The sequence below is a fragment of the Malaclemys terrapin genome, chromosome 1, assembly GCF_027887155.1.
Source record: "Malaclemys terrapin pileata isolate rMalTer1 chromosome 1, rMalTer1.hap1, whole genome shotgun sequence".
NCBI lineage: Eukaryota > Metazoa > Chordata > Testudines > Emydidae > Malaclemys > Malaclemys terrapin.
This window is the reverse complement of record NC_071505.1, coordinates 56,196,713-56,485,070: the sequence shown is the minus strand read 5'-3', so window position 1 is coordinate 56,485,070 and position 288,358 is coordinate 56,196,713. Positions and strand designations below refer to the sequence as shown.

The following is a 288,358-nucleotide window of genomic DNA, read 5'->3' as shown; positions in this document are numbered from 1 at the left end:
GCCTTCTCTGCCTGCAGATGTGGCTCTAGATGGTTTGCTCACCCAATCATCACACCATGGACCTCAGGCTGTCAGTTCCCCCCAAGATCATCTCATCCCTACCACCCGTCCCTGGACAAGACGATTATCACTGACACCTCCCTTGTAGGCTGGGGAGCGCACATGGGTGAACACATGGCACAGGGAATATGGACTCCTCAGGAGTTCAGAATGCACATCAATATTCTGGAGCTCAGAGCTGTAAGGAAGACATGGCAGGCCATTCTCCCACTCATCCATTCCCATCATAGTCTCATCATGTCAGACAATACCACGACTGCACGCTACATCAACAAATGGGGGCATGAGGTCAACAGCTCTGTGCTCAGATGCACTGGTGCATCACTTACCAGATCATCTTATCTGCAGCCTATCTCCCAGGGACTCAGAATGTGATTGCAGACATGCTCAGCAGAGGGTTCGCGATCAACCACGAGTGGGAACTCCATGACACCATACAATGTGACATCTTCAATAAATGGGGAACTCTGACCTGGGACCTCTTCGCATCCCCAGTGAACAGAAAATGTAGTGCATATTGTTCCAGCGGGAGTTTGGAACACCACTCTCAGGGCGATGCTCTCATCCTCCCTTGGTCGGACCAACTCAGTTACGCCTTCTCTCCTCTCCTGCTCCATCACAAGATCAGATGGGACAAAGCAACAGTCATTCTGATTGCCTGCTATAGTTTTGGTTTCCTGACCTCCTTTGTATGTCTGTCCATCCCCCAATCCCCATCCCTGCTCTCCCCGATTTGCTGACACAATAGCAACATCAGCCATCCCAATCCACAAGTGCGTCACATCAGAGCTTGGTATTTGGATGGGCATCTTCTCTAGATGTGCAAAACATCCTCTCCAGCAGCAGGAAGGCATCCATTAGGCATTGTTTCTGAGTCAAGTGGACACGCTTTGCTTCCTGGGCAGAACACAGAAGCAGTGGGGATTCCCCTCCTCCTGGACTATCTTCTGTTCTTGCAGGGATCAGGTCTCACCCTTAGCTCTCTCAAGGTCCACTTACTGGCAGTTAGAGCCTTTCACCGCCCTGTGGAAGGACACTCCATCTTTACCCACCTATTGACTGCTCTGTTTTGGAAGGGCCTTGTCAGAACTTTCCCATCTCTACAACCCATTGCTCCCCAATGGGACCTCAACTTGTTTCTATCTGTACAAACGAAAGCACCCTTTAAACCACTGGCATTGTGTTCAATGTCCTTGCTTTTCATGAAGGTGGCCTTCCTTATTGCTATCATGTCAATGAGAAGGGTCAGTGAGCTTGGGGCTATGATGCAGACCCTCCTTTCATGACTTTCTATAAAGCATACCTGTGCCTGCATCCCAATTCTTTGCCAAATGACATCAGCCAATTGCATGTTACTCAATCCATTCACTTACCTGCTTTCTTCCCAAAGCCACATGCCTCAGAAGAGGAACAGTGACTCCACTCTCTCGATGTCCATTGGGCCTTGGCCTTCTACCTGCAGAGGACAAAACTGATCAGGAGAGTCCCCCAGATTGTGTGGTGCAATAGCTGAAAAAGTTCTGGGGCAGTCAATCTCCACACAATGAATATCTAAGTGAATTTTGGAGTGCATTATGCTCTGCTATCAATCATCTAGCCTCCAGCCATCCTCAAGGGTGCGGGCCCATTCAGCGAGAGCCCAGGATTTGACTATGGCCTTCCTCTATGATGTACTGCTTTGGGATATTTGTAGAGCAGCCATGTGGAGTTTGGTACACACCTTTGCTATACATTATGCCTTAGTGCAGAACTCTGCGACAGATGCTTCCTTCGATGCAGCTGTCCTCCGCTCATCTCTCCCGCCTTCATTCTCGCACCATCCTTCCAACTTAGGTACTGCTTGCTAGTCACCCTCAGTGGAATACAATAGGGAGCATCACCCGAAGAAGAAGCAGAGGAGGTTACTTGCCAGCAGCTGGAGGTTCTTTGAGATGTGTAGTCCCTATCTGTATTCCACGTCCCGCCCTCCTTCTCTGCTCCAGATCTGTTGGATTTGTGGTGGAGAAGGAACTGGAGACATGGTCGGCACCTCCCGAAACCAGGAGGTGAATCAGGGCACATGCATGGACCAATGGAGATCACTACTTTCAAATTCTCTGGCTCTGGAAGCATGGTGCACATGCATAAACACTCAGTGGAATACATATAGGGATCACACATCTTGAAGAACCTCCAGTTACAGGTAAGTAACTTCCCTGGCCTGGCTAAGGGGCTTTTGTGGCCCCTCTTTACCACCACTGGAGTATGCGGAACCCTCAGTTGGAGTGAGAATCCCTCCCTTTATCTTTTCAGAGAAATTTGTAATAGAAAATAAACTGAATAATGGACACTTCTGTTCCACTCAGGGGCTGGAAAAGGTTTGCTAAACATCATTTTACTGATGGGAGAATTGAATCAGTCAGAGGTAAAGTGACTTGTCCAATGCGATCTAGGTAGCTTTGGGATAGTACCAGGGCTAGAATCCATATCTTCTGACTCTGGGTCCTATGTTCTAACCCCAAAATCATCCTTCCTGAAAGATACAACTGATCTCCTTGCCAGTGCAGGACTGTTGCATACAATACTCTTTCTAGTGTGTTTGTTCTGTGATTTGTAGTAATCATCTGAATTATGCTCCACAACTTTTAAAATATGTTGCTTAAAACAGCAATGTTGCTCCTATTTAGAAGCCATAAAATATGTCAGATGATCTCTATCTCTAAATTCTGCTCTATTTATTTATTTATTTAATTTCAAATCATTGACGTCTGCTTCCATTTATATTCACATGCTGGTGGGCTTTACCCTTCCATTATTCCCAGGCTGCAGCCATATGACGACAAACAACAGTGAGAAAGCCTGAAGGTTTTCTTACTAAATTGCTGCAAACCATTTCATTGATTGGAATAAGTGGCCAACTTTCAACTTTCTGATATAATATGATGCAAATAGTTCACTCAGAGAGACAGCTTTCTCATCATTTGTTTATTGTCACATGGACTGTAAGTATCCGTAAGCACGTCATGTATCTGTGTGAAAAACACAACCACATAAAAGCAAAGCATTCACTTCCACAGCTGCATGCTTTATTTGACAAGGATGAAAAATAATAAAACAAATTGGAGCATATAAGTATATGTGTATATAAAACAAGTGTAAATGTATTACCCACATGCATATCTATTTATATTTAATTTAGTGTAAAGAAAAAATATTATAGAATTACTCTACTGAAGCATAAATTAAGGCTTTATTGTAACAGTCACAGTTTCAGGGTAACTGCACTTGTAGCTGCCCTACCCCCTGGGCCTCTGTGGTCCACTCCAGGAGTGCCCAGTCACGTCCGCGGTCTTCACCCATCACCTATCTCTGGGCAGGGACCTTGTCCATCGCTCCCTTCTGTGTGTGAGGTTTTAGGACTGCACTGTCCCCTGCCATACACTGATATAGCCCCAGAAAACCAGTCTGCTTAAAGGCCAGTGCCTGTGTGTTGCTTTCTCTCTGAGGGCTGTGAACAGCGTATTGCCAGCAGTCGCCAGTTACCGCACAGTCTTTCTAAGAAAGCACATTTATTCTTAAGGTAAAAGTGTTATAGAGAAAACATAAAAAAACAAGCTCTTATACACGTGCTAAAAGCTTAGCAGAGGTCACCCATCAGTCTTATGGAGCCTTAGTAGGCCAAAGTCTTGCCAACCCTCCTGCAAGGGTTGGGCCTTCTTGAACAGAAGGTCCGGTCTAGTTGCTGGACCAGAAAGAAGGCCCTGAGTCAGTTTAAACTCACTCCTTTTATACCAAAAGCCCTTTCTTTGTTAGTCTCTGAAAAACCCAGTTTGAACTAGTATATTCAAACCTTTCCAGGGTGATACCTCTCTGGAGGTGTTTCTAGGCTAAATGATTCACCTAAATAACCACTCACTGTTTGATTCCTGGAGAAGTTGTGGTAACCCTCCCCTCCTGGAATTACATACAATCCCTGACCCACAGTGATACACAAACTTAATACAATATTGTCCCCAAAGATATTGCATGCAGTTGCAATATCTGTCACAGTAACATTTCCTAAAAATCTTTCATGTCCCTCAGAACTGGAATCATTTTAATTAGTCAGTAAGAATATATTTCCAGAGTCACACAGGATAAAATTTGCTTCCTCCACATGAAGCCAAGGCCATGTCTACACCACAGGACTATAGCAGCCCTTAGGACTTGAAGCAGGAGTCAGGCCTCAGAGATGGTAGCTGGAAATAGGAGCCTAGGGTCAGAGCTAGAGTCAGAGGCCAGGTGTCAGAGCTGGAGCCAAGGGTCAGAGCTGGGTTAGCTGGAGTGAGGCAAGGTTGGGCCAAAGCAGGAACAGGACTAGATCTAAGGCTGGGAACAAGTAGGTTCTGGAGCTGTAGGCAAAAGCTTTGAGCATCCAATGAAATGCTGCTGCTGGGCTTAAGAGCAAACCTGCTAGCTTCCTCAACCAATCAGGTGCATCGTTTCGTCAGATGATCTAACTGATGTAACCCAGCTGTGTTCATTAAACTGTCAGGAGACTGAACAGGTGCAGTTGCAGAGCCTTATTCCTGATTGTATCCCCCACTTTGAGTCTCCCTCCCACACACCGCCTCAGGCCTGGATTCTCAGGGTGGTCTCTGTAAAGAGCTTACAGCAAATCTGGGGTGTGGATGTGTTCCATTGGTTCTCAGGACCATTTGTACAGGCCTTAACCCACACAGTCCACCAAGTATTGGAGTTGTTTTGGAACATGTCAGAAGTCAAGGCTTTTTGCACTATATACTCGTCTTACCCTTGGACTGTTACAGGCAGGGGTGGAGGCAGGGCCGGTGCAAGGAAGTTTTGCACCGTAGGCGAAACTTCCACCTTGCGCCCCCCTCCCCCAAGCCCTGCGGCAGCTCCCCACCCCCCCGCCGCCCTGAGGCACTCCCCCTCCCGCAGAGCCATGCGGCAGCTCCCCACCCCAGCTCACCTCAGCTCCGCCTCCTCCCCGAGCACGCCGGCCCCGCTCTAATTCTCCCCTCCCAGGCTTGCAGCGCCAAACAGTTGATTGGCGCTGCAAGCCTGGGAGGCGGGAGAAGTGGAGCGGTGACCATGCACTCGGGGAGGGGGCATAGGAACGCTGTAAAAAAAAATTGGGGGCACCGCTTTTTGGCGCCCCCAAATCTTGGCGCCCTAGGCAACCACTTAGTTTGCCTAAATGGAAGCACCGGCCCTGGGTGGAGGGCTGAAATGGTGTGGGAAGGTGTTCTCAGTATACAGTTTCAGAAGGGAGACATGAAATACAGGGTGAATTTTCAGGGACTCAGGTAATTGCAATTTGAACATTACCAGGTTAATCTGTGCCTCAATCTTGAAAGGGCCCTGATAGTGGTGGTTTAGTTTGGCCCAGGGAGACAAGTCAATTTAAGATTGTGGGTAGACAGCCAGACTGTGTCTCCTACAGCAAGGTCGGGGGCTCCCTGGCAGTCCTGGTTAGTGCAATATTTACATGTTTCTTTAGTGGTTTGTAATTGCACCTTGAGTTCCTGGTACACTCGGTGGAAATTGGTAGCTAGATCTAAGACAGCAGGTACCGGGGACTTCATGGGATGACCGTTCAGATGAAAGCGAGGATGGAACATATAGTTTGCGTTATTATAACGAAGCTCAGCATATGGATGCCGAGACAACCAATTGTCCTGATGATAATTCAGGAAGCAGCGAAGGTATTGCTTGAGAATCTTGGCCTGCTCCATCTGTCCATTGGGGTGTGGAGGGAAGGTAGTTGAGAAGAGGTCCTCAATCCCTAGAAGCCTTAGAAATTCCCACCAGAACCACAAAATGAATTGAGAACTGGGATCTGACACAATGCCTTTTGGTAATCCACGGAGATGAAAGATGTTCTCCAGAAAGAAGCAAGTCATTTCCCCGGCAGAAGTGATGGCATAGCAGGTCACATGCCATCTTGGTTAGGAGACTGACCATAACTAGGATTTGTGTATGCCCCTGGGAAAGCTGCAGCACCACAATGAAGTTGATGGATATGATAGCCCACAGCTCAGATGGAATGCACATGGGGTGGAGAAGGCCAAGTGGTTTCAAGTGTGGGCATTTGGTCCAGGTGCAAAGATTGCAGGATCTTATATAGTTCTTGACTATGGTGTGCGAGCCTGGTCACCAGTAACTCCTTGCGAGTAGGTTCCAAGTCTGGAGGTGACTGAAGTGCCCCATAAGAGGCATGTAACGACATAACTTCAGAACTCGAAGCCTCAGCTGTCCCTACAGGATGTAGATTCAGCTCTTGTGGTAGAGAACCCCATCTTAGAACCAGAATTTGGCAGCTAGTGCATTGATGGCTTTATCTAGGGTCTGGCGTATCTGAACAGCAATGGGGTCATTGAGCAACAAGGAACAAATTGATACCATTAGGCTGTTGTCTACTGTGCCATTAATCAAATTGGATGCCTTGAGAATCGTGGAAGGAGTCTCCTCACCAAGGTTTCAGGTACTTGTCCTTATGGAACAGGGTGCTGGCCTTCCTGTTTCTTGCTCTTGGGAGATAGGTGATTATGAAGTCAAACTGAGCAAAGAAGAGGGACCAGTGGATCTGGCATTGGGTAAGATGTCTGGCCTTTCGAAAATGCTCCTGGTTTTTATGATCTGTGAGAACCTGGAGAGGGAACCTGGCCCCCTACAGCAGATGATACCATTGTTCAGAAGCCGCCTTGATGGCTAAGAGTGCCTTGTCCCATATACCATAATTCTTTTCTGTCAAGGCTAGTGTGCAAGAATGAAAGGCACAGGGATGAGGCGACTGTCAGGATCCACTGGCTGGGGCACCACTGCAACCAGGGCAAAACTGGACTTGTCAGCCTTCACTGTAAATGATTTTGTGGGATCTGGGTGGATCAGGATGGGAGCTGTGATGAACTTCTTGTTTAGTTGACTGAAGATGATTTATGCTTTCAAGGACCAGGTGAACTGGACTCTCCTTCACAGAAGTGCAGTCAGAGGAGTGACTAGGCTGGAAACCGTCCCCTCCCCCCAATGAACCATCTGTAGAAGTTAGCTAAGCCTAGGAAACATTGTACTTTGAGGATATACTTTGGCATGGCACAATCAGTTATGGCCACCATCTTGCATGGGCCCATATCTTCTCGGGGGAAGATCCTGGTCAAACTCACATTTTTCAGGTTTAACATATAGATGGCGCTGGCGAAGTCTTTCAAGGAAGCTGCATGTGTGATTATAGTGAAGGCTCTATTTGTCAGAATAGTTGAGGATGTCATCAAGATAAATGACTACATAGTGGTCTGCCATGTCTCTGAAGATTTCATTTATGAAGTGCTAAAAAGTCACCAGAGCATTGCATAGACCAAACACATGACCAAATATTCAAAGCATTTGTACCACGCATTGAAGGCAGTCTTCCACTCATCTCCCTTTCTAATCTGGACCAAGTTATAGGCCCCATAAAAGTCCATTTTAGTAAAAACCTTGGTGTAGCAAAGTCTTTCAAAGAACTTGTTAATAAGAGGGAGGGGGCACTGATTTCAAATAGTAATCCTGAATAATGTCTGATAGTCAGCACAAGGCTTTGGAGATCCATCCTTTTGCTTAACAAGGAAAATCAGATCCCTAACTGAAGATGTGGAAGGATGGATAAACCAACTTTGTAGGTTTTCCTGATGGTGGTCTTGAAGAGCATGTAGTTCAGGCTCTGAAAAGGAGTAGATACGGTCCAAAGGAACTTTTTGCACAAACCTCAAGGTCAAAGGAAGAGTTGTAGCTGCAATGGGGTGGCAAGGTGTATGTGTTCTTTTTGTCAAATATGTCAGTAAAGTCCTTGTATTTTAGAAGTAGAACAGAGGGAGCAGGGTGCTGAGACTTCCTGTGGATTAACCCAATCAGACCCGAAAGCTCAGGGAAGGCAAACTGAACTGTAGAGAGCTCCTGGCCTCTGGTCCCCAATGGTCGAGTTTCAGGAGACAAAATTGTTGCCAGTGCAGGGAGCTGAACTGTATTGTGCTCACCAGCCAATAAATGCATGGATCTCAGGTGGTGAGTCCAGGCATGCTGAGGACAACTTGAGAGTGTGATGCTTGAATAAGGCCAAACGGGAGGGTTTATCGGTGCTCTTGAAGGGGGCAGTTTAGTGAGTAACCAAGCTCGATAAAAGGAGCAAGCTGTCAATGACTCCACCAAGTCCAGAGAGTTCTTGTGTTGGGTTGAGATCTTATGTACCCGCTCAAAGTCCAAGTTCATGAAGTTGCTGGAGGCACCCAAGTCCACCAGTGCCTCCGGGTTGATTTTGGACATGGTGGGGTGTCAGATCTGTAGGGGGAGTAGGAGGTGTGTTGGATCCTGCTTAGTTGTTTTCAAGGTACTGGCAGACAGATACTGATACTGAGTACTGAAGAGAGAGGGAGAGCGCCATCTTAGCCCAGACCCTCTATTGGAGCATTTCCCAACCAGGGTCCATATTGGGCATTGGCAGGGCAGCTTGATGCAAAGTGTCCTAGTTCCCTGCAGTAGGGACATAAATATGAAGCCCAGCATAAAAATTTCTCGGTGTCGGAGAAGTGGGGATTAGCCTGACTGATTTATGTGAGTTCAGGCAGCAGAGAAGATACTAGTGATGGGATGGACCTGGTGGGAGCCAGGAGACTGGTCCTTTTTCTTGATGGCATTCTGTCAAGTGGTGGTTGATCTTTATGCTACAGTTTCACGGAGTGTGGGGGAGTCAGGGTCCTGCACCCTCACTTCCCGCGATTCACCGTGACTCTCAGCCAGCCAGTAAAACGGAAGGTTTATTAGACGACAGGAACACAGTCCCAAACAGAGCTTGTAGGTACAACCAGGACCCCTCAGTCAGGTCCCTCGGGGGGAGGGGGAGGCAGGGAGCTTAGACCCCAGCCTTAGGGTTCCCTCCGTTTCCCCAGACTGCTCCAAACTGAACCCCCCTCCAGCAGTCTCACCCAGCCTTCCCCCGGCTCCTCCTCCAGCCTTTGCCCAGGAAACTGGGCAAAGGTGTCACTTGGCCTCAACCCGCCTCCTGGCTCAGGTTACAGGCTCAGGTATCATCCCTCAAGTGAAGTCACCCCCTGCTATCCCATCCCCAATGCAGACAGTCCCAGTAAAACTCCCCTGCGACATCCCCAGATCAATCCTCCCCACTCCCTGATCCGTCACATACGGTCAGTCAAGGCATCCATGCCAGGTGGGGAGACCACCTGTGCCAGCTCATCTCTGATGTTGTCATTTAGGCCGAAGTGAAAATGATATTGCTACATGGTCTCATTCCACCTGCTGTCTGCCACCAAACAGTGGACCCTCACAGCATACTTAGCAAGAGGCCATCACCCCTACTGTAATACCTGAAGGGCGGCCTCGGCTGTCCGCTCATGATTAGAGTAATTGAAGATCACAGTCATGGCTTGAATGAAGTTCTCAAGCTGGCCCAGGAGTGAGCTTGCTTTCTCTAGGAATGGGGATGCCCAGGCCAGAGCCTCCCCAGTCAACAGACTGATAATCAGTCTCACTCTGGATTGGTCAGTGGGGAATGACTGTGGACGCAGCAGAAATAGGAGATGGCACTGATGAAGAAACCCTTGAAATTTATCACAATTGCTGTTACATTTGTTGGGCAGGGGAATCTTTGGCTCAGGGAAGGGGGGGTTGGTATTTGAGACACTGATGCCTGTCCTTTGAGCACTGCATTCTGCACCTGCAAGGTGGTGACTGGGACCAGCAGGGTCTGTAAGGCACCATTTTATCGAACAGGGAAATATTGGCCTGCGAGGGATCCATTCTTGCCACCGGGCTGGACCCCTTATCAGCCCTTGTTCCATTTTTTGTTAGTGCTGCTCAAACTCTCAGGGACTGGGACATGGGTAGTCAGGCCTAGTGGTTGGAGCAGGAGTTGGTAGCCAGGGATAGGCTGACCCCTGCTTTGTTCCAGCCTCGGGCCCAGCCCTGACAAGGTTGGGCCAAGGCAATAGCAGGGCTGGGCCCAAGGTTAGAACAAGGCAGGAGCCAGGCAGGTATAGGAGCTATTGCAGCCAAGGGGAAATGCTTGGGCAGCCAGAGAAAGGCAGAGAAAGCCTGCTATCTTCCTCGAGTGATGGTAGCTTGGTTGACAGAGGTGTTCTTAAGAGTACCTAGCTGTGTCTACCTTGGGGGTTACATTGGCATGAAGACTAGCTGTGTTTAGATCTCCTCTCCCTCTGATTTGAGTTATCTGTTCTTCTGACTTTCAAAGAGTTTGTTGAGCCCCTCTAGGCTTCCTTGAGAGAAAGGAGAGGCCTAGGAATCAGATGGGGTGAGGTGTATTTGTGTTTGCCTGAACCCTCTGGAATTACCACCTGTCTGGGTCTAGCTTAGGGAGATCAGAGGGCCTCTGTTCCCCACAACTCTACTCTGCAGTGCATCTTCCTTTTAGGCTCCTGTTGCGGCCACTCTGCCATTGTACACCATGGGTCTCACAGAGTTAGAATTAACTGACCTAAAAACCTATCTATTTACTAGAAATTGGCCCAACTCAAAACCTTGGATCTAAACACACTTGACCTTTGTGGTGGGAGTGTAGAAATCTGAATTTCCCAAATGTCCCTTGCCTTTGATAACGATCCTAAACCTAAACTCTGAAATGTGGGTGTTTGAAATCTACTCATGGATCTGAATTTTGTAACTTAAACCCATCTCTCATTCATGCTCTTGCATTTCTGTGGCAAGCATAGTATGCCAGGGTTATTTTTAACCCACATTAATGTTGCTACCTATTAATTAACTGGAGGAAAAAACAGGGAAAATAACCTAAAATTCACCAGATTTGCATCTAACTATCTAGCAGATGATGAACGAGTGGTGCCACCCCCATGCAGCTTCTGTGGAGAACTGTCTTTTGCACACATGCTCATATGATAGGAAATACTGTAGGCATGGACCTAATGGAAGCTACTGGGCTCTGCTTCTCTGACAGCAGAGACAGCTGACAGCTCTCCCCTTTATTTTAAAATGAGTCTCAATTTAATAGTAGGTGGCAATTTTGGTATAATCTTGCTGGTGCTGGCATCCCCATTTTTCCACAGGCAGCATTTACTATTCATGTTATGTTCATGGCATGCATATAGAGAAATTAGATAAAAAACAATAAATACTGCTGCTGGAAAGCTGCAATGTAACACTACTTTATTTCTGAGAACCCTGAACTCTAGCTCATAAAAACTAAAACCAGAGAGAGACAAAGCAGGCTGCTTCATAAGATAGAAAGGCACAATTCAACCTAATTTCCTCTAGGCTAGCTCTTTGCAGACTCTCTGCACTACACTTAGATAGCAGGCTTCCCTAAAGACCCCTGCAAGCAGGACTGGTAAACCCTTTTATATTTAAAGTGATAGCTTGTAATTTTAATACAGTTTTCAATACCCCACAATTTACAATATTAATCAGGATTTTAAATGTCTTGCATAATCAACTGACAGGAGTTTTCTGGAAAAACAGAGTAATTTACTAGGCTATGCATTTCTTAAAGTTGTGTGATCAATGTGTCATCATGGTTTGCATGGTTAAACTGCTTGGTTATTCTTGGAAAAGCAGGTATTTTTAGTCATATGTGCGCATTTGAATTATTCATCATGGGATCATGTGGAAAATTATATACGTCATTAAGAAATAAGTGATAATTGTGTGTCACCAGCTATCAATGATCTTTAAGAAAGACAATGCCTATCAGCAAAATTGTCATGGAGTTCGTAGTGGAACGTGTGAACCCTGAAGAAACTATTGAAGATAGACTCATTAGCGAATGTTCATTTCTTTAAACTACAGACTGAACATGTTGACAGTGAAACTTAATTGCCAAGAATGTATTTAGTTTAGAATTATTGAACCAGACACTGGAGGACTTTTAGAGGCAAATACATTCAGACCATCTTTATTATTTAAATAAGACCATTGTTTCTTTAATGATCATACTACAATTTTTGAGCTAAAATAAAGGATCATTAAAAACAACAGTCTTGTTATTTTTCAATTTGTGTTTGTATTTATATAAATTGGTGTGAGTGTTTCATGGTTCACCTGAAATTAAAGTGAATTCCTCATGTTCTGAGATGGTTTTAATATTTTTCTCAAAGCCTGTCACTGATAGATCTATACTATAAATTCACATTTCAATGACAGAGTAAGACATTAAAGAGCCATATGGAGACACAATAAGCATTTGACTAAACATTTTCAGTATGGCTGAAATAATGTAACTAAATGATTCAATGGCCATCTTCCATTGCTGAGGAAAGCTCAAGTCTTAATGAAAATTTATGCACTAAAGGAAAAAAGCAACTGTCAAGTAAAGTAGTAAATATAAAGTTTCAGGGTCTGGCAGGTACTTAAGCACATGCATGCTGTGAGCATATGCATAGTCCCCCTGAGTACCCTGATGTTGTATGCTCAAATTTATACTTGCTTAAACAGCTTGCTGAATCAGGGCCTGAAATCTTAGAGACTGATCCTATCCCCACCTCTGCAGCTTGGGAGTCCCAGATCCATCACAGTTTGTGTGGTCTCACTGTTCTGGAGGGGCAGGAACTGGGGATTCTAGAGAGAACCATCATCAGTACTCTAGAAAGTGTCGTCATTTCCCAGCCCTCACAACAAAATTCAGTTAAAGATACATGAAAGATTTTCAAAGTTCATCTCTGGACTTGGGGCTCACCCCTAGAGCCATGCTAAAGGTCAGGGACTGCAGGTCTCCAAGACTCCGAGGAGCTAGGATATTCCAACCTGCTAACAGTGGTCAGAAATAGCAGTTCAACTTGGACAGAGGACTTTAGAACTGGCCTCTGATTGGTGGAACTTTGGGGGTCCTGACTGGTTCCCTGCTTTTATTGGAACCAAGCACAGGAACAGGAAGCTGTCTGTGCAACTGGGTTTCCCCTGCTTAGGGCTGCTTCCCTTGCATTACCTGTTCCCACTGCCTGACTCTGATCTCCTGGTAACCTGACCCTGCCTGCCTTCTGTCACTGACTCTCAGTTTGCTCTTTGGCCTGTCTTCGCCTCTGACGTGGTAACATGACTCTGCCTGACACCTGACTCTCAGTCTGACCTCTAGCATATCTCAGGCTCTGATCTCCTGGTATCTGACCTTGCCTGGCTCCTAATTCCTTCTCTGACCACCCATGTTGCAATCGTCACTCTAAAGCAGTTTGGGTGCTGAGCTCTTTTGAAAATTTGGTACCACTTGACTGTGTAAATAGTAATTTATAAAAGTAGAGATGAAACCTAATATTTACTAAAGGTTATACTGGTAGAATCCCTCATCCCAGCAAAAGTGCTACTTTCTTGAGAATATCATTTAGAGGGGGATTTCTGTATTTTGTGTGTAGTATAATCAACTAAAGGGCATGTACAGTATAACATTTAGAAGGAGATTATCCAAAGACAAAATGGGGGCTAGGTTGCCAACTCCAGCTCCCCCTGACTTTCAATGGGAGTTGGAGAACTAACTGCCTTTTGTGTCTTTGACAATATCACCCTTACTCTGTTTTGTGCAATAAATATTGGCTGGAAAACTCAGCCTAGTTTTTAATAATTTTTTTTTGCCCACTAGCAAATGTGTGACTCATGTGACTCAAATCATTAAAAGTGTGCTCCGAGCATGAGCCAGACATGTGCGGAACTAATTTTTGACTAGTGACCCTATCATGTGATAGATTTTTAACAGCTAGGAGGCAGAGACTAAGTCATTTCATAATGCAAGGTTAAATAAGGATGACCTTTGTCAGGATTTACTCCATTTTTCAGAGAGAGAGAGAGAGAGAGAGAGAGGTGTCACAACACAGGGTTGACTGTATTGCTCCGTATATTGATCTTAATACTGACCTGCAGCACTGTCCTCCAGTTGGATATGAGGGCATTTCAGCTCTATGCTCATTAAATTGTTAGCATCCTTTGATCACAGTGCCAGTCTTCCTACATGTAGTAATTTGTGATCTCTTCAATTGTAAAGCAAAGTTGACTTGAGTTAAAAGGCCACCAAACCAAGATAGGACCAATAAACCTGTGTCTAATACAATACATATAGTTGATCTTATTATATCTAGAATATTTTTTCCAGAAGTAAATGCACCATGGATCTGTTAGAGATTCTGTATGTCTTTACTGACAATGTTACAAACTTATTTCAATGTTTACTTTTTTTTAGTTCATTATCAAAGTTTAGCCTATTACTTTGAGATATTTTAGCTGTCCGTATAAAATACTGAAACTCCATAAAATGTCACTGTTAGTATAAATATGGAGAACATATGGGATTAAAGTTCTTAAATGAGAGACTATCCTTGTTTGGGTGACAAATAGCCCTCTCAAGAAGTTTCCCCTAGCAGCATTTTCATCTATCTCTAAGTGGAAGGTATTGTGTTGTTTGATTGTGCAGGCTAGAATTTCTGCAGAATCAGAAAACCGCAGCACCAGTAGAAGGTCTGATGAAATGTGAATGTTCTTAAAGTTTTATCTGAATACTGTGTGTGTGCCTCAGTTTACCCTATGTGTTACTCAAGTATCTAGGTTGTGGGAGAAGGGTTTGTGATCATTACAGAGACCCCAAGAGAGCAAGTATGACTGCCATCTGGCTGTATGGGCACACACAGTGGCTGACACTTTGTATCCTGGCAACTGATATCTGGGGCCCATCCTCTGCCAGAATCAGCCAGAGGTGGTGGAGAGCAAAATGAGAGGTGCAGGCCAGGTGAGAGACAAAGGGAGGAGGTGGGGCAGAGGGTCATGACTGAGGCCAGGCTGCCAGAAGCTGGTCAGTCTCCTGGTTTGGGACTCGGGGGCAGAGCCCAGGGCTCTGGGCTCTGATTCTCTCCCCTCCAAGATGGACTTTGCTGTAACTTCCTGCTTTCTGTGCTAACAAGATCTGTTCTACTCTGTGTTCCTGACAACTAATAAACCCTTCTGTTTTACAACGCTGTCTGAGAGTCATTACTGACTGTGAAGTTGGGGTGCATGGCTCTGTGGGGTGTGTGTAAGGCTTTCCCAGGCATCCCATTCAGGTGTGAACAGAGGTGCTGAATGTTCTGAGGCCAGATCCGGGAGGCGCTGAAGCTAAGGAGGCTTCTTGCCCTGGTGAAAGTGTGCCCTGAGGGGAGACATACTATGCTAGAATCCTGTCTGACTTCATTGAGAGTAGTTCCAGAGCACCAAGACTGACTCCGTGACTGCTGGTGGGATGAACTGCACCTCGTGGACGGTTGGCTGCTGAGGGCACCAGGAGCATCCTGCAATAAGTGATTGGGAGCAGTAAGACAAAGGAAAATAAGAGGAAACAGTGGAAAATGGCGTATAACTGTCTAAAGGACATTGTAGACCTGTGCAGAGGGAGAGGGTTACGCATTGGAAAGATCATCAAGGGGCATCTGATTGCACATCTGGAGGAAGATGATTGTTCTAAGGAGCAGGATTCTGACCCAAATGGGGCTACAAAAGGGTTTGGGAGCAGCTGGAGTGGCAGCTGGGCATCCCTAAGAGCTGTGTGCCCAGACAACAGGGGGTCTTCACCGTGTTTCCCGTCAGTGGATCTGAGATGGATAGAATTGGAGTTGAGACTAAAAGAGCTGGAGGAGCATGAGAAGGAATGAGAGGACCATGAGAAACAGCAAAAGCACGAGGAAAAACAGCAGGAGAGGCAGCGGCAGCATGAACTGGTGATGGCTGAGCAGAGAGGCAGAGGGACTCCCCCATTGGTGAGTAGGGATAGACTCTGGATTGCCAATTCTGCAGGGAACCTAGATATTAAATTGTTGGCCCATTTTAAGGAGGGGGAATATGGATGCCTACCTCACTGCCTTTGAGAAGACTTGCAATTTGAACCAGGTTGACCCTTCAGAAAAGCTCCGGTATCTAGCTTCCTTGCTGGGTCCCCAGGCCATACAAGCCTTTAGCCAGATGGGCAGGGGGTAGACAGGCTTCCACGCCCAGCCCCAGCAATATGTGTGGTTGTACTCTCCTCGGCTCAGGCCCTGTGCTCCCCAGTGGGAGCAGAAGATGGTAGTCAATGGGGAGACATTCCTGGAGTGGCGAGATTCTGGGACAAAGAGAACTCTGGTCAGACCAGGTGGTGCAGCCTCACCAGATGCTGAAGGGCTGTGTGACCTAGGTGAAGGTCCCAAGTATGAAGCCATTTGCCCTGCCTATGGCTCAGATCCTGGTGCAGGACCTTGGTTGCAACAATGATCTATATGGTCCCAGTTTATGTCAATAATGTCACACCCTGGTAAGAGTGTACCCTGAGGGGAGACATACTGTGTGTAACCCTTCTGCCAGGTGAAGCCAGCAGCAACCAGGGCTGGGTTCAATATCTAGGGGTTCCTTTCCATCGATAGAACACAGAACCCGCTCAAGCCACCACCCAGTAACCTGGGAAAATTACACCCCCCCACCAGGTGCCTCTGAGAGGCAATACTTCCCCACTCTCAAGCACAGAGTCTGAAAGTAGAAAAGAAGCTTTTAATGAAAGGAGAGAAGTCACCAGACATTAATTAGGGAAAATGCCACAAGCAGGATTCATAAATATAAAACTGTCAGCAGGACACCCACCCCAGAGTGCATGGGGCAGTGTCTTCTGCCTCATGTTCTTGAGTTCTACCACCAAAAGTTCCTTCACTGTGTCCCCCTCTGCTCCCTCATCATACCCCACTCATAGTGGTTGTCTTTGGTCAATGAGGATCCAGGGTTCAGAGGTGCATCTGTGTTCACCTGAGTTCACCTCCCACCCGGGGAAGAAGGCACCTTGCTTTCTCTGCCCTCTAAGCACTTGCTGTTACTGGCCACCCACCCTTCTTGCTGGCTGCTCCTGCTGGCCACCCATCAGTCACCTTCTGCTGCTGGTCAGTCTCTTAGTGATTTTTAGTTCTTAGTGGGTGGGGCAGACATGGTCCCACCACAAGGGATTTCAGCTCTGATTGAGCATTTAAAATAACAAAGAGGCCCCTCATGAAGCCTATGTAGTGCTTTCTCTAAACAGTGGGAAGGAACAGGTTAAACCAATCTGGGTATCCCTAGGGAGAGGTCAGACCATCTGGCTGGGACACCTGTCCCCACCCCTTTTACTGTCACAGGGCTCTGGCATTCAAGCCCCTGGCTTAATGAGGTCCTTTCTGCTGAGGATGACCCCCTCATTTGGGACAGGTTAAGCACAGTTCTGCTCCCCCTCATTCATACAATAATGACAACACATTGATAACAGCATTTCACACCCCTGCATTCAGTACGAAAGTGATTTGTAACCCAACACTAGCCAAAGTTGATTACTTTGAGAAACACCACTCTTATCTGCTGGATAGCTAAGCAGAGTAGGCGTGTTCATGTAAATACAGTTTGCCCCTTAAATCTCTTCTCCTCCCAGCTAGCTGTCAGGAGAATTCATTCAGTTCATTCAGACTCTGCTTCCATCTGCTGGAGTTCTATCTGACTTCACTGAGAGCAGTTCCAGAGCACCTAGACTGTGACTCCATGACAAGGCAAAAACTTTTTCTTCATTCAGTGATGGTTCAGCTAGTTGTCTAAATAGAAACCGCAGATCATATCCTCAGTTGATATAAATTGGCTCTGTGGAGCTACACTGATTTACAGCAGCTGAAAATCTGGACTTCCATTCTAACTTCTATCTTGGAGGTCAGAGTTTTTTCTGTCTTCGCACAGGTAAATGTTTCATAACACCAGCAAAAAAACAGCCAACCAACCAAACAAAAATAATGAAGGGAGTCAGTAGTAGTATCAGATGTGATTCTTCTCTTAAAATATTTTAGATTGAGGCAGCGTTTTTCAAGGGGTTGTGGCCAGACATAGGCAGGAGCAGTGACCAGGACTAAATAGCATCCTCCTTCTTATCCACCCACCTGTCAGTCAATTATTCCTTCAAACATCGGACACATGCGATATTACATTAAACATTGAATTTCAAGTACTTAAGGGGGATCAAGTCATCAGAAAGGCAGGGACCAGATGCTGTGGGACTGGTTGAAGGAGATGTTAGTATGTTACTGATGAGTCTGGTAATAGTACTGAACCACTTAATGGACATGATGACATTGAAGTTAATTAAGAAGAGTATCAGTGAGAGTGATAATGAGGAGACCCAGGAAATTATATTACAAAAATGAGAAGGGAGCAGTCTACAAAATATTACTGTCCATGAGGAACAGGATGAACATCTACTCTATGGTGCCAGTCGTGCTCCTTTGGTTAATGTCCTGATGCATGGGAGTGGAGTGATAGGCAAGCAACCAGCTCTCCTCAGGGTGATCTTTGTGGATTGTGAAACAGAGGGCTGGTCTCACAGGACCCCAGAGTGAGCAGATGGGCCCCTCCTGGGCCCTGCAAAGATATTTGTGGAAGAGGTTGCAGAAAAGAGGGCCACCAGAACACGTCAAAAAGTCAGAGGAAACATTCAGTGCCCAGTGAAGAGCAGAACCGTGTGTGAGAGTGGAGAAGTTCCCAGATATTACCACAGCTTGTTTGTTCAGACCCTGGAAGTCAGTCAGTTCTTCAGATGCATAGAGTGAAAGTTACAGATGCAGGCATTATATACTGACACATGGAGAGCAGGGAGTTACTTCGCAAGTGGAGAACCAGTGTTGACAGGGCCAATTCAATCAGGGTGGATGTAGTCCACTCCCAATAATAGATGAGGAGGTGTCAATTCCAGAAGAGGAAAAGCTGCTTCTGTAATGAGCCAGCCACTCCCAGTCCCTATTCAAGCCCAGATTAATGGTGTTGAATTTGCAAATGAATTTTAGTTCTGCTGTTTCTCTTTGAAGTCTGTTTCTGAAGTTTTTTTGTTCAATGATAGTGACTTTTAAATCTGTAATAGAATGACCAGGGAGAATGAAGTGTTTACTTACTGGCTTATGTATGTTACCATTCCTGATGTCCGATTTATGTCCATTTATTCTTTTGCGGAGGGACTGTCCGGTTTGGCCAATGTACATGGCAGAGGGGCATTGCTGGCACATGATGGCATATATAACATTAGTGGATGTGCAGGTGAATGAGCCCTTGATGGTGTGGCTGATGTGGTTGGGTCCTCTGATGATGTCGCCAGAGTAGATATGGGGACAGAGTAGGCAATGAGGTTTGCTACAGGGATTGGTTCCTGGGTTGGTGTTTCTGTAGTGTGGTGTGTAGTTGCTGGTGAGTATTTGCTTCAGGTTGAGGGGTTGTCTGTAAGCGGGAACTGGCCTGCCTCTCACGGTCTGTGAGAGTGAGGGATCATTTTCCAGGATAGGTTGTAGATCGTGGATAATGCACTGGAGAGGTTTTAGCTGGGGGTTGTAGGTGATGGCCAGTGGTGGTCTGTTATTGTCCTTGTTGGGCCTGTCCTGTAGTAGGTGATTTCTGGGTACCCGTCTTGCTCTGTCAATCTGTTTCCTCACTTCCCCAGGTGGGTATTGTAGTTTTATGAATGCTTGATAAAGATCTTGTAGGTGTTTGTCTCTGTCTGAGGGGTTGGAGCAAATTCGGTTGTATCTTAGGCCTTGGCTATTGACAATGGATCATGTGATGTGTCTTGGATGGAAGCTGGAGGCATGTAGGTACTTATAGCAGTCAGTAGGTTTCCGGTATAGGGTGGTGTTTATGTGACCATCACTTATTTGCACTGTAGTGTCCAGGAAGTGGATCTCTTGTGTGGACTTGTCCAGGCTGAGGTTGATGGTGGGGTGGAAATTGTTGAAGTCCAGGTGGAATTCTTCAAGGGCCTCCTTTCCGTGGGTCCATATGATGAAGATGTCATCAATGTAGAGCAAGTAGAGGAGGGGCACTAGGGGACGAGAGCTGAAGAAGCGTTGTTCTAAGTCAGCCATAAAAATGTTGGCATACTGTGGGGCCATGCGGGTACCCATAGCAGTGCCACTGACTTGAAGGTATAAGTTGTCCCCAAATCTGACCTGGTTGTGGGTGAGGACAAAGTCACAAAGCTCAGCCACCAGGCTTGCTGTGGCCTCATCAGGGATACTGTTCCTGACAGCTTGTAGTCCATCCTCATGTGGAATATTGGTGTAAAGTGCTTCTACATCCATGGTGGCCAGGATGGTGTTTTCAGGAAGATCACCAGTGCATTGTAGTTTCCTCAGGAAGTCGGTGGTGTCTCGAAGATAGCTGGGAGTGCTGGTAGCATAGGGTCTGAGGAGAGAGTCCAAATAGCCAAATAATCCTGCTGTCAGAGTGCCAATGCCTGAGATGATGGGGCATCCAGGGTTTCCAGGTTTATGGATCTTGGGTAGCAGATAGAATATCTCTGGTTGGGGTTCTGGGGGTGTGTCCATGTAGATTTGTTCCCGTACTGTAGCTGGGAATTTCTTGAGCAGATGGTGTAGTTTCTTTTGGTACTCCTCAGTGGGATCAGAGGATAGTGGCCTGTAGAATGTGGTCTTGGAGAGTTGCTTGGCAGCCTCCTGTTCATAATCCGACCTGTTCATTATGACTATAGCACCTCCCATCATCAAGGGCTCATTCACCTGCACATCCACTAATGTTATATATGCCATCATGTGCCAGCAATGCCTCTCTGCCATGTACATTGGCCAAACTGGACAGTCCCAGCTATTATTGGGAGTGGACTACATCCACCCTGATTGAATTGGCCCTGTCAACACTGGTTCTCCACTTGCGAAGTAACTCCCTGCTCTCCATGTGCCAGTATATAATGCCTGCATCTGTAACTTTCACTCTATGCATCCGAAGAAGTGAGACAGGAGTGGACTACATCCACCCTGATTGAATTGGCCCTGTCAACACTGGTTCTCCACTTGCGAAGTAACTCCCTGCTCTCCATGTGCCAGTATATAATGCCTGCATCTGTAACTTTCACTCTATGCATCCGAAGAAGTGAGGTTTTGACCCACGAAAGCTTATGCCCAAATAAATCGGTTAGGGCAGGTCTTCACTACAGGGAGGGGGGGTCGATTTAAGATATGCAAATTCAGCTACCTGAATAGCATAGCTGAATTCGACCTATCGGAGCCGACTTACCCCGCTGTGAGGACGGCGGCAAAATCGACCTCTGTGGCTCCCCGACGACAGCGCTTACTCCCACCTCCGCTGGTGGACTAAGAGTGTCGATTCGGGGATCGATTGTTGCGTCCCGATGAGACGCGATAATTCGATCCCCAAGAGATCGATTTCTACCCGCCGATTCAGGCGGGTAGTGTAGACCTAGCCTGAGTCTTTAAGGTGCCACCAGACTCCTTTTTGTTTTTGAGAGAGACAAGGTGGGTGAGATAATATCTTTTACTGGACCAACTTCTGTTGATGGAAGAGACAAGCTTTCAAGCTTCACAGAGCTCTTCTTTGGGTCTGGAAAAGGTAACCAGAGTGTCACAGTGGGACAGATTATTAAACATATGGGGTTAACACGTGTTGCATGAGACCATTTAAAATGAAGTGGGGAAATTAACAGCTCTGCAGGAGAAAGGAAGGTTAGAAGGTTAATTGTTTTAATGAGCCATAAAACCACTCTCTCTGTTTGGTCTGTGATTTTTAGTGTCCAGCAGAGTTGTGAATTTAAGATCCCAGGCTCACCTTTAGAGGTGTTGTGCAGGTTTCCTTTGAGGATGATGACTGATAGGTCAGATATGAAGTGATCGCTTTGTGAAAAGTTTCGCCCAGGGGTAATAGGGTATTTTTGTCTTTCATCATTTTTCTGTGTGAGTTCATTCAAGAGCACAGTGATTGTCTGCTTTCACCCACACTAGTCTCTTGAATGAACTCACACAGAAAAATGCTAACACAGAAAAACATCATATCACCTTTGGGCAAGCACTTTTCCCTTGAACTTTACATGGACAAGTGTAATGTTGCAATTATTTCCCTTTCTGTTATGGTTAATTCACCAGCAACACTGATAACAAATTCTATCCTCATTTGAAATACAAATACAAGTAATTACAAAAGACGTACGAATTAAAATACAGGATAAAAATTTTTCACTGCCTTTGAGCCTGCTGGTACAATATTTTTTCAGTTAGATGTTAGTGAAGTACATATTAAGTGTGAAGGCTATTAAATGTTTTCAGATTATCACAAATATCTGTTTGAAATAGTTGCTGTACATGTTTTGTCTCTGCACTTATAAACCATAACTCTTGTTTGGAAGGTACTGTACTAGGAGATTCTTAACATTTGGAAGGCTAGTGCAGTGGGAGGTGGACTAAGGGTTAAGACTAGAGCTAATCAGATAACTCACTGAACACTTAAATGAATTTTGTGATTCTTTAAAATAAATTACTCAACAACTTCTAATCATTTGCCCAGCTTCTGGAGCTGCACTAATAATACATGAATATTTTTGGATTTTGGAGCTGGAACATCTTGGAGGTTTGCATCAGACAATTTATTTAGGTTTTTTAAGTCTTGTTTTTATTTCATCATTTCACGAATCGTGTTCAGCATTTATTTACAATTTTAAAAGGATTTTCTCCCACAAGATGGCACTATAATCCTGTAGATAATTGTAAGGGAAGGATCACAACTTTTTTTTAAAATATACTTTTTAGATACAAACTTTCAAAGCATACATAGGAAACAACACTATGAAGAGGCTGTTTCTAGTAGATTTTATAGCGACAACTTTAAAATCCTAGTAGAAAAAACTTTGGATGACTGTTTTAACTATTGTTATTGGTAATCATGGCAGAAGTAAATATAAATGTGTTACTTAATCTTTTAAGCAGAAAATCAGTTTTTTAAACAGATTTACCCCTTGCAAATTGCCCAGGGTAAACATGAGGAATTTTGGAGTGGAGTATATTCTCAAATATCATATTAATGATTGAGTAATTTAGGCCCTGATTCAGCAAAGCACTTAAACATGTGCTTAATTATAATCACACACTTACGTTATCTGCTTAATAGAGTTGGACGTACTGTGCTTAAGTACTTTGCTGAATGAAGATTTTAGACCAGACTAGGTCAAAATCTGGGCCTCTTTGCCAGTGTTCCTCTCCCCCCAAAACAGATGCAAAATAACTGCAGATATAATGCTGTTTTTTCCCCCACTCATATTCTTACTAGCCCAGAAGTGTCCACATAGTTGCCAGCTGAGATTAATTCTGTGAGGAGCATCAGGAATCCCAGCAGAGAAGGATGAATAGTAAATGGGGAGTGTGACAGACCCATACCAGTGGGGTACAGGAGTCTGGTAGAGGGCAAATATACTGGTCACTGGATGAGTAGTTTTCTGTTCCCTGAGTGACCAGAGCAGGGGCTGCACTAGAGTAATCAGGAACCTGCTAGAACCAGTTAAGGCAGGCAGGCTAATTAGGACACCTGGAGCCAATTAAGAAGAAGCTTCTAGAATCAATTAAGGCAGGCTAATCAGGGGACCTGGGTTTTAAAAAGGAACTCACTTCAGTTTGTGGTGTGAGTGTGAGGAGCTGGGAGCAAGAGGTGCAAGGAGCTGAGAGTGTGCTCTGCTGGAGGACTGAGGAGCACAAGCGTTATCAGACACTAAGAGGAAGGTCCTGTGGTGAGAAGAAGGAAGGTGTTTGGAGGAGGCTATGGGGAAGTAGCCCAGGGAGTTGTAGCTGTCATGCAGCTGTTACAGGAGGTACTATAGACAGCTGCAATCCACAGGGCCCTGGGCTGGAACCCGGAGTAGAGGGTGGGCCTGGGTTCTCCCCAAACCTCCCAATTGACCTGGAGTGTGGGTTCTTCCAGAGGAGAAGGTCTCTGGGCTGTTCCCCAACCCACATGGTGAATCTCTGAGGCAAGAAAATCCGCCAATAAGTGCAGGACCCACCAAGATAGAGGAGGAACTTTGTCACAGGAGCTATTAGCTCAAATGTGTGTATTATACCCCTTGACTATGGGTCAGAATGATTCCTCCACAATTTGGCTGTGAATTCTAGATCTGAAGGCTCCAGGAGCCGGACTTATGTTGTATCTATTCAAATTCACCCTGAAGAATATTTGGAAAGGTTAATCTTTATTTTAATTATATCTACTGCCTGTAGTGACTCAAGAGCCTGAATAACACCCTCAGGGCAGATTGTTAGGAACCAGGGCACAAACCCCAAATTGGTTGTGAATTCTACATTTAGCTTTCACCAATCAGTTATTAAGTGTAGACTCCTTGGGCACTATAACAGCCTTAAAATGGTGTCACAGACAGTCCCGTTGGGTACTCAGATCTATCTCACCATGCAGCTGAGCATACCTTTGTTATAGATGTTCCCTTACACCAAGAATCACAGCAATATTCAGTTACTCCCAGTCCCAAAGTATCAGTCACTTACCCCAGGTCATTTGCACCTTAGATCTCACACCAAAGACCATGCTTGTAGCCAATCCTATAATAAATGTTATAAAGATTCCTTAAATAGGAAAAGGAAACCAGAGAGTTATTTACAAGATTAAAGCAGGTAAACATAAGTACACAAATGAGCTACAATCTTAAGTTTCTGACGGCAATAGAAGCTTCTGTAATCAGCAAATGCTATATGTCCTTTAGGGCTAACCTGTGCTAAGCTGCTATGGATCTGTTGCTTATGCCTAGAAAACCTTGCCCCCCGGAGCCCAAGCAGCATAGAAATAATCAATTCCTTCTTGTTATGGTTTTTATTTCCCTTCTGCTATGTGCTCTGAGCTGCAAACGCAGATGATGGGAGGAATCCACTTGTGTGACTCACGTTTGTGGGGAGTAGGGCAGAGCAAAAAAAATCTTTTGTCCTTTTGTTGATGGTATGTTGGGAAATTCCAGTTGTAATGTCCCACAATAGTCTGTCTGCTATCAATGGATAACCTTTTGGGAAGGGTGTAACAATTTTTGTGAAGATCAACCCTTCACACTAATGTCTTTATCCTGTCTGGTGATTTACATGTCACACAGTTTCACAATACAACCCCTCAAATATTACCTTGCTATATGGGATACAGATGTTATAAGTGACATTAATGCATGCAGCAACTCATAAGCATTCAATAAAGTCTAAACACATTCTTTTATAATTCTAATACCTATTTTAGCAATGATGACACTCAGGTGAGCCAGACAGATGCCAGCTTCGTATTTGTCAGTGTTCAATTGAGACATGGGAACCTTGGTGTGTGCTGGCACTTGGAGTGCCAGCATCACAGTAGGTTTCAGATACAACAAACACAGTAACTATATAATAACTAAAGTAAATCTTCTGGGTTATGGATTCTGATGTCACAAACAATGAGCTGTTGGGTCAGTCATGTAGCTGCGCTATCATGGCAGCATCATCCAGAGACCTCAAGCACACCTATCCACCATCAAGATGATAAAGAGGGCAGTCCATAACCAGATGGCATGCTGCTTGTTCTTGAGCTTCACAGGGGCAGGACAGGTTGCTCAAGAAGCCTCAATGGTACACATGTAAGTTAAATACCTATGACCACAGTGTATCCTGTTTCAACAAAGAAGGATACCTTGGTTCACATGATGGTTCTAAGGTGCATGTGAGAGCTGATTTGGATAGACTAGGAAATGCAGATCTGCATCCCCTTACCTGCCAAGAAATGTGCTATTGATTCAAAACATAGTCCTGCACCAGCCGTTGCTGCTGTTTCTTAGAAAGGTTGTGTCTGATGTACTGACTGAGAGACTCGACTATGCCAGAAAAAGGGGCTCTTGACCTTAAGTGGTTTTGCTGAAATGGGTTTGAGATGAAATTATGAAATAAGCTGTCTTTATAGTTGGCTACAACCAGGGCCCTGCTTTCATGTTTAATTGCCAGGGGAGCAATGCCAGCTGGGATCAGAAGGTTGGAAACTGGAGTTGTCCGGGTTGCACCAGTGATGATACAAAGGGCAGAGATCGTTGAATCCAGGTTGCCACAGTGACAACTGGAGCCCCATGCTGCCCCACAGTATTCAGCAGTAAATTAAGGAACCCCAATATATTCTTTATTCAATAGAATAAAATATACTAAAATGATTTCATTTTATTATAACGTTCTCTTGCAGAAGATGTTTTTTAAAGAGGATGAGGATGGTCTTGTGCTTAATGCTCTGGATTGGAACATAAAAGAGGCTGTGTGCAATTCCTTGCTCTGCCAGACTCCCTGCATGACCTTGGGTAAGTCAATTACTCTCCCTGTTTCTCGGTCCTCATCTGTAAAATGGAAATTATAATCCTCTCGTTTTCTTCATTGTTTCGTCTATTTAGAGCACAAATGTTCTTGGATCAGGGATGGTCTCTTACTGTGCATATTTACAGCACCTAACACAATGAGGGCCTCTCCTTGGTTGTACCCCTGAGTACTTCTATAATTCTACTAATAATTAGAGTAAGAAATTAGCCAGGCCATGACGCTATAATTCCTTTACAGGAAAAAGGGTAGTTGCATGTGTTTATTGTAAGAGTATGATATTACACTAAAATAACAAGGAGTCCTTGTGGCACCTTAGAGACTAACAAATTTATTTGGGCATAAGCTTTCATGGACTAAAACCCACTTATCCAGATGCATGGAGTGAAAAATACAGTAAGCAGTATATATATGACTAAGTGGGTTTTAGCCCACGAAAGCTTATGCCCAAATAAATTTGTTAGTCTCTAAGGTGCCACAAGGACTTCTCGTTGTTTTTGCTGATACAGACTAACACGGCTACCACTCTGATATTACACTGTTGGTACTACCTAGATATTGGAAAAACTTTTGCCATTGTTGGTATATTTGGGTTTTGCCATTTTGCTCTAATATCAACAAGTGTATCTGGTAACAGAAAACATAATAGACATTTAATTTAGCTAAATTCCCATCAGTAGCTAGCACAGCAATAACTGAGGTTATATGAGCTGTACAATATGTACATCAATGATTATAGTAGACTACAGTGCTCTGTAATTGATAGTTAAACTTTATGAAGGAGATTGCAGAAAGATTATCTTTCATAAAATTACAAGGCACAAAGTTATGGCTAATCTTTTCTAGTTTACACCAATTGCACAGTTTCAAGGAGTGTGTTAGTTAAAAAAAAAAAAATACATAGCACCAAAAAATTCACAGGCTCATTAGTGATAAATGACATCTTCCTTGTTACATGATCACTTTTTCTTTCTGCTTTGGACTATATAAAACAGTGTTTCTCAAACTGGGGTTGCCGCTTGTGTAGGGAAAGCACCTGGCGGGCCGGGCCGGTTTGTTTACCTGCCCCGTCCGCTAGTCCGGCCAATCGTGGCTACCACTGGCCGTGGTTCACCGCTGCAGGCCAATGGGAGCTGCCGGAAGTGGTGGCCAGTAGGTCCCTCAGCCCACGCCGCTTCCAGCAGCTCCCGTTGGCCTGGAGCCAGGGGTGAAAGTAACTTACAGGACTTATCGGTACTGCCGGAGTCTTGAGGGGGTGTGTGGCCTCATCCGGAAGAGGCATAGCCTCAACCAGAAGAGGCAGGGCCTCTCAAGATTTAAAGGCCCTGGGGCACTGGCTGTGGCTGGGCGCCCCAGGGCCTTTAAATCAACCCGGGGCTCACAGCTGCAAAATAAAGTCAATATATGAAGATGGGGGGGGGGGGGAGGGGAAGTAGTGTTAGAATTTAATTTAAATTATTGATGAGACATCAAATAACCATGGCTTAATCAACAGACAAAACATCACAACACAGAAAGGGAAGGATTAATACTTTACCAATTCAATTTGAGAAGCAGAGACTTGCAGCATTCAAACTGCTTCCAAAATCATGGGCTTCTGGCTATCTATCTATCCATATATAGCCAGAATACATATATGCAACATGCAGTGTTCTTACCAGGTTCTTATCTTTGTTTTGAACATATTTTTCAAGTCACAAAGACATCATACCAACCATCCTTATCACTCTGTACCAGCACAAGGTGCAATTTGGCAAGCCTTACCAAAACATACATCTTATCCCTGACAGTTCCTACACATACCCGAGAACAGAGTTCATATACAATTCACCTGCTAATGCAATTTCTTTTAGCATAAGTACTAAGGATGCTGGGAATATAGTTCATGTTTATACAATATTACCATAAGTGCAAAACTGCTTAGAAATGCATGATATTGGCTAACAGTAGATAGCAATGCATATGTTACAAGCTAGGAAACATAGGCGACTGATAAGTGATGCTAAAGGAATCAATGAAATATCAATAGTCAGTAGGGTAAAATACAGTAAGCAGGCACTTTGCAGATATATTAGGAACAAAAACAAAAACCCTTTTATTTCAGGTATAGATTGATTGTGAGATGCAGATGGTAAAATTGAAAATAATGATGTAGAAGAGGCAGAAATGTTGAATAGATATTTCTGTTCTGTATTTAGAATGAAGCAGGAGGATGTATCCATCCCATATGATGTTGTAGGTGGATTAGAAAGTTTACCATCTGCAACAAAGGAGGATGTGAGGCAGGATCTGCTAAAATTAAACATGTTCAAATCAAAAGGCCTGGATAACTTACAACCAAGAGCCTGACAGAAACTATCTGTTAATTTTTAATAAATCTTGGAAAACTGGGGAAATTCCAAAGGTTTGGAGGACTGCATACGTTATCCATTATTTAAAAAGGATGACCCAGAGAAGTATAGATCTATTAGCTTGATGTCAATCCCAGGTAAATTAATGAAATGGTTAATTTGGGACTACATCAACAAAGAATTAGTCTTAAAATATAACTAATGCCAGTCAGCTGGTTTCTTGTCAAATAAATCTATTTTCTTTTTTTATTTTAAAGAAGATTACAGGTTGGGTTGATAAATGCAACTATGTTGATAAACTATACTTGCATTTGACTTAACATATGGCATTTTGATTAAAAAAAAAAGTAACTCAGAAGGATTTAAGGGTCTCTGTAGATAATTGCCTAAACATGAACTCTCAGTGCAAGTCTGTGACCAAAGGGTTAATGTAATCCTTGGATGTATAAAAAGGGGACTATCAAACAGAAGTAGGGAAGTGATCTTGCCATTTCAGCAGCCCAGGTGAGACCACTACTAGAATACTGTACCTAGTTTTGACATCCATGCTGCAAGAAGGAGGTAGAAATACTGTAGAAAGTTCAAAGGAGAACCACAAAAATGACCCAGAGGCTAGAAAACAAGTCTTATGATGTGAGGCTTAAGGCGCTTAACTTATTCATCTTATTGAAGGTTTAGAGGTGACTTGATCAATGTGTATAGGTATCTTCACATGGAAAACTATATCTGATAGTGGGCAGCTCTTCATTCTTGGTAGGAAAGGCATAACAAGATCCAGTGGCTAACGATGGACATCTTCAACTTGAAATGAAACTCAGTTTCCTAGCAGCAAGGGTAATTAAACACTGGAACAGTTTACCGGGGAAGTTGTGGATTTGCCATTGCTTGGAGTCTTTAAAAGGAGATCAGATATTTTTCTGGAAGATATGATTTAATCCAACTTCTGGGAAAAATTCTACTGCCTATGAAGCTGGATGGTCTTGGTAATCCCTCCTGGTATTGAAATCTATGAATCCCCCTGTTCACTCCCTCCCTTCATGAGCCATGGGGAGAACAGGATTGCCTGAATTGCTCTCAACATTTTCATAACATTTGAAGCTCTGCATTCAGACAATCAACTCTCATGCTTCAGTGCTTCAGCCAGTTGCCTGAAGGGGTCCGGAAAGAAAGTTTTCCTCCAATGCGAAATTGACCAGCTATATTCCAGGGGATAGGGTCTGGCATGAGTTGCCCTCTTCTGAAGCATCAGAGATTGGCCAAAGTTGGAGGTTGAACACTGGACTCGGGGACCTGTTCTCTGAGAATTCTATGTCTTATATGCATGTCTGGTGGGTCTTGCTCACATGCTCAGGATCAAACTAATTGCTGGACTTTGGGGTTAGGAAGGAATTTTTCCCCAGGTCAGATTGGACTGTGAGGATTTTTCACCTTCCTCTGCAGCACGGGGCACAGCTCAACTGCTAGGATCTTCTGGGCATATCTCTCCTAATCAGTTCCCTGCCATTTCAGGGGCCTCAGTTATTGGTAGCATCTCGGTCTCTCCTGTTCTCTGCCAGTGACACAGAACAGTTTAGCCTTGGGAGAGTTGAAATAGCTTTAGTCTACCTAAAGTCGTTGGCCTCAATATAAGGGTACCTAGGTGACATTTAATAGCCTGTGATGTACAGGAGGTGAGGTTAGATGATGTAATTGTCCCTTATGGCCTTAAACTTTATTAAATGAAATCTCACTATGAAGTAGTAGACAATCCTGATTCATCCCCAGAACAGGGGGTTCTGCGGGGAAAAAACAGTATGTGATCACGCAAGTAAAGACTAATTCAGCCCCCTTGTGTGAATGCCTTATGATACAAAGTTGCACAGCTCTATACTGGGGCCCTGGTTAGTCACTACTCTCCAAACTCTTAGATAAGTGTTCTCTACCTGATATGGCCCCCACTCAGGAGCCTGCCTTATGTTCTACTGGTGGCACCAAAACTCCACCACAGCACCTTTCCCTTAGCTATCTGCCTTCAAAAAATGCACCCCTGAGACCACCAGAAATGGGAGCCTCATTAACCCTACATGTCTCGGTACCCAGCAGAGAGGGGTAACCTTGTAGCAGACCTCAAGGAGAATGATCCAAAGCTGCAAGGTAGATGATAACCATCTTTCACCTTATGAGTTATACATATCTTCACAATTCTGTGATTCTTTCTTTTGGAAACACCTTCTGTATACTCTTATTAGCAACAAATCACTTCAGCATTACACACCATTCTTGTGTTTTGTGGACTTAGTCCTCTTTACTCTCTCAGCAGTCACCTTGGCCATTTCCCTCAGCAGCACTACAGAGCAGTGCATTTTAGGGGCTAGCCACTTAGGCATGCCCTGCAGTGCTCAAAGTTCTCCCCTACACAATCTGAAAATTCCTGTAGGTTTTTATAAACTTATGGCCATACCCTCAAAAGGATGTCCTCTCCCCAGGGTACTCTGATGCCTTTTGAAAGTCCCTTGCATATATAAGTTATATGTGAAGGTTTGCGTCAAAGCAGATATGAAAGGCTTCCATATTCAGCTCTGGAAAGCCTAGCTATTTTATTTACTTATTATGTGTTTATGTAGTTATGAACATGCGTGAAGAGAAAATGACTTAGTTGGAAGTACACTGTCAGTTTGAATAAGGATGTGCTCCTTTTCACAAATGATTTCTTTACTTATGCTCCTAATAGATTTTTTTTTTTTTGTTTAACAAGTTTGTTTTGCAATAAGGGCAAGTTCATTATTGCGTTGATTATGGCCATCCTTGTAATACCTTTAGCACGGCCTCACAAAACACCATGGCTTTGTGTTCTCTGTGGCCTCTACCAGGCTAGACCAAGCTCTGATGAACCACCTCTTACATCCTGTTTCAAGGAGGCCTCTGTTCTGCTCCCACCAGACCAATCCCTGTTTAACTAGTGTAGTTTTAGAGAAAACTCTTAAATGACAAAAATGATCACAGGTGCAATCACAAAAGTTAACTGCAAGCAAACAAATGATTTAATCTAAACATACTAGAAAGATAAAGTTTTCAATGGACATAATCAGAAAATATTTGATTAATTCAGTTGACAAGGTGATTATCATTCATGGGTCCTGCAGTGTTCTTTGACTGTTTTAGCTGAGGGTCCCTCAGTATTTGAACTATGAAGGGCCAAGCTTATTATTATTATTATTTTTTTTTTAGTTCTTTCAAAATAGATAAACATGTAACATGTTGGTAATGTTTCTCCTAGATGCTAGTCACCTTGTGAACAATTGACCAGATTTTCAACTGGTGTAAGTCATGGAACTATGCCAATTTACATCAGCTGAGAGTCTGGCCCAATTCTCTCTCTTCCCAAAATCTGATTTATAGAGCTGTTTGAAAAGTGATATTTCCTCACTTCCCCAAATATGTCCTTTTTCTATTGAAAAATTTCAAAATTAGGAATTTTCTTAATCAGCTCTACTGATTTAGTTCTCTTTTTTTTTTTTTTTTTTTTGTTCCACAAAATGATTTTCATATGCTCTTTTTCTGAGAGGCATATGGTACTACACAGTGGTATAACATGGCCAGTGGTTATCTAAGCTTCTAGAAAAAATCTGCTGATTTGCACCTGGTTCCTCCACTTTGTTTTTCATTAATGTAACTCTTCTGCCAGTTGGAGTCAGCAGCAGCAAGGGCTGGGTTCACTCTGTAGGGGTTTTAACAATACAACACCAAACCAGCTCAAGCCCCCACCCAGTGACCTGGGACAATATACAGCACCCCTTGGGCACCTCTAGAGGCAATCGTTCCCCTCTCACAAGCACAGAGTCTGAGTGTAGAAAAGAAACTTTTAATAAAAAAGGGCATTAACTTGGGAAAACGCTGCAAGCTAGATTCATAAGCATAAAACCAAGAGCAAAATACCCACCTCAGAGTACATTGGGTAGTATCCTTTTGCTTCAGGTTCTTAAGTCCAGTAACCAAAATTTCCTTTAATGTGCCCCTCACTTCACCGCACCCCACTCACAGTTGTCCTGGGTCAGTGAAGACCCAGAGTTCAGAGGTTCATTTGCAGAGTTCACCTTCTACCCTGGTTGGGAAGTGGGGGGTCCTTGCTCACTGTGCAGTTCAGGCACTCACTCCAGCATCAGCCACCCTTCCCCACCAGTCACACTGCCCTGCCAGCCACCCTGCTGGCTGTCCCGCTCCACCAGCCACCCTGCTGGCCGCTCACTGCTCCGTCAGCTGCCCTGCCAGATGCTCCACTGGCATTTATTGAGGTCCCACCGTTTCACACAGCTCAGTGATTTTAGCTGTTAGTGGTTGAACCTCACTGCTAGTGCAGACTGGGCAGTCTCTTGCATCAGAGACACTATCCCTAACACTTAGGTCTGGTTATCAGTGATTTCAGCTCTATTGGTCTGCGACAAGACTCTCAATTGAGACTTAATCAGCTCTGCTCTTACGTAATGAGGAGAGAGGAAAGGTCAAATGATGTCTAGGACCCTTAGGCAGGGCCCACACCACCAGGTACAGGTTCCTGACCCCACCCACCCTTTCTCAACTCCGCTGGGCTTTGGCACCCAGGTCCCCTGCCTAGTGAGTGCAGCTTAGTTGAGGGTGAGTCCCTCAATCAGAGTATGTCAAGCACAGTTCTGCTGCCCTTGATTCAAACAACAAGGATAACAACCATTTAGTACCCCTGACCCCAATAACAAAGTGACTTGTGATCCAACACCAGCCAAAAGTGATCATTTGGGCAAAGCATCCCCATCATGCTGCGCACCTAGGCAGGGTGAGTGTATCCATGCACACAGGGTTGGCTCCTGAAGTCCTCTTCTCCAGCTCATCACTGGATGCCAGGGGAGAGCTCATTCAGACCCTGCTTACACTTACAGTCACTCAGGGAGGGACCAGTCTCCACCTTTAAAGAAAATGGATACATAAGTGGGTAAAATTTGCAAAAGTGCCAAGGGGACTTAGAAAGTCAATAAGGTCTTAGCTCCCAGGTTGCTTAGGGTACAGCTACACAGCAACTCCCCCTTCCCCTGATGGCAGCTAGTCTCAGAGCCTGGATCAATTGGCTTGGGCTTACCGGGCTCACATTGTGGGACTAAAAATAGCAATGTAGATGTTCTGGCTCAGGCTGGAGCCCACACTCTGAGATCCTCCCACCTCACCAGGTATCAGAGGCCATGGTCCAGCCTGAGCCCAAATGTCTACAGTGCTTATTTTTAGCCCTGCAGTCCAAGACCCAGGCACTCGAGTCAGTTTACTCAGACTCTGAGTGTGACGGTACCTCCCATAAGGCTTTATGGAAATATGCTTAGAATGTGTTTTATGCTACATATGCCATGTAACATATCTCCATAAAGGTTATGATCTACTGAATGTATTAATCCTATTTATATGCATGTATCATTTTTGTATTCAAAGTTATGAATGTTGGCTCTGTACTGGCTTGATTTCTAAATAACCTTAGTAGAGCATTTGGTCAGTTCCTGGAGAAAGGAATGTTGAAATTAAGTACCTAATCGAGAAACACTTAAAGGACAATGGATCTTGGAATGCTCCAATCCACATAAGAAATCTACTAGAGGACGTTCAAGGTAGAATGTAAACAATGGATGCTACCTGTAAAAAAAAAAAAACTGAGTCGTGCATGGACATGTGACTTGCCCAGGTGACTCCTAAACTCCATCTTGGAGCTGGACTTTGCATAGGAGTGAGGAGGGGGTCTCCACCCACAAGAAAAAGTCTATTTAAACCCCTGGGAGACCCCTCCATTTTGTCTTCAGCTGGCTAAAGAGTGAGCCTCTCCACCTCCCTCCCCTCCCCCTCCGGATACTTGAAAGAAACTGGAACAAAGGACAATGTGCAAGGGATGTGAGTGATTGCTCGACACAGGCTAAAAGGAGTTTAGTCTGTAAAAGGGAGTGTTCTGGAACTGGTGAGGATCTTATCTGTATTCAGTTTGATTAGACATAGATTTGCGCATTTTATTTTACTTTGCTTAGTGACTTACTTTGTTCTGTCTGTTACTACTTGGAACCACTTAAATCCTACTTTCTGTAGTTAATAAAATCTCTTTTTACTTATTAATTAACTCAGAGTATGTATTAATACCTGGGGGAGCAAACAACTGTGCATATCTCTATCAGTGTTATAGAGGGCGAACAATTTGAGTTTGCCCTGTATAAGCTTTATACAGGGTAAAACGGATTTATTTGGGTTTAGACCCCATTGGGAGTTGGGCATCTGAGTGTTAAAGACAGGAACACTTCTGTTAGCTGCTTTCAGGTAAACCTGCAGCTTTGGGGCAAGTAATTCAGACCCTGGGTCTGTGTTGGAGCAGACGGGCATGTCTGGCTCAGCAAGACAGGGTGCTGGGGTCCCGAGCTGGCATGAAAAGCAGGGGTAGAAATAGTCTTGGCACATCGGGTGGTTTCTGTGATCCAACCTGTCACACTGAGTCTCACTGCTTTGGGTCTTCTTTGCTGTGTAGACGTACCCTCAGATACTTTTGAATACTGCACCAATGTTCTCAAAAAAGAACTACCAGAAAGTTACTTGGGAAAAGGTGAGCTCCAAGGTGACCTGGAAGAGCAAACTAGCTTAACATTAGCTTCTCTGGGACTTCAAGGTTTGTATATTTGTTTTCTCTTCAACTCAACTTGGAAACATTGAAGATTTTTGAGATGGTAGTGCTTAGTCCCTCCAGCGAGCCAGATAGAATGGTTTCAGAAAGACTACTGTCTTGCGATAGTGACTGAACAGGTATATTCATGACTTGGGGCAACACTGACTAGAACATAAGTTGGACGGACCTTCCTCTCTTCTAAGAGACGTGGCCTCCAGGGAGAACTTTTTGGAACCTGGCCTGGCATCGGAATTACATTTAGAAAAGGGAAGGTCCTCTGAATTGAAGCTTGTTGAAACTGCTTCTTGCTTGTTGACTGCAGTTTAAGGAAATACTGGATCTTGGAACTCGTTTCAATAGTATTTATGGTAAAGGCTGCAATTAAGCCCTTGAAAAGAGATTGAGTACAATTAGAATAAAATATCACTGACAACTGAAAGATGACCCATAACATGAATCTGGAATAGGAAAGGCTGGTGGTGAGCATAAGATCAGTTTTCCATCTCATTCAGCATTACAAATAACTAGGGGTCATATTGGTCTTCTACTTAGATGTCCAGGAAATAGAGGATTCTCAAGATGTGGCTAATCCCTAGTCTGTCTCTAGTTTCTATGGTTCTATGGCTCTGTGCTTCCTTCACTCTTGCTCTCAAGAGTCCCTGGATGAATATCAAAACAATGAGATCTTATTCACTGGGATGTTAAAATCTCAGGTTTTTTTAATTGGTTACAGCATGACCATCCCCTACAACCTCTAAGATGTATAAAGCAGTTTGTTTGTTTATTTATAACAGAAAAATTTTCTCTGCATTGTCAATGGTGAAGTAGTTTTAAGGAACCTTTCTAATTAGATCCTTAAATAGATAAAGGATCTAACAAGATAAAAACAGAAGAAAATGAGTTGCCTTACGCCTATCAGTGAGATTTCATGGTTTCATAACAGTTGATGTGTAATATACATTTTATTCTAATGCAAGAGTCACAGCATATAGGTTATGAATGCAAATGGACAATATAGTAGAATCCATGCCTTTTTTAAAAGCATAGACATTTTTATTTTGTTTTTATACATACATTTCCACGACCTCAGAAATGCCCTAAACAGATAAGAAAATGATGTAAACAATGGGTAACAATGTAGACACTCAGTTGATAGACAACAGATTTATGATACAAAGATTTTGACTTTACATAGATATTGTGAGGTTATTACTACAAATGTTTTTAGAAACTAGTGTAAAATGCATAAAATGTACCCAAAAATATTAAGCAAGAAAGTAAGTCATGTAGAACATTAACTAATTTCATTTTGTTTTCTTTTTTCCCCTCTGCGAAGAAAAAAAACTTGCTTTTTTTTCTGCTCTCCTAAAAATAAATGTTTGATGAAAAAGGTGCATGACATGCATATCAGGAAAATGAACCCTGACATTTTCCCACAGAATATGGGTTGCATGTTGACAGACTTTTTGTTAAAAAACTGACAGTTTTGGTGCAAGCTGTTCCTACCATGACTATAGGGAATAGATAGCAAAGGAGAAAGTTACACTGTGCACACTTGAAACAGGCTACAAGGTGGCACAGTTACTTCATGTAAAAGTACCTTATGGTATCTAAAACAAGTTCTCTTTGCCTTTTGTGCATTGCAGCAATAAACAATGTACTTGTAATGTGGTGCACAAGGCACACTAAACTTTCAGGTCTAGTTTACTAACTTCCAAGCATATTTTAATAAGAATATTGGCACATTTCAGTGACTTGAATAATCTTTCTACGACTCACAATTTTTTTTTATGTGAGATCAAATCTACTTTTAAAACATACTTGGAACAAAATTGTGTACATATGAATATGACTATGCTTGTCAGCACAGTTTTAAAGACTTTAAAAATAAAGAGTTAAAAATAGTGGCAGTCCTTGTAGTAAATTAAACACTTGGCTGTATAGAATGTATATCTGTTAATTTTAAATGAGAATACATCCAAAACATTCTCTCTTTATATAAAGGTTAGAATCAAAGTTGTAATGTATTCAAATTCAATACAAAATAATTTCTTGCAAGTCTTTTTACTGACAAATTCCTTATGCTCTGAAATTTCAAAGAAGTGGAAAGATCTTTAAAAAGCAATGATTAAATATGCAAATGCAACATTTTATAGTCTTTTATGAAGAAATGTTCCTTTTAGAATCCTGTCTGCAGAGAGATCTTACTTTCTTCACATCTTAGACTAATTTTTCTTCACCACCTCTTCTATTTTTAATGATAAGTGACTACAGAAGGATTTAACATTATATAGCTTCAGTTTTTCCTACCTGATTAATCTGGGTAGAACTCTGGGTTTTTCATGACTTGTGTATACGGACACTTAGTGTGCATTGTCTGGAGAATGAGAAGGTTCCAGAAGACTTGAGAAATGCTAATGTTGTTACAATCTTTAAGAAAGAAGATAAGTGAAAACTGTTGAGGCATTGCCTTGCTATCTACAGCAGGGAAAATTTTTGCCTGTATCCTCTTAAACTGATTACTCGCCCTTGCTGAGGAAATATTGCTGGAATCTCAGTGTGGTTTTAGATCATTCCATGGGACAACCGACATGATCTTCATTGTCCGCCAAATCCAGGAAAAGTCTCGGAGAAAAATCAGGACATGAATATGGCCTTCATCAATTTGACAAAGGCCTTTGGCTCTGTCAATTGCGAAGCCCTGTGGAAGGTGCTGGCCAGATTTGTCTGCCCTCCAAAATGTTAAGGTCCTAAGGCTTATCCATGATCAGATGACTGCCCTGGTTCTTTGTAATGGCCTTGAGACAGAATCTTTCATCATCAAAACGGGGGTTAAGCAAGGACTCGTTATTATCCCAACCCTGTTTTCCATCTATTTATCAGTCATTTTGGACCTCGTTAAAGGTCACCTTCCCAATGGTGTTGACATTCAATACAGAATGGATGGGCGGCTCTTTAATCTTCGACATCTCCACTCGAAGTATAAAGTCTTCATGGAGTCCATTACTGATCTTCAGTATGCTGATGACTGTGTCATCCTCGCGCACACTGAGAATGACCTTCCATACTGGATTTTCTTGCACAAGCTTACCAAAGTCTGGACTCTCACTCAATATTGAGAAGACTAAACTGTAAGGCTGTCAAGTGATTAAAAAAATGTATTGCGATTATTTGCACTGTTAAACAATAATAGAATGCCATTTATTTAAATATTTTGGATGTCTTCTACATTTTCAAATATATTGATTTCAATTACAACACAGAATACAAAGTGTACAGTGCTCACTTTATATTTATTTTTGATTACAAATATTTGCACTGTAAAAAACAAAAGGAATAGTATATTTCAATTCACCTAATACAAGCCTTGTAGTGCAATCTCTTTATAATGAAAGTTGAACTTACAAATGTAGAATTGTGTACAAAAAATAACTGCATTCAAAAATAAAACAATGTAAACCTTTAGAAACTACAAGTCCACTCAGTCCTACTTCAGCCAATCACTCAGACAAACAAGTTTGGTTACAATTTGCAGGAGATAATGCTGCCCAGGTCTTTTTACATTGTCACCTGAAAGTGAGAACAGGTGTAGCTGGCATTGCAAGATATTTATGTGCCTGATGTGCTAAATATATCCCTTCATGCTTCAACCACCATTCCAGAAGACATGTCCATGTTGATGTCGTGTTCTGCTCGATAATGATCCAAAGCTGAGTGGACTGACGCATGTTCATTTTCATCATCTGAGTCAGATGCCACCAGCAGAAGGTTGATTTTCTTTTTTGGTGGTTCGGATTCTGTAGTTTCTTTTAAGACATCTGAAAGCATTCTCCACACTTCGTCCCTCTCAGATTTTGCAAGGCACTTCAGATCCTTAAACCTTGGGTTGAGTGCTGTATCTATCCTTAGAAATCTCACATTGGTACCTGTGATGTTGCACTCCATATGCTTTATGAAAATATGCTTGGAATGTGAATATAATGTAACTGGAATATGCTTTGTGCAAAATGTCTCTTATAAGGTATCATTACAAAGTTTATAATCTACTGAGTATGTTCATTCTATTTGTATGTATCATTCTTGTATCTAAAACTAGAAATATGAAGTTAACTCTGAGGTCCTATTGTAATTATGCTAAGTGTGCGCCATTAATGGTGGTTTAGAATCTTGATGGCGCCCATTGACTAGGACAATTGGCTGTAAATGGCTCTGTTTACCTGCAAGCCTTCCTGTGTACCGACATGGGTAATGAAGAATGAGGTCTCACAGAACACCTGACCAGGTCACATGATACTGGAATCCATCTTAAACCTGGTGCTTTTCCATTTAGAAGGAGGGGTGGGGACCCAGAGAGACAAAAGATTCCCGCCTTATGCCAAAGATATAAAAGGGGGTGGAACAGAACAAAGGGGGTCCCAGTCATGTGAAATCTCCTGCTTTTCACCTAAGATGCCTGCTGGAACTAACAAGAACTGTACCGGGGAAAGGATTGGGCCCAGACTAAGAAGGAGTCTAGTCTGTGAAAAAAGCTTATTGGAACATTTCTGAGGGTGAGATTTACTTGTGTTCAGTTTCTTAAATGTATTAGGCTTAGACGTGCATGTTTTGTTTTATTTTGCTTGGTAACTTACTTTTTCTGTCTGTTATTACTTGAAACCATTTAAATCCCACTTTTTATACTTAATAAAATCACTTTTGTTTATTAATTAATCCAGAGTAAGTGATTAATACCTGGGGGACCAAACAGCTGTGCATATCTCTCTATCAGTGTTATAGAGGATGGACAATTTACGAGTTTACCCTGTATAAGCTTTATACAGAGTAAAACGGATTTAGTTGGGGTTTGGATCCCATTGGGAAGTGGGTGTCTGGGTCCTGGAAATAAGTGACTTGCTGAGCAGTTTTTGGTTAAAGTCTGCAGCTTTGGGGCCGTGGACCAGACTTGGGTCTGTGTCACAGCAGACTAGTGTGTCTGGATCAACAAGACAGGGTTCTGGAGTCCCAAGCTGGCAGTGGAAAATGGGCTCAGAGGTAATTCCAGCACATCAGGTGACAGTCCCAAGGGGGTCTCTGTGACTGAATCCATCACAGTACCTTCTTTGCGTTTTATCAAATCTGCTGTGAAAGTGTTCTTAAAATGAACGTGTGCTGGGTCATCATCCGAGACTGCTGTAACATGAAATATATGGCAGAATTCAGGTAAAACAGAACAGGAGACATACAATTCTCCCCCAAGGAGTTCAGTCATAAATTTAATTAATGCATTTTTTTTTAACGAGCATTATCAGCATGGAAACATGTCCTCTGGAATGGTGGCCGAAGCATGAAGGGGCATAAGAATGTTTAGTATATCTGGCACATAAATACCTTACAACGCCAGCTACAAAAGTGCAATGCGAACGCCTGTTCTCACTTTCAGATGACATTGTAAATAAGCGGTCAGCAGTATCTCCCATAAATGTAAACAAACTTATTTTCTTAGCAATTGGCTGAACAAGAAGTAGGACTGAGTGGACTTGTTGGCTCTAAAGTGTTACATTGTTTTGTTTTTGAGTGTAGTTATGTAACCAAAAAAATCTACATTTGTAAGTTACACTTTCATGATAGAGATTGCACTACAGTACTTGTATGAGGTGAATTGAAAAATACTATTTTTACAGTGCAAATATTTGTAATAAAAAATAATATAAAGTGAGCACTGTACACTTTGTAGTCTGTGTTGTAATAGAAATCAATATATTTGAAAATGTAGAAAAAATCAAAAAATATTTAATAAATTTCAATTGGTATTCTATTATTTAACAGTGGGATTAATCATGATTATTTTTTTTAATCGCAGTTAATTTTTTTTTAGTTAATTGCATGAGTTAACTGCGATTAATTGACAGCCCTACTAAAATGCTCTATCAACCTGTTTCAGGCCTTGCACATGACCCACCACAAATCACTATTGAGGATCAAAATTTGGATTCACTTGAGCACTTTTGCTACCTCGGTAGCCAACTTTTTCAAAATGCAAAAATCGACAGTGAGATCCAGCACAGGATCCATTGTGCAAGTGCATCCTTTGGGAAATTGCGCCGCTGCGTTTTCATGGACCGTGACCTATGGCAGGACACCAAGATCCATGTCTATAAGACAGTTGTTGTTCCTACGTGCCTCTATGGATGCGACACCTGGGTGACCTATCGAGAGCACCTCAGGAGTCTGGAGAGGAACCACCAACTATGCCCCAGGAAGATCCTTTGCATCAAGTGACAAGATCACTGCAGTAACGCTAGCATCCTCACTGAAGCCAATGTCACCAGCATTGAAGCGATCCTCATGCGCCAACTTCGCTGGGCTGGACATTGTGTGTGGATGCCAGACTCTCGCCTCCCAAAACAAGTCCTCTACTCACCTATGGTCAGAGATCCCGTGGTGGTCAGAGGAAACGCTAAAAAGACACACTGAAAGAGTATCTTAAGAAAACTGATGTGGACATCACAAGCTGGGAAGAGCAAGCCACCAACCAACCCCAGTGGCACCATATCCTCCATCAGGCAGTGGCCCACTTCAAGGAGAAGCACCTTGCCCTCAAAGCTGAAAAGAGAGAAAGAACTTTCTCTCAGCAGGCAGCTGGCCTGCCACAAGATGCCTGTACCTACTGCGGTTCCAGGATCGGACTCCTGAGTCATCTCAGGACTCATATGTAAAGCTGAGGTATAAATCTACAGCAGACTAGCTTGCTGTGCACTAACTGGCCATGTGGCTCCTGCTACCAGATGCTAAAAGTTCTGTTGTGCAACTTGTTCTCCTGCAGCAGTAGATCAAAGTGCACTACTGATCTTTTAATGCATTGGGGCAAGCTCCACATGGCCAGTTAGGTGCACAGATCACAAACTCTTCCCGTGAGCATGTCCTTATCCTGAACAATCTTACTTCTATTCTTCCATTCCTTGAGGGCCGATAGCTTGGGTCAAATCCTACTCATGACCCCTGTTGCCTTAGGAGAAACACTGACACAAAGTGGTGAACACAGCTATATGGAATGCCACAACATGTGGCTTAGGACGCTCAAACTGAATAAAAAGACCTTGTCATTTTCTGGGGATGCCCACTTCTTTTTACTGCTAGACGTCCATCCATCACTGTTTCACTGTAAACAGCTCAGATCTACTGGAACCCATGTGCAACCTCTGTTTAATTACTCAAGTGCCAGCAAGTAGCCCATATTGTGTAGCATGTTGGATGCTCAAGTTCCAAACCTACAACTGTGATCTCTAGTAGTCTGTTACAGACAAAACCCAAACAGCCCACAAACCACCTTTCCCAACATCTTTCATCTCCGACAGCTGCCAATCTAAGAGCCATAGAAACAGCAGAAGCTTATCCACACATTTTTCTCTCTTATGCCATCCCTAAATTAAGGACAGATAAGAACTGCAATGTAAGAAATCTCATGACAGGCTGTCATTCCACTGGTGCAAGCCAGATAATGGAAATGCTTGTTTACAGGTCAATGGTATTAAATTATAGAAATGCAAAAGATTCTGTTCCACTCAATGGTCAACTTTAAAATATAAACTTGAAGTGACAGATGACTGATTATAGGGTTAGATGATACGGCTAAAAGGGACCACTTGTGATCATTTAATCTGACTACCTGCATAACACAAGCCATAGGACTTTCCTGAATTAATTCCCATTTGAACTAGAGCATATCCTTTAGAGAAACATCTGATCTTGATTTAAAATTTCCCATAATGGAGAATCTATCAATACACTTGGGAAGTTGTTTCAATGGTTAATTAACCCCATCGTTAAAATTTTGTATCTTATTTCTAGTCTAAATTTGTCTTAATGTAGGTACTTGTAAACTCTGATCAAGTCTGACCTTCTCTTTGATAAGAGCAATAGATTGAGCTCCTTGGCCTGGCTTCACACAGGGACATAGGAGTTGCAACACTCAATATTGCAGGGCCTAACTTCTAGGCACCTAGAAAATCACTGGAAAACACTAGGATCCACAAAGCCTGCGTTAGGTGCCCAGGCTCCCTATGCAATGCATGGGGAAAGAGAGGCACCTAAGAATGTGATCCCCAAAAGTGAGCAAGGTAGGTGGAGAGTTGTCTAAGTTAGCTAATGGGAGATGCTGAGGCCAGGGGGGTGTCCTAAGCCCTGTCCCTGTCACAGAGTTTGGTGCCTATGTCCAGGCTGCAGGGAGGCACCTATCTTTGCTAGTGATCCACACCCAGGAACCCCTCTCCTGAAGTCAGACAGCTTAGGTATTCAAGTCATTTCTTGTGAAAATGAGTTACACCATGAGGAAGAGGATAGGGTGGTGGTGTCTATCTTACAACTTTTAGCCCAGGGGTGGAAGACCCAGTTTCAGTTCTCAGGGGAATAAAGGACTTGAACAGGGGTCTCTTACCTCCCAGGAGTTTGCTCTAACCACTAAGCCTTGGGATATTCTGGTGTGGGACTCCCTCAATCTCTTCTGCTGAAGCTGTTCCAGTTGCAGTCATTGATGAAAATATTAAATAGTGTAGTGCCAAGAATCAATTCCTGTGGGACCCCACTAGAAACACACCCACATCATGGTGATTCCTGGTTTAGTTACATTTTGAGACCTATCAGTCAGTTCTTAATCAATTTAATGTGTGCTATATTGATTTTATACCATTCTAGTTTCTTAATCAAAATTATGTTATGCAGTACCAAGTCAAATGCCATACAGAAGTCTAAGTATATTACATCATACATAACCATTACTCCTTTATGATACAAAACTCAATTCCCTCACTGCAGGACTAAACCACACCTTTGATCTAGCTCATAAAGGCTGTCTTTTTTAAATTAGCATTGTTAAACAAACAAGCAGTTCCTAAGAAAGAGAATCTTGTTCCTGTTAACATTTTGCTGCTTATGCCAACCTGCTGCCTTTGATAAGCCACACTTTTGCTATCTACTGGAGGAAATCTCCTGGTGACCATGAACATCTACTGAGAGGTATAGCTCCTGTTGCCATTGTGCCTGGGAGCCCAGTACACTAGAAAGCCATATAGGCTACTATTAGAACTGGAGATAATGCACTGAGAGCGGTGATCAGATTATAGAGCAAGAGTGAGGAGAGACAAACAGAAGATCACTTGCCTTCCTCTTATGAACCCCAGTTAATTTTCATTTTGGAGTGTGGGGGAGGAGTGATGTGTAACATCCTGGAAAAATTTTCCCACCAAATTCCTGAACAGGATTTCAGAACAACTGAAAGAGAGAGAGAGAGACAAAGCCCCAAGAATCCATCACAAATGTTAAACCAGGCCCAGTGTATTCCAGAACAGGATATTTGGAGTATAATAAGTATCGAGTAGCTAGTCATGCACTGTAGCTATAATCAATAAGTACCTTCAATATAGTCCTAATATTTTATATCAAGACACTCTTAGTACTAGGATACTGCACTACTGATGAAGACAAATGCAAGATCTCTGCAGACAGCAAAGTCTGTTATGAGGCTGTTCTGCATTCTAATGGTTGATTCTAAGTAATGTATTTTCTGACCTTGAGCTCTGCATTTATTTTTGAAGAAGCTTGAGAATACGTTTCAAATTATCGGAGGGATAGTTGTAATCTCCATTTTCTTCCAAGTGCATTGCTTTCAATTCCCATCTGTCCTTTCAGACACCTCAACTATTATTTAGTCATAGAAGATGAATAACAGTGGTGTGAATTCTTCAGAATTGCATTACATGTTATTCTGCTCCTTATTAACGCTCTGTGTTGTTTTATTTACCATAACCTTGTAAACACTAAGCTGAAATGGCATCCACATGGACTCAGTATTCAGTTGGAAAACTACACACGTGTGTTATTAACAGCCAGGGAGAAAAAAACAAAGAAAAGTAAACTACTTTTGGAAAATGATGTCTGAAAATAATGGAAGGCTCCTATTCCTATTATTTATACTTGGATGATCCCTTTGTTAGTTACCAGTTCTTTTCAAGATCTAACCGTATAATTCCTTTGTCAGAAATCTATATACTCTTATGGTGCTGCCTACTGTATGCTAACTTGTCTTTTTAAATGATTTTCTGAAAGTTATTTAATAAATATCAAAAACTGAACAAAACAAAATAGATATCTTAATACTTTCCTCTGAGCCCAAACGTAACTGGTAGTATAAAGGCTTTGTCGTTAAATGGTCCCGCCCTTCTACCGCAAATTTGCTTTATTGTTGAGGTACCATAGGCCAGTAATGGTATTGTCGCTATTAAGGTGAAGTGTTCAAGCCATAGCTAGTGCTTCTCAGAGTATCTTAATGTGTATAATAAATACTCCACCTGTGTGAGGAGGATAATGTAAACATGGCAGATGAATATATATGATTTGCTACCAAAGATGCATCCATGGTAACCATTTTAAGCAGTGTGTCACAGATTAAGTTATGAGCTGCAGCACCACTTCAGGAGCTTGGGGAGAGAGTCCTTTGGGATGATGAAGCCTGCTGTGGTTGGCGTGACTGAAGTCTGGTGGTGAGTGGCTTTCCCCCCCTCCTCACCTCTTTGGAATGCCAGGCACACCCCGGGAAATCGGAGGGAAGAGTCTCTGCAATCCAGAGCACAGGGACTGCAATTGCAAAAGGCTTTTGTGTGCTGCCTCTCCCTTCTCCCACTCCACATCTTCACAGTGGCCTGTCACAATCTGGTCCTCTTTCCCTCCACTTCCCACAGTATTGACAACCTCAAGCAATCAAAAATCATGAGTCAGACCCCAAAACCATGAAATTGGCACATTTAAGGATAATACATTCTGGGTTCTCTTTATTTGCGATTTGGTTTCTGACCTGGGTCACATGTTCAAGCTTTTATTCACTTTTTTTTTTAAATGAAAGCTGAGATTCTCTGCAATTGCTTGACTCCAGCACCTGGGGCTTCAAGGAAAAATACTATATATTGCAAGACTCACAGTAAAATTGCTGGTGTTGGTAATACTATCAAATTCCTTTGCCATTCCAGTTTTTAGAATGTAGGTGCATTTCCACAGAAGTCAGTACCTGTTTGTGTAGGGAATTAGGTGTACAATGGATAGAGACTTTCTGTTAGACAGAAGGCACATGTGGTGAAATCTCTGATGTGCTTCATCCAGAGCCATAAAAAAGAGTGAGTATGAGCCAGTGGGACAACTCATTGGCCAGGCTAGAAATAAGGGTCCCAGCAACAGTAGCAGAATTTCAATCTCTTCCTCTAGAATGGGTTTATTTCTTAAACTAAAACAGTTCTGGCCTCCTTCCTAGGGCCAACTGACCTGCTTATAGATCTTAGCTAAGGACCAGATGATGAGTAGATCATCACCTGATCCCAATTGGCAGCCCATCACCTGGGAGGCAGCTAATTAGTCACAGGTGGGGCTAAACCCACTCTCTTTAAAGACCCACCCTTCAAGTTTCAAGTGATTACCACAGCTCTCAGCACAGAATAACCTGTATGCCACACACAACATGGAGTTTTAAGCTTTATATACCACATTAGCATTTTTTCCTGGCTTTTATGGATTGGGGCCTTGATGGCTTGGGCTTCTCTGAGGAATGAAGGTTTGGCTGTGTTGTCTGAACCAGCTGAAATAGATCATACAAGCCATGGAAATTTGTAGACTTATAGGAAATAATCTTCTAACATAGGACACTGATGGATGCTTCAGAACTGACTGCTCTGATTATGTGGCCCCCTGTCCTACCCTGTTCACCTATCCCTTCCCCAACATACATAAAAACATTTGGTTCAACTGGAGTTTCCTTTGCCTGCTGCTGCCCCTGGGTATGCAGTGCAGGGAATTCCACTCAGAGGTTGATATGGTTTTAAAAAGTATTAGCTTCTGAAAAATTGAGGGAGAGACTAAGGGCCCAATTCTGCTCTCACTTATACCAGTTTTACACCAGAGTAATATTGTTGACTTCAGTGGAGTCACTCCAGATTTACACCAGTGTAAGTAAAGGGAGGATTAGGCCCAATGTAAATTAACTTGTTTCCCCTATCCAGGCCTGGTTCTGAGCTTTTCCCTTCCTTCCTTCTCCCCCTTCATGGCTCCCTGGCTTCACTCAGGATCAGAGGAACGAGATGAAATGTTGTTATGGTTGTGTCTCACCCCACCTTCCATCCAGAAGCACCCTTCTGCACATGGATATCTGGAAATGGTCAGGCTTTCAATTTGGGAAGGCTGCTTTCTGCTCACTCTCTGGCCCATGTCTGTGTTTTTTATGAAGGCATCTGAGAACTCCCCACAGCAGGAGCCATCTGGATCTGCGTGTGGGTAAAGGAAGGCCAAACTCATTAGTTGGCCCACTCTTCAGAATTGTTTGCCTGCTGAGACTTCATAAATATTATGAGAGGCAAACACTTTGCAGCCCCCACTCCTAGCAATGGCAAATGAACATATTAACTGTGCATCACTAATACATTATGATGTATTAAAATAAAATGAAAGTCAATATTTTAAAAATAGATGAACAGAATACATGATGCCTGCTTTGTGGAGTTTTTTGTTTGTTCACTTATGAATTAATAACAAAAATTCATAATTTTCTAAGCTATTAATGTGAATTAGCAAGATTCTACTGTAATTTACTCTGAATCCAGTAATGTATACAAGTAGTTTAAATAGTTTGTTCTATATCTATTACATTGCATTTGGCTACACTGAATTTCATTTGCCACCCTGTTACCAGTTTTGTTACATCATCCAGGAGTTAGTTTTGTCCAATTTAAATAGCTTTGTGTTGTCAGCAGTTTTGCCACCTCATTATTCATCCTCTCTCCCCAGTCATTAACAAATATATGGGGCTAGAGGGAGGGGTGAAATTGATCCCAATACTAATCTTGTAGTACTCCTTGTGTCATCCCACTATTAACATCTTTCCATACTGAGTACTGGCCATTTATTCCTGTCCGTTTCTCTTTCCCTTTAATCCATAAAAAAGACTTTATCTCTTACCCCCGGGTCACCAAGTTTCCTTAAAAGCCTCTTGTGAATGATATTATCGAATACCTTTGAAATGTCTCTCTAAATGCATATCCACTGATTCTTTTTATTCGATATTTTGCTAACTCTTCTATAAAATTTTAACAGGTTTTGGAGGCACAATTTATCCTCACTGATAAGGATATCAGTTTATCTGTGGTGACTTGCAATTTACCCATGCTGAATTATCCTCTCTTTCGTACTTATCTGCTGTGGGTGTTTCATAATTACCTTCAATGATTTACTCAACTATTATTCCTGTTACTGAATTAAGCCTCTCTGATCTTCACTTCCCAGGGTCAGCCTTAAGAGCTATTTTAAAGATTGGTACAATGTTGGCCACCTTCCACTTATCCAGGAGAATGTCTGTTGTAATGATAAATTACATATCTTTAGTGATAAATTATAGTATGCCAGCTATTGTGTTTCATTCTTTAGTTCCTTCAGAACCTCAGATAAATATAATCTGATCCTGTGATTGATTACAACTGAAATTTCTTAAGTTGTTCCATCACCAATATTTTTAATAGCTCTTCATCCATTAGGGCTTCAGCATCACTAGCTGTAACTTGAGTAACTTCAGTGTAAAAATTCATCCAACCTCCTGTAGAGAAGACAGCCAAATAAATCATTTAGCTTCACGGAAGTATCTTTATGCTGTTTGCTTGGCCCCTTACCATTTAGCAGTGTAACAGATATACTTACTGTAGTCAGCTTCCTATGTATGATTTACTTAAATAATTTTCTGAAATAATTTCTTATTCTTCATCTTAATATCTTTGACTTTTTGTTCTTTGTATGTCCTCTTAGCTTCCTTTTAATCTCTGTGTTAGATGTTGTCTGCCAAATGTTCCATTCTATTAGCATTGCTGTAGCTGGGTTTCCGTTTCTGAAGGATACATTGAGGACCCAGATGAATTCTTGTACCTTGTCATTTAATCATACTGTTTTTTCCTTCCTTTGTTTTTTTCTGAAAAATACAGACCTTCTGTGACCCTTCTTTGAGAGACTTTTGTGAGACTTCCTTGTTGAAATTATAGATAATAATTTCCTAACTTTCCCTTTCATTCCAAATAAGTTTTTCAGTTAAAGAAAAAAATCCTTTGAAACATTCAGAGGCAGTATTTTCTCACTATATGTAAACTTAACTATATAATGCCAGATTGTGATCCCCTTTACTCATATATTGGTAATACCATTAACTTCAATGGGACTACTCATTTAAATCTGGCTCATTTTGATCATTGTTACAGCATTGTAACCACACTAACTACTTCCTGATTCAACTACTTTCATTATTGTGCTAATGGATTTTGTTCCAACTGATCCATCTCAGCACTATATCACTGTTTTGAGGTCTGTAATATGCTTTCAATTTTGCATTTTTTTTTTTTTGGCTCTGGAGTGTGTATGATAACAGATTTGTCAGTCTCTCTCTCTCTCTAAAAGGCTATCTACATTACTCATGAGATCTGACACTTTATTCCTACTAGACATATTACCTGAGGTTACTCATGGTCATCCTACAACCAGATATCTATATTCCTGAGTTCCCAACCTCCGCAACTGGCTTGCTTAGCACAGTTCAGTCCAACCTTCACCCTAAAAGACTTTCTTGCTGTCAGAAGAATGGTCACCTATACCATCTATTGCTGAAAAGGGTTTCCTTCTAAGGAAAATTACCCATTCATTCCTCCTTGATCTTTTTGCAATGCAATACTGGCTTTCTCACTCTGAGTAAGCCCGTCCCACTCTATCTGTACATCTTTCTGTTTCTTACTCATCTGTGGTTCAGCAACTCGAATCGTACTTAATTTCTGAACATATGGCGGTATGGCAAGTAACCATGCATTGTGTATTCACTCTGTCACATCCATCCCCAGTCTCTTCACCCCTCACCCGGAGAAGAATAAACTGCTAGTTGTTTTTAGGTCTATAATTTATTATTATTATTTAGAGGCTGTATTGTCTTTAGCTATTTAAGTTAGGGGTGTGAAGAATACCCAACTTCTATTTGGATTTTTACACCAACCATCTGATACTGAAGATTGGGTAACAATACAGATATTTAAAAAGCAACAGAGAGTCCTGTGGCACCTTTAAGACTAACAGATGTATTGGAGCATAAGCTTTCGTGGGTGAATGCCCACTTCATCAGATGCATTCACCCACGAAAGCTTATGCTCCGATACATCTGTTAGTCTTAAAGGTGCCACAGGACTCTCTGTTGGTTTTTACAGATCCAGACTAACACGGCTACCCCTCTGATACAATACAGATATTTGTTAGCCCTCTGTGCCATAGGGTGACCAGACAACAAATGTGAAAAATCGGGACAGGGTCTGGAGGGTAATAGGACCCTATATAAGAAAAAGACCCAAAAATTGGGACTGTCCCTATAAAATCGGGACATCTGGTCACCCTAGTGCCATTACGATTCTAAGCCCCATGACTGAATATGCAGCACTGAAGCAGACAATCAGGTAGGTTAAGGTTTGAGACTCTCCACTGGTTGGGACACAATAAGTAACAAGTAATGTGTCATGGTTAGAGCTGGCTGAAAACAGGATGTAATTTTTGTGGAAATATTTCTCTTTTTTTAACTGAAATTTGAAATTTTGATGCAAAGCATTCTCAACCTTTGACACTTTTTACTAGCGCTACTCAGGGTCTAATGCTAAGAGCATGAAGCTGGGATCCAAGAACTCCTGGGATTTAGTTCTGATTCTGTCACTGATTTGCTGTGGGACTTTTGGGTAAGTCACCCAGGATCTTTTCCTAAGCTACTGGAGTCAATGAGAGATGCTGGGTGCGCAGCACTTTTGAAAATCAGTCCACTTATTTAAATGCCTAAATAGAGACTTAAGAGCCTACCATAGACATTTGTTTTTAAAATCTGGGCCACAGTCTTCCTTAGTTCTGTTTTTCCCCCTGTCTGAAAAAGGAGATTAATGGCTATCATGCTATTCTAGGTCATGGAGTTTTGTGGTGATGTGGCTTTGAAAGCACTGCCAAGATAACACTATTTTTTTTTAAATGCATAATGTATCTTTGTAATCTAGGATTGGTATCTGATTAAGTTTAATACTAGTTTTTTGGTATTTTATTCTTACAAAAATATACATATTTTGTCACATCCATAGAACTAACCCAATAAAGTCTGATCCAGATTGGAGCATCCATGCCCATTAATGCTGTCTCTTCTGACAACCATTCTTCCTTTTAGCTAGAGGAGGTATTTGCATGAAAAACATTATCCTCCTGTTTCCTCCCTCACCTCTGCAGTGTGCCTAAATTGTCACTCTTGGGACAGCAGAAACCCAAAGTAATTTTGGAATCCAAGTTTCATGTTGCTGCCATGTTACTCCTGGCTTGACTTTTTGTAAAGGTCTTATTGTCTGACAGATGACTACCTGAATAGATATTAAGCACTGAAGCTGTTCCAAACTACCAAATAAATATGTCTTAGGATCTACAAATTCTGCATATCAAGTTTGAAAAGCCTATTATTTGTTATCCAGAGCATAACAGATCCTGTGATATGTTCTTTTCCAATGTTCCAGAAGTAATTAGACCATAGCAGAGAGTGTTAAATTTCAGCCTTTGAGTTATGTACGGTCAAAACCACATTTTAAACCTTTTTTTTGTGTGTATAATACAAGAGCCAAAATCTGGCTCTTCTAAATTGCCACACAAATGGGTGCATATCATTGCTGCAAAACAAGCTTTAATGTGTACTCTGTGTATTCTGGAGAGCCACAGCCCTCTACACAGATTATTTTTCTCAGACATAATCTGCATAAGGTTTTGAAGACACTTTGCTGTGTTACATTCTGGGCAAAAATGGATCCCTGACTACGTGCCTTTGCCACTCTTTGGCTCCAAATAAGGACGAGCTAGAGAATGAACTGTTGCAAGGTTTGGATGGGATCCAAAATTGGGGCTTGATCCAAAGTCAAGTGGAGTCTTTCAGTTGACTTCAATGGGCTTTTCAGTTCATAGATTCATAAATGTTAAGGCCAGAAAGGACATGCCAGAGGCAGTACAAGCTCGTTTTGAATGTTGGGGGGCAGAGTGGAGGTTCTCTGCCAGGGGAGCAGGAGGAGTCAGAGTTAGGGTCGAGGGGGGAGGTTGGGGTGTCAGGAGTAGCAGAGAGAGTGGGATGGATACTCTGCATGGGGAGTTAGAGGAAGTACTGAGACTCAACAGGGGTGGGATTAGGTATGTTTCACTACATGCTTCTGGGCTCCACAGCAGCTGCTCCAGCCCCTCTTGGGCCTGCTCTCACCTCCCCTTCTCACCTCCCGTGTGTTTGTGCAGTTTAGAGGGAACTGCATGCAGGGGCAGAAACACAGATCAGCCCCCACAATATTTCCATTGCATGGGCACTAGCTCCCACTGCTTCCCTGGTTCTGCCACCTCAGGCACAGTCTTTAGAATTTCACCCAATAATTTTTGCTTCAAGCCATAACTTCTAGTTGAGCTAGAGTATATCTTTTAGAAAGACATTTAGTTTTGCTATCAAATCTTCAAGCGTTGGAGAATCCATCACATCCTTAGGTAAGTTGTTCCAATGGTTAATTCCTCACTGTTAAAAAAAATTGTTCCTTATTTGCAGTCTGAATTTGTCTTGCTTCAGTTTCCAGACATTGGATCCTGTAATGCCTTTGTCTGCTAGATTAAAGAGCTCTCTACTGTCAGAAATCTTCTCCCCATGTCGGTACTTTGCAAACCATGATTGAGTTCCCTTATTGGATCAGGAAGTTGGAGTAGAAAAAATGTCACCTCCCCTCTATTATTGACTTAACCACCAGACCATATTTGGCTCCAAGAATGATCATATAGATTTTTTTTCTTAAGTACAAAATGTTAAATACATCCCAGCAGAGTAGAGATTTTATATACCAAGGTTATAATACCAGGGGAAACATTTAGGATAGAAATGCTGACTCCTCTTTAACTATAATGTTTCAGACAGCAAAATTATAATACAGTAAAATAGCAGTGGGCTGTAGTCCACGAAAGCTTATGCTCTAATAAATTTGTTAGTCTCTAAGGTGCCACAAGTACTCCTGTTCTTTTGCGGATACAGACTAACACGGCTGCTACTCTGAAACCTGTAAAATAGATGTATACTTTGATTAAGTTAATTTTCTAGATAGGTTTTTACAGTGTGCTCATCACCATAGTATCTGAGTGCCTATTCCTTCTGCAAGTCTTATTTTGAAACTAGGTCTGGACTTTGAAAATGTTAACAAAACCGAAATAATTAAATCCTGATCATAAACCTGTTTGAACCATCCCTGTTGTTGTTTGGTACAGTTGTACATATGGAGTATAATGTCAAATCTCCTAACTAGCTGATCTTTTCTAAAAATAGAAATTTTAGGCACCATAATGTATAAACTTTACCAGCCGGATAGCCTTTCTACTGTATCTATCAAATGTAGCATGGCCAAGTTTGCTTTAAGAAAATAAAGCACAGTGGAATGTAGCAAGCTAGGTTAGTATGGTCACCTTTCACCTCTGGAGATCAGGGTTCAAATCTGAGGGAAAATAAAACCTAGCCTGAACCTTCAGCCTTTCCCTATTGGCCCTGAATCAAACAAGAACCTATGTAAATACATCCTGAAAATATCTTCATCTCCCCCTTTTAGTTTAGTTCTGCTTTCTATATTCTGATGAATCCACCTGTGTTGATTTAGGAACTCCCATGTATCTCTATTCCCACATGCTTCTTTTTCCACCTGTGACTATACCAATGCCTAAATTTAGGCTGCAGCATGTGTCATATCCCAAAATGAGGGACACACAAAAACTAAGTTAGGAAGCTTAAAGAGATTGAGATTTATTCATTTGCTGTAAATATCTATAATCTGAGTTTCATGAATCTTTATTTCTGATGTAAATAATTTTCAATGTTAAAAGTGAGGGTAAACATGTGTGGAACATAGGTAACTTTGGAACTAAAATAAGAAATGCCCCTCAAGTTGATGTACATTTGAGAGGTGTACATCTGATGCCTAACAGACCTTCTAACGGTGCTGATAATGTCTCAAATCTTATCCAGTCTGACAGTCTCTGCTGGGCCCAGGCCAAGAGCTCTATTTAAATCATGAGTTCTCTGGGGCTTCCCTAGTCAGAGCCACACAATGCATTCTTGAGCAGGGAACCCTGCTGCATGCAAGATTGTAATCCAGCTGCCAGCCTTGACCCAGCAGAGACTGAGAGCCTGACACCTTGCAAAGGAATATCAGCAAAAGTTTGTGTGCATGTGTGAGAGAGAGGTTGTTAAAGACCAGGAAGCAGTTGGGGAGTAAGGAAGACAAGGATGTCTGAGGGAAAATTGAGAGTGATACAAGGAAATGCACGCAACTGGGGTACTATTGGGGTGGTGACAGGAAGTCAACCGATTGTACGTAGATATATATATATATATTGGTAGAAGAGAGGGTGACAAAGGTTTATGTGTCAATCCGATCAGGAAGTTGGAGGGAGGGATAGTGAAGAAGACCACATAAGGAGTGGATAAGGATCTAAACATTTTGAGGCTAATCCAAACAGAACAGAAGAGCACCTGTGATTTGCTCCTCTCTAGCTGAAACCCTGGTTTAGAAAACAAGTGAAAATGGGTTTGGTGGTTTCACCTTAGTCCCATATGACATTTTTCCACATCGCAAAAAATTCTCACAATTTGCACGTGGCAGTTTCTGTGCGGGGGGCTTTGGGAGAGGGGGAATCCTCAGCTATAATAGCAGAGGTGATAAAGGTCCAGATTGAGGTGTATGAGTAGAAGCTCCCAGAGCACAATTCATCTGCCATTTCCTTAACTTGATTCCATAAAGACCCTCACCTTCAGCAGCATCAAATTCACACCAAATTAAAAAAAACGCTTCTCTGTGACAATAGACTACGTGCAACATTCCACTTCAAACTACGTAGTATCATGTTTTACAAATCCTTTTCTGTATAAATGCTGCATTAAAACATTCCAGTTTACGGTGTTGGATACACAACTGTGTATGCTTTGCAACATTAGAGGCATAGTTTCTTAGAGTCTTAAAAAAAAGAGAATGCAAGCTAAGGCATATCACTGTTTTATAAGTAGGTCAGCAGTGAAAACTCTACATATTTCTTAAACTCACATGGACTCTCTGGATTCAGGGGTAGGAATACGTGGCTAAAACTACAGTGAATAAAATATTTATGTTTTTCTTTAAAAATAAATAGACTCAGTTGAGCTGCAGTAAAAATGTAGTGCTTTCCTAATGCAATGTTGTCATCTGCATGCTTTGAGCTTTTTTTCAGTTCATCTTATTAGCATATCACAATTAATGAGTTTCTTTGTGCAGTGAAGTTGTTCATGAGTCTGATGCTTGTAAAGTTTCTCTAACTTTAATTTTTCATGCAAGCTGAGAAAACTTAAACAAATTTCATAATCTGTTTCTCAGATAGTACATTCTAAACAATTCTAGATCTAATAGTTACTGGTCAATATTTATCTTGACATTTTCCTTTATCCAGAAGACCTCATAAAAATGCAACATTAACTTGCCAGAAATCTCTCCTCCATTCAGTCATGTTACACAGCACCCATTTCAGTGTAAGTTAGGCTGAATTGCTCCTCTCCATCTCTGCCAACTGGAGGGGAAGAAAGTAGAAGAGCTGGATCTGTGGCATGATTCTGTTAGTCTGTGCTTGTGGAAGTGCTACCATAGGAGCTCTGCAGATGTAGGCATCTGTGGGTTGAGTGGGAACATGGCAGGGGTAATAGTTATTCTCTTCACCATCAACACTTCTGAGGTGTTCTTCTCAGTATGGTACAGAGAGCATGGGGCAGATCATCAGCTAGTGCAAACTGTCACAGCTCACAATTTACACCATCTGAGGATCTGTCCTCTTGTATTCAACACTTTAATTATTTTCATTTAAACATAGAGCACAGTGTCCAGAGTGGGCTGTCTGTGGTTTCCTCATTCGTCCCAGCAGTCCAGTCTAGAGCCCACCTTCCAAGAGGGATGATGACTTTTAGTCTCTTTAGCCACGTCCCACATCCTTGCTCCACACACTCTTTACCCAGCTCACGGGGCCAACTGGCTCAAGATAGCACTGACTGAATCAACATTCCCTTGAATGGCTTCTCCTCCCCTCCGTGAACCCTTCATGAGGACTATGAGAGGGAGTTCTGATGGCAACAACTGGGAAGTGCACTGATATGGAAATGTAGAGCCAGTGTGAAGGCACATGGCCTTTCACTGGTGGCCCTGATCTCTTACAGATTCCTGAGTTATGCACAGATCTTCTATGGTCAACATGTTACGAGTGCTGAACACCCCTGCTCCTTCTGCAATGGGTCAAATTATGTTTCTTCTCTTCCCCTTCCTTAACAGAAGGAAGAGGAAACTGTGTGTGTACAAACTCAGAAAGTTTCCAGTCACTGGGACAACCTTCATGAAGAGCATCTTAGGTACTTACACTGTGTCCATTACTGTAGTATCAGAGTGCTTTCTTCAGGAGAGCTATTCCAGGCTATTCTTAATGGGTTGACAATCTGGAAAGGGTTTAGCAAAGAGAAGGATTTTACATATACTTCAGTTTCTGGCATGTTGGCTTGATCACACCTAGCATGGTTGTGTCTACCCAAGCTGGAAATTGCATCTCTAGCTCCAGTGGAGACATATCCTCAGAGAAGGTAAAGGGGTGACTTGATCACAGTTTATAAGTACCTGGACATGGAAAAAATATTTGATAATGGGATCTTCAGTATAACAGCAAATGTATTCCAAGACCCAATGGCTGGAAGTTGAAACTAGACAAATTCAGACTGGAAATAAAGTATGCATTTTTAACAGTGAGGGTAATTAACCATTGAAACAACTTACCAAGAGTTATGGTTGATTCTCCATCATTGGCAATTTTAAAAATCAAGACTGGATGTTTTTCTAAAAGATATGCTCTAGTTCAAACAAGTTATTTCAGGGAGGTGCTATGGCCTATGTTTTACAGGAGGTCAGGCTAGATGATCACAGTGGTTTCTTCTGGCATTAGAATCTCTGAATTTCACTCTAAAAATAGTAATATTTTTGGTCATCCTGATGTCTTGAAGGAGGAAGTTCCCACAATCAAGTCCAAAAATAGTTCTGCTTCGTTCCAGCTTCACCAGCAATATTAGATCTAGTGTCCCTGTTTATCATAGTTGTCTTCCTGGTTCACAGAGAGAGATGATGTCCCTAAGCAGGGTGAAAATTGGCTGGTACGGGTGGGTACGGCGTACTGGTAAGAAGTGGCTGCCGGTACCGGCCCGTACACAGCCGACATTAAAGCGCTGCCATGGCAGCGCTTTAACATTGCTGCCCCTTTTGCACCCCCCCGAGCCGCTGAGGGGGATGGAAAGGGGCAGCTGCCCCGAGGCCTGACAATTTAAAAGTGCCCGGGATTCCCGGTCGCTGCCACTGCTACCGTGGCAGCGGAAGAGCCCCAGGCCCTTTAAATTGCCACCGGAGCCCTGGGTGGTGTGGGCTGGGTAGCGTGGAAAGGCTGGCTAGGGGAGGCTGACCCCTAGCCCCGCCCCTTCCGCCCGATGCCCCGCCCCTTCCACCTGAGGTCCCACCCCTTCTGGGGGCCCGGAGCCGGGCCCCTGTACCAGTAAGTCTTTTATGTTACTTTCATCCCTGGCCGGGCTGTAATGAATATGTAAATCACCATAACCAGGACCGCATCCAATTAGAAAGAGAACATCCTCTTGGCCAATTGAAAATGGAAACAAGTATTTTTGTCTACTTTCACTAAAGTTTCTGGGTGTTTAGATAGTGATGAGTCCAAGAAGACATTGAGAACCATGCACTTCTATGATAATCAGAGGGAAGTTGATGATCAGATGGATAGAAGTGTATGTGACAGCTCTGGCCAATTCTTCAGAACACTTCTCTCTACCCACCAACATCACTGTCTTTTCTGGGTTTAGTTTCAGACAGAATCTCCTGTTCTAGGTGCTTATTTTCCTATTTATTGGGATAATTGAGTTATGGCTCTGACTACATTTAATGCAAAGGAAATGTGGTGAGGCATAATCTGTGTAGTGTTTTCACTGGACTCCATATTTCTTACAATCTCTTCTATAGGTTTAACATATATATTGATTAGGAAGGGTAGAGAGAATTGAGTTTTGTGGGATTCCACATATAGGTGAGATGATGAGGAATAGCCACCCATCGTAACTTTCTGGAATCTACCCAACAGAAAGGAGCAAAGTCAATACAGTGTGACTCCACCCACTTCTGCCATGTCTCTCATTCGAGTCAGGAACATCTCATGATGGAACATTCAAAGGCTACTAGCAGATTCAAATATATAAGCATAGTTCATGGTTAAAAGGAGATTGTTCACCAGCATGGCTAGCACCAGTGTTGGGTTTGGTTTACATTTTGCACCATTATTACTCTAAATTTCTTTCCTCTGTACTGCTCTGGTTCAGTTAATCTACCAAACACAGCGATTGCGTTAGGAAGAGAGAAGCCAGTGCACTTATACTTTTGGGTAACCAGTGGTTGTAATGTCTTACTAGTCCATCAGCTCCCAGATCTTGTGGCTATACAGCATATTCATTTAGGTTGCTCTGGAAGCTTGTTGGCTTCATGTCTCCAGAGTCAAGCCACGAGTGTTGTTCCCTCACTTCGATGGGCTGGAGGCAGAGCTTTGACTTCATTGTGGAGGAGGTGATGATCTTGCTAGGATAGGGAAGGAATATTAGTGACTCTTATGTCTACTCCTCGGGTGACGATCTGCTGTATTGTATGACCAGTTATGGAGATAGATCATTGCTGGACCAGAGAGAATAACATGGTTGATAAAATGGACATGAGATTTCAAGGGTTTGTGTAAGAGACATCCATGAGGATATGAGAGTCTCAAATGACCATGACCACAGGACACTCACTACCAGGCAGCTGTTCTTTCTGTCCTCTTGAGTGAACTGAAAATCATCAGGATTCCCACACTGGACCTATTCTGTGATTTGAAGATTAAGTGAAATATACATTTGAATATAGATAGTTGCAATGTGGATGCAATGGGACCAATACCTTGAGCAAATAGGGCAGAAGGTCTGTGACTGTATTAGAGGTTGTATGGGCTGTAGTACAGGCCAAATGGGTGTTGTGCTACAGCTCTTTTGGATTTGGTTTGGATTTCACCTTTCCAACCCTCCTGCACTGCATATTCAGAAAACCTATTTACTCAGGCTTCATGGAAGAGGAGTGGATTTCCCTTGATGTGAGCAGTTCTCATTACTTTACTTTTGTCACTGCTTTGGATCTGATCTCAATGAGAGCTTTGCCATTGACTTCCATGGTGACCTTTGAGCAAAAAGGAAACCCCCCGATACTCTTTGGTGCTATTTTGTGATTAGTAAAAGCCTGGTTTTTAGGCATGAAAAAATGTCACAGATGACTTTAAAATACCATAGACATGAATGTGACATTGGCAGCAATCATAAAATGGTGGAGAATTTGTAAGATTTGATAAACTAATAATATTTTGCACTTTTTTCTTTCACTGACAGTTTTACAAAGGCAAATAACTGTTCTTACCCCCACTTAGAGATGTGGCAACAAAGATGTGGAAATGTAAATATCTTGCACAAGGGAAGTTTGTTTCTGAGCTGGAAACAGAACCTTTGTATGAACTTAAGGTTCATCCTTCTACAGCAGTGGCCAACAAAAATCTTGTCGTCACAAGGTGCGGCCCTCATCACCAGACTGGTGCCTCTTCCTGGTGATGCTGGGGATTAGCTCGGGCTGTGCACCAGCATTTTCTCTGCTCCTGCCTATGGCTCCTCTCTTAGCTCCCAGAACCGCAGCATCCTCTTTGCAGCTCAGCCCTCCTGGTCGGTCGTTATCTGTGTTTTCCCCTGCTGGGTGGGGGTGTGTATCTCTGTCCAACAGTCCAGCCACTTCCCTAGGGGCGAGTGAAGGAGGGGGCCAGGCCCGCCCACTACTCTGGGCCCCAATCCAGGGACCCTGTGAATAGCAGCCTTCTGCTGCTCCTCTGTAACCCCTGTTAATGCTGCTATATTTCCCTGGGCCACTTCGCCATGGCCCCAGCACCTTCTTCGCCCTCACCTCAAGGTACTCAGCTGCTCAATTCCAGCAGCCAACCACTTCCTGTCCAAGGTGCTTATGGTTCTCTCTGCCCTCCAACTGATGTACTCTGCCCTGCTGGTCCCTTTTATCGGAGCCTGCCAGGCCCGGATTGGTTGCTTCCTGCAACTCCTCCCTGATTGGCTGTGCTTCACGCAGCATCTCTGGGCTGTTTGGAGGACTCATCTCCATTGCTTCTTCTGGGGCAGGGCATGATTAACACCTCTACAGCTGTGTGGGGTAGGCACTTCATCATACCTATCTTCACGATTTTCAAAATGTCCTCTTGAAAAATCTTCCATTTTCCTACAAAAATGTCAAGTAGGCAAACTGAACTTTCACCCATTCTTAAGAGTAAAAAATATTTTTGGTAGTTATTAGACAAAATCGATGTGGTCTGTCCCATTTCTCTTCTTAATTCGGTGAAATAGTGTGTGGAAGTTTTGTTGAGGGAGCATATATAATATACTCATCTGTAATATTACCCTCTGGTAATCCAGTTTGGATACCAGTTTATCCCTTACACTGAAAGATCACTGCACTGGCTGATGTGCCATTTCAAACGCAAGTTTTATTTAATTACTGGAGATGTCTGATTTTTATTATTATTATTTGTGCTCAAAGATCAATCTGAGACTTCACCCGAGCCTAGAAAATGATATATTGGAATAGTACTTAGAGTTCTTACTTTAATATTTTGACACTGGTTCCCAACAAGAACACGAAATAAAGTGGTAAAGCAGCATCACTATCAAACAGTAAGTGGTACAAGAGCTTATTAAAAGATCGGCAGCCCTCGTCCAATGGGGAAATGACAGTTTGCGTTGTTTGGTGTGAGATTGTTATTCACCAGCATTCTCACACGTCGGAGACTTTTCAGCAGGGTATTTTAATAGGAAACTTCCACACAATTTTCCCTGGGAGGCATGCGGGGTATGTGCCTCACCCCCTCTGTAACCTGAGGCAGAGGGATGCTGAGCCCCCTGCCAGTGTCCCTCCGATGCTGCAGCAGCCCACCTTGGAAGAAGCTTCGCTTCTCTGGAAGGGTTCCCATTAGAAAAGTACAAATGGACTTTTCTGAATCACGCACGCTGTCATGGAAGGGGCATGTCAGCGCCTCACCCGTCCTGCCTGGGCCAGGCCCCTCCAGGACAACTCCCGCTCCTCACACAGGATGAACCCGCACCTTCTTTCCAAGAGCGCTGCCAGCTTTTCTGCTGCCCTAGTCAGCAGAAGGTCCCGCCCCGAAATGCCGCCCCCCACAGAGGCAGTGGAAGGTCCCACCACCAAAATACCGCCACGGTTGCCGCCCCCCAAGTTGTAGTGCCCTAGGCGACTGCCTAGGTCACCTAATGGGTTGCGCCAGCCCTGCTTCTTTCTTATGGCTCCCACTCACACCCCCACGCCACCTGCTATTTCCAGAGCACCCAGGAAGCCACAATCCCACCCTTGCTGAAGGCAGGGCTGCCTGCCGCCTTGCCCTTAGCTAGAGGCCCAGTGGGGTGTACAGGGGAAAACTGCGTTCTCCCTGCCCTACACACCATGGTCCAGGGGCCGGAGGGGCCCACACAGGCTTCCCCTTAATGAGGTGAATGGAGATCATCCTGATGTTCCCTATATTGATGGGATCCCCCATCCCACGCCACTGCCTGTTAGCTCCTCGGCCAGTGGGGTGCAGAGAGGGGTAACTGAGGCTCCCCATCTCTCTGCCCATTAGCTCCTTTCTGATGGGAGCTGGGGTTCCCCACCCTTGGACAGGGAGGATCCCTGTTAAGGGGGTGGATGGGGCAGCTGGGAGGGCCCCCATCTTAGGCAGCACCCGGGAAGTCTGGGGCTCCCGGCATTAACCTAGCAGCGTACTTGGGGGAGCTGAGACGCGGGGGGGGGGGAGGGGACGGACAACCCCCATTGCCTGCAGCTATTGGCCCAAGGCTAGGCAGGGCGCCCAGCCCCCCCGCCGCCCCACGAGTGTCCCCCTCCGATCTTGGGGAGGAGACTGGAGCTCCAGCGGGAGCCCGCGAGTGGGAGGCGGCGGCGCCAGCTGCTCGTGAGCCCAGGAGCTGCGCTTGGTAACGGCGGCGAGGCTTGGAGACAGAGCCCGTGGGAGCAAGGGCCACAGGAGCGTCTCATCCTCCTCCCCCGCCCCAGAGGAGCAATTTATCCTCTCGCAGCCCGCTAGGCTCTCCATTGTCTCTGCCTGGCGGCGGGACCGGGCTGCGCTTCTCACTCCGCCGGCTCGCTCCAGTGGTCGGCTCCGGCTGGCTTGTATCGCTCGCCTGACCGTGTGCTCAGGCAGCAGCACCTGGCTCGTGGGGCGAGCAGGCTCCGGGCTGGGGCGGCGGCTGCTCAGGGTTCAGGAATGATGTGCGCACTGGGGAGGCTAAGTTGCTCGCTCGCCTGTTGGGTCCGAGCTTTCTATTGAAAGAGGAAGCGGCTCGGGTGCGTGGCTCTGAGATTTTGTTCCCAACAGCTTTCAAAGGAGGAATATGGACTGACTAGCTCCGTACCATGGAGTCCGCGAGTTGGTTAAGCACCTTCTGCTTTCTCCTCTGTCTGAGATCAGGTAAGTGGAAGCCCAGAATTTTGAAAAGCAGCATGAAGAAAGAGACAGACAGAGAGATTGAGAGGAAAAAACAACCAACCTTCCCTCCCCCCCGTCTCCCAAATCCCACAACTCTCCCCAAAATCTAGGAAGAAACAGATGGAATAAGAGCAGCTAGTGCGATCTCTCTCTTCACTGCAGTCTGGGAGGGGAACTCACATGAATTTTCTGGCGGAAACTCGTGTAGCTTTTTGAGTCAAAATGGAACTTTATGGCGAGATGTATGTTAAAGTAGGTCATGTCAGTCGGGCTGAGTGCTTGTCTCTCCCAGGCGCTGCTGATTACAGGTACTAGGCTATGAAGGAGCTAGGGGATTAATCGACTTGTTCTCTTTGTTGTTTCTTCACGCTGTCGAAAAGTTAAATGCTCGGCAAATGGAGTAACTAATCATTTCTGGGTCAGTTTTAGGGTTTGGTGTGGACCCCTCGCTGCAGATTGACGTGCTGTCAGAATTGCAGCTGGGAAATTCCATAGCTGGAGTGCTGCAGGTCCAAGGGCTGCACAATGGGAGCAAAGCATTTCTCTTCCAAGGTATCGAGCATCTTTCCTATACTCCAGGCTGGGGTCAACCAAGGCCATTTGAATAATTTCTGAACTTGCTGGCAAATGTGTTTGACTGAACTTTTGCATTAGCTTGATGGCTGACGCTATTCCTGAGGGATGATGCACAGATGATCCATTTTTAACAGCAAGGTTGCTTTCTGCTCTTTAAGCATCATGTTTATTTTTTTCTCTCTCCCTGCCTGCTTTTCTTTCACTCTCTTGCCCAGTTTTTTTTTTGATTGATGGAAACTTAATTAATGTACGGCAGGGACGATGATGGCAGATGGCTTATTTTGTGAGTCGTGGGGAGCAATGAATAATAACAACACACTCTTCTGAGCTGGGGGCAATTGATTTAGCTGGAAAACGCTAAACTAAGCTCCAGTTCTAGCTAAGAAAATACTCACTGAAAGTTTTGTGTGAATAGACCAAAATGCTGAAATGAACAGTCCAGAGACTTGAGGCAAGGGGCTAAAAACATGAACATTTGCAGGGAACAAAAGGGTCCCCTTTGAACTGTAATGTTGCACCCATTGTAAGAGAGAAAGAATGAATGAATTTTGGCCAGGTCTTAAAAAATCTGATTATTTCCTATGACAGCCAAAGGAGAGAAGCAGTAGTCTTGTCACAGTTTGAATAAATAAATTTCAGGTCTTAATTCCAAAATAATAAAACCAATGTGTAATCTAGTTCTCATTTTTAATGAAATAATAATGATAAAAAGATCATTTGAACTCATTGGGTTGGGTTATTTTGTCTATACCTGTTAATTTTCAAATGAATTTTTAATTATAGTTTTAAAATGTCATGGGATTTTAAATCAAGCTGCTGACAAGAATTAAATTCTGAGGGAAAGAAATCTCAGCCTTCATTTAAAAAAAAAAAATCCTGAAAGGTGGATGTTTGAAAGTAGGTCTGTCATTTGAAAGCTGCTACAATGTGCTTTTTTAAATGTGGCTAAACAGGAGCAGGGAAGCTGGCTCAACATATGGTGGAGTGAGAATAAAGCCCGGCATCACTCTGCAGTTTTAAAACATAGAGGATTGATTGTTCACATCATTTGTTGGGTTAGGAGTTTTTACTCTGTTCTGAAACGATTTCTGGTGCAACAGGCAAGAGGTAGTGCTACCCAGAGAGAGCAGTTGTAATTTGAGAGAGGTATAATGTGGGAATAGAAATTCTTTGTCACTTTTGCATTAATAAGATAATCGATCCAAAATCTAATAGTCACTGAAGGGCTTTTTAAAGGGGAATCTCCATAGTGGTGTGTTTCCCTGCTACAGCCAGCATGTGTCACTATGATCATTAACTTTGAAGCATTGGAATATGCCTTCAAAAAGGAGCGAATTGACACATGCTGTATTTAAACAGAAATGGGCTCATTATTTCAGAGCTTCGACTTCTACATGAATGGATAGTTCTTAGAATGGCAACATGTTTGTGTGGCTCCATGGTTTAAGTCCTAAGATAGTTTTAATGTATAGCTAGTTATTCCATTTTAAGGCCCCATCCTGTTTTCATTGGGGAAAAAAGTCAAAACTCTCATTAACTTCAATGGTAATAGGACTGGCCATTTTCAAGAATAGTCCATTTTATTGTATATTTTCCCAGTGTTTGGAGAAACAGATTATGAGGGTGACTAAAAATCACTGGAGGTTTTTTAACTACTGCCTTTCTCTTTGTGTAACTGCAATGTAGTTCCCGGATGTGTTGCCAATCTAATCAGATACAATGCTTCTGTTAAAGGTCAAGGACCCTAAACAAATGGGACCGATAGGACCTTAAACTTTCAGGCTTTTTATTATTGTGGTTCTTCTCCCTAGTCCCCTTATTATATCTAATAAAAATACTTTTGTCTAAAGTGTTTACTGAGGGCACTCAGCATCTCTTGTGAAGCCTTCAGCGCGTTGCAGGATTGGATACTTTTCTCCTATTGTTATATGGCTACATGACTGATTTTCTTACAATAAAGACAGCCTTCTCTGGATGGACAGACTTACATTTTTCTTACAGTATGGCAATTCCTATATTCCTAAATGCAAGTATCAGACCAGTGGTCTATTTAATCATCTTCATTCTGGTCTTAGAGAATAAAGCACCGGGCGAACGAGACCATCTTTACTTCCTATATATGAATTTGCTGAATGCAAAATTATTGATTTTATTTTCCTCAGCCTTGCCAGGGCCATAGTCAGAGACCTAAATCCTTAGTCATATTCTGAAAGAGCCAAATAACAGAAGTGGTTAAATGAACAGTCCTAAGATAGTTTTAAGAATCCTGGATTCTTTACTAGCTCTATGGGGTCTCTCTTCCCTCTCGTCTTCTCTTCAGATAGCTTAACTACATGAGATTTTGCTATTTTTTCTATCAAGAGTGTCTTTGGGCTACACCTCAGTTGGTGTAAATCAGTGTAGCTTCTATTGATTATTTGTTAATTGTGTTGCTCCTCCTATTGAAGTTCTTGGCAAAATTGAATGGGAGCAGAATCAGGCCCTTAATTCAATCCTATTCAGAACAAATATTCTTGTTACATCTATTTAAAAAGCATAAAAGAACTGAATGCGGAATGTATCATTATCTTTAAACATTTCAGAACAGTGGAAGCATGAATAGCTAACAGTCACAGGACAATTAAAGAAACAAAAGGGAAAAGTGAATGTAACATAGTGGTCTCTCTCCTGCAATCCTTACCTGGAGAAAAAGGCATTTAGATGTAAGTGTGAGTTTTGCCTGAGAAGAGATTGCAGAATTGGTTCTTGAATCAATTTTTAACACAGGATTTTTTTTGGTCCTAATTAGGTATTCAGATAAAATTTTCTTTCAGAATTAATTCTCATAGGCACCTATATTCCCAGGAGAGATAATTTACTAATGGGTTATGAATCTAGTTTCAATCTTTCATGGTCCCTTCAGTAGAATCTAGATTGCGCCATATACAATTTCAGGTTAAAAAATAATTCGACATTCCAAATTCACAGCCACTAAGACCCTTTTATTCTGTGTCAGTCTGATCCTGCACTATTAAGTCATTGGTACTTTTGCCATTGACTTCAAAAGGATCAAGATCAAGCACTATGTAGCTACAAGGGTTCCATCACTGCAGAAATGTAATTGCACCATAATTGTAAGTACTTCACTGTTGCTGATGGGAGCACACATTTTTAAATAGAAAATGGTGGAAAGTCTTCTTCTAAAAAGGATGGTGTTGCTAAATATGGATATATACCAGTCACCAAGCAACCACAAACACAAGTATGGCAAAAACTCTTTTAGAGGAAATGCCTGAATCTTGTAAACCTTAGGATTTCATACAGGTTGACTTGAAAGGCCAACAACCAAGAACACCAGCTGGAAATCGATATTTGCTGGTTGTATATGACACCTCAAAGTATATGGTGGTGCAGTCACTGAAGGATAAAAGGACTGAGACAATTACGGCTGCGTTGAGGAAACATGTAGTGTTGCAGTTCAGCCCACCAAGTTGCACCTGGTATAAAGGAGTCACCCTGTGCTTGGGAATTAACAGCTCATACCTTTAAGGAAACTCCACTAACTCCATTGTCTGTTTTCACATTTGTAATCGCAGGGACGTGCTGGCCGCTGCTTTCCGCAGCTCCCATTGGCCCGGAATGGGGAACCGTGGCCACTGAGAGCTGCGACTGGCTGGCCTGGGGATGGTCAATGTAAACAAAATGTCTCGTGGCCCGCCTTTGGATTACCCTGATGGGCCGTGTGCCGAAGGTTGCTGACGCCTGTGCTAAACTAAGGGACCATTCAAGGTGAAGTGGCCTGTTAACCACCGGGTGAACGAGACCATCTTTACCCAAGGGGTGTTAGTGAGTTACAGATTCTTGTAATAAACCATAAATCCAGGGTTTTTATAAAGACCATGATTTTTAGTGTCTAGCTAAGTTATGAATTTTAAGCTCCCGGGCTCGTTTTTTGAAAGTGTTATGCAGGTTTCCTTTGAGGATGAGGGCTGATAGATCAGATACAGAGTGATCACTTGGGAAAAGTGTTCATCCACAGGTGATAGGGTGTTTTTGTCTTTTATCATATTCCTGTGTGAGTTAATTCAAGAGCGTAGTGATTGGTTTCACCCACATAGTTGTTATAGTGGCATTTAGTGCACTGGATGAGGTACATCGCATGTTGTGTCTTCCTAGTATTTCAGAAAGGGCAATCCCCCCTCAGTAGTCTTATAAATGTTTGCATGACTGTGTATAAGATCCATGATCCACACTAGGAATCTGCTGGTAAAAGGCTTTGACATCACCATCTAAAACACTAGGTACTATGCTGTTTTCTTATCAGTGCACTTGATCACAGTGATCATTAGCTCAAAGTCTGTCAAGTACTCACAAATTCCAGTCTCATCTGCATAATCAGTAAATTGCTTCTCAGGCAAAAGTGCTTTTGCCATGTTGAAGTATCAGTTGTAATATTCGCTTATAGCAACCAAAGGACATATTGGGACACTGCAAGGAACAACTCTGGTACCCCAGGCAGGACTATATACAGACTGTGTTGCTCAAGGGTATGAAAAATCCACACCCTTGAACTACATACCCTGTTTCCCCGAAAATAAGACATCCTCCGAAAATAAGGCCTACTTACAGTTTTGCCTCTCGTTGTAATATAAGGCATCCCCCCGATAATAAGACCTCCCCGATAATAAGGCATCCACCGATAATAAGGCATTTTTCATTTCTGAAAAATAAGACATCCCCTGAAAATAAGACCTAGCGCATCTTTGGGAGCAAAAATTAATATAAGACACTGTCTTATTTTCGGGGAAACAGGGTAGTTATACTGACCTAATCCTCCCAGCACTATGTCAATGGGAGAGCTTCCCCTCTTGGGGAGGTAGATTAACTACACCAACAAGAAAAGCTCTCCCATGGGCGTAGGAGCATCTTAAGCGCTACAGAGGTGCAGCTGCACCAATGCAGCATTTTAAGTGTAGGCCTGCCCTAAAACTTCCTATGGAATCACTTGCCAATCAGATATAACAACATAATTTCAAAACAAAACAGCAATTGAACAATAAGATAACTTTACACCACAAGCTGTTAGTGGATGTGCTATCTTCACTGTTCATTATAAAGGCCTTTGAGATCCTTAGGAGGCAGGCATTATATAAATGCCAGATATTCTTATTAATTATACTTCTTCCTTTATGAGTACACAGTATGATATAGTTTCCATAGATCAAGGAGGGTGAAAGAAGATGCAGCCTTCCTCTCTGCAAATAATCAGAATTTCATGACTGCAAGAGTATTTGTTGCATTGTGAACTGCCCTTCTTTATCTTAGGAATTCAATGGACAACTACAGCCTGGATTAGAGACTAATGAAAAGTTTGAACATTATGGGTTTGATCCTGCCAAATGCTGAGCTTGTCAGAGTCCAGGAAAATACTTACACACATACATAATCCCATTGAAGTAAATTGTTTTCACTGGTAATAGAAAATTGTGTTCTCAGATTTTAGCACCAAAATAAGGACAGTAGGTGTAACTTTGTTTCTTTAAACCACTACTGTGAGTAATACTTTTGTATCATTCTGTCTCTGAAGTTCAGGGTCTGTATCATTTATACTCAGCTGGTGTCCAAAAGCCCCAATCCCTTTGCACTGGGTGCTGCACAAACACAAATGACCAGACAGTCCATCATGGACTCCTCTTGCATCAAGTTACAGGAGACGTTCAGTGGGTGAACAGATCACTCTACAGCATGTAAAAATAGGCATATAAAAAAGAGAATCAAGGAATGGTGCTGCATGATGTTTGTGTTATTATTGGACGGAAGTCTAAGGAAAGTATATATCCATCAAAGGAAAGAGAAAATAAGAGGACTGACAGAAAAGTGCAATCAGACAGTTAATAAATACTGGAATGTTTTTGGCTGTAGTAACTTTATGTAAGATAAATGTAAAAAGAATATGAAAGAGTAGAGAGACTTGTCTACACTACAGAGGAAATCTGATCGAAGCTATGCAATTTGAGTTACGTGAATAGCGTAACTCAAATCGACGTAGCTTAGATCTACTTACCTCAGAGTCCAAACTACATGATGTCGACAGGAGATGCTCTCCCATTGACTCCCCTTACTTTTCTTAATCTGGTGGAGTACAAGAGTTGACGGGAGAGCGATCTGCGGTAAATTTAGCAGGTCTTCACTAAACCCACTAAATTGACTGCCGATGCATCGATTGCCGTGCGTTGATCCCCCAGTAAGTGTAGACGAGCCCTAAGAAATCTTGTGATTGGAATGCTGGATTTTGGAGCTCATTCAGAAAAGCATCTAGTTTCTTCGGTTGAAATATTTAGCATTTAAGTGTTTATAGAAAAAGCCCAGATATATCTGACAAGCAGAAATGGTCCTGGTGGCAGGATATGGTAGGTTCCAATGAAGAATGACATGTGGTGTAAAACACAAAAGAGCAGATTTAATCTGTCAGTATGAATTATGAAATGACTTTAGTACTACTGGCTTTTGAATTGGCCAAAAAATAAAACTAAAATAGGCCAATTTGTACAATGGTTCATCATGACTATATGGATAGCTAGTTCAGTATATATAAAGGTTAGCAGTACACTATTGCAGTTTATATGTACTTATTATGAGTCCCTGGGTTTCCCGTCAGAAGGAGCATTGTGTTTTGGTCTGTAATTATAGCTCCTCTCAGTGCCAAATAAATGAGTTAGAAAGAAACTTTAAAATGAAATAAGCTTTCACATATGTAGAAATAGGTTTCATGAAGATTTGATTCTGGCTTTGCACTTCACAAGGTTGTATTTGTAGTATCATTCCCTTTCTAGTTTTGGAGAGATTGTGGTTTGTCTCTATGGAAGTAGCAGGGGGTTGGCTCTCCCTGGAGGCTAGGGCTGTAAGTGTGAAGGCTATGTGCCTCTGTACTAACTCCTGGCTCTCCCTGGGCCCTTCCAGTCAGGGCCGGCTCTAGGCACCAGCAAAGCAAGCAGTTGCTTGGGGCGGCATATTTGCAGGGGCGCAAGAATCCAGCATGGGAGCTGAGAACCAACAGGGAGCCCTGGGAGCTGTACTTCCTTGGTTAGCTCCCTGCCGATAGAGCCAGGCCTGGAGCAGGGAAAGAACTACATTTCCCAGCATTCCCTCGGCCGTTAGTAACAGGAAAGGGAGGGGGAAGGAGTATGGAACTGAAACCTGCAGCTTGCTGTGAATGGTAGGGACAAAGCCAGCTCTAGGTTTTTTGCCGCCCCCCCACCCCAGCCCTGGGCTTCCCCCTCACCCCTGTGTTGCCCCAGCCCTGGACTCTCCCCCACTCACACTCTCTGCTGCCCCAGCTCTGGCCCCCACCTGCACACCTCTGCTGCCCCAGCCCTGGGCTCTCCCCCCCTCTGCACCCTCTGCCGCCCCAGCTCTGGCCCCCACCTGCACCTCCTGCCGCCCCAGCCCTGGGCTCTCCCCCAAAGAAAGAATTGGGTGGACTAAATGGACAGTGCCGCTCTCTATCTGAAGCCTAGCAAGGGAGGTACGTGGAGCCCTCTAGAATTTAAAATTAAAAGTAAGGGTGGGGCGGCTCTACTAGACTGGGCAGCTTTAGATACAGTACCAGGCACGTAGGAGGATTTCCACTTCTGAGCCATGGAAGCAGAAATTGACTTTTCTTTTCTGTGCACATCCAAAATTCCTGCTGAGTGACCCGCCCTGGGAGCGAATTACCAGTGACCCAGAGCTGCGGCGGAAGGAGGGTGCAGTTGCGGGAGGGGGAGAGGAGAGAGCCCAGGGCTGGGGTGGGGGGCAGCCAAAAATTTTTTTTGCTTGGGGCAGCAAAAAACCTAGAGCCGGCTCTGCTTCCAGTTCCTTAACAGCATGGTTCCTGCAGGAGGACACTGTGTGTGGGAGGAAAGGTAGGGTTTGTGCAGCGTAGGGGGAGAAAGCAGATAAGTCTATGCTGACATGGACCCAATAGTTTACCTGCCAAAATTCTGTGTGATTAGGGTGGGCGGGGGAGATATGATGCCAAAGAGAGTAGCTAACCCTTTGTGGTTTCCACAGCTTTGAAGAAGGAGGAGATGATGCAGTAGGACTGGCATTTCTCTCTTTTGTACCTCTGCCTGTATTCAATGGAGTTCATTTCCATTGTCTGTGGAGGGGGTGGGGATAGGAGGGTCAATATAGCTTAGAATCTGGTAATTAATTCAATTTCAGTTACTTTTCCTACCACTGCTGTTTAATTGTATACTTATAAGTAACAGGCATTGTTGAATTCTAGGAATACTTACAGTACAGAAGTGAGGGTGCCGTAGTACCATATCAATTCCCTTAATAATCAGTTGGGGCTTGATTCTGCCAGAATGAGTAATACCTAATTCTGCAAGTAACCCTATTGATTTTAATAGGACTACTCATGGAGGAAGGTACTGTTCTCATAAGAATGTGAGAATGGGTCCCTTCTAATTTTAGGAATATGAGCAGGAATCTGTTGGACTCAGATTACAATCTGGACAAACCTTCTTTTGTCTAAGAACTGCTTTTTCCATAGCAATTCTGTTAGCTAGTTTAATGTAAAGAATTACACACCATTTACACAATAACTGTTGGCTAAAGCTATTCACTTACAGCTATAAAATAATCATAATTGCTATTGCACATTATTTCCCTGTTCTTGAAGAAGGCCCACATGCCAACTTAATAGAATCTCAAGAAGAAAATTCCTAACTTGGCTGATTGTATCTCTAAACACATAGGGCTCAATTCAGTATATTTGCATGAAAACCAGAGAGAGCTGACTATGGCACATAGCTCCAAAGTATGCAGTGTAGGAAAATACATGCACTCAGTACCGGTATATTCAAGTGGGAGTGTAAATTCTTGCTTAAATTGATGAGGGAGGCTATTGAGTCAGTCAGAAGAATGAAGGCCAGCAAGTGGAATGGGCATCTCTCTGCATGTGACAGGACACCTAGGCAGCTGGTCAGTAGCAGATAAGCATAGATGGCAGTCACCAAACAACCTCTGTTGAAAGTGTAGCAGGACACAATGGACTCAGCTGAAGTAAAATATCTTATGTTGACAGCAAAACCACATCTGTTTTACATACGGTATAGTGCATGACATCTTGATCCACTATGTACAGTGAGATACAGGGGATAGGGACTTCTGTGCATCTGGTACCCGTCAAATGCGTTGCCTCCACATTGCTGCTCAACACTCCCAGAGCAAAGAGATGGCAACGTGAGGGTGAGGTGTTGCCACTCTGTGTGTAATTGTTTTTCTGTAATCTATCTCTGATTGAACACGTGGTCACCAGAGAACAGCTTTGACCAGCTATGTAAGGGTTTTTGTGGGTTTTCACAGCAATCATGTTCAACTGGTCAGGGAGAACGTAGGAATTTCCTGCACAGTACCTGATACTCTGGGTCAGTGCCTGAATGTATTTTTCTTCCCCTTACCCACACCCAACTCCAGTGCCTGCTGTGTGTGAAAGCACAGGTATGATATAAGGAACAGGGTGCCTGAACATTCCTGTGGTCCAGTCCTGCCTATCCACTTTTAACTCATATTGTCCAGAGCCCATAGACACGGGATGGAAAGGTAACTGTAGAATTGCTTGCTGAATATAAAATCTGTCACAGTTTCAGGCTGACTGTACTTATGTTCCTCCTTCATGGTCTACTTCAGGAATGCCCAGTCAGGTCTCAGACCTCCAGCCACCACCTATCTCTGGTCAGGGACCTATGTCCCACTCCCTTCTGAGCAGGGGATTTAAGGTTGCATAACCCTCTGTCTTACATTGTGCTATCTCCAGCAAGCCAGTCTGCCTAATGGCCAGCACCTGGGCTTTGGTTTCTCTCTGAGGGCTATGATAAATGTGATTTACCAGTAATCCAAACAGCTCTTTCTGAGCAAGCACATTTATTCATAGGGAAAAAGCATCACAGACAGAAAATTAAAAAACCAATAAACAGATTTAAATGCACACTAAACATACCAGGAGTCACCCATCAGTCTTATGGGGGCCCTGGTAGCAGGGTTGAGGCCCCTTTGGACAAAAGTTCATGTCCATTTGCTGGCTCAGAAAGAAAGTCCTGTGCCAGTTCAAGCTCACCTTTTTATACCAAAATCAATTTCTTTGTGTGAGTCTATGGAATATCCAGTTTGAAACAGTATATGCAAACCTCTTCAGTGTTTCATTAGCAAAGAGTGAAGCTGAATGCAGGTTACATAGAACAAATGGAACTTTGATGTGGACACAGTGACAAAATGAGGACAGATACATGCACAGAATTAAGCGTCAAGCCACAACTTTTGGTAAATTTGAACACAGAGAAGGGGTGCAACCCACCCATCACCCATAATCTCCTATACCAGGCACTTAATTGGTTCAAGTGTGGTTACAGGACTCCTTACCGTATAACCTATAACTCAGGGTAGGCTTTCCTCAGCCCATTCCACCCAGGACTCAGCTCTCTCTGGGTCCCAGCACCCTCCTCCCCATGAGGGGACAGGGGGTGGGGACCACGGCCTACAAGGGCCACAAGGACTCACCTTGACCTGCAAGGGCCACAAGGTCTGACCCTATCCCATGAGCCCGAGATCCATCACCAAAATTCCAGGTCTTTTACTTCTCTTAACCCAGGCCCCCATGGTTTGTTAGATCATGAGAGCTGGGGAATGTGGCCAATCAACACCCCTCCCCCCACAGCCAATAGGTGCCAGAGACTCCTAGGGGGAGGATCTACCTAGTGTCCCTTAGTGAGTGTCTCCCTCCCTTGCTGCTGTCACTGTCCCCCTTTCACCACCAGCCCCATCAAGTTCCCCCACCCGTTGAGACAGGTGCATAGCATTTATTAACCCTGTGCATTGCTTTCTCCATGTGGCCTAGCTCCCAGCATTCCCTGTTCCACTGGTGTCCATTTAATAACAGTCCCTCCAGGGAACCTGGATTCTCTAACTCCAGTTCCATTGATCATGATACATGTTGGGGTTGGTACCTTTCTGGAGTTGTTTGGTCTCAATGACTCGCCTTAATAACCTGCTGTTTTTAGTTTCTGGAGGATTTGTGGTAATCCTCCCCCATGGAGTAGAACACAATTGTACATAAACCATTCATAAACTTAATACAATGGTCCCCAAAGATACTTCATGTGGTTGCAATATCTGTCACAGAGTGTTTTACTTCACACAGGCCAGATATTTTCCATGTAGAAGTGTTACACTTAAGAATTTGGCTGCCTCCTGTGTGTCTCAGGCAGGTAAAGAGTTGAGCTCATAATGTATTTAAAGCCAGTATAGAAGAGTTTGAGATTATATTTGGCTGTCATGGGAAACTCCCCTTTCATGTGGTTACTCTTCAGATCCCTATGGTTTGTCGTGTTTCAATATCTCTCAGGTTTCAAATTCAGCACAGCAGCCAGTTCTGTCATGTTAAAAGCTCAAGGGAGAGTTGTGTATGTCATGAAGCACTAGAAAATATTTCAGTGCCCTGATCTGAAAGTGAGTCGTTGTCACTTCTCCAGGGTCCATCTGTTTTATCTAAATCCCCCTTTAGCTTTATCTCAAGCTCTAAGATATGCTAATATGCCCATCACCATTGTATCTAATGGTTTTGCCCTAAAAAAATAGACTTAATATGATATGAAGGGGGCTCCAATATGATAGTGGCACTCTTCGGTTAGAGGTAGCAATAGTTACATTGCTTTTCCATTATAAACGCTTATTTGGATATTTCAGGTGATTATAATAGTCCTAAAAATAACAAACAAATTTGTTGCTAACATAACATGATTAAGGTTCAGCCTGGGAATATGTTTATTTTTATTAAACTTGAAAAAAAGGTTTTTTAATGTATAGGTTTGCAGATAAAAAATAGAAAGTGGTTTCAAATGTTATTTTGTACTCCTGTAATTAAAAAATGTCTTTTTTGGTTCAGCACTGCACCGCTTTAGTTTGTTTGCTGAACCTGAGGCGTTGGGAGACAGCTGTGTAACATGACTTTAGAAAAGTGGATTTTGTACCCAACCAGCAACTGTTGACAGATGCTAGTCTTAATGGAAGGCTAGAGGTAGCATAGCATAAAACATGAATAGAATAGAACAGAACTCTGAAAACAATGTTCATGAGGGTTTTAGCATATAGATTGAACATATATTTGCAGCAGCAAAATATTGAGGGCCAACTGTCATGTTTCCAAAGGAGCTATTACAATCCATATAGTAGTGATCCATAAATTGTGGACTCTTTTAGTGAAATTTGACCTGATTAGACCACAGTGGCTACAGTTTATGGTGGCAAGAAGACTCATCATAAAGAAGGCTCATGTCAGCCTCGATAACATAGACTGTATTGTAAAAGTCCCTAAAGGCAAATATGTAATAAACCAGAAACATTCCAAAGGAACTTTTGTGGCTTTGACGTCGAAATCTGTGTTTTAATAACTCTTTAAATACGTATTTGCATAATAGACCATTCAAGGGAGTTCTTATAATTACTATCTCCGGAACTAATATCATTTGGACTTCAAACATCATCACCTGTAAAAGTCTTAAGGAACCAAGAGGAATAAGTAGGTTCTCTGGTCAATAATCCTTTTTAAAATTTTCCTAAATACAATTTATTTTAAAAGTTGAGGTATAAACAGATTAATATAATGGACCATGTGAGGTCTGGGGGGAGGGGGTTTGCTGCAAGGGCAGAGGCAGCCAGTCATGGAGCAGGAATTTGATTGTTGGCTTTACTGAGACCACACCTGCAATTTGCATTCATTTCTGGGCTCATCCATCTCAAAAAGACATTGATATAAAGCAAGGAGTGCAGAGGACAACAATAAAAATGATTATATAGCAAGGAGGATTGACTTACTAAAAAAGATTAAAGGAACTAAATATATATCGCTTGTCTAAGCAATGACTATGATGTAAGATGATAACAGTCTACGAGTTTTAGAAGGTTGTAAATCCCAAGAAGGAAGGAATTATTTAGTATTCTGAAAGGTGAAACTAAGAATAATGTAATGATATTAAGAAAGAAAATTTCAAATAACAATCAGGAAAGTCTTCCTGACAGTGAGCTATATTATATTGTGGCTTAGTCACTGAAAGGAAACGATGGAAGTCCCCATCACTTTGCTCTTGTAAAGGCAGAGTGGAAAAATTCTAGAAAATTATAAGCTAGGTTACAGTCATATTTTAGTGCATTAGGTGGGGACAGACTGGCTGACCTAATAAGCATTTTTCAGTTCTATTTTATATAAATCCATGGTGCTGAAAGATCCGTTAGAGCATAGTGTGTGTGTGGGGTGACTATAGAGGTAGATTTTTAAAGATATAAAGGGGAATTAAATGCCCAATACTGATTAAGATCAAAGGGTTTCCCTTTGTGCTTTTGAAAATCATTCCCATAATTTTCATGTATTTTAGAGTTTACTTTAAAAGTATTTTACATAAAACTGACATAATGAACTAAAACATACACATGCAAAGAAAACCAAAGTTCAAGCTGCTGTTCTAACCTTTGTTCATCCTAGGGTTGTAGATTGAGCATTACTTTTAGTACCTATGGTAGTATTCGTTGGGACTGGTAAAAAAAATGTCAAATAAAACATTTTCCTAGAAAAATGGGTAGTCATTGAAATCTGACTTGGGCACAATTTTCCATCAGAAAAAATCAAAACTAAATAGTTCGTGTTGGGTCAATATTAATCTCTAGTTTGGTGTCTCATGGGAGCTGTAGTTCTGGTTCCCTCATGTCCCCATTCTTCCCAGGGGCTGTGCTCCCTAGCTGGACTACATCTCCTATCACACATAGACATCTCTCCCTCTGCATTTGTAAATCAAAATTTTTCAAAACTTCTCTTTCCACAAAAAGGTTTTATATTTCAACTTTTTATCACTGTTTGGCATGAAAACAAATGTTGAAATAGCAGAGGGGGAAATTCTGGTTTTTGATCACCTCCAAGTCAATAGCTACTGATCCTCCTTAACTTTTAGTAATTATAAGCCATGTCATGTGTTTGGGGCCAGGAAATAAAGATCAGTCTCCATTAACACTTTATTAGTCTCTATTAACACTTTATTCATCAATTTAGATGAAGAAGGAGAAAAACTTTAGCCCTAGGATCTAACAAGCTTGTGGAACCAGTCAATTAACCCTGAAATAGTTACAAAAGAACTACATACTAGGAAATCTGCACACAACAGATACTATAACAATAACTGCCATTGCAAATGTGTGGGGTTAGTTCCAAACAGAAAGTAGCTGTCAACCTACCAAAATAACAGCTATACCATCCTCTCTAGTGTCATATATTATAACTATCTGTGAAGGTCAGTACTATAGGAAGAACTGAAACATCTGCAGAAAACCAGAGAACACAGACTCTTTCTTTAGGATATTCAGAATACTACTGACAGAAGTAACACATACCCACGTGGTCGCTGACAATGAAAAAAACACAAAGAGCAACAACCAAGCTTCAGGTGTTAAATCCACCTTGGCAGCCAAATAGGATGCAACAGAAGAAATGGTTAGATGAACAAGAAGTGATTGGGTGATCAGAAACCATTAGTCTCTGAATCTTAGTGATGCTTGTACATTAACTCATCATAATCTTCTCATCTCTTTGGAGACCTTGAATTTAAATTTTCCTATTTGTGCAGTGTAATAATTGGCTTTATTAGTTTATGGTTATTATTCTTTCTTTCTTTCTTTCTTTCTTTCTTTCTTTCTTTCTTTCTTTCTTTCAAAAAGGATACCAACGCCTGCCTTGTGATGGATATAGCCAAGGGGTAGGCAACCTATGGCACGTGTGCTGAAGGCGGCACGCGAGCTGATTTTCAGTGGCACTCACACTACCGGGTCCTGGCCACCGGTCCGGGGGGGCTCTGCATTTTAATTTAATTTTAAATGAAGCTTCTTAAACATTCTAAAAACCTTATTTACTTTACATACAACAATAGTTTAGTTATATATTATAGACTTATAGAAAGAGACCTTCTAAAAACATTAAAATGTATTACTGGCACGTGAAACTTTAAATTAGAGTGAATAAATGAAGATTTGGCACTCCACTTCTGAAAGGTTGCCGACCCCTGATATAGCCTTTTGTAACCCCGATCTGTGATATGAAACTCAGGCTAGGAAATAAGATACATTTTTTAACAACTGTTCTGTGTGTTGTGCCCTTTTATGGTCCTAGTTGTGCTGTAAGACAATGGGATATTTTCCTTGTTGTCTTCAGTTTGCGTGTTAGCCTTAGCAGCATTGCTCAATGTGATATTTTTGTTTATTGTTAGGTCAGCTTGATACAATGTGTTCATGTGGTAATATAGAGTAGAGCATAACGTAGTGCATATACTGCTAACAGCAGCAGTACAAACCAAGACAAGTTTGATTTTTCTCCACAGGTTTAAGGTTTTTCAAAACAGTTTTCTAGATGCTTTCAAGAGTTAAAAATTATCTATACTAGTCACAACCTCCAAATGGAATTAGAGGATGATTATAACAAACAGAAATCCTGCTTATCACTAATACTTCTAAGTCCTTGTTCCAGAATAATGGCTTGACTTTTGGGTTGGCATCAGCCCCAAACAACCCATGAACAAGCTTACTGGCCATGTATTGCAGGAAATATGACAGACGTTCTATATTATCTAATGAGGAAAGCAAACAAAAGAAAGCATCTTCCAAATTTGCACTAGCTATTAATAAGACTGTCAGAACATAGACTGTGGGGCTATGGAAAACTGGTAATTAAAATAAAAATCATAGTGCAATGTATGTGGGTGGGTTAGGTGGCCTAGTGATTAGCACACTTAGTGCCACCTCCCAGTGGCTAGGTCTTGCAATTCAGGCCCTCCTTTAATTGGAGATACAATGAGGTCAGCAGATGGCTTGGGTCCCTCCTGTAGTAGGGGCAGTGGTAGGGGAGTCCAGGCCTGCCCTCTCCACTGGGCTCTAACAGCGCCTGGCAAGGTGCCCGCTGAGGTGCTCCCTGGGTCACTTCCTACTGTCTGCTTTTCTCCACCAGCTTCCAGTCCATAATAAGGTAAAAAGAAAAGGCAACCAAACTATCAGCCCCAACCAGGCTCAGCATACATTATTATTGCCTCATGGAGGTTTCTCCGGCACCCTTGTCAGGAGCCTTCATGGTAGATTGTCCTCCACCTCAGCACCCCTTCTTCTGCGCTGGGTTGTTTCCTTGTCACCCCTTTCTCCAGTTGGAGCATGCTCTGCAGGGCTGGAGGGGTGGGGCTACCTCGGCCCAGAATTATCCTTTAATTCCCCGCCCCCCCCCCCCGCCCGTCCAGTGTGGGGTTTCCACATCTCATCCTATCACATGTAGACGCCAAGGAGTTTTGTCCTTTCCGAGGAATTTCATTAACACATTAGAGATTGACATTTAATGGCACCCACTCTGTTACAGATCATATACTATATAATGACATAGCTACAGTGAAAGATTGTATCACTGTACCAATTTAAATATACTATTTTGGCCTGATTGTACCTCAGTAAGACTGTAATCCCTGCACTTGCATACTAGTTGCTTGTTGTGTTCATTAAGAAACACAGCATACAGGAGTCCATACAGTCTGGGCACTAGTTGCCAGTGTATGTTGACTGAGTCTTTATTTCCTTTGACTCTTAGGTAGGATTTAATAGTTGCAATAAAAGTGTGGAGGGTTAATGTCTGTAATGTCCATTAAGCCTAGTCAGCCTTTAGAGCCCTGGAAGCCAAGGCCACCTACATCTATTTTGGAAACTTAGAAATATAAAGGACAATCACAGTTTTGACCTTTTTCTAAAAATATGTTTCTCACCTTTTACTTGCAAAAAGCCTTGAAAGTATATATATGAAAATATGCTGCTGTAAACCCGTCACTAGGGTTGGATGTTCCATTCTGTTTTTATATATATAAAACTTTAAAATGTAGTTTTTTTGTTACATATTTGCACTGGAAAACAAAACAATGTAAACTTTAGAGCTGACAAGTCCACTCAGTCCTACTTCTTGTTCAGCCAGTTACTAAGAAAATGTTTGTTTACATTTACAGTGTCACCTGAACGTGAGAACAGGCATTCACATGGCACTTTTGCAGGCAGAATTGCAAGGTATTTACATGCCAGATATGCTAAACATTCATATGCCCCTTCATGCTTTGGCCACCATTCCAGAGGACCTGTTCTCACTTTCAGGTGACATTGTAAACAAGAAGTGGGCAGCATTATCTCCTGCAAATGTAGACAAACTTGTTTGTCTTAGCGATTGGCTGAACAAGAAGTAGGACTGAGTGGACTTGTAGGCTCTAAAGTTTACATTGTTTTGCTTTTGAGTGCAGTTATTTTTTGTACATAATTCTACATTTGTAAGTTCAACTTTCATGATAAAGAGATTGCACTACAGTACTTGTCTTGGGTGAATTGAAAAATACTATATCTTTTGTTTTTTACAGTGCAAATATTTGTAATAAAAAATAAATATAAAGTGAGCACTGTACACTTTGTATTCTGTGTGGTAATTGATTTTCGTTACCAATCTGCCTGGGCCATAGTTGATCAGTCTGGGCGACAGGATCTTTTTTGGGGAGGAGATGACGAAGCACACCAAGTGTCTAAATTTTAAATCTTTATTAATAAAATAATAAAATACAGCAGAGAGTGCTGGGAACGCTCCAACGTCACTCAGGGGAAGAAAGAAAGCATTAGAGCCCCAAGCCCTAACCCACTTTCATACTCACACATGCACTACCCAAAGCTGGCCAGGCCTGGGTGTAACGTAAGAAGAAGAGGGGAGGGGTGGATGGGAGTTCTTGCTCTGGGCCCAGGTCATCCAAGAATCTGCTGTAATCTCCAAATTGCTCCAGCTCTCGGGAGGGTTTTTAAGTCCTGGGTTCCTTTGGGGGTGTTGTCGTCCAGGACCCTCTGTGCCTGATGCTCTTTGTACCAGTCCCAGTCGGCTTGCTGTGGCCTTCTCGGCTGCCCAAAACACACCGGCTCTGGAGAATTTGTTTTCCCTTCTGTTGGCTTTCACCGTTGCCGCCTCATTCTCTCTGTTTTTGCTGCTATCTTTGCAGCTTTGCTCCACTTAGTTCTCCTCTTCTCATGACCAGGCGTCTGTAGATTTCTCATCAAGCCCATAACCTCGGGCCGGAGTCAGCATCTTATCTTCACACAGAGCTAGCTAAAGTGCCGAGTTAACCCGTTCTGTACTTTTTATCTTTCTTCTTCCCACCCCCTTTGGCCTCTCGTACTCCTGCAAAGGAATCTTCCATTCCTCATTCACACACCTTTTACCCTCCCCAAAATGTTTTGCGATGCTTGCAACAGCGTTAGCCACGTACAATGCTGATCTGCCTTCCCTGGGGACTCCCTGAGGGAGGGGACCATTGGGGTGTGACAATGAATCCTTTGTTTTTCTGAGAGAATGAAAGCCAATTTGCAGTTGTGTGGGATAGATAGGCTGTCTCACATGCTGTCAGTGGCTCTAAGCTGTAGCCCCACCAGTGTAAACTCTTCTCACATGAAAGGGTATGTCTACACTATGGGATTAATCCGAATTTACAGAATTTGAATTTTGGAAACAGATTGTATAGAGTCGAATGTATGCGGCCACACTAAGCACATTAATCCAGTGTTGTGCGTCCATGTATCGGGGCTAGCATTGATTTCCGGAGCATTGCACTGTGGGTAGTTATCCCATAGCTATCCCATAGTTCCCGCAGTCTCCCCCACCCATTGGAATTCTGGGTTGAGATCCCACTGCCTGATGGGGCAAAAAACATTGTCGCAGGTGGTTCTGGGTACAGCCTCACCCCTCCCTCCATGAAAGCAACGGCAGACAACTGTTTCACGCCTTTTTTCCTGGGTGAACACAGCAGACGCCATACCACGGTAAGCATGGAGCCCAGTCAGCTCAAGACAGCAGTCATGAACATTGTAAACACCTCACGCATTATTGTGCAGTTTATGCTGAACCAGAACCAGAAAAACGAGGCAAGGAGGAGGCGGCGACGGCAGCGCGGCGACGAGAGTGGTGAGGATGAGGACATGGACATGGACACAGACTTCTCTCAAACCGCGGGTCCCGGCGCTTTGGAGATCATGTTGTTGATGGGATAGGTTCTATCCGTGGAACGCCAATTCTGGGCCCGGGAAACAAGCACAGACTGGTGGGACCGCATAGTGTTGCAGGTGTGGGACGATTCCCAGTGGCTGTGAAACTTTTGCATGCGTAAGGGCACTTTCATGGAACTTTGTGACTTGCTTTCCCCTGCCCTGAAGCACCAGAATACCAGGATGAGAGCAGCCCTCACAGTTGAGAAGCGAGTGTCGATAGCCCTGTGGAAGCTTGCAACGCCAGACAGCTACCGGTCAGTCGGGAATCAATTTGGAGTGGGCAAATCTACTGTGGGGGCTGCTGTCATGCAAGTAGCCAAAGCAATCATTGAGCTGCTGCTACGATAGTGACTCTGGGAAATGTGCAGGCCATAGTGGATGGCTTTGCTGCAATGGGATTCCCTAACTGTGGTGGGGCGATAGATGGAACCCATATACCTATCTTGACACCGGAGCACCAGGGTACCCAGTACATAAACCACAAGGGTTACTTTTCAATGGTGCTGCAAGCACTGGTGGATCACAGGGGACGTTTCACCAACATCAACGTGGGCTGGCCAGGAAGAGTTCCTGACGCTCGCGTCTTCAGGAACACTACTCTGTTTAAACGGCTGCTGCAAGGGACTTACTTCCCGGACCAGAAAATAACCGTTGGGGATGTTGAAATGCCTATAGTTATCCTTGGGGACTCAGCCTACCCCTTAATGCCATGGCTCATGAAGCCATACACAGGCAGCCTGAACAGGAGTCAGGAGCTGTTCAACTACAGGCTGAGCAAGTGCAGAATGGTGGTGGAATGTGCATTTGGCCGTTTAAAAGGTCGCTGGCGCGCTTTACTGACTCGGTCAGACCTCAGCCAAACCAATATCCCCATTGTTATTGCTGCTTGCTGTGTGCTCCAAAATCTCTGTGAGAATAAGGGGGAGACCTTTATGGCGGGGTGGGAGGCTGAGGCAAATCGCCTGGCTGCTGATTACACGCAGCCAGACACCAGGGCGATTAGAAGAGCACACCAGGAAGTGTGGCACATCAGAGAAGCTTTGAAAACCAGTTTCATGACTGGCCAGGCTACCATGTGAAAGTTCTGTTTGTTTCTCCGTGATGAAAACCCACCCCCTTTATTGACTCATTCTCTGTAGGCAAAGAATGATGAAAACCCACCCCCTTCGATCACAGCTTGCTTTCAAAGGAAATAAAGTCACTATCGTTTAAAAATCATGTATTCTTTATTAATTGATTATAAAAAGAGGGAGAGAACTGAGAAGGTAGCCTGGGTGGGGTTTGGGAGGAGGATCAGCGGGAAGGAAAAGGCCACTAAAAAAGATTAAAATAATGACAGCCTTTTACTTGGGCTGTCCACTGGGGTGGAATGGGAGGGTGCACGGAGCCTCCCCCCCATGTTCTTACACGTCTGGGAGAGGAGGCTATGGAACATGGTGAAGGGGGAGGGAGGGTTATACAGGGGCTGCAGCGGCAGTCTGTGATCCTGCTGCCGTTCCTGAAGCTCCACCAGACGCCGGAGCATGGCTGTTTGCTCACACAGCAGCCCCAGCGTTGCATCCTGCCTCCTCTGATCTTCCTGCCGCCACCACTCATCTCGAGCGTCTCTTCTCTCCTCACGTTGGTCCCTCATGTCCTCACGTTGGTCCCTCCTGTCCTCACGTTCACTGGCATCTTTCCTATACTTTGAAACCGTGTCCTTCCACTCATTCAGATGAGCTCTTTCATTGCGGGTGGATTCCATGATTTCCACGAACATCTCGTCTCGCGTCCTCTTTTTCCGATGCCTTATCTGAGATAGCCTTCGGGACGGAGGAGGGAGGCTTGAAAAATTTGCAGCTGTTGGAGGGAGGGAAAAAAGGAGAGAATTTTTTAAAAAGATACACTTTACAGAACAATGCTTATACTCTTTCATGGTGAACAACACTATTCACATTAGATAGCACATGTGATTTCTGTGCAAGGTCGCATTTTGCCTCTTAATATTGAGTGCCTGTGGCTTTGCTGCTAGAGGTCACAGATGCAGGTCCGGGCAACAGAATTCGGCTTGCATGCGGCCATGGTAAGCCATTGTCTTTCGGCTTCTGCGCCCTCCTTTCCCACATACCAAGCAAAGATCATTGAGTGCTGCGGTTTTCCTGTTAACCTTCAGCAGCAGAAAACAAACTAACCCCCCGCCCCCTCCAATTCTCTGGGATGATCGCTTTATCCCTCCTCACACCGCATGGCTGGTATCAGGGAAGATCCCTGCTAGCCACACGTGAAAAGCTCAGTGCCAATCGCCCCTCCCCCCCGCGCTTGGCTTACTACAGGGAAGGATTTCTTTTCAGCCACAGGCAAACAGCCCAGTAGGAAGGGCCACGTCTGTCTCCTTAATTAAATTCCCGTATTTCAACCAGGTTACCATGAGCGATATCACTCTCCTGAGGATTACACAGCGAGATAAAGAACGGATGTTGCTTGAATGCCAGCAAACACTGGGACCATACGCTGCCAGGCTTTGTCATGCAATGATACCAGATTACTTGCTACTAGCATGGAGTGGTCAAGTGTCCTACCATGGAGGACGGAATAAGGCTGCACTGCCCAGAAACCTTCTGCAAAGGCTTTTGGAGTACCTCCAGGCTAGCTTCATGGAGATGTCCCTGGAGGATTTCCGCTCCATCCCCAGACACGTTAACAGACTTTTCCAGTAGCTGTACTGGCCACGAATGCATCCCAAGTCCTCAGGGCAAATTAATCATTAAAGAATGATTGCTTTTAAACTATGTTTTATATTTTAAAAGGTAAACTCACCTGAGGTCCCTTCCATGGGGTCATGGTCTTGGGTACTGGCTTGGGAGGGTACTTCAGTCAGGCTGAGAAAAAGATCCTGGCTGTTGGGGAGAACGGAGTGCTGTGTGCTCTCTGCAAGCTCGTCCTCCTCCTCCTCTTCCCCATCCGCAGAATCCTCAGGTGTAGCTGATGAGATTACCCCCACCTCGGAATCCACGGTCAGAGGTGGGGTAGTGGTGGTGGCCCCCCCTAGAATTGCATGCAGCTCAGCGTAGAAGCGGCATGTCTGCGGCTCTGACCCAGAGCGACTGTTTGCCTCCTTTTTTTTTCTCATAGGCTTGTCTGAGCTCCTTAACTTTCACGCGGCACTGCTCTGAGTCCTTATTGTGGCCTTTCTCCATCATGCCCTTGGAGATTTTTTCAAAAGTTTTGGCATTTTGTTTTTTTGAACAAAGTTCTGCTAGCACTGAATCCTCTCCCCATATAGCGATCAGATCCAGTACCTCCCGTACGGTCCATGCTGGTGCTCTTTTTCGATTATCAGCCTGCATGGTTACCTGTGCTGATGAGCTCTCTGTGGTCACCTGTGCTGGGCAAACAGGAAATGAAATTCAAATGTTAGCAGGGCTTTTCCTGTCTACCTGGCCAGTGCATCCGAGTTCAGATTGCTGTCCAGAGCGGTCACAATGGTGCACTGTGGGATAGCTCCCGGAGGCCAAGACCATCGAATTGCGGCCACACTAACCCTAATTCGAAATGACTATCGATTTCGGCGCTACTCCGCTCGTCGGGGAGGAGTACAGAAATCGATTTTAAGAGCCCTTTATTTCGAAAAAAAATGGCTTCGTTGTGTGGACGGGTGCAGGGTTAATTCGATTTAACGCTGCTAAGTTCAAATTAAACTCATAGTGTAGACCAGGCCAAAGTGACGCTTGGCCAAAGGATGGGGGGTATCTAAGTAATCACAATGTGGTCTGTGGTCTGGTACTGTATTACACCTGAAATGGGGGAACAGAGGACTCTTTAATACTAATCCTGACACTTAAATGTACTCTTTTTGTGGCCTGAGCCAAGACAATTAACCTTTCAGCCTGTGTTTCCCCATCTCTAAAATGGGGATGATAATAATATGTAGTGACCAGATAGAGGCATTTGTGAAGTGCAGTGTATATGCTAAGTTCACTAGAAGGCACACAGCATTCCCCTGACCTGCAAGTTACTTGGCTAATTATCCCTGGCAATGGCTGTTTAAATGCTGGCAATTGCTCAAAATCAGTTGGCCTTCACTTCTGCAGCAGGTGACTGGGGTAGAGAAACAAATGCACATTTCGACATGTATAAAAAAGAGTTAGTTTAATACAGATATGCTCCAAAGAGTCATTTAAGTGACCCTATCCAAAATCGTAAGGCTAGTCCAGAGGCATGATCATGGTTGAGAGGACTCAGTATATTTCAAAGGGTAGGAGCTGCAAAATTGTTTTGCAGGCTCACAAAAAATGCTAAGGATGGTTATTTTAAGTACACACTCAGGAATTGGGTTTGAGAAAAGGTGCCACACAAACCCTCAGCTTAGCATGACTTTCCTCAGGTTTCTGGAAAAACCTAGTTTACAGTGGGCATGTTCAGAGACTGAACACTGCATAGTCATTCTCACCCTCATATTTCATCACCTGTTTTGCAGCGTGCTCCAGCATAGATATGAAACACTATTATTGATTAACATTGAATGCCTAATGTACCAACAGCTCTGATTTGCCCGGGACAGTCTCCGGTTTGCAAACCCCATCCTGAGGAACTGTAACTGCTGTTGTCCCGAGGTTGGGTGGTTGTTCCCAGTCAATTATCATATTGTACTATATTGTCTAGTGTTTTTTATTCTTTTGTTGTATCACAGTTGACAATTTGTCTCTTAAACTATGTATAAAATTAATAGAAAGGAAAACTAATAAATCAAGCTAAAATGGTCAGTCCCCAGGCAACAGACTAGAGAAAGCTGCAAAGCAAGGATGATTGGAACTTCACCAGTTCTGCATAACAAACTGAAATTTCCCCCTTGCTTTTATGGGATGCAATGATTTGGTTTCAATTCACTTTGTTCATTTAGTTTTGCTTTCTTTTTAATTTTTTTCTGTTATTGATGCCTACATTTTCACTTATGTGTCTCTGGTTAAAAATGGAGGCAATCAAAATCAGTGGACGCTTTTGAAACAGAATGAAATCCTAGTCCCATTGAAGTAAATAGGAGTTTTGCCGTTGACTTTAATGGAGTCAAAAAGTCATCCTATATGTATTAGGCTCATAGACTTTAAGGTCAGATGGGACCGTCATGATCATCTAGTCTGACCTCCTGCACATTGCAGACTACAGAACCTCCCCCAATCAGTCCTGAAATAGACCCCTAACCTCTGGCTGAGTTACTGACATCCTGAAATCATGATTTAAAGACTTCAAGTTACAGAGAATCCACCATTTACACTAGTTTAAACCTGCAAGAGAACCATGCCCCAATATGCAGAGGAAGGTGGAAACCCCTCAGGTTCTCTGCCAATCTGACCTAGGGGAAAATTCCTTCCTCACCTCAAATAGGCGATCAGTTAGACACTGAGCATGTCAGCAAGACCCACCCGCAAGATATCTGGGAAAGAATTCTGTGTAGTAACTCAGAGCCCTGCCCATCTAGTGTCCCATCAGCAGCCATTGGAGATATTTGCTGCTAGCAGTTGCAGGTCAGCTACATGCCATTGTAGGCAGTCTCATCATACCATCCCCGCCGTAAACTTATCCAGATCAGCCTTGAAGCCAGTTAGGTTTTTTGCCCCCACTGTTTCCCTTCCAGAACTTCACTCCTCTGATGGTTAGAAACATTCACCTAATTTCAAGCCTAAACTTGTTGATGGCCACTTTATATCCATTTGTTCTTGTGTCCACATGGGCACTTAACTTAAATAATTCCTCTCTCTCCCTGTTATTTATCCCTGTGATGTATTTATAGAGAGCAAACCTATCTCCCCTCGGCCTTCATTTGTTAGGTTTAACAAGCCAAGTTATCTGAGTCTCCTCTTCTTAGGTAGGTTTTCCATTCCCCAGGTCATCCTAATAACCCTTCCTGGCACCTGTTCCAGTTTGAATAATCTTTCTTAAACATGGGAGACTAGCATTGCACACAGTATTCCAGATAAGGTTTCACCAGAGCCTTGTATGACGGTACTAACACTTCCCTGTCTCTACTGGAAATACCGTGCCTGATGGGACTGCATTAGCCTTTTTTCACAGTCGCATCACATTTGTGGTTCACAGTGATCCTGTGCTCATAGAATCATAGAATATCAGGGTTGGAAGGGACCTCAGGAGGTCATCTAGTCCAGCCCCTGCTCAAAGCAGGACCAATTCCCAACTAAATCATCCCAGCCAGGGCTATGTCAAGCCGGGCCTTAAAAACCTCCAAGGAAGGAGATTCCACCACCTCCCTAGGTAACGCATTCCAGTGCTTCACTACCCTCCTAGTGAAATAGTGTTTCCTAATATCCAACCTAGACCTCCCCCACTGCAACTTGAGACCATTGCTCCTTGTTGTGTCATCTGCCAGCACTCAGAACAGCCAAGCTCCATCCTCTTTGGAACCCCCCTTCAGGTAGTTGAAAGCAGCTATCAAATCCCCCCTCATTCTTCTCTTCTGGAGACTAAACAATCCCAGTTCCCTCAGCCTCTCCTCATAAGTCACGTGCTCCAGACCCCTAATCATTTTTGTTGCTCTCCGCTGGACTCTTTCCAATTTTTCTACATCCTTCTTATAGTGTGGGGCCCAAAACTGGACACAGTACTCCAGATGAGGCCTCACCAATGTCGAATAAAGGGGAACGATCACGTTCCTCGATCTGCTGGCAATGCCCCTACTTATACAGCCCAAAATGCCGTTAGCCTTCTTGGCAACAAGAGCACACTGTTGACTCATAACCAGCTTCTCATCCACTATGACCCCTAGGTCCTTTTCTGCAGAACTGCTACCTAGCCATTCGGTCCCTAGTCTGTAGCAGTGCATAGGATTCTTCCATCCTAAGTGCAGGACTCTGCACTTGTCCTTGTTGAACCTCATCAGGTTTTTTTTGGCCGAATCCTCTAATTTGTCTAGGTCCCTCTGTATCCGATCCGTACCCTCCAGTGTATCTACCACGCCTCCCAGTTTAGTGTCATCTGCAAACTTGCTGACAGTGCAGTCCACACCATCCTCCAGATCATTAATAAAGATATTAAACAAAACCAGCCCCAGGACCGACCCTTGGGGCACTCCGCCCCAAGGGTCAACCAATACAACCAGGTCTTTCTCTTCCTCTGTCACTTCCAACTGATACGTCCCCAGGTTATAGCAACAATTCTTATTGTTAATCCCTAAGTGCATGATCTTAAACTTTGCACTATTAAATCTCATCCCATTTCTATTACTCCAGTTTTCAAGGTCCTCCAGATCTTCTTGTATCATATTCTTGTCCTCATCCATATTGGCAATATCTCCCAACTTTGTCATCCGCAAATTTTATCACACTCCCACTTTTTGTGCCAAGGTCAGTAATAAAAATGTGAAATAAGATTGGTCCCAACATTGATCCCTGAGGAACCCCACTAGTAGCCTCCCTCCAGCTTGACAATTCACCTTTCAGTATGACCCGTTGTAGTCTCCCCTTAACCAGTTCCTTATTCACCTTTCAATTCTCATATTAATCCCCATCTTCTCCAATTTACCTAATAATTTCCTATGTGGAACCCTACTGAATACCTTACTGAAATCCAGGTAGAATAGATCTACTGCATTTCCTTTGTCTAAAGAAATCAGTTATCTTCTCAAAGAAGGAGATCAGGTTGGTCTGACATGATCTACCTTTTGTAAAACCATGTTGTATTTTAACCCAATTACCTTTCACCTCTATATCCTTAACTACTTTCTCTTTCAAAAATGGTTACAGGATTAGTATGCTATAATGTATATTAGTACATACGTATATTACAGATGGGATAAAACTGGAACCAGTTCTCCAAATCCCTTACTTGTAGATGAAATAGGTTTTTGAGCTGAACTTCCCCTGGCTTTGGTTTTGAAAAATTAAATTAGGCTCAAGTGTGTTTGAAAAATTACACAATCTCTAGTTTTTGCCTTTCTATATGACACTTTGTTACATGCCAGAAATTTGGGAACGTATTAGTGGAGGATGAGAGAGGATGGCGGGGGACGGAAAAATTGTAAAAGACTGGTAGCTCATGCTGTATTACGAATTAGTATTTCATGCATCAATTCAAATAAAAATTCAAGTTTTTAAAAAATAAAACATTCCCAGTGCAGAATCAAATGAGCATCATCATATTGCAGTCTTTTATTGTAATACAAGTTGGTTCATTTTATTCCATTTTCAGGTTTCATTACCATCATTGATACAGAAGTGAGATTCATGAATTTGAATGCTCAGTATTACACTTGAGAGTGTGTGCTGTTATTTCAACCTTGTAAAGATTCTGCATGTTGATTGGCTTGCCATTCTACCTCATTTATCAAAAGAACCTGACCCCGCAAATCAGCTAGTTAGGTTAAAGAACGATGTAAAGTAAATGTAGTGCTGGATACCTGTGTCCTTTGCAGACAGAAGGATTAAAAATCCTCGGTCAAAGCGTTCTTAGTCAAAGACTGTAATGAGAAGAGGAAATGACACAATGTGAATATATGCTTATGTTACTGATTCCACCAAGCACTGGAAGATGGTACAAAATCAAACTAGCATTATTACATTCTCCGTACTGTTATACCTTGCAGCCCTCCTCCTTCTCTTACAAGTCACTAGAATTTAATTCAGATAGTTCAGCAAATTTTCACTTAGGTGCAGAATTGATTTATCGCTATTAAAAGCTGATTGTATACACATTACACTGAAAACACAGAGCTTGATTCATTAGCAAGTGTTCCTTAAAAGACTTTTTTGCAAGAATTATCTTTCAGCAGTTAGGTGCATATTGTAAGTTTAGCTCCAAATAGAAAAAAACAACAACCCCAAACAACTGAAGACATACCATCTGTTAGGTGCAGCTACCTATTTATTTTAATAATTATCTATTTTTATTTTAGTCAAGGAAGCATCTGCAGTAGGTTATTAGTCCTTAAACATTTTGTATGCAGTTTCTTGGCATTACTGAGGGTTGGTCAGCTGGGCTTCAATACTTCAGTTATAGAGCAGAAAATAGCATCTCTACATCTCATGGGCCTGATCCTTAGAGACCCTGAGAACCCCCTATGAAGAATAGAGTCCTCCATTTTCATTAACATTTGTCTTCAGTGGGAGTTAAGGCTGCTCAGCACCTTTCAGGATTGGGCCATAACAGTAATATTGTACTTGGTCCCACCTTTATATTGCATGTGGTTTGGGGAAAAAAGGCATTAAACTACCTATACAGTTAATGAATTGGCATCCTTATTGACAGGGCCAGCTCCAGGCACCAGCAAAACAAGCAGGTGCTTGGGGCGGCCCATTTAATCATAGGCGCCGACTCCGGGGCATGGTGAAAAAGTGTCCCCGCCGCCCCAGCTTGCCTCCGCTCCGCCTCCACCTGCTCCCCTGAGCACACTGCCGCTCCGCTTCTCCCCCCTCCCTCCCAGACTTGCCGCTCAGGAAACAGCTGTTTCGCGCAGCAAGGCTGGGAAGGAGGGAGGGAGGAGAAGCGAGTGGCAGGCACTCGGGGGAGGCAGCGGTGGTGGAGCGGAGGTGAGCTGGAGTGGGAGAGGTTCCTCTATCCCCTGTTACTTCCTGTGCCCCCCACCCTAGCTGACCTCTGCTCCGCCTGCTCCCCTGAACGCGCCGCTGCTCCGCTTCTCCCCCCTCCCTCGCCTGAGAGGGAGTGGGGAGAAGCGGAGTGGCAGCGCGCCCGGGGGAGCAGGCGGAGCAGAGATGAGCTAGGGTGGGAGGTTGCGGGGGGCCTGAAGGAAGCAATGGGGGGGGGGAGAAATGCAGCACACCAGGGGGAGGAGGCGGGACTGGGGATTTGGGGAAGGGGTGGAGTTGGGGCGGGTCTGTGGGCAGGGGAGCACAAAAAAAAGGGGGGGGGGCGCCAAATTTTTTTTTGCTTGGGGCGGCAAAAATCCTAGAGCCAGCCTTGTTTATTGACCAGGATTAATATTGCTTATTAAAAAAAATCTCTGCTAACTGCATCATTTTTCGGTACTTTTGACAACTGGGCTTTCTCAACTCTAGTAATAGATCTTTCTCCATGGGCATTGTTACCTTTACTACAGGACATTTTCATGCTGTAGCCACTAAATGGAATAATCTGAGACATGTAGCAGACTATGAAATTGAATCCTTTTTTTTTCATTGTCATTATATAGTTTATTCTTGTAGAAATTGAAAACTGAGTGTTAATAACACATATGGATTTATGAATTGTTATGAGGGGTTCAAATCTCTCTCAAATGCATTTGTAGTATTATAATAAAGTTAAGCCCTCTATTCAGGTATCTCTATCTGAAATAATTTTCTCATACAAACTGATAGCTCTTACAATTTACATACTTTGGGGCCCTAGACTCCAATGATTTATACCTCTGCTTTAAGTAGATTTTTGTGAACTACACTAAAAATGTGTGCAGCATAAATCTCCTATGTAAATTACATGACATCACAAATTATTAATCTGGATTACACCAGAGAGTTCATTCTTCTATGGTTTTCAATGGACAGTGGTTTTCAAACTTTTTCATTTGCAGATCCCTAAACATTTTTGAATGGAGATACGGACCCTTTTGGAGATCTTAGACATAGTCCGTGGACATCCAGGGGTCTGTGGACTATGGGTTGAAAACCACTGCTCTAAGACATTTGGGGATTGTGAACGTCTGAAAAGGTGCAAATAATAAGGGGTTTTCATTAATTCATAAAAATGTACTTGTCATGTTGAATAAATGTTGGTACACAGTTAATTTTGATACCTGACAAAGTAATCTATCAAGTACTGACTTTCACATTTTAAGGGTAATCTAAATAAAAGATTTGCCTTATTCTATTAGAGCACTGGTCCAATTGGGTCCAATATCCTGACTCTCTTAGGAGCACTATGAAAACTCCACTGGCCCATTTTGCCATATTGTCCATGGAATGGCAGTCCTTCTTGACCCCTGCATTACTAAGCCTACACTGTGTTTTGTGAGACTTCATTACTTATATATTACTTTCAAAAGAACAGGCACTTTCTCCAGGGTAATCAGCACAAACAGACCTGCCCGGAGTAATGGTGTTTGGTGACCAGGAGATTGGCAGTTTCATATTCTGGGAGTTAAATTTGATTTTTGTCACTGTAACATGTTGGTATTCAGAGTGTCCTAATAAGGTCAAAAAGTGTGCAATAGCACAAAGGTCCAGCAGAGAATTCCTTTGTCTATATTTGAGATTCAAGTATAAAGTTGTGATGAAAGCCCATAGAGACTGGGTGTAACTCTTTTTCAGTAATGTGCCTGAATCATGTTTTGCAAATATAAGGAGGCCAGAAACTGACTCACACTAGAGTCCCTTTGCCCTACTTGGGCAGCACACACAGGAGTGGTACCTCTGCCTTAAATAGGCAACTGAGGATTCCCCCACTGGTTGGCATAGAGCTGTTTATGTGTGCTCTGTGCCTTACCCTCCCAACATAGGTTGCACATCCAGGGTGGAAGGGCATGTGATCAAAGCATGGGAGCAGGCAGTTACACTCAATGCCCATGGTTTGTTTATTTACAAAAGGCCTGATCATCTGGAGCAATGGGTGTGTGCAGCTACATGTGTGGAGGCAATCAGTTGTGTGTATAAATGTGCACATATAACACTTGGAGTTTTGGTCTCAAAATAGGTTTCCCCATCCATAATATATTCTCTCCTAATGTGCACATTATATTGATTTCACCAATATTTTTCTTTCTTTTAATAAAAGTTTTGTTTTTTTGAAATGTCAACTGTATAAACTATTCTCCCCTCCCTGCATGAAGTATTTATGTGTATAATGCCAATTTACACTAATAGATTTTACTAGTTATTGTGCATTCAAACATCCCGATGCAACAATAGACCACAGTGCAACCCCTGTCTAAAACAGAGCAATACGGGAAGGCCTGGAACACTGTCAGTCAACCATAGTTAATATTGGACTGCACAAGCATCATACTAGGATTGCATGTTGTTCTATACCTTATTATTATATACAAAAATATCAATTCAGATTTAGAGTGACTGATCATACTTCCATTGAAGTTAATAGCAAAATTTCCAGTGAGCAAAACCAGGCCCATAAACCTTGCAGGAAGTCTATAGAAGTGCTAGAGGCAAGAGACAAGCAACATTACTACAGTTGGTTTAATAAATTAAATTTAGAGACCAAAGACAATTTCCACCCACTCCAGGTTAATAGAACAATTTTTCTCTGGTCTGAACTCACTCAGGTCTTGCTTGCTTCTGCCACCCACACTGAGTTGCAGCTTACTCCACTACTTTGAGACTTCTTGTAAGCTTTTCAGGTCAGAGATTCTTGTTTATTATTTGTATTGCTTAGGAACTCCAGTCGTGGACCAGGATCCCATTGTGCTCGGCATTAGAGAAACACAGAACAAAATGTGTCTGTATGGCATGTGACACTAAATAGGCCCCGGTCCTGATTGGAATATATTTGCAATGTTAATGCTAAAATAATGGACCCCTAAGCATAAAAACCACTGGCCTGACTGTCAGAGCTTCTGAGAACTCACAACTGCCATTAACTGCAGATAGGGTGGTGGATGCTTTCCCCTTCTGAAAACTCTCACTGTTTGTATTTTTCTGCATCTTGATAGATGATTCTGTTGGTTTAACCTTAGGCTGGGGTTTTGTTTTTAGTTCTTCAGTCTTATCCTGCATTTCTTGTGTACCCTCCACTCCCAGTGCATTCAGTAGGAATTTTGTGTGCATTAAGAATTCGTGATAGTGGATGGAGAAAATTTCCCATGTGTGTCTTTCCTTTTCCCCAATCTATCTGTTGGAAATAAATTGTTTATATTGCTAGAAACTGTTAATGCAGTTAAACCATCTTGTAGCATGCAAACCTATGTCACTCCATTTTGCTAGTGTCCCATGGCTAAAAATGAACATTTTGATGTAATTTCATTTGAGCTGCTTCATAATTTATTAATAGTTTCATTAAAATACCATGGATGTCTGCTACATACAGGGTGTTATATAAGCCACAATAGAAAAGACAAGAAATCACAAAAAAGGCATTTTAAAGGAAACTTTCTGTCTCTTGGAGCCACCATGTTAAAGAAAAACGGATCAAATTTTAGCCCTAGTGTAAAAACCTGGATAAGTTTGTCTCAGATCTCTGTGGGTTATAAATTTCTGCATCTCCTCTATCCACATTTACAAAATATTTATTTTCAAACTAATAAACATGTTTGCTTAGGGATGCAGAGTACAACTTTTATAGGTACCTCTTAAAGCTTAAAAACATGTTTCCAGAATAATGAGGTAAGCGTGTTGTAAGCTTCCAGTATTGCCAACTGAAAAGTCAGCATTTACATTCCAGTTGGTCGTCTACTGCTGATGTCATTGCATTAGTGCTGGTTGGTCAAAACACAAAGACAGGAAGCTTATGAATTGATTTAGATTTGACATGGTTGATTGCACACGCTGATGAATTTATTCTTTATATAAAATACATATCTTAAATATTTCCCTAGTATAATGCATTATACATGAAAAACCTGGGAATTGTTTCCTCATTTTGATCGTGTGACATCTTGGCTCTGTGGGACTCAAAGTTGGGCTCTTTGTACTCTGCTAACGTTATGTGCAAATTAGAATGATGATCTACTCCACACTGTACAGTTGTTGTTTGTGTTTGGATTCTTAACAATTTCATTTTTACAGTTAGTCTCTGGCAAGCATACACTCACAAGTGTGTGCACATCAGCAAAATGCCCAACACTAATTTTAGGGTAGCAGCCGTGTTAGTCTGTATCTTCAAAAAGAACAGGAGTACTTGTGGCACCTTAGAGACTAACAAATTTATTAGAGTATAAGCTTTCGTGGGCTACAACCGACTGCTTCGGATGCATATAGAGTGGATATGGATATATGTTTCACTCTATATGCATCCGGAGAAGTGGGTTATAGCCCATGAAAGCTTATGCTCTAATAAATTTGTTAGTCTCTAAGGTGCCACAAGTACTCCTGTTCTTTTTGAGAACACTAATTTTGGTGATCTTTACAAATTTTATATTGAAAGGTTTAGAAAGTTCTGTTTTAATCCATTGATAGTAAACCTTTTAAATTGAGTAAACCTTCTGCAATGAGCTGCTTTTTTAAAACAAAATTAATTGTCCTTTGATACCATGCAAGCTCATTTTTGTAGAAGCCATAAGATCAGGGTTCAGGTCTCACAAGACAGCTTAGGCTCATATCCAGTGTCAACACTTTTTTGTGGTAAAGTGCAGGAGAGCTGCATTGTTAGAGGCGCCGTACTTTGGATGAGATATTAAAGGAACCATCTGTCCATCTATGGAGAAGTAAAAGAGCCTAGGGTACTGTCTTAAAAAGACCAGGGGATAGCACTTGTGTCCTAGAAAATATATCCTCTTTCATTAAAACAGGCTCTGCTGTCCAGAGCTGTGTGTAAGCTATTATTGACCATAATATGATGGCTGTTCTTGCCCATTTGTCACTGTACTACTAATATGTAACTCATTATTTTGTAAGCTCTGTGGATTTAGAGTGCTATTTAAAACCAGAGTCTATTCTCAATGATTTTCTGTTTCTTTTTTAGATACTTCAAGAAATGTAAAAGCATCCCCAGAGACAGCTGAAGTCTTTTTTCAGAAGTTAAGAAATAAATATGAATTCACGGTTTTGGTGACTCTAAAACAAGCCCATTTAAATTCAGGTGTTATTCTTTCTATTCATCATTTAGATCATAGGTAAGTACTGCCACCTATATTTTCTGTATTATTCATATACTACTAAATTTTAAATTAGTTAAATCAGAAAAATTAAATCAGAAAAATAAGCTCAAGAAAACGACGGTAAGATTTGTTGTGCAGAAGATCACTTTCAAGCAGCTATAGTGTAAGGCAACATGCAGTATGCAAATTAATAGATATTCACAAATCTAAATCTGCCAACAGAATGTGGAACAACTGTCACTCTTTAAATGTCTCCTGCTGCTAAGGGCATAAAAAGCCATTTCGCTGTTGTTGGTCATAACATTATGTGCCAGATACCCAGTTGGTGTAAATAAGCATTGCTCCATGGTAGTCAATAGAGCTATACCAATTTATACCAGCTCCGGATCTGGCCCTATAACTGTAACATTTAACTAGCTGACTCATAAGTTTCTAAAGATAGTAAAAATTTCCTCTTGGTTATGGACATACACCTATAAAAACTGGCACAGTAGTTTGTAAAGAACACCTTTTAGGTTTGAAAGACATGAAGCATTTGAGGTTTAATTCTTTCTGATAGTATAATCACTGTTTGAGATACAGAAGGGATATTCTCTATATTTTCTGTAGCAGCTGTAGCTACTGAAGCTAGCCAACCTCTGGTTCTATGAAAGGGTAAGAAGGAATTTTAAAAACCTGCAATTTTTTCCTGAATAAATTAATCATCACCCAGCAACAGATGTTCTCTCCCTCCAGTGTGTGTAGACCATTAATTTTTTTCTGATATATTACTGTAATACTTCCCTACTTGACAGTTGTGCTATTAAATGAAACAGTCCTATATATATGATTGTAAAGAGGCTGATTATAAAGGAAACTCTTTCATAATAGGATTACTGTTATTGGAAAACTGGTATATTACTAAATACAAGGGATCAGATTTCAATATCATAAGGGCAATTCTCCTTCCCCTTCTTTTCAAACAGTCCCAAAACTTGGAACTAATTTGAGGTTTACATTTTTTTTATTAACTACCCGTCTCCCCCATTGTAGCAGGACCAGCTGTCTCCTGAGTGCTTCCTCATGGTCTGGGGTGGCTCTGTGGTGCCCTGCCTTAATTTTCCCTCTCAGGTAACCCAAGGACTGTATGCTAGGCTCTTTTGCTTCAATAATATGCCTCCTGTTCTCTCTCCCAACCCTTCCATTTTATTACCTCCTCATATATCATGTCCATCATTGTTTGCAAAATTTCTCTGGATAGCAATCATGTCTTATGTTTGTTTCAGGAGTTGCCTAGCACACATTTGGATAATTAAATAATAACTATAATGAAAAGGATGTGTTAGTTCATCTAGGCCAATGAAGGATAATAACGTTATAAATAACAGTGAGCACGGATTTGTCAAGAACAAATTGTGTCAAACAAACCTGAAAGCTTTCTTTGACAGAGTAACAAGCCTTGTGGATAGGGGGAAGCGGTAGATGTGGTATATCTTGACTTTAGTCAGGCTTTTGATACTGTATCACTTGACCTTCTTATAAACAAACTAGGGAAATACAACCTAGACGGAGCTACTATATGGTGGGTGCATAACTGGTTGGAAAATGGTTTCCAGAGAGTAGTTATCAGTGGTTCACAGTCAAGCTGGAAGGGCATATCAAGTGGAAACCCAAAGGGATCAGTTCTTGTCCAGTTCTGTTCAATATCTTCATCAATGATTTAGATAATAGCATAGAGAGTACATTACAAAGTTTGCGGATGATATCAAGCTGGGAGGGGTTGCAAGTGCCTTGGAGGATAGGATTAATATTCAAAATGAGCTGGACAAACTGGAGAAATGGTCTTAAGTAAGTAGTATGAAATTCAATAAGGACAAATGCAAATTACACCACTTAGGAAGGAACAATCAGTTGCACACATACAAAATGGGAAGTGACTGTCTAGGAAGGAGTATTGCAGAAAGGGATCTGGGGGTCATAGTGGATCACAAGCTAAATATGAGTCAACAGTGTAACACTTGCAAAAGTTGGACATTAGGAAAAACTTCTAACTGTCAGGGTGGTTAAGCACTGGAATAAATTGCCCAAGGAGGTTGTGGAATTTCCGTCATTGGATATTTTTAAGAGCAGGTTAGACAAACACCAGTCAGGGATAGTCTAGATAATACTTAGTCCTGCCATGAGTGCAGGGGACTGGACTAAATGACCTCTCGAGGTCCCTTCCAGTCCTATGATTCTATGATTGTTCCATACATTATATCTTCAATTGCTTTGTCCAGTCTAGTTTTAAATATTTCACCACTTCCCTTGGGAGAATATTCTACAGCCTAATAGATCTTGCTGTCAGGAAGCTATAACGATGGATTCTTAAATGATGGGACCTAATTCAATGGCCACTAAAGTCAATGGGAGTCTTTCCTTTGACTGCAATGAGCATAGGATTGGGCTCAACACACATATAAATGAGTAGAATTTGTGAACATAAAATTGGATGTTTGCTAAAGCTTATAATATATATTGTTCACAATATTAGGAAGTAAAAATATTGTCAATGCATCTTAGTGATATTTGCCTTGTTTAATTATGCTAAAGTGAGGAATGACTTAATTTAGTATTGATGAAATTGAGATTAAGGCTAGCACCTTTAAATCTCATTAAGTATCTTTTATGGTTTTTATTATTTTTATGGATGACAATAAAGATAATTGAATGTATTAGTTAAAAGGAAACATTTATTCTTGATAAATGTAGATTACTGCTTCTTCACTATCAGATTTTAATTTCTCTTTGCAGCCCCCTCCTCCTTGTACAGAGACTTGTCTTTAACAGGCCATAAGTTCTTAAACAATTTTTAGCAAACGCTCTCTGTCATAATAGGAGCTAATAGAGGAGGTATCTGAGCCTCTAGCTATTATCTTTGGAAAATCATGGGAGACGGGAGAGATTCCAGAAGACTGGAAAAGGGCAAATATAATGCCCATCTATAAAAAGGGAAATAAAAACAACCCAGGAAATGACAGACCAGTTAGTTTAACTTCTGTGCCAGGGAAGATAATGGAGCAAGTAATTAAGGAAATCATCTGCAAACACTTGGAAGGTGGTAAGGTGATAGGGAACAGCCAGCATGGATTTGTAAAGAACAAATCATGTCAAACCAATCTGATAGCTTTCTTTGATAGGATAACGAGTCTTGTGGATAAGGGAGAAGCTGTGGATGTGGTATACCTAGACTTTAGTAAGGCATTTGATACGGTCTCGCATGATATTCTTATCGATAAACTAGGCAAATACAATTTAGATGGGGCTACTATAAGGTGGGTGCATAACTGGCTGGATAACCGTACTCAGAGAGTTGTTATTAATGGTTCCCAATCCTGCTGGAAAGGCATAACGAGTGGGGTTCCGCAGGGGTCTGTTTTGGGATCGGCTCTGTTCAATATCTTCATTAATGACTTAGATATTGGCATAGAAAGTACGCTTATTAAGTTTGCGGATGATACCAAACTGGGAGGGATTGCAACTGCTTTGGAGGACAGGGTCATAATTCAAAATGATCTGGACAAATTGGAGAAATGGTTTGAGTTAAACAGGATGAAGTTTAACAAAGACAAATGCAAAGTGCTCCACTTAGGAAGAAAAAATCAGTTTCACACATACAGAATGGGAATGTGTCAGGGTGGTTAAACACTGGAATAAATTGCCTAGGGAGGTTGTGGAATCTCCATCTCTGGAAAAAGAAGAACAGGAGTACTTGTGGCACCTTAGAGACTAACAAATTTATTAGAGCATAAGCTTTCGTGGACTACATAAGATATGCATCCGAAGAAGTGGGCTGTAGTCCACGAAAGCTTATGCTCTAATAAATTTGTTAGTCTCTAAGGTGCCACAAGTACTCCTGTTCTTCTTTTTGCGGATACAGACTAACACAGCTGCTACTCTGAAATCCATCTCTGGAGATATTTAAGAGTAAGTTAGATAAATGTCTATCAGGGATGGTCTAGACAGTATTCGGTCCTGCCATGTGGACAGGGGACTGGACTCGATGACCTCTTGAGGGCCGTTCCAGTCCTAGAATCTATGAATCTATAAAAACGTTCATAGTTGGAAGAAGAAGTAACCATGTAAGACATGATTCTCCACTCCACTAGCTTTATATTGCAGATTATGATTACGATTATTAATTATGGGTTATATTATTGCAGTGCCTAGGGGTCAAAGTCACGGACCAGGACTCTATTGTGCTAGGTGCTGTAAAAAGATGGTTGTTGAAGTCAAAAGAATTAAACTGGCATCAAACCAGGGCAGAGGAGAATCAGTCCCAGACGGTCTTCATTTATTTACAAAATTCTGTACCATCACTCACCTCTTTGCAGAGATCAGAGTAGAACATCTGCAGGCTGGCAAGGGAGAATGGAGTTGGAGATGGCCAAGGGAAATAATCAGTTAATCAACATAAGTGGCTTTGTCCATTTTTTTTTAATTTATACAACAATTCAATTTTTTAACAAACTTTTGCCTTTCATTGAGATGGCAAATGAAAAGAGAATGTGAAGGAATAGAGAAAGTCATGTTTTCTGTTTTAATAATTTAGGAAAGATGTTTAGATATCTTTTTCTAAACATAAACCACACTAACACACATAGGTCCAGATCCTCAGCTGGGGTAAACCAGTGTAGCCACAGTGACATTACTAGAGATATGCTGATTTACACCAGCTATGAATCTGCCCCAATTGTTTATTACCATTTGATTTTATGATTTATTTTTTCTTTAGATATTTTAGATGGTTTCCTTGATTTATTCCCTCATATCCAGTCCAGTGTTGTTTTCAACTCTTTCTTTTCTCTTTTGCCCGTACTATTTTGAAGGGCACCACTTCTTAGGACTTCTAGAGTGGGTCCAGTCCTGCAAGATTCTGCATACTTCCTGAGATGCTGACTGCCCTCATCTAGTATTGAACACTATGGAAACTAAGGGCACTCAGCACCAGACAGGATCATTCCCACTGTGACCACACTTTTGGACCTCCATCCTGCATTTGGATTCATGTGGATGAATCCTTAAGCCTGTACAATCCCATAGATATCAGGGGGGCTTCATACAAACACAAGCAGAGGCCTGTGTGGATCTGAATGCAGAATCAGAGACATGGATACTTGATGTGGCTGTCCTTTGTGGCTGTCGCCATGTCAGGTTCTAATCACAGCTTTCAGAGGAATGTATTAGGCATATGGTCATCTTCTGTTGTTTTGTCAGCTAAAGGGAATGACATGTTTTCATTTTTCCTTTAGCTGGCAATTGAAGTTCTCAGTGTTTAAATTTCTTCCTTCCTTCCCCTTCTATGGTGACTATGTTTTGTCTGATATTTTCTACTTTCAAATTGGTTTAAGCTGATTTAAAAGCGGAAGTATCTAAAAATATCTGTTAGCTGTTACTTTCTAATCTCCCTTCTTGCACCCATGATTAGTCCTTTTTTCCCACTGACCTGAAATGACTGGAGAGTTCAGAAAATGACAACCTTGGATGCAGTTCAGAGGTGGTACTTTAGGAAAAAAGCTATTTTAGTGTCAGTAAATCAGAATTTCAGAGCTATAATCATATAGCTGAGTTCCAGGCAGCTAAATACCTGTCTTTGTGAACATTCAGGTACTGTTATAGGTATCTGAGACATTTCAGTTACAAATGCTGCCTTTAACTGAGGAAATAATCTGGACTGTACATGCACTGCTGAAAATTGATTTTATTTTACAATAAGACTAAATATTTTGAATGATGTGACCAAAGTTGTTGTCATCTTCGTTCACGTAGCAGCTTGAAAAGCAACATTAAAGGTTGACATCCAAGCTTGTAATTCACACTATGGTTTCTGGTGACGCGGAATGAATCAAGGCTGTTCCTCCAGAGAAGGACCTTAGAGGGCCAGCGGTTCACTAGATGTTCCATGATTTGGATGTCTTCTCCACATTCACATATTGGCCTACTCTTCATTTTCCACTTGTGTAGTAGGTAATTGCAACACCCATATTAGGTTATGATGCCATTCGCTGTGATCCAGTTAAGTTAAGTGGCATGGTGAACCTGGGTGGTTGGTCTGTGGGATCCATAATCAGGTCTTGATTCTTGACCCTGTTGTTTCCCCACAGCCTCCACCACTTGTCTTTTAGTGATAGTCCAAAGGTGTTGAGAGCCTTGGTTAGTAACCAAAAGGAGTTCTAAATTAAAGTGGCATCTTGGGGGGTGAGGGTTGGAGATTGTCATAGATGGGCAAGTCTGGGTTTAGTATCACACAGTTGTATTCTTGTATTCTTGCTGCTTCTCTTTGGAGGGGATGGAGGTAAGATATGCTTGTTAGAGTTCTCATAGCAGCATTCAACTGCATGTTAAAAAGTTTCATATGTACACTACCTACCCTTGTCAGTACATAATATTAAGCTGTTGAGAATATGAGCGCTGAGGTGACTGCCAACAATGGGTGAGCAGCTGATCCTGACTAGTTTGTGGATTATTTTGTTCCTAGCCTTTATCTTGGCAGCGGTCTTTGTCAGATATTGGTGGTATGTGAGGCTGTGAGCCAGAACCACCCAAAAATCTTTCAGGAAATCCTCATGCTTGAGTTTGATGTCACAGTAAGTGACATTGAGGTATTTCTTTGCATGGTGGTTGCTCAGGTGGAATGTGAAGACAACTATTTTTTGAGGTTTTAGTCAGTTTCCATAACCAGTAGTACTCCACCAGTTTTGTCAGATCTGTGAGAATGCATCCCACTTGGATGAAAGTGTTTGCTTGGATGGTGAGCACAAGATCATCTGCATATCCAAATTTCCATGACTGGACCAATGGCATGTCATTGATATAAATATTAAAGAGTGCAAAGATAGATCCCTGTAGGAGCCAGTTGTTATGTAAACGAGGTCTGCTGTTTGTTCCATTAGATGTACACATCTTGTACACATGAAGGTTGCCATCTTCCTCCCCGGAGCCAAGTGATCCCTTAAATCTCAGTCCAAGAGAATACAGGCACTGTTAAATTTGATTGCTGAGCTCTTGCTGTCTGCCTTGCTGTCTGCCTCTTCACCTGACTTTTTAATTCATCTTTCAGCTTCTTCCTGATGAATGAATCAGCAATTTGATAATTTTAATCAGTGGCAGGATTCTATTATAGGTTAGGTCCCAATGCTCCATCATAGATTTTCATTTAATTGGCCACAATGAGAAGGTGTAATAAGCCTTTTCCTCACTTTATGGCTATATGGACAAACGCTACAAATGTATTCATTTATCTCGTTTCTGCATATTGAAGGCCTTAATGGATAGAATCATTTGATTTTAGTTTAATCATTCTTTTCTTCATTTAACGTTTTTAATACCATGAGATGAAGCACTAAAATCAGTGGAATAGCGAAGCCAGGCATTCCCCAAGCTTCAGTGTATATCTCTGCCAATGTATTTCGTTCCTGCCTTAAACAACTTCTGTTTTCACAGTTGTTGGCCTCTCCAGACTGTATACTGCCACATGTACTGAATTGTGCCATTATATGTAGTGTTTTTAGACCTGTTTCAGTGTCCACCAGGGAATTGTCCGAGACCACAAAAGTGATTTCACCTGTGGATTAATCCATATTTGGACACAGGTTGCCAGAGGTGAACCCAGAGCATTAATACAGAGACTCCAGCCAGTAGGGGCAGAAGCAGCCAAAAAAGGGACTGCTGCAGTTTTGACTGGACTTTCTCTGTCCTGCACTGTGATTGGCTGTTTGCTCCAACCATCTCTGTCTTCCCCTTCCTCACACTTTCTTCACCTCAGCTCCATTCCACACTTGCCCCTCTGATCCTCCCCTCCCCTGTCTTGTTCTGCTTTTCCCATTCTCTACATTTTTCTTTCCGCTTAACTTATCCTGTCCGAAGTAAACCTACTCCCCCAAAACCATGGAACTCACATGACATTTGCGACTATTGTGTTGTTCATGCTGCTTGTGTGTTATATCTCTTCCCCGACCCTGTGTCTGTCTTGTCTAATTAGATTGTAAGTTTTTTGGGGCAGGGCCTGTCTGTGATGCAGTGTTTTGTATGGTGTGTAGTACAATAGGGTTGGTCTTTAGATACTACCATAATAAATATGATTCATAATAAAATAATTAAGTCACTGTATCATTTAGCCCTCTGTAACATGATTCAAGAACTAAAGGTTCCTTGTTTTTTCAGTGTGATACTGCCTATATTTCTAAATCACATTGTGTAGTGTCTTTTCTTCTGCTATCACAGAGACATTGGCTTCCATTGAAAGAGAAAAGCTCTCAAGATTCAACATTCGCATCATCTTTGGGTGCTGTGTTTTTCTTTGTTTTTATTCAGTACTCTAATAGGTTCTAGGGTAGGCACTGAATAAGCAATAACTTAGGCTCATTCTTAGAATATTAAAGCCATTTGTTAGTTACCCCATGCCAACAAGGACTAGTCCATTTCTGTTCTCCAAAACAATCTATGTTGCTAGCCTTTGGCATATTGGTATTCTTTGCTAAAATACAGGAATGTTGTATTGTACCATAATTATTTTATCAGTAAATCTCAATTGCTGTCTATGTGCTGCAAGTGTGAAGCCTTCAAACTGTTGTGTTCAAAAGCTATCTGTTGCTTTTGCATTGGTTTCACCTAGAAATTTAGAATCCGACTGGGGCCAACCTAGTTTTCTTTTTGATTGGGTTTGTATATCTCTTATAAAGGTGTCTTAAAAGGATAATTTCTTTGCTTTTTTCATTCATACTGATTCTTATTTTTGTGGTGCTGAAGAAGATCCTATGGGCAAAAAAATTTCTACTATGGACACTGTCAGTTTGGATGAGTTCCTTCTTCTACCCATTAATGAATGAGCCCCTTGTTTTTCTTGGTTTCTGAGATTATTGTCTATGCTTAAATCTTTTAATCATGTTTGCATCCATGATTGGGTGGAAATGTTTTTAAGTCAGTTGAAAGATTCTTGCTTTATATTCTGTTTATCAAGTTCGGAGTGACCTTATCCTTTAACCGCTGGTTGTAAAGGATGTTATTAAATTGACTGATGACCTGTCACTATTGCCTATTTTCCTTTGCAGTCTAACCTTCAGTTAGTTTATACTTCTTGACAATGGAAAAAACAAATTTTGACAACAGGATGTAAATTATTCTAGGTGGTGAATGCAACCACATTATAGACACCTTCCTAGCAACTTCAGTTTAATTGACTGGGACAGACCCTCTGTTGATGTAAATTGGGATAGTTCTGTCTAAGCCAATGACGATATGTTGATTTACATCATCTGAGCATCTGTCCCGCAGTGTTCATATGAGGCCTTTAGTCCTTATTCATTCCTTAAAATCAAGCAAAACGACCTTGACTTTAATGGGAGGGTTTGCCTGAATAAGAGTTGAAAGATTTATTCCATGTTGTCTGGAACTCTGAGAAATTTTACACATGATGTAGGATGGTTACAGTGAGAGTGTTGTACCCATGTTGGTCCAAGGATATTAGAGAGACAAGGTTGGTGAGGTAATATCTTTTATTGGACCAACTTCTGTTGGTGAGACAGACAAGCTTTCGAGCTATGCAGAGCTCTTCTTCAGGAATGGGAAAGGTACTCAGAGTGTCAGCGCTAAGTACAAGATTGAACAGATAGTTTAGCATAAGTAGTCAGCACGTATTTTAAAGGACCATTCAAAGACCACCCCTATAGTCATAGGAAAAGAAGGGGAGTTAGTGATTTATGTGTTACAATAAACCATAAATCCAGTATCTTTATTAATACCATGATTTTTAGTGTCTAGCAAAGTTATGAATTTAAGCTCCTAAGCTCATCTTTTGAAAGTGTTGTGCAGATTTCCTTTGAGGATGAGAATTGATAGGACAGATATAGAATGATTGCTTTGTGAAAAGTTTTCACTCACCGGTGATATGTGATTTTATCTTTTATCATTTTCCTGTGTGAGTTCATGGGAGAGTGTAGTGATTGGTTTCACCCACATAGTTGTTGTTGGGGCATTTAGTGCACTGGATGAGGTCAGGTGTAGTCATGTGTAGAACCCATGTATCTTGAAAGGTGTGTTGTGGGGGGTGCTGATCATTGTAGGAGTGGAGATATGTCTGCAGGGTTTGCATCTGTTGTTCTGGCAGGGTCTGGTGCAGCTTTGATTTGGTGTGTCCTGGTCTGTGGAGAGCTTGCTTCTGATGATGAGCTTGGAGAGGTTGGGGGGTTGTTTGAAGGCCAGAAGAGGGGATTTGGGAAAGATTTCTTTCAGGATAGGGTCCCCATCAAATATGGGTTGTAATTGTTTGATGGTACCCCATATGGGTTCCAGTGTGGGGTGGTAGATGACAACTAGGGGTGTGCAGCTGGAGAGGGTTTTATTTCTGTATTGAAGCAGCTTCTTATTGGTGGTCCAATCTATGATGCAATCAACTTCTCTGGTGGATTGTCCTTGTTTAGCAAGGCAGTTTTGTGTGTGGTAAGGTATATATCCCAGATTTTCTCTTCGGAGCATATTCTGTGGTATCTGATTGCCTGGCTGTAGATAACAGATTTCTTGGTGTGTTTTGGGGTGGTTACTGGTTCTATGAAGGTAGGTGTGGTGATCCGTGGGTTTCTTGTGTATATAGTTGTCTGTAGGGTTCAATTGCTGATGCTGATCATAGTATCCAGGAAGTTGATGCTAGTGGGGGAGTGTTTCAGAGAGATTTTAATGGTGGTGATGGTGGAGGTTGAAATTGTGGTGGAAATCTATTATGTTTAAGTTGTCTGTCCAGAAGATGAAAATATCATCAATGTATCTCGGGTATATCATTGGTTTTGTGGCACATGTGTCCAAAAATTCTTCTTTGAGGTGGCCCATGAAGTTGGTATATTGGGGAGCCATCCTAGTACCCATGGCTGTTCCCATGGTTTGCACAAAATGTTTGTTGTTGAATGTAAAATTTGTTATGGGTGAGGATGAAATGGGTGAATTTGGCGCTGTGTTTGGGATGGATATCTGAGGGTTGTCCAGTGTCTTGTAACTATTTGAGGCAGGCAGTTATGCTGTCGTTGTGAGGGATGTTGGTGTATAGGGAGGTGACATCCATGGCGGCAAGGATGGTGTTCTGTACAAGAAATGTTGTTAATGTTCAAGTTTCTGGAGGAAATCTGTTGTGTCCTGGAGGAAACTGGCCCTTTGTATGGTGAGTGGTTTGAGGATCATTTCTATGAGTCCCGATATTCCTTCAGCAAGAGTGCCGTGGTCAGATAAGATGGGCCTGCCTGGGTTCCCTTGTTTGTGTGTCTTGGGAAGTATGTAGAAGATCCCTGGAGTGAGTTCATGGGGGATGAGTTTGTAGAGTTTCTCTTGGAATTATTTGCGGAAGGATTTCATGATATCCTTACATTCCTGGGTAAATTATGGTGTTGAATCTTCTTTGCGTTCTTTATAGTAGATGATGTTGGAGAGTTGTCAGTTGGCCTCATTTAAGTAGTCACCTCAGTTGAGAACTACAATAGTGCCCCCTTTGTCTGCTGATTTGATCACTGTCTGCTCATTAGATTTCAGGAACTGTATAGCTGTCCTCTCGGTGGTGGAGAGATTGTGGTGGATATGATGTTTGTTAAGGATTTTACAGTCCATCAATGTAATGATCCAGAACATGGTTTCATCTGCTATGTGGTGTCCAATCTGATTATTCTTTTTTCTTATGACTGTTGGTGTGGTAATTTGGCTTTTTGCTTATCCTAATCTCTGTCTAACAATGGGGAAATTTTGGCATGGGAAGGCCATCGCAGAGAGTAGAAGAGTTTATATTTGTTGTACATTTTTTTCTACTTTAAAAAAAATTGATATGATAAATGTAAACGTTCTCTTCCCTTCGCCCTATGATTTTGGAAGGCAAGACAGGATAGATGGCTTTAGGAAGGAAACATTTGAGCCAGTGGGACTGCAATAGTAAAAATACACAGAGAGGAAAAAAGAACAGGAGTACTTGTGGCACCTTAGAGACTAACAAATTTATTAGAGCATAAGCTTTCGTGGACTACTGCCCACTCACTTTGAACTTTAGGGTACAAATGTGGGGGCCTGCATGAAAACTTCTAAGCTTAACTACCAGCTTAGATCTGGTCCGCTGCCACCACTCCCAAAATGCTAATTCCCTTCCCTGGGTAGCCTTGAGAGACTCTTCACCAATTCCCTGGTGAATACAGATCCAACCCCCTTGGATCTTAAAAACAAGGAAAAATCAATCAGGTTCTTAAAAAGAAGGCTTTTAATTAAAGAAAAAGGTAAAAATCATCTCTGTAAAATCAGGATGGAAAATAACTTTACAGGGTAATCAAACTTAGAGCCCAGAGGAATCCCCTCTAGCCTTAGGTTCAAAGTTACAGCAAACAGAGATAAACACTCTAGCAAAAGGTACATTTACAAGTTGAGAAAACAAAGATAAAAACTAACACGCCTTGCCTGGCTGTTTACTTACAAGTTTGAAATATGAGAGACTTGTTCAGAAAGATTTGGAGAGCCTGGATTGATGTCTGGTCCCTCTCAGTCCCAAGAGCGAACAACCCCCAAAACAAAGAGCACAAACAAAAGCCTTCCCCCCACCAAGATTTGAAAGTATCTTGTCCCCTTATTGGTCCTTTGGATCAGATGTCAGCCAGGTTACCTGAGCTTCTTAACCCTTTACAGGTAAAAGGATTTTGGAGTCTCTGGCCAGGAGGGATTTTATAACATTGTACACAGGAGGGCTGTTACCCTTCCCTTTATAGTTATGACACGCCCCCCCAAATCACAGATGGTGTTGGACAGCCGGTTCCACACTGGCTGTCATTTCATATGCATCCGAAGAAGTGGGCTGTAGTCCACGAAAGCTTATGCTCTAATAAATTTGTTAGTCTCTAAGGTGCCACAATTACTCCTGTTCTTTTTGCGGATACAGACTAACATGGCTGCTACTCTGAAACAGAGAGGAAAAACATCTTGGTAAATGGGGTGGGTGGGGAGGAATGAAAAGAAAAGGAATGAAACACTCAAAGGTCCTTCAGTCTTCAAGGTCCCAGGATAAAAATGCCATAAACAAGGGATAGGTGCAGAAAATGAATTGGTCGTCATTCCTCCCATTGCACTTGCATTAGGTGCTATGAAATTATCCATTAAAACTAAGGCCATTATTATATTCTTCTCTGTCTTGCTAAACTGTCAGTCATTTCTTCACTGTAAGTAATTTCTTCCCTGGATAGCGCTCTAGGCAGGACAGGGAAAAGGGCAAAGCCATTGAATCGAAGTGACATTGTAGTGAGAGATGAGTACAAGGACTTTAATGAGATATTACTTATATACTTGGCATTTAGAATTTAGACTATGAGGATGTTTTGGTTATATGCATTATCTGTTTTGGGGGGGCAGGTGAGCGAAGCCCATATTTAATCCTTCATAACACTTAAAGTGCCAGCTACTAATTGGAAAATAGGGTTTGTCATCCTGAATGCCTCATTATCATGCCACATGTATCATCACGGAATACAATGAACTGATGTACTTAGCCAACTGTGCAGTGCTGAATGTGGTGGTGTGGATTCCTTCTAGAACCTCACAAGCAACCTATGCCTGGAAGAATAAGATTTGCTTACTCTTATCATTACCTTAGTTTGCATAATAACAGATCTCAATAGTCACAATCCCACCCATTTCAAAATCTAGCTTGAATATTTCAATAATGTAGATCAGTATTTCAGTTTATTTATTCTATACTTACTGCCTTTCCTTTCATTGAATATTCCTCTTTTCTTCATATTACAGGACAGAGTCAAAAAATTGATTGATTTTAACTATACATGATGTATGTATATGAATAACTCAGGGAAATCCCTGGTATGAATCTATGCACGATAGACTTAATTATTTTCAATGGGGCTAGAACTCAGGAATTTTAGGCTTTCAAAATATTTGTCTAAAGTGTTTTGAGCTAAAGTAGAATTTTTATTAACTGTCTGTAATCATAGTATAGCTATTATCCTTTGTGGGTCAGCCGCTAGAGGGTGCCAGAGTCTCCCCACCTCTGATGCACTCATACCCCATTTCTATTGATCTAAATGGCAAAATTTCTATTGACTTTTATAGAGGAGCAGGACTCGTCTTAGTCAGTAGATAACATGCTCCTAACAACTTTAAAAAACCCTCATCCCCAGCATTTTCCCTTTTCCAGACTATCTAATCCTAGTTTTTAAATATCTTTAAGTCTCACCATAACTCTAACCATCTCCATTTCCCTTCTCTGAAACTTTTCAATCTCCTTTGTAATATCATAAGATAAGGCGACCTCCGGTGGACACAGTAAGCCAGAGTGGAGAGACCTAGTGTAAGACTGAGTATTATTATAATATTTCCCCCATTTTAAATCTCGAATTTTAAAATGCATCCAAGTCTACTGTTGGCTTTTATAACTTCCACCATACACTCAGCTTCCAGTGGTGGTAAGTCTTCCCAGAGGAATACTTGCCACTGAAAGCTTCCTGCTAGGGCCTGGTAGCAGGACCAGGATTTGGTCCTGCTTTGAGCAGGGGGTTGGACTAGATGACCTCTGAGGTCCCTTCCAACCCTGATATTCTATGATTCTATGACCACCTAATGAGTTTTTCCCAAAAAGCCACAATCCCACAATTGAGACAGAAGACCGTGCATTTTAATAAACCATTGTGGTTTAGAGGGAAAGTGAAGGCAGCTGTAAATATATACACAATAAATGGAAGAAAGGGGAAGTTGATAGTAATGAATATAAATCAGAAGTTAGTAATTGTAGAATTGTAGAAAATTGATAAGGGAAGCCAAGAGATACAAGTGGAAATCTACAGCCAGCAGAATTCAGAACAATAAGGAGGAATTTTTAAAACGTATTAGTAACAAAAAGAATCCTAACAATGGTATTGGTACATTACTAGATGGAAATGGTAGAATTATCAATAATAATGCAGAAATGACAGAAATGTTCAATAAATATTTCTGTTCCATATTTTGGGGGGAAACAGATGATATAGTCTCATCATATGGCAACGATAAACCTCTTTTCATTCTCTGGAGGACATTAAACAAAAGCTACTAAATTTAGACATTTTAAAATCAGCAGGTCCTGAAAACTTCCATCCAAGCGGTTTAAAAGAGCTGGCTGAGGAGCTTTCTGGACCGTTAATGTTGATTTTTCAGTACATCTTGGAGCACTGTGGAAGTTCCAGAAGACTGGAAGTAAACTAATGTTGTTGTGCCAATTTTTAAAATGGGTAAATGGGATGACATGGGCAATTATAGGCCTGTCAGACTAACAATGATCTCAGGCAAGATAATGCAGCAGATAATGTGGGCCTTGATTAATAAAGAATGAAAAGAGGGTAATCTAATTAATGCAAATAATTGCAGGTTTATGCAAAATAGATCCTGTCAAATTAACTTGATATCTTTCTTGATGAGATTACAAGTCTGGTTGATAAAGGTAATAGTGTTGATGTAATATACTTAGACTTCTGTAAGGTATTTGACTTGGTACCGCACAACATTTTGATTAAAAAAAACTAGGAAGTTATAAAATTAACATGGCACACACTAAAAACTGGCTAACTTATAGGTCTCAAAATGTAATTGTAAATGGGGAATGTTATCAATGGGTGTTTCCAGTGGGGTCCTGCATGGATCAGTTCTTGGTTCTATGCTGTTTAATATTTTTATCAGTGATCTGAAGAAAACATAAAATCATCACTGAGAAAGTTTGCAGAAGTCACAAACATCTGAGAAGTGGTAAATAATGAAGAGGACAGGTGAGGTCATTGATTCAAAGCGATGTAAATGCATTTTAATATGTCAAAATATAAATCTATACATATAGGACCAAAGAATGTAGGCCACACTTACAGAATACGGGACTTGCTCCTGGGAAGCAGTGACTCTGAAAAAGATTTGGGGATTGTGGTGGATAATCAGAACATGACTTCCCATTGAGCTGCAGATGCGCCATCAGAGACCCTTCTGTGTTTGCAGTGGAGACTGAACAGAACATGCCTTTTGCAAAGCTTGCTGCTTCATGGTCACTGGAGCACAGCCTGATTTTGGTAACTCTCTAGTGTGAGGCCAGCAAAACTGGACTTTATTAAGAGTACCAGCAGTGATCAGGCATACTAGCAAATAGTGAAAATGCTGGCAGCTATGCAAATGTACTGGACTGGTAACCAGTGCAGGGAGCAGATTAAGTGGTTCAAGGGTGAGTATTGGAAAACCCAAGATCAGGTATCTCACCAAAATCATGCCTATTTTATGAGGAACTTGACTGGGTGCTGGTCACTGGCATGGAGCCAACAGTGGTGCATGATGACCTGGTCAGCCAGGATGGTGACCTATTGGCCCCAGAATCCAGGACGGGACTGATCGGAGCCAGTAGCAGGCACTGAGTCTGGACAGTTAAGTCATTCTGTTGCTGAAAGTGGTTCCAGAACAGGATTTGGAGCAGCAGCACATTCTGGATCCATACTCAGAGGAGCTGATGCACTCCCCTGAGGAACAGCTTGCTGTGGAGCCTGCAGCAGACACACATGGGAGAGAAGCTGCCCCTAAAGTCAGTAAGTGTCTAGCTCCATTTTGATGTGTATTAATATAGTAATGGGAGGGATTTCTGCTCTGTGAACCAATGCAAAAGTTATGAGAAGCCCAGCAAGCAGGGTGTATCCATTAATGATGGATTGTATTCTTCTTCACCACCACCACAAAAAGGCGACCGGGCTATGCAAACAGTAAAGATCACCTTTAAAGTGTTTTTTTAGTGGAAAGGGTCAGATTTCTGCTAGGGCCATTCCTGTCTCTTACAAGTAATAACCTTACATTGCCATGCCTGTTAGTATGCTGCTGTGTAACCATTTTATGGTCTATTGAGCCACCTGCAAACAATGAACTCTGTGTGTGTGTTTGGGGAAATGTGTTCCATTTCCAAATTTAGTCCATTTCAGTTAGAGGTAGTCCATGCAATCCATAGGTGACAAAATACAGGCAGAGGAGGCCTGGATTTACTTCAAGTCAAGATTGCAGAAATTATCAGAAGTCTGCATTCCAAGAAAGGGAAAAAACTCATAGGCAGGAGTTGTAGACCAAGCTGGCTGAGCAAGTGTCTGAGAGAGGTGATTAAGAAAAAGCAGAAAGCCTACAAGGAGTGGAAGATGGGGGGGATCAGCAAAGAAAGTTACCTTATTGAGGTCAGAACATGTAGGGATAAAGTGAGAAAGGCCAAAAGCCATGTAGAGTTGGACCTTGCAAACAGGGCCGGCTCTAGGCACCAGCAAAACAAGCTGGTGCTTGGGGCGGCACATTTTTAGGGGCGGCATGGTCGGCACCAGAATGCCACCCCTAAAAATGTGCCCCGGCCGCCCTAGCTCACCTCCGCGGCCGTGGTGCGCGAAACAGCTGATTCACGCGCCGCTGTTCCCTCTCCCTCCCAGGCTTGAGAGCCTGGGAGGAGGAGGCAGGGCTGGAGATTTGGGGAAGGGGCGGAGTTGAGGCGGGGCCGGGTGTGGGGTAATTAAAAAATGGGGTGGGGTGGGGGGAGCCAAAATTGTTTTTGCTTGGGGCGGCAAAAATCCTAGAGCCGGTCCTGCTTGCAAAGAGAATTAAAACCAATCGTAAAGGTTCTATAGCCATATAAATAAGAAGAAAACAAAGAAAGAAGTGGGGCCGCTAAACACTGAGGATGGAGTGGAGGTTAAGGATTATTTAGGCATGGCCCAATATCTAAACACATACTTTGCCTCAGTCTTTAATGAGGCTAATGAGGAGCTTAGGGATAATGGTAGGATGACAAATGGGAATGAGGAAATGGAGGTAGATATTACCACATCCAAGGAAGAAGCCAAACTCAAACAGCTTAATGAGACTAAATCGGGGCGCCTAGATAATATTCATCCAAGAATATTAAAGGAACTGGCACATGAAATTGCAAGTCCATTAGCATGAATTTTTAATGAATCTCTAAACTCGGGGGTTGTACTGTATGACTGGAGAATTACTAACATAGTTCTTATTTTTAAGAAAGGGAAAAAAAGGGATCCAGGTAACTACAGGCCTGTTAGTTTGACATCTGTAGTATGCAGGCTCTTAGAAAAAATTTTGAAGGAGAAAGTAGTTAAGGACATTGAGGTCAATGGTAATTGGGACAAAATACAACATGGTTTTACAAAAGGTAGATTGTGCCAAACCAACCTGATTTCCTTCTTTGAGAAGGTAACAGATTTTTTAGACCAAGGAAACGCAGTGGATCTAATTTACCTCAATTTCAGTAAGGCATTTGATAAGGTTCCACATGGGGAATTATTAGCTAAATTGGAAAAGATGGGGATCAATATGAAAATTTAAAGGTGGCTAAAGAACTGGTTAAAGGGGAGACTACACTGGGTCATACTGAAATGTGAACTGTCAGGCTGGAAGGAGGTTACTAGTGGAGTTCCTCAGGGATCGGTTTTGGGACCAATCTTATTTAATCTTTTTATTACTGACTTTGGCACAAAAAGTGGGAATGTGCTAATAAAGTTTGTGGATGACACGAAGTTGGGAGGTATTGCCAATACAGAGAGGGACCGGGATATCCTACAGGAAGATCTGGATGACCTTGTAAACTGGAGTAATAGTAATAGGATGAGATTTAATAGTGAAAAGTGCGAGGTTATGCATTTAGGGATTAATAACAAGAATTTTTGTTATAAACTGGGGACGCATCACTTGGAAGTAACAGAGGAGGAGAAGGACCTTGGAGTATTGGTTGATCACAGGATGACTATGAGCCACCAATGTGATATGGCTGTGAAAAAAGCTAATACGGTCTTGGGATGCATCAGGCGAGGTATTTCCAGTAGAGATAAGGAGGTGTTAGTACCGTTATACAAGGCACTGGTGAGACCTCATCTGGAATATTGTGTGCAGTTCTGGTCTCCCATGTTTAAGAAGGATGAATTCAAACTGGAACAGGTACAGAGAAGGGCTACTAGGATGATCTGAGGAATGGAAAACTTGTCTTATGAAAGGAGACTCAAAGAGCTTGGCTTGTTTAGCCTAACCAAAAGAAGGGAGATATGATTTATCTCTATAAATATATCAGAGGGATAAATACCAGGGAGGGAGAGGAATTATTTAAGCTCAGTACCAATGTGGATACAAGAACAAATGGATATAAACTGGTCATCAGGAAGTTTAGACTTGAAATTAGACGAAGGTTTTTAACTATCAGAGGAGTGAAGTTCTGGAATAGCCTTCCAAGGGGAGCAGTGGAGGCCAAAGACATATCTGGCTTCAAGACTAAGCTTGATAAGTTTATGGAGGGAATGGTATGATGGGATAGCCTAATTCTGGCAATTAATTGATCTTTGACTATGGCCTGTGGTGGGACACTAGATAGGGTGGGATCTGAGTTACTACAGAGAATTCTTTCCTGGGTGTGTATTTGGTGAGTCTTGCCCACATGCTTAGGGTTTAGCTGATCGCCATATTTGGGGTTGGGAAGGAATTTTCCTCCAGGGCAGATTGGCAGAGGCCCTGGTTTTTTTTTGCCTTCCTCTGCAGCGTGGGGCATGGGTCACTTGCTGGAGGATTCTCTGCACCTTTAAGTCTTTAAACCACAAATTGAGGACTTCAATAGCTCAGACATAGGTCAGGGGTTTGTTACAGGAGTGGGTGGGTGAGATTCTGTGGCCTGCGTTGTGCAGGAGGTCAGACTAGACGATCATAATGGTCCCTTCTGACCTTAAAGTCTATGAGTCTGAGACATTTGGTTCAGAAATGTGCTGGTGGTGCGACAGTAATTCCATTGATAGTGTCATTTGTTGTGAATAGTGTTCCAGCCTGTCCATGAATGTAGACTCCTGATTGGTGGAAAACCCTGTCATCATGAACCTTTTCAGTGCAACCCACATTGCTCTCTGTGATCCATGAGGGCCTGCGTAACAATGCAGTTGTGTCCTTTGTGGTTTATGTGCTCCCTGAGGAGGACAAACGAGTCCCATCAATGTCCCCAGCACAGTTTGGAAACCCTGTTCTTTCAAAGCCAGCAATTACTTCAGCAATATCTTTTATGACTACCACTTTGGGGTAAACCACATGCCTGATTGCCTCAGAAACCTCTGCAACCACTTTAACCATAGTCGACTTTCCAACACCCAACTGGTTTGCAATGGATCTGTAGCAGTCTGGGGTAGCCAACTTCCACATGGCTATAGCAACCTGCTTCTGGCCTGCTGGAGTGGCCTCGTATGTGTGACTTTATGTTGGAAGGTTGGGTCAAGCTGCTCACAAAACTCCAGAAATGTGGCTTTCTTCATGTGAAAGTTCTGGACCCACTGCTGGTCATCCCAGGTCTGCATGACTGTGATCCCACCAGTCTGTACTTGTGGACCTGTCCCAGAAGTTTGAGTCTGCCTTGCCTGGGTACTCCTCCTGCTCCATCATAAGCTATGTCAGGTGCCTTTGATGGGCCAGAAAACACTGCCGAAATGTCCACCAGCACCTTCCGAAAGCTCTGCCCATTTCCTGACACAGAAGTTAAAGTGCAAGGAAGAGAAGTGCCTCCTCCATGTTGCTGGCTCTGGTAGCTGGGAGTGCACTGACCAAAATGATTGCTTGGCAGGATGTGTTGGCTGGCTGTTCAGACATCCTGTAATGTGCAGGATGGACAGTCAAGTTTTCCCAGAGTGCACCACAGTCAGAGGGCTAGACTGGCCACATTTCAGGTGGGTACTATGGAGTCTGGGACTGCATGCTGCAGGGTGGGCATCTGAGCCCCAGGTTAAAGCCTGGGATAGAAAATTCTTAACCTAAGGTAAACAATCAATGTAGATACTCAAGCTCTGGGTTCTCTAATGCAGGGTCAGCTGACTCAAGTCCCACTAACCCTGGGCTTACATTGCGGTGTAGATATAACCTAAGTACCTACACGGGGAACAAATATTTAGTAATGGACTCCTCAATCTAGCAGAGAAAGGTATAACAAAATCTAATGGCTGCTAGTTGAAGCTAGACAAATTCAGATTGGAAATAAGGTGTAAATTGTTAATGGTGAGGGTAATTAATCATTGGAACAATGGGTTGTGGTGGATTCTCCATTGCTGACAATTTTAAAACCAAGATTGAATGTTTTTTCTAAAAGATCTACTGTAGGAATTATTTAGGGCGGTTCTATGGCCTGTGCTATACAAGAGGTCAGACCAGATGATCACAATGGTCCCTTTAGGCCAGGGGTTCTCAAACTGGGGGTTGTGACCCCTCAGGGGGTCACAAGGTTATTACATGGGGGGTCACGAGCTATCAGACTACACCCGCCAAAACCTGCTTCAACTCCAGCATTTATAATAGTGTTAAATATAAAAAAAGTGTTTTTAATTTATAAGGGGGGGGGTCACACTCAGAGGCTCGTTGTGTGAAAGGAGTCACCAATACAAAAGTTTGAGATCCATTGATTTAGGCCTTAGAATCTATGAATCTGGGCTGTGGGTGCAGGAAAAGGGATGCACTAGTTCAGCTGATGAGGCTCCTATGGAGCATTCCTTCAGCAGAATCCTTGGGAGAGGCCAGCAGTACAAACCGCCTCCTGCTCTCCCTGGAAGTAAATCTGCCTTGGAGAACAGCTGGCTCACAGAATGGAAATGTATACCCCCTTACCAGCAGTCATTTTCCTCCCCTACACATTTAGAACTCCTTAGCACAGCAGAGACATTTAGAATAGTTTTGTCACTGTTACCCGTTATCCAAGTTGATTTGCTGAGGTTTAGTTTACTTTTCTATAAGCGTGGGAGAGCATCTGTGAGAATCACAGCCCAAATCTGCCGTCACTTAATCACATGTACTCACTCTGAAGTTAACAGAAGTTACTGTGGTTTCTTTCTGTGCAAAATTTGGCCTTACATTTCCATCATTAATTATATTTGCTCATCTTGAGCAGGGCATCATTTTCTATGGGTTAAAGGAAGGGCAGTCCCCTCCCCACCACCTTGGTATGCCCTTGCCCCCCTGACTTTTCATAGAGCTGTATGCTCCATTATGTCTTACACTCCTGCCACCCCAACTTTGCAGGATATAATATAATCACATATGGTGTTCTTTATGCTGACACTACTGACCCCCGCTCCCAGGCCCCCTGAATTTTTTCTGAAATGATGCCCCTGATCTTGAGGACATTCTATCCCTTATATACTTTAGAGAACCTCAGCTGATGTAGATCAGCATAGGTCTATTGAATTCAATGGAGTTAAGTCAGCTTAGACCAGCTGAGGATCTGGCCCACTCTGTGGTGAATCTGATATGAGATAAAATGATTAACGCCCCAATATCTCCCTTGTGTCTCAGTTTCATAACATTAGTTCATGCTTAAGGTGGTGCTGTTTCAGCTGCTTCTGTCACTGTTTCCCTGATGCCTCTATACATTGTTTGTGAACAATAAACTATTATTCTCTCAATGGTGCTTTTTTTTTTTTTTAAATTTTTGAACTTTTAAGATAAACTGTGTGATAATGACAAGATGGAGGACAGTGGCTCCCCGCCCTCATGTTGGGTGCCATGACTCACCCTCGTAAATTAATGATTGTTTGTACGGCTGGTTTTTACCCTTGCTGATAGCATGTTTGTTTCCAGCTGGATTATAAACTGCGTTTTTAAAGTTACATTGTCGTTACTGGTCAGTGTTTACTCACTGGAAGACTTTGCTGGGGCCTTTATTTTTTTTGTAGTCATGAAAAATAACAGCAAGATGGTGGAAACTGATAATTGTCTATATTTAGATACAGCAGCATAGTTTTTGTTTAACAATCACCAAGAGCTTTTAAAAACACTAATTAGGCCCTGCTGTGAGGCAGATAAATAGTGGTTTGCTCTTGTTATGGATTAGTAAACAGAGAGTTTACCTATAGTTCACACAGTGAATCAGTGACAGAATTGGAAATAGAACCAGGAGTCCTGAACTGCAGTTCATGTTTTATCCAGAAGGCTGCACATCCAAATTCCAACCTCATGGTTTATCCCATCAAAAGTTCTTGCTTTAATGCTGTGAGCTGACCCCATGTTTCCTTCTTTTCTCTGCCAGACTCCATCACTTGCCAAAAATTTCACGTAAGTTCCAAGTCCCAAATATTCCCCAGCAAACCCTCTTCTAGCCCATCTATGTAAGTGTTATGTTCACAGCATACACACAAAGAAATTGGATTAAAAAACATAAATATTGTTACTGGCAATTGCAATATAAAGCTACTTTATTTCTTAGAATTCAGAATGATAACACACCAGAACCCAAAAACCGAGAAAGAGAAAACATGTTGCCCCCCTAAGGCTCTATGGCACAACCTTGCTTTAAGCTGACCCTTTCCACACTGATGCTAGGCCCTGATTGCATATTTCCTTACAGAGCCCCCTAGCCTGCAAGCAGGGCCAAGAAACCCTCTCACTCTTAAGGTACCTGTACACCTCACACCACTGGCAGCACCATGTAGGGTAAGTGGGTACATGCCACAGTGAAAAGCAGGCTGTGACCACATTGCAGTATGTAGCATGCACATGTCAGTTTTAGTCTCTTGCAGCGGGGAAAGGCTCCGGCAGCAAGGAGGCAGCAATTTTAGCAGTGTAGACAGGGGAGGCACTGCTTGGGCATGTAGAGAGACATGCAGGGTACATACCCTAAGGTTGTGGCATGTCTATTCTACTTGCCTAAGCAGTGCATCAATGTCTACGCTGCTATTTATACCCGTGCTTGGGTGGCATGCTGTGTATGTATTCCACTCACCACCATAAGGAGGATGCAGTATAGACAGGGTGCAGTATAAAGTGATAGCTTGCAATTCCAATGTAGTCCTCAATACACCAAACAGCAAAATAGTTGTTTATTTTACAACTAATATACTTATTTTTTCATTTTTTTAAAGTTCCTATGCACTTGGCCTGCTCATCCTTCCATGGAAGGAAGTTTTCCCATTGACTTCCAAGGGAGCAGGATCAGATGCTTATCCATTCTAAGAGATGATCTTTTAACATATTCCTATCTCTCTCGCTCAGGTTTAGATCTATGATCAGTTGCTGGAAGAGCTGTACAATATGTTCAACCTCTTCGTTTGATCAGGAGTGACCTTATTTTTATCCTTTAAGCATGAGTTATGAAGGAGGTTGTTAGGTTGACTGATGCCCTGTCACTATTGCCCGTTTTCTTTGCAGCCGAGCCTTCAGTTAGTTTACGTTTCTTGCCAATGCAAAAATGATTGTTGGGCCACAAGGAGGTAAATTATTGTAGATTGTAAATTTGATTGCTGATGTCAGTTCACTGCTTTGTTAATGCAGAGATTAGAACATGCTGAAATACTCTTTATGGGGAGGAAGGGGAACATGACTTTTGCCAGTTTTGCGAAAGGTAACTGTTTTGATGCTATTGCAGGGCACATTTAATGATTATAAAAGCTAAAAGAAAGGAGCGATGTGATTTGAGCCCCTCCCTTGAAACAGGGGTTGTAAAAGATTATTTTTACTCACTTATCTTGTCTCCTCTCACCCACCTTGCAAACTAAATTCCTTATCCTTCCTATACTTTAGAAAAATACTTGTCTTATTAGAACAAAACAAGCAAACAGAACCACACACATGGTATCAAACCACAACCATTCCATCAATCTTGTACAGAAAAAAGGGAGATTGCCAGCTCTTGTCATCTTCTTGCAACTCTCATGATATTTAGTATTTTTTTTCCTTAAAGCAACAGCTCCTGGATTTATGTGGTTATTGGAGAATCCCAGATTTTGTTTTAAAAAAAAGGTTTCTAGGTCTCATGGTTTCAGAGAAAAGCTTGAAAATGTGAACAGTAAAGATTCAAAACCCAGAAAACAAATTAATTCCAAATTTTATTCTTTTAAAAAATCTCATGATGTTTAAATAATAAGCAAGCAAGAACCGAGGCTGGATATTGCCTTCTTGCTTTAGGATATACTGTGACATCCAATTTTTAAACCTGGCTTGTGATTTTTGAATGCGTGGTGCAGGCAATACTGACTGATGAGTTTAGGAAGGTTTTCCTGGGCCTTCTCTTACTCCTACTGCTAGTGGCGTGGCCTGTACCAGCCAGTAGCTGTGGATCTGCAGCAGGTATTAAAGGGGTCATACATTTGCATAGGTTTGGTAATGGATATTTGTCTGGGTTGGTAAGATCAGTTACTTCTGGCTTGGAAATGAAATATATACTTGACTCCCACACTGCTGCATAAAACACATGTGTTGGTGGTACAGCATACACAGAACCTCTTTTCAGGCTTTGATTGCCCCTTCCCACCATCACCATCATTCCACCCTTAGCTCCCTTTTGCAGGGTGTAGCAATAAGGGGCTTCATGGGACCTGAGCAAGGAGTGAGCAAGCCCTGCCCTTCCCAGGATGATTTGTCAGGCAGTTGCTTGCGTACTAGAAGAGGCCTACTTCTCAGGATAGGCAGGGAGTAACTCTGTCTATCCTGGTATGGGTTGGACCATGAGGCGCTTTTAAATCCACCTACAGCTGCATCTCCAGCTTGTCTGTGCTCAAATTCACCCAACTTTGGTATACATATAATGCTGTTTTGTACCAAGCGTATGTGAGTTCAGAAGGGCCTAGCATTTCTTCACCTCCAGTTCTTTGGCAAAAACTGTGATTATGAATAATGCAAAGGGATGTCACAGTATATCCTAAAGCAAGAAGGCAATATCCAGCCTCAGTTCTTGCTTGCTTATTACTACCCCAGTAATCCTGATGATGGGTAATAGTTCCACTCACAGCACTTGGTGTTGTCTTCATTGTATTTAGTGTGCCTGTATATCTCCAGGATACTCTGCCCACTATCTGAGGATAGTGTGCTGGATTTTGTGTGGTTCTGAATCAGATTATTTTAATAACAGAAAAATGGTACTATGTTAAGGAACACATTGGTGTTTAAAGAGCAACAGAAGAGATCTAATTTGATGATGCTAGTGGAATTCTTCTTATTCGCTTGAGATCTGACACACTTGCATGAAGGCTGCATTCTGCTCCTAAAAGAGTTATTTAAAAGGAAAATACAAGACCAACATTGCAGAGTCTCTATTTTCACTCTGACTGAGGGCCTCCTTCTCTTGGTTTCTTCCTCTTGTTAATCATTCATATATGATAATCAGCCACCACATTATATGCAGTGTTGCATTCTCCTGTCCTGATATGAATGCTTAATGACTCAATGCTGCATTTTTGGTGTAGGTACTTGGAACTGGAGAGCAGTGGACATCGAAATGAAATCAGGTTGCATTACCGTTCAGGCGGCCATCACTCACACACAGAAGTGTTTCCGTACATTTTGGCAGATGATAAGTGGCACAGGCTTTCCTTAGCAATCAGTGCCTCACACTTGATTTTACATGTGGACTGTAATAGGTAAGTGAAGAGTGATATTTCATATTAATAAGTAGTAGTCTGGAGCATTCCTGCTCAGTAATAAATGAAATGATAACCATTTGAGGTTTATTTCTTCTATTATTTCTTAACAGAATTTATGAAAGGGTTGTGGAAAAGCCCTACATGGATTTACCTTTGGGTACAGCATTTTGGTTGGGACAGCGGAATAACGCACATGGTTATTTTAAGGTAGGCTTTCCCTGAGAGGAAAAGACTGAACATAGGTAAAAATGGCAAGTGTTCCCTCCATATCTGAAGCAGTGGAAATATTTTAAATACTGTGGTATATAAAGGCTTTATCATGTGAGGATGCTGTTGGTCCAGTTCCCTTAAGCAGAACATAATCCTTGTCATAGGGGCAGGCAAATTTCATCCTCCAGCACCAATGCGGGGCGTTGTGCTCCAGAGGGATTCACCCTCATGGGAGGTGAGAGGATCCTCACTCTACCAACTTCCTCCCAGGGGTTTGCCTGAGACAAGTAAGGTTTATCTTGCTACCAGGAGTCTGTAAAAGGTTCCACAGAGGAGGATGCCTGGACCATGTGCTGAATCAGCTGGCGGGGTTACTCATCTGGAATGAAACTGCTGTGATCAGCAAGGAATTGTCATCAGGAGCCAATCTTTATTAGTTAGAGTTGAAAATAAGTTACCACAACCATCATGCATCCTGTCACACACTTCCTTACACCAAAGTGATATCCACTGCATGTGTGTCAGGAGCCACAATCCCCATGAGTGAAGAAATCTGTGTTCAGTTGGGCTGCTGCCAAATTATGGTATACTGTGAATAAGTAAAGCTAGAGAGCCAGTTAGCCATTTAAGAGGGGCATATTCGATGACTAAGGTGAAAGGGGCTCCTCAGAGGCAACAGAATAGGGATTGTATTGCCTGTTGCACAGTTAGATGTATGTTTTTTGTCACAGAATATTTTTCACCAGAGGAAAGAGCTATCTACTCCAATACAATACATGGTCCTCAATGCCATTATCCTTCTATTGTGTTTAGGTTCTTAAATTACACCTCTGAGCATCTTCCAAGGTTAGAAATTAACAAGGTGATTAACATCAGTAAAGAGAACAAAGTTTCTTCCCCCGGGAGAATAGTTACAGGTGCTTTATTTTGCATTTTAACTTTACAATGACTATACCACTATATGTTGCTATATGGGAAAGCAAGGTTGAAGAAGTAAGTTTTTGCATTTGGACTAGAAAAATGTCAAGATTTATGGTCATGCTTAATTCATATTCGATGACTCCTTGGCCACACTCCCTGTCCATGGTTTGACCTCACCCATTTCAGAGGTTGGCTGCGGGGGTCCCATGCAGAACAGAAGTTTCAGACACCTGGCAGCCCTGTCTCCACAAGGATGTTCTGGTACTTGAGGCCCTGAAGGCTAGAGTACTTTGGATCCTGGGCACTGTGTCCTGACTGAATCTGCCTTGCTAATTTTTAAATCTTGGATAAAACACTATGATTTTAATATTCAATGCAAGTCCTGCCTTTGGTGCTGAAATCAGCATTAGATGTGTAAACACACGTTTTCCATGCCTAAGTGTGGATTTAAATCCCAAGTGGGTTTGAGATATGGAATGGATGTCCCATCAGGCACTCCGTTTTGAAAACTGAGCCCTGTATCTGTTTTTTAAAATCAGTATATTTTTCCTTCTCTATATTAAATGCCAATCTCCTTGTTAAATGGCTGAGAGGTGACCAAGTCCATAGGGGGCAGAATCCACTGAAAAGTGGCATTCTGGACTTAAGTAAACAAAATAATTTACAAATAATTAAAGATTACTGTGATGGGACTTAACCCCCAACCCTGCAAGGCTAGTGAAGGCACCCAATTGGTCTTGCTTTGCACTTGGAGAGGCGAGTCGCTAAATGGCTCCCAGCCAGAGGGGGCGGAACTATGCTGTAATAGGTAGATGGAAGGAGCTCAATTTGGGGCAGAGACAGCAGAGAAGACGGGTCTTTCTGGCTGGGAGTAGCCCAGGGTTAAAGTACACAGACAGAGAGAACGGGGACTGCACACTATAGGGACAGTGTAGGCTCCTGCAAGGGAAACCTTGAAATAAGATTTGTAAATAGAGTAGAAAAGACTACAATAGCCCAAGGTGGTAGGAGAACTACTCAGTTTCATTTGGATTTTTTTATGATACCCTGGAAGTGGTCTGAACTTAGGTGACCTGGCCAGAGGCTGAGCCACAGAAAACATGGGGCTTGAGGCAGGTGGCCGACAGGAGGCTCTGGAGCCGAAGAGAGTGGCAACACCCTGCACTGATTCAAGGGTGTGTGCTGAGGGTGAGTGAACCCTGCCACATATTGGTACCAGACCTGGGGTTGTGGAGACACCCACTTTATGAGAAAGGAGAGAGATACCAACTACCTTAAAAGTGGGGAGAAGATGGACAGATGAAGGCCTTTTTCCTCCAGTTGGGGAATGTGGAGGAGCTTTTCCGCATGCCGGCAGTGCAACAGGAGCAGACACATGCTCTCTTGTTGTGTCTATTATAAGGGAAACAACAACAGCAAGAGGCTCAACAGGCTCAGCAAGAACGTTTCCTGCAGTGCCTAGAGAAGTGGATCCCAGGGCCCTGGGTAGTTTCAGGAGAAGAAAGTTCTGCCAAACCGGTTCCCGGCCTCACAAAATTGGGCCCAGGTAACAACCCAGAGGCCTTCTTGAGCACTTTTGAGAGGGTAGCAACTGCAGCAGGGTGGGCCAAATCCTTTTGGGCAGCTTGATTGTCCTCATTCCTTTCGGGAGAAGCTCAAGTGACCTACCGAGCTTTGTCTGACGAGTAGGTCCGACAGAATTGTGAAAGAAGCCATTTTGGCTGGGGCTGACCCTGGAAACATACCAACATTGGTTTAGGATAGAGCCTTTCCCCAGGGGATATGCCCTAGAGTGGCAGCACAGCGTTTACGGGGCCTGGCCACATGATGGTTACACCCTGACATGCTCTCTTTAGACAAGGTGGTGTAACATTAGAACAATGTCTAAGGATCTTGTCTGCCAGAGCTCAAAGTTGGGTCTGGAGATTTTGACTTCTACTGATGAGGCCATTGAGAGAGCAGAGGCCTACATGGAAGCAGATAATACTGAACCACCTAAACAAGGGGTTAGTTCAAGGGGACTATTCCAAGGAAAGCAGGGTAATAGAGAATCCTGATTTTGAGATGGCAAGGGAGACATATGTGGAGAGAAGTTCTTAGGTAATCTGGTACCTAAGAAACCAGAAGAGGGAGTGGGACCTCAGTCATCACCAAGCACCCAGGAATCTGTCAGAAGAATATGGTGGTGTGTTTCGGGTGTGGTCAACCAGGTCACAAAAGAAAGGACTACCCTTTCATGGAGTGTGGCTATTGGATTGTTACTACAGGAAAGTGTACAATTTGGCATGTTCCCTCAGTAGGGGGCATGCTCCAGCTTACCAGAACTGCTAATGTGTCTAGATGTGAAACGAGAGGACTGATTGACTCCAGGTGCGGTTGGACACTGGTTTGAGGGAGTAGACTCCCAACTGCAAAAACAGAGGTACAAGCTGAGAGTTGGTATATTAAGAAACCTCTCCTTGCCCATAATTGTAGGGAGACACTGGCCTAATTTCCCAGCCCTATCCCTATCTCTAAGAAAGGATATCACATGAACAAATTAACCATAAGGCAACTCTCATCTGGACACAGGCTGTTGTGCCGGGTGGCCTAGAGACAGGGCCGAGTACTCAAAGGACTGGGGAAATGTAGTTGAGAGATTTGAACAAGAGATACCAAGCCAGCTAGAGGCCCTAGAAACACAATTGCACAAGGCAAACCAAGAGCTGGAGGAGGTGAAAACCTCATGACAGATAGGGTTGCCAATGCTCCAGGATTGTCCTGGAGTCTCCAGGAATTAAAGATTTATCTTTAATTCAAGCTTGTCATGTGATTGAAACCTCCAGGAATACATCTAAACAAAATTGGCAACCCTAATGACAGAAAATAATAGAGAAGGCCACATAACAAGAACAAGGACAGATTTGGACAAGACTAGAACTGGCATATGAAAAGAATTGTTGGCAGCAACACAAATGGGAGCTGGCTGCACTGAGAACCATGGAAATATGTGGAAAGGGTGCTGCAACCTCTAAAAGCCAAGAACAGGCCCCTGCAGAAAAGAAATTGGATTGGGTGGGTTCATGGGGAATGGATGCTCTGAATGAGGAGACAGAAGAAGCTGCCTCAATTGTGGACCCTGACCCGGCACCCAAAGGGCAATCACAAGAGGCCGGACTGTCCATGGAGAGTAAACAGATCTGGGAACTTCAAGAGAGATTAACTGCTGCAAAAGAGGCTCTGCAGTTACACTCCAAGATAGAGAATACTGGAAAGGACATTCTGAAGACATGCTAGATTATAAAAATTGTTTGTTTATCTGAGTACTACTTAGAGGAAGCAACTGCAGGGCCCCATCAGGGGCGGCTCCAGGCACCAGCGCAGCAAGCGCGTGCCTGGGGCGGCAAGATGCGGGGGGCGGCCTGACGGTTGCTGTGAGGGTGGCAGTCAGGCGGCCTTCGGCGGCGTGCCTGCGGGAGGTCCACCGGTCCTGCGGTTTCGGCAGCAATTCGGCGGCGGGTATGCCGAAGCCATGGGACCGGCAGATCACCTGCAGAAAAATCGCCGAACCCGCGTGACCATGGACCGCCCACAGGCATGCCGCTGAAGGCTGCCTGACTGCCGTGCTTGGGGCGGCAAAAAACATAGAGCCGCCCCTGGGCCCCATACAGTGATGGGGAGAGAGAGTCCTGATGGGCACTACCTTGAGAGATGTGTGTAATGGGGCTTAATCCCATCACTTGCAAGGCTGGCAAAAGTGCCCAATTAGTCAGGGTTTGTACTTGGGGAGGAGAGGAGCTAATTGGCTCCCAACCTGAGGGGAAATGGAGCTAAGTCGTAATAAGTAGACTGAAAGAGGTACTTGCGGGGAGAGACAGCAGAGAAGACCGGTCTCTCTGACTGAGCGAAGCCCAGGGTTAGGTTACATAGACAGAGAGATTGGGGACAGCACATGATGGGGCAATGTAGGCTTCTGCGAGGGAAGCCTTGAGATAGGATTTGTAAGTAGAGAAGAAAAGACCACAATAGCCAAAGAGGGTAGGAGAACTATTCAGTTTTCTTTGGATTTTGTGAGAGCTTGTTTATGATACCCAGAAGGGGTCTGAATTTAGCTGTCTTGGCCAGAGGGCTGAGCCACAAGACCTGGGGCCAGAGGCAGCTGGCCAGCAGGAGGTGCTGGAGCCAAAGATAGTGGCAACAGCTCGCACTGACTCAAGGGGTTGCTCCAAGGGTGAGTGAGCCCTTCCAAAATTGCTTATACTGCTCCAAAACTCACTTAATGTTCTGTATTTTCTGCTTATGACTAATACAGTTTTTAGATTATCATGTATTTATTTCTTTTCAAGCCTTTACATGATACTCATCCATTTTCTGAAATGTCTCGGACTGTGATGGAACATGCACACACATCAAGGTGTAAAATGAAAGACACCATCTGTAGTTGCCTTTTGGTTTATTTTAGTTGTTTGTCAAGGAAGTCTAGATGAGTCAAAATACCATGAGATTTTTCCTTACTGAGAAAAGCCAAATTAAATGAAATTCAGCAAGGAATAATAGCACCAATCCATCCAAAATAGGTTGATTTTATTGATTGTTCAATATATGATATACAAATGGTTAAACTGAAAACAAAAATATTGAACATAGCATTGTGGACTGTAAATCTCTTCAGACTTGTAGCCCAAGATTTTAATAAATGACTAGTGGGTTTGGGTGCCTAGGGGCTTGGTTTTCTGAAGGTGTATGCTGAGCACTTTCTGAAAATCAGTCTCACATTGGATAGCCGAAAAACGAGGCCCCCAAAATCATGGATCACTTGCGAAGATCCTGGTCTAGGGTTTTATTTGGTTTTGAACCTAAACTTGTTCCCGCTGAATCAGTGTGGGATTTGGCCTTTAATTAGGATTGAGTCCACAGTGTTTTGATACCTTTTCTTCATAGCGCTATAAATCCTCTTGTAATTCATTGCCAATTCACTGCATTTCTTTTAAGAATGAGTTTTGAAGATCAGTGTAAGGCATGGAATGAAGGGTAGATGAAAGGGATATCTGCAGTGTGTGTGATAGGATGGTTCATTTCTAAATTGCGTTTGGCCTTTGCTTTAGGAGAGCAGCAAAGTGGCTGCTAATTATATCTTAATGACTAAGGATGTGTGTGAATTCTGCCTGTAAACATGTGATCTGTCCTTCTGGGTGAAACAGGTCATTTCCAGCTGGTATATTTGAATTTCATGCTAAACGTCCTATTCCCCTAAATTGTCAAGATGCTCCTCTGTAGCTGTGTAATAGATATGTTGCTTCTCTGAATTAGGTATGCTATATGAAAAGATCCATATCAAAATCATGAAATGCCTGTCTGAATCTGTTTTTCATGACTCAAGTTTCTTTAATCTTCACTTCTGTTTGACAACAGTAGTTCAGTGAATATTTGCATTTTATTTAAAACAGTGTTTCAAAGACCCTGAAACTGGAAATAAATTTTTAAGTTGCTTTAAAGGTCATTTTCAAGCTTTTCTTCAATGGGTAACTAAAAATAACAATGAATTCAAAACAACCAGACTCTTGTCATTTAATTACATCTTGACATTTAATCGTATGCCTTTAAAAATGGTTCACTATGTGTGTACATGTACAGTTATCTATTTTACTTACTCTTTGCTCTCCCATCACCACAGTGGGTGCAAATAAGAAGTATTGTATTCATAAACAGTGTTTTTTTCATGCAGTTTTTCTTTGTGAGCTCTAATGTTTTATGTGGTGAACATTGCTGTGGAATATTATTTTGACAGATAAAAATAATGCCCACTCTTCTTTCTTTTCTATCCCCACTTGCACACAGGGCATAATGCAAGATGTGCAACTACTTGTCATGCCTCAAGGATTTATTTCTCAGTGCCCAGATCTTAATCGCAGTAAGTCTATTAGTTCTTACACCATAGAATCAAAGGTGTGCTTCTTGCTTCATTTTTGTCCTGCAAGCTCTTTTAAAACCTTGAGCTCCAATATATTGGTTCTCAGCTGTGACTTGTATAGATTGAACCTATTATATATACAATTTGACAAATGTAACAAATGTAGTGTTTGTAATTCCAGCCTGCCCAACGTGTAATGACTTCCATGGACTTGTACAGAAAATCATGGAGCTACAGGACATTTTAGCCAAAACATCAGCTAAGGTAACAGTTACTCAGAGACATGGTGTGGGGCATAGGCTTCAATTCAGGTCTCTCTCAAAAAATACAGATGTTCCATTCTGTCATAACTATAAAGGGAAGGGTGTAACAGCTGTCCTGTGTACAGTACTATAAAATCCCTCCTGGCCAGAGACTCCAAAATCCTTTTCCCTGTAAAGGGTTAAGAAGCTCAGGTAACCTGGCTGGCATCTGACCTAAACAACCAAAAAGGGGACAAGATACTTTCAAATCTTGGCGGGGGGGGGGAAGGCTTTTGTTTGTGCTCTTTGTTTGGGAAGTCGTTCGCTCTTGGGACTGAGAGGGACCAGACATCAATCCAGGTTCTCCCCATCTTTCTAAACAAGTCTCTCATATTTCAAACTTGTAAGTAAAAAGCCAGGCAAGGCGTCTTAGTTTTACTTTGTTTTCTCAACTTGTAAATGTACCTTCTACTAAAGTGTTTATCTTTGTTTGCTATACTTTGAACCTGAGGCTAGAGGGAGGTCCTCTGAGCTCTTTAAGTTTGATTACCCTGTAAAGTTATTTTCCATACTGATTTTACAGAGATGACTTTTTACCTTTTTCTTTAATTAAAAATCTTCTTTTTAAGAACCTGATTGATTTTTTCCTTGTTTTTAGATCCAAAGGGGTTGGATCTGTATTCACCAGGAGTTGGTGAAAGGAAGGAGGGGGGAGGGTTAATTTCTCCTTGTTTTAAGATCCAAGGGGTTTGGATCTTGATCCACCAGTGAATTGGTGAAAGGTTTCTCAAGGCTTCCCAGGGAAGGGAATCCATTTGGGAATGGTGGCAGCGGACCAGAACTAAGCTGGTAGTTAAGCTTAGAAGTTTTCATGCAGGCCCCCACATTTGTACCCTAAAGTTCAAAGTGGGGATACAGCCTTGACACATTCAGAGAGCTTTCTTACATTTCAATGTTTTCATGCAATTGCACATTTTCATAGTAAATACCATCAACTTTCCTGAACAAGGGTTTATAAATATGCAAGCTCTATCTGTCAGACTAAGGATTTTGTAAAACTGGAATGAAACAGGTTACCATGTTTACAGTGCTTGTTGCAGCAGGATTTTTTTGGTTTAAGACTTTTCTAAACCTGAGCTGTTCAAAGAACAGGTCAAAAATATGAAAGTACTGGGGCTGAGGACTTTCAAGCAGTATCTACATCTACTATCTGATGATCATATCAATTACTCAGGGCAAGGAAGTTTCGCTCCCTAGGTGAAACTTCCACCTTGCGCCCCCCCCCAGCCCTGCGGCAGCTCCCTGCCCCCCTCTCTACCCTGAGGTGCCCCCCCTATGGAAACTCCCCCCCCGTGGAGCCGTGTGGCAGCTCCCCACCCCAGCTCACCTCTGGTATGCCCCCTCCCCAAGCACGCCATTGCTGCTCCACTTCTCCCGCCTCCCAGGCTTGCGGCGCCAATCAGCTGTTTGGCGCCGCAAGCCTGGGAGGGGAGGAGAATTAGAGCAGGGGTGGCGTGCTGGGGAGGAGGCGGAGCACAGGTGAGCTGGGATGGGGGGCCCTGCAGCAGCTCCCCCCCACCGCCCTGAGGCCCCCCCCCCCATGGCAGCTCCCCACCCCCCCAGCTCGGGGAATCATTTAATATTTCACAATAACCACTTAGTCATCATCTGACTGCATTTTCACACGTACTTTTTCACTCTGCAATCCTGGATGGTAGATGGCAGTTAGATCATTATTTAATTATATGGAAACTGTTTACCAATGTAATAACTCATCTTTGTGAAATGTGTACAGCTGTCCCGAGCTGAGCAGAGGATGACTAAATTGGATCAGTGCTATTGTGAAAGGACCTGCGTCATGAAGAGCACCACCTACAGAGAATTTGAATCCTGGACAGATGGCTGTAAGAACTGCACTTGCATGGTATGGCTACAATTTGAGTAGAGACTCAGGGACCTTGATGTCCTCTTTATCTACTACACTTTTAATGAGACAATATAATGATGAAACTTTCACAGTTTCTTCTTCGAGTGCTTGCTCATATCGATTCCAATGAGGTGTGCTTGCGCCGCGTGCATGTCCGTCGGAGAATTTTTACCCTAGCAACACCCAGTGAGTCGGCTGTGGAGCTCCTTAGAGTGGCACCTTCATGGCACTCAATATATACCCCAGCCGACCCAGCCCCTCCTCAGTTCTTTCTTACCGCCCGTGATGGTCGTTGGAATTGTGGAGTCCTGCTTTGCTGCTCTCCACTCTCCCTAGCATAGTTTATAGTTAATAGTTAATAGTTCACAGTTAATAGTTAATAGTTATAGTTGTTGATAATTATAGTTAGTATTAGTGGGTTGGGGTTTTTTCCTACTCCTTCCAGATTTTTCTCTTGGGCTCATGCCCAAGGCTCCAGGATTTAAGCCCTGTGGTTCCTGCTCTAAGCCCATGCCAACAGGCGACCCCCATGACTCTTGCCTGAAGTGTCTGGGGGAGTCTCATCAAGCAGACTAGTGCAGGATCTGCAAAGGGTTTCATCCCCGGACTAAGAAGGAGCGGGACTTTCGTTTAAAACAGCTCCTCCTGGAGGCGGCCCTTAGCTCTCAGTCTCCTGCGGCACGCCAGGATCTGGCACCGAGCCCCTTGGTGCGCAGCACCTGGCGGCAGCAGTAGGAGCTACACCATGGTTGGACTCTGACCGAGACCCGCGGCACCAATGCTACCCGGCACTGCAAGCTTCTGACATCATCTGCCCGGCAACACTCCCATTCTCCTGTCCAGAAGCGGCACCAGAAGCTGAAAAGGGTGGCCCGCCTCCTCAGAGACCAGCCTCTCTGGAACTGCCCGTGGAGAAGCATCCCGCAGGGGAGCATCAAGGGGCACAGTCTATGGCTTCGGCGCCATTGACTCTGGCCCCAAGGGGAGAGCTGTTGAGTCTGGTGCCTCTGGACTCCCCGACATGCAGCGTGGTTGAAGTCCAGTTGCCGTCCACTCCGGATACCTTTGCGGCTGCATGGGGTCTTATTGCCATGACGGCATCGGTATCCCCTCAGCCTCATGCCAAAGCACCGGTTCCTGTACATGCGGCACTGTCCCGGGGCAGGCTGGCCCTAATCCACCCACCAGCACCATTGGTCGAGCCGTGGCACCGGTCCCGTTCTCGGCACCGCTCCCGCTCCCGACGCCGCTCGCAGTCCTGATGCTGCTTGCAGTCCCAACACCGTCCTCCTTCACGGCACCGGTCATACTCGCAGCACTGGTCGTACTTGCAGCACCGCTCCGACTCCCGGCATTGGTCTTGGCCGTGGTACCAATCTGCCCACCGGTCGCTGTCAAAGAGCAGATCCCGGAGCCAACACCACTCTCGATGCTGGTCATCATCTTGGCCCAGCTCTAGATCCAGGCACCGTTCCAGATCCTAGTACTGGTCCAGGTCCCAGCACTGCTCCCCAGCGTCATGGCACTGTTCGACATCGCTTCGTTGATGCTACCCGGCGCAGATCCGCTCAGCACCATCATGGCCCTTATCTTCCGCTTCTCATTCTTCAGGATCGGAGGCGGGGTCACGTTTCTCCAAACACCGCCATTTGGACCATAGCCGCCTGGAGTCAGGGGCTGAGCATTGGCAGGTGCAGGAGCAAGGTCCCGTTCAAGGGCCCACTCAATGGCCTTTCTGGACGCTCTGGGCGTAGCACCAGGCCCAGGTGCTCTGTCTGGGTCTTCTCGATCAGCCCTGTTTGAGACATGAATGCCAGAAGCTACCACCAGTCGGCCCACGCTGGAGGCAGGAGACCATGGTGGCTTCTCTCCCTGCTACAGGACCTCCTCCAACACTGGTTCCTGTTTCGGATCCTGAGGTGGCTGGCACAGAACAGCTGGGCCCAGCTCCGCAAGAGGCCCTACATTACCCTCTTTTCCCCAGTGGCCTCCTCCTCCTCCTCACCTGACGAGGTGGTGGCAGGCACTGCAGTCTCGTGTCCCCCTCTGATAGACCTCTGTGCCCACCAGGACCTCCTGTGCAGGGTGGTGTGGAATATGAACCTGAAGGCGGAGGAGGTGGTAGAGATGGAGGACCCCGTGGTGGATATTCTGTCCATGGAAGCTCCATCAAGGGTGGTCCTACCCCTTATTCGGGCCATCTAAACCACTGCCAGAACAATCTGGAAGACACCTGCGTCCATTCCCCTGACTGCTAAGGGAGTGGAGTGGAAATACTTCGTCCCCTCGAAGGGGTATGCTTATCTGTTCACCCACTCACAGCTCTGTTCGCTCATGGTGGCGTCAGTGAACAAAAAAGAACGGCATGGCCAGCAGGCCCCAGCACCCAAATTGAAGGATGCCAAGCGCCTTGATTTGTTTGGGCGCAAAGTTTATTCCTAAGAGGGACTTCAGCTCAGGATCGCTAATCAGCAGGCGCCCCCTGAGCCATTACAATTTTAACTCCTGGAATTCCATGCTGAAGTTTAAGGAGTTAGTACTGCCTGAGTCCAGAGAGGAGTTTGGGGCTTTGGCGGAAGAGGGCAAAACAGTAACACAGACCTCGTTGCAGGTCTCGCTGGATGCTGCAGACTCCGCTGCACGTACTTTGTCCTCAGAGATCGTGATGAGGCATCTCTCCTGGCTGCAAGCCTCCGGTCTATCACCAGAATTTTAGCAAACACTACAGGACCTCCCCTTTGATGGAGAGGGCCTATTTTTGGGAAAGACAGATTTAAGGCTACAAAGCCTTCAGGACTCAAGGGCAATAATGAAGTCCCTGGGCATGCACACACTGGTTACCCAGTGGAAACCCTTCAAGCCTCAGCAGCCACAACAATGCTCATATCCTCCTCGACTGAGGCAGGATTTCTATAGGCAGTGGGGATGTAATGGCAGAGGAAGCCCTCCAACCCCCCCATCAGGACAAGGCCAGGGCCCGACCAAGCCTTCGTCCAGCTCAAAACAGGCCTTTTGAAGGGACGCCCAAGGACAGCATACCGGACCTCGTTCAGGATTCTACCCCCACCTTTTTTTAATCGTTTATCCCATTTCCTCCGTGCTTGGTCTCAGATAACCATGGACCACTGGGTTCTCTGCATGGTGGAAGTGGGATACTCTCTCCAATTTTCTTCTTCCCCACCCTCCTTCCCCATCCCTCTTGAGGGACCCTTCTCACGAGCAACTCCTCAGTCAGGAGGTTCAGATGCTCCTCACCATGGGGGCGATTGAGGAGGTTCTGAGGGAGCTAAGGGGCAGGAGGTATTACTCCCGGTATTTCCTAATCCCTAAGGCAAAGGGCGGGCTTCGGCCCATTCTGGACCTACGCAGACTCAACAAGTTCATGGTAAAGTTGAAGTTCCGCATGGTCTCCTTGGGCACCATTATACCTTCCCTGGATCCTGGAGACTGATATGCCACCCTTGACATGAAAGGCGTATTTCCACATAGCGATTCATCCAGCGCACAGACGCTTTCTTTGCTTTGTGGTCAACCGCGAACACTATCAGTTCACGGCCCTTCCCTTCGGTCTCTCCATGGCCCCCCGAATGTTCACCAAATGTATGACGGTCGTGGTGGCCTTCCTTGGTTGACAGCGGGTGCAGGTATACTCTTACCTCAATGACTGGTTTATCCAGGGACACACCATAGAACACATGCAGTCCCACCTCCGCTTGGTCATGGACACATTTAGTCGATTAGGCCTCCTTCTTAATGTGGCAAAGTTGACACTAGAACCGACTCAGAGAATAGAATTCATCGGGGCAATTCTGGACTCCGTGCAGGCACAAGTTCTTCTGCTGGACGCTCGTTTCCAGGCTATAGTGGCCCTCGTCCGGAGCCTTCAGAGCTTCCCAGCCTTGTTGGCATGGCTTCCTGCACACATGGCTTCCTGCACATATGTAACCAGGCACACCAGACTTCGACTCCACCCGTTACAAGCCTGACTGGCATCAGTCTATTGCCCAGGTTGAGACAACCTGAACTTGGTTGTCACCATCCCGGAGTGGGTCCTGGCCTCCTTCCGCTGCTGACTAGGTCCCCGGGTGGTCTGTGAAGGAGTCCCTTTTCACAGCCCTCAGCCCTCCTTGTTCCTGGTCACGGATGTGTCAGCCCTGGGAAGGGGTGCCCACCTTGGGGACATTCAGACGCAGGGCCTATGGCCCCCGTCCGTGCTCTACCTTCATATCAACGTCTGGGAGCTAATGGCGGTACATCTGGCCTGTCAAGTCTTCCAGGAACGGCTGCAGGGTCGCTGTGTGGTGGTCCTCACAGACAACACCACGGACATGTTCTACATCAACAAGCAAGGGGGGGCCCATTCCTCCCCTCTCTGTCTGGAGGCTGTTAGACTGTGGGAATTCTGCATAGCCCACTCCATTCACCTGGTGGCGTTCTTTCTACTTGAGGTCCAGAACACGCTGGCGGACCACCTGAGCAGCTCCGTCTGCTCCCACGAGTGGTCGCTATGACCAGATGTCATCCATCCCATCTTCCGAAAGTGGGGGTTTCCCCACGTTGACTTGTTTGCCTCCCGCAGCAATCGGAAATGCCCGGATTTCTGCTCCCTCCAAGGCCGCTCCCCGGGCTCTCTCACAGACGCTTTCCTGCTCCCGTGGACGAGTCGACTGTTTTACGCCTTTCCCCCATTCCCTCTTGTGCACAGGGTCTTGCTCAAAGTGCGCAGGGACAGGGCACGAGTGATTTGGCGTGGCCCAGACAGCATGGGTACTCTACGCTATTGGAGCTCTCTGTGGATGCTCCAGTCCCATTGCCTCTTCTTCCAGACCTGATTACTCAGGATCACGGTCGCCTCTACCATCCCGACCTATGGTCTCTCCACTTCACGGCATGGATGCTGTGTGGCTTAAACCCTTCAGAATTTCTCTCTTTGGAATCTGTACAGCAAGTACTCTTGGGCAGCAGGAAGCCCTCTGCTCGGGCCACATATATGGCTAAGTGGAAGCGGTTTTCGTGCTGGTGCACTCAGCACAGCACGCCCCCTCTCCAGGCATCCGTGCCTCTCATTTTAGAGTATCTCCTGGACCTAAAACAGCAGGGCCTGGCAGCATCTTCTGTCAGAGTTCACCTGGCAGCCATCTCGACTTTTCACCCGGGTGCGAATGGCTGCTCTGTCTTCGCCAATCCCATGGTTGGCAGGTTCCTCAAGGGCCTGGACCATCTCTACTACAAGTTTGACAGCCAGTTCCCACATGGGACCTCAACCTGGTCCTCTCCAGACTCATGGGGTCCCCATTTGAGCCACTGGCCACCTGTTCCCTTCTCTACCTCTCCAGGAAAACTGCTTTCTTTGTTGCTATGACGTTGGCGCGGCGTGTCTCTGAGCTGAGAGCCCTTACCTCAGAACTGCCTTACACCATTTTCCATAAAGATAAGGTGCAGCTTCGACCTCACCCGGCCTTTCTGGAGTTTAGTTCAGGAAGACGACCCAGCTCTTCATTGCAGTGGCAGACTGGATGAAGGGACTCCCCATCTCCTCTCAACGGATCTCTTCATGGATCATGTCCTGCATCCGTGCTTGCTATGATCTGGCCGGTGTACCGCCCCCGCCCCTCACTGCTCACTCCACAAGGGCCCAGGCCTCGTCATCAGAGATCTGCAGGGCAGCGACTTGGTCTTCGGTGCATACTTTCGCCTCGCACTACGCCATCGTCCGGCACGCCAGAGACGACGCAGCTTTCGGTAGAGCAGTACTGCAGTCTACATTGCTTCACTCCGACCCCACCGCCTAGGTAAGACTTGGGAGTCACCAAATTGGAATCAATATGAGCAAGCACTCGAAGAAGAAAAAATGGTTACTCACCTTTGTAACTGTTGTTCTTTGAGATGTGTTGCTCATATCCATTCCAAACCCGCTCCCCTTCCTCTCTGTTGGAGTAGCCGGCAAGAAGGAACTGAGGAGGCGCTGGGTCGGCTGGGGTATATATCGAGTGCCATGAAGGCGCCACTCTAGAGGGCTCCACAGCCGACCCACCAGGTGTTGATAGGGTAAAATTTCTCCGACGGCCGTGCACGTGGCACACACACACCTAATTGGAATGGATATGAGCAACACATCTCGAAGAACAACAGTTACAAAGGTGAGTAACCGTTTTTTCTCAAGGTAGCAACAATCAAGTGCTAGCAAACCTGTTTTTCTAAAGAACCAGAGTGTATTAAAAATGTTTTATATATTTTTTCAGCAGGATCAGCATATGTAGTTTTGCCCCATTTTTCTTGCATGCTTAGGAGGATGCTAGGTAAAGTAAGAACTATATTGGAAGCAATATGCTTACCCCATCAAGTTTTCCCCAGGTATTGTATTACAGACTGTTTTTCTGGATAATTAATTCCCTGGTTTTTTTCGGATACCTTAAATATAGCTTTGTTCTTAGCAGATGATTTAATGGATCCCTTGTTCCTGATTCCGTTAAGTCTTCTTTGGTTACATCTAGATCAACATGTAATAAAATGTAAAATGTCAGTGCTGTATGCATGTCCTATTATACCACAAATAAAAAAGGGTTTGTTTTAAGGTAGATGGACCCCCTCAGGTACCAAAATTCCAGAATTAATTGCATGTATCTTTGCAAGTACCAAATTATAATGACTTGGTTAATGCACATCCATTTTAAAACATTCATTAATGCCTGATCCAAAGCTCATTAGAAATCAATGGAAAGACTCCCATTGACTGCAGTGCACTTTTGAGTAGGCCCAAAAGCCCTAAATCGATATGCTGCAGTCTTTAATACCTTGAACTGTTTTTCTTAGGCTTATTGTCTTTTTGTTCCTCAAATTTCTGGGAGGAAAATTACCTGTTCAATTTTTAACAGTTTGTTGTTCGGTAGTAGAAGTTGTAAGTAGAAGAAACTACCAGTAACAAACCTAGTCCAATATAGTCAGATAAAATGCCTGTGATTGAGGTAAAGTGTTAAATACATGCTATGTTTTTGTCTCAGATTTTTCATACAGCGATGATATTATCTTTTTAAAAATGAATTCAGTCTTTCATGTGAAAATTGTAAGGCACAGTATTGTTCTATGAGGCTTTTATACTTCACACTAATCTACCAATTTGCAATTGATTGGCAGAATGTCTATGCGCCAAATGATTTAAGATTTCTTTTTACCAAGCAAAACTACTTTCATCTTAATGAACACATCAGACTCATATAAAAAGCCTACTTGGAGTAATAATTTTTTAAAGACTTAGGGTTGAATCTTTCTTTATAATAATAAAGAGAAACATTGTAAATATGACTTATTTTGGTATTGCTGAGGAGTTTTTCACGTTTAAGAAACCACTTGTAAATTCATGTATTTCACAAAAACTTTATTTTATATTAAAACCTTTTTTTTTCTTCTTCCCAGAATGGTACTGTGCAATGCGAAGCACTGATTTGCCCATTTTTTGATTGTCTACTGAATTCTGCTCCTGCATATGTGGATGGCAAGTGCTGTAAAGAATGCCAACGTAAGTTTTATTGTGTGGTGCTTCTTTCTGTCAAATAATATACTTTGAAATCTGAAAGGAAGATGTATGTACCTTTCAAAAGAGATGTCACCAATAGAGCTGGTTGCAAAATGGTTTGTTTGGGACCTTTTGTGGAAAATTTCAGCTTTGTTGGAAAACAGCAAATTTTCTAGCTACTGAAATTTTTTCAGTTTTCAGCCAAAAAATGTTGGTTTTGGAGGTTTCAGTTTTCTGGCAAAAAATCAAAACATTTAAAAAAAAGCAGACATTTTCTGTGAAGATTTTCATTTAAACCAAAATCTTATTTTCCACTAAAAAGAAAGTTGACAAAAACGGTGTCAACAAGCCTTAGTCATCACTATCCCCATCTTTGAATGCAGTCTTATTTGATTGGTTGGCTGGCTAGACATGCAGATACATCAAGTCATAGAGTTTAAGGCCAGAAGAGACTGCCAGATCATCTAGTCCAGGGGTTCTCAAACTGGGGGTCGGGACCCCTCGGGGGGTTGTGAGCTGTCAGCCTCCACCCCAAACCCCGCTTTGCCTCCAGTATTTATAATGGTGTTAAATATATTAAAAACTGTTTTTAATTTAAAAGGGAGTCGCACTCAGAGGCTTGCTGTGTGAAAGGGGTCACCAGTAAAAAAGTTTGAGAGCCACTGATCTAGTCTGACCTCCCATATATCACAGGCCACCAGTACCACCCGGCACCCACACACTAAACCCAACAATGGAAATCAGACCAAAGTAAATGAGACCCACGGAAGACTAGATTATTATGTGCCACAGACAGAGAATGGGATGGATTGAGGTGCACCTGTGCTCAAGGCCCCCCAGGGAAATGATTAAATGAGACATATCCAGATAATCCTGGCAAGTGACCTGCATCCACATGCTATGAGGAAGGTGAACCCCCCCCCAGCATCACAGCCAATCTGACCTGGGGGTAGGGTGACCAGACGAGAGGAAGAAAATATCGGGACACATTGGGGTAGGGGGTGTTCACCGGCGGAGCAAAAAAAAAAAAGCCGAGTGCTGCCAGCAGAGAAAAAACAAAACAACAAAAAAAACCCTAGTGCTGCACGTATCCATGATCCAAAGATCGGTTGGGACGCAGGACAAACACCTAAATATCTGGTCACTCTACCTGGGGGAAAATTCCCTCCTGACCCCACATATGACGATAGTTAGACCCTGAGCATGTGAGCAAGAACCAGTCAGCCAAGCACCGGAGAGAAAAAATGCTCAGAATACTTGTGCCTTGAACTCATTTTTCAGCACTATTCCAGTCTAGAAGAATATACTTCCAAAATAACATTACAGCATTAGAAATAGTGATCTGCTTTAAGACTCTTGTTCTGCAATTAAGGAAACAGTAGACCATGGCTTAAACAACCACCGAAGAGACCAGAAAAAAATCGGTAGCTAGAGATGTTCTTTCACAAAAGGTCATACAAAAATCTACTGGATACTGTATGGGGATAATTTAAAGTGATCACTTAAGATAGGGGTTTGCTGTGGTTTCACTGTATTTTGGGGATGATTGCAGTCAGGATTGTGGAGGGGAATTTTTAAGTTAATCAAATCCCTGGGAGGGCGAATATAGTACTTGAGGTTGATTATGTCCCTCGTGGACACATATACAGCATTTAGTTATACTAAGCAATGGCAGAACCTTTTCTTAAGCTTCTGTACATTAAACTGTGCATGTATTTCTTTGTTCTAGAATTTTTGAGGTTGTCCTGTGTGTTTCATTGGTACCCTACAGTTGGGTATAATTTTTTCTTACCCAGTGTGCAAGAACTCACAGCTGATTAGAATGACTTGCTGTAAAGAAAATTCAAGAAGACATTTTGTGCTCCATTGATCTTACTTCCACAGTTCATTTATATTTAATTTTGTTAGAAGTTATACAAAGACCATCCCATTTTATAAAGCCTTATTACCTTATTCTAGTAGATTAAATCTAATTGAGAGGAAATTGGAATTCAAATATACTTTTTTATCAGCAACATAGAATTTCTGTGAGGAATAGATGGCTCAGGGAATTGGTAATAGGATATGAGACTTGCCAACTCTAAGTCAGTATTTCAAATTTTGCCCATGTTGATAGAGACTGAAAGACATTTGAAATCCATTTGGTTAGCTACAATATGTGAAATGAGTTGTTGATCTCCTATGGACAAGTGTCCACATCACAGTTGGTATTTTTGTTGGCAGGCTCAGCAGAGAGGGCAAGAGCTGAATGGGCATGATGAACAATGAGCCTGTCTTACAGAAAGTGGGACCTTTTGGTAATGGTTGAAATGCTTGGTACCACAATATGATGAAGCTTGCACCATCATTACCTTTTTGTGTGTATTTAATGTAATAGATGACTTCAGTTTCCAGTGCTGTTAATCCAGCGCCTCTTGCACCATTAATTCAGTTGTTCAGTCAGTGTGTCATCCAAATACACACACACATATGCAATTTCTAATAAAGTAGCGGAAATAAATGAATAGAGCATAAAATGATCTCTTATTTCATCATGGTTTTTAAAGTTAATAATTCATTTTTCAATTTATTTCATGAAAGGCAGAAATGTAGACTCTGGGGATATGAACATATAACTATAGGTTCCATTTTGTTTGCTGTATTCTCATTTTCATTTTTTAAAATTCCTTTTTATTAATTAATCTTTATTTATTATTAAGTTGATAATCTTCATCAAGAGAAATTTTCACATGTACAGGGAAAAGTAAAGCAATGTTAACACTTACATTGCTTTATGAAACAGTACCACAAGAAAATTGATATCATGGAACTTATTGTATATCAAAATTGGACAAAATCCTGGGCTTAGTTTGTGACCCTAATCATCATAAGACTGAACAAGCCAGAGTGCCAGAAGTCAGACTGTTCCTGGTGATGGTAAACCCCAGGGAATGGGGAGGGAGGGTAAAGGACACATATGGAATATGTATTTGCTTCACAGGTATGTTTTGTGGAGTTGCTTGTGGTGTTGGCACACTCATGCAAATGCTAGGTAGACTGTGTCCCTATTTCTTTCCTGCACCTTCAACTCGTGCCTGGAGATTACTGAAGCTCTAGTGCCCTGTAGTCACTGTGCTTGGCCATGTGGTGGTGGGAAGGGCAAGAGTGGAGTGCCTTTGTTATGTTTTGATGAGGGAGTGGAGCAGGGCATCTATGGCAGCCTTGCCTCCCATTCTGTCACACACCAGGCAGGGTTCTTCCATCCACTACTTCATTAGCATAGCTTTCCATATCTTGTGACCTACGGGAACTGTACAAGGGGTGTGAGCAGGGGCCAGGATCTGGCTTAATGCTACCTGGCATATGTGAAATCTGGATATGTACAGGATTTAAGATGGCAGGCTGCTAAGTGTTTTACAGGTTTGTGAACTATTTCAGTGACTCTAGTGGGGAATCTGATGGATTAGGAATAGGACCTGGAGTTACCTGGTTCTGACACTAATTGCTGTGTAATCTTGGCTATGTCTCTGATACTTGGTTTCCTCATCTGTCTAATAGTGATACCTCACAACTAAATGTTTCTAAAATGCTATTTGTGTACAAAAATATTGCTTAGCCTTATTGGTAGGAGAGGTGGGAATTTAGGACCAGCCCTGTACTTAACCCATTAGGCCACATAGCTCAGTGGAAAGGAGACAGGTGAGGCTTCTCTTTTGGGAGCACTTTTAAAAATGTACAAGTTTGGATTTTTCAATAAAAGCAGCTTTTCAGTTTTTCTTAAACTTCCAATCCATGAAGAATTAAATGCATGAAATCTTGCTGAAAATTTTCATTAAATTGGTTTCATTTTGTGGACACTTTACCAACTCTAAAACAGCTCTAGTTCTGATGGAATAGCACCAGAAGTAAACGTGGTCCATTGTGTTTGTTGTCAGAGGTGCCGACTTTGTGATTTCCCCAGGGGTTCTGGACCCCTGCTCTGCCCCAGATCCCTCGCCCGCTCCACCCCTTCTCTTCCTGTCCCTTCTCCTCCCCCTCCTTCCCAGCGCCTCCTGCACACCGCTGAACAGCTGATTGCAGCGTGCAGGAAGGGAGGAGGAAGAGCTGATACGCAAGACTGCCGGTAGGTGCTGAGCATCCACTGTTTTTTTTGGAGCACCCACAGAGTCGATGCCTATGTTTGTTGTGTGAATGTAGGTGCTGCCAACAGTAGGAAGAATAGCATATGCAAACTAGTTTTCTATTTTCTATTAGCCTTAATGAGCTGAAAAGATCTGCAGTCTTCTGAGGCACATAAATTGGAAAATGTGGCTCTGTTTCAGCCATAGGCAAGCTATTCAGCACAAAGCCCAGTCAGGCTACTGAAGCATATTTCTTTAGATCAATGGGTGCCTCCCATGGAGAGCTGCATGGAGCAGGAGAGCAAGGGCAACTTTCTTCCCTTTTCCCAATGCAGTTTTTATCCTGACTCAGAAGGTGTTATGTGAGAGATGTTCAGATTATTAACTCCCTACCTCTTATAGAAGGTGCTCACATACTATACTGATAGGCACAGATATAAAACCCCAAAGTAGATACAGAAAGATTAAACTCCTCTCCCTACCTATAAAACACTTGGGTTCATGGTCCTGACTGAGAAAGTACAAGAAATTAGTTTTTATTTATTTTAAATGAATCCCAAAAGGCCTGCCAATGCCCTTCTCTATTTAGCTGAGGCAATAGGTCCTCTTGTAACTGTCCTATGTGTCAAGGTATAAACACTGTATTGTGTCACTTACAGTGTGATATTTTCATGGAGCAAATACATTTTTAACATAGCTGTTGTTTCGTAGATTTTAAAGCTATAAGTGATCATCATGCCAAACCAACCTATATCTTGATTTTTAGTAAGACTTTTGACACCATCCTATATGACATTTTTATAAGAAAATATGGGAAAGGTGGTCCAGATGAAATTACTATAAGGTGGGTGCACAACTGGTTGAAAGATTGTACTTAAACAGTAGTTATCAATGATTCACTGTCAAACTGGGAAGGATGTGGACAAAGTGGAGAGAGTCCAGAGGAAAGCAATACAAACAATAAAAGGTTTAGAAAACCTGACCAGTCAGTAGAGGTTTAAAACAATGGACATGTTTAGTCTTGAGAAAAGAAGATTGAGGGGAGACCTGATAAGTCTTCAAATACGTTAAGGGCTGTTATAAAGAGGATGGTGATTGATTGTTCTCCATGTCCACTGAAGGTAGGACAAGAAGTAGTGGGCTTAATATGCAGCAAGGGAGATTTAGGTTAGATATTAGGAAAAAACTTTCTAACTATAAGGTTAGCTAAGCTCTGGAATAAGCTTCCAAGGGTAGTTGTGGAATTCCCATCAGTGGTGGTTTTTAAAAACAGGGTTACTTGGTCCTACCTTAGTGCGGTGGATGGGTGGATGGGTAGGGTGGAACTGGACTTGATGATTTCTTGAGATTCCCCTTCCAGCCCTATGTTTCTGTACTTCTGTGTTTCTAAGATTATAGAAGTGTCTGACACAGAAGTAATTTTCATTACTGAGTACTTGTTTCCAAGAAGACAATACTGCCATTCCCATTATCCTTTTATTTGAATGACTACTTACAGGGGGACTATTGTAGGAGTTTATGCACGTACCTGTGATCCAAAGCCATTTAAATCTCTGGAAAGACTCCGACAGAGTTAATGAATTTTGGATTGAGCCTATAATCTTCTAGTCTTGAAGCTCCCACTATGGTTCTCCATGTATTTGTTTCTTCTAGTACAAACTAAGATATTGTTAATTATTGTTCAATGTAGTTGAATTCACATTATTAAACTAGCATTGTAGGTAACTGTAAGACACATAATATTGTGTTTCTTCTCGTCACACTTTTATTGCTAACCAAGACAAGGGTGATATATACAGGGGACATGATTAAAAAGAGAAAGTTGGAAGTGATGGTTGTTATAAAATGGATGGATTTTGTTTTGGAAACCTGGCTTGTTAATTTTAATCATAATGTCAAAGAATGTTAAACCTTTCCATGAGTATAAATTATTAAAAGATGTTTCCTTGCTTTAGTATTTGACACAAGAGTCCTTTTCTCAAACTGCTCTATACTAACACGAGAGAGGGGTTGCAAAGAACCGGTGGCCTTCGTTTGAACAACAGGCGACAATTAGGGTTGAAACCCAAAGCCCACTGCAATGAAGTGTAAATTGAGGTTCTTGGCAAATCCGTGAACGTTTGCCTAGGTCCCAAAACTTTGTGGAGTTAAGCTGATGCTGTTCACACAGCACAAGACCCATTCTCCCCATCTGACAACCATCCCTCTCCACAGCTGCTCCCTTCCCTCCAGGCTGCGAGAGCCCCACAATCTTGTCTTAAATGTCTTTTATAGCAATCGCAGCATATCATACCAGCACTTTACTCTCATTGAGCTACTCCACTGTGCCAAAGACATTGCTGTATCTTGGTCCCTCCTGTTCTCTGCCTCTGGCACTCATTAGTTTAGTAATACTTTGCTCTAATTCTGGTTATTGGTATTGGTGTGCAGGTGTGTGTGTGTGATGGTTAGTGGCCTGTGATATGCAGGAAATCAGACTAGATGATCAGGTGGTCCCTTTTGGCCCTAAACTCTATGACTCTAAATATTTGTTGGAAAACCATCTGGCTATATATATATTGTCAAAACAATGGTTACATACCTGCTTCTCATTTGAAAAGTTTGAGAAAGCTGTAAGGGGTCATTCTCCCACACTATGTGATCAGACCATGAATTCAAGCTTTCTTGACTTCCAGCTCCTTGTTCAGTCCAGAGCATGCTGCCTCCCAGTCACCTGTAATATAGTCTTAGTAATGTAGTCTTGTGGAAAGGGGAAATAGACCACTGAGTGAAGTGTTTGATGCATCATCATTGCAGATAGTCAAGAATAGTTTAGATAGGGCCAGATCCAAAGCCCATTCAAATTAGTGGGAGTCTTTTGATGGACTGCAGTAGGTCTTGGATCAGGCCATTGGTGAGACAGTGAATAGATCAAAAATATGGAGAAGCTGCATTGGGTCAAATGTTTTTTTTTTTCTGGTTATTGTTTCTCTGGTAGGGAGGCTACAGTCATTCAAATGTTGTGGGTTTTAAAAAATATGGATGTTGTAGAAAGTCAGGGACATAAGCTTTTCAACCATTGCAAAGGATCAGCTGGTCTTCAGTCATAAATCTTTATATTTGTCCCTTTAAGATACCAATGTAAACAGAGAAGAAATTCTACTCTTCTCGTATAAGTTTCTGAAAAAGCAGAGAAGTTGGGCACAATACTTTCAAAGTATCAGCAAAAGAGTGATAGACATACCAGTCACTAGATTGTTCAATGGAACAGTTGAGTTTATGGTGGACTCCTGCTTTCGGCGTGCATACTTTCTGAATGCTACTTAGCATTTTGGCTGAGTAGTGTCCCTACAGCTTTAGCTCTCTAGGTAACCTATTCTGAAATGACTCACGTGACCTGATTCCTCAAGCCTTTGAATAATATACAATGATAGTACTACGTGATAATGACAGAAATAAATGCCTTATGTACCAGGTAGTCCCACAGAGATGAATTACACTGTCACAACATACTCTATTGGATATTTACCCAGGTTGTACTAGTGTTCTGCAATATTGTGTCTTGAGTTTTAGTGTCTTAAGCGAAATGGACTTGTTCTTAATTTAGGACTAGTACAAATGACTAAAAACAAACAAACAAAAAGAAACAAATTTGAGGGGAAAATATGACTGTGTCTATGTTGGTCAGTGAAATCAATGGAGTTACTCCAGATTTACAGGGGTGTAACTTGAAAATAGAACTTGGTCCTCAATATTTATTCATCTTCATGTAACTTTCCCCATGATTCCCCACAGGCGTTTGCTGGAGCCTTTAAAATACAGCTATCCTAAAAAGGTACTGTATGTCTAATATGCAACTGACCCAAAGTCTATTAAAGTGAATAGAAAGATGCCACTCGATTTCAGTGGGCTTTGGATCAAGTCCTATGTGCTTAGGCTGGCATGGAGAATAAAGGTATAAAGAAGCATATGACCCTAACTCCTCCATTCTAGCTTTGATTTCTTGTCTTAAGATTCTGGCATGGGTTATTAATCTAGGGCAGTAGCAACTTCTATATTTTGCATCAATCATGCTTTGTTTCCATTGCCAAACACTAGGGGACCACTAGGAGCTTGGCTTATGCCTTGAATGAGCACTACTTTTTGAATTTATAAAATAGATGAGTTGCTTGCATCAGGAAAGCAATGGTACAGTCTCGCATCCAATAGCTACTCAACAGTTTCCTCCTGAGAAGGAAACCCATTGCTAGTTAGTCTCCTGCACTGTGGAGGCAACTTTTTGGAAACTAAAACATAACTTACTTACAGTTACTGGAATTCTCAGAATAGATTGCTTCCACACAGTCCAGCTCTCCCTTACTTGTTCCTCCGTCCCCTTTTATTCAGAGTCTCAGTGTCCTGAACAAGCAAGAACTGAGCAAGTAAATGCAATGTGCCTCTCTATAAGCTTTCATGTATCAGAGTGCATGGCTCTCTCCTAAGATAATGGTTTTTTAATGGTTCTGGGGGATCTGCACAGAATGGCACTCAACTGGAAGACTGCAGATCTGGGGGCAATGTATCACTGTATTAGGAGAATTCCAGTTAATGGTAAGTAACCTAATTTTAGTCTCTTTGTCTGCCTAAGGAATGAATTATAAAATAAAATAAATTTAAGAATATTGTTATTCATTAAAATATCTTTGCATTCATGTACAGCAATCCTGTGTTAAGAACAAACTGAAATACAATATTGGTAATATTACCATTAGAGAATTAAAAAATGTTCACACTGAAAAGTAGCTGTAGGCATCTTTTTCCCTTATAACCTATTATTGTGTAGAACTTTAGCTCTTTTCCTTTCCTTTTCATTACATTCTCACCAGGGAGTTCACAAATTATAAAATCTCTGCAGCAAATTATTTTTTTTATTTCCAGTGCAAATAAAATTGAACATATATGTTAGATATGAATATTTTGGCACTCATAGTACTGGGAGTAGGCATCTCAACAGTGTTGCAATCTTTCCAGGATGTCACTACTTGTACTTCAATAGTTCTCGTCTTGTAAGTGGTAAGAAAAATATGGTTAACTTTTTATGTAGGAAAATCACATTTTGTGTGTGTGATTTCAAGATGCTCATTCTTGCTGATAAGTGCTATTTCAGGGAGTGTACTGCCAATTCAGAAACCTGTACTAGATATTCTAGCACATGCTTGGAAGCTTGTATTTTGGAGTACAATGCCGGTGATACCAGCAACAATGATCTGTAGAGGACTGCGTGCTCTTAAAAGGACGAGTCTGGTTGTACCTGAAAACCCAAGAACTGAAAGGCTTGAAAAGATCCATCAAGGTCACAAAGAAATAACAAAGTGTAGCATCAGAGCACATCACAGCATCTGATGGGCTAGACGATCAAAACAGATTTAGGACTCTGTGGGAGCTATGTAATTTGTGCAAAAAAAAAAAAAGAGCACAATGGCAGTCTCAGGCTTTTTTGATGGCAGAACTGCTACACAGGACAGGGCGATCTCGGAGGAAGGGAGAGGAGCATAGAAGGAGAGGTACTGCAAAAAGTCAAGGTGTCATTTTCAAAAGATCCATATGTTCAGTGGCCCAACAGCTCCTAGAGAATGGGAAACAAAACAAAAAAAAAAAAAAAGAAGAAGGAGGAATCGGGAGAATAAAACTAAATTGAAAAATAAAATACAACAGTGTGATCTTACTCACGTAACATTATAAGAGAAGGTTGAAAAATTAAGTGGGAAAATGGGTCAAACAAAGAATAATATAATTTTTTAAAAAAAGATAATGATATAAACAATACCGCCAGGAGCATCTAATGATGAGTTTAGTAAAGAATCCAAGATTTCTTGCATTGGAATTAGGTGGGGCTCTTATCACAGGTCAGACGTTAATTTGTCATTGCTTTGTTATCCTACATCTCATTATATGAACAGTCTAATAAGGCACCCCAAAATTCTAACTGAGGCAACCTTAGAACATGACACATGTGCTTGTAATTACATAAAAACTTAAACCCGTAAAGCGATTAGGACATTTAGTGACAATCCTGTCATACATTCCTCAGTTCTATTTGTGTCTGTTCCCTTCAAAATGATCTTTGTCTTCCTACCCTTGTACTTAAAACCTCTCCTGACATCTCTGATGTGCCCTGCCATCATATTTGCTTTTTTCACTGCAGTTGGGCATTGGGCTGAAGGCTACAATAATTCCCAAATTTCTTCTCTCATCATTATTCTGCACCTCTGACCATTTAGAAGTCATTTTGACATCTCCTTTTTTTCTTGCCTTCTGTATTTATTTGCATTAAGAGGAAAGTGCTATCCACTTGTGTAGAAAATTAGGTGGCAGTTTAAAATAGCTGACTAGAATTTTCTTTTATATACTGTTTCTATCAAATTTACTACTTTATCTGGAAAATCTGTTTGCATAAATTTTGACTATAAGTTTGAGCTCCCAGTAATAATTCTGGCAGTAACCCTCCACTGCCTCTTTCCATCTTGGAAAGAGTATTGTGTATTGAAATTTTTAATTCTGGTTTCCCAACTTGCATTTTAGCCAGTTATTTAATTGGTGGAATTTTGTGAAACTCTTAAAATTTTTTGTTAAACATAATTTTTCTTAATGGATGAGTAAAATATCAAAATATCATTTACTGATTGTTTTGTTTTTGTTTTGTTTTTTGTTTTACGTTGTCAATCATCATGGCAAATAGGGGGATAGAGTGAGAAGATTTTGTGCTAGGGCTGGTAAATTTTCATAGCTGGCTTGTGGTGATTGCTGTATCCTACTTATGTATCATGGCATTAAAACTGTGCTACAGTGGACATCATTGCCTGATGTAATAAAATGGGGATGAAAAGCTTGGTATCTGTTAGCAGGGGAAGTTTCTACCCTGTTCTGAACCTGAAAATAAGATTTTTTTTTCTAGCTTGTTCTGAAAAAGGCACCCAAATACTTATTATCGTAGCAAGTGGACTTTTGCGCTCTCGGTAGCTAGGGAATGATGAACTACTCTGATTCACCCTATATTATCTCTCCCTTGAGAAAGACATCTAAGCTCTAGCTTCAGTTTCTTAAGCTGCCTCTTTTAAATTAGGCTCACATTTGCCTTTCTCAGCTGTATGTTTTGTGTCTGACATTTTATATTCAGGTTTGCCCCCATAACAAAGACAGATTTCTGGTTGTAGACATTTGTTCTAGTTTTGAGCAGATTACTTCCATGCATTCCTGAAATTGTAGCATCCTCTATTACAGGGGTCGGCAACCTTTCAGACGTGGTATGCCGAGTCTTCATTTATTCACTCTAATTTAAGTTTTTGCGTGCCAGTAATACATTTTAACGTTTTTAGAAGGGCTCTTTCTAGAAGTCTAGAATATATAACTAAACTATTGTTGTATGTAAAGTAAATAAGATTTTTAAAATGTTAAGAAGCTTCATTTAAAATTAAATTAAAATGCAGAGCCCCCTGAACCGGTGGCGAGGACCCAGGCAGTGTGAGTGCCACTGAAAATCAGCTCGCGTGCCGCCTTTGGCACCCGTGCCATAGGTTGCCTACCTCTGTTCTATTAGTCCGATTTTACAGACTTGTAGAATGGTAGGTTGTATTATCAAGATGCTCTGTGCTGTTCTATCCACAGAAATGACTTTGAATGAATCCTTTGTACATCTTAATCAGCAGAAAGTCAATTCCTGATATAAACACAGAGGTAATGTCAACTTTTACATAGAGTATGCTGTGCCATACAGTTGCAGGCCTTTAACCAGGGTAGGAAATCATAAAATTATAAAAATCATTATAGACTTAAACATTGTCCATTAGGTATTTTACCTCCATATATACAGAGTTGTTGGTAAGGGAATGATGCATATTCAAAAACTTCTCATGTTATTGAGTTTTGGGTTAATAAGTGTTATTGGTTAATAAAGGAATCACATGCTAGTTTCTAATCATTCCTTCCCATCATTACAATACCCTGCCAAATTGTGACAGGTTCCCCGGGTTGAAACCTGAAACTGGGATACAGCTGAGCCTCTGTCTTACCAACCTGGATTCCCTCTCACACTGTGATGCTGTGCCAAGCTGCAAACCCCTCCAGGTACTGCACTTACACAGACATCCACGGCAGGGACACAGCCAGCTGAGTTCCATGAATGCTTTTGCCAGCCACTCATGAACTGACGATAGAGAGTCTTCAGCCAATTCCCCACAACTCCCCAGCCTAGGATTCCAGAGCTGTACTGTCTTGCCCGGGTCAGAAGCCTGACCAGTATAATTTTATTACCCAGTCTGCCCCTCCCTCAGTGTGGAGAGGACATGCACTAGTGCTTGTTCCTGACCAGATTTCCCTTTGCACTTCAACCAAAACCCAATGTTTTAGGTAAAATGTAAAAAAGATTTATTAACTACAAAACTATAGCTTTTAAGTGATTATAAGTGGTAAGTGTACAAATCAAAGTTGGTTACCTAAAAAAATAAAAGTAAAATCGCAATCTGAGTTCTATAAACTAGACAGGATTTGAATCAAGCAGTCTCACCCTTATGGTATAGTTCTTTAATACACAAGCTGGGATTCTCCTTTCCAGCCTGTGACAACTTCCCCCATTCAAAGTCTTTGTTCTCCAGACATGTTCCCAGGTGTTGAGTTGTGAGGGGAGTGAGGACAAATGATGAAGTCACTTCCCCTCCTTTATAGGTTCTTCCAGCTTGCTGGAAAGATCTTTCCCTATGAGGTGAGTCAAGCAGTGTCCATTGTCTGTGGCACCTCTGAGAAGTCTTCATTGTATACAGATCCTGTGATAGTCCTTGGTAATGTGGATTCCCCTTAATGGGCCATTCACGCTGTCTGGCTTCTCCATTGTTGTACCTGGAAGGCTGGTTGTGGGTGTTTCCAACCTTACAACATATTTCAGTAACACACACATAGCAAAACTTCATAACTTTGCATACAATTATAGTATATACAATCCAAGAGGATATTAATGTTCAACAGATCAAGACTTTTAAAATGATACCTCACAAGGCATACTTTGGTCAAACATATCATAATTACATGACCATGGTAAATCTAGGGGTGCAGTGGGAGTTGCTTTGGGATACAGAGTGTCACACAAATCTTCTTCCTTTTATCCGTTCCATGTGGTTAAGCCTAGCTCTCTGTCCATGTTCCTGACATGGACCCTTGAACATTATTCCATGGGAGTGTGATGGGATGTCCACCCCACACAGGTGTAGAAGGGATTAATCGTGCCCTGCCCTACAGTGGAGCAGTGGAGGTGAGTCCTCCACAGGGCCTAGAGAGGCTACAAGGGAAACATCCAATGAGAGAGAGGCTAAAAGGAGCAGCCAGTTAGGGCCCAGAGGGCTCACATAAAAGGAGCTGCAGGGCCAGAGGCAGTCAGTGGCTGCTGGGCACTCAGGAAGTGAGGACTGTGTCCCAGAGGGGCTGAGAGAAGTGTAAGTACCTTAGACAGAGCAGCTGCTAGCAGGGAATGGGAAGCAAGAGGGAACTCCTGGCTGTCTGCTGAGATTGGACAGCTGAAGGCCCTGAGGTGATGGCGAAGAATGTACTGATGCTGTGGGGAAGAGGCCAAAGGAATTGTGGCAGTGTGTAGAGAGGTTAGAGATGCAGCAGGAGGCTGCCAGCTATAGAGTCCCTGGGCTGGGATCTGGAGTAGTGAGTGGGTCTGGGTCCCCTCCACCAGCCACTGGGGAAGTGGCTAGACTAATGACAGTGATACCCACCCCTGGAAGGAGAAAACACAATTGGTGACATGGCTGGAGCTATGAAGAGGACACTGAGGTTCCTGGAGTGACACAGGTCTACAGAAAGACAATGACAGGAGAGGCACCAACAAAAGACGGCACACCCACTGGCGGAGCTAATCCCTAAAATGGCCAGTAGGAGGTGCCACTGTGGTGAGTGTGCCATGTCATATGGAGTTTTTTGCCTGAGTAAAAAAACTGCAGGACTGAGTCTTAAAAGCATGAGCAAATAAATAAAAATAATCCTCCTGACTTCTGTTACATTGCTCTAAAATGTCCACTATGTACTGCATAACATTTTTTCATGTGGGTGGAAAGCTTTTTACCAGGGCTGTTTAAATTTAATCCCAATCAGTCTTCCCTCTTGCTGACAATTGATCATAGACTGCAAAAGCCCTGTTCTTATTTCTTTTTAATAAACTTCACATTTTCTAGTCTAATCTTGTCTAAGTGTATTTGCAAGAACAACAAAGAGTCCGGTGGCACCTTAAAGACTAACCGATTTATTTGGGCCACTTCTTCTCATGAAAGCTTATGCCAAAATAAATCGGTTAGTCTTTAAGGTGCCACCGGACTCCTTTTTGTTTTTGTGGATACAGACTAACACGGCTACCCCCGATAAGTTTATTTGAACAGAGTTCAAGATGCTTTATTTGTTAAATACATTTTTTTTAAGAAAAGAAGAGTTCCTCGCCCTTGAAGAATGAAGGCTCTGTGCTTATTCCTTGTTCTGAAGACTGAAGGTCATATTGCAAAACAAATACACAGATTTGTAGCTTTTAGAAAGCAACGTACAGCATTCCAGGGTTGATCTGGAACCAAACAGATGTATCATCAGGTCTTTAAGTTGAAAAATGTCATTCAAGGACATGTGAGTTCATTTGAACAATATTTGTACTTGTCATATTATTGATATTGTGGTAGCATCTTGGAGCCTCAGACATACATCAGTACCCTATAACAGGGAGTGGTCAGGTGTATCCCTTTAAAGGTAGTAGGAGCCAGCCCTACCAACTCAGCCTGTTCCATGGCATGGTCCTTTAAAGTTTTGGGAGTTTGGATATACACAAGCCCTAGGAAGGGACAGAGGCAGATACTGGGAGGGAGGAAGTGATCCCCGGGGGTGGTCCCAATTAGTGTTTGTGGGGGGAGGGTGAATTGGACTCATGCTACCATTCCTTTAAGAGCCCAGGACCAGGAGCTTTGGAGTACAAGGTGGATCAAGGCTCCACTCTGTCCCAGACTCAGGGTCATCCTTAGGATTTATGGGGCCCTACGCAGTATTATTAAACTGGTGTCCCTATGCTCTACTGAAGGTGGTCCCCAGCTGGCACTGCTGACCCCAGTGTGTTGAGGGGGCACAGCCACCACCCCTGTCCCCGGACCTCCAGAACCCCCCCATTGCTGACACACACTGAGCTTCATACGCAGCAGACGCTGCGGCAGTGGCTCAAACAGGCTTCGCGCTGGCACATGGGGGCTGCATCTTGCCAGAGCCCACGGCCCTCCTGCAGCCTCTAGCCACTCCTGGCTCACCACGAGCATTTTGACAGGAAGTATCAAGCAGTAATAACAAAAATAATAATACAAGTGTAAGTGTGTGTGTGTATGTGAGAGAGAGAGAGAGAGAGAGACTGAGAGAGAGCCAGTGTGTGTGCGTGTGACTGTGTGTTGGGGGACTGTATGACAGAGTGAGTGTTGGGGAGTATGAGACTGTGTGTGTGTGTGTGTGTGTGTGACAGTCTGTATTGGGGGACTGTGACTCGTGAGTGGCAGAGTGTATGTGGGTGTGAGAGCCAGTCTGTGTGTGAGAGAGACAGTGTGTGTTAGGGAAGTGTGAGAGACAGTGAGCGCACTGTCACATTAAGTCTCCCCATCCTTCCCTCTCGCCCGCTTGGCCCTGCTCTCCCCACCCACCGCTGACTCATGTGAAAGTTTCACTCCTCCTGTCCTGGCCCTGGCCTGGCTCCCGCCGGTGACTGAGTAGCTCAGGCAGGCAGGGTCCAGGGAGGCATTCCGCTGCAGGCGGTGGTGGGCTGGGCCGCTGCGCCGCCAGTGACCGTCCACACAGCTCTGGGCTTCCCCGGGCTGGGGCGGCAGAGCTGGAGGCTGGAGCCCTCATCCAGCTGGCTGAGGAGTGAGTGAGGGAGAGGGCGAGGTTGGGGGCGGGGAGAAGCCCGCTGACCCAGCATGGGGGGCGGGGGGGGGGGGGTAGGGAGTTTGAGAAGAAAGGATTCCAGCCGCGGCCAGCAAGGGGAATGGTGTCCCAAATTTTCGGGTGTCCTACGCAACCATGTATGCTGCATATGCCTAAAGGTGGCCCTACTCAGACTATCAGGAGAAGCTCTGGGAAGGAGGGCAGCATATATGCTGTCTTCTCCAGCACGAGAGAGACTAGCACCAGGGGGACTGTTGACCTCTCCAAGCTGACAGGTGAAAGGACTGAGTAAAAGGAGTCAGTTTGAGAGAAGTTGATGGAGGACTGCACCTGGCCTGAATTATAATCCAGTTCCAGGAGGAGTGTTGGAGACTCCTGAACTTGGGGGCAGATGCTTGTTGGCATTAGAAGAAGGGTTGGACTTGGGGGCTAATGGGAAGGGGGTTTGTATCCTGTAAAGAGGTTAATAAATGAGACCCCATAAAGGGGGTATCTTGTTCTCAGTACCCAGGTCTGAGTAAATGATTGCAACCACTCAGAAGGAACTGAGGGCTGTGTACATGGAGGCCATGCTAGGCTACCAGAATTTATGCCCAAGGACAGCGCTTTGTCACAGACCCTATTGTGCTAGGTACTGTACAAACACAGTACTAAAAGAGGGTCTCTGCTCTAGAGGGTTTATAATCTTAGTATAAGATAAAAGAGAATAGGTGGATACAGAGAAACAGGAGAGCCAAAGGAACTAGTGAGACATAGTCCAGTTAAATTTCTTTCTCTTGGACTGCTTTCACAGCTGTCTGTCTACACAGTTCCAGTTAGCAGGTTCTGAGTTCTAAAGCTTAAGATTGGTCCATGATCGGTAACTAGCAAGAGCTGTTTCTACTACCTGACTTTCCCTTCTTCACAACCTGTCTTTTGGATATTTACTTCTACGGCATTACCATTGTTTAGGGAAACAATAGCGAATTTGTCAGTCTTTATAGTTTAGTACTGTACTATAATCATTATCATCAAACACGCATAGTCGATTGAGAAGTGTTGCGCCAGCCAGAGTGACCAGGTTTGATGGTGTCACACCAGGCATCATGTAGTGAAGTTCCCAGGTCTGGCTCAATCTTGTGAATCAATGAATCTCTTGGGTGGCCCCTAGGATGGTGCCAGGTAGGATCAGGAGATGCACCCCCTTGCACATTGATGGAGAGTTTGAGAGCAGTGCTCTGGGGTATTTTTGTCCATCCTGGCAACATGACTGAAGAGCATGCAATGCTGCTTTTTAATACGAGTGACTGAAGCAAGGGCAGATCTCTGAGAGATTGACAAATATTTACTTTATGTTCAGGATTTGTTGCAGACTGCATATGGAATGCCTCCAGCTGCTCCAAGTCTGCCTGTAAGAGGGTCCAGGTTTCTGAACTATATAGTAGTATAAGTAGTACACAGGTTTGATAGATCCTGAACTCTGTCTCAGCACAAAGACGTTTTTGCCTCCATAGGTAGGACATGGACTTCACGCAGGAGGTAGTGAGACATATTCATCAAAGAACGTCTGGTTTGCTGTGATCATTGGAACCTGTTTGCAGCCTAGGTAGCTGAACTTGTCAGTGCTCTCCATGATACTCGATCCCACCTGCACTGGCAGGTATGGTGGCTCAGCTCTAGAGTTCTAGACCTTGATCTTCTGCCAGGAGACATTCAATCCCATAATGTGGGTTGTAACTTGGAGAGCTTGGACGGTGGGGGCTGAAATCCTCCGACTTTTCCACAAGCAAGGCAGCATTGTCAGTGTAGACTTGGTTGGTGAACACTTTTTTTTTGTCCAACCTTGATTCCAATGTGTGGTGCAGCCAATCTTAATATACACTGATAGCTTGACAGAATAGTGCCAGGGTCAGAATACATCCTTGGCACACTCTTGAGGTTTTGTAAAAATGCAACAAAACCCATGAACTAATATGGACTCTTGCACTGAATAAAAATCATCAACTCACATATTCAATGTTGGGATTGGAAAATTGTACTTTCTGTCTTCTGCGGGTTTAACATTAATAGACCACAGTTAAAATATGCTTTGTGAATCTCGACTGCTGTAGAAAGGCAGTTCAGAGTGAGAAAAGGAGGGCACAAATATATTTCTTGGGGAAAAAATAATAAGCTGGCTGTCATACATCAGTAAGAAAAAATAGTGCCACTCTCCCATGGACAAGCATACAATATAAACCCAGAGTGCACAGGCTCAACTTTACATATGTCAATGGTCTCATTGAACTCAATGGGAGTACTAATGTACACGTGTAATTGTTTGCAGTATCACGGACTATAAGGCATTGCCCACCGAAATATTCTACCATTGCAAATGGAAAAAGGATTATTGTCATTAACAGACTTTTTAAAATTCCAGTTTATTGTGTTTTTGTAGTTGAGCCAGATTCTCAGCTGGTGCACATAGGTGTAGTTTTACTTAGGAGACTGGAACTACTCCAGTATATAGCTTGTGAGGATCTGGCCCAGTGTCTTTTACCCATTTAAGGATTTCAAATCCTCAACTGGCTTACCATTTACATGTGATATGTAGGTACTGTAGTTACAGGAGAAAGCTAATATTTTGGAAAGTACTCTAAATAACACTGGTTTCTAACTTCTGGGAATCATGAGAACTAGGGGCTCAGAATTAGAGCTAAATAAAAGCCTATGTAATGTTTCTGCTTTTTAAAAGTCTGATTCTGTTGGTGGTGCTTGATTTTGATTCCCTCTTGCTTATGTGCTATTTGATAATGAATGTTGAGATTGAATATAGAACTAATTTGGGTAGTTTTGCATAACTGAATTTAATCAAGATTGACAAAACATGTGTTTACCCTGTTTTCAGTTTTACAAGACTTCCTAAAATTAAATGGAAAACTACTCTCTTTTAAAGTAATGCTTACAATTTGCTTAAGGAACGTTCAGTAGGGTTGTCTGCAGAGTTTATGATCATGCCAATTACTCTCGTCATTTCAGTTCAGGGCAGGGAGAGAAGAAGAGGAAGGATTCAAATAGGGGAAAGAGAGAAGGGGTGAAGAGATAGGGATGGGGGATCAAAGTGCTAGTCAATTTCCTTTTGCATCCAGGCCCATGGGTAAAGTGTTTTGGAGAAACCATGACCTAGTTGTCACTTTTGATGTGCTACCCAATCTGTGCCTAAATCGAGCCCTTCTGATAGCTTCCAAATATATTGAATGGGACCTCTCTCCAAGGGAGACGGCAACAGCCACTAACAATTGCAGTTTCATTGGCGTCTAGGGGGCTCTGTCCTCCTAGACCACCTACTAAGGAAATAGCCTAAATAGAAGATGCTACATCCTCTCTCTATGGGTTGCTTATCCTCCGTAATCATTTTCATGCCTCTGCACCATCAGCTGAGACATGAGAATGAAGAAAACTTTGTTTTCTTTTAAATAATTTAATGATGAGACATGATCATTATTTTATTTCTTATACTTTCCCTTTACAATAATAAAAAGTATGCAAGTTTTTAAGCTGTCCTTTATTAGCTTCCCAACTCAATTGAACACTTACTCCTAATATCTGCCTTAAACTGTGCCTGTTGCTAGCGAATTCTCACATTGGAGGCTTCCTACCTGAAATGATGTATTTACGTGTTAAACAAGTGAGGAACTGATAAGATATGCTAGTGAGATGTGCATTATTGTTTTGCCTTTACACCACTTCTCCATCCACAAAATTCCCCAGAGAGGCTCCTTCTGCAATTCCCCTCAGCAATACCTGCTAGGAGTAGCTGGAATTGAAATAACCAGAAACTCCCCTGCAGCCAGTAGCTGTCAATCTCTGATCCAATACTCAGTGCCACCACTGATAAAGTACAACCAAGTCAGCTACTTTTGAGGGTCTCCTCCATTAAAATGGCTAATTCCATCATGTGGGACTTAAGTATGCATGAAATAATATTAGTGTAATGATACCTCTATCAGTGCTCAGTTGGCCTTGCTAGCTGTTGTATTATTCATGAGCCCTTGCATGTATACCAGAATACAATAGTTATAAAATGGAATTAATTGTTTCTTTTCTCTTGGTAGCCTCTAACATTTCTTCTTTGGTATTGGATTTCATTGTCTCAATGCTCAACTGTGAAAGTTGCTTTGAGGATTGGATGGCCAAGGCAATTTATTTGGCAATTGAGATTTTGATTGGATTAGCCATGCCCAAGCTTTCAAAATCCTGGGTTTATAAACCAAAAAAAAAAAAAAAAAAAAAATCCCAGTACTGTTTGAGCAAGTACAATACGGTATAATCTCCTAAAGCCAATCAGAGTCATGCATGTCTGTCAATATCCAATCATTTGGATGAGATTTTCAACCCACATTATAGTTGCCATGTGGATAATAACAACCTAATGTTTTTACAGAGAAGATTATATCAAATACTTTCTCCAAATTCCCTAAGTAAAGATAGTGTTTTCTTCTGTAAAAGCAACATTTATGAGCTAGTGCTGCCTTATCAACAGATATGAGGACCATATATAATTTTGTGGGTTTATTATTTGTTGAATGCTGACAGTATTCTTGGTGCTATACAAAATGCAGAAGAGGATATGATAGTTTCCTTGAGCCTTTTAATCATTACAGGCCACTCTTGCTCATGTTGAATAGCATTTATTTGAGAGATCCCCATTGGGACTAATTGTACAAGCAATGATTAGAGTATGTTTTGTCATCACTTTTTGTTTAAAAAAGGGTTTTTTTGGCTAAAATAAAAATGAATACTGAAAACTTTTATATTGATTAAAATTTTATTTACATATTTGGTAATGCAAAAATCCAAAAGTCAACTTTTTCTTTTCTGTTAGCTAATTTTGAATGGCATTTTTTTCCTTTTTGGTTTTTCATTGAGAACATAATTTTCAGGGGGAAAACAGAACATTTTTATAAATTTCCCCACTATCTAGTAACTGCTACTCTTTGTGAATAAAGGTTGCAGAATCAGGCTTTTAGGAAATGAACAAAGACGGTGAGTTAGTGTACTGTGATTTCTCAGTGTGAATGGATGCTGGATAAACAAAGTGTGCCACAATAGATAATGCAAACATTTTCAAAAGCAAATAGTTTCCCATTCCTATTGCTGTAAACCTCTTACACATACCCAGTCTTTTTGTATGAGGATATTGGAATAGTCTCTTGCAGTGAGCTGTCCCAATCTAGGGTTACCATACGTCCGGATTTTCCTGGACATGTCCGGCTTTTTGGGCCTCAAATCCCCGTCCGGGGGGAAATCCCAAAAAGCCGAACATGTCCGGGAAAATAGGGACATGCGGGGCCGGGGGTGCTGGGCCAGGGGCCGGGGACCGGGGCTGGCGGTGCTGGGCCGGGGGCCAGGCGCTGGGCCGGGGGCCGGGCCAGCGGTGCTGAGCCGGGGGCTGGGCTGGGGGCCGGGGGCCGGGCCGGGGGCCGGCGGTGCTGAGCCGGGGGCTGGGGCCGGCAGTGCTGGGCCGGGGGCGCTGGGCCGGGGGCTGGGCCGGCGGTGCTGGGCCTGGGCCGGGAGTGCTCGGCAGGGGGCTGGCCCGGGGCCAGCACCCCAGGGCCCAAACCAAGCCAGACTGGAGACGCCGGGGGGGGGGGGGGCCAGATTGGGCCGCGCCTCCTCCTGCCACCACCACCCCCCCCGCTTACCTGCTGCCTGCTTCAGGCTTCCCGTGAATCAAATGTTCGCGGGAAGCAGGAGAGGGGGCGGAGTTGGGGCGGGGACTGTGGGGAAGGGGTGGAGTTGGGGCGGGGACAGGGGCGGGGCCCCGTGGAGTGTCCTCTTTTTGGACACTCAAAATATGGTAACCCTAGAAGTACCACTGTGTGTGTGAAGTGGTGGGAGGAATCCTTTTCAATCTCCCATTTCTGATAGTGTTGAATTAAGATAAGAGTATACCTGTTACTGCGGGTTACCATAGCACAACTGTTGTTACTTCTCAAGGCCTCACACCTCCACTGAAGGCTTCTTTGGAGGCTTTCATGAAAATTATTCCCCTTTGCTGGAGAGACAGGTATATTCCTGTTGGCTTTTCGTACTGTTGTGACATGTCTCAATAAAATATGTTTTAACTGAAAGGAAGGCTATAAGTATTTACATGTTTCGTGGCTTACTTTTATTTTTAAGATCTTTTTATCCTGTTTCAGAAGAGGCTTATTTGTTGACATAAATAAACTTTGCCATATTAGTGGACTCTAACTGTCCTTTCAACTCCAGTGTGTATATTTGGCTGTGGAATGTGTGGCACAGAGATACTATGGTGGTTGGTGCTATATAAGTACCATAGATAGACTCACTGTATTGCTGGAATGTGATCTGCCTCTGCCTCTGCCTCTTGCTGGCTATACCTCTATCTGATTAGTCAGGTACCTTTAGCCACTACTCTTCTATCATTGAGAGCCTGGGTCTCTGTTTAACTACAGGCAGCCACACATTCACTTTACTTCATGTGATCTCCAAATTGGTTTCCTACAATTGCAAACTCACTCTCCCAAACTCTCTATCCTGCTGTCTAATGTAAAAGCTTTACTTCATCTGTCAGATCCATCTATCTCCACTGTGCTGGCTCCAACAGTACTTTCTAGGCGCCAGCCCAGTTGACATTTCTGCAAGCATCTCCTTTAGAGATAACGATGTAATTGCTTTTTGGTTTGTGAAAGATGACACAAAGAATACTTAGATGAGCCTTCAGTTTGGGGGTAAGAGGAATGGCTTAGGAGACTTCCTCTTAGGAACAGGTGGGCAAGATAAATTATATAATTTCTCCATAGTAGGCAAGGACCATGAGAATATAAGAAACATTTGTGTAATGATATCTGTAGTATTTTAGATTGACTCATCATCAGTGTGACTAAACCACCTATTAGCATTATTAGATATGGCTCACATTGCAGATACTTACAGATGATCATAAAAATACTCTAGACCAACCACTTGGCATTTTCAAAATAATGGAGAAAGTCTCTCCTGTTTTTGCGACTAATCAGAAGCAAGATATAAATAGTATTGAATTTCTGATCCTTAGGAAATTTCAAATCAGATTTTCTCTACTGAAGTTGCTGAAGCCTACTTTCACTGTTGTTCAACAATGATTAACTCAAAGAGCTAGCAGCAAATTTTCCATCTTGAAATCTAGAATCACTTTAAGTTGTTGAAGGAAATGGCATAGAATAACAATGGAAAAAGTTCATGATTCACTAGCTACTCTGACAAAGCATCATATACCCAGGAAGTGAGCAAAGAAGAGCCTGTATGAAACACTGCAATGGATAAATGAGAGAAGGAAGAGAACATTAACTTAATAGTGACTTGGCATTAGATAGATAGAAATTCACAAAGGATGTGTAAATTCCCAGGGATAAAGGCCAGCACAAGGGGTAGGTACCACTTAAGTCCTCCAAATAGGGTTTAAATTGGACTTAAGAAGGGCATAAACCTTGTGCAGGGTGACTGCACAGTGGAGAATGTCACCAAGAAGAGGCCAAAGAGGAAGTCATAACATTGGCAGAGAAGAACCAGACAGGGAAATATACACACGTACCTCACAGCAATAAGTAAGTGACCTGGATAGCAAAGATAGCAAGAGTTAGTTGGATTTCTTATTTTGTCACCAAAGAACAGTATGCTAAAAGGCACATGAAGGGATAGCATCATCTCGAGGCCAGTAGGAGGGAAAAGGTATTATGGAGGACAGATGATGGCTTGACAATGAGCTATCAATAACATACTGAATATAATCTGGTATGAGGTACAAACAGAAATGAGGAATCCCTAATAGACTTCATAGATTCCGTGCTCTTCTAGAAAGCTGTGCTTGAAGTAGTTTTGTTTTAGGTAGGGGCTTGGGGAGGTTGGTGGGGAGAGGAGGTGGTTAATGCTGTGAAATAGTGGGACAAATTAATCTGTGGTGTAATTGTTCTGGGACTTGATAGAATCCCACACAGACAATAGCTATCTGTGATAGAATCCCACACAATGACAGATGGAATCCCACACAGACAATAGCTATCAAGTCCCAGAACAATCAGCCATCAGGTAATTTACTGACTGTGATACAATAGTCTCTTGGAATAGGAGGAGTTTAGAAGATGAACTGTGATATGGTCCAAAGAGTTACCAATGACAAACTAATCACTCATCTCCTTCTGGGAAGTGTTTAGCCAGGTAGAAGTTAAATCTTCACTGGACTTTGCAGTTACAGAATTATGGTCCAGATGTTCATGTTCGTGGACTTCCTAAGCTAAATAGAAATACAGAGTCCCCATCATCATGGGTCACCTACAAGCTTGTGACATCTGCTGGCAGGATGAAGGAAAAACATGCTGTGACACTGCATTGACAAGGAAGTAGGGTCCAAGTGCCTTCTGAGGAAAGTGGAGAGTGGGAAGTCTGGCACCATCACATTTTTCTGAGTGTGGACAGTGTTCACGTAAGGGGACAAGCCTTTGGAGTTTCATTAAATATAATGACAACCTGGCAAGAATGTACCCCATTGTGTCACTCCTGACACACCGAGAATGCTGCATCTTTTGGGCTTCTGGGTGGCCAGCCAAAGGATAGAGGAAGAGGACTGATAGGAGGAAGAAAGGGAAGGAGATGAAAGCTTTTGTGGAGGGAGTGGGAGAGAAGACTATTCACTGGCAAACTGGCATAGTCGCCAATGTCTCTGATATCAGCCTTGACAAATTGGCTCTGAGACAGTGGAACTGGTACCTCTGAAGTGCATGTCAGTTGTTGCTGTGGAAGCCCTGTTGGCTGGATTAGCTTGGATGAGAGAAACAGGAATCTAGGTGCTGGTGCTCTGCACAAGAACTTCCTCACCTTCTTCCTCCTCAGGTGTATGTTCTCATTAGGATGACCAGATGTCCCGATTTTATAGGGACAGTCCCAATATTTGGGGCTTTGTCTTATATAGGCACCTATTACCCCCCACCCCCGTCCTGATTTTTCACACTTGCTGTCTGGTCACCCTAGTTCTCATTGAAGGGAACTGTCCAAATATTGTGGAACCTTTTGTGCCTCAACATTTCATGTGACAACTCACCAGGCATGTCCAATTACCAAAGAACCTTGAGGGTCCAACAGTTCATCCAACAAACCCCACTTCTCTGCACAGAATCCCTCAGATGCTGTTTAACTAGCAGGAGGAGGGAGAATGTTAACCACAATGTCCCCTTTTTCTTAATCTTCCTTTTATTCCCCAAATCCCCGCTTTTCTCTCACCTGATCCTTATCTTTCTCTTTCATGGACCATTAAGGTGGGAGGAAAGGGAATATAACGAGCTCTACAGGCATTCTTTCCACTCTAGACATAAGAATGGCCATAGTGGATCAGACCAATGGTCCATCTAGCCCAGTATCTGATGCCAGTGCCAGATGCTAGAGGAGTGAACAGAACAGGCAGTTTATCGAGTGATCCATCCTGTGTCACCCAGCTTCTAGCAGTCAGAAGTTTGCATGAGTCCATGAAATATCCTCTTACTTTTTGTGTTTTACCTGTATGGAAATTGAGGAAACCAATGTTACAACTAAAAATTTTAGTATTCAGCAGGTTTCAAAGGAAACCTACAATATATGTTCATTCTGAATGTAGTGAGTGAGACATTAGATGTGCCGCCCCCACTAACTTCAATGGGAGGAATTTTTTGCAGATAACTCCTTGTGTACTGTGCTGAAAATGAACCTCCTACATATTCTGAATATGAACATTAGGCTTTGGAGCATATGTCTTTGGGTATGTTTCCTTGACAGTGATTGTCATTCAGACATGTGATGGCTCAGTAAGCGTGCAATTTTTTGCAATTATATGTTATATCAAATTATTATCCTAAAATAAATATTCCCTTGGCTATTATTAACACAAAAGAAAATGTTAGAAATTGATGTGGTTAATTTTCAATTCCATATTATCTTTAATTAACACTGAAGATCATATTTCTTAGTGTGAAACTTAAATTAAAAATTTATAATCAATACAAATGGATACATACATTAAACAGCCTTCAGCCGATTTTAACAGATATTACATATTTTTAAAAATGAATCCTATGACACTTCTTTGGAAACTTCTTATGTATTTCTAATTAGTTCTTTGACATTTCTAACTGCTGTATTTCAACAGAAAAGAAAGTACATAAAAATCAGTTATTTTAAGTTTGTAATGCAACAAAAGAAGTTTAAATGATAAGATTTCAATTTTCAGTCTTCCGTGATGAAGTGCATTCATCTGTAAATAAAAAATTTAGAAAGCCTTTACAATGACATTATTTTAATAATTTTCTAATTAACATTAATGTACTTATACATACAAAGGGCAGTCACCCTTTCTTTAGTATACTTCACATATTCATGTGTTAGATGGATCAGTAACACAGCTATGAAATTTCTTATAAATATATGCTAATCCAACATCAGGCTTGAGATTTTAATAGCACAAAAGTGAGGAGACTTACATCTGGATGTTGTGAGCTCAATTCTGTTTCTATTGGAATAGTCAAAATCCTGTGGGATGAAATGCTGGCCCTACTGAAGCCAATGGGAGTTTTGCTATTGACATCAGTGGGGCCAGGATTTCACCCTCTGACTTTGGAAGGCCTGGAGCAGGCTCTATAATATGGTCTTGGGGATAAGTATATAATATGTAAAAATAAAATAATTATAATTTAGATTATATAGCACACAAAATGCAATCTAGTGCATATGGTTTACACACTCTAGACCTGTTTAATGGGCTGGTACAATGTGTGTGTTTGTTTCTGAGTCGCCTTTGAGGGATTGTTCTTAGAGAACACCTTTGTGTAGAAGTGGGCCATATGGTGTTTTGTTTTATTTTTAAACTGTTTAAGTATTTGCATGAAACATACACCACAGATGGAGAGAAATTATTTGGGGTTGTAAGGAATCTAAATATTTGTGGGTTGGGATGGCATTAAGAAAAGGAACATTTAAGATGAAAAGCAAGGCAACTACCTCACAGTAAAATCTATTAGATAGGGGAGATTATTCCACTAACAAATGCTGGAAGCACCCTCAAGCAAATCATTTAAAGAGGACTGGACAAAGCATTGTAAAATATTCTGTATGTAACAATTCTGCATTGTCAAAGAGATGGATTAGATGTTTTAAGGCCTAATTCAGAACCCACTGAAGCTAATGGGAAACTTTCTATTGATTTCAGTGGACTTTGGATCAGGCCCCTAAATGGCTCTCTAACATCTTATTCTAATATGCCCTGGTTATTTTTAAAAAATAAATCAATAATTAAAAAGGTTTGAATCAGGCTGTTCCCAGGACACTAGCAGACATACCACATGAATATATGGAACACCACTGGGATACTAGCACAATCACTGGGATCACAAGGAGCACTTTGTTCATTCACATCCTGTGTCCTGTGATACTAGCACTTAATAAGGCATTCATGATGCTGATCTTGCCTCCTTCATACATAAATATGTAAGATGGGTAGACTTGTATTTAATTAGACTTTCCATCCAACTATCCTATCATCCTTCTCTTTTTCACCTGTAAGCTCTTCAGATGGGCACTTCAGACTGTCTACCTTGACTTACCTTCCACTAAATCCCCTCTAGCCTGGTTTCCACCTTCTGCACTTGGCTGAAACTGCTCTTACTATGGTCATCAGTGATTTGTTCCTAGCCAAGACTTGCAGCCTCTATTTTGTCCTCTGTTTTCTCGCAAGCTTCCCATGCTCTGTTTTTCCCTGACACCTTCTCCTTCCTTAGCTTTTGAGGCCTTCTCTTCTCTTGGCTCTCCTTTTCTGTTCTTTTTTGCTCCTGTCCAAACTCCTGTGTCCTGGAATGGAATATATTTGTAGTTGAATTGATCACTTAATTTTGAAATATACTTAGCTTTAAGAAAATAAGCCAATTTTATAGCCAGATTACTGAAAACTTTCTTCTTTTTTCAAATTGTTGTTCTGTTTTATCCTATAGCGGTGTGCATATTTGAAGGCAGAACCTACTTCGAAGGACAGAGAGAAACTGTGTATTCAAATTCAGGGGACTGTGTTCTTTTTGAGTGCAAGGTAAGAACACCATTGATGGGACCCTTTTCTTTCAATAAATCTGTTTAAAATGTCTTATAAGGTCCTGATGAATAAAAATGTGTATGTATCTACTCTGAAAAGTGACTTTTAAAAGGGCATCAAGGGGTTTCCATGCTTACTTTGTCCAGCTGATTTCCACATCAAATTTTACAAATCAATATTTTTTCTAATTGCCAACTCTGAAAATTCAACCTGGGATCTCACAGTTGAGCTGGGTTCTTTTTTTATTTCTTATACACTATCATCAGTATTAAATATCCTGCAAGCCACATTATGCTCTCTTTTGTATCAGTGCAGCCCTATTTTCTCCAGATTATGTGCTCAGCTACAAGGGGGTTACACAAATGTAAATGAGAACAGAATTTGGCCCACAGGATATTTCTTGCCTGCAATGATGTATGAGAAGGAAAGAATGCCACTTGACTGTCAAATCTCAGGTTGTGTTTAGAGGGTTGGCAGTTTGGTAATCTATCATTCTACTTGTAAATGGAGCGTATTGGATATTGAGTCAGATACACTAAACAGTGAGCCTTACAATATCATTTTAACTCAGTCGCTTTTGAGAGCAGAAATGCAATTTAAGGGCAAAATGCTACAGTGTGCGTCTACAGGTGGAAAGTGCACAAAGAGATACCAAGGTGGAATGCTGCTGTGCTTCCCTAGGTGTGGAGCTTGCTATCGGCTAGAGAAATGCATGCTTCAGGGTGGAGGAAAGACAGGCAAGACCTGTCTGCTTATTGCAGGGGTGAAAGTAGAAATAGGGACTTACCGGTATGGGGTTGGGTTGGGGCCAGGTCTGACCCCCGGAAGGGGCGGGGCCTCGGGCAGAAGGGGCGGGGTTGGGGGGTGGTCAGAGCCAGCCCTGGCCCATCCTGTACCGGTAAGTACCCTCTCCTGCTGCCAGGGGCTCCGGCAGCAGTTTAAAGGGCCCAGGGCTCGGCTGCCGCTACCGCCCCGGGCCCTTTAAATAGCCGCTGTAGCCTGCTGGAGCGGCGGCGGGGCTCTGGCGGCTATTTAAAGGGCCCAGGGCAGTAGAGGCAGCGGGAGCCCCGGCCCTTTAAATAATCCCCAGTACCCCACTGCCGCTACCCTAGGGCTCCAGCAGCGGGGATCTGGTGGCAATTTAAAGGGCCTGGGGCTCCAGCCGCTGCTGGGCGCCCCAGGCCCTTTAAATTGCTGCCTGGGGAAGCCGAGCCGCCCCGGTACGGCGCACCGGCTCTTGCCGGTATGCCGTACTGGGGTGTACCAGCTTACTTTCACCTCTGGCTGTAATGTTGTCTCAGAGTCCAACTGCCATATGCAAGAGAATATACATTCCACAAGGTCTGAGTTGGAAGAAACTGCTGTCCAAGAGAATGGGAGCAAAGGCTCTTTCAGCTCCAGCTCCTTAAAGCTGTGGATGTCAGGTAAATGTGGCAGATAATACTTCAGCCTCACTGCCGTGGCTGGTGCTTCCCCTGAATCTACCAGACCCTTTTTCCCTCTATTGGAAAGCGTGCATCTGTCCTTGGACCTCACTGTCACCTCCTCCAGCAGGATATTGTGCCAGAGTTGCTTTCTGTGCCACTTTACTATAGTTTTATGAACTGGTGATTATAATTTGTCAATAAATCTATTTTAGAAATTAGGTCTATAGATGAAGGGATACATGCTGATGGACAGTCCTTTGTGAGTATCTCACTACTAGTCATATTGAAATCAAGGGGCTGGGGGAGGTGCAAAACCAGCCGCTAGAGAAATAAGGTCTGAAGTAATTCTGGAAATATAGCTTAATCTGCCCTACAGTTTTAAGGACTGTGAATTGCTATTTTTAACACAATCCTTATTGGTGATCAATGTGTATATGAATAACAATCATCAAAGTCTGCATGGTGCTGCCTTTTATTTATTGCAGTTAGAAATTATGAGGTCCTATTAGCGAACAGTGAGGCAGCACACCTGGCTTGACTCTACCTGCCATTGGTAGTGGGTACATATTTGGCCACCTTACTTGTCTCTCACTGTGCTCTTAGAAACGTTGTATGGCAACTTTGGTGATAAACATTCTGAATCTCAAGCACTGAAATACTTATTGCTGCCAAGAAAGCAACACTAGGAATGACGTTTCAGAGCAACAAATCTACATACTGTCAGATGTGTAGATAAAATGGGGACCCATAGGCAGATGCTATTTTATTACCTACATATTTCTACACATAATAGAATCTAGTTAAAGACATCTGCTCAAGAGAGACTTGAGAGTGGTGGCATAGGTACTGATTTTTTGCTTGCAGGCCAGTGTTGATGTTATCAGGGCAGTTTAGGGAATTTATTCTTCTGGATTTTGTTGTGCATAAACATGGAAAATCCCTTTTTTTTTCTTGGTTGCTGCAGTCAGGCACATTTTCCCATTCAAATCTGAAAAAACAAAGAAGCTCTGCAACATTTCAGTCACATTTAGCGATAGACCACATTGTTATAAAGGCCAATGCTCAGCACGCACACTTTTAGGTGGTTTTGGGGTGTTTTGTGTGACATACAGTATCATTCAAGGTCTAGTTTAGTTTGTTACAGGTTCGGGTTTCATTTTGGTTATGTGCCATGGAGTCTGGGAAGATCAGTCAGTGAAGACTGAGCAGTGGTTTCTGATGAGTTATTTTCTCATCCTCATTTTTGTCCTAGGAAAATAATGTTAAATGAAACACCAACTATATAACAGTAGTATATGCAATGCATTAGGCACTATCCACACACAGAGCTTTATATTCTAAGAAAAATTCTGAATGCTTTTCAGGAAGGTGTTGTGCTGCTGTGATTTGTGCCTTTGTGTCTCCAAGACTACATCATTGCAATGCACTTTACTTGGGGCCATTTGGAAATTAAAGCTGGAGCACAATATAGCAGCTTGCTTGTTAAACCGGGTATCTTACCCATGAGCATATTACATTTATTCTGTCTGATCTCCACTGGCTGCCTGTGGATATACAGGCGGGATTTAATGTACTGGTTTTGACCTCTGAAGTGCTAAATGGCCTGGCACCAGTCTATTCAAGAAACACTCTCTTCATGAGATACCACTGCCTCTCCCTTGGGCCATAGGGCCACAGTTGAGATCAGACAGGGTACTCAGGCTAGAGATCCCTTAAGGTCTCTAGCCTGGAAAGGAAGCTGCTAGCATGGCATTATTTGTGCAGTCCCCCTGGCTTTGATCCCCTGCAGTCTGTAAGAGAACTAATTTGTTGACCTTATAGGCATGATTTCTGGAGAAGCTTATGAGGACAGGGAAGCTGCGTGAGGATAATTTTGGGGAAGGATGAGGAATGTTTCCTTATTTTTCATTTACTAAATAGGTGTGGTTTCTGCTATATAGTGGAGGTGTCTGCTGGTTTTGTTAAGTTTAGTTGTGATTTCAAATTGTCAAAGTTACCTGGAGTTTGAGATAGGCACCTTTTGCTGTCTGTCTGTTATAAATCTAAATGCATAAATAAAATAAAGGCATTATTCAGCTGCATTTATTATCTCCAGAATTGAATAATTACCTTAATTTAATAGGACCACAAAATGCAGCGCACTACAAAATCGGATTGCCCAACCTTGAACTGCCCAGATTCTCAACAAATCTCCTTGTCTCACAGTTGCTGCAAAGTTTGTAAAGGTAAGAAAATAGCAGGATCTGCCTGTGCTCAATGTAATGTGCAGTATCATTTTATTAATTTTTTATAGTTTTGGAAAAAACATCTTTTTCATTATTGGAGATACTGTAAAACTGAATAGATAATGTACACATCAAGGAGTCTGAAAACTTGTTTGAATGAAGTGTAATAATGTAAATTTTGTTGAATGGGGCTGGCAGCATTCTTGTATTTCATACAAAAGAGAAATCCTAAGGGATTATACATGATTGATGTCACCATTTTAAAGTGCTTCATTTATGCATGCGCGCACACACACATCCCTAAAGGCCCTTCTGCAGTGGACATGTGCTTTGCAGATCTATAGAAAATTAGAGTAAATTTGTATCATTTCCCCCTCTTAGCACTTTTAGATTGCCTTCTGAATATAGAATCAAAAGCTTTGGAAGTATATTGTACTGCACTTCTTAAATTTTTACACGTAGGCCAAACAGATGGAATGTGCCTGGACTTTCAGTGCAAGGATAGAGATGTAAGGAACTGCCCAGGGCTCTGTGCTGTACTGTTATAATACTGGGTAATATTGGTTCCCTCCCAGCTGTGAGCAGTTGCATCTTCAAAGCAGAAAGTCTGTTCCTATTTCTCCAATAGCTAAACTGTGATCAACTGAGTTCTAGCAGGAAACAAGCCATCACACTCTTTGGCTTGGCTTAGATATACATTGATTTGGGGAATACTGGAGACATGCAAGTCGTACATGCTACACAGACAGAAACAATATGATTAATGACATCCTGAAGAGAGATAAGACTAAAATGGAAGAACAGAACTTAACAGAAGTGTGCTAAGGTCTTGAGGTCTAATCACAGTAAAAAGGGATTTTTTTTCCTGGTAAAAATTTACAGTAAATCTTAAAAAAAAAAAAAAATCTGCACTCATTGAGCCTGGATACAAACTCAATAAATCTAATAGCTGATGGATTTAGTGCTTGTTTCTGAACAGTTTAAATCCTGAATGGATCATCCTAGCCTTGTCTCTCATGAGCTATGGATCTTATTCTTAAAATCATACTTTGATACAGTATTAATCTGCAGCACATATTCTCCTATATTGGTTTGTAGTATGTGGAGATCTATTGATCAGTGGAAAATTGTACACTTACTATTCTGTAATGCTAAGGTTCTGATACAAACTGATAAAAGCCAGGAAATCCAAAACTAAAGGCTGACACTTTGTCCTTATTTCAGACTTCTGTGAGGAAGAAAAAAAATAGGACAAAGGGTGGCCTCTGCCGTTTGTCAGCTATAGGGTCTTGATGTGCACAGCACTCCATCAGTATCAGTGGGAGCTGTGAGATGTGCTGAGAGCAATGAATGGCCCTTAATGTTGTTTAAAATGTAGGAATTTTTGCTCCTGAATTTCCTGTTTCACATAATAGCAGTGTGGTAGTTTAAAAAAACAAAAATAAACGGGAAGTTGTGAAATACATGTACACTACTGCAACAAACCATGCCGTGGAGGGTATTATTGTAGTCCTTTAAAAAAAGTGTGCCTCAGTTACCATGGTAGAGACATGAAGTTAGTATCATTATCATATCAGCAGTTCAAAGTTCTCTCTGCCTATACTGTGGATTTTTTTCTCCTCCGATTCTGGTCTGCCTGGCTCTTACGCCTTCAGACTGGGCTCATGCATGCAGAGACACCCCCATCCCCCCAGGCCAAAACAGCAGTGACCTCTACACCTCTGACTATGCCCTCCAAGCAGATTCTAATTTTTTTTCTATTTTAAATGCAAACATAAACATTACTGAAAAGTTGTAGAAGATGGGGGATGTTTCATTAACAAGAAATGATGCAGCAGGCAAGTGGAGTTGTAGGGAGAGAGATCTTTATTGAGCATGAATATAGGTCTTTGCTATATATTGACAGGTTTGGCTTTCTCCTGGTGGCAGCCTCACCCCAGCTTGCACTACTCAGCTGTTCCTGTCACACCAGGCTAGGTCCCTCCTGAACCCTGATCAGTTCTGTGCATTGTACTATAGGAGCCTTGTGCAAGGAAGCAGGAACTGAAAAAAGACTAGTGAAAGATTACTGTTTGGCTAATCCTAATACCGATTTTTTTAACAAGTCTAGAGCAATTAAATCACTGAAAATAATAATAAAAAGTAGGGCTGTCGATTAATCGCAGTTAACTCACGCGATTAACTCAAAAAAATTAATCGCGATTAATCACACTTTTAATCACTAATTTAAACAATAGAATACCAATTGAAATGTATTAAATATTTTGGATGTTTTTGTACATTTTCAAATATATTGATTTCAATTACAACACAGACTACAAAGTGTACAGTGCTCGCATATTTTTTATTACAAATATTTGCACTGTAAAAATGATAAACAAAAAAATACTATTTTTCAATTCACTTCATACAAATACTGAAGTGCAACCTCTTTATCATGAAAGTACAGCTTACAAATGTAGATTTTTTTTGTTTTGTTTTTTGGTTACATAACTGCACTCAAAAATGAAACAATGTAAAACTTTAGAGCCTACAAGTCCACTCAGTCCTACTTCTTATTCAGCCAATCGCTAAGACAAACAAGTTTGCTTACATTTACATTTATATTTGTTTGCATAATTCTGACCCCTTCTTATTTACAATGTCACCTGAAAGTGAGAACAGGCGTTTGCATGGGACTTTTGTAGCCGGCATTGCAAGGTATTTACGTGCCAGATATGCTAAACGTTCGTATGCCCCTTCATGCTTCGGCCACCATTCCAGAGGACATGCTTCCATGCTGCTGATGCTCATTTTAAAAAAAATGTGTTAATTACACTAGTGGCTGATCTCCTTGGGGGAGAATTGTATGTCTTCTGATCTGCCTACCCACCTTCTGCCCTATATTTCATGTTATAGCAATCTCAGATCATGACCCAGCACATGTTGTTAATTTTAAGAACACTTTTACTGCAGATTTGACAAAATGCAAAGAAGGTACCAATGTGAGATTTCTAAAGATAGCTACAGCACTTGACCCAAGGTTTAAGAATCTGAAGTGCCTTCCAAAATCTGAGAGGGATGAGGTGTGAGGCTTGCTTTCAGAAGTCTTAAAAGAGCAACACTCTGATGCAGAAACTACAGAAATTAACCTTTTGCTGGTGGCATTTGACTCAGATGATGAAAATGAACATGCATCAGTCTGCACTGCTTTGGATTGTTAGTGAGCAGACCCCGTCATCAGCATGGACGCATGTCTTCTGGAATGGTGATTGAAGCATGAAGGGACATATGAATCTTTAGCACATCTGGCATGTAAATATCTTGCGGCGCCGGCTACAACAGTTCCCTGCGACCACCTGTTGTCACTTTCAGTGACATTGTAAACAAGAAGCAGGCAGCATTATCTCCTGCAAATGTAAACAAACTTGTTTGTCTGAGCGATTGGCTAAACAAGAAGTAGGGCTGAGTGGACTTGTAGGCTCTAAAATTTTACATTGTTTTGTTTTTGAATGCAGTTATTTTTTGTACATAATTCTACATTTGTAAGTTCAACTTTCATGATAAAGAGATTTCACTACATTATTTTTATTAGGTGAATTGAAAAATACTATTTCTTTTATTTTTTACAGTGCAAATATTTGTAATAAAAATAATAATATAAAGTGAGCACTGTCTACTTTGTATTCTCTGTGGTAATTGAAATCAATATATTTGAAAATGTAGAAAACATCCAAAATATTTAAATAAGTGGTATTCTATTATTCTTTAACAGTGCGATTAATTATGATTATTTTTTTTAATCTCTTGACAACACTAATCAAAAGGAGAAAAGGTAGTGCAGCCCAACTGTACAAAATATTGATATACTGTGTGAAAATTATATGGAAGCTTAAAATCACCCATAACCTGTTTGAATTCATCACAGTAAAGAACAGAGTCGCCAAGTATAGCAATACAGTGGTGTTGGATTTCAGGAAATCAAATTTGGGGAATTAAGAAATCTACTGAGTTAATGGGAAGACATTTAAAATCCGCTATTTGGGAGAAAGCTAGAAGCTCTTATTAAAAATACATTAAAAAAATCTCTCTTAAAAAGAGGAATGCAAGAAACGAGGACCCAGTGTGACTTCAAGAGGAGCTGCTAACAATAAGATTAAAAAGGAAACGTCATTGAAATATCAAGAGGTAGCACTTATACAAGAATATTCAGTCAGTTAAGGCTTGAAGGGAAAAGATAAGGGCAACAAAAAAAGCAAAATAAGTTAATGTTAGCCAAAGCTTTCAGGGAATATGCATGGGTTTTACAAATATACCTGGGGAACAATAAGTGCTTGTAGGAAAGCAATCCCATTAGTAAATGGGCTGCTGAGTTACTGAGCAACTTCTATAAATTCCAACTTTAATAAGAAAAATGAAGAAAAAAGTTGAAGTTCCTGTAAAAATAACCATTGACAAAAAGAAGGTAAAGGGATTTAAATATGCTACCTAACAGACATCAGATGATAATAGCTTCTTTTCATCACTGACCTGGAGTTGAACTTAAGGCCAAGAGATGACAAGCTCTGTACCCTACACTATTCCCCTGAGATGCTGCATGCCTAATATCAAGGTAAATTGTGTGTCTCCTAAGAAAAATAGTTTCCTGAGTAGGATTCTGTAGCCTAACTGAGAAAAGACTGGAATATATTCAACAGAGAAAATGTTTTATCTTTGGATTCTTTTTAACTAGGCTTGAAAATTATATATTTTTTTATATATAATTTTGACGGATGATGTAGATGTTTATTTTTAAGCATTTAGTTAGTTCTTTGTTTTAAATGCTAACAGTTGTGTGAAATTATGGGGGTGGTGGTGGATGTTTGTGTGACAATAAATATTTAATGACAGACATCTAGATTAAAAAACGTAAGTGGAGCTACCTAAGTGGAGCTCTGCTCCAGCTCCACTGTCTCCCATTTTATACACATTAAGGTAGGACTCTAATAAGTTCTCAAGCTGCATTTTTCTTACTTTGCCTGCCTGTAAATTTTGATGATTTTGGATGGAAATATTTTTTCATCAGTTTGGTGAAATCGATGTTTACTGACACTGGTACAAATCGAATCCTTTCAAGCCTATTTTTAACAATCACTTTTGTTTTCATACAGGCCATAACTTTTGTTCTGAAGGACATAACTGCATGGAGCATTCTGTCTGCAGAAACCTAGAGGACAGGGCTGTGTGTAGCTGCCGAGATGGTTTCAGAGCCCTTCGAGAGGACAATGCCTACTGTGAAGGTAACCCATTGTGAAGATTCTCAGCTGTATAAAGTATAGTGTATTACTCCATGAAGAATGTATTAATTCACAAGTTTTCAAAGTGATGGGCCCATTAAATGCAGCAAATTTAATTTGCAGAATATTAATCAGCTAAAATAATTATCTCTCAAATTAAGAATTTTTTAAAAATCCCCAATCAGTGTCAGTTATAAGTTAATATGGCTAAATTCTTGAATTTGAAGCAATACTTCCACTGCAAAATCTGTTCTCTTTTCATTAATCAGATATTCCGATAACCTAAAAGTCACACATTAGAATAGCTTTTAGTTGGTACACATTTTAATGTAGCTTTTGGTGGGGACTTTATTTTGCCATTAGCTCCTTCCTCCCTCGCAATATAGTAAGTAAACAGTACTGACCAGATTCTAATACCTTTACTCACATTGTGTAAAAACTTACTATTTTAACAGTCCCACTGATTTAAAACCAATGCCCCACTTACCAGATAGAGGCAGTTTCTATAGTTCAAATTTTAACATGCTCATAAAATTCTAATAAAAACATCGCAGCTGTAGCAAGATATGTGCCAAATATCACTCTGCTTTCATGTTGCCTTCCTCTCTCCTGCTGTCCATCTGTGCCTTTCTCATGAAGGCCCTGATTCTGCAAACACTTACAAAACACTTAACTTTCAGTGGGACCAGTCACATAAGTTCTTGTAGGATTATGGCCCTCAGGTTGTAAGGACTTTGGGGTTGATTCTTTTGGCCCAACTTCGCAAACAATAATGCATATAATTTTATTTTAATGAGTAGTCCCATTGACTTTAGTGGTACTATTCACATGTAAAATTAATAATGTGCATAAGAATCTGCAGGATTAGAGTACAATTCTATTTCACAGAGACCTCTGTTTAACAGCATTTTGTGACCTATTGTCTTGAGTAGAGCTTTAAGTCATGCAAGAGCAAGTCCTGCTACTCTCTCCATGGCCTTGAGGAAGGGATTGCTCAGTGGTTTGTCAGCATCTGAGTCTAGTCCTTCACTTTCAGAAAGAGGATTTTTTTGTTATTGTGATTAAGAAATGATGCAAGGAATTTAGTTTTGTTAAAGAATATATACAACTTCATCTTTTATTAATGTTTTTAATCTTTTAGAAATTAAAATGTATTGTGAAAATAATACTGAGGTCTGGATTAGGAGCAAGGAAGGGAAGGGTTGGGAGGCCAGGTGGGAGTACTTGTGTGTATGTGCCGGGGGCAGTGAGGGGAATTAGGGATGGGAGGGTCTGTCAGCCCCACATTCTCCCCTCATGTTTGAAGCCACCCACTCCCCTGCTCCCGTTGTCATGCCAGACCAGGTGATAGGGAGTGATGCCTCCCATTCGTAGCCTCATCTCTCAGGGCAACATCTGCAGGCTGGAAGGGGATATGCCTCACACAAAGAGGGGAGGGAGAGAATGAGAAAGCAGGGACCGCTACAATGTGTGAGCTGGGGTGTGTGGGGCTCTGCCCCTCTATGTGGGTTTTGATCCCCTCCCTTGATGCTTCACTCCCTTGTTGTAAGCTCGGACCTTGCGGGGTGGGGCTGTCTCTCTGGGTGGTCTGATCCCCTCTCCCTGCCCCCCTTTGTGTGAGGTGGATACTAAATGGGAATGAGAACAAACCAATGAGATGAATGGAGCAGTTCACTCCTCTCAGAGCTGTTGTTTCAGACTGCATTCATCTCCAAGGGGTGTTGTCATTCAACTGTGAATATCTCATTGAGATGAATGGGCCATTTCACAGCTCTCTGAGCCTCCTGTGCTGAAGATGGATATGTAAAGCCCTGTCCTCACATATTAGGCCCAGATTTGGAAAAGGGATTCTACATCTCCACTCTCCTGTTCCTTCTGGCCTCCAGCTGGCACATGTTCTCCTCAGAGCCCACCTCCTCATGGCCCCTCCAGGCTTACCAAGGACATGGAATGGCAAGGAGGACTGTGGAGCTGGCATGGGGCCTCAGACCAGCAGATGGCTGTGGGGGTGGTCAGAGCAATAGGTGAGACAGGTGGAATGTCAGAGAAGTTGGAATGGTTTCAGAGCAGTTGGAGGAAATATAAGGGGTTGGAACAGTGATTGGAAATGTGGGAGGGTGTTGGAACAGTGCTGGGAAGAGTGGGATGGAAAGGAAGGGGCTTAGAGATGTGACTTGAGGGATGTTGGAAGGGCTTTATTTCTGTCCCTCAAAACACCCCATATCTGTGCCCCCAATATTGGTCCCCCCTTTCAAAAAATGACCACATTGACTCCAGATTATTGCATAGCTTATTAACAATTCCCAGTGGCTATTGCTAGGGACGGGGCAGGGTGGGGGAGGAAGCGGAGATAAGGTTATGTTTCTGGGGTGTTATGAACCTTAACTTTGTATTTCCTGGTTTTCAGTGGTTTAAATTTAGTTGTTGTTCACATGCTGGAAGGGCACAAGGCACCACTGGGCAACCTGAACTCTGTATTAGCCAAGTTTTGGGCCATTTTAATGTTAATACATAGGCGTAAATGAAAACAAAGTCTCCTGATTCCAGATAACAAGGGACATTTTCTGATCTTAGATGCTCCTGTGTAAGGGCAGGTCTACACTATGGGGTTAAGTTGACCTAAGTTACGCAACTCCAGCTACATGAATAACATAGTTGGAGTCGACGTAGCTTAGGTTGACTTATTGTGGTGTATACACCGTGCTGGGTTGATGTGAGAAACTCTCCCGTCGACTTACCTTATACTTCTCATTCCGGTGGAGTACCGGAGTTGATGGAAGAGCGATCACTAGACCCGCTAAATCGACCTCCGGTGGATCAATTGCCACAGTGTCAATCCCCGGTAAGTGTAGACATACCCTAAGTCTGTCCAGGTTTCAACCTCAGTTTCTGAAAGGAGTCTGAACAGTGATTGCCATTATCTATAGTACAACTAAACCATATTTGTTAGTCTCTAAGGTGCCACAAGTACTCCTGTTCTTCTTTTTGCGGATACAGACTAACACGGCTGTTACTCTAAACCATGTTTGGCACTGGTTCAGATGCAACTGTTGCTGACACACATTGATACGGATGGAGAAATTTTCCAGTGTAGACAGGCCTTAGGAGTGTTGTGGTTCAATATCTAAGTCCTTTGAAATCTTCAAATCTTCTTTCTATCTGGTGAGAATGCCAAGAAAGGTGCCAATTATTGCCAGCTGTAGCAATGATTTTGTAATGTGGGTTTGTGAATGTGTGCTGTTAATGGGAGCTAGAACGAAAGTGAGACAGCCAAATAATTTCACATAGTGCATTGAACAAAACTATTATCTGCTGTTTCTCGGAATGCTCAATCAGGTCTTCCACTTTCCCACCATCTTCAGTATTCTCACATTTTAGTGTTCTACATTTTCATTCTGGCTTAAAGTTTAAGCAACAGTTACTACATCTCATTTCTGTTCTGGATATAAGGTGTAAAATACAAGCATGTTGTAAAAAACACATTTCCTCATTTTAACTTTGTATAATCTAATGCTATTAATCAGATTTCTTAACTACTGACAAGCCAAATAAAAGAGAAATTAAATTTTGTGAAAGATAGTAATTAACACTAATTATTTCTGGAATGCTAATTAGTTATAGGAACAAGTTTTTAAGGATTGTGGCATGACAAGGGGAATTCTGCAGAAGACAGAAGAAATCTGATTGTCATAGAATATCTGTAACATTTATATGTGCCTCAACATGCAATCAATACAAAGTATACAAAAACACTCTGTATAGAGAACTGCAGTATTATAGACCGAGAAGAGTCAGAGTAAATAATTTTAGCATGTGTTCCAAGCTGTATGAAATTGCAGATTCCTGCAGAAAGCCCAAGACTGGTAGAGTAGCAGAAAGGGAAATGTTGGCAAAAATTTCATCAATTTTTTTCCTCTTTTTTTCTTTTTGGATAAAAGATTTAATTGTAAAATGTCAATACAGAAAATTCTGACCAGCGCTAGCGAACTCTGTGCTTGGATCAGTAGGGGGTATACAGGACTGCATCATCCAACAGCAAAAAACTGTCAGGTTGAATTTCAGATCTTTCTGTATATTAGACCAGCGGTTCTCAAACTGGGATTCACGGACCCCTGGGGGTCCACAAGCATACTCCAGGGGGTCTGCAAGTCATGTCCAGGGCCACCGGCCCTGCTGATCAACTCCTCCCCGTCCCTCCCAGTGCCTCCTGCATGCTGCTGTTCAGCGGCGTGCAGGAGGTGCTGGGAGAGAACAGGAGAAGTGGGGATGTGGCATGCTTAGGGGAGGGGGCAGGAAGAGGAGGGGTGGGGTAGAGCGGGAAGAGGCAGGGCAGGGTGGGGTCTTGGGGGAAGAGGTAGAGTGGGAGCGGGGCCTAGAGCTGGGTGGGGATTGAGCACCCTCGGGGAAAATTGGAAGCCCTCTTGGGGGGTCTTCAAAAAAATTTAATTCAAAATGGGGGTCCTCGGGTTGCTAAAGTTTGAGAACTGCTGTATTAGACTAGCAACTGATTGGAAAAAAGCAGGCTTTATTTTTTTTAACTCTGTGATAAAATGTTTCCATTAAAATCAAATGGAGACATTTGAATAGCCTAAAAGAGTCAGCTATCTAAATATGTTAAATACTGCAAGTCATTATTGAAGATTGTGGTGCTTGCATAGTTCTATTGACATTAAGTATCATACTCCACAGGAAGGATAGGTAGAACTCGGTCCTACTAGGAGCTCTGAAATTATAAAGATTGTCAGTTTGCAGTTGCACCCGGGAGGATTGGTTACATAAATTCCATTTTGTAGGGGGATGCTGCATTGAAATTACTTGTAACTAAGGAATTGAGATTTCCATCTCTATTAACTGGCAGCGTTTGAGTGATTACCTTGTCAGGTTGGGCTGGAAAATTAATCTAGCTGAAAAGCTTTCTTTCCAGGAGGGCAGAACATGATTTTAAAATCTATATTAAAAAGTAATTAAACATAAAGAAAGGAAACTGCATTTATTTTTCTGAACAAAGGAAATAAATGCAGTTTATTTTCACTGTTATGATACTGGGAATTAGTGGGCTAATCCTAATATGGCAATGTGCCTTACAAAGGCGAGGACTAATACTGTTCATCCCTGAGGCTGAAGTCCGGCAAGGCACTACAGCAGGTTCCTAACTATAAGCATGTGAGTTGTCTCATTGACTCAAAGTTAAGTATGTACCTAAAAGCTCTGCTCACTTGAAGTCCAAATGAATAGTCTCATTGACAGGCCAATTTGAGTGGGTGTGAGTTGCAGAATCATACCTATGGTGTTTGATTTTGCATGAAGGATTTTCAGACTGACCTCTATCATCTCTCTCCAGCCTTGGCTGACATTGCAGTTATGATTAGGATGAAAAAAATGTGGCTATTTGTATGAATGGAGCCCACTGGAAACTTTCAAACTCTCAAGCCGCTGCCATTAATGAGGCATGCTAATGCCTTAAATGGAAGAGCTTCCCCTTATTGGAGAAACAAAGACTTTTGTAGGCTCTATGAAGGCTCTAAATGAAGATCTTATTTCCCATATAAACTACCTAAACCTGAAACATAATAATAATTGAACATAGTTATCAACTATGGGACTGGGGTTTTCAAAGGTGCCTAAGGGATTTGGGTGCCTGCATGATGTTGAGATTCAATAGAAGTAGCATGCCCAACTCCCTTAGGCTTCTTTGAAAATCCCAGTGTATTACAATAGTTCTAAAATCATTGCTATGCAATGGCTGGGTCACCAAGAACTGAAAAAATGACACAAATGCCAGATGTTAAACCAAAGGGAAGTCAAAATTAAGATCCCTACATAAAACATGTAAATATAGTGATAGCTATATAGACGTCTATATTATATCATTCTTTACCATAAGAGTGGCATTGTTTTGGAGACTGGATATAATTTGGACTGATCTGAGGTAGCATCAGCAATACCTGTAGAATAGGCAGTAATATTAAATTTTTTAGCTTCCAAAAGTATGCTGGGTACTTTAGTTGTACAGTAAAACAAAGCCCTGCCCAATCTAATGGACAAATGATGCAAACTGACTCCCATACAGGACCGGCTCCAGGGTTTTGGCTTCCCCAAGCAGCCAAAACAAAACAAAAAAAAAGCCGCGATCGCGATCTGCGGCGGCAATTCGGTGGGAGGTCCTTCACTCCCAGGCGGAGCGAGGGACCGTCCGCCGAATTGCCGCCGAATACCTGGATGTGCTGCCCCTCTCCGGAGCGGCCGCCCCAAGCACCTGCTTGAGAAGCTGGTGCCTGGAGCCGGCCCTGCTCCCATATATGGGTCCTATTCCAGATCAGAGATCCATTGAAGTAGTACTAGATTATGTACACAATATACAGACAAGGAGTGTTGGAACAGATGAAGCATAATTAATATTTATTATATTTGCCTAGGTAGAATCTGGTATATTTTATATATAAAATCCTCTGTCCTCTTTTCTGTTCCTCATTTTTTTAACCCTTGCTTATTTGCCTGTATTTATCATTGTTTCTGTAGCTCATAATTAGGAAGTTCCAAGAAATACTATCACAAATTAAAAAAATTACCAGGTACTCAATTTTTAATTTAAATTTTCTGCCCTAACACACTGTCACTAAAGATCATTAACTGTTGTTGCAGTAAGGTGCACTGACTGGTGTAATTCACTAATTAATGATATATAACTGCCCTTTCTATTCGCAGTATGCAGTGACATCAGACTACTTATTTTATGTGTCAGGAAAGCCTCCTGCGATGCTGTCATGTTTGACAGATAACAGTATATAATTACTTGTTTTATCATGTATACCTAGTGTATGAATTAATGATAAGATATTAAATAACAAGCAGATGTGTTTTGCAAAGTAAAACATTAAATGATGGCAAGCAATGTTTGTGTTCACAGACTTCCTGTGTGGGATACTTGAGTTAATTTCAACTAGGTGGAGTCTGTGTGATCCAGAAATATTTCTTCTGTCTGGACTAAATATTTCATTTGTTAAAACAATGCCACTTTACACACAGAAGTAGTAACTGTTGAACAGTGTCACCCGATGAACCATCAGTGGAGATTTTTAAGAGCAGGTTAGACAACACCTGTCAAGTATAGATAATATTTGATCCTTCCATAAGTGCAGGAAATTGGATTAGATGATCTCTCGAGGTCCCTTCTAGTCCTATGATTCTATAAGGCAATATCTGAAGAGACAGATGGGGTCAAGAGACAGTTTTGAGATTAAGTGGAAACCAGTCTGTGCCTGTGTTGTGAAGGGAAGGAGCCAGAGGTGAGTGAGACATTGAGGAGGGCAAAGGATGGGCTGACAGTTAGGGTGAGGGAGATCTAGAGGTGGGACGGTGTGTCAGGTGGAGAGGGGGTTAAAGGAAAATAGCAGAGGAGATGGTATGGAGGGAAGAGAAGGGAATATGTCAAAAGTAGAAAGGTAGTGCTGTTTGTCAAGGAGTAAGGCAGTTCTGGAGAAGAGAACCTGTCTAAAATGAGGGAAGTCTGCAAGTGTTCAACAGCACAGGAACAAGAACAGATGCAGTGGAGAGCAATGTAGAGCACAGAGCAGTGGTGTAATGTGCCATTGTTGGTTTATCCATGGTACAAGCAGGTGGGGTGCTGCATGTTGAACAGTATGTAATGTATCAGTTACCCTCTGAGTCAGTCTGAATTAAAGTGTGTTACAGTAATCCAGCCCTGGAATGGGTAGCATGGATTACGAACAATCTCTTTACCTGTAACACATTAAAAATGATTGCATGGGTATAAAATCTGTAATCCATTCACCCTCCTTTTCTGATTGCATTTGCAGTAATCAGTCATATTTACTCTTCACCATCATGTCCCTGTGATTTTAACAAGGGAAGGGAAGGCCAGTAATGATTAATTGTTAGTAGGCAAATAAAATTTATGATGCTCTAAGATTCAAAATACCCTTTTTCCTTTTTAGGTGACTGATAGTGGAATATACAGTACAGCTTTTCTAAGCTAGTTTGCTTGTTTAAATATGAACCAGGTTAATATCTGAAACAAGCAAAAATTAACATCTGATGGTTACTCAGTAGTATACATGTAAAGAATGTTGTGCTGTTGTAACGCCAACAGACCCCAGTCGGGATCATACCTGGGATCTCTGGAGCTTAGTGCATGAGCCTCTACCACATGAGCTAAAAGCCAACTGGCTCTTAGCTAAGGCTGTAGAGCAAACTCATTAATATTCCCCCTCCCCCCACCGCCTGCTCCAAAATGGGACAGAACACCACATCCAGGAGGTGTATGGGTAACACTGTCACTTAACTTCCTAATCATCTTACTTCAGTTTCCAGTTGATCAGTGTATACATCACATACACTGCCACTGGAAATGATATTAACTGGTAACTTTATTTGGCAGTCTGAGCAGAGAGACCAAAGACTGCATAGAAGTGGTAAGTGAATTACACCCTTAACCTAGAGGCGGTTCCTTCAGGTCAAGATTGAGACTTGTTGATGAGGCTGTGTGGGAGAGCTATCCCATGCTGTTTCTGTTCAGTGGATAAATATAGAGCTTGGTTCTCCAGGGCTGTCAAGCCAAAACCTTTCACAAGCACTAAAATTCACACAGTTATTTTTAAAAGAATAATAGCTTTACCTTCCCATTCAATTCTGAAAAGGGTTATTTTGGTGTCAGCATGATTACTGCAGTTTTGGGGGTTATTGCTTCACATTAGAACACACACCATATGTTGAGTTGTTGGAACACATTGTAATACATGCTAATTCTAAAAGTTTCGTTATATTTGAATTCATTTCTATGAAAAGTTTTTTTATTGATCAGGCTAATTTATACTGCAGCTTTACTCTAGATGGTATTCAAGGAAATATCTTTGGATCTCAAAAGCACAGTTGGTTGTTAATGCTATTATTTCCTGTTCTTCTGTGGACTACTATTCTGATCCAGCCTGTTCGTCCCCATTTGTAGGTTACCCGTTGCTAAAATCCTGAGAGAGCACCTCTATCCCTAGGTGATGCTTCTGCGGTTGTGAAGAGTGGAGGCACTTGAGCTAGATCCCTACTGGTTTAAAAGGGAGGCAGGGCATTATCCAGGAAGGATCCTCAATTCTGGAAATAATTTCCTTCACTGTACACAGGTGCAAGGCTCGTCTGTTTTGTCTGACCCTTGTGGGGACAAGGGAATCGAAAGCTATAGAAGCCTCAAGAGGGTCTTTGTTTGTTAACAGGGGTGGTTATGATGATGGTTTGGTCAGGACTGGCTTATAAAGCAAGGCTCAAATTTGACTCTTATGTATGGGGTGGCATGGTATAAGTCACTGCAGAATTTGACCCTAAGGAGGCAAGTCTAATAGGGGGTCTGGGAGATTTTCTTTCTGATTTGTATATGTTTATATAAGTTTTTGTACACGCACCCTAGAGTAGCTGGGTTAAGTGCTTTTTATAAAGTGAAAAAAAAGATAGAAATACTTATTTCAGCTACTTCCCCTCTACCAGTTTTCCCAGAATTTCCCTTTGTCTGTTCCATTTGGACTCAAGCATGTTGATCTCCAGGACTACACTGTCATGCTATATCAGAGTATCTAGTATATCAGAACTGGTAGCCCATTGTCAAACCACGGACCTAAAGTATTCTAGTTTGATTGTTCTCAAGAATATAGAACTGTTGGTGTGATGCATTCATCCTATTGAACTGATTGATTTCAGGATCTAACTGGCTAAGCAATAAGACATGAATGTCCATTAATATGTTAATAGGGCCTTTTGACAGGAAAAATTAAGATAAATTCCGTAGACTTTTTTAGGTTTCAAAATGCATTAGGCTTTCCATTGTATTGCGTGAGTCTGTAACTAAAGATGACTAAAGGGCTAAACCAGTGTTTCAATTAGTAACGGAGATAAAAAGACTTTTATTATGGTGGCTTCTAAAGTGAGCTTTCTTCTTCTCTGACAAAGTAGTTTGACTTCATTTGTAGCCCTCAAAAGTGGTATAAATTAATGCCCCATATAGTATGCTAGAGTGGGAGCTGATTTATTTGTTTGGGTTTTTTTGTCACAATACCTCAGTAGTTAATATTGTGTAACTGCTGGTTGACATTTGACAGTTATCTTATCCTTTCTCTCTGTCTCTCCTTCCTACTTTTCTGTTGTATCCCCCATTGTAGCTTGGCAGATGCTAAGACTGTAAGTTCTTCATGGAAGGGACTTTTTAATCAGATATGCATATAATGCCTAGCTACAGTAGGGCTTTGATCTCTAATTGGGGCCTCTAGGTGCTACAGCAGTTCAAACAAATAAATAAATATTTCCCCATGTTCTTAAATGGGTGGGTGAGAAACAATTTTCTTATTCCACAGGAGTTTTTGAGATTTCAATTTAATTCCCCAATTTGAATCAAGACAAAAAATTGAAATCTTGAAAATTTTCAGGAACTGATAATACAAAAAAAAAAAAAATCAGATCAAGTCAATTGAAAAATTCATAACCACGAGGCAAGGGGTCATGGCAGCATTCTACATGGCTGGAGAAAGATGAGAATGGGTAAACTGTGGCTACCAGCGACAAGAGGAATTCCACACAGTTAGAAATTTCAGATCGATATCTGGTCCTCAATGTGGAAACTATGGAAGATACCTCACAAGATCCAGCAGGTCCAAGGAAACAGAGAAATGTATGGGACATACATGTGGATGGCAGCTCAGCCCAACCTGTAAGAAAATTAAGCTTCCCCACAAACAGGAAGGACACAGATTATTCTTGCTGGAGATTCAATACTCAGAAGAATCAAAAGAACATTCTACCAGGGACAGGTGGACAACAGGCCAGTGTGCTGCCTTCCCAGAGCCAAAACATGAGACGTCACTCTATTGGATAGGCTTCTGAAGTCAATGAGCCAGGATCCATTGGTGATGGTTCACACTGGCAGTAATGATAGTGTATTGCAGGATATTTTGCAGATAATAGATGACTTCAGGGAATTTGGAAGCATGCTGAAGAGGAAGACTGTCCAAATGATCTTCTCTGAGATCCTTCCTGTCCCATAAGTGAAGGAAGACAGAAGGCAGAAGATTTCGGAAGTGAACTGCTGGCTAGGTAAATGGTGTAAGCACAGGTGTAGTGGAGCCAGAATACCCTGGAACAGCGTTCCAACATTTTTGCTGCATGGGGGACACTGTTTTGCTCTCAAAATGGCATCCTCTGCTCCCTGTGACCTCGCACACACTGTATGTGCTAGTTCACGGCACGTGGAGGATCCCATTTTTGTAGAGCAAAATGGCATCCTCTGCACAGCATGTCCTTGCATGTGTGTGTGAGGTCACACTGGTGGGGACATTCCAGTAGTGTACAGCCCAGTCAGGACTACACCACTGGGTGGAGGGTTTTGGTTTTGTGGAACATTGATCCACCTTCTATGAGGAGAGGGGCTGTATTGTTTGGATGGCCTCCCCTCAATAGAAGGGGAACCAGTCTCGGGAACAGGCTGGCTAGAGTAGTCAGGAGGGTGTGAGACTAATAGCAAATGGGAAGGGTAAAAATAGGGAAGATATGAACACTCAGTTAGCAAAAAACTTAGATGTTGGGAATGAAATTAATCAAGGAACCAAAGGGCACGAAGAGAAGAAATACTTGAATTGCCTATACACCACTTCTAGGAGCCTGGGTAACAAACAAATGGAATTGAAATTGCTCATTTATGTGCAAATATTCTATCTACTTGGTATTACTGAAATCTGGTGTCATGATTTACACTATTGGAATGTTAAAATAAATGGTTATAACCTATTCAGGAAGGACTGAGTGGGCAAAAGTGGAGGGGAAGTAGCACTCTGTCTAAAATGGCATTACCTGTTTCCAAGTCCCTGATAACTCAGAAGAAAATGTTCTTGAATGCTGATAAATCCATGTCCTAACAGATAAAGCACAAGATAGATTATTAGGTGGTGTCTGCTACAGACCACCAAATCACATTAGGGAACAGGATGCCCAGCTCCTTATGCACCTATCTATAATATGTAGGATAAAAGCTGTATGATCACGGGGGACTTCAATTTTAGTGACATATGCTAGAGGTTTCATACTGCCAGTACTAAAACATTCTTAGAATTTCTGAGCATTATAGATGACTATTTTGTAACTTAAAGTGTTGCAGCCAACATTGGGGAAATCGTTTTTTAGACAGATAAAGAGTAACTGATCGATCACAGAACTAAAAATTAATGGTAGCTTAGGTACAAGTAATCATGACTTGATCACATTTATAATATGCAAGCAGAATGAAGTCCATACCAATCGATATTTTGTGCTTTAATGGGGCCAATTTTACAAAGCTAAAAACAATTATGAGCCAATTCATCTGGGAGGAATAATTTAATCTGAAAAATTTGAATAATAATTGAGAATCATTTGACAACAATTTACTGGATGCCCAAAAGCCACAATCCCACAATTGAGGAAGAAGGTCATACTGGTTTAAAAAATGACCTGGTTTAGAGGAGAAGTGAAGATACATATAAAAACTAATATATATAACAAATGGAAGAGAAGTGAAGTTGATTGTAATGAAAGTAAATCAGAAATTAGGAATTGTAGAAAATTGATAAGGAAAGCAAAAGGACACAAGGAGAAATCTATGGCCAGCAGAATTAAGGACAATAAGGAGGAGATTTTAAAAATGTATTAGGGGCAAAAAGAATCCTGATAATGGTATTGGTCTATTCCTAGATGGAAGTGGCAGGATTATCAATAATAATGCAGAAAAGGCAGAAATATTAAATACATATTTCTGTTTTGTATTTGTAGGAAAAACAGATGATATAGCCTCATCATATGATGATGATAACACTCTTTCCATTCCACTAGTATCACTGGAGGATGTTAAACAGAAGCTACTGAAGTCAGACATTTTAAAATCAGCAGGTCCAGATAACTTGCATCCAGGAGTTTAAAAAGAACTGGCATAAAAGCTCACTGGACCATTACTGTTGATTTTCAATAATTATTGTAACACAGGACAACATCCAGAAGACTGGAAGAAAGCTAGTGTTGTTGTACCAATATTTAAAAAGAGTAAACGGGATGACCTGGTTACGTATAGGCCTGTTAGCCTGACATTGATCCCAGGCAAGATAATGGAGCAGCCGATACAGGATTCAATTAATAAAGAATTAAAGGAGGGTAATTAATGCAAATCAAATGTTTATGGAAGATAGATCCTGTCAAACTAACTTGATATCTTTTTATGATGAGATTACAAGTTTGGATGATAAAGATAATATTGACATAATAGACTTCTGTCATGCTTTTACTTGGTACCACATGACATCTTGATTAAAAAACTAGACCAATATAAAATTAATATGCATACATTAAATGGATTAAAAACAGACTAACTGTAAGGTCTCAACATATAATTGTAAATGGGGAATTGTCATCAAGCAGATGTGTTTTCAGTACTGTCCTTTAGGGGTCAGTGCTTTACCCTATGCTATTTAACATTGTTATCAGTGATCTGGAAGAAAACATAAAATCATCACTAAAGTTTGCAGATTTCACAAAAATTGGCGGAGTGGTAAAGAATGGAGAGGTCAGGTCACTGATTCAGAGCAATATGGATCGCTTGGTAAACTGGGCAAAAACAAACAATATGCATTTTAATATGGCTAAATATATACATCTAGGACCAAAGAATGTAGGTCATACTTACAAGATGGTGGACTCTATCTTGGGAAGCAGCGACTCTGAAAAAGATTTGGGGGTTGTAGTGGGATAATCAGCTGAACATGAGCTCGCAATGTGATGCGGTGGCTAAAAGAGCAAATGCAATCCTTGGATGCATAAACGGAGGAATCTTGAATAGAAGCAGAGGTTATTTTACCTCTGTCTTTGGCACTGGTGTGACTGCTGCTGGAATACCATGTCCATTTTTGGTGCCCACAATTCAAGAAGTACGCTGGTAAATGGAAGAGGGTTCAGAGAAGAGTCACGAGAATAAGTAAAGGTTTAGAAAACATGCCTTATAATGATAGACTTAAAGGGTATGTCTACATTGCAGTGTAAGCCGAGGGTTTGAACTCAGGGTTAAGCCTAACCCCGCTTCCTCTCCACACAAATTGCACTAACCCAGGGCTCAGATCAGTTACATCACTTGCTGCAGTACTTGTGGTGTGAGCAGCTCTTTCTTGTTTCCTTTGTATTTCACCTTTCAATTTCTGTGACTGTGTTTTTCTGCTGGAGACAGCTTACCATGTTGTTCTCAGTTCAGATGCAGAGGAGATACATCCCCTGTGCTCTTATGGAGGTGTCTCTTTTGTTCTTTTCTTATTTAGTTTTGGTAAACCATATTGCCTGAAAGTGCTGATTGTAAGTATAGGTTGCACTTTGTATGAAAATACATAAAAATAGCAACTGCTGCCCTACAGCAGTGCCACAGCATTGCTTATGGTTCTCTTCCCTCCAGCAGCAGAGCTCCTAGGGAAGGGAAAGAAAAGCAACCTGAGTATCACAGTCAGGAATGTTGGGGGCACTGGGTTTCTGAAGAACAGCCCATTGTCACTAACACTCAGCACTGACAGTGAAGCCCTGCATATTTTGGCAAACTTGATCTAACTTCTGCAACAGGGTCCCCAGATTTCTGTGACACTCAGAACTGGAAAAATCTACAGCAGCGTCAGGTAAAATAAAGAATAGAGGATTTTTTTGAATTAAACATGAAAATTAACACAGAATCAGTGCACTATCCATGTAGCATTTATTTGATTTACTCGGCTTCTAAATGCTCAGTGTGCCACAGACCTTTGTACTGACAAAGCAAAACAGTATTTTGGAGTTGTAGGGGGAAAGGAGATGGTGGCAGCTGGGTAGCAGACCGCTGATGCTTTTGCCAGCAGGAAAGGTTTAGAAGGTGTTATGGTATGAGTATATTAGCTGGATGTTAGTGCTATAAGGATCAGCAGTAAGGTACAGTAGCTATCATTGCTGACATTTAATTTTTCATCACTAGCAAATCAACACCCAGTTGAGTTTATAACTCCAGTCTATATTTTGACCTGTCAGCAGGAACACAATAGTGCATGAGTTTACGCTCTGTTCTCTGTTTGGTGGGTTGTTGTTTTTTGTAGCCATGAGATCATAAGCACAATTAAAAACCAAACGAACAAAACCCCAACCCTTAGTTTCTAGGGTGCAATTTTGTAGCAAGGTTGGGTTCTATGGCAAATTCCATGGTCATGGAATTGTGGAAAATATATGGGGCTCTGCTTGCTAATATAATTAGAGGTCCATACATGCACTGAAAAGCTCAGTGATACTTGTCTGTGCACTGGTATCACAGGGGCAGTGTGTCACCATGTCTCAGTGGGTCACAATTGAGAATACCAAATTCAGGACAAGCTCTTGGGAAAAAGGGCAGACAGACCCCAAAACTGGTGGTTATTCTTCCATGAGAGATACCAATCCAGCAACAAAAGTAAACTTCTGTCTCACCACACTGGCTAACAAGTCAGAATTGCATCCTCCTAGGGTATTCCAGTGCTGTATTCAACCCAGACACTAGACTTAATGATGAGTGGTTATTTAAAACCAATTTCATCAATCAAAGGGTTCTCTTGATCCCAAAGAACCAGCCACATACCCAGGTCAATATATAACTCAGATCTTACCCAATAATCATGCTGTTGCTAAGCCATTAGTATCTAATATCTAAAGGTTTATTTATATATATATAAAAGAAAGGTGAGTTAAAATTGGTTAAAGGAATCAAATGCATACAACAATTGCGAAGTTCTTGGATCAGGCTTGTAGCAGTGATAGAATAAACCACTGGCTGGTTAAGTCTCTGGTTGCTTCCAAATCATTGGAAAGTCCTCAGTCCTTTGGTTAGAATGCTCCCATTAGTATAAATTCATAGTCTAGAGATTTGAGCAGGAAAGAGGCAAAATAGAGATGTTTTCGGGGCCCTTTATAGCTTCTGTCAAGTGAAGGGAAACCCATTTTTCTAGTTTGTGGAAAATTACAGGTAACAAGATGAAGTTTGGAGTCACATGGGCAAGTCACATGTCTATGTATGTTTCGCTTAGTCATAGCAGAAGCCATTACTCATATTCTAATTAAAATGTCCTCAGGAAAGTCCATTAAGTGTAGATAAAAACAATGAGGAGTCTTTGTGGCACCTTAGAGACTAACAAATTTATTTGGGCTTAAGCTTTCGTGGGCTAAAACCAACTTCATCAGATGCATGGAGTGAAAAATACAGTAAAATACACTCTCACAGACCTTGGGAGACAGGCCAGTCCTCGCTTACAGACAGCCCCCCAACCTGAAGCAAATACTCACCAGCAACTACACACCACACAACAAATACACTAACTCAGGAACCAATCCCTGCAACAAACCCCGTTGCCAACTCTGTCCACATATCTATTCAAGGGACACCATCATAGGACCTAACCACATCAGCCACACCATCAGGGACTCGTTCACCTGCACATCTACCAATGTGATATATGCCATCATGTGCCAGCAATGCCCCTCTGCCATGTACATTGGCCAAACTGGACAGTCTCTACGCAAAAGAATAAATGGACACAAATCAGACATGAAGAATTGTGAAGAACTTCAAAAAAACTCACAAAACTAAGTGATTGGGCAACAAAATGGCAAATGAAATTTAATGTGGATAAATGTAAAGTAATGCACATTGAGAAAAATAACCCCAACTATACATACAATATGATGGGGGCTAATTTAGCTATAACTAATCAGGAAAAAGATCTTGGAGTCATCATGGATAGTTCTCTGAAGACGTCCACGCACTGTGCAGCGGCAGTCAAAAAAGCAAACAGGATGTTAGAAATCATTAAAAAGGGGATAGAGAATAAGACTGAGAATATCTTATTGCCCTTATATAAATCCATGGTACGCCCATGTCTTGAATTCTGCATACAGATGTGGTCTCCTCATCTCAAAAAAGATATACTGGCATTAGAAAAGGTTCAGAGAAGGGCAACTAAAATGATTAGGGATTTGGAACGGGTCCCATATGAGGAGAGTTTAAAGAGGCTAGGACTTTTTAGCTTGGAAAAGAGGAAACTAAGGGGGGATATGATAGAAGTGTATAAAATTATGAGTGGTGTGGAGAAAGTGAATAAGGAAAAGTTATTTACTTGTTCCCGTAATATAAGATCTAGAGGCCACCAAATGAAATTAATGGGCAGCAGGTTTAAAACAAATAAAAGGAAGTTCTTCTTCACACAGCACATATTCAACTTGTGGAACTCCTTGCCTGAGGGGGTTGTGAAGGCTAGGACTATAACAGGGTTTAAAAGAGAACTGGATAAATTCATTCAGGTTAAGTCCATTAATGGCTATTAGCCAGGATGGGTAAAGAATGGTGTCCCTAGCCTCTGTTTGTCAGAGGGTGGAGATGGAGAGAGGATCACTTGATCATTACCTGTTAAGTTCACTCCCTCTGGAACACCTGGCATTGGCCACTGTTGGTAGACAGGATACTGGGCTGGATAGACCTTTGGTCTGACCCAGTACGGCCATTCTTATGTTCTTATGTAACATTCAAAAACCAGTAGGAGAGCACTTCAGTCTCCCTTCAAAAATGGACTTCAACAAGAAACTGCAGAACTGGAATTCATTTGCAAACTTGACACTATTAAATTAGGCCTTAATAAAGACTGAGAGTGGCTGGGTCACTACAAAAAGTAATTTTCCCTATGTTGATATTCACCCCTTCTTGTCATCTGTTGGGAATAGGCTACATCCACCCTGTTTGAATGAGCCTCGTTAGCACTGACACCCCCCCCACTTGGTAAGGCAACTCCCAGAATAGATATTTCACTCCATGCATCTGATGAAGTTGGTTTTAGCCCATGAAAGCTTATGCCCAAATACATTTGTTAGTTTCTAACATGGTACAAAGACTCCCCGTTGTTTTTGCTGACACAGACTAACATGGCTACCCCTTCTGATAAGTGTAGATAGGCATCTTCCATGGGCCATTGTGAGTTAAGTGCTCTTTGATGGTCCATTCAACTTGAATAGTCTCTTCACAAGGTGCTGGCTAAATACCTTGTGGGTGTTATCCAGAAACAAACACATTTGAAATAAAGGTACATAGTTAATATTCATAACTTGAGATACAAAAATGATACAGGCATAAAAATGGCATAATGATATTCAGCAAATAACTTTTTCATAGACATTTTACATGCCACACTCTGTACAAGATTTGTTGCAGTTATATAACAGTGGTAGCAACAATGATCTACATGGTCATATTTAACCTGATAGCATTACACAGTGTGCTACTAACCACTCCCAAATTAGTATAATCCTTTTTTGCAGCAGCAGCAAACACCATAAAATAATGTGCAGAAGTTGCTGTGTACATATGCCTGTGCTTCATATTCTCTTTTTTCCATTATATCATGCCACCAGAAATTTAGCTAGTACTGTGAACCTAGTGAGCCCCAGATAAGTCAGGCTCCATGTCTACAATAGTTTGAATTGCTCTATGAATTAACATTGCAGCAGGTATTCAGTCTGTTGTGAGATTTTATCAGGGTACAAATTTCTCCATCATATCAGATCTCCATATAAATAAATTCCTTTCAGGCTTGTATGTAAGGTTCACAGCTTTGACTAAGTATCTACCTACATATCTAATAAACTACCAATTGGTGACTTCATGTTTCTAGGAAAAACTTTTAATGAGTTCCAGTATCTGTTAAGAACTTATCACTGGCCTCCCTATGGTAAAGAAACAAAGGATACCTATTGGATCAAAGGTAGAATATATAGCAATTAATGACACTGCAGTGCCCATGCAGTCAGTCTGGTCTTCAAGCCCTTAGATATGTGCTGGTTTTATTTAAATCAGAGATATAACAACACCGACATTTCAAAAGGAGTTAGGAAAGATCTAAGCTGATGTAATTTTCTTTGTACCTCCACTAACAGCTGTTCCCAAAAAGCTCACGCTGCTCCTGTTGTTTGAACACTTCAAACAGTTATTTTAGAAGAGAGAACCTAACAACTTTCCAAAATGCTTTGCTGTTCAAGCAACTTTTTAGTCCTGCTAAATACTGATGGAAGCGAATAGGACATATACTGAGTGGTTTTGAAGAGCTCAGCATCATTTGATCAGTTGACCTTTGTGCTTTGTTCACAGATATTGACGAGTGTGCTGAAGGACGGCATTATTGCCGTGAGAATACCATGTGTGTAAATACACCGGGGTCTTTCATGTGTATCTGCAGAACAGGATACATACGAATTGATGATTACTCCTGCACAGGTAGGAGCTGATTATTTATCAAAGGAATATAACTGAGAGTCATATTAATACCCTCAAATGCTATTCTAAAATTTGTTCTAGTTAACTTGTTATTTTATATGAAAATTCTATACAACAAAAGAAGCACCAGAATAATTACAGAAGTACAGTTTTCAGAAAAGCTAGTGCATATTGAAAGTCATACACATGTTGCATCATTTCCTCAATATAGAAACCAAGACAGCTTGCTGTATTAAATACACACTTTTTATCTTGTATTTGTAGGGAAAAGGGGATTGGATGAGAGAGCCTGACAAGGGAAAAGAGCACTATGGTAATCCTATAGGGCCGGATGGTGCCCAGCTTCCACATAGGACACAATATGGGATACTTTGGGGGTTTGTGCACCCCTAACACAGGGGCAGGGCACAACTGCAGTCCTTGTGTCTTCTGAGTGCAAGGTTTATGTACTAGTGTTGGCACTAGTCTCCAAAATATGGAGGGAGGGAGTGGGGAATGGGGCTTTCCCACTAGCCCGCAGAGCTTGCCAGGCACAGAGGTGAGTGGACATTGTGTAGCATCGTGGCTACACTCACCCTACGCTCCTTAGAGTACTGGGAGTCCCTTCCCTACCACTTCCAACAAAGCCTTTCTGTATCATTATCTAGTATCAGGGGGTAGCCATGTTAGTCTGTAACCACAAAAACAGTGAGGAGTCCGGTGGCACCTTAAAGACCAACAGATTTATTTGGGCATAAGTTTTCGTGGGTAAAAACCCCACTTCGAAAGCTTATGCCCAAATAAATCTGTTAGTCTTTAAGGTGCCACCGGACTCCTCATTGTTTTTGTATCATTATCTATATCATTATCCACCATCTAAATGGAGCTTGCATGACCTCTCACAGAGCTAAATGTGCTGTGTTAGATGCATGTTTTTCTCTTCTTTTGGGATTCTCCTATATCAGGGAGTCCACAACTGCACTCCCAGGGCAGCACTCTGTTTTCCTTCGTGCCACTGGAGTGCAGGATCTGCCCCCTCTCTACAACTTCCACTCTTGCCTCTTTGCCACTAGCTTCCTCTCGGGATAGACTCAGCTCCATGTGGGCTTCCTTCAGGACAGCTCTGTTCTCACCTTCTTCTGTTCTATTAAAAACCAATTTGGGGTATAAAATGATCATTTAAAATCTAATACAGCAACATTTTAAAAGGTATTACTTCTCCCAGCCATGCTGACTGCTGCGGCTCCTGGGAGGGGCTTGTTAATTTCCACATTAGACAGATAGGGCAGATGCTATTCAAAGGTGTGGGACATTCGTTTGGTGGAGAAAAATGTGTGTGGGGAAAAATGATATTTTATTTAGCCTGTGGAATCCATTTGTTCTTTATGCAAAAGAAAATATTTGTGCTGTAAAACCTTCTTGGAGTTCATTTGCTCTAGACTGATATAGCCTGTAAATGGAAGTTAGTGTTTGGAATGAATATATCTTGTACACTGGACCCTTTAATTTATTCTGTCCCTGAAGTCACCCTTGTAAGTTCATGCATATAGAGTGTTGAAACCTGAGAATATCTTGCAGCTAGGATTCTCTGTGTGCCCCAGATTTGCTGAAATGCATAGCTGTAAAATATAATTTAAAAAACCTGGATGCCTCTACCAAATTTTAAAACTGGCTAGAAGTTCTTTAGACATTGCCTTTCTCAGCATCTCCAAACCAAGCTCTGTCCCACATCCTGAAATAAGTCCACCTCTGCCTCGATATAACGCTGTCCTTGGGACCCAAAACATCTTATCGCATTATAGGTGAAACCGCGTTATATCGAACTTGCTTTGATCCACCGGAGTGCGCAGCCCCGCCCCCCCGGAGTGCTGCTTTACCGCGTTATATCCGAATTCGTGTTATATCGGGTCGCGTTATATCGGGGTAGAGGTGTATAATAGAATTTCTAATGGAATCAACCACACTTTTTGAAATAACAAGATTAATTATTTCCTCTCTCCATCCCTCTCCCATCCCCACTCTACACTTTCTGCCCATCCTGATCAAAGAAGGAAACTCCAAAACAGGAGGAAGTGGATTGAACAGGACTCCCCAGACATCTTTTGGTTGAGAGGAACCTTAGATATTGTGACTGCTTGTGACACACCCATGTCTGAACAGCAGTGCAGCTTGCAATGTTTTGGAAATATTTCCTAAAAGCACCCACCCTGGGACAAGAGGTTCTTCTAGAGTGAATTTGCCTCACTGGATATGTTTGTTTGATGCTGTGATATTACCCTGAAAAGGCACTGTCTCTTGACAGTGGAATGTTTGCTAATGACAACTAGAGAAGCTATTAGGAATACATTCTATGGAGGTACTTTGTTCTTCTAGTCTTTCAATTACTTCTGAGCATTTCCAGTGCAGCCATTAGTAGTTAACTGAAATATGCAGAACTACGAGGCTCCTCCATTGCATTTCAATCAACTATGAGGTATTCTAAAAGTGAATGATTGAAAAGATAATTATTTTAAAAAAATCTGTGTAATACATAGATTACTTTTTAAGTCAACTGCTTTGATCCGTAAAAAGCACTTTATGCTTTTATTAGCCTGTATTCCTGACACAGAAAGCATTTTCACTACAGCAATTTGTTTAAGCAGGTAGAAGGACCGTAAATCTGCATATGAGATTGCTGTAGCCTTACCATAGTGATGGGAGCATGAATTTATCTCTGCAGTGGGTTTGCCATCTATTCTTTTAATAATGTGCTTCACATGCTAACTTTTAATTTTTGAGGCATTAACGTGAACTGCTTCCCCCAGTTATAAAGCTGATAGGAGTTGTGAACATAAATAATGAAGGTACGTCATCATTACTTTAACATGTACTTTGAGGAGATTTTCCTTGATATCCACTGTTAAGGTACTTAACATTGACTGCCTTGAAGAAATTCATTGTGTTCTAAGAACCTATGGAGGTTCTAAATAGCAAAAACACTGGTTCAGGTTATGTTGCAGCAAGATGTGTTTAACACAGCAGTGCTGAATAATGCTGGGAGAGAGCTAGCACTTGCTGAAAAGAAAAGAAGATAATAATGTGGGTTATTATGTTTAGATACAGCAGACTCTTCAGAAACACCATTTCCCCCCATAGAAGGCAGTAATACTTTTTAAATGTGCAATTTACAGAAAAACCCATTATACTTCCATATATTGTGTTCTATATTTTAAAGAGGAGGGGGTATTTTACAGGAGGGGGTAAGGAGTGCGGGCTCCGGGCAGTGCTTACCTCAGGCGGCTCCCGGGAAGCAGGCAGCATATTATATGTAATCCTGTCCTGGCTTCTCAATGCTTGTGCTTATAGCAAGTGTAATAAGCATTCTTTACACTAGTGCACCTTTTCTTGGATTTACCATGCTGTACAACTGAATCAGGTATTCGGCTCTACTTTACTTTCTTCAGTAGCTAACACTTTTGCCATGTCTTCATTCATGCTGTGGGAGATTCTTGGTGCTTGCTGAAGCACCTCTGAAACTGATAAAGAAAACAAAGCAGTGAAGGGCAGACATTCCGGAATGTTAGGAATATGGGAAATAAGCAACAACTGACCGCCCAACCTCACTCCGATTCCTAAATGTAAACTTCGGCAAGTGTATTTCAGCTTTCACCATCTATTGTAGCACTGTGTGAGCAAATCCACTTGTGGCATTTCATTATATAATGATGATTGATAATTTTGGTTATATAAAAACTGACTTGTGTCTATGTAATAGCTGACTTACTGTGAGTTGAACTCAAAACTGTTTGTGGCGCATAATTAGGAATGTTAGTAAACTATATGGAAGAAAACATTCCACAGTTTGACATTAATATGTCATTATTTGCACATGGTGGCTGTAGCAGAGGTATGAATCTTGATGATAAAATGAGTAAGTTATCTCAATTCCATTTGTTAGCAGACTAATGTAAAATGTTGTACTCTCTCCACTCTGAAACTTACACACACACAACTCAGCACGGGTGCATAGAAGCAAGGAGACTGAATTTATTTTTTCTTAGATGAAAAACCTAAAAAGAAATCTGTACTATCTGTCTCTGTCAGAGTCCTACGCACAAAAGAAACAATTTAGCTATAACAGCCTCCAAAGCAGCCAAAATCTCTCCATGGCTTATTTATGGAAATGTTACATTATATCTATATCCAAATTGATTTTCACAACAGGAGAGGTAGTGAACGCATACGTGTATGATTTTTGTTATTTGCAGTTGTCTTAGTAGTGAGTTTTATATAGATTGGATCAGTCAAAAAATGCTCAGAATCTATTGCTCAGGGACTATTTTTCTATTCAGAGACTAAGCTTGCAAGTCCCTGTGCAGTTTGGATGGGAGATGAGTGCTGATCTTCACCCAAATGCTCAAGAGGTTCACAAGAAGCAAATGCAAGACATAAAAAATGTGTCCCATCCTTAGCATATTGAGCAAGTACCCGTGTTTTCTCACCCTCTTTCACATGGCTGGACAGGACCCAAAAGATACTGTGTTGGGAGGCAGAGAAAAGGTATGGCTATCTATTAGATTTATCCTATTGAGGTATTTATATGGTGCCCCATCACAGTAGTATCTGAATGCCTTAGTGTCCATCTGGGGTAGTAATACTGAGCCCTTTGGTACACTATGGAACTGAAGAGGGCATCAGCCATTTGCCTGAAAAAATGGTATCCCTGCTAAATACAAGAATTCAGCCAGTGCTACCTCCAACCCCACAGGATGCTAAATAACTCCACGTCCAGATAAGCAGTCCTGTCATCAGTCTAGTGCCTCTCCTGTCTCCTTCCTCCACCATGCAGGATCAGCCCTTAATTTGTAGATGGAAAATGAAGCATATGAAGGATTCATGTACAAAACAAAGTGTGAAAAATAGAGATTCTGTCGTAGAGAAGTGCTAGCAATAGACACGAAAAAAATTTCAGGAGGGGAATAGGGGAACAAACTCTAAGATTCTCACTGTAGAATTTTCCTTGGGTCATTCAAGTGGAGGGTTTTTCCCACCCATGGAAGAGACAGGTGGATTTCCTGAGATCCGCTGCAGACACAAGCCCATCTGTATGAGGCACTGTGCCATCAGACCACTTGCTGCCCTTCCCAGTTTCTAGTCAGCATGATATTGTGAAGCCATGCTGGCAAGGTTTCTCCTGCCAGTAGCTACCTCCAAATCTCCTCTTTAAAGCTGCACTGCATGCTCAGAATTTAAAACAGCCTCTGGTTGCTTGATTTATGACTGGATTCCTTAGCGGGCTGTTGTGGGTATAATGTTTGGTGGTGTTGGTGAGTTGGGGCATCAGGACTCTCCATGGGATGCTGGACAGAAGGTTGGGGGACACTGCCATGGAGGCATTTTACTCTGTCTTCCTTCCCTTCATGTGGCCATGGGCGGTTCCCCTCTTCACACAGATCCAAGGGGCATGATCTGGGGTGTGATTATTGGATTTAGACTGTTAGAGGGAATATAGATTTACTTTCTGTATTCTTTTCTCATATTTCTAAGAGCGAGTTCAATGAAAACAGGTTAGTTCTTGCTTCGGAGTTCATCAGTCCATGACTTGTTGCTTTGTCAAAGTGATAATCTCCTGCTTTGACCTCTTAATTAGTTGTTTTGGAGAGATGGATATAATGTCATAGATTCAGGATTGTGAATCCACATGATGACCAGGCATCAGGAAAAGATGAACTCATAAGCAATAATGATCCTTTATTTACATGCAAATATAATGAAAATGTAATAAAAATGAAAGAACGTAAAAACAGAAATGAAATATGGGCAGAATTGCCTCTGTATAGATTATTCTCCATAAGTCTGTTTTTCCAACTGATATTTGAGCTTGTCCTACTCCAGGGGTCGGCAACCTGTGGCACGCGGCTCACCAGGGTAAGCACCCTGGTGGGCCGGGACAGTTTATTTACCTGGGAAGGCGAACCGCGGCCAGTGGGGGCCGCGATCAGCTGAATCTGCTGCGTCAGCAGGTAAATAAACTGGCCCAGCCCGCCAGGGTGCTTACTCTGGTGAGCCGTGTGCCAGAGGTTGCCAATCCCTGTCCTACTCTATGGTGTTCAGCAGAATATCTTTTAAATGCTTATCTGCACCAACATAGAGAAGTTATCAACAAGGTTGTACCCATGCATCAGCGAGGGTGTAAAATTATATTGTGCTTTTGAGACAAATACATTTGAAATCTTAACTGATTAATTATTAAATTCTGCTTTGTCTGTTGCAAACTATGGCCCTCAAAAACACCTAATCCCCTGACTAACAATCCTTGTGAGTAGGTACGTTGAGCTCAATGGGATTAAACATGTGTAACATTAGTTGCATAAATATTAGTAAAATTGGTGCCTGTTTTCATAACCTTTTGCTAAGCATCTTCCAGAGGATTTTGTCTTCTTTTTCTGTTTTAACTTGGTCAAGTGGCACTTGAATTTTGGGTGCAACTTTCATTTTTACAAGGAAAAAATTTGGAGGCCAAATGAAATGGCAAAATAGGCTAACACATGCTAAGAGGCTACGTGAACATTATTATGTGTTATTAGTAAGTACTATCATGCCTCTCTTCCTCCGACCTACTTTTTTTCAGTCTTTCAAGAAACTAGTGAAAAATTGTATATAAAATTACCCTTCAAGTGCCAACTTTTGATACAAGATAGTTTTGAGGCTATGTACTGCAATTGTTTTTCTAATATGTGAGACTTCATTGTAAAGAGCTCCTCTAAACAGTATTCAGAGTTTGCCTTCCAACAAGTATTGAACATTATTATGTAAAAGGAATGAATTACTCCTTAAAGTCACTGTGATGATTATGAGTTTTCTGACCTATTAACAATTGCATACTGTAGTGAAGTATGCAGTATGCGGTGCAGAGCCTCCTGCTGGTCATCTTGGGAATTTGCTCTTGTCCAGCCCGGAGTGCCCTCTGCAGGCCAGTGTCTCGCCTGCCATAGGGCCCCCATATCCCTCCTGAACCACGGTGCTCCTTACCCTGGGGTTCTGCCCACCACAGTACCCCCACACACTGGGTCTCCCTGAGGAACCCTAACCCTCTACACCCACCTCGCCTCAGTGGCTACTGCCTGTCGTCATCTAGCCCCTGTTCACTGGGGCAGACTGCAGTGTAATGGCCATTCATCATTGACAAGGGGGGTTTGGACCTGCTGCCTTTCCTGCAGCCTAGTACCTCTCTAAGCCTTCCTATCAGGCCACAGCCTGGGAGGTAGGGTGACCAGATGTCCCGATTTTATAGGGACAGTCCCGATTTTTGGGTCTTTTTCTTATATAGGCTCCTATTACCCCCCACGCCCTGTCCTGATTTTTCAAATTTGCTGTCTGGTCACCCTACTGGGAGGTCACCAGGCCTGATCTCCTCAGCTCAGCCTGCCCCTTCCCCAGCACTGCTCTGTCCATGGTACCCTTTGCTCCTTCAGGCAGGTAGATCCATCTCTTTCTAAAGCTAGAGAGAGACTGACTGCATTCTGGCCCTGCAGCCCTTTTATAGAGCCCAGCCTGGCCCTGATTGGCTGCCTCTCAGCCTTTTCTGATTAGCTCTCAGCCCCAGTCCTCTCCAAGGGCTGCTTTTAACCCTTGCTGAGCCAGAGCGGGGTAACTGCCCTGCTACACATACCTTTTTATGTGTAGATATGCTCAGCAGATGATAGAATTCTCCACTTCAAAAAATATTGTTTTAAAACTCTTTTGCAAAGATTCCCATTTATGTTAACAGAAACTGGATCCAGCAAATGCAAAATATTTTAACTAGACATTATATCCCTGATGAAGTCAGTATTTTGGAAATTACCTATTCAGAAAATGTTTAATGTGGCTGCCAAAAACAAGGCTCAGAGGTGATGAAATGGTCAGATTCTGCCATTTCAGTGGGCATTATGAGTGAGGGTAACCAAATCTGACACTAAACAAAGTGAAGGGAGGGCCCTCACATATTCAAGGAATGAACATGGTAGATCTTCAATTCTTTTATAAAAAGCAACAGAGAGTCCTGTGGCACCTTTAAGACTAACAGAAGTATTGGAGCATAAGCTTTCATGGGTGAATACCCACTTCATCTGACGCATGAATACCCACGAAAGCTTATGCTCCGATACATCTGTTAGTCTTAAAGGTGCCACAGGACTCTCTGTTGCTTTTTACAGATCCAGACTAACACGGTTACCCCTCTCATTCTTTTGTAGGATCTCAGCCATACAGGACCTGATCCAAAGTGTACTGAAGTCAATGGATGGTCTATCATTTACTTGAATGGGCTTTGGATCAGGCCTTTACAGCATATGAGTCATGTACATGGCTCAAAATTCTCCAACAGTATTTGCCATAATGCTATGGCTAAATTCAGGAGCATTTCATATTTTTCTGAATAACCTGAGATAGTGAAGTCTAATAATTGTTTCCGAGTAAATTATCTCGACCAGTTTATTAGCAAATTTGAATTACACATGAAATGTTAGTTCTCTGCAATGTTGGAAGCTATGCATATTTGTTAAATTAAATTAAACCACAAATCTGTTGGCAAATGGGAAGGAATTCTGATAACAGCAATAAAATAATTGAGGATCTGGAGAGATTGACTTGACATATGGGAAAGATTTAAAGAGAGAAATTTTCATAGTGTAGCTTATCTACATGATGATAAGAATGTGTGGAAAGCTGAGAATGTGATAACAGTCAATTATACTAATTCATAATTATTTGAAGAATGAAAACAGCAAGGTAGGGGAAAGGCCTGTAACACTCCGCCAAAATATATTGTATATTATGGACCTTATTTTAGTGCATATCCCTCACCCTCTTCGCTCCACCAAGGATGCCAGCCTCAGTGCTTGTTTATCTCCTACTCCCACTCCTGTCTTGGGCCTAGATCCACAAAGGGACACACAGGCACCTAAGTCCCAATTTTAGGCACCACCGCTCGGTGCCACCTAACCCTGTAGGTGCTGATCCTTACTCAGCAGGTACATTTTTCTGTAAAAGTTCCCTAGGCACCTTTATTTCTGCCTCCAGCCATGTGCACTGCTGTCACCCTGTAGTTGTCCAGACGCCTCACTCGCCGAAGCCCCAGCGTGATCCCCAAGCCAAGGAAAGATAGGCGTTTGTCCACTAACTTGTTTGTGAGGCCAATTCCAGTAGGAGTGTTCAGAACATGCCTACCATATTGGGCTCCATTCAAAACTGGCCAGAGGATATTCTGGTGTGGGTCTCCCTCAGTGACTCTTGTTGAAGCTGTTCCATCTTGGGTAAGTACTTACATAGTCATTGGACCAGAGAGAAAGAGTAAGAATGACTCTATAGCCTAATGGTTAGAGTACCCGCCTCAGAGGTGGAAGACCTAGGGTCCAGGCCCCTGCTCCAATGACTCCTTAATTATGTATCTGAACTGGAACAGAAGAGATTGCGGGAGACCCACATCAGAGTATCCCATAGCTCAGTGGTTAAAGCCATCTCCTGAGAAGTGGGAGATACCCGTTCAACTCCTTTCTCTCCATCAGGCAGAAGGTGGGAGTTGAACCTGGATCTCAGGTATGTATCCTAACCACTGGGCTAATAGTTATAAGGTGAGCATCACCTCCCACTCCTCTGGCCATTTCGTGTGGAGTTAGGCAGGCTCAAGAAACAGCTTACTCCATTAACTCCAGGAGAGGACTTCCCAACTGTGGATCACAGTCAGAGATAGGCATCTTCTTGCAGCCCAGACTTGAGCAGAGGGTTCCCAGGAGTCCGGTTTTGAATGTTTGTTTGAATGTAATTGCTTGGATTTGGATGGAGCTGTCTGCTGCTTTGGTTTTTGAGTAATATCATGAGAATTCATAGATTCATAGATTCTAGGACTGGAAGGGACCTCAAGAAGTCATCGAGTCCAGTCCCCTGCCCTCATGGCAGGACCAAATACTGTCTAGACCATCCCTGATAGACATTTATCTAACCTACTCTTAAATATCTCCAGAGATGGAGATTCCACAACCTCCCTAGGCAATTTATTCCAGTATTTAACCACCTTGACAGTTAGGAATTTTTTCCTAATGTCCAACCTAAACCTCCCATGCTGCAGTTTAAGCCCATTGCTTCTTGTTCTATCCTTAGAGACTAAGGTGAACAAGTTTTCTCCCTCCTCCTTATGACACCCTTTTAGATACTTGAAAACTGCTATCATGTCCCGTCTCAGTCTTCTCTTTTTCAAACTAAACAAACCCAATTCTTTCAGCCTTCCTTCATAGGTCATGTTCTCAGGACCTTTAATCATTCTTGTTGCTCTTCTCTGGACCCTCTCCAATTTCTCCACATCTTTCTTGAAATGCTGTGCCCAGAATACAATAACAATGTCAACTCTGCTTGGGTTTCAGCTTGTATCATTTGACAATCTTCTGGAACTGTTGGGCGAGTACTTCAGTCTACTATTTCTATGTTGGACATGTGCCCCCATTGATTCATTAAGGCCAGCAGAGAGACATTATTCCTATTGCTAATGGAGATTGTCAGTTTCAAAGAGGCCCTGTGAAGCCCTACTTAGGGAATAATATGTTGATTGACCTGTGTCTAATCTCCATTTCCAGCAAAGGTTATTGAGAAGGTTGTAAAGAAACAACTCAGGAATTCTCATATTTAATTTGTCCAAGTGAATCTGGATATAGGAGAGAAATTGAGCAATGATTTGGAAATGATCCTCTCCAAGCAGTGGAGATTGATTATTTGTCCATGCCATTTCTTTTAGAACATGCCTTCTTGATATTGTTGTAGTTCCTCATGGAAGTGAACGGAGTTAAACTTTAGTGGCTCCACTCTCTTTTTAGAAAGGAGGTCTTAGTAGTTTTTTTGCATTTGTTTTTCTGCCCCAAAGTTTCTGTCTTGTCTCCCCTCCTAATTTTATAATATATAAGAAGCCTCTGGGAGGGTTCATAAGAAAATATATCTCTGGTGATGACACCTGTCTTTATGTGTGTGTGTGTGTGTGTGTGTGTGTGTGTGTGTGTGTGTGTGTCTGTTTCTTCTCCCCAACGGATGTTGTGGGAACAAATAAGCCAGTGACTAGAAGAGTTTGGAGCTTGGATGGCGAATAGCTGGCTGTGACTCCATTAAGATAAAATGGAGCTAGTATTGGATGACTGGAAAAAAGAGCTAGCAATAGCACTTCTGATTGAGGGAGTGGTGACTATCAGTTGTGACACAGGTTCACAGATTAGGAGTCTTGTTAAATCCCAAACTACTGTTGGATTCTTAAATACACCTGTCGCTTTGAGTACTTTTCACTATCTGCTCCTAGAGAGACAAATGTAACTGTTTCTTTTGGATGTGGCTCTTGCTACCTTTATCTATGTTTTGTCACTTTGGAGTTAGATAACTATGACTCTGCTTAGGAACTGAAGCTGATGCATAATGCAGCTGCCCATGGGCTTCCAAGTAGAGTTCAAGGTGTTGCTTTTGACCTGAGTTGTTAAATGGGTTGAGACATTATAGCCTGAGAGATCCCCTCGTTCCCTATGACATTCTGCAGCAGGTGCATTCAATAATGGTGCTCAAGCTCAAGTTTTCTTGGCTTACTTGTGAGAAAGCTGACAGCAAGGTGGGCATTCTCGGTCCCACTGAGCTCAGATCAGTTAAACTTCCAGAAATGCTGCAAAGCCCATCTTTTCTCCCAGCATTCAAGAAGAAGGTATATTAAGGGTTCTGGGATGTGACTGAGAGTTTTATTTGAATGTGAGTGGTTTAACTGTGTTGTGTTTTGTTAGTTCTTCTTTGAGTGATGATCCTCCCTCATGAAGCTACCCTTTGAGCCAATGGCAACGTGTTCCCTCTCCCATTTCTCCACGAAAGTGATATTCTTGATAGCCATTACCTCAACTAGATGAGTCAGCAAACTGGCAGCCAGGATGGCTGACCTGACCCCTTACACCGTATTCCACAAGGATAAAGTTTCCTTATGGCTTCACCCTAAGTTCCTCCCGAAGGTGGTGTCAGAGTTCCACCTCAGTCAGTCCGTTCACCTCCCTGTCTTCTAACCCAAACCTCATGCCTTCCATGCGGACAGGATCCTTCACTCCCTTGATGTCCGTCGTGCATTAGCCTTCTACCTTCATAGGACTTGTGCCTTTTGAGCATCCATGATACACTTTGTAGCCATTGCTGACTGGTGCAAGAGCCAAGCCCCCTCCTCTCAGTGAATCTCCAAATGGGTATCCGGATGCATCCAGGAATGCTACATGCTATCCAACGTGCCTCTGCCTGTATGAGTTACAGCACACTCTACATGAGTGCAAGCAGCCAGATCCGCATGCCTAACAGACATCTTGTGGTAAGACATCTGTCATGCAGCAACATGGTGCTCGGTTCACACCTTCACATCCCACTACACCATTGCCCAAGGGGAGGCTGAGGATGCTGCAGTGGGCTGTGCCATACAACAGACTGCATTTCCTCTCAAATGCTGGCACACACCTCCACATAGATTACTGCTCGCTACTCACCCACGTATGGAATACATATAGGGACCATCACTCCAAAAAGAGGAAGAGGTTATGTACCTGTAACTGGAGGTTCTTTGAGATGTGTGGTCCCTATTTGTGTTCCAATACCTGCCCTCTATCCCCTCTGCTGCAGACTGCACTACTCAACAGTAAGAGGGTCCCTGGAGAGGTGTTGACCTGCACGGCCTATTATAACCTTGGCTGGGAGCTCACGCAGATGCATGCTGCATGTGCGGGTCAACAGACACTGCTAGGGAAAACCTCCCAGCTCTGGTGCATGTCGTGCATGCACACCCCCACAACTGGAATACAAATTGGGACCACACATCTCAAAGAACCTCCAGTTACAGGTAAGTAACGTCCTCTTATTTATATTCTGGCTGTATATATTAATTGCTTTAAATTAATTCAGAGCAATTAAATGGGATCTTATTTTCTCAATTTATAAATAGAAAAAAACACAAAATTAATTTGCACATGAGAAATGAGGCCAACAGTTTGGGGCCCTGATTCAACATCACACCTCTCCAGTCTTATGCTGGGGTAAATCAGTTGATTTCAGTGGAGAAAATCTGGTGTAAGACTGGAGTAAGACAGGGTTGAATGAGGCTCTCAGACTTGTGTGCCTAAAGTTAGACACTTAAATCCATAGAGGTGCATGAACATATACAACATAATCTGAAGTTAATAGGAGGTGCTGGTGCTCAATACCTTTTGAAAATCAGGCCACTTTTTATTAGATGCCTAAATATGGACACAAGAATCTAACTTTAAACATTCATCGTTGCCATTTACCCGTTACAATTATGAAGAGGAACAAGTCAAAAATTATACCTCCAAGAACCCAGATAATTTTTAGCTGTTCTAACTGTAGCAGCCCTCCTTGTTAATGGCATATTTGAAAATTTTGGCCTCATTTAATAATAGTAACAAATACTTTAGCTACTTCCCTCCTATGAATGTCATTTCTTTTCTGGGACTGTTTATAAAACTGCCATCTTTTCAAAATGTCTTAATTTTTGTGTTTGTGAGTTGAGCATATTGTCTGCATTTAAATAATAAATGACTAATAATAATAATTGTACAGGGGCAGGGATGACTAAGAGTAATGACATACAACTAAACAAAGGACATAATCAGAGTGAATATGGGGAAAATTTCCTAGCAGAGAGTTCTGCTAGACCACAGAAGCAGTGAAGTGCCATGGCTTGAGTAATTTAATATCAGATTCAGCAAACCACCTGAGAAAATGCAATGGGGAGCAATTCTGCATTGGCAGTGACATGGCCACGATGGACCATCTGTCTCTTCCAGCTCTGATTTCTGTGATTTCTTCCAGAATCAGAAATTATAATAAAAATAATATACAACCACATGTAATTTAAAAACTGTATAAAACCCTCTATAATCCAAAACAAGCTAAAATAGTGAGGGCTGGCTGTGGTTACAGGATTGCTGTTAATAATAAACACTCCAAAAGGCAGCTTACAGGCAGAAAGCATTATAATTTGAAACCAATTTGATTCTGGTTTGCTTCACTTGGCACCATTTTTATTGTATTTTATGTTATTTTAATGCACATAAAGAGCTCTAACCTCTTTCAGGATAAAGTCTCTCATAATCTGTTGCACAATGTCCACTTTCTAACCCTAAAATAATTCACAAAGCTAGAAGTGGAATGATCCTTCTGAGTGAGTATATTTGTTGCTATGCTACTACATTACTAAAATAGCAGCAAAAGTCGGTATTATATACCTGCTAGATCCTCCTCACAGGAGCTTATATTTCTGTTTCATTTGGATTCTCTTGGGTTATCGGTGAGGTTCTTAGTACAGACCTTTTATTTTATTTTATTGGATGTTGCAGGTTCCATTTCCTCCTCTCTATAAACCTTGCTCGGAGCAACTGTGCATCCAGCTATCCAATTATAGCCGAATCTGTTTCTCTGTTTCTTTCACTAACCCACCTGCTCTCCTGACTCTTACCTATTAATTAAGTTGGTCTGGAACCCAGATGTTGTCTTGTTTGCTGCCACAGCCACCTTTAACACTACCTCAGGCCTCTGAGGACTTTCATCCAGTGTTTGCCAAAGATGCATCCCATAAATCTGCACATATTAACAAAGTGCTGAGAGGCATAGAAACCTCCAGCTTTGCCTAAATGAAACAGTGAAAGGAGCTGAGAGCAGCAGCTGAAGCTAGGGAGGATTAATATGGAGGCAGAGGGTTGGTTTTCTGTATGACTAACACAGCCAGCATTGTGGAAAGGAGAGGAATAGGTTCAGAAGAAGTTGTTTGAGGAAGGTACTCAAAAGACAACTCTGTTAAAGGACAGTTCTGTTGAAATGTGATTTGAGTTGCTAAGCAGAACATATATTCATGTGACAGGCAGGAATATATGATTTCTTATATTTTGCAAATTGGAAGCTTATCATTTTAAAAGGATTGTCCTTTTAACAGACGTATAAAAGGGTATCATTGGCCAGTGAAATGGCATAGGAGATAACACTGTACATTGAATGGCATGGTAGATGTGTGTTCATGGTGGCCCTAGGATTCTCATTCCTCAGGCTAAGTAATTAATGTCTTGCACTTCTTGAGTAGTCTGCAATGGATAGACAAAGAAGGTGCTACTTATGCTCATATCTCCAGGTATTCTGCAATTCCAGAACTGCCCTATATGCACAGAATCCACACCTTGCCACAGAACTGGACTCCAGAATCCATGCGTCAGTGCTTTTCGTTTTGCATTAAATACATTTCTAGCCTTTGCTATAGAAAGAAAACCTTGCAACTATGAACCGAGCATAAAAGGACACATTGAGGCTGCAGACCGTTTGAAGCAATAGCTCTGGAAAGAGTGAGTGCCTCCATTCATCTTAATTCCCCTTTAACTCTGAAACCTATTGATGATTATTATAAATGTCAACATTGCTCAATATTTCTCTAATAGAGTCAGTGCAAATATCCAAATAAGGTACTTATCCCACGCATTCCTGGGTGCTAAAAGCCCCAGCTGTCAAAACCTCCAGCTTCTGCTTGACAACTTCTACAAAGCTATTATGTGTTGTCACTACAAAAATATATGGCACAAAGCAAATTAAATGTGAAGGGGAAGAGTGAAATAAATGGAATATATTAGCAAAATAAACAAGATAAGGAATACTGCACTGATTGCATTATTCATTTTAATATTTAATTCAATGAAATCCTCATCTTAGAATGTAGTTAAAGCTGATACAGAGTTTCTAGCTCACTGCACTGGAGTGCTACAGAAACTAGGAGTCTTTGGTGAAGAATTCCAGTCCCGCATGCCACAGAATACATGGGACGCTGCCTGTACTCCTCACTTCATGCCTTTGTGATGTTAACTCAGAAGTAGCTGTGGGAGAGCCAATGAAAAGATAATGAGTTAGTATGATGGTATGAAAGAACAAATTAAAGGAGGGACAAAGGGTGACCCACATTACAGGGTTGTTATGTGGGAGTCATCTCTTGGTCTGGTCAACTTTATACTTGTTGCTAGCGAAAGGTGGGAGTCCCTTTAAGAAAATCCATGCAGTCAGATGTTCGGAGCCCTTTACCAACATTAAGTGTTTTATTCATAGGACGAGACTTTCTTCTCCACCAAGATCTGTTTGGTGCAGGAGAGAAGAGCTGGGTAGATGGTGCATAAGGGAGCCACTTACATCTCCCTGATTCTCCAGCCAGAGCTGCTCTGGCCCCCACAGATCTGGTGTAAGTTAGAGTGGCCTTGGGGCAGCTCTAACTTATGTGAGCTGCCATTAGGGACCATAAACTACCTGAAAATTAACAGTGCAAAGTTCCACCTCCCCCCAATATGCCCTTTCCCTCCCTGCACATTCTCATTATGTTTGAGTTAGGGACATATGTGAAAGGGAGTCAATTGAGAATTTGCCAGGCTGCCAGTTAGATTTTAAAGCTGGAATCTAACAAACTAGATTTGCCAGTATATAATAGAATCCAATAGGATAACCCCCTTTTATTGAGTTCAGAGAGCATTAGCTCACTAGTTGAACACTGGGTTCTTTTCAGGTCAACTTTTACCTTGACCAGTATTCCTCAAATCAGGACACTTGCTTATTCTTAACCAACCAACAATTTATTAATTCTCCCAGAACCACATTAATATATAATCAACAGTTCACCACTCAAATGCAGACACAACCAGTTGTGTGTACCACACATACAATACAGTCTTGCAAGCAGTTATCACAGACTAGAGTTCAGGCTCAACAGTTATATCAAAGAACAATGCAGATTACCAAGATTTCTTATTACATTTACTTATGATCAACAATTCTAAATTCTTTAGTACCTAACACATTTATCACACTTCCAAGGGTGCACTTGTTTTTATGGCACTTTGAAGAGCGTGGTTTCTTCTTTTTGAATAGATTGGTCCAAAAGGTACAAGTTTAGAATATTAAAAGCAATTGCTTAAAACAATTCTTTTCAATCTCTCTTAGGACAATTTGCTCATCTTATAAAGGAGTTCTAATCTGCAATATGGTTACTTGACATCTCACTAGAGAGTATAGACTCAGCAAGATAACCAACAGTTATTTATATTAAAGAACAGATAGGGAAATACAATCTTTGAAATGAAATATCACCACTTCTTGTTATCCTCTTAACCCTGAGATAGGGGAGAGACCTTTCCACATGGCTTGTCCAGGCATCAGCTGAATTCTTAAGCTTCTTGTGTTGGGTTCAGTCAAATCTGCCAAGCACATTGTGATCTCAGTTTTATATACCGTAGTTTCAGGGCTCATTAAAAAAGGCCACCCACTGGTTCCTATTGGGCACATCTCAAGTAAGTGCTCAGATTTTAGCTCTTTTCGTTTCTCTGCGGCTTCCATTTGTATGTAGTAGATGGTGTTGGTGTCCAACAAATTTCTTCAATCCTTTTCTTATAGGAGGCATTTTAAGTTTGATTGATTTCAAGGACTGTATTTCATAATTAGCCCCTACTACAGCTGTCCTCAAACTGTGGGGTGCATCCCCTTAGGGGGTGCAGAGAAGCATTCAGGGGGTCACGGTGGGTTGGGAGGTGGAGAGGAAGTCCCAACCAGCCCTGCCGCCAGCTCTGCTCCAGCCCTGGCTCCTGGCTTTGCCCCTGATGCCGGCCCCAACCTCGGTGCGGCTCTGCACGTGGCTGGGGCCCTGGCTGCTGGCCCCCACCATGGCCTGGCTGTGGCTCCACTCCTGTCACTACCCCCAGCCTCGGCCCCTGGCTGCGGCTCGTTCCCAGCCCCAGACCCACCCTCCAGCTGCGGCCCCAGCCTTGCCCTCCTAGCCCCTGGCAGCGTCCGCACCACCTCCCCGGAGCTGCTGGCCCCACTTCTAGCCCTGGCTCCAGGAGGGTGGAGGGGTGCAGATGGGGGAAGTGGGGGGCACGACCCTCAAAAGTTTGGATACCACTTCCCTACTGTCAATTGGGATCCCCGCTTCTAAGGAATTTCTCTTAATAACCCAAAGTTATATCCTGGTTTATATCTTTTAACATTTCTCCTTCTTTGTGCCAGACAATTCCTATTACTTCTAGAGTGCAACAATTATTTACAATGAAAACCAAAAGATCCTTATAATCGTCTAAATTTGCAGCACATACTCCAGACAGTCTTTGCTTATACATAAGCATTTCACCAAATTTAGGAATTACAATAGAACAAGAGACATTTTTCCCATATGAAAGGATGTAGATCTGGCTCACAAAGCAAACAAATGGGCACATTCTGATTTGGGGTGAAAGATTATTCACTGTATATTCAATTTACAAGGAACACAATATATAGGTTATAGTTTAGGGTGAAAACATGCTGAAGTCAGTAAGCAGGGTGTAACTCTTGCTTGGTAACTTGGAGTTCTTTTTAGCCAGGCTGGAGGGAGAACGAGGATTATACATAGGCAAATAATGAAAGATTCTTGCCTAGGTAATTAACAATACCCTCATTTAGCCATTTTAGTTTCTATAGTTGAGAAGGGGAATGCCCAACCTTGGCTGATCTGTGGGTCCTTACATAAAGTGTCTCCCATGATGTTAACCATTTTCTTATTATCTTGGTAGGATCCCATTCTGGGGTGAACAGAGGTGGATAGCTTTTCTAATTAGATGAGGGTCAAAAGGAATCATTAGCTATTAATCATTCAAGGAGTATCTGTTCAATATCTCTCTAACAGGGGCACTTAGCAAAGCACTGACAGCGTTCTCAGAGGAGCACCTGTTTCCAGATTCTGGATCCTCTTTGTTTCAACTGCACATTGGGGCCAGAACAGGGAGATGCTCTTACCCATTCTATTGCTTTCTATATTTGGTTGCCTGCTCAAAACTGTGTTCCTTTAATTGCTCAGTAACATATTATAAGTACAGATCAAATAATGCTAAATACAAAGAAATTTGTACAGCATTAAACATTACAGCTCATGAATATCAAGCAGTTTCTAAATGATTGATGTTATTACACTGAATGCCCAAGGAAGCTATAATTACTTGCTATTTATTGCGCACTGATACCAACTAACAGCTAGTCACTTACAGTAAGTTGTCTTAGCTCTTTTTATTGCAAGCTTTATTTTAAGAAAATAAAACCTTGTAGAGTTGCTTGCATTCAGAGAAATCTATGGCCAGATTCTCCCCCTGGCAGCTTTTGCTAGCATTGCCCAGGGTACTGGGCACCCAGAATCTATCTGTAGTAAGGCTGTGGTAATATAAGACACCCAGAATTCCTTCCCTAGCAAGCGTCACCCCAAGAGTGCATGGCATTGGCCTGGGACAGGGGCATGATCAAGTAATGTGCTACTTCACTACATTCCTCAGTAGTCTTTCTGTAGAGCCCAACCACAATTTAAGGTGGCCACCCTGTGGATCAACCCCTGGGATACACTGATTTTTTTCAAGGGTGATTTCCTTCTGGGTTGCAGAGATCCTACTGGTTCGGGAAGAGGAAATCTGCAACTATCTCCCTGAGCTAGCAGGAGGTGAATCAAGTTTGCTGGAAGGAGGTCAGAAAGCTCTTAACTAGGGGCTAAATTATGGCATATTGAATACAGTTTTATTTTTATGGTATAGGCTGTATCCCCTACATCTTTACTGTATCACATAATGCAATTAAAACTAAGTCTTGCTTGGCTTACAAATACAAAATTCCTATTTACATCAATTTACATGTTTTGAGTGAAGAAAGCCCTTACAGACTTAAGTTTAAAAAGTGAATAGAAGATTAGAAGTGAGGCAAGATAAGGGAAGAAGATATAGTTCCGTTTTTTGTTGTTGTTGTTTTTTTCCATTGGAAGTGAGGTGAGAATCAGTTAATCAGGGAGATAAATTAGGTCTCCTCCAGGCATCAGGAGTTCCAGAAAAGCAGGCTCTGTCACCAAGAGGAGTATGATATTGTAGAGGAGAAAAAGCACGCTAGAGCTAGATGAGCAGTAATGGGTTTAGGGCAAGACAAGGACCTGGAACCTCAGCTGCAACTACTATCCACAAAGGAGACAGCTGCTGTTCCCTGATCCTGGGGCTGGTTTTCTGCCAACCTGGGCCCTGACCCCATTCAAAGCAGCTTCAAAGCTGCTCTAACCTATGTCCGCTAGTTATGGATCCTGGGACTGGAAACACATTCCCTTCCCCCAGCTCCAGCTTGACAACATCCCCAAAGCATCTACTATGCCAGGGCTACGAGTGGAGGTTGTGGCAGGGGAGGCAGCTCTATTAGCTCTGTGCCAGTTAGGAATTTCCTCATGCTGGAAGAATCCTCAGGTGAGCAGATCTGCTGGCCTGACGTGGGAGAGAATCTAGCCCAACATCCATGAGAGAAGCTGGGGCCAGTCTATGCAGAGGGCAGCTTTTAAACAGAAACAGTCAGGTTGTTGGAGGTTAGGCTGTTATGCTTTTTTAAAGCCAGGCAGCAGCTTTCTGCACATATACAATAAAAAATAAAAGCTACTACAATTATAGCAGAAACTATAACAAAGTAGCCCAATTTCTGAGGATGGAAGGTGTCTGAATGCAGATAATTTAGCAACCAACATTTTCAGTCTGAGTGTTAGACAGTTGCAAGATTATTGATGAAAAATATTTCCTATCTCAAAGTAATAACGCAGTAGTAACGAGAAAAAAAATAAGAAAAATAACCATCTGCCCCTGGAGACTCACAAAAGGCACTGTACCATTGTTTGATTTTACCCACAGCTGCAGAGACTTTCCCCCTTAGTATTATAATCAAAAAGGCTTCATTTTAATAAAAATGGCTGTAGCTTCCTTCAAAAGATAGGAATCTCTGAATTACTTCTGGGAAGAACATCCATGACTATGGAGGATTTTTAATTCTTTATCCTTTGACTGTTTTGAACAGCACACTCTGTGTGAGTCCAGTGAAAAAGTGCTCTTGCAGCAACTTGTGACAGTTGTCTATGTACTTTGTCTTTTGCAACATGTTTATAAGGAGTAAACTTGACCTAAGCTAAATGACAAACTGTTTCTTTTACTGTATCTTCACACCACCACCCAATATTGGATAATCTTATTATTTTTAATCCTATCTGGTAGATTATCCTATCTGTAGGATAAATCTTATCACTAATATTTCCCTCGCTAGATCTTCTGGTCGGATAATGTTTGATTCACTTATTTAAATAGATTGCACTTAAATCTTGTATCAAACTGTTTCTTTAAATTAAAGGTGATTGGTCACTGCAGCAGATAAAATGATTCACAAATGTTTTCCCACATTGGAAAGGGCCTTTTCAAGCACATCTTGGATTAGTGGCCTTACTTGCTTTGCCCATGTGGTGCACCCCACTAACAACAGCAGGAATTGCAAACTTGCTGGTACTTCCTTGCACATCGCATTAGACTGAAATTTTCTCTGAAATGGCTTGGCTCACAAAATAAACCTATCAGGCTTATCCGCTTCACCAACTCACTCCTCATTCAGTATCTGCATTCCCACATGTAATTCCAAAATGCAAGTATTTTTAGTTCTGTATGTTACTATTCATACTGAAATTAGTAGATGATCCAGGGCCAGATTGTGCCCGCTCCTTCATGGATACATAAGAGAAGTTAGAGGAAACCTCTCTTGCCCTTGTACGCCTGCACAGGGACTAGCTACAATTCTGGAGCTTGTCCTCCCTGAGCACAGCAGCTACCAAAAGGAGCAAGGAAGAGGACAGGGTGAGGGCAGAGCCCTGGACTAATTCCCCCTCCCTGCCCTCTAGAGGAACTAGGTGGCAAGGCGGAATCAATGCTGTCTGCTGTGAAAGGTATTGGAGCCCATCTTGTGGCATGTACTCTGCTGGTGCCCTGAGTATTTCTGTCTGAGTCAACAGAATCTCTTTGAAGAGTCCCACTTTGCTCTTTGAAGAGTATCTCTTCACCAACCCATATAAAATGAGGCTTACTAACCACATTATAGAGTAGGGGTGGCCAAACTTACTGACTCTCCAAGAGGCATACCGCAGTCTTCAGAAGTTGGAGAGCTGGGGCACACCCGCTGGGGCTCAGGGTCTCAACCGTGTGGGAGGCACCAGATGGGGCTCAGGTTCAGCCCTGCACCTGCTGAGGTCCTGAGCCCGGGCAGGTATGCCGCACACAGCAGAAGCTCCGAGACCCCCCATCCCCACTGGGCAGAAGTCCCCACCCTACCACCCCACTGCAAGGCAGAGGTCCTGAGCTCCCCCCCCCCCTTCCGTCTGGTAGCTGGAGAATGACAGTGAGAGGCATGGGGGGCTCTGTGAGCCACATTTCAATGGTAAAAGAGCTGCATGTGACTCGCGAGCCACAGTTTGGCCACCCCTGATCTAGAGAGACAAGGTGGGTGAGGTACTATATTTTACTGGACCAATTTCTGTTGGTGAGAGAGACAAGACTTCGAGCTTACAGAGAGCTCTTTTTCAGGTTCCAGAAAATTTCAGAGTCACAGCTAAATACAAGGTAGAACAGATTGTTCAGCATAAGTAGTTAACACATATTTCAAGGGACCATTCAAGGTGAAGTGGCCTATTAACACCCCTCTAGTCACAGGAAGGAAAGGAAGGGGAGCAAGGAAGCAGCTAGGGGGAGGGGAGTTGTTAGTTGGTTATAGTTAAGCCACAAATCCAGTGTCTGCTCAGTCCGTGATTTTTAATGTCTAATAGAGTAACGAATTTAAGCTCCCATGCCCGTCTTTGGAAAATGTTGTACAGATTTTCTTTGAGGATGAGGACTGAGAAGTCAGATATAGAGTGATCACTTTATGAAAACTGTTCACCCACAACTTGATGTGGTGTTTTTGTCTCTTATCATTTTCCTGTGTGAGTTCATGTGAGAGCGTAGTGATTGTCTGGTTTCACCCACATAGCTGTTGGGGCATTTAGTGCACTGCATGAGGTACACCACATGTTGAGATAAGCATGTGTAAGGCCCATAGATCTTGAAAAGTGTGTTGTGGAGGGGTGTTGATCACTGTAGCAGTGGAGATGTGTCTGCAGGTTTTGCATCTGTTGTTCTGACAGGATTGGATGCCACTGTGAGTTGGTGTGGCCTGGTCTGTGGGGAGCTTGCTTCTGATGTTGAGTTTGGAGAGGTTTGGGCATTGTTTGAAGGCCAAAAGTGAGTGTTCAGGAAAGATTTCTTTCTAGCCCGAGTCCCCATTGAGTATGGGTTGTAGTTGTTTGATGATGGGGTTCGGTGTGGAGTGATATGTGACAACTAGCGGTGTGCAGTCAGAGGGTGTTTTATTTCTATATTGAAGCAGGTTTTCTTGGGGTATTTGGGTGGCCCGTTCCATGACACAATTTACCACAATATAGTCCTGAACAGGGAGGACTATCACTCATGTAAATGGAAGAGATATAATGAAAAGGGACATGGAGATTAGTGATGGGAAGGAAATAACATAAGATTCAAATTGGGAAAATTCAGCTAGTGCATGTAGGAATGATAATCTGAAATCTAGATGTTCAATGGGAAGGAACACAGGAATGCTAATAGAGACCTAGTGATAATAGGGGACAACAAATTAGATGGGAGTTTGCAATGTGACATGCCAGCAGGAAAGGCCAGGAAAAGTATGTTAAATAAAAGCTTCTCTCTCTACAGGTCTTCTGAAACCAGACCTGGAATATTGCCTTCAGTGCTAGGCTCCTATTTACCTGAAAGATGCAGATAAATTGAGAGAAGTAAAGAGAAGAGCAACTAAAATAATTAAAGGGCTAGAGAAACTGATGTATGAGAAAAGATTAAGAGCCAAACACTGCCTCACCTCTGCAATGAGAATTATTAGGTTTTGGAATAGCATCCCAAAGGAAGCTCTATCCCTGGGGACATTTAAAACCCATCGAGGCAAACCATTATAAAATATGCTGTTCTGAATAATCTTGCATGGGCCCTGGTTGGAGTGGTCCATCACATGTGAGAAGGCTAAAATGACTTGTTCATCTCTAACTTCTATAAATATACCTGGTGCAATTCTACCATGCATAATGTTACTGAATTTGGGACTCAGACTAGCTTAAATACATTGGAAAAGCCTAGACTTTTCATATATTAATATAGGGGACCATTTAATAACCTGGAAGAAGTGTTAATCTGTCCTGCTAAGATATAAAAGATATTGGAATCCCCACTGTATGTATTCTGCAATTAAGATTGTATTGCATGAAGTCTGATCTGATGAGGTAAGCTGTAAATTGAGGGAGAATGCTTCTGAAACCAGCATGTCCAAATATTGGATTTATGTGAGGCTATTTAATAATATAAAGGTACTAAACTCTTTTTTTTTATTATTACTAGTGACTTTTGGGTGCCCAAAATAATTTTTGGGGGGCTTTTCTTGCTAAAATGAAAAACCAAAAAAATTTCATTTTAGATTAAAAAATCTGAAATGAAACAAAGACCTGAAACAACACTTTTTTTTTTATCAGGTTTTAGTTTAATTTCAGGAAGTTCTTTGATCCAACCCCCCTCCCCCTTTTTTTTTGCTGGTTTTTCTGGGTGGGTATTCCACCTTTTTTAATAAATATAGCTAAAGTTCTCAACAAAACATTTAGAAACATAGTCAAAATGTTTAATTTTGAAATGGCTGAAATGAAGTTTTTATTTCTTGACTAACAAATTATATATTTCTTTCATTCAAGACTATTCATCAGAAAATTCACGAATAATCTTGGTGAGCCCCAGAAAGCATTTTTTGGCAAATTTACTATTTGTCATAAAAAAAAAATCACACAGTTCCACTAGATACTATGAAAATCTTAGCTACTGTGTTAAGAATTGGCATTGTGGGGAACAGCTTTTCTAATAAGAGGAGGCTGTTTTACCTACCAGGCTTCAGTGAATTTTTTTCAAGATTCTGACAAGCCACCTGTAACCCGTGGGAGACTATGGCTGTTTGCCAGACCTAGAAGCAGCAAACTATTACATTCTCCATATGTCTACATAACTACTGTCATACATTCATGGATGAAATGCAACAAGAATTTAGCCTGTCATTTACACTGGTCTAAATCAGAAGTAACTCTATACTGTAGGAGTGAGAGGATAATCAGGAATAGAATACTTAATCTGGGTGGCTGTATTTTTTTTTAAAATAAGGTTTTACTTTTGTAAATGAAAATGTTGTGAATGTTTTTATTTATGCATCTTGTGACTAGGGCTGGATTTCCAATTAGGCACAGTAGGCATTTGCCTAAGGGCGCTGGCATTCTAGGGGTGCCTAAAAGTAAAAAGTTTCATTTTTTATGGAAAACACGAAGGTCAGCTGTAGGTGGGGTGGGGGAAGGGCATAAGGATGCTGAGCCTTGAGGCGCATAAAGTGTAAATCCGGCCCTGTTTATGACCCATTCCCCTGCATACTTCTTCCAATGTACTGTGTTCATAAAATCAGTGACCACAGAATTTGAATGGAAAAAATATTTTCATTATGAATACTTGCTTTGTAATGCAAAGCATTAAAATTACAGGCTATTTAACCATGCAAAAAATATATTTACACTATTTTCATCATTGCAAATATCTGTCTCTATAGATATTGGAATTAATTCTTAAATATTCAGGAAGTTAATGTCTGCATCACATGCAAACTAAGGTTTGGATTGGACTGACAAGATAAGCAGCTCTGAATCTCATAAAGAAATCGCTAGGGAAAATATATTGTCAGCAACAGTAATTACAGCAGGTAATTGTGTCATTTACCCTGTTACAGACCACTGAATGTGACGAGCATGGGACATACCAGCTGTCACACACTGTTAGCTTTGATGTTCAGGGGTCTGGAAAACTGTACAATGTCTTAGTGATGGTGTATTTAAAAACATAATAAAGATGAAGGTTTTAAAGTGGTAGATGGTGCATAACTGGGCAGTTTTCGAGTTCGGAGGATTGATTTCTTGGAATGGTGGGCTTCATCAAGAATATTGGTGCTTCAGGTTTTTTCCTGTGCTTTTAATAAGTTTGGAAATATAGAGTGTCAAAATGTTTGGTAAGAAGAATTTATTACTTAGCTCCTGGCTGTAGAGGAGGCAAGCATGGTGGTTTGATTTAGCAGTAATGTCTGAACTCTATGTAATTTCTACCTGCATAGCTTTTTTTGATGTTTTGGGGTAAGAAGAGAACATGATTATCTGAAATGGCTAGTCTTAACAGGGTTTCCATTCTGGTATGGTTTCAGGGTTATGATATAATGTAAACACTAATTTAGGCCACAATCCCAAACTCCATGGGCTCAGTGTCAGTGCAGTTTCTTCTGGGGCAGAGCAGCTTACAGGATCAGGACTTAGGTCTTACCTTTGGAATTTAAACAGCAAAAGCAGGCAAAAGCAAAGAAGGAGCTCTGATTACAGAGCAAAACGCATCCTGGGATGTGAGTAGAGCTAAAGGAAATAATTTACAGGGAAAATATTTTTGGTTTGTTTTTACCTTGTTTCTTAACTGTAAGGATTGATCATGATCACTTTGAGTATTTGAGACCCAAACAATACTTTGTAACTTTGTCCTGTTTAGTGGAGCTTTTCATAGTATTAGGTAACAATATTTTTATTTAGCTGACTTTTATTGTATGTTTTCTCTGTATTTCTATAATTCTCCAATAAAATCTGTTTTTATATGTATGTGTGTGTGTTACCAAATACAGAAATAAGTGCGTGTGTCTGTCTGTGTAAAAATAACCCGCATAGTCCTGGATACTGTTATTTAGGGACAATCACTAGTGAGTTCCTTAAGGAAACTGCATCTAACTGTGATCTCAGGGGATGTAGGGCCAGGAATAATAACTGGAATGCAAAGCCAAGGGTGATTATGAGACTGTGATCTCTTTCTCTAAGCAGTACCTCAACAGGCTGTGGAGTCCTGGTTAAAGACGGTATAATGATAGCTGTTCTTTTTCTTTGAGTAGGGGTCTTTGTGGATCCCACTGCAGGTGTTCATGTGTGCAAGGTCAGCTTTTTGAAATAGTATCTGGGGCTGTGTGTATGCCCTGAGCCTCCTCACATATGAGGGCGTTGGGAGGGCGATGATACCCCCTCAGTTTCCTCAGCAAGACAGTTTGGTGAGTGTCCGGCTCACTAGTTCTTAGCTTTGGCTAAACCTTCTCAAAAGTCTTCTACAAACTTTTAGAACTCTTCTAATACTTTGACATATGACTGCTGTGATCGATATTAGCCCATTTGAAATGAGTATTGACTGTCAGACTCCCCCCGTATACCTGCTGACCCTGCACAGAACCCACACCTGTATAGAGCTACTTAACAAGGCAGACTCAAAACCTGCAGGTTTCAAACCCTGACCATGTTGTGATGGACTGATTAGTCTATTCTGTTCAGAAGAATCAGATATACAGAGCTGACATTAGGTGTGCCTATCAATTTCTGCAAGAACACACAAATCACAAGACATGATGTTGAAGTGCCATCTTCTGAAACAGTCCATGAAGGACTCATCAGACTCTGAGGAAATGAGCTCCAGAATCAGGCTAGGAGACAATCCAGCCTCATTTACTGCCCGGTCTGCTAGAAACTACCAACACCCACAGCTCTGAAGCAGACCCCAATATCAGCACCAAAGCTGGCACCAACACCTCTGACTCCAGACAAAGAGTCTTGGTGGAACTCAATGTCCTCCCATAAGGCCAGACCACTGAAAGCCTCCAGAGATATATCCACCAGCTCTCGTGCAGCATTGATGGCTGCTGATAAGGAGTAGCCTAAGATGCAAAGGCAGCTTCCTCCAGCACTAACTCCGGCTCTGGCAGCACATCTCTTGGCATCGATGCCTACTGTTGAATTTGTTAGGGTGGTAGCAAGTCCAGGCTGTAGCCCAACACAGGCATGCCAGTCTCCATTGCAACAGGAAGCCTGGGCCACAGCTTTATAGAAACTGCAGTAACAATTCTAGGAGCAGCCACGTCAGATGCTCGCTAACCCTGCTGCTCATGCTGCCTGTAAGTCCCAGTCCTTCCCTAGCCAAAACAGGACTAGAAGCTGATTCACAGGTGTACTTGAGTAATGTGACCATTCCTTCCAGTGAGCTGCAATCATCTTGAGCTACTTGTTTGGGTGTCATTTAAATGGAGAAGGTGAGCACAAACTTTGTATTGGGCCTTAGGTGAGGATGTGCTGCAGATCATGAAGATGTCAGAATTGCTATCCTGGTCTGGTTGGAGATCTCAAGAAAGGGGTACTGACAGAAGTTCCAAGGTGAGCCCCTTTCTTCAGGGATACAGATGCCCACAGTTACCCATTGTTTGAGTGACTAGTTCAAACCCCAGCAATGGACAGTGGAGTTGCTTATGGACAAAAGTAATAATTAAGTACTTGGTCTGCCTGGGAGGATGTAGACATGGGTGTGCTAGTATTAATTGTCTGTGCTGCAGAGGTGGTACAACAAACAGAGGAATACCTGAAGACTGAGCACCTGGAGAGACCACCATGCCTATGGCTGGATCCTAAAGTCAAGACGCCACTATGGAATAAGGTGAAGGGTTTGGAGACTCCAAGAGGAGAGCCAGAAAGGACATGGATGCCCACCTGGAATAGAAGGGAGAGCTACCAGCCCCTCTGACTGTGCTTTCCTTGTTAACAAGGGCTCATAAAGCTGTGTCCATATAGGGAGTCTGTCTGTGCAAGAGACTAGTGGTCTTGTTGAGATCATGGGATTTCCATGGGTGAACCCTGCCCATGCAGGTTGGAGGAGGATCGTAAATGACCTTGTAGACTGAGCTGTGCCCAGACATTAGTGTGGAAGGATTTAATTAAAAGTGGGTTCCTGCTGGCAGCAAAACCCAGGTCACTACTGGGGATTTCTGGAAATATTCCCCAGCTGCAATCCCAAACTCCTGTACATAGGGTTTTGGGAGGGCTGACATTAGGTGGAGGTGTCTCAGTCATTACCCTGACCAACTATTGTGGGGTGAGATAGGGAACACTTTAGGGCTCTCCTGTGCTCTAGGAAGTCATAAAACTGGCTCATGAATGGGGAGACACCACAGAATGCTTACACACCAGGTCCTCTGGCAACCACCAGATTACATTGGGGGGTTCGAGAGAAAAGAAAGAGTATTCCCTAAGCCCAACTCATGTGACTGGGCAAGTATGGTATGATGGGTTCCCCTTGGGGTGCCACCTGCAACTGGGGTACCACTGAGCCCTCTTAGCCCTCCAACCTGGGCTCCCTCTCACACTGTGGTGCTGTGATAAGTTGCCAAGCTCTCCAAGCTTGCTCTTTCACCAGCATACACACAGGTAGGAACACATCCAGCTGCAGAATTTACAGGCTGCTGTGATCAGCTCTGCATGGGGAGGCTACAGCTAAGGAACTGCTGCGCTGCTCAAGAGCACACCCCCCTCTGGAGTGTAAACCCAAAATTATACCATTGTGCACTGCACAGAGATGTGTACAGAGTAAGCTCATGAAATTCGCCCCCTCCCTCAATGTAGAGAGAGAATATACAACAGCTTTTTGCCCCAAGTTATAACTGCCACACACTGGTTTGTGATATAGCAAAAGCAACTTTATTAACTACAAAAGATAGATTTTAAGTCATTATAGGGGATAGTAAACGAATCAAAGCAGGTTACCTAGCAAATAAACAAAAACGTAATCTAAGCTTAATATATTAAAGAGATTGCATTTGAGTAGCAAAGTCTCACCCTAAATGATGATTTAAGCTGGTTGCAGAGATTTTTAAGAGGCCAGCTGCTCTTGCTTGCAGTTTAAAACCCCCAGGTATTCCTTTCACAGGCTAGAAACCCCTCTAGCTGGGATCCAGCACTTCCCTCCCAGTTCAGTCCTTGTTACTCAGGTATTTCCAAGAGTCTCCTTTGGGCAGGGAGTCAGTGAAGAACTCATGATGATGTCATTCCCCTGCCTTAAATAGCTTTTACATATGGCGGGAACCCTTTGTCTCCAATTTTGGTTCCAACACCTTTCAGTGGAAAAACACTGGAATTCCAAGATGGAGTCCAGTACCAGGTGATCTGATCACATGCCCCCATAGTGTCCTAGCAGCCATGACTTGGAGGCCGTTTGTAGCATCCTCAGGAAGGCTTCCCGGTGGGTGATTAGCTTCTTCTAAGAGCTATTGTTCTCCCTAGTGGTCCATTGACTTAAATGGGCCATTCCCAGCCAGCCATCTAGACTGACAGTTTTTTGCCTAGTGGGCGTTCCCCAGGTGTAAATAGCCAAGAAGCCACATAGACAATATTCCTAACTTCAGATACCAAAATGATACATGCATTCAAGTAGGATAATCATATTCAGTAAATCATAACCTTTTCAATTATATCTTACATGATCTGTCTTGCATAAAATACATCATAATTATGCCATACTCATATCATAATAATATTACTATAAAGAATATGGGCTGTAGTGTCACAGATGGTATGTGAGGGATCCTAACCTGAGTAAGAAGATGAACTTTTAACCTACACACTAGCTATCCAGTGTTCGGAAGAGGCTGGAAAATATCCTGCTCTCACTGTGCCATAAAATCCAGAATTAGAGTCACTAAGGCATGATCCAAAGAAACTCCGAGATGAGGATTAACTATTTCTCCAATTTGTGAGACACAAACACAGTGAGAAGGTGAACGAATCCTTCTGCTGCAGCAGGCCTTGTGGTCTGTGAAGCCGCCCCTGTCTTTTCTCTGAGTGTGAGAGTTCACAGTGAAACAAGAAATTTTACCAGTAAATCTGCGGAGAGTTTCTTAGACTACATTCTCAAAGAGCACAGTTCAGGAGGATTTGGATTTAGATTTCACATGGAAAAGCTGTATTTGAAGATAATACTGAAACGTTTCTCTTAGGTTTAGCTGGCTTAAGAGGTTTTCTTATCTCTTCGTGGAGGTAGAAAGCAAAGCAGGCTTTCCTAGGGAGAGAGGATCGTGTGGGGTTAGAGATGGGAGATATTTTAGCAGGGCGTTTCACTACCAGACCAAAAGCTTTAGGATTTCTCTTCACTTCAGACAAAGAATATCAGAGGGCAGATAAAGATTTTATCATGTTGATAGCTAAAGATATTATTAATGTTACTGCATGGGAGGCAGCAGGGCTGGAAGTCCCCCTCAGTGAGGTTGAAAATGGCATTTGGGTAGTGTCAGTATAGAGCAATTATTTAAAATTTATGAGGACAGGAATGAGTAGCCCACTGCATTTCTGTATTTATAAGTTCCCCTTGCATCCTGGTGCTCCATATGGTTCCCTCCCAACCCCAATACTGGCCCTGAACTGTATTGATGCCTCTCAGCCAAGGTGTTGTCAATTTTCAGGGCCATGCAGCAGATCATGTTATTTCTGTTGTTCGAGATACCAATGTTACAGAATTCATAATTCATTTATATGAGTTCTGTTAACCTCAAAGTGAGATAAGGCAAGCTGTAAATGGGCAACTCATGGAACCCCTTCTCAGTTAATATTGCCAGTCACCAAGAACAGCTGCCATGTCATTGCCCCTCCCAGTCTCCAATCGCCCTGCCCTCTGCTGACCTGTTATTGCTCAGCCGATTGATTGCCCTTTAATCTACAGCTTTCATTTGGGGATATGTTCTTCCCTTCTGTTCTCATTAGTACTGAGTTTTGTGAGCTCCTGAATCTTTCAGATAATGGATGTGAAAATGGCTGCTGCATTTTTACCATGTCCAGTGATAGGGTTTTTCTCCTGAGGTTTTGCTAGTGGCTCCTATACTAGGTGTTTTGTTGTTATATTGACTCCAAAAGTAGAATAAGTAAACCAGTAAATAAAAATGAAGAGACGCAGACATCTGGATGAGCATAATGGCAGCTGTTCTCCCTGAAGAACAATGATGGACTGAGTAATTACAGACAAATGGCATTTCAGAGAGCAGAATGGTCTCTAAATGGCTACAAAGAAAAGAACCATTTCAGGCACACACCATGCCAGAATCACTTATTACTATTACTATTATTTATGCTGCAAACACATTATGGTGGCACTCGTCATGGTTCCGTAGTTGAGAGTGATTTCATATTACACTAAAAGCAGGGGGTCAAGTGCTTATGCATGAAAAATACAGTATATTATCCTCAAACTTACTGCACTCTTTGAGTATAGAATGAATTTTCTGAGAATTTACAAGTAAAACTGTTAATTAATTTGAGTTAAAATTAATTAAAACTGGGTCCTTTAAGAAATGTAACATCTGTCTTTTCCCAAATGATACTAATTATGGAACGTTTGAAGAGACTGGATTATTCCATTTAGTTAAAATTAATTTAAATCTTGTGTATGAGCGATACAAGAAGGAATTAGCTTTTAATTAAGCTAAATTATTAGTGATTGTTTTGATTACACAGGCTACCGACTAGGTTGGGTCAAACAGTTCAGGTGATGCTCAAATAGTATCATTATTAGAGCTGGGTAATGTTTGTCAGCTGAAACTTGTTGGCAAAAAATGCAGATTCAGTGACACCAAAATGTTGCATAAATTCATATCAGTTTTACTGAATTATTCGTATTAAAAAATTCCAGAGAAATCCAAAGAATGTTTCAATTTTTCATTTCAAAATGACTTTGTTTCAACATTTCCTTCAATTTTATTTAAAAAATGTAAAAACGTTAAATACTTGAAATCAACAAAACATTTTGTTTGGGGTCAAACAATATTTCATGCAACCCAAAATGGCATTTTTTTCAACTTTTCAGTTCACAGAAAATTTCAATTTTGGTTCAAAATAAAAAAAATGGGGGGGAGGGGATTGCCAGTAAACTGAAAAATCTATTATTCACAGAGGTCTAGTCATTATGCCATCAAAGGTAACTCAACCAATCCTGAACATTCTATTGATTGTAATGTGTCAGTGGTATGAGGGAGATTGGATGCGTGTGGTAGATTACTTGGCCCAGCTATCCCTGTTCTTTGAAGATTCCTCATGCTAGTTTGGGCATCAGAGTGTGAGAGGCTTCTCATGGCCCTGTTGTCTCAGCTCCACTGTGAGGCATATTTGGAATTCTTAAAGCACAGAGACATTTGGGATTCCATGACATCATAAAAGGGAAAATATGGGGGAGGAAAACCCTAATGTCTTTTAAAACCATTTTCATAATCTGGGCCCAGAATCACAAAATGCCTTAATGGTTACTGCAGGGCATCACTACAGGGCAGAGTTAAGGCTATGTGTGTGCCTCGTTTGTGCATTTCCATTCCTTAACACATTTGGATTTCTTTTAAGTATGACTTTAAATCTGAATTTACTGGATTGGTAATACTTAGTTTGGGGATAATTATAATATCCCGGTAAATTACCGCTGTACTCTCAATCTTAACTCCTTTTTAACATAGTTAAAATGTGACTCTGACACTCCCACCATCTTGGATAATGGATCAATGTCCTAAAGAATATAAATACAGAAAGTAGAAGTAGGGAGATGGAAAAGTGTCACGTCACATAAGCAGAGTGATGAGTGGCAAATGCCATATTAGTCTCATTTTTCTTTTTAATTGTTTTAAATATTTATTAGTGGAGTATGGAGTAAGGGGAACAATGAAGAAGTTGAGTTAATAGGAGCATGGGAGAAGGAAAAGAAGGGAAGGGTGAGACGTCTCTTGTATATATAGTACCCTGGAATTTATTACCTTTGTTCTTCAGAACTCTCCATGCCACTTGAGACAGTTGGTGTAAATTGTCTTAGCTTCACTGAAGTCAGTGCAGCTAGGACAATTTACACCAGCTGGGGATCTGTCCCTATGAGGAAGTACTTTTGCCCTTGCAACTCCTGCTATTTACCTCCACAATCAGGAGTCACTATCAGCTTTATTTATGTTCAGGACTTTGTAGTCTGTCTTTTGGAGCAAAGTAATAACATTTTGTCAAATAGAAGCCTTTCTAAAATACAGTGCTGAGTACCATTTTGTAAAGAAGTAAAATGAAATATAGTGTATCAGTAAAGGTGGCCCAGCTGGGCAGTTAGCTTATATAAACATGGGGAAACAACTTGCATAGTTACACTTCTATATTTCTTTAACTAAGGCATCTGTTTTCTGAAGGAAACATACATATGCACTTATTGTCACTGTGAAGTAGTAGCAAAAGCTTGCTGAATTCTGGAGCTAAAACGGTTTTTGTCTCTGTAGAGTCCATTACCCTAGGAACAGCTTAATCAACATGAATACCATATTTAAGGCTTCTGTTGATTCCCAAAGCAGAGATATTATGAATGTTAATGCACTTGAGCAGAGTCCTGGCTAGTGTTAAATGGATTTGAGATGTATTAGATAATATAGCTTTAGAAGTAATCACTGAAACCAGTGCATTTGCTCTTTATGGAAAGTGCATTTATGCAAATTCAGATTTGTAAATCGTTAAAATCTCTTTGCAAAAGTAATTTTATTTCCTTGATTCTTTATTACTGTTGTAGCTGGCATGACCATGCCATCATCATAATGATGTGTAGTGAAGTGAATATTAGATTTTTGTTAAATCTGCCACATTATTTCTAAAGGTGCTTGAAATAAATGGCCTAAATATTAACTCCTGGTATACATCGTCCATAAGAAATAACATGTTTGTTCTGTATTTACAGTTCTAATTTGTGTAGAATTTGTTATACTTACCAAATGGAAGAAACTGTGTTAAAGACGAGATGCAAAGTATTTTTTAAAAGTTGATTTTGCTTCATGATATATGTTCACATCAGCTGTTTGCAACATATGGTTTGTTATGTGTGTGAGATCACTCACCTAAATCCTTATAATGTCTTTCTTTATTTAAATTGAACATTTTTAGAAAAAGAAACCAAAATAACAGACATGAGAATTAATTAACTTTTAAGCAACAAAATGCCATTACAGTCCATCATAAATATACATGTACTCAGTTTTTAAAATGTGTATTATCTGATAGGCCATATCTTGTATCTCAGGCTATATTATGATCTATATGTAAATATAGGTAGACAGCTTTGACATTAGTTTTATTATAGACAGATTAAAAAAAAATAAAATACAAAACCTCCTTTCTATGAGATTTTTACCACCCTCCACCCAAATAATTTATTTAATGCACCATGCACCAAAGTCATGACAAAGCCATGTACAGCCAATCAGAACTGCCACTCTCTAGCATGGAGCATATAGACATGTCAATAAGCCTTAAATTTAAACAGTTTTAGCAATAATATACTAGCACTAAATGTAGATGGAATATAAAACATGAAAACTCATTTCCCCCCACACTTTTCAAAATGTCTCTTTCTGTAACTGAGTCTAAAATCTTCCTGTTGCTCTGACACATTTTCTTCTAAACTAGCAATATCTCAGGGCTGTTCTACACTACCGTGGTAAAAAAACCTAATTTATGCAACTTCAGTTACATGAATAATGTAACTGAAGTAGACATTGTTAGATCCACTTACCACAGTGGCTACACTGCACTGTGTCGATGGGAGAGCATCTCCCATCAACTTCCCTTACGCTTCTCAGGGAGGTGGAGTAAACAAATCGATGGGAGAGTGATCTCCCATTGATTTAGCGGGTCTTCACCAGACCTGCTAAATCGACACTCGCTGCATCGATTGCAGCATTGCCAATGTACCGACAAGTGTAGACATACCCTTAAGCCTCATTCTGAGAATCATTTATAAGAATCATGTATTATATTAGTTGAAAAGAGAAAAATCTAGCACAATTTTGGGTAATTTAGCCACAGGTCTGGGAAGAAAAATGGCTAAAAATTTTCTCATTTTGAATATGATCAGAAAAAGACAAGGCAAAAAAATAATCTTTTTTCATCCAAGCTCTATTACTTAGCTGTTAGAGTATTTATTTAATCTATAACCATGGATTGGAGAAAGTGAATAAGGAAAAGTTATTTACTTGTTCCCATAATATAAAAACTAGGGGCCACCAAATGAAATTAATGGGCAGCAGGTTTAAAACAAATAAAAGGAAGTTCTTCTTCACACAGCGCAGTCAACCTGTGGAACTCCTTACCTGAGGAGGTTGTGAAGGCTAGGACTATAACAGTGTTTAAAAGAGAACTAGATAAATTCATGGAGGTTAAGTCCGTTACCCAGGATGGGCAAGGAATGGTGTCCCTAGCCTCTGTTTGTCAGAGGGTGGAGATGGATGGCAGGAGAGAGATCACTTGATCATTACCTGTTAGGTTCACTCCCTCTGGGACACCTGGCATTGGTCACTGTCGGTTGTCAGGATACTGGGCTGGATGGACCTTTGGTCTGACCCAGTATCGCCGTTCTTATTTTAAGGAAAATATCTTTTTTAAGAGTCCACATACTATACCATTATAATGTAATCTCTGGGCTAAGCAACATTCAAAAGTACAGTAGTTTTCTATTTCTTTGTAGGACATACATCATACCAGGTACTCTAAGGCCCCAATTGATTTCTTAAATGCATAAATTATCCTATTGATTTCAGTGGGAATACTTATATATTTAAGTACTTGGAGTTTAGGGCCAAGTCTCCTTGGCCTGGAGACCACAACAGCTCCATGTCCCAGCAGCTATGGATGCCGCCACAACCTCTTGGAGCTCTCCCCAACAGCTGCTTTGTACTGCCCTTTCTAGATCTGCAGCCTGTGACTTGCCCTCTTTCTCCAGTATACATTTATCTGTATTCTAGGGCACTGGGGGGTGTTGGAATGATATCAAAGGGGTTTGGCCTACCCCACCATCTCCAAGGAACAGTGCTGATGGGCACACTCCCTGGCTGAACATGACAGATAACTTGCAAAATTCAGTACATTGCAATGAGGACCCCAGTAATTGCCAAGTATTGCTGTACATATCCTACAACCCAAGAGACCATCATAATGGCATGGAAAAATATTTTTGTGCATTAAGTAAAGAATATGTTTCCTACACTTCCATAGTTGTTACTCTGTTTTGTTGTATGGAATGAAAAAAGCAAGGAAATTAAATTATATTTAAATAACATTAAGATAATGACACAAAGCCAGGATATCAGTACAGCACAACTGATACTCGTGTGCCTAATTGCATAGTTGTGACATTTTTTCTCTTTTATAATGGACTGATCCCACATAAATATTACTGCACCCAGCATGATGTTAGCCTGTGGAATTCACTGTTACAGGAAGTCAGAGTCGCATACTGTAACTGGATTTTTAAAAGAGCCAGATCATTTTATGAATAACATTTTTAATTATCCATGCTGTGATCAGGGTAATTAAATCTCATGCCTCAGGACTCGTGCCTGCAGTCCTTACTCATCACACTCAATGGGAGGCTCAACTCAGTGAAGATTGCAGGATTGGGGTCTCAGCTTGTATTCTATCTAGGGTTATTATTTGTACTCTGCTAGTACCCAGAGACCCTGCTCAGGAGTAGGGTCCTGTCATGGTAGGTGCTTACAAACAGAAGATGAGTTCTCCCCCACTCCTCTGCCCATACAATATTACACAATTGGCTAGTTGCACCATAGATGTTCTAACCGTCATTTCATGCAAAATATTTGTCATTACAAGAGGGAGAATTACAGACTCGATGGGTCAGAGGTCTGAGCCAGTAAAACAAATTCTGTATGCCCATCATTTTATATCTAGTAAAGAAATTGCTAGTTATAATAACTAGCACTTTAATGCTTTGCAAACACTAATGGGATTAATTCTCATAACAGCCCTGTGAAGTAGATAACTATTAGCCCTGTTTGACAAATTGGAAACCCAGGCTTTGTGATGTTACCAAGGCCACAGAAGAAAGTGCCTGAGTCCAAATTAAAATTTCAGGATTTTGTGGGTCCCAGCTCCATGCTGAGGCCATTAGAACATGCCTGAAGCAGAAGTTGGTTTTGTATTGGACAGCCAGAGCAAAGCATATGGTATATAAATAAAAATGTATTAAACAGTATTTAACAAATTTGCCAGAAGCAACATGGAAACATAAGCAGCAGCCTAGCTTGTGTGTGCTGATCTGCCAAAACCAAGAACAGAATAAGGTAAAAGTCCCATTTCCCTGAAAGAGGAGAGACACCTTTGTTTTCAAGCTACTCTTTTTTTTATGAACAAAGATCAGAACTGAGTGCTAAGTGAATAACGAAGGAAAGCAATATGTCAAATTTCAGGGTGTTGCCCACTGCTTAATCCACTTCTTGGCAATATGCAAATCCTGCTTAGTAACTACTGAGTTTATGGTTTATTTACATGGAAATATAGTTAAAGCTTTTATATTGCTGTAGTGTCACAATTCAATAACATTCGTTTCACTTCTCAGAGCACGACGAATGCATCACAAACCAGCACAGCTGTGATGAAAATGCACTCTGCTTCAACACTGTGGGTGGGCACAACTGTGTCTGCAAGCCAGGTTATACAGGAAATGGTACCGTGTGTAAAGGTAAATGAACAGAAACCCTGGGCTGTAACATGCATTGTCTTCAGACTTGATAACATTTCTCTTGTAATGGTTAACACAGATCTGTTGGTGTACCTTGAAGAAGACACTGTAGAACATTAGCATTTAAGCCCTGATTCCACAAAGAGGATTGTATGGCCAATATCCATTGACTTTGTCTTTTACAAAGTTCCAAGTAGTTTGAAAATTTAGCATTTATAAATTGCAAGCTCTGAAATGGTGGAGTAAATACTTCTGGTATCTATCCCAAGATAATTTTGTTTTCATACAGAGTAGCCTGTTCAAAATAACCACAGTAACCAACAACATTTCAGCTAGGAAAACCTATTACCAAATGCAATTTATTCACCATCAATCACTTGCTATTATACCTGAATGAACTACAGATTGAATTGCATATTGTTGAGTATGTAATGTCCTTTTGTAAGTGAAAAAAGACAGCAGTAGATGTTGACCCTGAAACCTTTACTCCCCAGGAGAAGCTGGTTGCTTACAGCCACTGTCAGACCCTGGTAAACATTGCAGATTATATTGCTAGTTTTACAAAGAAGCTGAATTTTACAGAGCCACAAAGCTGCTTTTAGACTGTCTAGTGCTGCATTTCACAGAAGTTACTGAGATGTGAGGATGTTCAGTCCCATTCTGGTGGTGGTACCCTATTTCAGATAGATGCAAACCCAAGGTGCAGGCCACTTGTAACTATCTAAGAACCCCCAGAGTCCTGGCAGAATTCCAATATTTGTATCTGGAGAAAGTGGTCCTTGAATGAATGGATGCAGCTTCATTGGCATCAATGTGAGGCACAAATGCAAATGTGAGGACAGATTTTGGACAATAATTGGTAAAGCCAGTTTTTAAAGCGCTTTATCTCTTGGGGTGATATTACCATTTTTTATACTTTGGATCTAATAGCTGAATTGAAAGAATCAAATAGCTAATTGATTTAGTGCTCAGTTGTGTCTAATAGGCATAGACCTGTATTGGGAGGCAGTGTAGAGCCGCAAAGCCCTCAGGAGGGTTTGTGCCTCAAGGGGACAATCCCCTGTGAAGTAGGAGGCAGTGCACAGGCTGAAATGTCTCAGGATGGTGCAATCCAGTCATCTTTCTGCACCCTGCCAGCTCATCTGGCTAGTGTGGTAGGGGGCCATAACTAAGCTTCCACCCGGCACCTTTTGGAGTGTCTTATATCCCTAGGACGAAACAGCCTCTGAATTAAGAAAAAGCTGCAGGGTTTGCATTTGTGTCTAGCTGCTGCATCGGGGGTGGGCTGGGGGGCTACAAACACCTGCACAGTTACTATGCGCAGCCCTTAGCTAATAGGTTCTGATACATTCTACTTTTGCTGTTTCAGCATTTTGCAAAGATGGTTGTAGGAATGGAGGAGCCTGCATTGCTTCCAATGTCTGTGCCTGTCCACAGGGCTTCACTGGACCCAACTGTGAAACTGGTAAGATGATAACTTCATTTATTATAAAATTATCCGTATGCCAATGTCTGCACTATTCCAAGAAAAAAAATTTCTAGTGTCCCTCCTAAAAGAAGGAGCTGCTGCTGGAAAATACTCAGTTATGCAGTAGATAAACTCAGTGACTCACTTCTCTCGTATGCCTCCTAAAAGCATGTACTGTACCAATTTGAACTAGTAACATATTGACATCTTACACCAAGAGATGACTGACTAGCCTACATTCTGTTGCTCTATAATTATTCACTCACTTTTCATAGCAAATAGTTTTTGGTAGCTCCCACCATTTGTCTAACAAGGAGGAGGGATAGCTCAGTGGTTTGAGCATTGGCCTGCTAAATCCAGGGTTGTGAGTTCAATCCTTGAGGAGGCCATCTGGGGAAAAATCAGTATTTGGTCCTGCTAGTGAAGGTATGGGGCTGGACTTGATGACCTTTCAAGGTCCCTTCCAGCCCTGTGATATAGGTATATCCTCTGACTGTAGAGGATGACCTTATTGTCAACCTGTGATTATAGTTCAGTAACCCACCTTCCCATTTATCCTCATTTGAGGACTTTTTTGATCAACTCACGGTAAAACAGCATTCAGTGCTTCCCATTGTTTTTCTTTCTCTCACAGCCTTTCTTCTGTGCTTGACATCTCTGGGGATGTACCACAAAACCTTGTTTTAAAACTTTCTTTTAAAATGTGAGTCTTTGTAAATTACACCAGTGGGGTGCTTTACCAAACAAAAGTATCTGGGATTGCTCATATTTAGCACCTTGAGCACTTGTCAATAATTTTTCTAAATTAAAATAAATAATTTCAGCATTTTTATTGGCTACTGAATTTTTAAATGGATTCTAACAGTAAATGGCCTCGGGGTAGAAGGGAAAGTGCTTTTAGATTGATTAGCCTCGCTACGCCTACTAAAAGGACAATCTGCCACCTGTGATTGACTATTGTTGCCATTCTATATTGTCTTCAATAAATCTTCAGCATGGGGTCGAGGAGGTAGTTTTAGAAGCACTACCTCTGTTCTACTTGCAAACATTGTCCAATTTAGTAAAAATACCAGCTGATCTGACTTTTATACAGAAAAGGTTCTGGTCCATTTGAGAGGTGAAAAATTTGCCTGTTGTCATTGTTTGTCATGGTAACTAGAATGGATATTGCTGTTCTGCACAGGAGGGGTGCTGCGTGAAATAGCTGCAGCCCCATTGGTTGATATCTTTCTCTAGGAATGTCAAACATTCTTGACCATTGCATTTGCTTTGCAGTGTTGGAAATGATGTCGGGCAAAATATGTAGCTTTTTTCATGTAGCTGTTTCATGGTTTTGGTTTCACAGTATTTTTACTTGTAGTGGTTTATATGCAAAAATAATGGTTTAGATATAAAGATGGCTTATAAGGTTGTGTGATATTTTTCCTTTTATAGGACATACTGTTTGCAGCATTTCAATGTTATCAGCAAAACATACTGTATGTGTACAGTTAATGAAACACTAAAGGTGAGAGCCTCACAAGCACTTAGCATTGGTCTCCTCACTCCCCTTAAGCCAGTGAGAGTTTTGAGAGCAGAGTTAGGTGAGCGTTGAGTGCATTTGAAAATCCTACCCTACATTTCCTAAACATGCTTTACCAAATGTTTAACTTGAGTTTAGTAAGATAATTATGATGCATAACTTAGGGTCAGATATAGGTGTGGTGATCTGCACTCGGACCACTCCCGAGCCATGGACCATCATGGGAGGTGGAGTAGGAGCCACTATGGCAGCCCAGACCACTGAAAGATTTGACTTTGCAGGGAGAATCTTCCATTGCCCAGCAGACTTCCACAAAGGGGTCACAGACTTCAGTGCTAGTAGAATGAATAACCTGGAACAGTAGAGGTCAGTTAGAAGGGTCCAAGGAAATTTGGTCACCTGGTTTGAATATTAACATTGACAACAAATGCTGCTATGTACAATTGTCTGATAGCCCAGCTGCAGTTTGCACCTCTTTTCTAACTCTGGAACAGGATCCTAATTAACTTATATGTCACTTTAAAACACAGTGGATTGGTATATTTCATCAAAAATACCTTCAAAGCCCCAAACGGCAGAGCACTCCTATTCATAACAGGCAAGATCTGGGTGGTTCAGACGGGGCCGGCTCCAGGCATCAGCTTGTCAAGCAAGTGCTTGGGGCAGCCACTCCGGAGAGGGTGGCACGTCCAGCTATTCGGGGGCAATTCGGCGGACGGTCCCTCACTCCGGCTTGGAGCGAAGGATCTCCCGCCGAATTGCCGCCGCAAATCGCGATCGCAGCTTTTTTTTTTTTTTTTTGGCTGCTTGGGGTGGCCAAAACCCTGGAGCCAGCCCTGGGTTGAGACATAGAATTGTCATGGACCAAAAGCCCTCCCTAGTGAAAATCTGAGCTCCAAACAGCACACTCCTTTTGAATATAGAATACAGCTTCCAAGAGTCATGTCTTGTTGGTATGAAATGATCAGGACATCCATATCATAAATAATTCATATTGGAAAGTTGTCACTCATTTGTTTTGCGCGTTCTCACTTTATCCCTCAAGGTGCAATGACACCTCCCTCACCACTACTGGTTGGCTGTGCTCTCAATGAGGAGGAATAGGGATAGATTTAAAGCTGCCAAGGGAAGTTTTAAATGGCACACTTCTTATTTTATTTATTTATTTCACTTTACAATACCTATATTTAAGAAGTGCCTACCCGAGGTTTTAGGAGTCTTTGCAGTAAATTAAACATACGATCTCAAAAAAATTGACCACCTGTTGCTCCTCACCCCTTAACTATAAAACAGTTAACCAGAGATTAAATCAAAGCCTATATAATAACCCAGCATCCACTAACACCAGCCTTTATTGTGTCCTCCCTCCCTAGAACTCTGGATAAATAGGTGAGTTTGTATCATGCTTCAAAAGTCAACAAATTCACACTATTTTGGACCAAAGCTTTAGAGATAAAGAGCAGAGAAACTTCTAGCAGCTCCCTCACTCTTATATCAGGTGGGTTCCAGCTCAAACACCACATCTGATCCCAGCTGCTCACTTCTTTTTTTTTTTTTGCATGGGTGGGAGAGTACTGTTTCTGGGGAGGAAATGAAGTCCATATAACCAACCATTTACAGAGGCATAGGAATTCTCTGAAATGCTTATCCTCCCATACCCACGTGCAGGTCAGTGAAGCGCTGACCATCATTTTAACAAGGAGCTCCCACAAAAAGCCCCTCACTGAGTCTGATAACCCCAGGCACTGAGTAGAGGAGGGGGAGGGAATGGAAAATGTGTTGATTTGTTTTTCCATTTAAAGCAAAACCATTTCTCACTGTTAAAGAGGAAACAGCACCATTTAGTAAACCACCTTTATCCTTTGCTCTTGAAAAATTGATAGTATAGCACAGTGTTCAGTAGGTGTAATAAGAGGGGATTTAGACTTTTATGGGAATTCTGGGGACATCTGTGCCCAGAAAATATTTTTAAAATACCTGCCAGCATCAGACTTTTTCATTCCAAACCCATAAAATTTGCTTGTTGGAAATATTTGAGAGTCCCAGAGGTAATTCATATCTGGATAGGATCATTTACTAATATCCAGAGAGTGGGGTGGCTCTGTCAGAGGCAGAGAAATTGCCACAACTCTTCCTTTAATTTGTTGCCAGAATTTTAACAGTGGGCTCCCAGGCATCCCTGAGAATTTCCTCCAACATATCAATAGTGCATACCTCCAATGTTATTACTGCACTTTTGCTGTTCCCTGATTCCTCTCACAGGCCACACCCCTTTTTTGTGCTTTGTGAGTATTTCTCTGGACCATTTTTGTGTTGCTATGGCATCAAATCAAGTAGGAGGATTTGGTCTGTGTGCTTAGGATTTTGGGGCAGTTTTTGTAATCAACAGGATGGGAACATATAGCATTTTGGGGGAGGATTAGGTATAATTTACTGTTCCGTAACTGCACCTGCATCAGACAAGAGAATCAGTCCTATGATGTCTATTATTTATGCAGTAATTAATCGTCAATAAATCAGTTCATGACAATCTACTGAAAATAAATTAACATACAAAACAGTCATTTAAATTAAATTGTTGAGATGCAGTTTAACATGGCTCCAAATTCGTTACACTGTATGCTGTGGGTAACAGCTCACTTAAATTAAATGTAGAACTAAATTTATGATAAAGTAGCCTAAAAAGCATCCAAAGCCATGTCCAGAAGAATGCTTACTAATATCACACAGTGTAGGCAGAGTTCAGGGAAGTGCACTTTGTTTGACTTCTTCCCATGTGGGATTTTTATCCAAGTAAAGTGTTCGTAGTGTGTGTGGAAACCTCACACACAAATAAAATACATTTTGTGAATACTTGGTGGTCTAGAAAATGCAAAATATATTTGATATTTATAACTAATTTTTGTAAGCTCCCTTCTAATATCTATAGTTTGAAAGAGTAAAATTCAACTCAGGTCAGTGATTTGCCTAGGTAATTGCTATAGATAAGATCTCTCTAGAGTTGTGTGTCGCTTTCTGTACAAACTAAATATTTAGCATGTGTGACTGTTGCTCTTTACTGCAACTTCAAATTAATTTGTTCAGGTGCATTGACCATGATAATAGAAAGATTCAGATTATTACTTATTCCAAGGGGATCTTGCGAAAATCCTTTAATTCCAGTACTCAAAGCTTTTAGGAAAATAGTTGTACCAGTACTCGGAATATAATTTGTTGTCAAAGCTACTACAGAGCCTGTTAAGTTTGCTTATATTGCTAAATCTGGTGGAATATTTTAGCACTTTCAGCATCACAAGAGAACTGCTTTTATTTAATCTTTTGTTCCTGGTGTTCAGCTAAAGGAACCACAGCCAGCCCCTGGCCAGGTAGGTCCTAAATCTATGACACAAATGGTAATTGAAACCTGTAGAGCACTGAAGTCTTTCTGAAAGAACTGGAATGGCTGGTTGCAGAAACATTAAAGGTTCTAGGTACCAAATTGTATTAGAAACTCACAATAAACTTTTCCAATGTCATATTTAGAACTCATGACATTTAAAAAAAACAGGTTTCTTTGGAAATTTATCAAAATGAAATTTATTTTACTAGCTAAACTGATTAAGACTACCTTTTCACAAGAAAATGCAAATAAAAGTCAACCACCAGTAATGAGCCTGCATTCTTGGTGAACCCCAACACACTGCGTGGGCCAAATTAATATTATAAGGGTTTGAGATTATTATTATTGTTATTATGTGTTTGTCTTACAGTAGTGTTTAGGCACTAGTTGAGAACACAGTCTCTTTGTACTAGCACAGACTAGGAGACAGCCCCTGACCCAAAGAATTTACAATCTAAGTAGACAAGACAGATGTGGGATGTAGCAAGAAGTGTAATGCACAAACAGCACAAACAGAGTGACGGTTTGCAAACAGTATATTAGTGCCACAATTTTTTGGTTTTGTTTATTAAATTCTTTTAAGGTGGATTTTGTGGGAGGGGAGTAGCTAAGCAGATGGACGAAGGGAGGGGCGGGTTGGAGTGAACAGCCAATCAGCACAGGGGGTGGAATGTTTAAAATGAAAACTGAAGCAATCTGATTACACCATCAGTGTTCCTTAGTCCCTGCTTGAATTACAGCTGCTCTGCTAGCTTCAGTCTCTGGTTGGCTGCTCCCTGTAGCCTCTTTCCCCAAGGCCACAAGGCTGGGGGGTGGGTGGGAGGGAAAGAATGCATGGGTCCTAGTGCCCCCTGAGGGAAGTCCCCCATCTGCAGTTCTTGGTCTGAGGGAAGTGGGGTAATACTTTAATAGCATCAAAGGCCCAATTTGAATACAGAGAGGCACAGACAAAAAGTTCTGGGTAAGTCTGCAGATTCAGGAAGACACTCTGCCCAAGATTTGGAAAAATGACTAATAATTTGGGTTGCCTGACTTGAGAAACCTTAAAGGGCCTGATTTTCAGAGGGTGGGGTGTGCTCTGCTCTAAAAATCAGTCTCTTTTTAGGAATCTCAATTCGAGCACCAAAAATCACTAGTCACTTTTTAAAATCTTGGCCTCTGGGTCTAATTGCTCCCTGTGATTAAACTAAAACAAACAACAAACAATGTTATAGGTCTGGTTTAAATGTCTAATGATAATTTCAATCTGAATTTTCTTTTTTTAATTTAAGGTGTTTTAAACTTTTAACATTGCTTTCAGTATTTCAGAATACATTTCCATGCCCAGAACTGACTGCAGTCAATGGAAACTTTGACAAGTACAAAAAATGAATATGGCATCACCTAGCGTTTGTGGTTGAACGTCCTTTATTTTACATTAAATTTTAAAAATAATCCCCAAATAATAAACTTCCTAATAATTGCTTACATTGCTATAGTGACCCTCTAGTAGAGTCCCCTGAGGGCCAGGTGGCCTAATGGTTACCACACCCCTTTTCCAGTCTCTTGCCTCCAGAGTGGAAGGGCATTAAGTCCAGTTTCTAACCCTTATGCATGGCTTATCCTCACCTCAGGGTTTCATTGTCCTTACCCTTCCCTTACTGGAGCAGGGCAGTGAAAACAAGATTTATGCCCCTCCTGCAACAAGGGCAGTTGGTAGGGAAGCCTGGGCTCTATGAGAGACAACAATGTAGGGGAACAATGAGACTTTTCAGTACTCTTGTTCAGCAGTCCTCAGGGTAGGTCCCTCTTCCTCTTCAGCATCCTCCCTTCTGAGCTGAGTGACTCCCTTTTAAGCTTTCTCTCCACCTGGACTATGCACTGCAGGCCTGGAGGGGCAAGGCTATCTGGGCCCGGTGTTGTCCTTTAACCCCTTCCGTCCCAGTGTGGGGTTTGTAGACCCCATCACAGTCCCTCAGATCAGAGAAGAGACAGGACTATGGTGTAAAATACAAATGTTTTTTTTTGCTGAAACCTCTTGGATACAGAGCCCATATAACTGAGGAATACAGCATATGGGGTATAGTATCACTACATGTCTGCCTAAATCCTGCCCGGATATATGGAGTGAAATAGATTGCTGACTACACTGCAGTTGGCCTTCTTAAAGCTGGTCACTTTGTATGTAACTTACCGGTTCAGTAGAACAGAACTTCCTTGGAGGTATCATGGTCTCTCCATTCAGTGTATGTAAGAGGCCTACTCAGTCTCTATAAATATTCTGTATGAAAAACCATTGGAAAAGTTCATTTAAATGAAAGTGCAGTAGGGAAAGCAGATAGTGTACAGTTATGTGCACACTCATGGGACAGTACAGAGCCATCAAGTTTAAGTCTTCCATTGAAGATAATGGGTAATTCCACTTTGAAATGAATAGTATTATGTCTCATACATTTTTAAGGTCAGAAGGGACCATCATGATCATCTAGTCTGACCTCCTGCACATTGGAGGCCGCAGAATCTCACCCACCCACTCCTGTAATAGACCCTAACCTCTGGCTGAGTTACTGAAGTCCTCATATCATGATTTAAAGATGTCAAGTTACAGGGAATGTCCTGCACAATTTTTTTAAACAGTTTGGTGTCTGAAAGGGTCCTTTAAATTACTCACATCTACTTTCTCTTTTGCTCTTATAATTCAAGAATAATTGTGCAATTTTAAAAATATCTGTACAAATATTTTGATGACATTATTAGATTTTAGTAGACGTCAGTGTGCAAGAAGTTTCCCTTCAGGCTCTGCCAGTATATTGATCAGACACAAGATAACTTGGCTATTCGGAGTCTGTATCTCTTAGTAGTTGGAGTCTTCAAGTCATTCCAAATGGTGAGATGACTTATGGGATGTATGTGACAGATATGGCAATATCCTAGACAAACTTTATTGAATTAAGTATCTTAGCTGTTCATTATATTACAAATATAAATGCTTATATATTATTGCGGGATTATACATAAAGTCTGTAGGGAGGAGACCTGGCTAATGTAACCCTTGAGAAGTGTTCGGAGCTACAAAGAACTATTTGAAACAATGTGAACTTTTAAAGTTAAGTGAGTTTCCTAGGAAATCTGTAGGGGGAGTATATGCAAATGTAACTCCTCATGTTATGCAAAAACCCAGCCTTTGAAGCTAGGCCCTGGGGAGAGACCCATTGTCTACGAATTACTTATTCCCAGATCAAAGACCCAGGTTCTAGAAAGAGGAACTCCATTTTTCATGACTGTGCTTGTTCTGAACTAGGACGGTTATGAACTTGTAACCACACTTATAAACCCTTTTTTGGGGTTTGAAGGACTGTTCATCTGCCAGAGCCCTTGTGGGAGCTGGGCTGATCTCTGGTAATTGTATTAGCATGCATGTTCTTTCATTGTTTTTAATGTTGTCTTTTTGCAATGCTTCTGCTTTAAGAATAAATGTGCTTGTATATAGAAAGAGCTATGTGGTAACTTAACTGTGGGCAATTACGCTGTTATTAGTCATTGAGGAGAAAAGCAAATCAGGCCTGCTGAGCCAAGTCTGACTTGCTGACTTCACAGTACAGGCTACCTGGAATTATGTCCATCAGGGTGGATAGAGACTCATGTCTCTGCCCAAGAAAAGTGAGGGGGAACTGTGACAATGTGGATGAACATTTTGGGGGGAATAGATTGAAATCACCAAATTCATCTTCACTGGTGACATTATCTAGGTTTCATGTTGATGGAGGTAAAAGCTACTGAATGCATCTACTGTGCTAGGTAACGGCGTGAAGAGCCTAACAACAGTGACCCAGATCCTGAGGTATCTTAGTTTATATCAGCTGAGGATTGGTCCCAATATTTTTTCAGATTTAATACAAATTTAACAGTGGCTTGGAGTTGTAAGTTTCCATAATACCATAATGTTATGGTGAAATTAGAAGTCAGAAAAAGGGGTGTGAATTCCCTCTTACTTTCACTAATATTACACCACTGTAATTCCACTGACTTCAGAAAACTGGCCAGAAACCTTCAGATCCTTCATGTAAGGTAGAAATCTTAAATTTGGCATTCTGATATCCTGCCCATCTTGCCTTATGCAGCACCAGGGGAGTGTGAGGTGTTGGCAAGGCCCTCAAGCCTTCTTTATGCTTGGGGAGGGCTTTCATTCAGTTCTTCTTCTTGGCTGTACTCCAGTTCAAGAAAGTAGCTTTAGGAAATAATGAATACATACATCTGAATGTCTGTTTGGGGCACTTTTAATACTCTTAGGTTGCTTTATTCAGAATTGCTTTAGTCCATCTATATATCAGCAGTTAACATCTATCATGTCCTAACCATTTTATAATTATCTGTTGTTGTGACATGTGGCTAATTAACTTGGATTTTTGGCATGTAATATATGCAAAAACATTCAGTGTAATACAAGGTGACCAGCTATCCCAGCAGGAGCAGGACAAACCCAGACTGTGCAATGTCACGTCCTAGACACCAAGTAAGGTCTGCCAAAATCTTGTTTGGCTGATCTAGAATGCAGAATGCAAAGTAACTTTCAATCCTCTGCTTTCTCTCTCACTCCCAGGATATTATATTTTGCATAAAACAACAAGGTCTGGAGCTATTTTCTGCATAGCCTTGTTTCCAGTGGGCAGCTTCTATTATATGGGATGCTTGCTGAGGGAACAGTCACTGCAAAGTGCAACAGCGAAGTAAGGGCCTGATCTTGTGAGGGATTGAGCAACTTCAGCTCCCACTGAGCTCAAACAGAGATGAGCGTTCTCAACATCATACCAGTTGAGGCTCTTAGAGCATTAAGAGTTACGCAGGGTTGTGTGGGGTTTTTTTGTTTATTTCTTTTATAAAGTTCTGACCACTGCTGGTGAGCTCAAGATTCATGTCTGAAGCAACCAGTCTTTACTTTTTTTTAACATTAAGCCTCTCCGATCTGTTTCAAAATCTGTAGCAAAAATTAAAGACAAAAAACAAATGGCTCTCTATCAATCTTTTCTAATGATTCAGAAACATCCATTCATCTTGTATGAGTTTTTTTCCCCTTTTCTTAAAATCAAATATTTATTGCATCTTCTGTTTTACTTCTTATCAAATCTGGAAAAAAGTAATCTCCCCCTCCCTCAGTCTCTGGAAAAACTGGGCCCAGATCCCAGTTGGTATAATTGATGTAGCTCCACTGAAGTCAGTGATGCTATGCTTGCTTACGCTAGCTAAGAATGTGGCCAGTTGTAACAGTGCGAGGCTCACTACTGTGGCACCTCCTGCTGGTCATTCTGGGAATTAGCTCAGTCTTTTCACAGGGCGCCCTCCTCTGGTGGTGTCTCGCCGCCGTCACTTCTGCTCTGGACCTGCATCACCTCAAGGATTCCAGCGTCCTCCTCAGCACACAGCCCTCCGGCCGTGCCCCATTCCATTCCCCCCCCTTCCGGGGGAACAGCAGTCCTCTGTCCAGCCACTCGCCTCCATGGCCGACTGCAGCCCAAGGTTCTAGTCACTTGCCTCAGTGACAAACTGCAGCCCTTCACTGGCCACTCCCCTCAGTGGTGGGGACGTGGGGGGAGACCCAGGTCTGCCCACTACTCCGGGTCCTGACCCAGGGACCCTCTAGGGAGCAGCCACACACTGCCAATCCTTCAACCCCCACCATCCCTGGGCCACTTCCCTATAGCCCTAGCACCGTCTCTGCCCTTGTATCAGGGCTTCAGTCTTTTAGACAGTCAGGCTGGAGCTCCCCCTCGCTCCCCTGACTTGGCCCAGCAGTGCTCTGTCCAGGGTGCTGGTGGTTCCCTTAACCCTTCAGGGACCCAGCTCCTTCTCCCTGGGCTCCCAAGAGGGAACTGCCTCCTCTGCCCTGCCGCTTTCTTTATATATGGGTCTGCTCTGCCCTAATTGCTGCTCATTGCAGCCTCTCTCTGATTGGCTGCCTGCTCTCCCGCCTCCCCAGGGCTGCTTTCAACCCTTTCTTCACCAGTGTGGGGCACCCCATCACACCCATAATCTTTAGCTATTATCCCTCTGTTTCTTCAAATTATTTTTTATTAAGAAATAAATTGCAATAAGAGCTGTCCTCCTAAAAAAGTATTGTATGGCTTAATGTGGTTTAACGAGAACTCAACTATCAGTGTCTGTCAGTATCATATTGATATTTTTAACCAGCAGTAAGAAAAATTGGGACCCAGAAAGCATGTGCTGCAAACAGCTCAACATTTTAGAATTTTTCTGTAGCTCAGGACTTGGGTGAGCAGGATTTCTATTAAGCTAGAGTCTGGGTGAAGGAGCAGTAACATTCAGTGCAACATGTTCAGAGCCTTACTCCCATTAATCACCTTCCTTTTTAGTATTCAAGACAAATGGATGCCCAGTTCTGCACATATAAAGATAAAACAGGTGACCATTAATGTCTGCACCCTTCATCAAGTAAGAAATATACCAAGATTTAATAAAAGTCAAACTAGGGTCAATTACAATGGATGCTTTGTGATATAAGGATATCCAGTGCAATGCATTTTTCTAAGCCATTTAACTGTACAAAAAACATCCTAAATTTTCCTGTCTACAAAGTCACCCTGCGGAGCACTTAGCAGACTACATCCTAAAGAACACTGAGCAGTATGGGAACAAATTCTGCAGCCTCTGTTCAGGCAAAACTTCCATTAACTGTAGCTAAAGGGGGGATAGCTCAGTGGTTTGAGTGTTGGCCTGCTAAACCCAGCATTGTGAGTTCAATCCTTGAGGGGCCACTTGGGGATCTGGGGCAAAATCAGTACTTGGTCCTGCTAGTGAAGGCAGGGGGCTGGACTCAATGACCTTTCAAGGTCCTTTCCAGTTCTAGGAGATGGGATATCTCCATTAATAAATAAAAAAAAAGTATTCCCCTCTACTCAGATATAAAGGAGCAAAAACTGGTAGAAATCAGGGAGAGGCTTCCCCCTTTCCCAAGATAAATGGAGGCTAACAGGTTGGCAGGGTTACAGAATGGATGGAGCTTGAGAGCTAACTCTCTTCCAGGTGTACTCCTGTTCTAACCTGCATGAGAGTTAATGATGCTTTCATTCAAGAAAAGAGGAAGGGTTGGGACCAGGTGCAGAAATATGAAACAGTGGCAGCATAACTTCTGAGTAGAGCTGTCTAGAAAGGGGCATTTCACTCCTGCAAATAATTTAAAGTTTTTGAAAAATAAATTTACCGCAAATCAGGACAAAGGGTCAACAATTCAAATTCAAATAGGAGGAAAAATTATTAAAAAACTGTAGATGTCGATGGTTTCTGTTGAACTCTTCCTCATTGGTCTCAATCACATATGATCTGGGTGCTGAATTCTTTTTCTTTACAACTGCTGCAGTTATCCATTCTATTACAAATGTATTCTGGCTCTAGTTTCCAGGCCAAGCTCACCTCTCGCTCCCAGTGAATTCAGGAAATCCTCTCCAGGAATTAAAAAGCGAGAGATTTCCTGTGCATTGCTTCCAGTGACTCTCCTCTCAATCATTCCCCCACCGAGTGTTTCACAACTGGGCATACTTTGGCCTTAAAAAGGGTCTGCAGGATTTAGACCATAGACTAGCTCCAGGACTTGTGGTGCTTGATCCATAAAATCTGAAGAGGTTTTAAGGAACAATAATTATTATTAAGGAACAATAATACTGCATATCCCACATTGCAGATTACATTTAGTAGACAGTTAATAAATTGGCTGAATTGTCAGTGTAAGGCACAGTACTGTCAAACTTCAGCTGACTGACTGACAGCAAAAGTAGCAATTGTCCATTAGATTTACAGTTACTTTCATATTTACTAACAGGAAATTGAAAAAAAAGATTGTCAGTCACAGAAATTGTTACAGAAAGTTCCTCTAACCTCTGGAAAATGAGACTTTCTTGCAATGAATGCTAGATTTGAACAAAGTTCCTAGTCTTAGCAAAGCCTATAGAAATATAGATGTATGCATTCTGCAGACAGTATAGAAATCTTACATACAAGATTTGTAGCCTATGCATACATGAATGATGTCATTCAACATACAGGTGTAAACAAATTCTCTCTTGTGCAGAATGTAGTCTATAAAGCTATGTTATAGTCTAAAGTTATTTGCATAGGCTGGTACTACTTCAACCACATCTCAAAGTACTCTTTAAAGGAAATTGCCAGTAGAATATAATGATATTGTACAGGAAATCCTCGGCTTTAAATTCTTCTTCACAGGAAAAAAATTTCAATCTTACAGTTGTGATTTCCACTATGCAAACAGAAATACAAAACCTAAATTGGTACTGATCAGCACAACCTCTTTAAATTTTCCAGATTAGATCTGGTTTAAATAAGGTTAACTGAGGATGAAAAAACTCCTGAAGTTTGCAGAAGAATAGTACGGAATGGCCTATGAACCCATCAGATATCTGGGGTTTTCAGAAAACACAGAGCTATGATTTCTTGATTTCTTTGCCCTCAAATTTATGAGCCCTACCAAGCCTGTTCTAGCATAACCTTCTACTATGATTCCCTCTCTGCTTTGGTGACCATTTTAATTGCACAGCAGCTTGCATTTCAGTTTCCATCAATAGTATATGGACATGCTTTTCCACCACACAATAGCAATGCAGTCATCCAAATGTACAATAATAAAACTTACATTTCCCATTCCAAATAACGTAGCACCTCTTTCTTGTGCTTGAGACAATCTAGCAGTAGGTAATGTAATAAAGTTTGTGTCTGGATTGCAGTAATCTTCTCTGTGTGGGATTTAAGATATTAAATTAAATTCCAAAATGTAAGTGTATAATTTCTGAAAAATGCTATTTTGTCCCATAAATTAAACATTATTTTAGATAAGCCAAATTAATTAATCAAACTTCAAGCAGCTCTGAGCTGAGTTTCCAAGAGTCATGTGTTGCCTACAAAACCCAATACTACTATCTATCATTTTTCAGCCACAGAGCTCATATAATTTTACAAAGGTTTGTAAGCATTGTTATCCCCATTTTATAGTGTAGAAAATGAGGCATAGGGAAGCTGAGTGAACACCAAGAATCAGATGGGAAGTCAAGGGCAGAAAGTCAAGTAGAATATATAGCCTCCTGACTTCGATTCCCGTACTCTAGCTACTGGACCATGCTTATTACTATTGAAAAGAGATGTGCTATTATTTTAAAACATATTCTAAATGGAATCGCTATCAACTAGTCATATTGCCAGAAAATTTATCTTTTTGTAGAAGTTTTTGAAAGTACTGATTAACCAATTCTAAAATAGCTAATGAATAACACTGCAAAAAAGTATTCCATGCTAATCAGCAAATTAGCTATGAGATAAGCAAATGGGAAAGCTATACTTCTATGAATTAGCTAGTTTCTGGTTGGCTGTAGTGTCCTATGGGAGGCTGGACTAATCACAGTCACCATCTGTATTTTCTCTCAATAAGAAGAGAAACAACAGCTGGTGGCTTTAGATGCTTTGAAAATTTTGTTTTGCTTAAAAATGCTCTTTTCAATTGTATTACTCATACGATTTTTCTGAAGCAAATGAAACTTTCTAAAGTGGCCTCAGTGAACTTGATTACAGCTGCCATCTTGGATTCTCTCCTTGTGAAAGCAGAGGGAAACAAGCTACAGTTTTAGAAGCTTTGAAGACTTTGTATTGTGCAGCAGAAATGTCTGTAACAGTTCAAAAATAAATGTCGTTTGTATTCATCTTCATCCACCATCAGAATTGACCATTGTAGAAACAGAAAGAATTTTTTTTTCTAGTAATGTACTTAAGTAATTCCTGAAACTATTTTCAAATTTTGTTTGAGCTTCTTGTGTAAAGTTTCTCCAATAACATAGTTCTTCTTCAGTTTTGTAATGTGTTGGGGGTGTGTATATGTGTGTGGATATTTGGTCAGTTTCATATGTTTTCTTTCCTTCCTTCCTTATTCTTTTTCTCTGATGCAACATGGTCTAGCAGATTGAGACAGGGACTAGATGATACAAGCTCCTCAGTTCTATTCCTGGCTGTACCATAGAGCTAGAGCAAGTGACAATCTATCTGTGAATGTTCCTCTTCTGTACAACGATGGATAGTAATGCATGCCTGCTATGCAAGAAGTTGTGAGGATTGGCTATGTAACATTTGCACAGTGCTTGGAAAATAGAAAGTGATGTATACATTTTAAGTATTATAATTTTCTTTATTAATTGCCTTTAATTCCCCAATTTTCTGTTATCAAGGGATTGAAAGATCCATTTACCAGTGCCAGGTGGAAAACTTTCTCTGATGTGGGTGTATGTGAGGGGGAAGGGTGTCTTTGCCTTCACTTTTTGCAGAATTTAAGCTTAATGTAAGATTCCATTACTTACAGTTGCAAAGATAAAATTCAAAATATGGACCAAATATAGACAAATACAGTGTCCTCTTCCTGAGTATGTAAACATACAACCTCCATAAGGAATATTTCTTGATTTCAGTGGTGGGAATACAGTAACTCAGTGCCCCCTTGTTCATACATTTGAATATTAAATGGAGTGATGTAGTCTAAATAAGCATTTAATTAGTCATTTATGAGAAACTTCTTAAATTATTGATTTTCTAGTACTGGTCTTTTCCAAATAATTTCTCTAAGCCTCCAGTGTCTCTGATCGTTATAAACCTTTGTCTTCATAGAGTTGTAATATAAACCTCTTGGCATCCACTTTTGCAAGTCTTGGCAAAGTTAGGCTTCTAAATCCTTATTTATGAACCTAAATAAGGACCAAAGATCTTGCAAAATCTTGCACAGATATTTTACTTTAGGCACACAAATAGTCCCTTTGACTTCAGCAGGACCGCTTGTATGCTGAAAGCTAATCCGTCACATAAGTCTTTGCAGGACTGGGACCACAGTTACCTGATTTTCAAAAGTTAAGAGTACACCTTAGCTCTTATTGAGGTCATTTATTTTAGAGCCTAACTAAGGGATTTGGAACCTAACTTTAGACAACCTTTTTTTTAAATCCTTGCCCACCTAATTTTTCACTGATCAATAAGTGGTAAATATAGTAGGATAAGTGTTATTGTAGTATTACTGCTATTAGTGATGTCTGACCATTTTTATCTGGGTTAAAAACTGTTTGCTGCTGTTTTGAAGGCACAGAGAATTCTGTGGAATTCTGCAGGAATCTTTTTTGCAACCCAAATGCAAAAGAAAGAGAATTAGATCACAGGAACTTAGAAATTGCCATACAGATCAGAGCAGTATTCCATCTATTTTAGTATCCTGTCTCTGACAGTGGACATTTATGGAATAACTTTAGACCCCATTGCTTAGTGTTTGGCTTAGCTCCTGAAGCATAAGCATCATATATATATATATAGTCAGTTATCATATATATATTTCTATGTGGATATTCTCATTATCTGTAGAAATGTCTAATCATTTCTTGAATCCTGCTAAGCTCTTGGCCTAAATGATATCCTGGGGAGATCCAGAGTACTAAGATCATTGCCAAGGAGGACATCAGTAACATTTTAAAATTGGGGGAGGTAAAAGTAGCCTGTCCCAAAAGTACTAAGTGTATTTCTATATTTTTCAAAATAGGGACTGGGGATGAGGAAAAACAAACTGAGAGGGGAGCTATAGCACAGGGCTGAAACAGGGGCATTCCACTTCCATGTATATAAAGGATAATGAAACTGAGAATTATACTCTCATAAAGAGCATATGTGAATGAACCATGATTCCTTTAGGCATGAACCATACATACCTCATCTCCTCTGTCTCTTCCTGTAGCATGGCCTGCACTGCTTGCTTTTATTTGGGTCTTTTTTTCTCTCCAGTTTTTCTTTCTGAGTTACACCCTGACTGACTTCTATATTTTTTCTCTGCTTTCCCAGAATATTTGTGAAATAACAAAAGACTTTTTTCTACTCCAAGGCTGAAATGCTAGAAAGCCAAATTTTATCCCGGTTTACTTTTTTAGGAGAGAAGGGAGGAAGTGTTTTGTTTGGCTTGAGCCAGTTTATACTCTCTCAAGTAGGAGATCAGAAAAAGTAATTTTAGGCAAAAATGTGTGAGGAGAAAGTTAGTTCTAATATTTTATTTAAATATGCCTTTGGGGGATGTTTTGAAGTGTCCAAAGTTGAGAAGTGTGAGCAACAAGGGAGATGTCGTGGCCGGAGTCTGCTATAGACCACCAGACCAGGGGGATGAGGTGGACGAGGCTTTCTTCCAGCAACTAACAGAAGTTGCTAGATCGCAGGCCCTGGTTCTCATGGGAGACTTTAATCACCCTGATATCTGCTGGGAGAGCAATACAGCGGTGCACAGACAATCCAGGAAGTTTTTTGGAAAGTGTAGGGGACAATTTCCTGGTGCAAGTGCTGGAGGAACCAACTAGGGACAGAGCTTTTCTTGACCTGCTGCTCACAAACAGGGAAGAATTAGTAGGGGAAGCAAAAGTGGATGGGAACCTGGGAGGCAGTGACCATGAGATGATCGAGTTCAGGATCCTGACACAAGGAAGAAAGTAGAGCAGCAGAATATGGACCTTGGACTTCAGAAAAGCAGACTTTGACTCCCTCAGGGAACAGATGGGCAGGATCCCCTGGGAGAATAACATGAAGGGCAAAGGGGTCCAGGAGAACTGGCTGTATTTTAAGGAATCCTTATTGCGGTTGCAGGAACAAACCATCCCGATGTGTAAAAAGAATAGTAAATATGGCAGGCGACCAGCTTGGCTTAACAGTGAAATCCTTGCTGACCTTAAACGCAAAAAAGAAGCTTACAAGAAGTGGAAGTTTGGACAAATGACCAGGGAGGAGTATAAAAATATTGCTCAGGCATGCAAGAGTGAAATCAGGAAGGCCAAATCGCACTTGGAGTTGCAGCTAGCAAGAGATGTTAAGAGTAACAAGAAGGGTTTCTTCAGCTATGTTAGCAACAAGAAGAAAGTCAAGGAAAGTGTGGGCCCCTTACTGAATGAGGGAGGCATCCTAGTGACAGAGGATGTGGAAAAAGCTAATGTACTCAATGCTTTTTTTGCCTCTGTCTTCACAAACAAGGTCAGCTCCCAGACTGCTGGACTGGGCAGCACAGTATGGTGAGGAGGTGACCAGCCCTCCGTGGAGAAAGAAGTGGTTCGGGACTATTTAGAAACACTGGATGAGCACAAATCCATGGGGCCGGATGCGCTGCATCCGAGGGTGCTAAAGGAGTTGGTGGATGTGATTGCGGAGCCATTGGCCATCATCTTTGAAAACTCATGGCGATCGGGGGAGGTCCCGGATGACTGAAAAAAGGTTAATGTAATGCCCATCTTTTAAAAAGGGAAGAAGGAGGATCCGGGGAACTACAGGCCAGTCAGCCTCACCTCAGTCCCTGGAAAAATCATGGAGCAGATCCTCAAGGAATCAATTATGAAACACTTAGAAGAGACGAAAGTGATCAGGAACAGTCAGCATGGATTCACCAAGGGGAAGTCGTGCCTGACTAACCTAATTGCCTTCTATGATGAGATAACTGGCTCTGTGGATGAGGGGAAAGCAGTGGATGTGTTATTCCTTAACTTTAGCAAAGCTTTTGATACCGTCTCCCACAGTATTCTTGTCAGCAAGTTAAAGAAGTATGGGCTGGATGAATGGACTGTAAGGTGGATAAAAAGCTGGCTAGATCGTCAGGCTCAACGGGTAGTGATCAATGGCTCCATGTCTAGTTGGCAGCCAGTTTCAAGCGGAGTGCCCCAAGGGTCGGTCCTGGGGCCAGTTTTGTTTAATATCTTTATTAATGATGTGGAGGATGGTGTGGACTGCACTCTCAGCAAGTTTGCAGATGACACTAAACTGGGAGGCATGGTAGATACACTGGAGTGTAGGGATCGGATACAGAGTGACCTAGACAAATTAGAGGATTCGGCCAAAAAAACCCTGATGAGGTTCAACAAGGACAAGTGCAGAGTCCTGCACTTAGGACGGAAGAATCCTATGCACTGCTACAGACTAGGGACCAAATGGCTAGGTAGCAGTTCTGCAGAAAAGGACCTAGGGGTCACAGTGGACGAGAAGCTGGATATGAGTCAACAGTGTGCTCTTGTTGCCAAGAAGGCTAACGGCATTTTGGGCTGTATAAGTAGGGACATTGCCAGCAGATCGAGGAATGTGATTGTTCCTCTTTATTTGACATTGGTGAGGCCTCATCTGGAGTACTGTGTCCAGTTTTGGGCCCCACACTACAAGAAGGATGTGAAAAAATTGGGAAGAGTCCAGCGGAGGGCAACAAAAATGATTAGGGGGCTGGAGCACATGACTTATGAGAAGAGGCTGAGGGAACTGGGATTGTTTAGTCTCCAGAAGAGAAGAATGAGGGGGGATTTGATAGCTGCTTTCAACGATCTGAAGGGGGGTTCCAAAGAGGATGGAGCTCAGCTGTTCTCAGTGGTGGTAGATGACAGAACAAGGAGCAATGGTCTCAAGTTGCAGTGGGGGAGGTCTAGGTTGGATATTAGGAAACACTATTTCACTAGGAGGGTGGTGAAGCACTGGAATGCGTTACCTAGGGAGGTGGTGGAATCTCCTTCCTTGGAGATTTTTAAGGCCTGGCTTGACAAAGCCCTGACTGGGATGATTTAGTTGGGAATTGGTCCTCCTTTGAGCAGGGGGTTGGACTAGATGACCTCCTGAGGTCCCTTCCAACCCTGATATTCTGTGATTCTATGATACTTATTTATTATTTTGTTTTGGGAAATCATATGATTTGTTTATTAAAAGAAATAAAAGCAAACGTTTGAATTATTAGCGTCTTAAAATGGAGTATGGCATAATAGAACATGTACAATGAAGCTGGACAGTATTATAATAGAATTTCTTGCCCTATATGAAGGAAATAAGGAATGGCCTTCATAACTCATTCTAAGCTCTTTCTTTTATGAATTATGAGACATTCTACTATTAGTGGAAATAAGGTTTATAATGCCTCCCACCCTTAAATCTTTGTTTCTCTCTCTTGTTGTCATTGTGTGGGTATCTATATGCACCAAATATATTCCTAAGGCTTCAGTCGCCAGTTGAAATTGATATTTATTATTTACCACTAAAAACCTGCCAAAATTAATTTGCAAACTTGTATTTTTAGAAGTAAGCCAAGAAAAACAAAACAGTACAGGATGTTCACGCCTCTTCTATAGTTCAGCAGGTTTGTGCCACATCTAGTTGATTTCACACTAAAGAATAGCTGTGCAGGCTGAGGGTCCAGAGTATGTCAGCTGATTAGGAAATGCTGATTTACTGAATTCTGTAAACATGTTTAAAAATTCTCCATTTTTAATCAAATACTTTCTACCTGGTGTTGTTTGCAGCAAAAAAAGCTGGATTCAAATATCCAGAAGTTCCTCTTAAAATTACCAAACAGTACTGGCTTGAGCACCCACCCAGAAACTTGGTGTAACCCCCTTTTGACCTGAGTGTTTAGCCAAACTTAAAGTTTGGGGCCCTTTGGGTTCTTTCTGTTAGGAGGAGAAATGGACAATGATGGAGTCAGGTATCTGATGCAATCCCATGCATTTACAAAGAATGTACAAACTCCGGTTTCCCTGAACACAGGAGGAATCAAACCACAAGAATTAGTTTCTTTGTTTGCAGCTCCAAGGTCCTTTCAGCAAGCACGCAGCTCAAAAGCACTCTCTCTAGGCTTTTCTCAGGGCTAGTCTCTCAGTGCTTATTCACGCTGTGTCTGGCTATCTGCTGTATTTTTGTGTGTGTTTCGATGTGAGTCTCCTGTTTCTCTCTCTCACACACATACACACCTCTACAAAAACAAGACTCAACCAAGCCCCTTTCTCATATATTTCAAATTCTTGAGAGGTCTCACATGAGTCAGTGATTGGGATGGAGGCTGCTATTGTTTCATAAAGAAGCTTAACTGTTTCTTAAAGCTATCTTAAATGAAAGGCTTCACACACACCAGGTTCAATGATGTTTCAACCAGTCACGAACACAAGAAAATTTAAACACCTTCCCTGCATGCCCTTAACAGGCAATACTTGCCCTCTCACAAGCTGTGAATCTGTGTATAAAACAAGGAAAGGTTTATTGAATGGGAAAACACAACAACAATATATCAACAATATTTTATACAAATAATAAAACACCCACCCCCACACTGTCTTTGCCAGTAGTCCTTCGCCTCAGTTTTCCCCACCTGCTTGTGTGAACATCCAATGAGTAAATATCCCTTTAACACACCATTTTCTCCTTTTCTCCTTGGCTGCATCCCACTTATGGTTTGTTGTTAGTTAGTGAAGTTCTAGAGTCTGTTAGTGCACTCGGCCAGGGCCAAACATTAAAGCTGGAAGTGCTGTCTGGTTTCCATGAAGAGACACCTTATGCCTCTTGCCACAATGCCTTCTTTGTACCAGGCCTAGTCCAGACATGCCACAACCTAACCCAGCTCTGGTAGTGCTAGGAAGAAGGGCCCTTACTAGAGTTCACGCAGCTCAATTTTTGCACAGTGGAAGGGGGTTCCATGTCATATATGATCCTTAAGCAGAGATCTTGCCACAAGGGATTCATTCCTAGCCAAAAGTAGGAGCTCTCCTCTCTGTCTGTCCAAGTCCCATTACCTAGTGATGCAAGACTAAGGCTTTGGTTAGGGTGACTCCTTACTCAGGGCCTATTAAGTACAATTCTGTTACCCTTTTGTCACACAGTAAGGATAACAACATTTCATTATCCCTACACTCAGAGCGTAAATGTATTTTAACTAAAATATTTGCACTGAGATGGCAGGAAACAAACATGCAAATAAGGTCTGGCTCATTCTGTCTCTTCCTCTGATTTGCCTATAGATGGTGGCAGAAAGTGCCTTCCCTGTAGAGATTCAGACCATAGGTTTACATCCATGTCACTCAAGTGGACATCTCAATATTCATTAATAATGTCAATGGGACTATGTAAGTAAGTGCTTGCCAGCATGAGTACCATTCCACAATTGGGCTCTATTGGAACACACACATTAACTTCAGTCACATCCCCTGACACCTTGTCATTGTCACTCAGTGTTTCCTTTCATGGAGGAATGTGGACAAGTATCTGAAGTGCTTCAAAAGGATCTGAAACTTCTGCCTTGCATTCCTAGAGCTTGAACTAAAGGCTATTGGAGTTGATGGAAAGACTCAAAAGCTTCAGTGGGGTTTGGCCCTACTATTGGAAGCAAGATTTCTAGCATGTGCCACTGTATGCTGTAGCCAGCATTTAACCTGAAATGTTTGGGATCAAGCATATTGTATAAAAACTGAGGGACACATACTTGATCCACACATGGAATTCCCATTCTTTTCAATAAGGGCTCTACTATGTGGATTGAAGACAGAGGATAGCCCTTTGGAAATGAGACTCAGACAGCAGCTTTCGAAATGAAGTCCTTTCTGTTGGGCATAATGTACCTATGCAAGTTCTTTAGGCTTCAGTTCCCAATAGCCACTAATTGACAGCATTTTAAGAAAGTACTGCAAGTAAATTTGTCCTCTTACTGACATATGCAAATGAAGCAATATAAATCCCAAAGACAGGTTTGTAGTCCAAAAATGGCTATTTCCATATACTTTGAAAGGGAAAATGTTTTTTCTCTCAGGAAAATCATTTACTTTTTTTGAGGAAAGGTTAACAGTGAAGAAGAAGCATGCAATTATTTTTGAAGATTAGTTGCTGCATTACAGAATATACACAAACTGAAAGCAAAACTGTATCTTAATCAACATCTAAAAATAGAACCTCAGTACTTATCAATTAGTCTAACTCTTTAACGGGCACTGCCGTAACCAATTTCACAGATCCTAGTGGAAAAAATATATTACCTGATTTTTTTTAACAATTCAAGCTTGCATCCAATTCATCATGCCTAATTAGGTGTTCTGAATTATCATCTTCAGTTGTTACAAGTGTCTTGTCCTTTGATGGTATTGGCTGCATAATGAGAAACTGTCATAGTCTCAGTTGTCTGTGAGTCTGTGATTGATCAATTTTTGACAACAAAGAAATGTTAACAGGGCTGCATGGTGAAGCAGTAACTGGAAAAATCCCTTTCGGAATGTTTCTATCTAATTTTGGAGTGCTGCCACTGCCACACATGAAATAACAACACGATTGAATTTCCTTTTGCTGGCATTTAGCAGGACCTATGGGGGTGTGCAGAAATCAATGGGAGATCAGGAGTCTGGAAAATTACACACTTGAAGAATTAATGAACTATAATTCTGTATTACATCCTCAATCACATTTTGCTTCTTTTTCATTAATGGAACTAAATTAGTTTTCCATGGACAGGGTACTTTAAAAAATGCAATCATGCTCGTGCTACGGTACAAACTGACCTGTTTTAAGAATAGGTTTATTCTTTCATGCAACATGACAGTAGGAAATTTATGGTGAAGAACAAACCTATAGTATTAATTCAGCCTGTTTGAAGTAGATTTGAAAATTACATTTGTATTCTTTGCTCTAACTAATTTCCTACCCCTTGGGCTAGATTATGGCTTTAAGATGACTCAACCAGAATTTCTGCTGGAGCTCTGGGGAGGATACACAGAAGCAGCAATTTCACCACTCTTTCAAGGAGTTCAAGGTGCACTTCCTCCTGCACTGGCCCAGTTCCCCAGTGTGGTGCAGGGGGAGGGACCATAGCAGTACCTTCAATCCCTTCCTTCAACTCTTCTTTTACTTGGCTAGTACCTGTCGTGCTATAGTGAAGAGTGTTCAGGGGTTTGTGCTGAGCTATGGGGCAAGGTGAGAATGCATAATTCTCTTTTCTCTTCTTCTGTGTACCACAGGCCAGCCATAATCTGATCCTTTATATTTAAAAAAAATAAATAAACTTTCAGTACACTGTGGAAGTCCACATATAGTAACACTCAGGAAAATCCTGTGGTTCAGTGGAACCTTTGATTTGAGATCCCATATGGTGAATGAAATTCTGATCGTACTCAGAATGTGGTGTCAGATCTTTTAACATTTGCTGCAAACTGGATAGACAGAATAAGATTCCAGAAGAAAACAGGTGGTAGAATTTTTAATAACTAAGAAGGGAAGTTATTTTGGGTACAAGCAGCAGCATTAGAAGAAAAGAGCTGATTGGCCTTTATAAAACAAATTTAAGAGGCATTCAAAATAACTTTGGTTTTCTTCTAAAACTGAAATCTTCCTGACTTAGTTCAGCTACCTCAGCTCTGTATTCTTCAGTTTTTCACCCCTCTGTATGATGTTTATATTCTAACAATATGTAGCAGTGGTTTAACAGGATGGGAATACCAAAGGCTAATACCGTGTTTTAAAAGAGATAGTTGCTGTATATCAAACTAGTTTCAGGCTGTTTAGTTTCCCACTGGGGCCAGAGATCCAAGTCAGATCTCACATCATAGGTCCAATTGAACAGCAGGGTCTCTTCAAGTATTAGAACTCTGTTGTCACATGAAAACAGCAAAAACAATTTTCTATTTTTAAATATAGAAGTTGGTGAATTAGAACTTGCTGCAGGGAAAATGAAACATTCCCCCAGGTGCTCTAAAATATTGAGTTAATACAGCAGGTATATTATTCAATGGATTTCGAGTGTATTGAACACTGCATGGGACAAAGTCCTTTCCTTATTGCACTCAGTGTTTTCTGAGTCTTGACGAGCCAAATAACCTGTCAAACAAGCCTAAGCTGGGTATTGTGTTTTCCATGTAGAACTTGCTATTTGCTGTGAGCACCCTCACTGTCCTTTGCGTCCTCTGCAGAAAAGCCACCTTTTTAAGTGGGTTGATGTATCTATGGGCATGTTAGTATTTGGGTGAGCCAAAGGACACTAAAAGGTAACGACCATTTCAGATTCACCTTCTACTATTTTAAAGTATCTCTAGAGTTGCTGTTTCTCCTTATTCTGCAGTGATCAGTTTTGAAATGATTTCCCTTTTCAGTGTCTTCACCAGATGAACCTCATTTTCAGTACTGTATGTTAGTGGCTGGGGACTGTGTGGCTCTGGGAGTTAGCACTGGGGTGGAAAGACTTTCACCTCTGAGTTGCTATTTCACATTTAGCCCAGGTCAATAGTGACTAAAAGTTATTAGCACCTGTTGGCTGTTCATCAGCTCGTGTGAAACATTTAGTAGTGTTTGTCCAGCTACCAGTGGACTGGTTACCGTGTTTCTACTAATTGGCAGGGTCCACTGACAGCCTAAGAATGTAGGGTATTGTGCTACCCTTCCTTGGAAAAACGTAGAGAATGGAAAAAAATTCAGTTGAAATATCCTGCAGATATCTGGAGGTATTTTCTCCTTGAGGGAAAAGGATTGCCAGACCTTCAGTTTGTATCGAGATGAACAAGTTGTTTACAAATGGAAGAATTTGAGGGCTGAATTCTGCTCTGTAACACCTGTGTAACCCCACTGATGTCTGTGTCTGTCTCTGAGAGCAGAATTTGGTGCTTAATGTTAAATATGAATAACTCCACTAAATAGGGGCCTGATCCAGCAACCATTGAAGTAAGAGGAATGCAAAGATGATGTAAATCCATCTTTGCTCCCCTCTGCCCACATCCTGTGTTGAGCATAGACTGACCAGACAAGAGGCTTATAGTTGGATGAAAGAATTAACCTGCCTTTAAAAAGACAATTTGATTCCATTGTAAGTCTTCAAAGGCTGTTATATAGGGACATTCTCTAATGATATTCATCGGGCTGCCAGCTACTCCATTTCCTTTACTGCAGCAATAGTATGTGGTACCAGTCGCTAATTTGCAAAGGATTGTATTTTACTTAGATTTTATCAGTTATCAACATAGTCTATTACATTCCAGCTCTCCAGGAAGCAGAATTTTCTTAATCTTCCCCAAAAGCAAGGGACACAATAGAGAAGAGTTACAGCAGGCTATCGCCACAGTTCAGGAAACAAGTGTGTATGAGGCATTAATATAGGTGATTTAGAAGATGCAAGGGTTTTTTTATGCTAAAGGAAGTTAGATGTATGTGGTACGCAGGGCCGGCTCCAGCATTTCTGCCGCCCCAAGCGCAAAAAAAAAAAAAAAAGCCGGGATCGGTGGCGCAGTTCAGCGGCAGGTCCTACGCTCCTAGAGGGAGTGAGGGACCTGCCGCCCCCAAATTGCCGCAGGTGCCGCCCCTCTCCCTTGGCCGCCCCAAGCACCTGCTTGTTAAGCTGGTGCCTGGAGCCGGCCCTGGTGGTATGTAATTCCAAAATGCCAGGCATAGTAGCTACCCGTGTATTTTATTAGAATAGCTTCAGTTTGCAAGATTTTGGAAGCATTTTCTCATCCAAAAGCATTTTTTCATTCAACTAACTTAAGGAAATGCAGAAATAAGTTGTTTGGCTCATTTTAGTTTTTAAAATCACAGGTAGGTTCCATTTGGATTTTTTAAACAAAATAGTGTTTGGGGGCAAATTGCCACATTTTGTGACAGTAGAGCCAATGTGGTACTGCTGCATGGTGGCTGAGTATTTAGGAAGCAAGGGCAGAGCCTTCACCCCCTGCACACACACACACATTTTGCTGAATCCAGCCCTACTGGAGCTCCATGTCCTGGGGGCAGGAGAGTGATGGCTTTCAGAAGAGCAGGAATTTTAGTGGCAGATGTGTCACTGTGCAGATCCCACTAACATAGGTGCTGGAACTAGAGGTGCTAGGGGTGCTGCCGCACCCCCTGGCTTGACGTGGTTTCCATTGTTTCCAGTTTAGTTCAATGGCTCTCAGCACCCCCACTATACAAATAGCTCCACACCCCTGCCCATTGAGCTAAACTGCAGCAGGAGCTGGGGCTGCTGCGGTCTTGGACTACAGTAGCAGTTGTGGGCTTTGTGGTTGCTCCCAGCCTGAGGATGAAGATTGCTTTCCCAGCTGCCACATAATTCCACACATAAAGCCTGGCAGGATGGAGGATTTGGTACATGTCGCGCTGTGTATCTGACAAAGGAAAAAGTTATAGGGTGAAATCCCAGCTCCATGTAAGTCAATGGGAGTTTTGCCATTGATTTTGATGAGGATTTCAGCCCATAGGCCCACAGAGCCAAAGGGTGTGTGTCCTGTCGTGTTGTAGATTCTAATGCTGTCTTCTCCCACTAGGGTTGCCAACCCCCCGGGATTGGCCTGGAGTGTCCAGGAATTGAAGATTAATCTTTAATTAAAGATTACATCATGTGGTGAAATCTCCAGGAATACATCCAACCAAAACTGGCAACCCTATCTCCCACACATGTTGGATTGTAGATTTTTTCTCTTTAAGCCAGCCCCTCACTCCATGATTTTGCGTGCCACCATCCAAACATTTTGTTGACCAAAGTGAAAGACGTGGAATTAAATATTCTTTAAAATGTCTCACTGATTATACAAGGAACTCCTCAAAACAAAACCAACAGTCTCTTCGGCATAGACACAAGAGGAATTTGTCTGCCTTGTTCGAATAAGATACAGTTTGATCATTCCTGCTAAAATAAATTGGCTCTGAGCAGCACTTTTACTTGTCTATTTTGCCTACCTGCCTTCAGATGTCACCAGCCCCCTCTGAACAAAGCACATGCCAAGCATAGCCCTGCTTTGCATTATACCATTCTTTGTAAGTGGGATTTTTTTAAATAAAAGAAATAGTATAATGTCTGTTTTGGTAACCTCCTTATATAAGTAGCATTCAGTTTTCTTGTGCCTATCCAGTACAGCATAAAACAGGAGCTCATTAGAGCTGTTAATGCTGCACAAAGCCCACTGATCTACCATAGCCACTGGCCAGGCAAAACTTTTCAATCAGTTCTTCTTCCTTTGTCAAGTAATACCTCTCAGTGAGCAGCTGCAAGATGATTCATCGGGGAACATTTCACTATGGCAGAGAAAAAAATTACTTCTGGCTGCTTTTCCTTTGCTAAAAAGATCATGTTAGTTGTAGATCCTTTCACAGCCCTTTCTGAGCCATCTTTTGCCCATTTGAAAATAGAAATCCTTTTATCCAAATGTCAAGAAGAATTTCTGTGAAATAAGCAGTTCAACTCTTCTGAATGCTTTCCTTCCACATTTTCTACTTGTTTCACAGAGTTGTGGTGATTGTATTTTGTCCTGCTGCAGTGAGACTCATTATTGTAATTAATGTTTAAAATTTTTAGTTTCTTAGGAACTGGTTTCATACTTAAAGAAATCTATGTTTTAAAAATCACCAGAAGACACATTGGAATTTTTTTCCATAAAAGGTTAGCTGAAAGGAGAAACTTTGGGGTGTCTTTTGTTTGCTGCAAAACCATTTAAAGGATAATGCATGGTTCAACACTGATGCAGGCATTGGTTACAATGAAATGATTTGAAGGCAAACAATCAGTCAAGAATATGACATCTCCTAAAGACCAACAGAGTGCTTCCATTAGTACATTTCATGTTAGGGATTCATACATAACTCCTCTCAACATCTTGTATTCAGCCATAAGAAAACTGGAAGAATGTATTTTCTTGCTTATTGACATCTGTAAAAGCATTTCATCCCAAATAATATTTTTTGTGATATAGGTTTTGTCAGTTAGTTTGCAAATAAATACAGAATAGCTACTTTGGCTGTCAATTTACCAAACTGACATGTCATTCAAGGCTTGTTTTTCCTGAATAATCAGTAAGTGAGCTCATCAAGATTCATAAAACCCGTGCCTGCAATGCTGTATTCATAATTAGAAAGCATACAGATCCACAAATAAATTGTTCTGAAGAGAGGAACACAGGCCTCTTTTAATTCATCTGTGTTACTTTGACCTTAATAACCCTCTTTCCTCCCCATTATCCCCAATAAATAAATTCGACTTTTCAATAGGAGAAATGTGCCATCAAGTCATTTTAATGCATGTTATTTAGAGCAGCTATAAAGATATACATCAAGTCAGAACAACAACTCTATACCCCCTCCACCTTTTAGACTAGCCGCTTCATTGATTCTGTGGGGTTTGCACCTTCAGCCCACCCCAACAAGCTGTCGTGTATTGAACATATGATCCCCAGCCTTTAGCGCAATGATTTAGACCTTGTCTACACTACAGGGAAAGGTCAATCTAAGCTATGCAATTTGAGTTATGTGAATAGCATAACTCAAGCTGACGTGGCTTAGATCTACTTGCCGTGGGGTCCACACTATGCAATGTCGACAGGAAACGCTTTCCCGTCGACTCCCCTCACTCTCCTCGATCCAGTGGAGTACTGGAGTTGACGGGAGAGCGAGCTGCAGTTGATTTAGTGGGTCTTCACTAGACCTGCTAAATTGACTGCTGATGCATCAATCACCGCTCGTCGATCCCCTGGTAAGAGTAGACAAGCCCTTAGATCATGTACTGGCAAGCAAGCTGGCTCTCAAACTGCACATTCCCCAGTGAAATGCGAAGTTCCAAGGTTTCAGTCTTTTCTTTTTTTATGATCTGCCAGTATCTGAGTGAACACCAGTGGCATAAGGCACAGACTACAAACCAGCTTTTTCTCACCTAAGCAACAGAATTCTTGTTGATCTTTCTCTGATCTCTTGAAATCTCCTGAAGTTTTTCTGTCTCCTGACTCCTCACTATAAAGAAGCTTTGTATTGGCCGAGAGCTAGACAAACTGAGCAGCTGAAAGTTGTAAAGAATTGTCTTTTTTGAGTACTATGGCAGGGCTTATTGTATTGGTGTCTTAGGACAGCAGTTCTCAACCTGGAGTCCGGGGCCTCCTGGGGGCTGCAAGCAGGTTTCAGGGGATCCGCCAAAATAAACCAGAGAGCAGGGCCAGCATTAGACTCACTGCAGCCCAGGCAGAAAGCCATATCCCAAGCCCTGCTGCCCGGGCTGAAGCTGAATCCCAAAGCAACTTAGTTTTGCGGGGGCCCCTGTGGCAATTGCTCTGCTGGCTACCCCCTAATGCTGGCCTCATGTTGGGGGGGGGAGGGGCTTAGAGAAAAAGGTTGAGAACTCCTGTCTTGGGATATGCTCAGAGTTGAATGTTCTGGTTTTTGAACCAGAGGATATTTCCTTCTAAGTCCCTAATACACAGGGTGACCACCATCCTTTTAAGACAAAGGCAAAAGCATTTTTGAATGAGACTCGTTACATTAGAGTTTGATGCTGTTAGTGAATACCCAAGTAGAGTAACTAAAGAGTGTTTTAACAGAGTGTGTGCTATTATCAGGAAGAGATGTATTAATGAGAAGAAATAGAGACTCGGATTAATTTAAAAGTCAATATGGTGGTAATTTGACTATATATATAATTGTAAAAAGTAACTATGTCAACCCTTTAATACAAAAGGGTAGATCTGAGTCTATTTCATATATAAATAAAACACCAAACAGCAATTTGCTCTCAGCATGAATAGAAAAAATGCAACAAGAAGGCTGAATGTGGTTGGCTAAATGAGGAATATGCAATGAAGTTCTCAGATGTCCCTGAAATATTGTGCTACTTCAGCTCCTCCAACCTGGTGGTGGTGGTGGTGTGGAGGGATGAGGAAACTTTGATTTTTAACTTTACTTTTCGAAGGATGGTTTCCATGAGAGGGTAGAGTGGCGATATATACTAATAAAAAGAACAGGAGTACTTGTGGCACCTTAGAGACTAACCTTAGAGACCAAATTTGTTAGTCTCTAAGGTGCCACGAGTACTCCTGTTCTTTTTGCGGATACAGACTAACACGGCTGCTACTCTGAAACCTGTCGATATATACTAATGTTACAGGGAGATGATACTTATTACATCTCGTAGTTAGCTCCTTCAACAATAGTAGGCTGTCCTCTATGGAAATAACAGATCACATTAATGTGAGCCAACAGGGTTTGAGGGCAGGATTTTGACCCACTGTATGTGACCCACTTCTCAGTGTGTTGCATGTCCCCCTTTGTGACCAGTCCACAGAGGATACTGGGTCCATTACAGCTGCATACTTCACATCCTTGCTCTCTAGCTCAAACTATAACTCATATTTCTAGCACTGGAGGTCCCCAGTTCAGTCACTAGCATTGGCCAAGAGTCATTGGTCAGTCATAGCATAAATGTGGGGGAGTATCTGACATTTGAATTGAAGTGTTACTCGCATGCTTGAGAATAGCTGCCTATGTACACAGGAAGTGTGTAACCCACCAGTCAGTGTGTGTTATGTGTCTTCCTCTGTGCCTGAGCCAAAGAGGATGTGGACCTAGCTTTATAGTTCCAGCTGGAGAGATTCATGCTTTTCACAATGGAAGTCCCTGGTTTAGTCTCTGGCTTTGGCCAAGATGCTGGCCATCACATATATATGATGCAAGCATGCCTTTACTGGACCTGGTATAGGCCCCTTATCTTCAGCAGGGTTGCTATAACCTTAGACTCACTCTGCTGGTTTCTAGAGCTTTGTGCCACATGTGGTGTAAAACATAATTCCTTCCAGATTTCCAGAAACTTATGTTGGATTTGGTAATGAAGGTCATATTTTATATCTCTGTTTGTTTCCACTGCCCTACTATGCCCAGCTCATTAACATCATTTAGCCACATCACTGAGAATGGGTGCTACTTTATAATAGTCTTTAATGGGAATGGGGTTGCACAGGTATGGAAGGGTAAAATTTGGCCTACTGGATGTAATGTAAGGTACTGGAAATCAACACAGCATGATGCACTTAGTTTATAAAATCAGTTCACATACTGAGCTTTTACAATTCAGTAGGGCAGGCCTTGCGGTACGCTGGACCTAATTAAGGAGTCCAGAAATCCATTCAAGGGTGGGATCTTTGGAAGAAGTCTAGTGAGTGGAAGGCTACCTTTTAAGAGTTCCACATCAGGAGGAGAAAAGTAAGTTGTACTGTGTCCATAAGAACTCGCCATGTTTTTGGACTCTTAACAATTATTTGTGATAGAAGGCTGATTCTTCTCTCACTTGCACTCAGAGCAGGAGTAACTGCTGTAAATCAGGAGTATCTCCATTGAGGATAATGTAAAGCTGGTGTAAATGGGAATATAATCAAGTCCAGATGCTGTCCTTTTCTTCTTGAGGAAGAAAAAAATGGAAGAAAGGAAATCTGGAAAACACACTACTTAAAACAAGAACCAAGAGTAAAATATCAAATTCCCCCCATCCCACCCCTCATCCCGGCTACAGGTACTCTTTAATGCAGCCAGATTGCGTCAGTAGTTTTATCCAACGTTTTAGAAGAGCATTAATTCTCTGATAGTGAGAGGAAGGATTTGTTGTCTTGATATGCTACTGAAATACATAATGTTGGCTATGTCAGACAGTCTGGATAGATCAAGGGGTTAATAGTTGGAAATACAGTTTTTATTCCTTGAATTGGGACCCCTTTCTTTCTTAGTGCTTTGGGAGGTTTACATAGATAACAGACTGCTTACCATTTGTTGTGATTCAATTAATTATTAATGTTTAACAATAGAGAAGGCTACTAGATCATCCTTTGATTCATTAGTATGGCCTTGCTATTATTATTCTACAGCTTTTATGGGAAGAGGTTAAAAAATCCAATCTTTTTTGATTTACTGTTAACCATTATGGGGGTCCAATAATATTGATTAAAACCATTTTAGTAATGCAGCAGATACTGTATTGTCAGCAGACTAATGTAGCGGATTCAGCTGTGTGACTTCCTGTTTTCTTTTTTGGTTGCTGAACAGACATTGATGAATGCTCAGATGGCTTTGTTCAATGTGACAGCCGTGCTAACTGCATTAACCTGCCTGGCTGGTACCACTGTGAGTGCAGGGACGGCTACCATGACAATGGGATGTTTTCACCGAGTGGAGAATCATGTGAAGGTCAGTATCCAATAAAGGGGCAAATGTCTAATAGGTCACACGTTATTATCATTCATAATACAGTAATGCGCAGAGTCCCCAGCTGATATTGGGGATCCATTGTGCTGGGCACTGTCTAGACATACAGTGAGAGGCGGTCCCTGCCCCAAAGACCTTAGAGCGGGAATAGATAAGACAAACAAAAATGGGAGAAAGGAAGCATCATTTTCCCTATTGCACAGATGGGGAAGTGAAGAGCACAAGGAGATTCAGCGACTAGTCCGAGGTCACATATGAAGTCTGCGGCTGAGCCAGGAACAGAATCTCTTTGGCCTCATACTTGCTTGTGTGCAGTAATAATCGTGGCCAGATTGTGTGCAGCCCTTCTCCCATCCTCTTTGCCCAGCCAGTATAAGCCAGGCAAAATTGCAGTCCCTGCTCTTGGGAAGCCAGGATCTTCTCTCTCCCTACTCTCCAACCCAAAGAGAGCAAGGAGCTGGCTCTAGCCTCTCTGTGGACTGGCTTTCTTCACTCGCTGGCTGTAAAGGGGAGTAACAGAGAGGAAGGATAGTCCAGTGATTAGGGAGAGATTTTCCAAAATGAAATGCTACTAAACAGATGACCCCTGTATATACACTAGCAGGCTGTAAAGATCACTACATTCTCTCACCAGTGACATCACGGAGGGGGGTGAAGTAGACTGAGGAAACTATTTTTTTACATGCAGAAATGAAGCTTATCCAGCCAGTTCCTCCTCTCCAATTACTTTGTACACTAAAATATTCCTCTTTAAGAAACTTGTCCTATTGCAAAGGATGATTCAGGGGGTCTAATAAGCCATTGCTTACCCCCAGGGTACTATGATGTTGCTTTTACTGCTCATAGAATTACTGCCTTTAGAAAGCGGCAGTTTGAGGAATAACATTAGAAGCTTGGAAACACTGGAGGTGGGGAGTGGGGGGTGGGGGTGGTGCTGTATAGAATCATTCTGGAGGCTCTAGCAAATGGGAACAGCAAGTTAGTGGGTATACAGTTATTTAAAGATGCAGCTGCCCTAGTATGAAGCACTTAGTCTTTAAGCATTTATGAGCCCCTACTCTAAAGGCTATTTTAAGACAAACAAGGCTGCGTGTTCTGTTCTGGTTTGTTTAGACCAAAATTGTGCATATTCCTTCATATTTGGTAATTATAAACTCGGAACGCTCCCACAGCGTGAGCTGCTCAGCTTTGTTTAAACTCAGGTCTGTAGGCAGTGTCAATCCCAAAGGGAAGGAATGGAATTAATGTCAGTGATGCAGACTCAAAGAATGCGCTCCACTAAGAGCAAGGGTGACCTTTTCAGTATCCCTCTCACCACTTCTTCAGAGCATTTTTACCATATTTGAAAGCCTGTACTCCCAGGTGGATTAGCTACCTGGCTATTTAAACAAGTTACTGACTTTGTAAGGCTTGGCTTCTCCATCAAGAACTGGCTAAATTTCAATGCTGGTCAGACAGATTTTAGAACATGCCAAATAGTTTTGGAAAAAATTGTCTGTACACAAGTGATGCACTAATTGTCCATGAAAATATTTAGTCAGTAATCATCCAACACAAGGTTTTATCTGTGACTGTAATACTGGATTTGCCTTCTAGCTTTAACATTGTGATTTGATGATGTCTACTAGACATTTGGCTATTCAAGCAACTTAAAACTTAGATGTACTAAATTTTTTGCAGTGTGTCCATCACTAAAGACGAGCATTTAAACTTCTTCTAAGCAACAATGATCCCATTTCTATAAAAGTGAGAAGCCAAGGAAAAAGAAATACAGAATTGCTGCTAAATAGAAAGCTTTTAAGGGTTTTCTACAAGGCATCGACAGCTCTTTAGTAAATACATACAGAAAGGGACAAGTGATTAGAATTAATTCACAAGTATTAGGAAAATACCTGGATGCTGTTGATACCCCCAGTCTCTAACAGTGGAACACTCTCAAATTGACTGGCTGCCACTCTAAACTTTAGAATATGTAACAGCTCAAGGGAACAAGGGAGGTTAGATATTCTGTTGATATCACACTGCATTACTTTTTGTTGGACTGAAGCTATGGCATTGTGTTTCAAATAGGACATAAAGTCAACACAAAGTGTGATGATATGACAACCTAATTTATTGAATACAGAAAGTTGAACATCTTGGGCCCAGTATTAGTTAGACAAACTTGCTCAGATAAACTAAGAACCAAGGTAAACCTCCAACCAGAACTCTAACTGAACCAAAGCTTTTCTGAAGTTCAAAAAGGTTTATAACCTTTTATTTTTTTAATTTTTTCCTTTCTTCTGATGCCTCTTCACTTGGCGGGTTTATGTCAGGACCAGGAGCGGAAGCTCCCAAATGCAGCAAAAGAATACTATGTCTGACCTGTGCAGAAAAAGAAAGCAAGAGATATGTCACAAAAGTACAAGATTTCTAGACTAACTCTTAGACCCAAAGGGTTTTTATCAGTCTAGATAAGCACCCACATTTATTTGAACGTAAGCAAAACCATTCATTTTGAGGTTTTGCCCATGTCTGAGCAGTTTAGGGCAAATTCATCTCTGGTGTAAGTTGACTGACATTCCTTTACAAGAAAGGATCTGCAAAATAAAGAGAATTGACCCAAAGCTCAAGGCCATTTTTGTCCAGAAACATTTGGTTAAGAACTTCCCCAGTTGCTGAAATATCTTTGGATTTCAGCACATCTGGCAATTTTTGCTGGATTGGCTCCCATCTTCCAAGTTTCTAATTTAGGAGCTCTTTGCTATATCAAGGGACCAGTGTGTTTGGAGGTATCTCTGACCTGGGCAAGCCTGGAATTTACAAAATTTGTATAAAGGAATCAGCCAGAGCCCAAAAGAGAGGGTGTTCCAGCCTTGATTCCTTTCTCAATGAAACAGAAAGACAGGAGGCCTCTGGGAGCAGGGGGGGGGGAGGGGGAGGGTGGAAGGGGGAATCAGGCAGTTTTATGGTCATGTGATGTGATTGGGTTGGGAGGTGTGGGATAGGAGGAGGGAGAAGAAAGACCTTAAAATGTACATCCTATCGAACATCTCACATGGGTTAGGTAAGCAAAATTTGGCCCTCAGTTAAGCTCTGGGTAGCTATTCACATTTTGCAAGATTTATCCAACACAATCCTCCAAACCTTTTGAGGCTCACACATCCCTATCTATACCCTTCAAACTACTAGCTTCCTAAGCACTGTGTTGTAAACTGTCTGCAGTGTGTTTATGTGTTTTTGGAAGATGACATGGGAGTGATAATAGTGATATAACACCTAGGTCTGAGATTGCTGTAAATTTGCAACCTGGACTACTTTCCCCCCATTCATTGTGTTCAGCAGTAACAGCTACCGAGTTCAGTCCCCAGCTGCCTCAGTAGTTTATGGCGTTTGGTGCCCCAGTTATGGCCATAAACAAAATATCAGCAATGTAATTCATAGTTTATGGTGGTTTGTTGCAAGTCCAAAATCAAAACGCTGAAGTAAGCTTTTGCCAGGGAAGGATGATTTGTGCTTAAGCACTTTGCAGATAAAGAATGAAGTTTGATGCTGATGAATAATGCAGATATGAATTTCATGTATGCAAGTTTGTGTTTCTCTCTCTGCATTTTGAACATGTTGCTGTTTCATAGTGGGTTAGAATCACAATATGAATGCCAGCTGATTTGGACTGAGGATATTTAACCTGTCTTGTGCAGGGTATTCATTTTTCTGAGTTCAGCAAGCTGAAAGTTCAGAAGTAGAAGGGTAGGAATGTCAGAAGCACTCAGCGTTGGCCAGACTCTGCTCCCATTGGAGTCAGAATGTCAGTGGTAAAGCTCCCACTGACTTCTGTGGAAGCAGAGTTAAACTCTCATTGAAACCTTTGGAACATTCCACCCCAATGAATAAGTTGTGAAATGTGCCTGAATATGAAGAGCTAAATTCAGACCTGGTGTAAACGGGCAGAGTTCCACTTGCTGTAATGGAGATATTCTCATTTACACTGATATGAATTTCACCCAATATTTCTCATTAAAGGTGATAGTTTTGAGTTGAATGAAGGTAGTCACCAACTTGCTTGAGAAGTGACATTACTTATTTGTGATACTGGCAGTGTGGGAGCCCTGTGTGTGAGAGCATTTTAAACCAGAAAAAGTCCCTCCATAAAAATGGCTTAACAATAATAAAGAGAATTCCAGTGTTAGAAATTAATCATTTTGTTTAAAATATTAAACATTTAAATATTTTTTTTCTTATTGTGGCAGCCAATGTTGCAGGAGACTGGAAATTGGTTTACAGAGTAGTTAGATAATGCCAAAATACCAGTTTGGGTTCACATTGGGTTCAGTAATTTCTTTTTTATAATAGGTTCAGGATGTGTGGTGTTTTACTCTCTTAGGAACATAGGGATTGTCACACTGGATTACATCCATGGTCCAGTTTATCCAATATCCTTTGCTGGCAGTGACCAGTACAAGATGATTCAAAGGGAAGTACAAGAAATCTTGCTTTAAGCAGTGGGTGAAATAATCTGTCTCCCACATTAACTGTCCTACTATCCCTAATAGTTAGACACTAGTCTACACACACCCTGAAGCATGAAATTTAATATCTCTTCCAAAATCTGTTAGCATTAACTATTGGAACTCCAGATATTCTTGTTATCCATATAAATGTACAATCGCATATTGGATCTCGATAAGATTTTGGCCTCAACAACATCCTGTGGCAACAAGTTCTATTATTTATGTGTTCTTTGAAAAAGTATTTCCTTTGATCAGATTTGAATTTGTCACCTTTCAATTTCATTGCACATCCCCTTATTCTTGTGTCATGAGATTGGGAGAACAGAAACTCCTGATCTAACTTATCTAGGCCATTCATTATTTGATATACTTTTATCATCTCCCCTTATTTGTCTCCTTTGTAAGATAAACAATTCTAGTCTTTTCAATCTCTCTTCATATGAGAGTTTTTCCAGGCTCCTAATCATTTTCGTCACCCTTGTCTGAACCCCCTTTAATTCTTCAGTATCCTTCTTGAGATGGAGTTACCACAATAGGTGAAGCCACACCATTGATTCAGATAATGGCATCATATAACTTTCCATGTTATTCTCCATCTTATTTCCCACGCATCCTAACATCTTGTTACTTTTTTGACTGTAGCTGCACATTGAGCTAGAGTTTTAATTGAGCTGTTTTGCTTTAAGAGTTGGGTTTAAGACCGATCTGGAGAAGGTTCCCTTTCCATCTTTGAAGCCAAAAGTAGTTGAGTATTGTATGAGGCTTTGAGATTGATTGTAAAAGATACACAACTATACTGATTTTTTTTATTGGCCTGCTGTCCAGTATATAGCACAAATATCACATTTTAGTGCAATCTGTAATTAAAAACATGGGGCCAGATTGTCATAAAATTTGATTTATGACTGAAGTCAATGGAGCTACCCAGATTTGCACAGCCAAGGATGTGGCCTTTGATTTTTCAGATACATTCCAAAATTTATTTATATTGAGTAGTGCTATTTACCATATGCTTTTTCAGAATCCTAAACTGAGAGAAATGGGTGGGATTTTCCCTCTAGCTATAGGAGGAGACAGACAGCTCGAAAAGCTAAATAAAATCATTGAAGTGCAAGGCAGTGTATGCCGTTAGTTTGTCTTTGCAAAAGATGTGTGTGTGTGCATTAATGAAATGTGTCTCTAAAGTACTCTGAAATCTTTGAAATGTAATATTGTGTCAAAGTTGTTCAGCTTAATCCCCGTTGAGATTCATTTTGTTCTTATATTAGACACAAAGATCTCTACAGATGCCTCTGTAACTCGAATAACTAATATGCTCTGTTGGTACCTTAGATAAATCATGTGATCCCTTATTACTGAATGAAACTATAGGTCAGACTTCACCTTTCATGTTAACTTTTCAGTAGATGTGTAGGTGACTCAAAAGCACTAGGCAGAGTTAGCAAAAAAGTTTGGAAGCAAATTCAGTTGTCTGTTGCTTTGCTTGTTAAGTATCCTTTTACTTCTCATGGATGCAGGCTTCCATAGACCAATGGTCTTTCTGGGGCTTAGTATTATCTCTTGTGCCTCTTGTTTAGATGTTGTGGTTGCCTTGTTCTTGCTAAATAGCTCAACAACTTTCACTTAGAAAATGATATAAAAAATTTCAAATGATAACATTTTTTTCTTTTAAAACAAAGAAGGGGTTTTTCAAAGACATTGTGTGAACTTGTGAGTTATTTCTCCCTATTCTGGTGGAGTGCAAATTAATTTTCAGCTGAAGGCTTTAATGGCTGAGAATCATTTATACTGGCTGTAGCAAGGCCATTTTTGTTAATTGAATGTGGTCTAAAAGCATTATGCGGCATGTTTTCACAGACATTGATGAATGTGGGACTGGAAGGCACAGCTGTGCCAATGACACTGTTTGCTTTAACTTGGATGGTGGGTATGACTGTCGATGTCCTCATGGAAAAAACTGCACAGGAGACTGTATCCATGATGACAAAATCAAACACAATGGGCAGATTTGGGTGCTGGAGAACGACCGGTGCTCCGTCTGCTCATGCCAGGTTAGTATAAAGTTCACTGTTTTTTTAATCACTGGTGGGGAAAAAGGGAGAGATTGCTAAATTGGAAGAAAACACTATGATTACAGTGAAATTACTCTGTTACCGCTTTTCTTGGGCCCCCTCCACCATGGAGGTGATGTCACAGGAAAGGTGATTTCCACAGGACCATTTGGGATCAGTGTGCTTCCTTCTGGCCTGCCTCTCCCCAACACCGAGCACCCTATCCCAGTCCTACTCAATCCCAGCCGTTTCCCCCTGGATGGATAATAGTTCCTTGGAGGCTTTACTGTGCGACCCTGCAAAAAGGAAGACAGAGCCATCAGAGACACCCACCTCCCTTAGCCATGTGGGAGAGATGAAATTTGTGCACAGAAGATTTCCCCTGTGCATTGATCTTTGAGATGTAGTTGGACCCAGAATTAGATTGGCTAGAATTGATTAAATGTGAAGGAAAAAAGCTGTCTTCCCCCCGCTCCCTGCCTCTCATATACCCCAAGGTAATACTGGTCATTGTCCTCAAATCTCAATGTGAAGCTGTTCTTTCCCCTAAACTCATGCTTAGTGCTGAAAATGTTGAAGCAGAACCTGGGCCAAATTCGCTGCTGGCAAAAACCGGGGCAACTCCCTGAAAGCTAAGTTTTCACCAGCATTTAAGTTGAACCCTGGGTTGGTTTAGTCTTTCTAATATGAACACTTTACAATAGGTGTAGGAGAGCTGGATTGATCTGGAAGTTTCTATCAACACTTACTAACATGCATACAAAAATTAGTATACTCTTAGTAAAATCTGTTAATCTGAGGCCTGGGCTACACTAGTGGGGGGGGGGGGTTCGAACTAAGATACGCAACTTCAGTAGTTGAAGTTAAAGTATCTTAGTTCAACTTACCTGGCCATCCTCACGGCGGCAAGGTGACCGCTGCGGCTCCCCCGACGACTCCGCTTACTCCTCCTGCTGAAGTGGAGTACGGGCGTCAATTTGGGGATCGATTTATTGCATCTAGACGAGATACGATAAATCGATCCCCAATACATCGAACACTACCCGCCGATCCGGCGGGTAGTATAGACGTACCCTCACTGTCTCAGGAAAACCTATATATTTCATCACCTCAGGAGAGGGCTGATTGAAGAATTGCTGTTATGAAGGAAATTAAGGACATGCAAATTAACATGTGATTTAGAATTAAACCAACATGCCTAATTTTGTATAGTGACCAGAGTTATGTAGATTTCTGTTATCACTATATGCTGATCTGTCTTGGAACAACAGAGTGGATATGTGATGTGTCGGCGGATGGTCTGTGACTGTGAGAACCCTACTGTTGACCTGTTTTGTTGCCCTGAATGTGACTCAAGGCTCAGCAGTCAATGTCTACATCAAAGTGGGGAGCTCTCATACAACAGTGGAGATACCTGGGTGCAGAACTGTCAGCAGTGTCGATGCTTGGTAAGTCTTCCTACAACAGCAGAGTCTATAGTAAGGCCAGGTCTAACTTAGAGAATTTTTCACTTGACCAGAGCTCAAAGAGCTGAGAAGCGGCTACCACTTACTTCAGCATAACTTACATCGCTATGGGGTGTCAATAAACCTCTCACCTGAGTGACATAAATTACACCGACCTAAGCACCGGTGTGGACAACACTATGTCGGTGAGCTTCTCCCATCTCTCTAACTACCGTCTCTCACGGAGGTGGATTTATTATGCAAATGGGAAAGTGTCTTCACCAGATGCGCTACAGCACTTGTAGTGCTTAAAATGTAGACTAGCGCTAAGAAAAATGAACTCCAAGCATTTTGGCAACCTCTAAATGGGATTTCACTTTGAATGTATTGTGAATGAATCCTTTTCTGTTTCCTTTTTGTTAACATTTGTGTAATCAAAGTTTGGTTTGCACAAATGTTGCAAACAGCAAATTTCAGGCCTATGGCCAAAATTAATGTAATCGCAAAATGAAATTTGTTCAACTATGAAAAAAAATTCTTTTGAGTGGAGAGTGGTCGTCATCTAGTTAAAGACATAAGAAGTGTTATCTCTTAAAACTTGCATGGGACATTCTTTCAAACCAATGCAGTAAAGTGCAGCTTGATGAGCAATTCTCAAGAAATAATGTATTCAGGGAATTTAATCTTTTTTCACGTTTGTGAATTGGTCATGAACAGACTGAGTTTTTACCAACTTGTCTTCTATTTGAAATTGTTCGACAAATAATTTAACAAACAAATTGCAGGCTAAACAATGGCTTAAGTGACCAATCACATCCTGAAGAGTGAATTCTGAATATTGAATTTTTAAATGACTATCACAAGCAATTTCTGATCAGTGCATAGCCTGCAATTTGTTTGTTAAAATATTTGTGGAACAACTTCAAATAGAAGACAAGTTGGTAAAAACTCAGTCTGTTCATGACCAATTCACAAACGTGAAAAAAGCTTAAATTACCTGAATACATTATTTCTTGAGAATGGCTCACCAAGCTGCACTTTACTGCATTGGTTTGAAAGAATGTCCCATGCAAGTTTTAAGAGGTATCACTTCTTATGTCTTTTAGACATAGTGCAGTGCAATTAGATCTCAAAATGTAGTTAATGGGGAGACATCAATTGGCGGGGCCATTTCTAGTGGCGTAGCCCAGGAGTGTGTTCTTGGTCCATTGCTATTCAGTATTTTTATCAGTGATTTAGATGATTATATAAAATTGGCAGATGACACAAAGATTGATTGGGTAGTAAATAATGAGGATAGATATCTGTTATGGAGAGGTCTGAATCCCTGGGTTAGATGGACACAATTCAACAAAATGTATTTTAATACAAGGTAATACATTTGGTCATAATGAATGCAGGCTATAGCTACAGAATGGGAGATTCTGTCTCAGAAAGCTGCGACTCAGAAAAGGACTTAGGGGTCATCAAAGGTAACCACCCCAACATGAGGCCTCAGTGCAGTGGGGTGGCAAAAAGGGCTAATTTTATCTTTGGATGAATAAAAGGGGAAATATTAAATAGGAGCAAGAAATTGATCTTGCCTTTGTACACAACATTTTTAAGACAGATGTTAGAATACTATTCCAGTTCTGATGTCCACACTTCAAGAAGGATGTAGAAATACTGGAGAGAGTTCAAAGGAGGCTAAAGGAGCTCAGCTTAACTTATTGAGGAGAGCGTTGAGAGGTGGCTTGATCACTCTGTATAATACTTGTATAGGGAAAAGATATCAGAGAGCGTTTCAATTTTGTTGACAAAGACATAACAAGATTCAGTTGCTGGAAGTTGAAGCTAGACAAATTCAATCTTAAAATAATACTCAATTTCTTAGCATTGAGGGTAATTAAACATTGGAACATCTCACCAGGGGAGGTGGAGAACTCACCATCACTTGGAGTCTTTAAAATGAGATTAAATATCTTTCTAAAGAAGCTTTAATCCAGCTTCTTGGAGAAATCCTACAGCCTGTGTGTGCAGAGGATCAGGCTTGAACGGTCACAGTGGTCTCTTCTCATCTCAGAGTCTGCGAATCTATGAATCCCATTGTTCATTTCCTTCCTTCATGGGGCACAGAGAGAGCAAGAAGCTCTGCATTGCCCTCTACTTGCTCATAACACTACCAATGATGGTAACTAAATCTCATGCTTCAGGGCTTCAAGCAGTCACCTTTAAGGGTCAGGGAAGAATATTTTTCCCCAATAAACTATTGGCCAGATGTATTCTGGATTCTGAAACATCAAGAGTTGGCCACAGCTGGAGATGGGGCATCTAATAGGGTGGACCTGTGCTCTGAGGTAGTACAGAGGTGCCTGGCTGATATATCTTGCTCACATGCTTAGGGTGAAATTGAGTGCCACTTTTGGGGTCAGGAAGTGTTTTTCCTCAGGTCAGATTGGCAAGGATTTGATGGATTTTTCTTCTTCTTCTGCAGCATGGAAGATGGCTTATCTGCAAGGATCATCTGAGCATATTGTAGCTAATCAATTCCCTGCTGTTGCAGGGTTTTCAGGCATTTGTGCCATCTTGATCTGTCTTGTTCTCTGTCTGTGGCACACAACGGTTTAGTCTCCTGATGGCTGACATAAATTTAGTCTAACTGAAGTCATTGGGCTCAATATAGGGGTAACTTCCCTGTCACAAACAATCCCCAGATGAAAATGAATGGTGTTTTACCTTGGTTTCATCTACAGAAGTAAATCCTGGTCCATCCAGTGGCTTTCTCTGACAGTCATGAATAATAATAGGAGGGAACAAATTCCAGATGGACAAACTTTTGTACGTTTCAAGTTCACTCTTGCTAAAATGCAATAAAATAGGTCCCCATGTGATTCATTAAATGCCTAAAAAATAAAACCCTATAGTTTTTAACGTCAATACAATTACCAAATGAATGTTTTAGGTGATATCTCTTTTGTTTACTCTTTGTACTTGCTTTCAATCCAAGAAAATCAATTGAAATGCCAGGGTCAGTCACTGTTTCTTAAGATTACTTTCATTCCCAGCATCATGTGATTCTGAAGAACAAGGGAAATTTGAGCCAGATGGGAATTGTATAAAAACAGTAACTATCTAATATTTTCTCAAGGGAAAAAATAAAGTGAAAGCTATAGCAAATTCCTACATGATCTTTCTCAGCTCCATGCTCTGGGAACCACTTAAACCACCACTGTTTAATGCATTATATGTGATTTTTGTAAACAAACTACTTTCCTAGGGCCAATGCTGGTTTCCCACATAAGTCCTGAATAGATCAGCCAAGCTCACAGGACCTGCACAGGTCTTGGATCAGGGATGGAATCCTGCTCCAAAACCAAAACTTAGTGATACAGGTAGGACAACCAAGCAGCTCTGGCCCCTGTGAAGTCCATACTTTGATTGGCAGTGTTGGATAGCATACTGATCCCTTGGCCACACTCCAGCCTGAAACACCTGTGGCCCCATTGAGCGCTAATACTCTAGGCATCTTATGACTTTTATGCAAAATTACAAATAGAACAATATCCCCAGAAGAATCTTCAACCACAAACAAATAAAAGTCCCTGCTTTGGGTTACTCCTGCCTTGTTTCAACCCATCCCCTGAGGGGAAGCTTAGGAAACTAGGCTTAGGAAGTCAACTAATCTGGTCCTTGGGTCAGACCAAAGGGGCAATACGCTCCAGAGTTGAGGACCTTTCACTGAAAATTCTGTGATGTCAGCCTCTTCCATTTTATACTGGGGAGAATTAGCTTTATTGCCTGTGCTGATTGTATCTGCTCAATATCCTACCAAAAGCAGATTTCTAGTGTAGCCAGATGCTAAGCAGTTTAGGGCTTTATAGGGCAAAACCATCAGTTTACACTGTAATTAGAAACAAATTGAAACACCAGTAGACTACCAAGCACTTGTATAATGTAGTCTGTTGTGGCTTATGTCACTGTCAAAAGTGTGATTTACTAAGCAAGTAGCCACCTTCTGCACCAGATGAAGTTTCCAAGTGGTCGTTGGTTGAAACTCAATGTAGAGTGCTTTGGAGTAATCTAGTCTTGAGATGGCAAGGGCCACCTCATTGTGATGAGGTCCACATCCAAGCACAGATGAAAAAGGATCATAAACAGCTGAAAATAACACCCAGTTGTAAATATATAAGCATAAAATATAATATATAATGAGTATAAAATATAATTAACAAATGGCTAGCACACTTTGGCTAGCACACTTAATTGATAGAAATGATAAAATCTCTGCCATATCTTCAGTTCTTTCCCCAAACCTGCAGCATCTTCTTGGTTTTAGTCATGCCTCATCCAGCTAATGCTCATCCAAGCCCCACCATTGGATAGACACTGGATAAGAAGCTCAACTGTACTATGGTCCAGTCAAATTGATATATAAGCTGTCATCTACACAGTGGAGGCATCAAAGCCTGTAGCACTTTGCTAACTCCCCAAATGAGCACTTCCCTAACATGTAAGAACATAAGAATAGACATACTGGGTCACACCAAAGGTCCACGTAACCCATTATCCTCTCTTCCGGCAGTGGCTGGTGCCAGATGCTTCAGACAGAGTGAACAGAACAGGGCAATTTATCGAGTGATCCATCCTCAGTTGTCCAGTCCCGATTGCTAGTAGTCAAAGGTTTAGGGACACCTCAAGTGTGGGGTTGTGTCCCTGAGCATCTTGGCTGATAGCCATTTGTGGACCTATCCTCCATGAACTTATCTAATTCTTTTTTTTTAATCCAGTCATGCTTTTGGCCTTCACAACATCCTCTGACAATGAGTTCCACAGCTTGGCTGTGTGAAGAAGTATTTCCTTATGTTTGTTTTCAACTTGCTGACTATTAATTTCATTGGGTGACCCCTGGTTCCTGTGGTATGTGAAGGGAAATAAAACTTCCGATCACTTTCGCCACATCATCCATGATTTTATAGACCTCTATCATATCCCCTCTCAGTCATCTCTATTCCAAGATGAACGTTCCCAGTCTTTTTAATCTCTCTTCAAATAGAAGCTATTCCATACCCCTAATCATTTTTGTTGCCCTTCTCTGTACTTTTGTGAATTTGACTATATCTTCTTTGTGATGGGGCTACCAGCCAGTGTTCAAGGGGTGGGTGTACCATGAATTTATATGGTGGCATTATGATATTTTCTGTCTTATTATCTATCCCTTTCCTAATAGTTCCTAACATTCTGTTAGCTTTTTTGACAGCTGCTGCCCACTGAGTGCATGTTTTCAGAGAACTATCTATGATAAGACCAAGATCTCTTTCTTGAGTTTTAACAGCTAATGTAGACATCATCATTTGATATGTACAGCTGGGATTGTTTTCCAATGTGCATTCCTTTGTACTTACCAGCACTGAATTTCATCTGCCATTTTCTTGTTCAGTCACACTGAATGGGATAGGTGATAGAACAGAACCCTATAAAGCCTTGCATGAGAAGACCCTGAAGGCAAATGAACAATCACCTGGCACTACCCTCTGAGGTCCCTCAGAAGAAAAGAAGGGGGTGACTCTAGATCAAGCCTCTATATGCTGTTAGAATCCAGTGTGGATCAACAGTACCTCATGGTCAATGATATCAAGGACAGTTTTACATACTTGTGGCCTGATTATCCTTGTACTTACCCTACCATAAATCAGGACTATTTCCTTTGTAATCAGTGGATTACATTGGTGGAGATCAGTGGCATGACATTGGTTGCATCTCGAGCACAGCATTTGTTCTCCCAGATATGGTCCTGCTACCAAGGAAGCAGACATCTCTGTCCATATTTCAATACTCTACCCCCTTTCATGGCTTCTTGGCATTCCAGATCTCCTGTGCAGCCAAAATGCATTCATTCAGCTGCACATTGAGCTTGTACATCCACAGCATGTCTGAGTAGCATTTTCTTCCTAATATACCAGGGACAAAATAAGATGTTTAAATGAAAAGGGAAGGGGCAGGCAGAAATATGTCCATTTACTGGGGTGGATAAAAACTGATCATTTAAAAAAAAATTGGATTTTTTTAACTTAAATCATTGTTTTAATTTAAATTAAATACAAGTTTATTAAAAAATAAACCTATTTGAAGTTACGTTTGAAATAATGACAACCTATGTTAAGGCTCAAACCTCTTATAACCTATTAAAATCATTTACATTAAATTCAAGAAATAATATTAAGTAGTACTTGTTTGCAGCCAAGTTTTAAAGAAAGTCAAACCACTGAACTGGTGAAAATCCCTGGCTAGCCATGTGGAACTAAAGATTGTTGAAGTAAACCAGCTTTTGACAGCCATAGCCTCTTCAGCAGGTGCAGAGAGAATAGTTTCTTCATTCTAGTTTATTCAACTGGTGCAGCTTAATGACCAGTTCCTTCAAAGTTAAGAAACCAATTGGGAGTTGAAAAAGCAGGAAAACTCATTTTCCTCTTCCAATCTATGAATAAAAACTAGGTGTGAGAGGATGAAATCTAGTAGTTCTGAAATCTTGAAGGACATGATGACCAGAAACATGTATTTCAATTCACTAACTACAGATAATACTTCCTTTTTTAAATAAATCAGTTTGTTTTAAATGCAATATATATTTTAATGAACTTTTTGATAAACTTTTTTTCTTATGTATCCAGCATATTTAAGGTAGTTTTTTTTAATAAATAAAAAAAAATCTGTTTTGGTTCATTTATAATTGAATTTGAATCTCCATCCAACTAGAGCTAGACAGAAATCACAAGTAAAAATTAATCTGTTAAATAAGGAATGCATCCTTATTTAAATCAAGTTTCCTGATTGCTGATTTCAATTGATTACATTCAGTGATTTAAGTTGTTTTGATTTAAATCAATCCACCCTTCCAAAAACACCACCCCTCCAAAATGACACACTGCTTTTTAAAACACATACACGTTCTATGTAATTTCTGGTATTGTCAACAGGAAATGAGCTTCAGAATTCTTTTCACTGTCTTTTAAATATAGCCACATGGGAGAATCAGCCAGCAGAAAGAGACAACACATTGAGTCATAGAAACATGTAATAATACATCAGAAACAACACAGAATACCTAAAGTGATCTCTTTTTGTTCTTTTTTTTTTTTTTAATAGCAAGGTGAAGTTGACTGTTGGCCTTTGCCTTGTCCAGAGGTGGAATGTGAATTCAGTGTACTCCCCAAGAGTGAGTGTTGTCCACGCTGCGTCACTGACCCCTGCCAGGCAGACACCATTCGTAATGACATCACTAAGACATGTCTGGATGAAATTAATGTAATTCGCTTCACTGGATCTTCATGGATTAAACACGGCACAGAGTGCACCCTCTGCCAATGCAAGGTAAAGAGCATAAAAATCAAGCCAAGAGGCCTTCTTACCAGGTGGTTCTGTAACTTATAAATATTAATACATTTAGTCTGGTCAGTGGGAAGTCAGTTTCTACATTTACTGTTCAAAGTTCGCAGTGTGAAATGTTCAGCTTTAGTTGCAGCCTCTCCTGTCAGTAGTGCAGAGCTTTCAAGAACCAGATGATGGTTTAAATGTGCCAGCAGGACAGAAATCTCACAGCATCATAGCCCATGTTGTATCTCACCTTGAGCAAGTGAACAAATGTATCCTTTCCACAGAAATATCTTGCTTTGACTGTGATGGCAGATCTTACTCCTGCCAGCCCATTGCTATTTTGCAGATACTTATAGTGTCAAATAATTTCCAAAGGTCTGTAAGATCTGACCTCATACAGGAAATATATTTTGTAGCGTGAGCATCAAATTACCAGAAATGCTATTTTCTCCTTTAGGATTGTGATGACCAAATATTTTAAGTTCTGTAATGGCAAAAATGGAAATTCTGCTCTTCCATGGTTTAAAAATGACAGCAGAATCCACATTATTTGGGCTTTTTATATTCCTCAGGGGTAAGGCACACATTATCTGAAGAAGAAAGGTTAATGGTGAAAAGCTTCTGTGAATTCTGCTGCCTCTTCTAAAAGAAGTAAAAAAAGGGACATTAGAATAAAGTGTTTCCATTTGATACATACACACACACACACACACACACACACACACACACGTGAGGGAAACTGTTTTTTCTATTGTGTATAACTGAAGAATGACCAGTAGCAGTTCCACAACAGAGGTGACCAGCCAGGAGGAGGGGGAGAGAGAGAGAGCAGGATCCATTGGGATGGAGATCTGTAACCCTCCCAAATAATTTCAGATATCATCCCATGTCCACAGGAGCGCCTCCAGCTTTTCTGCCACCCTAGGCGGTGGAAGATCTCGCCCTGAAATGCCGCCCCCCACAGAGGCGGCAGAAGGTCCCGCCGCCAAAATACCGCCGCGGTCGCCGCCCCCAAATTGTAGCACCCTAGGCGACCACGTAGGTCGCCTAATGGATTGTGCCGGCCCTGCATGTCCATCCCATAGGACTAGAGTACCACCTAAAGCTCCACTTGGAAGAAGAAACAGAACCAGAATCCCATACTGTTGAGATGCCTGGGTGTGTAGAAGGAGCTTATTTGTATAAATTCCACTGGTTGTCAGTTATGGAACATGTCCCATCTATTCTACCCTCTTGTGGTCCAAGACTGGTCTCTCTATTTTACAACCAGTTTATACAGAGCTATGGGCTACTGGTACCAATTGTTGCCTTGTAAACTCGGATCATGATTTGATCCTATATGAGTAATATAGATACTATGCCAAGCTCCATGGACTCACGATGCCTCATGTCAGAATCCATTCTAAGATCTACAGAGGAAACCAGTTAAGATAGTATACTCCACATTATTCCAACTACCGGATGGACATTGGTGTAATCCTTTCCTTTTAGGATAGTCAGAAACAGAAATGCCAAATAGTCATTGTGCCTGTTTAAACTAGATTCACCATTTATCCTAGGTTTTCCATGACAGAACAAGGAGCAATGGTCTCAAATTGCAGTGGGGGAGGTCTAGGTTGGATATTAGGAAACACTATTTCACTAGGAGGGTGGTGAAGCACTGGAATGGGTTACCTAGGGAGGTAGTGGTATCTCCATCCTTACAGGTTTTTAAGGCCCGGCTTGACCAAGCCCTGGCTGGGATGATTTAGTTGGTGTTGGTCCTGCTTTGAGCAGGAGGTTGGACTAGATGACCTCCTGACATCTCTTCCAACCCTAATATTCTATGATTCTATAATTCTATGTTACGAATTTTCAAATATCACAAGACATAACAGTATAATGAGAGCCACAGACTCTTAATAATTAACATGTACTATTTGTTCCTCAAAGAACAAAACCTATTTTGTTTCTTTCCAATACTATGTTCTTTTTTGACAGTACTGTAAGTATTTTAGCTTTGTTTTCCATCCAAGCAGTCTAATCCAAGCAAACAAGGCGAGTACCATAGCACAGCTTGTATAGTTTTGAGTCTGTAGCACAAAATATAAATACCATACTACTGTGTGTCTCATTTGTACTGCTTCGTTTCACTGTTTTCTAGCAGTACATCACATGGCAGGTCAAAGCTTTAGGATAAGCTTCTCTAACCAAGCTACTGCAAAATAGGTTTACACAAAATCCTTTAAGAATTCAGAAAGCCAGGCATCAGCTAAAGCTGACTTAGCCACAAAACCATTTCAAATCACAAGTAAAGACGGTGAACTCTAGGATTTCTGCCATGGTTGTCTAGTCTCCTGCCACATACAGTCAAGAAAATGAATGAATGATTCTTACATCCCTGATCTTTAATCAGCCCTACTCTTCAATGGACTAAATATATTTACAGTAATTAAAAAATTATATGCACTATCTGCATTAAGAGTCCTACTGAGGAGAAGAGGTGGAAATGCAACATATATCTTTTCTTCAATACTTTAATCACTTTTCTAGGCAACCTGTTCCATTAATTGCTAATGTTCATAGAAATATGTCTATACTAAGATCTGGAGGGGAAACTTCAAAGATTAACCTTTGACAGTGTTACAGCCTGAAAGTATTAACTTGAGATATTCAATGCTAAATAAAACTCGTGGTCCCCTGTGTCAAATCTAAATAAAACTTCTAATGCCTTGTCCTCTTTGCCATCTTTATTGAGCACACTAGGCCAAATCCTGATCCATGTGAAATAAATAGCATATTGCGAAATGACTTCAATTCTATGTCTTAGTTTTATGATATGGATTACACACTGATTAGTGAGTGAAATCATTAGATTCCTTTTACATAGAGTATGGGACTGAAGTGAAGATAGAAAGAGCTAAAAAATAAACAGTTTACACATTTATTTAGAAATGTTCTTCTACTGGGCAGGTATTTGCAAATGGTCATTCTGATTGTTAATTTGACTTTACAAAATACTAACCATTTAAATCTCTCTTCTTTCCCCCTTCCTCCCCCTCTCACAGAATGGTCATGTTTGTTGCTCAGTGGATCCACAGTGCCTTCAGGAACTGTGAAGCTAACAACCGTGTCTCACAAGCAGTTTCTGGTTACAGAATTTTCCTTCACAAAAAGACCTTTAGACCAAAAATTGTATAAAGCTAAAACTGAAATCACATCAGTTTTGTCCATCTAAAGTGCAGAAATGTTCTGAATTGAGTGAGCTTTCAATTACCTGAGTCAGAATGAAATCTATGGAACTGGAGAAAAGCTCAGATGTGTAAACCTTTCTTTGAGGTCAGGCTCAACTTCTGGCTATTTATGTGTCTGGCATCATTATGCAGAATATTAGGTTAGTGGTAAAGTGACACATTGTAACATTGTACCTAACGATGTCAAGATCGAGAGACAAATAGAAGTGATCATTGAGCCTACTGAAGCTTTGAAAGTCCAACACTTCAATAGGCACAGAGATTTTTACCTAATAATATTTGAATCTGCACAAATTTTGTTTGATTGCTCACTGCAGACTCTAGCAGAAATTTGAATAAAGGGAGGATGTCTTCAGGAACAAAGAATATAGCAGCTAAGATGTGTTATGTACAGTACATGCTCTGAAAAAAAGATATAAGTTATTGTAAAAAAAGTGATGCACCGGCATGGCTACTTAACGTTTTCTGATGGGGAAAGTCATCTATATTTCCTTGTTTTACTGCACTTACTATTTCTTGATTGAATTTGTTCAGTATAAGCTCGTTCTTGTGCAAAATTAAAATAAATATTTCTCTTACCTTATAATATTTCTGGCTTTGAGTCTCCTTCACTGTTACAGGTGATATTTTTATATATTATAGATGACTGCTTCTCCTTTGTGAGTAGGGTTGTATATAGATGTTTCTACCTGGCACAGAGTTGTGACATTATTTCATATTTGTGCTAGTCTTTAAGGGATCGATCTTGCAAATGCTTATGCATGTGAGTAAGTTTACTCCTGTCAGTAGTCCCATTGAGTTT

At 41.8% G+C, this 288,358-nt stretch overlaps 1 protein-coding gene across 3 annotated transcripts; it reads left to right on the top strand.

The window, feature by feature from the left end:
- The first annotated feature begins 62,322 nt into the window (after positions 1 to 62,322).
- NELL2 (neural EGFL like 2) lies at positions 62,323 to 288,144 on the top strand. Of its 3 annotated transcripts, none has more exons than XM_054024787.1 (20): positions 62,324 to 62,813; positions 63,255 to 63,383; positions 97,071 to 97,221; positions 123,414 to 123,587; positions 123,701 to 123,797; positions 130,539 to 130,611; positions 130,778 to 130,875; positions 132,649 to 132,777; positions 140,194 to 140,296; positions 168,270 to 168,361; positions 171,914 to 172,016; positions 177,146 to 177,274; positions 196,446 to 196,571; positions 234,752 to 234,874; positions 236,244 to 236,339; positions 268,829 to 268,969; positions 275,335 to 275,528; positions 276,800 to 276,976; positions 284,096 to 284,320; positions 287,371 to 288,144. In XM_054024787.1, exons 1-20 carry the CDS (start codon positions 62,759 to 62,761, stop codon positions 287,419 to 287,421), a joined length of 2,466 nt encoding a protein of 821 aa, XP_053880762.1. In that variant the 5' UTR covers positions 62,324 to 62,758; the 3' UTR covers positions 287,422 to 288,144. The 3 variants fall into 3 exon arrangements, with proteins under 3 accessions (XP_053880779.1, XP_053880762.1, XP_053880771.1); XM_054024796.1 differs by having other exon boundaries at positions 62,325 to 62,813; positions 130,793 to 130,875; XM_054024804.1 differs by lacking the exon at positions 196,446 to 196,571 and having other exon boundaries at positions 62,323 to 62,813.
- The last annotated feature ends 214 nt before the right edge of the window (positions 288,145 to 288,358 follow it).

Excerpts from the sequence above, each read along its gene's own strand:
- NELL2 (XM_054024787.1), top strand. The coding sequence starts at position 62,759 with ATGGAGTCCGCGAGTTGGTTAAGCACCTTCTGCTTTCTCCTCTGTCTG. Across the intron at positions 140,297-168,269 it reads GTGCTGTAAAGAATGCCAAC|CGGTGTGCATATTTGAAGGC; the intron begins GTAAGTTTTATT and ends TTTATCCTATAG. Across the intron at positions 168,362-171,913 it reads GTGTTCTTTTTGAGTGCAAG|GACCACAAAATGCAGCGCAC; the intron begins GTAAGAACACCA and ends TTAATTTAATAG.